Here is a 288,358-nt window from a genome sequence, read left to right as displayed (position 1 = left end):
GTCAATGACAAGACAAAGGGAATAGATTAAAGTATTTGCCACTTTAAAAAAACAGGTTGATGTCAGAGTCTGTGTTTAATTTGCCACACGTTGAATTGCCCTTTGAACTACACACAGATGCTTCGGACTATAGCCCAAAGGCGTCACTCTTTCAATGCTCAGCAAACCACAATTAGGTTACTTATAGGGGTCATACACTGTCCATGGAAACGAAATATTCTACAACAGAACATTAATGCTTGGCTGTGGTAGAGAGTATAAAAAATGTCCAGGTATATCTTATATGGTAACAACAAAAGACAGGGGTGCCCAATGCTACATCAAATTGACAAAACATATATGGTAATAAGTATAAAGTTTAAATACTTCAATAATTATAGTAATTACTTGGTTATTTAGTTAAACCCTTTGGCCAAAGCTTCGTAAGCCTGCATACCAAACGTCAAGGATTAACCAAAAATGCAGGTCCTAACACTAAAACTGTGAACCCTTCCTTTTACCTCTGTATGAGGGGAAGCAACTGCAGTGAGTCCTGTCCATTCAGCAAAATGCCAGAACCTCCTAAATCCCAATATCTTATATGGTAAATTGTTTCAAATCTCTGGGTGGACGGGGCCTTTCACGGGGGATTTAAAAAAAAATTGGAGCTAGGAATTGGCTGAGGTGTATCTCCAGTGCATCTCAAAATTAAGAGAGACTCAAGATGGTGCAGCATGTCTACAATATGTATTAGAGAATAACAAAATATACAAATGGTATACGGAAGAGGTGATGGAGCAGGCAGGAACCGGCAGAGAAGCGCCTAGGATCTTCCTCTCCCAATTGTTATTGTGCAAAATGTGAGTGCACATTTGTATATTTTGTATTCTCTAATACATGTTGTAGACATACTACACCATCTTGAGCCTCCCTTTTGAGATATACTGGAGAGAAGAAGCTGCATCTACTGGTGAACTACACCAATGCTCCCATCAGAGAGAGATTGGATCTCTGATATGCCACACAGTTAAAGGGAAATTTGTGAGGGGAATACTTACCCTTACATTATTATTGAATCATCACTTAACTGACTACACTATTATATCAATTTTTTCATTTTATATATCCACGTCGTTGAAATCCTGCGCTCCCCTTACCTGGAAGAGATGCACCTATATATATATATATATATATATATATATATATATATATATATATATATATATATATATATATATATATATATATATGCAATGCCACTATCACCAGCCTGTTCCACAGATAGGCATGGAGGAGGGGGAGAGAGCTGGAGGAGGAGGGGAGAGACAGCTGAAGGAGGATGGGGAGAGAGCTGGAGCGGGAGAGATGAGGAGGAGCAGGAGAGACCTGTATGGGGAGAACTAGAGAGGGAGGAGAGGGAGGGAGCAGGAGGAGGAGAGGGAGAGAGCTGGAGGAGCTGTGAGGGAGAGAGGAGGAGGAGGAGGAGGGAGAGAGCTGGAGGGGAAAGCTGGAGGAGGAGGAGGAGGAGGAGGAGAGAGCTGAAGGGCGAGAGCTGGAAGAGAAACCTGTAGGGGGACAGCTGGAGGAGAAAGCTGTAGGGGGAGAGCTGGAGGAGAAAGCTGGAGGGGGAGAGCTGGAGGTTGGGGAAAGAGCTGGAGGATGAGGGGGAGAGAACTGAGATGGGGGATGAGATAATGAGGGGGAAGAGGAGAGATGAGGGGGATAAAGGGGAGGAGGGGGGAGAGGAGATGAGGAGGGGAGGAGGGGAAAGAGGATCAGGGAGAGGATGGGGGGAACACAAAAAAATTGCAGTCAGTATTATCTTATACTACTATGCTGATTTATTTAAAAACAAACCTCTAACATTTGTCATGTTTTACTGTTTTAAAAATGTTATACCGATTAATAAAAAAAAGTAATGGCAGGAGGGGGTTGGGGGGGGGGGTGGGGGGGGGGGTTGGGTTGGCGAGAAGGGGGGCTCTGTGTAAAAAGTTTGCTCGCCCCTGGATAATATATAGTATTTTACCACTAGATGGCAGAGGTAGTTTTTCCTGTATTGAGTAGAATGTCTGCTTAAAGTTGCACATGTGAGTTCAACAGAAAGCAGTCGGTGTAATATTACATGAGGAACTATGTCCTTCCTGCCATACTGTATAACGTTTTGCAATGAACTGTAAGGGGCAAATTCTTAAAGCTCAAACGCTGGCATCGAACTGTGATCCGGCATATACCTGAATGGGAGAAAACACCAGATTTAAGTTAGACGAATCCTGGCATTTGTGAGGGAGAAGTGCAATGTTGCATCTACTATCAACTGTAAGGGGAACTGTATAAACATTTACCGCTGACTGTCAACTTTAACGTATAGGTCCAGACAAACTGGCACATGACTGGACATTTCATTGCCGTCTTAGGCCCCCGGGAATAGTAGGCGCGCGCGTGCCTGCTGCAGAGGCAATCCTTGGCCTTTGGGATGGGGAGGGGGAGACGCGAAGGGGAGGCGTGGCATCATGAAGCTGGTTCACCCTCATTGGCTGAAACGCTCACGTGACACAGCCATCGCGCGAACCAAAACAAAAATTATTTGTCTCCTGGAAAATCTGCCGCGCAGTCGCTCTGCAACGCTCGCGCGGTCGCCTGCTCTATAGCCTGCTTCATAGAGGTATGGCCTTTTGTTGGCGCTGCGCGCGGCGATCGCATATTATGCTAAACTGTGGATCAGGAGAGAAAGAACCTGCCTGCAGTGAGAGAAATCTGGGCCAAGTGAATTCTAGCTACATATCCAGTCCATTCAAAGACTGCTGCCTGACAATTCATCCTCTGCTGTTCCTCGGAGCGGTCCCTACACTTGCTACTTATATCCCCTGAAATAAAATGCAAGACTTTGGCTGCTACCTACAAAGCTCTATGGGACATGGCATCTTTAAGAAATTCAGATCTAATTTCCTAGTAGTACCTGTAGGAGACGAGTGCAGAGGTGTGAGCAGGGAGATATATATTGGGGGAAATAACCCTTGGCTTTTATTCAGCTCGCAGCTTTAAACGATAGTTTTAAGGCAGCAGATAAAACAGCCTATTCCACTGTAGGAGCTAACGCACACTTCCAGTCCCTATGTGATTAAATGTATTATTTAAATAATAAATACAGTAAATGTGAAGGGCTGGGAGGATAAGCCTCTTACCAGCCTCTGACCCACAGTACAAAGAGGTACCTGTTATCAGGGGCTCTTTCCCTCAGTCCGGGGCTGGGTTGGTGTACATGGGGTGCACCCTCTCGCACCGGTTCCTATGACCGCTGTGTCCTGGAATAGTGGGTCTGGTTCTCTGGGATCCCTATCTGTCAGCATACACCTTCCATGTGCTAGTGTAGGGGTGCGCAAACTATTCGCGCTGCGCCCTGCCTGCCTATCCCCCCCCCGGGGTGAAGAGCGTGGGGGCCCTGTAACCGCCCGCGCCCCCCCAGCAAAGTCTCCCGCTCCCCAGTTTGCGCACCGATGTGCTAGAGCGACCCCCTGCAGTTCAAGCTGTCTGATGAGCCAAGTGGAGACTGGGTAATTGTCTGTAGCTGCAATTAACCAGCTCCATGCTGGACTCATCAGACCAATACAGGCTTTCTATGGAAACCTTTTTAGACAGGTGTTAAGGCCCAGTCACAGTACCCAAGACACCCTCTCTGCTCAGTCATTCCCATCTCCAAGATCACTCCTCAGCTCTGGTACCCAACTTTGCAACATCAGACTCTTATCAACCTTTGTATGTTTTCCAAGGAAGCTTATCCAACTTATTTCTGCTATCTTTACACCTCCCCCAGTTTCTAAAATAACACCTGTCATTCAGAGCACAGAAACAGAGCATGGCACATATTGGACATATGAGCAGTCATATAACTTCAACAGCCTCACTCTCAAATTACTTTGTGCTTCCATGCTCCTCATTGTTCCTTTTAGATTGTAACAAGGACTTCTATACCTATTGTAACAGTTAGTGGTAATTCAATATACACTTTGGAGTGTATTAAATTACCCCCTTAGTCTTAACTATACCATAAAAAATGGTAAATAAAGACTTTAAAAAAATAGTTTATTTCACAACTTATACAATCCAGTTAACACGCATTTGCGTGACTAAGATACTGTATCAAGGCGTGTGGCTTTTACAAAATATATTAATATACTGTACGTACAAGACAGTAGAAGAATGATGCAGGATTGGAAAAACAAACAATGGGTAAACAAAGGTTATATACTGTAGTTGTTTTGACCTGTCGTAGCCATTGCTCTGTGCTGCAGAGTATGCTGATGAAGATAACCAGCTCTCTGGAAAATATCTTCTGCACCATTAGAAGAAAGAATGTATGAAGAAATCATAATGCCTGGCATAATAAATCAAATTTTTTTATCCAGTTTAGAGCCAAACTATTGGAAACACTTTTTTCTTTTCTTTTTTTAATTATCTTTATTTTCCATCTTCATTCTAATCACATAATCACTGAAGCCCTCCAGCAGTTTACAATTTCAGATATACACTGATTTAAAGAAACAACCAAAAAACTTGTGTCTTCATAAGTGTGGAGACATTGAATAGCTGTTGCTAAGTGTGACTTAAGAGTACAACTAGAAAGATTTTAACTAAAAAAAAAGTGGAAATAAGTGGGAAAATATTTTTGTAAATCTGTACGTTTTGGTTACAAATAACTGCACTGTTTGCAAACTGAAAGGGAGCCAAATGTTTTAGTATGAAATCAAGCCCCAAAGTACAAATGTCAGGCCTTTTACATGTCTAAATGTAATTAATTATATCTGCTTGCAAAATAACACCAAGAGAGACAGTCTTCTTATTGTATAACTCATGACTCCCTCACTGTTTTATGAATGATTTTCACTCATAATATATTTGTAAGAGACATTTGCAGAGGTACAACCAGGGAGACATATTTGGGGAAGATAAACCATGGCTTTGAGCAATACTGTGTAGCCCCGGTCCCCTTTGGCTCTCCGAGACCCCCCTCCTTGCTTTCAGCGCGGTCGCGGGTGCCGCCGGAGCCAGCGACGGACCCGCCGGCTGTTTGCAAAGGTGGGGGCCGGAGCAGGGAGCATTCTGAGCCTCGGGAGGCTCTGCGGCGCACCCGGCTAGCGGGGGCCGCCATTATGAATGTTCGCGCATGCGCCGTGGTCGCGCATGCGCAGAAGGGGTGCAGGAGTTGCGGCGGCCATTACAAAGTCGCGCATGCGCAGTGGGATCGCGCACGCGGCCCCAATTGATTAGAGGCCTCCACGGGACTACAATTCCCATGAGGCCTAGGGATAACAACACCAGGTGCTCCAGAACAGCCAATAAGGCTCCAGGATTCTCGGCAGCCGCATAGATACATTTCGCGGGCTTGAAGTGTGTTAGTGGGAGCTGGGTGAGTCAGGGTGTGTGTGTGCAGGGAGCAGTAGCCCCTGGCACTAGGCCTAGTTACCCCCAGAGGCCCCAGATAACAGTTACCATTGCCCCAGTTTGTGGTTGCTTCAGGGACAGGCCTTAGAGAAGGAGTTCTGCCCCTTTAGCTGTTTGGGTTAAGTTAGGACACACTCAGTGTCGCGCAGCCTGATTAATGGGTCTGGGCTCAGACCCCTCAGTTATATAGAGACTATCTTCTCGGAGGCCACGCCAAGCAGTGACTGCGGCCTGCCGGCTGCAGACGGATCTCGGTCAAGGTACAGACGGTGCGGAGCCGTGGTGATATTATCCACGCTGGAATTCACCCCACGCGTAGGAAGTGTTACGCCGGTGCTGCCCACAGACCAGACCCGTCCCCTGTGCTGAGGTGGGACGTAGGGATACACGCACCCGCAGCAAAGGGAGCGTGTCCGGAGTGTGGTGTTATTGTTGCCAGGTCAGGTATAGTAGTGAAGACAATTCTTGCCGGTACCGGTAGTAGAGAAGGAGTAGTTATTGCCGTTGCCAAGATCAGGGATGCCAGAAGTCACGAAGTCCAAGTAGAGCCAAAGTCGAGAGCCAGAGGGGGTAGTCGTCCAATCCGCGTCAATACCTGAGGAGTCACTGAGTGAATAGTCAAATGCTTCCATACAGAACTATGTCGAGCGACGAGTGATGGGAAGCACAGGCATAATAAAGCTGGGCAGGCCAATGGGAAAAGGGGGCAGGCCTGGAGGACTGCAAGGAGTCCTCCCTGATAGGAGAGAGGTGTTACAGCCCAGCTGAGTGTAATCATTGATTTGCCTTGAACTGTGTGATGCTTGGGGGCGACGCCTCACTGCAGCAGCAGTGGTTAAAAGTGCTCTGTTAGGCGTGTGCTCTGTAAACTGAGAATGCATGCACATAACGTCTGGGGCTGGCGTGCGTGTAGGAGGGCGTGGGCGCGACGAGGAATCGCCGAGGGGATCCCGCGACGGCGGCAGGGGCGAGGAGCCGTGGAGACCGGTAAGGCAGGATTGTTTATTGTGTCCAGGGACTCCTTGCGGAGAGGGAGTGCTTTGTGTGAGAAGCGAGGAGAAAGCCGATTCCTGACAGTACCCCCCTCTTCAGGAACGGCCTCAGGATGGTCCAAGAACGGTTTCTCTGGAAACTTTTTCCTGAAGGACTTACGAAGAGCCGGGGCATGAATGTCCTTTGAAGGTACCCAGGATCTCTCTTCAGGGCCAAAGCCCTTCCACTGCACCAAGAACTGAAGCTGACCCCTGGATAGGCGAGAATCCAAAAGGGAGTGAACTTCGTATTCCTCGTTATTTTGTACAGTAATGGGATCCGGTTTACGAGTCTGATCTGGAAAGAAGTGACTGGAGATAAATGGTTTTAAGAGGGACACATGGAAGACATTGGGAATCTTCATACTGGGTGGTAGTTGGAGCCTGAATGCCACAGGATTGATTTGTTCACAAATAGGGAAGGGACCCAGGAACTTAGGTGCCAGTTTAGGAGATGGTACCTTGAGGTGGATATTCCTAGAGGAGAGCCATACCAAATCCCCTGGTTTGTAACTGGGCGCCGAACGACGACGACGATCAGCCTGTCGTTTCGATCTGCGGGATGAGTTGAGAAGGGTAGACTGAATCCTGGACCATGTGGTTTGGAGGGAAGAAATGCGTTCATCTACGGCTGGTACTCCAGAAGGAATGTTGGGGATGGGAAGACAGGGAGGGTGGAACCCATAATTTATAAAGAAGGGAGACTCCCGGGTGGACTCGTTTTTTGCAGAATTGACGGCATACTCTGCCCAAGAGAGGAGTTGAGCCCAATCATCCTGGAAATCGGATATAAAACATCTGAGGTACTTCTCCAGGGATTGATTGATTCTCTGCGTTTGTCCATTGGACTGAGGATGATAGGCGGAAGAGAAGGAAGAAGAGATGCCCAATCTCTTCGTGAAAGCTCTCCAAAATTTGGATACGAACTGAGAACCTCTGTCAGAAACAATGGACGAAGGAATCCCATGAATCCGGAAAATCTGCTCCGTAAAGATATCAGCAAGGGCGGGGGAGGTGGGTAATCCTTTAAGTGGAATGAAATGGGACATCTTCGAGAACCTGTCCACGACCACCAAGATAGTGTTCATTCCTCTGGACCTGGGCAACTCCACGATGAAATCCATAGAAATGTGGGACCAGGGGCGGTCGGGAACTGGAAGGGGTAACAGAAAACCCTGAGGCTTTTGACGGAGAGTCTTGCTTTGAGCGCACGTGGGGCATGTGCGGGTAAATTCCAGAATATCTTGAGACATTCTTGGCCACCAGAAATTCCGACGAATGAGATCAGTAGTCTTCGAAAAACCTGGATGACCTGCAGATTTAGAGTGACCCCAAGACAGGACTTCTGGAACAAATTTGGATGGTACAAAGAGTTTGTTGTCGGGAACGACCAAGTCCTTGGGAATGCGTCTCTGGGAGTGCAAAATCTTGTCAAGATGGCGAGAATCCTCTCATGTGGAAGGATAGTCTCCAACGATTCCTCTGGCCTCTCCTCAGAAGACTGTATTCGGGAGAGAGCGTCTGCCTTTACGTTCTTGGTCCCGGGGATATAGGACAGGTGAAAATCGAATCGAGAAAAAAAAGAGCCCAACGAGCCTGTCGTGGACCAAGGCGTTGAGCATTCTCTATGTAAAGAAGGTTCTTGTGGTCCGTGAGAATAGTAAACGGCTCTTTCGACCCCTCCAGCAGGTGTCTCCACTCTTGAAGAGCCATCTTCACGGCCAGAAGTTCCCTGTTACCCACGTCATAGTTCCTCTCGGCAGACGAGAATTTTTTGGAAAAATATGCACAGGGATGTAATTTATCTTGGGACGTGGGTCTCTGAGACAGAACGGCACCAGCGCCGCAATCAGAAGCGTCGACCTCCAGTACAAAGGGAAGTTCAATGTCGGGATGACATAGAATAGGTGCGGATATAAAGGCTTCCTTGAGTGTCTCGAAGGCGGAGATGGCCTCGGATGACCAAGCAGATGGATCAGCTCCTTTTTTGGTGAGCGCAGTAAGGGGTGCCACAATGGTGGAAAAACTCCGTTTAAACTTACGATAATAATTAGCGAAGCCTAAAAAACGTTGTATGGCCTTGAGAGAATTGGGTCTTGGCCATTCAGTGACCGCTTGAAGTTTACCGGAGTCCATCATAAAACCCTCATCTGAAATGATATACCCCAGGAACGGATTAGAGGTCGTATGAAAGGTGCACTTCTCCAGTTTAGCGTATAAATGGTGTTCACGGAGACGGGAAAGGACGTAGGAGGTGTGGCGTATATGGTCCTGGAGATCTTTGGAAAAAATCAGGATATCATCCAAGTATACAATAACAAAAATATTGAGTACCTTACGAAAGACGTCGTTGATGAAATCCTGGAAGACAGCGGGAGCATTACATAAGCCGAAAGGAATTACCAGATATTCGTAGTGTCCACTACGCGTGTTGAAGGCCGTCTTCCATTCATCCCCCTTCCTGATGCGCACCAGGTTATAGGCACCACGTAGATCCAACTTGGAAAAAATCTTGGCCCCCTGTAATTTATCGAACAGTTCGGTAATAAGGGGAAGGGGGTAACGATTTTTAATAGTGATGTGGTTTAAACCCCTGTAGTCGATGCAAGGCCTCAACGACCCATCCTTTTTCTTGACGAAGAAAAACCCAGCCCCTGCTGGGGAATTGGAGTGACGGATAAAGCCTTTCTTGAGATTCTCCTGGATATATTCATCCATAGCGTGAGATTCTGGTAACGACAAGGGGTAGGTCTTGGTCTTGGGTAGGGAGTAGCCAGGAACTAGATCGATTGGACAATCGTAAGTCCTGTGTGGCGGCAAGAGGTCTGACTGTACTTTATTGAAAACGTCCCGGAATTGATGGTAACCGGAAGGTAGAATAACTTCGGGAACAGAGGTATTGGCCAGCAGTTGATGAGTCTCGCCTGACCTCGGCCTCCAGGAAATGGGAGCGGAGGAAGTCCAGTCAATGAGAGGATTGTTAAGCTGTAGCCAAGGAAGACCAAGGGTGATGGGTATCTCAGGAGCGTGAATGGCATCGAGAACTAAGGTCTCCTTGTGTAGATGTGAAGACAGAAGCAAGGGAGCCGTCTCTAAGGAGATGTGGGCCGGGGTAAGAGGACGTCCATCGATACCGACGAGTGCGATGGGAACCTTCTTTCTCACTAGTGGTATGCGGTTAACCCTGGCGAATTCTAGATCCACGAAGTTTCCTCCAGCTCCTGAGTCAATGAAAGCGGCGGTAGAAGTCTTGAACTTATCGTCTGAAAGGGAGACTGGAAATGTAAGTTTCTTAGGGAGTTCACCTTTAAGAAGAGGACGTGGAGACATTACACCCAGAGAGAGCCCCTCTGTACTCACTGGGTGTTCCCGTTTCCCGGACACAATGGACACTCCCGAACCCGATGTTCCATGGATCCGCAGTAGAAACACAATCCCCCGGCGTGGCGGAACTGCCGTATCGGTGTGCGGATGCGTTGTACCCCCAATTGCATTGGCTCTGGCAACACCAGTGCAGGACGAAGAGGTGTGGTAGCACTTGAGGGAGCAGGAGTGTTGCTGGGAGTACTGGAGAACGGAACTGGAAAGTTAGAGAAGCGAGTGCGCTGACGCTCTGAGCGGCGTACCTGGATGCGATGATTCACTCGGATGGCCAAATCAATCAGGAGCTCCAGTTGATCCGGCCTGGATTGGCGAGAGAGTTCGTCCTTGATGGGATCTGCCAGGCCTTGCCAGAATACGGAGACGAGGGCCTCTTGTCCCCAGTTAGTCTCGGCTGCTAGAGTCCGGAATTCCACAGCATACTGCGACACCGTTCGCCGTCCCTGCATGATCTGGAGGAGAGAAACAGATGCCATCTCCCGATGAGCGGGGGAATCGAATACCCGTTGAAACTCGGCTTTAAATGCTGGGTAATCTTGGGTAAGATCAGAACGTCGCTCCCAAACTGGGGAAGCCCAAGCCAGGGCGCTGCCAGTGAGGAGGATATAAATGTAGGCTACTTTCTTGCGATCAGTATTGTAGAGATGGGGGGCCATTTCAAACTGCACCTCACACTGGTTTAGGAAACCCCTACAATCTTGCGGTTCACCTGCATAAGGCTTGGGAGGAGGAATCCTTACATCTGAGCTGCTAACTGCGCTTGCGGAGTGGGGGCTTACATCTGGCGGGGTCGCGGTCGGTACCCTGTCTGAGAGTACTGCGACCTGGCGTGTAAGTGCCACAATTTGATCCGCCATGGCCTGGTTCTGCTGAAGCAGATTAGAGAAAAACTGCTGTAGTTCGGTCTGGTCTGCGTCTTGTGGGCTCGACATAATGTTACACCGGTGCTGCCCGCAGACCAGACCCGTCCCCTGTGCTGAGGTGGGACGTAGGGATACACGCACCCGCAGCAAAGGGAGCGTGTCCGGAGTGTGGTGTTATTGTTGCCAGGCCAGGTATAGTAGTGAAGACAATACTTGCCGGTACCGGTAGTAGAGAAGGAGTAATTATTGCCGTTGCCAAGATCAGGGATGCCAGAAGTCACGAAGTCCAAGTAGAGCCAAAGTCGAGAGCCAGAGGGGGTAGTCGTCCAATCCGCGTCAATACCTGAGGAGTCACTGAGTGAATAGTCAAATGCTTCCATACAGAACTATGTCGAGCGACGAGTGATGGGAAGCACAGGCATAATAAAGCTGGGCAGGCCAATGGGAAAAGGGGGCAGGCCTGGAGGACTGCAAGGAGTCCTCCCTGATAGGAGAGAGGTGTTACAGCCCAGATGAGTGTAATCATTGATTTGCCTTGAACTGTGTGATGCTTGGGGGCGACACCTCACTGCAGCAGCAGTGGTTAAAAGTGCTCTGTTAGGCGTGTGCTCTGTAAACTGAGAATGCATGCACATAACGTCTGGGGCTGGCGTGCGTGTAGGAGGGCGTGGGCGCGACCGGCGCTGAGCAGAGGAATCGCCGAGGGGAGTGATCCCGCGACGGCGGCAGGGGCGAGGAGCCGTGGAGACCGGTAAGGCAGGATTGTTTATTGTGTCCAGGGACTCCTTGCGGAGAGGGAGTGCTTTGTGTGAGAAGCGAGGAGAACGCCGATTCCTGACAGGAAGACGTCTCGTCGGATCAGACGGATCCACTTCAGTTGTATAGCGGCACCCGTGGCTGGAGCCCGGGCAGGTATCTATAAGTAGTGCATCAACACGTCAAGGGATAGCGCTATCTCCAACACACGTGGGTGGGTTTGGACATAAGAGACATCAAGGAGTTGGTGTCCAGCTCCCAGGTACTTTGGGGAAATATCAACGTTGATGTGTGCACCCGGTGCACTGCTATGTATGTGTTTATATGCATTATTCTGTGTGGTACAGGGTATGAGTTTATTAGTAGTAGCAATAGTAAAACAGTTGTTAGCATACACTGTGTGCGTGTCTTATTATTGTGTTTCCTGTAAGAGGACCATCCCACTCAGGTGGGAACCCTAACAGGTGGAGGCGCTGTGTACGAATGATCAGGTAACCCCAGGCTCCCAGTGGCGGAGGTTCAGGCCTTCTGTGAGAGCCTATCAGGTAACGCACCACACCCTGTAACACAAGTGTAGATTTCCCCACATGGTCCCTATCTGCAATTGGGAGTGGGGGGACGGGGGTAAAGGTGTTACAACTGTGTAAGGAAGCACATAAATAAACAAACAGCTTATCCCTTTGTAAGCTTACTTTCCCAGACCCTATTTGCAGGGCTGGGAGGATAGGCCTCTTGGCAGCCTATGACCCCCAAAGTCCAAAAAGGTACCTGTAAGCTGGGGGCTCTTTATGTCAGTCTCTGTGTTGTGTCCGTTGGGGGGCCACCCTCTGGTGGGTTCCTTGGACCTGGAATAGAGTGTCTGGTTTGAGGGTGTCTTACTGGCAGCACAGTCCTTCTGTGCTCAAGACAACTGTTTCTGTGGGTCTCTTCTGGCAACACAGTCCCTCTGTGCTCAAGAAATCCCCCCTGCAGTTCAAGCGATGGGAGGTGCAGGGGGGAGAGTGATGGGAGGTTCAGGGGGGGCTTTTCTACCTGTCTGATGAGCGAGGCGGAGACTGGTTAATTGTCTGTAGCTGCAATTAACCAGCTCCCTGCTAGATTCCCCAGACCAATACATACTTTATATTGAAGCCCTTTTAGACAGGGGCCTGCCCTGTCACAATTTTCCACTCTATAAATTAGTTAATTATACCTTTCATTATTACTATGTGCAGGCCTGCACAACATATGGCCCGGGCACCCCGTGCGGCCCGCGACGGACCCCCTTCAACCCCTCCTTCACCCCCCTTCCCTGGTAGGGAAAGGAGGAGCGCGCGCAAAGCGCACTCTCCCCTAATCCCCCTAACCCCCCCTTCCCCCTCGGCCTGCTCCAGCAGGGGGACGCGCTCTAGCAGTGTAGCCCGACCCGGAACTTCCGGGTCTTCTGCTAGAGCGCGCGTCCCTCACGCCCTGCTGCCATCTCAGTTTCCGCCACCGCCATCCACCACCTCCTCCTCCTCTCTCTCTCTTGCTGCCGACTCTGTTGCCGCCGACGCCACCTCTGCTGCCGCCAACACCACCTCTGTTGCCGCCGCCAACATCATCAGGTAGGCATGGGGGGAGGGGGTAGTTCATTCATGCGGGGGGCTGCTGAAATGGAATGAGCTGGGGGGGCTGCTGACATGGGGGGGGCTGCTGACTTGGGGTGGCTGCTGACATGTGGGGGGGCTGCTGACATGGAATGGGCTGGGGGGGCTGCTGATATGGGCTGGGGGGCTGCTGAAATGGGCTGAGGGGCTGCCGACATGGAATGGGCTGGGGGGGGCTGCTTATATGGGCTTGGGGGGCTGCTGATATAGACTGGGGAGGCTGCTGAAATGAAATGGGCTGGGCTGGGGGGCTGCTGAAATGAAATGGACTGGGGGGCTGCTGAAATGAAATGGGCTGGGGGGGCTGCTGAAATGAAATGGGCTGGGGGGGCTGCTGAAATGAAATGGGCTGGGGAGGCTGCTGAAATGGGCTGGGGGGGAGAGTGATGTGAGGTGCAGGGGGAGAGTGATGTGAGGTGCAGGGGGGAGAGTTATGGGAGGTGCAGGGGGGGAGAGTGATGGGAGGTGCAGGGGGGAGAGTGATGGGAGGTTCAGGGGGGGAGAGTGATGGGAGGTGCAGGGGGGAGAGTGATGGGAGGTTCAGGGGGGGAGGGTGATGGGTGGTTCAGGGGGGAGAGGGATGGGAGGTGCAGGGGGAGAGGGATGGGAGGTGCAGGGGGGAGAGGGATGGGAGGTGCAGGGGGGAGAGGGATGGGAGGTGCAGGGGGGAGAGGGATGGGAGGTGCAGGGGGTGGAGAGGGATGGGAGGTGCAGGGGGTGGAGAGGGATGGGAGGTGCAGAGGGGGAGAGGGATAGGAGGTGTAGGGAGGTGGGATATGTGTGATGTGCAGGGGGGTATTGTGTGTTTGATGTGGAGGGCGAGTATTATGTGTGTGGGTGAGGGGGAGAGATGGGGGTATGAGAGATAGATGGGGAGTATCGTAAAGGTTGATAGTGAGGGGTTCTGGGGAGATATGAGGATGATGATGATGAAAGGTGCTGGAGGAGAGATGATGATGATGATGATGATGGTTATAATGATTTTACCCCTGCGGCCCAATTTTTTTTTCCTTGGGGCAGTTCGGCCCTTCTCACTTTACGAGTTGTGCAGGCCTGACTATGTGCTTGGTAACTCCTTTCACAGCCCGAGGGGACAGGGACACTGCAAAGCAATGTGCCTGGAAGCAAATAGACTTAAAACAGTGTTTCCCAATCTTCTCTCCAGGGGAACCCCAATAATAACATATTTTGAGCATCAACTGATCACACTCACAAATGAGCTGTGCTTGTGTGTGTTTTTCTCAATTCACGGAATATTTCACCTGCTTTGGCTGTTGTCCTCTGAAAGAAACACTGGGATAGAATTTTGATGAAGCGTTTTTTTCTGACTCACTAAATGTCACATGGTCACAGTTATGGTTGCAGTGTGATGGGAATCAACAATCCCCTTTTTATTCATAGTACTGGACTTCCGCTTTAATTTCTTATAGGAAGAATCGCCCTTTAAAACGTATCTTTCCCTTTCTGTTTATGTTGTATAGATATGGAATGAGCCTGCTAAAAATGTCATCTCGTTTCAGAGTTTTACTCTGAAATGTCACAGAACCACTGCTTTGTTAACCACATTTTTAGTAAAAATATTTTGTTATATTCTGGAAGTCATTTTTTTTATTACCATTGGCAAGGAAAATGTGATCCCTCAACTAAGTGAGCGTTTGTTGGTTATCACAGTATACAGATCCAGCGCTATTTAAGTTCCGTTTGGGCGCGAGGAAATGGGTGAATGGACACCGACCGCGTCTCCCCTGTGCCAAAATCACAGTAATGCTAGCTGCCCTGAAGGGATTAATGCAGCAGGGGTCTCTGCTTCTGAATGGGACTCTGTACGAGATGTGTGCAGAGGTACCGATTAGGGTGAAATTAAATCCTGGCTTTATTGAGCCTGTTCCTTTAACAAGGCAGAACATACCAAATGAAACAAAATAAACAAACATCTACTCCTATTCAGAAGTCTGACTAAACATTTACTCCAGCCTTTTCTAACTGGGTAGCTAGCTAAGCTGGTTACACCCTAAACATGTATTCATGGTACATGAATTGTGCCAGGTAGTGTTAGGACCTGCAGATTGGTCATGCCATGAAGTTGCTGCAGGCTTATAACCTTTTGGCCAAAGAGTTTAACTAAATGACCCTTACTCATGAGCAGATAAACACTGAAGTATTCTACTATTTGTTGTGTCATTTTGTATGTTGCACTGGCCTTTCTGTTTTTATTCATACAACAGTCCAACAAGAAAGTCTCACCTGTTTCTGTTGCTGTAGGGGAAGGCCTCTCTGCTCTCCTGGGTCAGCACCCTTGTGTGCTATGGAGTCTGTCTCTGCTTGTAACAGGGGACTTATCCCTGTTCAGTAATGTGCCTTTAATCTAGCAGTGTGGTGGTTAGCTTCTGGTAGTTAATTACTAAACACCACCTGCCTGATTGAGATGGCTTACAAAAGCCTGTCTGTTCAAACAGGAAGTGAGAACTCTTTAGCTGACACCTGAGCTGAACTTGGAGACACACTTGTTTTGAGCTCTGCCAAAGTTAGCAGAGCTGCTTTTAAGACACAAGGCCCAAATAAGACTTCTAAACCTGGATGCTGATTTTCTGTGCACGCTCAGTGCGGTTCCAGGAGAGCAGAGAAGCTTACTCTACAGCTGATAAACAGATAAGACTTTCATTATTAAGAGACTGCTTATATCTGCTTATTTATGCTATATGTTTTGGGGCTGCGAGAACTACTTGATTAAGGGAGATGTGAATTATTGCATAGTGTTTCACTAGAAATACTCCCAAGTGATTAGAAGCTTTGTTCCCCCCCTTGTTTGGATGAATTTCCTGATGAAAAGGAAAAGGCACAATAAAGCCTTATTATAATTTCACATTATAAACGACTCCAAGTGTGTACCTCTGTAAACGTCCGTCCACATATGGTGTCAGAAGTGGGATAAGAGGTGTCCTTGTAGTTAAAAAGGACCGGAGTTTTTATGTGAAATTTTTTGTTATGCTTTTTTGCCTACAAACAGTCTAAACAACTTGGAAAAAAAAAACACCCTCATGCAGCAGAGATCAGATTTAAAGGGACACACACCACTGAAACTTACAAAACCACAGATGGACTCTTTTCCCCAATCCCAAGAGACTGCTGAAGCAGGTAAACCTTTAATTACCTATCACAAAGTGTAATACGGTCATTGAAATAGGGATTTTGCCTTCTAGCCATAGTCAGGGTTCAAGAAGTGAGTCAGCCCTTAAAAAGGGATAGGTTTTTCTTGTTTTCAAAAGTTTAGCTGAAGCAGTGAAAACAGATGGTGACCCACGAGTGGTACTGATTTTGCAAATAAAGGTTGCCACACCGCATAGTGCTACCAGCTGTGAATGGAGTATATGCAGAAACGTGTGAAAATTGATACAAAGACTGTGCTGAAGCAGGGGTATTTTTAGCAAACAAATGCTGAGTGTAAAATTGCCCTATAAAGAAAAAGTTTTTTCAAAGCCAATTGCTGAGTGTTGAGTCCACCGCAAAGAATGTTTTTTTTTCTGCAAGTAAAAAAGTATGCCTATTATCTTGGGAGCAAAACAGACACCCAAAGTGTGAAGTGTGAATGCCATAATACCCAAAGATGAGACTGAAAATTACTGAACTCAGGCAGAAAACCAAATTCTGTTGCTGAAGCGGAGGGATTCACCTAGCAAATAAATGGTGTATAGCAAATAGACTTTTTTTTTACCTAGCAACTGCACAATCTTGTATACCTGATAAGAGAAAATGCATGCACAGCACTGCTGATATTGAAAAAAAAAAAATTACCAAAGAAAGAAAAATCTACAGAGATGCCTGTGAGAGCCATGATCTCTACAAGCAAAATATGCCCATCTGTAGGACTATCACAATTGGGGGTTCTAGCAAATACAGTGGCAACAGCTGCAATAGCGCCTCCTGAGGTCAGGAAGAAAATGACACCTGATAGCCTAAAAATGGAGGACAAGATGCAGCGTTCCTGTAATGAACCCTACCCCACTGAAGAGTGGCCCTTCCAGTCCAATAAAGAGGAAGACATCTCTTACGGGGAACCCGAACCGAGTCACACCCACAAAACACCCCAAGAATGGTGGGGGTGCCTGAACTCGGCACGAACAGAAAAGACCGCTCCCTTTGATGACGAAAATGATCAGCAGGTGACAGAGCGGGAGCAGTGGATCACCGAATATTTCCGTAAGCTATTACAGTTGCAAGAAAAGCCGGGTGGATCCAGTGACGCTGCTAAAACTTCAAATGAAGATGGAGACCCCAGTATCCCTGAAGGGACGGTGTCATCCAAATCAAAAAGGAAGAAAAAGAAAAAGAAAAGCGGTTCTTCACTTACCGTGGAAGTAACAGACACGTCCGCAGATCCTGTGGAGAAAAAGGGGGACCGAGATGCCCTGCAGGCTAGAGAAAATGGAGAATTCATCCCACGTATAACTGAATATCCAGAGGGCCCAAGGCAGAAGTTGTGTACCCCAAAGAAGTGTCTGTCCGGTGCCAACAGTGAGGAACCCTCAACCAGTCTTTCCCGGGAATGCAGAGCCGGAACCAGTGAGTGACGATCCCTTAACCAGCCCTGAAGACGCCCTGAAAATTGCCAGGCGTGACTGTGATTTACTCCGTGAACAATTGTATCAAAAGAAAGATGGTTACGCGGAGCTACTGAAAAATAACGTGAGGCTACAAAAAGATGTGCTCACAATTAACTCTTTAGCCAGGACAGAATTGGACGATCTCAAGACTGAGCTAGATACTGCAAAGGCTACTATTTCCGCCATGGATGAAAAGCAGAGCCAATCTGATAAAATGGTGGCTACGCTAAAGCGGAAGTATGAGAAGGCACTGAAGCAGATGACAGTCTTCCAGCAAGAGGTTCACACTCTTCGCATAGAGCTGAATGCCTCACAACAGGAGATCAACAGTGTCCGGATAGAAGTGGACGTATCTCAGAAGGAGGTTCAGACACTCCGCAGAGCACTTGATGCCTCACATCATGAGACCAACAGCTGCCGCACAGACCTGGAAGTTTCCAGAAAGGAACTACACAGTCTCAGTGAGGAGCTGGACATTTCAAGGAAAACTATCCTACATCTTAACTTAGATCTCAAAGTCTCTCAGAAGGAGCTTCAGAACTTAAACCTGGAGATGGAAGTCTCACGCCAGGAGACAGCCCGCCTCCAAGCAGATGTGCAAAAATGGAAGGTGGACTGCAAGGAAGCCCTGAATAGTACAGAGACTGAAAAAAGAGAAAATTTAAGATTAAAAAAAGAAAATTCTGAGTTGACAGAATACGTCAAGGGAAAAAATGAAGAGCTGCAGGCTCTTAAAGAAATAAATAAACTTTTGAAAGAGGAAATGTTTGAAGCAGAGCACCGACTGCAGAACCAATTGCAAGGTCTGCGTACACACCTCCAGTATGCTGAGGAGAAGCAGCAAACGCTGCAGGAAGAAAAGCTGCAGGCTGCTAAAGAGGTACAAGCGCTGCAGGAACGTCTGAATACCCAGTACGTCCCCACAGAGCAGTATGAGGAGCTAAAGGCCACGCTGCAGGTCTTCAGAGCATCATTGGAGGCGGAGCTTCGATACCAGGTGACTCTGTATGAGAGGGAGCGTGAGAAGGCTCAGAAACTGGAGCAAGAGCTGGAGAGACAAATAGACTGTTCCATTCCCTTGAGTCAGTACACCAAGGAGAAAACAGACGCAGCGGCAACCTTGACGACAAAAATTACAGAGCTCCAGAATATGAAGGAGACTCTGATACAGATTCCTCCAATACGGAAAAAGGTATTGGCACTGCCCAAGCACCAGTATCCCACAGTAACTAATGCCCGTGAGGACAAGGGTACGGTGAGAGTTGGGGACTCCACGCAACTTCAAAACAAAAATACGAAGTTTGAGCCACCAAAGAAAGCACTAGCCAAACATACAGCTGCCCAACAGGCAACAAACAGAGGTAGGAGTGCAGAATCCTTAGCTGAAGAAGCTGAACTGGTGACTCCGTGGTGTGGAGAAGCTGCAGAAAGACCGCTTCAAGAGCAGAAAACTCCAAGGGCTAGTCCTAACTGCTCTACAACTGTTGCCATACACTTTGTCTACAAAAAGAGGAGTGTCCGACGCAACAGAAATCTCAAGACCGCGCAAGCAATAAGAAGACTTTACGTGGAAAAAGTCCTCCTCGAGCGACTGAGGAGTGCTGATCTCAAGCACCTTCGGGAGCAGACAAAAATAAACTGGAGAAAGGGCTCCAATCCCAGCGGGACAGAAGGTTCTCTTCCTCCATCCACTCTCATTCAAGTCACAGAAAGATATCGAATGAGAGTGGAAGGATGGACTTTGGCCGTGGTAAGCCCGAGCTTCCCACAAAGAGGGGAGGTATGTAACAGGGGACTTATCCCTGTTCAGTAATGTGCCTTTAATCTAGCAGTGTGGTGGTTAACTTCTGGTAGTTAATTACTAAACACCACCTGCCTGATTGAGATGGCTTACAAAAGCCTGTCTGTTCAAACAGGAAGTGAGAACTCTTTAGCTGACACCTGAGCTGAACTTGGAGACACACTTGTTTTGAGCTCTGCCAAAGTTAGCAGAGCTGCTTTCAAGACACAAGGCCCAAATAAGACTTCTAAACCTGGATGCTGATTTTCTGTGCACGCTCAGTGCGGTTCCAGGAGAGCAGAGAAGCTTACTCTACAGCTGATAAACAGATAAGACTTTCATTATTAAGAGACAGCTTATATCTGCTTATTTATGCTATATGTTTTGGGGCTGCGAGAACTACTTGATTAAGGGAGATGTGAATTATTGCATAGTGTTTCACTAGAAATACTCCCAAGTGATTAGAAGCTTTGTTCCCCCCCCTTGTTTGGATGAATTTCCTGATGAAAAGGAAAAGGCACAATAAAGCCTTATTATAATTTCACATTATAAATGACTCCAAGTGTGTACCTCTGTAAACGTCCGTCCACACTGCTCAGTCCTCTTTCTCCTCTGTCAGCACCCTTGTGTGCTAAGGAATTCCCTGGCATTTCCCCCCAGGAGGCTTTTTTAGAGTTCTAATTAGCCAGCTGGAGTCTGGTTAATTGCCTGGCTGCAATTAAACAGCTCCCTGCTGGATTTAGAGGCAGTTTTACTTAAACAGGGATAAGTCCCTGTTACAGACTCCCACTGCGTTACTCCTTCTGGGCTGCCACCAGTCTAAGAGATACACAGAGAGATCAGAAAGAAGCGGTCCCTCTCTCTGTGTCTTCTTATACTGTAGCAGATCACACTATTTTTATTATTATTTTTAGCACAAAGTATTGAAGCAGGGGGTCTCAGAGCTAAACCACATTAATTTCAGGTCTGGGAAACCCCTGCTTCCTGAGGTACAGGCCTCTGTATGGGGTGCCCGTGACTGGGATATTTAAACAGTCCGAAGATACCGGCAGCCCATACAGATGCCTGTACCTTGGGAAGCAGGGACTCCCCGGACCTGAAATTAATGCAGTTCAGCTCCAGAGACGCCCTGCTTCAATATTGTGTACTAAAAATTTAAATAAACTAAAAGCAAAGCTTCATTACCTTAGTGGCTAACTGCTAAGGTAATTAAGGGATTAACCTTCCCCCTATACCTACAGGAAGCCTAACCACAAGCCCAGGGGCAACTACCCCATCACCCCCAACAAAACAGTCCTCCCCCCACCACACACAATAATGGACAATAGCCCTATTAGCCTGATGTGGCTAATAGCATACAAAAGCATACAAAATACACGTTACTAAATACAATAAAATATACATCCAATAAAATCAATGGGCACCCAATAGTAAATAAAAGTAGTCCTGCTACACCTTTGAGAGGCCTAATGACCACCCCCCCCCCCCCCGGCAACTACCCCCATCAGCCACCCCTCTAAATATTGGCTAATAGCGCATTTGTTCATTAAGAAGCATAAAAAACACAATAAATTAAAATACATATTACAATACAATAAAAACAAACACTAGCCATTAAATCCATTGAACCTCACTGTTGTTACCTATGCCCTCAACGGGGGCACAGATAGCCACATTGGCAATCAATGGACACCCTATATTCAATAAATGTGTTTCTTACCTTTGCCAGGATGAAGCCTCATCCTCATTCAACAGCGGCACCAATCAAATCTTGACCCAGGAAGCAATGATCTTCACTTGACCTACGAAGCAACTTGACCAAAGCAACGATCCTCAGCTTGCATTAATAAAAAACAATCTTTGCCTGATGGCACAAAAATGAATTTCTGGGAGGTATTGACACCTCCTCCACTTCCTGTCAAATGAGACATCACAGTGGATTGGTGGATGTACCATGTGAACAGGCATCAATTATGGTTGAGAATGACTCCTCTACCAAACTTAATGGAATCACATGGTACATCCACCAATTCAATTGGTGGATGTACCATGTGATGCCTTCCTTTTTTTGGGTGATCATCTTAAAGAGAGTGAAGCATAACCAATCAGGTACCATAAGCTTGCCTCCCTTTAAGGTGACATCACATCACCCAAAAAAGGGAAGGCATCACATGGTATACACCAATCCGGTTGGTTGATGTATCATGTGTCTGTCAGGTCACAGGCCTTATATAAGGCCTGTCACATCTCACTTGACAGGAAGTTGAAGTGTCAACAGCTCCCGGAAATTTTTTTGTTCCATCAGGCAAGGATAATTCCCCCCCCCCCCCCCCCCCGTTTTTTGGATTAATTTTTTTCCTGATTGTTTTTAATGTGTTTAGTTTTGTGCCATCGGACATGGATTATTTTTCTGTTTTTTTCTTTTAATGCAAGTGAGGATCATTGCTTTGGGTCAAGCTGAGGACCATTGCTTCGTGGGTTGAGTTATTTATTAATAAAATGTTTAACCAGGAAGTAATACATTGAAGTTACCTCTCATTTTCAAGTATGTCCTGGGCAAACAGTTATGATAACAATACATATTTACATTAAATGAACAGAGGTTATACAGTCAATTCACAGACATTTCATGGACAGTTAGAGTTAGAAAAGTGGGTACAGAGGATAAAAGGGCTGGTGAGTTTCAGATTAAAATAGAGCAGCTTTAACATTACCAAACATCAGCGAACGGCAGCAAATGGCAGCAAATGGCTGCGCCAAAGGCTGTCCGCCTTTGGGGCGACACCGATGTAGACTGAAGGGGTTCAGATTTAATGCAGCTGTTGTTTCAAAGTCCTTTGTTTTCCTGGGTCATTAACAGTCCAGTGTGTGGGATTGACGAAACACATAGCAGTAAGCAAATGCAGATATTAACCCTTAGCACGCTGGTTCTGTGCAGAGGGGAACAACTCTTGGGGAACCCTTTCAGATGTACGCCTTTGGGGCGACACAGATGTAGACTGAAGGGGTTCAGATTTAATGCAGCTGTGGTTTCAAAGTCCTTTGTTTTCCTGGGTCATTAACATTCCAGTGTGTGGGATTGACGAAACACATAGCAGTAAGCAAATGCAGATATTAAGCCTTAGCACGCTGGTTCTGTGCAGAGGGGAGGAACTCTTGGGGAACCCTTTCAGATGTATGCCTTTGGGGTGACACAGATGTAGACTGAAGTGGTTCAGATTAAATGCAGCTATGATTTCAAATTCCTTTTTCCTCCTGGGTCATTAAAATTCCAGAGTTGATTGGTGCCGCAGTTGGATGAGGAGGATGAGCCAGATGAGCCTTCATTCCGGCAAAGGTAAGAAACACATTTATTGATTATACAGTGCCCATTGATTACAAATGTTGCTATCTGTGAAGGTATAGATAACCAAAATGACAATCAATGGATTTAATGGATAGTATTTGTTTTTATTGTAATTTATATTTTATTTTATTGTGGGGTTTTTTATGCTTCTCAATTGGCAAAAGCACTATTGCCCATTACTGTTTGTGTGGCGGTGGGGTGTCTGTTTTGTTAGGGGTGGAGGTGGTGGCTGATGGGAGTAGTTACCCCAGGGAGGGTGGTTAGACCTCCCAGGAGGGTAGCAGGAGGACTTAACCCTTAAATTACAATAGAGGTTACTACTCGCTAAGGTAGTTAACGGGTTACTGGCCAGTAGATTGTGTTTTAATGGTTGGGTATCGCCCCTTTATTAGATGTTGGTGCCACTGAGGGTGAGGACGAGGATGGCCTTCATCATGGTAGGGGTAAGTACTACTTTTATTTACTATAGGGTGCATATTGATTTTATTGTAATATATATTTTATTGTATTGTATTTTGTAATGTATTTCTGCTTTATGCTTCTCGATGAACAAAAGCACCATTAGCCAGTGGGGCATGGGGCATGCCGCGGAAGATTTAAACTTGCAGGAGAAACTAGCACCCCATTTGGAGGCCTTTACCTCGGGAAGCAGGGGTGCCACTGACCTGAAATTAATGCGGTTCAGCTCCGGAGACCCACTACTTCAATCCTATATACTAAAAATAATAATAAACATAGTGAGATCTGCTGTAAGAGCTACACCTAGAATCACAGAGAGAGTGGCCGCTTCTGTCTGTGCACCTCGTACAGACTGGTGGTGGTAGGATTAACTCTGTGGGACCCCTACTGCATTAATCCTTCTGGGAAAGTCACTCTGCGCTGGGCCGTGATCACAGCTGCAATTAGGCCGCGGTCCACCCTTTCCAAATGCCGCACAGTGAAACTTGAATCACGCCACATCTATATATAATCTACGCTTGTCTGACGTCTCCACATAATGCCTGCACAGCACCACCAAGCGACACTACACATTTCGCTATTTGCTGCTTCATCAGGATTAAGTGACTGGGCAGAACTAGTCCTCTTTAATACCCCCCTCCCATTATAGGTTATAAAAGGGGAAAAGTTCTGCCCAGCAACTATTCTGACGAAGCTGCAAACAGTGAAATGCGTAAGGTCGCTTGGTGGTGCTGTCAGATGACCGAAGAGGCAGACTTTATCCGAGGAGAATCCAGAAGGGACAAGTAAACACATGGTCACCAGAAGTCTCTGTGACAGCCGGACATAACGGGACTGAAAGGGAGGAAACATATCCGTTGTGCCTTTCAGGCTCGAAGATCCGGTCAGCGGGGGATATACGCTCAAACTGATGTCTATCTTTTTGCTGTGCACATTGTTCTTACATCTGATGCAACTGAGAATTGGGGGGTATTGTGGCTTTTAATATATCTATTTTGTACTATGAACAGTATTGCAGAATCCTGTACATATTGAAGATAAACATTGCTTTTATTGAACCGAATAAGAGAAGACAGCATTCCTACGAGTTATATTACAAGCATGGCATTTGACTGGATCATGTCTAACCATGTGGCTGTTGGTGCAATAAGAATTGCTTTCATTCTTCCTTCTCCAACCTACATGATTAGAATTACCGGAGACTAATTGCTTTGCAATGTGTTGCTGGACCCAGTGGAAGGGAAGGGGTTAACTGAACATTCAGCTTGTACTGTTGTTAAATGCCCGCTTTCCTTCTCTATTTTCAGGATGAAACCAACATGACCATAATTACCAGAGACTAATAATACAGTAAGCAACGTCTCAGTCTGGATACTAAATGTGTCTGCGCCAAGATTAGACTTCCTGGAAACATACAGTTTAACTCCTTCTTTTTTTAGGTGATGAACAATTGCCATTTTGTTCATTAAAACATACTGTGTTTATACATCAGATGCTGCAGACCACACAATGCAGTTTGTGCGCTTGTGGTTACTCCTCCCTATGATTTTTGGCATACAGCATTTTATTACCTGTTATGAGTAGTCAGGCTGTTTAATTAATATGTAGAAACAGGCAGAACAACTGGATTTAAGTTTGCCATCTGGCTGAAGATCTCCCAAATGTGTCCAGCTACGTTCGTGTCTTCAAATTAGGTTGAAAACCTGAGCTGAAAGGAAAAGGTCCGAGGGCCGCTCCGGGCTGTGTGTATTGAGATCTTCTATCTTCATGTAAAAAATGCTGTCTAGGTGTGTGGTGGCCGTCGTTGGTTTTAATTGTACAGTAAACGGAAATATACCTTATTTTATTATTCATCCAAAACAACAGGTGTAGCAGACATGTACTTATGCATTTATCCTGGCTCACTTCACCCTTTGAGTGCCACAGGGTAGAGCCAACTACGTCACGGGTTCTGCAATCCACGGGTCTCATGATGCAGTGTGTTATGGCATGCCTTTGTTGTGCTCATTTTCCAGGGGAGATCTGAAACGCAGGGAAATGGAAGAAGTTCCTCTTTCGTTTCACAGATGAAATGATGCCTCGATCCCATGTCCGCTCTGAGAAGCAGTGACCGCGATTTGGGTTAAAGCAGCAATCGGTGGTGCTCTTTTTGGGGGGAGAATATTTTTTTCTTCATTACATAAACCAGGGGGGGGGGGGTCCCAGGAGCCCGTCCTTGGTCCTCGACCCGGGGACTCTCTACTACCCAAAATATTTGCAGTTTTAACCATCAGGCAGGGAAGGAAGGAAAACTCTGGTGCATGAACTCGAAAATAGGCTAAGTGTTATAATCACTGAGCCAAGTGATATACCGAGGTACTTAATGACAGAGCAGATGAATCATGAATATAAAGTAAAAATTACACATTTATTATGTAGCCAGGCCCCCTCTGGCTCCCCGGTTTCCCCTTTCTCCCTCACTCACCCTCGCTCCGGTAGGGGATGCTGCGGGGGCGAGTGTGTCGCCGGGTGCTGCCGGAGACGTCGGAGACAGGGCGCCGCCATCTTTATTGTGTCTGCGCATGCACGGAGGCTTGCACATGCGCAGAAGCAATGCGTGGCCATTACCGAAAGGGAGGTAGGACCCAGATGGCGCTCCGTAGTGCAGGGACCCCTAGAAGTCACGCATACACAGTTAGGGCGATGCGGCGGCCATTACAGAGTTGCGCAGGCTCAGTGGAGAGTAGTTGCGGCCATTACACACTCGCGCATGCGCAGTACACATCGCACACGCGGCCCCAATGATAAAGAGGTCTCTAATGGACTACAAGTCCCAAGATGCTTAGAGGCAGACAGGCCACCTGACGCCAGGGAGCCAATAGGGCTTGCAGCTTCTCCTGCTGGAGAAGATACATTGTTGTGCACAGACCATGCGAGCAGTAGCAGCTGGGACACAGAGAGGGGAGGGTGTGTTTGTGCAGGGAGGAAAGTAGCCCCCCTGTACTAGGCCAGAAGTCTCCCCTTAGGCCCCAGCTAGGCCCTCCTCACCCTCAGCTTGTGGCTGCTACAGCGACGCCCCTAGGATAGGGACAGGGTCCTGTAGAGAAGTTAGAGTGAGGGTTACAGCCAAGAAGCATGGATAGCCTGGTTGCTGTGTATTGGTGAATCATCCTCTGTAGTACAGAGGCAGAGACTGTTACGTGGTGGGTCACTCCATGCGGGAGCCATTCATCACAGAGGCGGACGCAATGTGGGATCGTCCTTCAGGAAAGGGATCCCAAGTACAGATCATCTGCGAGCCCGGGTGTGGACACACCCAGCAGGTACCTTCCTCTCAACAAGTGCACCAACCCCCACCTCAATTTAATGGTCAGTGCTGTCACACACTGGGGTGGGTGGGGGACTCTTAGGACTTTTGGGTACAAGGTGTTTGGGAAATATACTGTGTGGGGTTATCACCCATGAGAAGCAGTGTTACAAGGTGACACTGAAGTACTGTTTGTGATATGTTATGATGTTATGGTTATACAGTAAACTGTGTTTTTATATATACTCTGGTGTATGTGATTACTGTGTATGAGGTCCTGTGTTAGGGGTTATTCTACACCTAGAATCCGGCACAGGTGGAGGCGCTGTGTAAGTAAGAACTGTTCCAGGATACACCCCCAGGTTCCCATCAGCGGAGGCTCAGGCCTCCTGTGAGCCTGACAGGTATAATCCCTCACATGCACATTATCTGCGATTGGGTGGGGGCAAACTGTGTTACAATTAAAATACAAGATATAAAATATATGTAGCCAGGGTCCCTCTGGTCCCCCTGACTCCCGGTTCTCTTCCCCCTTACCTACAGCTTTGCGAGGGCGCTGCGGGGGCGAGCGCGTTGCCGGAGGCACCCGGTGGCAGCTGCAGCAGGACGCCGCCATGTTTAATGTGTCGTCGCACATGCGCAGAGCAGTCGCTGCGGCCATGTTGAGGCTGGAGCGGGAGTTTGTGCCTGCGCAGGGCAATGCGCAGAGTTTGACAAGGGTAGCGGTGGCCATTACAAGTGTGCAGGAGCTCTTGGAGGTTGCGCAGGCCATTACAGCTTTTCACATGCGAGGTAGAGATTGCGCATGCGGCCTCCATAGCAAGGAGCTCCCCAAGGGACTACAACTCCTAGCAGCCTCAGGGGCTGGAGAACAGGTGACTCATTATAGCCAATAGGGCTCTAGTATTCCCTGCAGCATGGAATAGATACATTGTTGTGTGCTGAGTCAGTGAGGAGTTGAAGCTGGGAGTGAGACAAGGGAGGTTGTGTGTGCAGGGTTCAGGGACCCAGTGCACTAGGCCCGTAATCCCCTAGGCCCCAGCTAGGCCCTGAGTCATTGAAAGGTGGTGGCTGCACAGGGACATGCCCTAGATAGGGAACGGATCCCCTCAGCAATCAGGTGTATTCTAATATAGTCAGGGACACAGCTGTGTGCATGTGGCCTGGCAAGTTTGGTCTGGGACCAGACCTCTTCAGTGATAGAGACTGTCTTCATGGTGGGATCGTCCGGCGAGACACCACCCCACACGGATGCGGATTCATCGCGGGATCGGCGGATCCTTTGCGAAGAGATCAGCGGGCCCAGGTGCTAGTGCACTGGGCATGTATCGTAACTAAGTGCACCAACAGAGAACACACACATTGTGGGCAGCGCTGTCTCACATACCAGGGAGGTTGGTTGGGGGTGTTGGGGTGTTGTGGACACGGTGTGGGATACATGGTGTGGGGTTACAGCCCTGCGAGGTGACCGGGTAGTTGTACTATTAGGGGTACAGAGTGAAACTGTTTCTGATGTTATTGTCTGTTGCCTATACAGTAACTGTTATATTGTGGGTGTGTTACAGTAAAGCCCTTTTCTATTTTACAACTCTGTGTGGTTCATTGTAAGAGTGTCCTGTGAGGGGCTGCTCCCACTCTGCCTGGATCTCTCACAGATGGAGGCGCTGCACCATATAGTAGTAAGTGGTAAGAGTAATTCACCCCAGGCCTCCTTTGGCGGAGGCTTAGGGTCCTGCGAGCCAACAGGTAAAGGGCAGCACAGTAGCTATTTACAGTCACCCCCCCCCCCCTGATCTCACTTAGGGGTGGGGGAAACAGGGCTATATATATAACATAAAACACTTTCACTTAAACCACCAGACAAGAATGCTAGCCTGGTGTAGACAAAATGGACAACCAGTCAGGCTCACTACTGCTGATAATAGAAAGCTGCAACGTCATCAGGTGAACTTGCATCAATATTTGTAACTTTTTTCGCATCGGATACCGACACAAAAAAACCTAGAAGTCTCTTTACTCATCCCATGTAAACAGTGGTCAAAGCAGCAAAACGTGAAAATCAGTTCTGAAGTATAAGATTATAGTAATATAGACACAATCCCAGCAAGCTGAAGAACCCCAAAACCCACCACATCATATATCCAGCCTTCTTTTTTTTTGTTTCCAATTTTTTTATTGTTTTCAGGGAACAACACATAAAACAATACATGTTACATTACAAGGAATACAACCGTATGGATACAGGAAATGCAAAGCAAAGGAGAGATTAAATATTTGCAAAGTATCATCAACCATTGTGTCTTTGTCTTCTTTATTTGTGCTTTCAATTTCTTCTGGTAGCAATATTGTATCCTTTTAACATCTTATTAGAGAAGCGGCCGCTTCTTTGTGTGTCCCTTTAAAGAAAAGTGACTAAAGGATAGAGTAAGAAGAGAAAAGAGAGAAAAGGGGGGGGGGGAGAAGAGAGCGAGGAGTGGGGGGGAGGAGGAGGGGAGTGGGGTGGTGTTGCAACTGCCACACCCGCGTTATTTAGGTTCGCTTCTTGGGGGTATCAGTCTTCTGGCCAAATTTCCCAGATCTTAAGGAATTTATCCATTTTTTGGCTAAGTTGTGCCGAAAGTAGTTCCATTATCTTAATTTCTCTGATTCTCCTCAGTACTGTCTGTCTGGAGGGGGCATTGACGTTCTTCCAAGCCGCCGCTATCGAGCAGTGGGCTGCTGTAAGGACATGGTTAGTCATCTTACCCATCTGCGGCTGTAAGCCCTATATGGGTTTGGCTAAGATCAGAGTCAGTGGTTCCACCTCAACCTCCACCCCCAGAAGTTCCCGTATCATGTTTTGTATCATGATCCAGAACCTCTGAATTTTTGGGCAGTCCCACCAGATGTGAGCCATATCTCCTCTTTGCCCGCATCCTCTCCAGCACAAATCTGAGGATCCGGGGAAAATCTGGCTCAGCCTACTCGGGATTAGGTACCAATGGAATAGAATTTAATATATGTTTTCTTTTATGGTGGTACAGATTGATGTTTGAGAAGCTGCTTCCCAAATATCCTCCCAGTCTTCCCTATTTTTCTAGGCTTAAATCTGCTGCCCATTTTAGCATATCGCTGTGGTTGGAGTGTGTTGCTTTAATCGCCAGTCCCAGATAAACCTCCGAAATCAGACCTTTACAGTAATAGCATATATCCAGCCTTCTAACCATCAACATCCAAGTAATATCACTAAAGGGGATATTACTCTGACAAACACCACTGACATTGCAAATGCATTCAATGATTACTTTGTGAGGTGTGCTACTAACTTATTAGCGAAACGCAACCCAAACCACAAACCTGAATCTCACCCTGGGAGTACCCATATGGCCCTGTAACAGGGGACATATCCCTGTTCAGAAATGTGCCTCTAATCCAGCAATGTGGTGGTTAGACAATTAACCAACACCATCTGGCTGATTACAGGTGTCAAAAAGGCTGCCTCTGAGACAGGAAGGGAGATTTTCCTCAGTACACAAGGGTGCTGACACGAGGAAAGAGGTCTTGAGCAGAAAGGCTCTGCTGAGATCAAGACACACAAATACCTATATTCCTGGACACAGGGGACCCAAGAACCTACCAGAGACTGACATGAAGGGCCACCTGCTTTAAGGTATCTCCTGAGACTTTAGGGAATAGGGTGGTAATGGGATTATCCCTCCAGCCCTGGAGAAAGGGGCTGGGGAAGTAAGTTAGCCCTTAAACAGGGATAGGCGTTTGTTGTTTTCATATGTTTTGCTGTGTTAAAAGGGACAGGCGCAATAAATCCTTATTTTAATTTCACCTTAAAACGGTCTCCATTGCATACCTCTGCACACATCTCTTACATATGGTGTCAGAAGTTGGGATGAGAGGTGGCCCTTGAAGTTCAAAGGGGCCCCGGAGACTGCCTGTGAAAAATGTTGTGCTTATGCCTGCATAGATCCTGCAAACAGTCTGAGCAACAAAACCAAAGAAACACATCCAGGCAACAAAACTGCACTGCCTGTGAAAAATGTTGTGCTTATTTTCCTGCATATAGTTCCTGCAAACAGCCTGAGCTACAAAGCAAAGAATCACATGCACCAGAGACCAGAATTAAAGGGATACACATCCAGGCAGGAAATCTACACTGCACTGAAGAAAGCCACAATACCACAGATGGACTCTTTTCACCCAATCCCAAGAGGAGAGAGAGAGAGACTGCTGAAGCAGGTAAACCTCCCTTGCCTATCACAATAATGTGTAATATGGTTGTTGAAAAAGGGGCTTTGCCTTCCAGCCGTAGTCAGGATTCAAGAAGTGAGTTAGCGCTCCAGAGGAGCTAGGCTTGTTTATTGTTTTCTTTAAAAAAAAAAAATTGCGCTGAAGCAATGAATACAGACAGTGACCCACGAGCGGTACTATTTCTGGAAGTAAAGGCTGCCATACCGCATAGGACAACCAGCTGTGAATAGAGTATATGCAGAAAAGTGTGAAAATTGATGCAAGACTGTGCTGAAGCAGGGAAACTTTTACAGATGGTAACCAACGCAAGGTACTGATTCTGGGAATTTAAAATTGCCGCCCATCTGAAGTCAAATACAGACTCTGAAAAATGTGTTCCTGGTGTAAAGAACCCCACCACACAGAGCAGTGTCCCTTAAGGCCTTATTCAGACGATGAGTGAATGCATGCACAGAACTGCTAATATGGTAAAACTTACCAAAGGGAAGAAAAAGTCTACAGAGATGCTTGTGAGAACTGCGACCTCTACAAGCAAAATATGACCACCTGTAGGTCTACCACAATTTGGGGTTCTAGCAAAAACAGTGGCAACAGCTGCAATAGCGCCCCCTGAGGTCAGGATGAAAAATACACCTGGTCGCCCCAAAATGTAGGACAAGATGCAGCGTTCCTATAATGAACCCTACCCCACGGAAGAGTGGCCCTTCCAGTCCGATAAGGAGGAAGACATCTCTTACGGGGAACCCGAACCAAATCACACCCACAAAACACCCCAAGAATGGTGGGGGTGCCTGAACTCGGCACGAACCGAAAAGACTGCTCTGTATGATGACGAATGTGATCGGCAGGAGGAAGAGCGGGAACAGCAGGTCGCTGAATATTTACGCCACCTAACACAACTGCAAAGAAAACATGGCGGATACAGTGAAGCTGCTGAAGTTTCAAATAAAGACGGAGACCCCAGTATCCCTGATGGGACGGAGTCGTCAAAAACAAAAAGGCGGAAAAAGAAAAAGTAAAAAGGATCTTCACTTACCGTAGAAGGAACAGACACATCTGCAGATCCCGCTGAGGAAAAGGGGGTCCGAGATGCCCTGCAGCCGAGAGAAAATTGAGAATTCGTCCCGCGGATGACCGAATGTCCAGAGGGCCCAAGGCAGAAGTCGTGTACCCCAAAGAAGTGTCTGTCCAGTACCAATAGTGAGAAACACTCAACCAATCATACCAGGGAAGCGGAGCCGGAACCAATGAATGAAGATCCCTTGACCAGCCCTGAAGATGCCCTTAAAATTGCCAGGCGTGACTGTGATCTGCTCCGGGAACAATTGAAACTGAAGAAAGATGATTTCGCAGAGCTACTGAAAAATAACGTGGAGCTACAGAAGAATGTGCTCACGATGTACTCTTTGGCCAGGACAGAATTGGACGATCTCAAGACTGAGCTAGATACTGCAAACGCTACTATTACCGCCATGGATGAAAAGCAGAGTCAATCCGATAGAATGATTGCTAATCTGAAGCAGAAGTATGAGGAGGTACTGAAGGAGATTGCAGTCTTTCAGCAGGTGGTTCGCAAGTGCCATAAAGAGGTGGAAGTCTCTCAAAATGAGGTTCACACTCTCCGCATAGAACTGAATGCCTCACACCAGGAGGTCAACAGTGTCCGGACAGAGGTGGACATATCCCAGAAGGAGGTTCACACTAACTCCACAGCACTGGATGCTTCACAACAAGAGATCAGCAGTTGCCGCAGAGAACTGGAAGTCTCTAAAAAGGAACGTCACAGTCTCACTAAGGAACTGGACATCTCTCAAAAAACTATCCTCAGTCTTAATATGGATCTTAAAGTCTCTCAGAAGGAGCTTCAGACCCTCAACTTAGAGATGGAAGTCTCACTCCAGGAGACCAGGAGTCTCAAAGCCGAAGTGCGTAAATGGAAGGGGGACTACAAGGAGGCCCTGAATATTACAGAGACTGCAAAAAGAGACAATTTAAGACTAAAAGAAGAAAATTCTGATTTGACAGACCATGTCAATGAAAAGAATGAAAAGCTGCACGAGCTTGAAAAAATAAAGAAACTTTTGGAGGATGAAAAGTTTGAAGCAGAGCACCGACTGCAGAACCAACTGCAAGGTCTGCATACACACCACCAGAATACCGAGGAGAAGCAGTGAACTCTGCAGGAAGAAAATCTGCAGGCTGCTAAGGAAATACAAGTGCTGCAGGAATGTCTGATTACCTGGTGTGTCCTCGCAAAGCAGCACCAAAGCATCGCTAGAGGCTAAGCTTAGAGGCCAGGTGACTTGGTACAAGAGGGAGTGCAAAAAGGTCCAGAAACTGAGACGAGTATCTGTGGCCCAAGCGAAGAAGTTCACAGTGCTCCACAAAATAATGAATGATAGGTGGAAGCAAGCTCAGAGAAAGCACAGGGAAGAAATAAAGACCCTGAAAGGAGAATGGCAGGAAACACTCAAGAAACAGAGTGAAACTCTGCAGACCAGTAACTTACAGATGTCTCCAATACGGGAAAAGATACTGGCTCTGCCCAAGCATCGGTATCCCACAGTAACTAATGCCCGTGAGGACAAGGGTACAGTGAGAGCTGGGGAAATCATTCACCTTCAAAACAAGATTACGAAGTTTGAGCCACCTAAGGAAACACTAGCCAAACCTGCAACCGCCCAACAGGCAACAAATAGAGGTAGGAGTGCAGAATCAAAGCCAGGAGAATCCTTAGCTGAGGAAGCTGAAAAGATAGGACATTCTCTGGAAATGGAGCTGGAATCGCAACTCAATCCCAAAGAAGCTGAATTGGTGACTACATTGAATGGGAAAGTGCAGGAAGACCGCTTCAAGAACTGAGGGCTCAGGTGGCTGTTCTTGGGTGCTCTTGTGATACCATGAAATGGACATTTGGTGCTAAATGGTACATGGGAAAGATGGCGAGAGAAAGCGATTTGCATAAACGCTTTGCGACTGTCGCCATACAGTCTGCCTACAAAAAGAGGAGCGCCGACACAGGGGTAAGCTCATGACCACGTGGTCAGTAGAAAGACTGTACTTGGAAAAAGTTCTCCTTGACTGAGGACTGCTGATCTCAAGCACCTTCTGGAGGAGACACTACTGAACTGGAGGAAGGGCTCCAATCCCAGCGGGACTGAGGGTTCTCCTCCATCCACTCTCATTCAAGTCACTGAGATATCTCGAATGAGACTAGAAGGATGGGCTTTGGCCGTGGCAAGCCCGAGCTTCCCACAAACAGGGGAGGTATGTAACAGGGGACTTATCCCTGTTCAGAAATGTGCCTCTAATCCAGCAGTGTGGTTGTTAACTGCTGGTAGACAATTAACCAACACCACCTGGCTGATTACAGGTGTCAAAAAGCCTGCCTCTGAGACAGGAAGGGAGATTTTCCTAAGTACACAAGGGTACTGACAAGAGGAAAGAGGTCTTGAGCAGAAAGGCTCTGCTGAGATCAAGATACCCAAAGACCTATATTCCTGGACACAGGGGACCCAGGAACCTACCAGAGACTGACATGAAGGGCCACCTGCTTTAAGGTATCTCTTGAGACTTTGGGGAATAGGGTGGTAATGGGATTATCCCTCCAGCCCTGGAGAAAGGACTGGAGAAGTAAGTTAGCCCTTAAACAGGGATAGGCGTTTGTTGTTTTCATATGTTTTGCTGTGTTAAAAGGGACAGGTGCAATAAAGCCTTATTTTAATTTCACCTTAAAAAACGGTCTCCATTGCATACCTCTGCACACATCTCTTACAGGCCCCCTCCCAACACTGCCCACAATTTTCAATTTAGCCCAGTATCCGAAGGGGAGATTACACAAGCGCTCCTCATTAAAACTAAGCAGCCAAAGTGGACCTGACTTACTACAATCTAGGTTCCTAAGACTTGGTGCCCCAGCAATTACCAAACCAATTGCTTCCATAGTCAACTCTACCCTGTCTGCAGGCCATATCCCTAAGATCTGGAAAACTGCCAGAGTTGTCCCAATCTTCAAAAGTGGGGACAAAAACACCGTCTCAAACTACAGACCAATCTCTCTTCTCCCAATACTATCCAAAGTCATGGAAAAATGTGTCCACTTCCAATTAAGCGATTAATATACCAAGACAAATTTCCCTAGCCAATTCCAATCTAGCTTTCGCCCCAAACACTCTACCGTAACTACCCTGCTAAAAGTTTGCAATGAAAACCAGTGTGGAATGCAACGGGGTCAACTCACTGGTGCAATATTCTTAGATTTTGCAAAGGCTTTTGATACTGTTGATCATGCTATCCTGCTTAACAAACTCCAGAGCTCTGGAATAGGTAAGCATGCTTTAAACTGGTTTCAGTCCTACCTATCAGGTAGATCCCAACATGTGTCCATCTCAGGCTCTAACTCCAACCCCCTGGATATCACCTGTGGCGTCCCGCAAAGCTCTGTTCTGGGGCCCCTACTCTTCTCAATGTTCATCAATGTCTTCCAACAGCTTGTAAGGAAGTTTCAATACACATGTATGCAGATGACACAATCCTATATGCACACAGCCATAGCCTCTCCGACCTTCAACACATACTTCAGTCTGACTTTTTGAGACTCGAAAACTGGATTTCCCAAAACAAACTGTTTTTAAACACTGACAAGACTGTAACAATGGTATTTGGGACCAAGACTAAATTTTTAAAGCTTCCAGTGACTGAGCTCCAGATCAGAACCAACGCTAACACCACTCTAACTCCTGTTACTAGTTTTAAATACCTGGGCATATGGTTTGACTCCCACTTACAGTAACATTCGAAATGCACATTGATACCCTAACATCCAAAACCTATGCCAAACTAGGTGTACTTTACAGGAACACATCCTCCCTAAGCCTGCTGGTCAAAAAGTGTATCGCACAGCAGATGCTAATGCCAATTATCGACTATGGAGATATAGTATATGGCTTGGCATCCCAAACCCACCTTAGCAAACTTGACACCCTCTACAATTCAATTTGTCGTTTCGTTCTCCAATGCAACTACTACACACATCACTGCGAAATGCTCAAAGAACTAGATTGGTCATCACTCGAGTCTAGGCGCAAAGTTCACCTTTCCTGTCTTGCCTTCAAATACTTTCTGGACAAGCTACCCATCTATCAGAACAAGCTCCTCACCCCTACCACGTGCAGCACTTATCATCTGAGATCAGACTCCAAAAGACTGTTCATGGTCCCAAGGCTCAACAAAGTATCCGGCCGCTCCTCCTTCTCTTACCGTGCACCCTAAAACTGGAACAACCTACCAGAGACTCTCACATCCACCACCAGTTTAAGTTCTTTAAAAACTAAGGCTGTCTCACATTTTAATGTGGTCTGTAACTGTTACATAAGCCTATAATATACATCTTCTCTAACTGTGCATGCAATGTATTGTATATAATCATGGGGGAATGTAGTATTGCTGCCTACAGGTATTCTGGGTAATACTAATTTGTATGTCACTGCCCAGAATCGTTGTATACAATTTAACCACTATCTGACATGACAATGGGATGAAGGAGTGGGTCAGTGAGTAAAAACACTGACTGACACTGAGTTTTACGCAGGGGAACCTGGTTCAATTCCTGGTGCCAGCTCCTTGTGACCTTAGGCAAGTCACTGTATCTCCCTGTGCCTCAGGCACCAAAAAACATAGATTGTAAGCTCCACGGGGCAGGGACCTGTGCCTGCAAAATGTCTCTGTAAAGCGCTACGTAAAACTAGCAGCGCTATACAAGAACATGCTATTATTATTCATTCATTATGAATGAAGCCGGTCTGCAGAAGACATGATACCTAATCTTTGCTGTATGGAGGAGGGTTTTTGTCACTTTTTACTGACCACAACCTAAATGTGTTTAATCCTTCTAAGGAAGTGACTCCTCGCCAATTATAGCAATGACTCAGATTTCTTTAAAGCCCATAAATCTAAGAAAAACTGACTGGAAATAGTTTCTGTTATGTCTTCTCGATGCATTGTGGTATTTTTATATGTCTTTGTTTTGCTTCTGTGTCCTATTTGATCAAAATACAACCACACAAAACATAACCTCTGCCTTACTGAGCAGATTTGAACTACGATATGATATTAACTCTAGTAAAGAGTGTGTATTCCCTATCCCTCAGGAGAATGGCATCACAGACAGCTGTTTAGATGATTAAAAAAAGACTCATTTTGCATCCCCTAATATCAATATACTCTATATGGATGCTTATTTTTAAGCTATGCTTATGTTCATGAATGATTTAGGGGGTAGTCTGTATTTACAGAATTTCACTTGAAACAATATTAAAATGGTAACTATCACAGTTTGTAAGGATACATTCATTTCAATATTAATTTGGCATATAGCTACCTGCTCTCTACCGTAGCATACAATTCTTAGCCATATTTCTTTAGTCCATACACACACGACCAAATACTGCTAAATAAAAAGACCTCTTACCAAAACTATCAAGAGATCATGTCTGCAGTCTGGTGAAGCCTTTTCACAGTCCCTTGGTGATGATTTTGCTCTCTTCTTCTCTGATAAAGTAACCTCCAATCCAGGCTGGGTTCCCGACTGTGCTATCTAATAAGTGTCAGAGTACCAGGTATGAAAATGTAGGTTCTCTGGCTTTATGAAACAGGAAAAAAGAAAAAACAGCGCAGTCTCATAGTGTAGTAAGTTATGAATGATATTGAATGCAAACAGCAGGTAAGTAACGCACGTACAATCAAGGTAGTTATAATAATAGCAACACATGTTACGGACATGTTACCACACACTGCAACTTCACCCTGGTCATCTGGTAGTTCGTCTACAGCCAGCTGGAACGTCCAAGGTATCCAATTCTTTAAGGAAAGGACATTGGCTTCTAAGGATAAACACCAAATCCAGGTCCGTCTGGCTCCTCACACCAGATGATCATATAGTGGCTCCTCTGTGCATACCGACTGCACAACGTAGAGCTCCGTCGGTCAGTACCGATGACATCAGTGAACCCGCGTCACTCGATCAGCGACGGGGTTAATCTCAACATACAGTACTGGAGCGCAGCGAGTAGAGTCAAAATATCAAAATAAATACCAAAAATAACATACTATACAATCAATATTTTTATTACCTGTGATGTCTTCACCCTCCGATTCCGACTGCAGCAGGAACTTCTTGATCCTCGACGCAATGCTAAAGTACTCTGTCTGTGTGTGGAATCGTGCTGTTGTCCTTGACTGTGACTTGACCCTTAAACATCATGTGTCAGTTGTGATCAAATCTTAATTTTTCCACTTAAAGAACATAGCCAGGATTAAGCACTTGATACCCCCAGAGGATCTTATTGCGCTTTTCCATGCCTTTTTGTCCTTATGTGTGGACCACTGCAATGCCTTATATCTGGGTCTTCTGGAAAAAAAAGCTGTGCCACCTGCAGCTGGTGCAGAATTCTGCAGTCAGGTTAACTAACCAGATCCGTTCTTTCCACATGACACCTGTTCTCTGTTCTCTGCACTGGCCGCCTGTAAAATGGCAAATTTATTTCAAGACTGGCTTGTTGACATTCAAAGCACTACATGACCAGGCTCCCAGCTATCGGAAAGAGCTTCTAGTTCCCTACATACACTCCCATTCACTCACTTTGATCTGCAGATGAAGGACTCCTAACAGTTCCCAGAATCTCCTCGACTTCCTTTGGGACCGAGCTTTCAGCCACGCTGCTCCCACTCTCTGGACAGTCTGCCTCGTACAGTTCGAGAGGCCCCTCTCTGGGAATCTATAAGAACAGGCTCAAAACCTACCTGTTTACCCAGGCATTTAATTAAAAAGGAACCACAACCTGCCTGGCATTTATTAGCCACAGTACTGTCCCATCCTGTATTGTATCTTTTCAAGTGTTTGGTCTCGTTTATAACCTTAAATATTTTCTTCTTTTTTTGGAACTGTGAAGTGCTTTGAGTCCCATTGGGAGAAAAGTGCTATATAACTAAAGTTATAATTTGCATGATTTTGTATTATGCTTTTGTATCTGCAAACAAATAGGTGGAAAAAATCCCCCTGGTCCAACCCAGAAGCCAGAAGTCTTTCATGTTAATACACTGATATGCTTCATAAATCTTTATTTGTATAGTGCCATCCTTGTACATAGCACTTCAGAGCAGTAAAGCACAATAATAGGACACGTTTTGCACCTAATTATGCATGTATTTTTATGGGTCTATGGGAAGAGGAGTTTGTATGGGTCAACAATAGATTTCATTAATATATTGTTTACTATGGCAGATATATCGATGATATTCTGATAATTTGGTCTGGGTCTATAGAGGACCTGACTGAATTTTTTTCATTTTTGAATAGTAACGATCAGAACATCGTCCTCAGTGGAGAAACTAGCCCAATAAGTATTAATTTTTTGGAAGCAGTAGACCATCGCATTGTTACCAAAACACATTTCAAGCAGCTAGATGTGAATTCCTACCTTGATTATCAGAGTAATCATTCTCAGCAATGGCTCAATAATAAACCTTATGGACAATTCCTCAGGGTACGGAGGAATTGTTCTGAGCCACTGAACTTTGAAGAACAATCCCAGGTCCTTAAACAGAAATTTTTGTATAAGGGTTATAATGCATATGTGATACAGAACTCTATGAGAAAAAGTAGACTGAGGCCTAGAAAATACACAAAATTCCCAAAAATAAAAATGCAGTCTCTGACATCAATAAGACACCAATGTTTATTGCAGATTGCTGTAAGCAACAAACCACCATTCGGAAATTATCTATAAACATTGGGACGTTCTCAAAATGGACCCGATTCTACGACAGACATTACCATTCAAACCCAAGGTAGTCTTTAGAAAGGCTAGGAATTTAAAAAGCATTTTAGCACCTAGTGCAACCTAGTAAGACTATTCCGCTTAATAATAATAATTTCTTGGGAAAACCTGTTGGGAACCATCGTTGGGGGAGATATCATGTGCAAGTACATGGCACAGGATAAAACCTTTATAGATGGTAGGACAGGGAAAGACCACAACGTTAATGGATTTATCACTTGCTCTACTCAATTTGTGGGTTATGTAATCGACTGCCCCTGCAAGAAGTTTTATGTTGGTAAAACTATAAGACCTTTAAAAGTTAGGATTGGGGAGTATGTCAACGGCATAAAGAATGTAAGACGCCTGATAGACAAAGGAAAAAAGGCACACAATTTGGCTCAACATTTCCTTGAACATCATGGAGGGTCAGTGGAGTGTTTACGTTTTAGAGGTCTAGAGATGATTAAGAGAGACGTCCGAAAGGGAGATAGAGATCTAAAACTTCTTCAAAGAGAACAGTATTGGATATATACATTATGTAGTACGACCCTTATAGGGATTAAATGAACAACTGGAGCTCCACCCTTTCCTTAGATAGAATAGAGGTTCTGGGATGCATTGCTGTTCAACCTTTTTTGGATCTCTATTGGAGATAAAAAGTATTTTATACTTTATAATAGGTATATTATACAATATAATAGGTCCCTGAAGATAGGATAAATAGACAGTACTGGTGTTAGTTTGTGACTCAGGGCTATTAAGGTTTTTAAAAAATATATTTTTTAATTAACTATTTTTAGACGCTTGACATTTTAATATTTAGTAATAATGAGTTTTCATAAAATGATTGCGCTAACGATATGGCCAAGAACAGCAAAGGATTTATTTTTATCATTTTCTAGTTTTTCTTTTTCTTTCGGTTTCTTTTTCTGCCGTTGGGTCACTTACAATTTAGAACATCTGAATAGGATGCATTTAGAAAAATATAATTCATTGCTATTTTAGCCTAGAGTTTTAGTTTTATGGCATAGGCTAATGACTCAATATCTGGTTGATACAGATTGGGATTGTTTATTAGTCCCAGTGAGATTACAATCAAGTGTCTACCAGTTTGGGTAATGATAAAGACAAAGTAAATGGCCGCAAATAAAGGATCACTTTGCTCACTTACTGTATCAATTTTAGTACCATACGGTGTTGTCCATACAATTTAAATTCATAGTTAGTACAGTATATTAAAATAAGACGTACAATAGATTTCATGTGAAAAGTTCAAAGGAAGAACAAAATAACGGGAAAAAGAAAATGGAGTCAATCTCATTGTAAATCAAATCTCAGTATTTTATTAAAGCAAATCAACTTTTGTGTTCAATACATTGGGCAGTATAGTTACATCCAACAACAGTCCACAGTCTCGTAAATTTAGGACAATCCGTCGTTTTTCCGCAACTAAATGACCGCCGATGCTTCGCCGTGACTCACCTTGGCGCTGTCCACTTCGTCACTATGGTAAGTGCCTAAACCTCCTACACAAGACCTTACCATAAAACCCCTTAATCTAACCCCTACCCTAACCGCTAAAATCCCTTAAATTAACCCCCTACCCTGACCACTAAAACCCCTTAAATTAACCGCCTACCCTAACCACTAAAACCCCTTAAATTAACCAGCTACCCTAACCGCTAAAACCCCTTAAATTAACTGCCTACCCAAACACTAAAACCCCTTAAATCAACTGCCTACCCTAACCACTAAAACCCCTTAAATTAACCGCCTACCATACCCTAACCACTAAAACCCCTTAAATTAACCAGATACCCTAACCACTAAAACCCTTTAAATTAACCGTCTACCCTAACAGGTAAAATCCCTAAAGTTAACTTCCAACCCTAACCGCTAAAAACCCCTTAGATTAACCCCCTACCCAAACCAGCAAAACGTACTTTATAAGCGGCCGGCGGTGGGGGTTCCAGTAGCAGAGGGTCCGGCTGTAGCTGAACGCCATCGGTCATGTGGCGAAATGGTCATGACCAAATGTCCCTTTCCTACCAGGTGTTAAAATGCAGGTGGTTGTAATAACTCGACCTGCTGATTGCCAGGGCTTAGCCAGTTCTGTTTTCTTCTGGTCCTATCTGATGGATGCAACATAGGGAAATGTGTACTGAGCTCAAACCAGCACTGGCTAAACTTGTTCTCAGCAATCAGGATTAAAACAAATAAATGTAATAAGATCGAGCCAGTTTGGGTAATTACTACTGTTCTGCCCATTGCAATGTGACTTCCTCTCACTCAGTGCAATATACATGTCAGTGATGTCAAGTAGATTGTTTGCTAGAACACAAGCAGAGTTAGTCACAGACAGGACAACCTTGATATTTCACTCTGTAAAAGGTGCTTCTTCAGAACCAATTAACAAGAAGCCAGAAAATCTTGCTTCCCAACACAAAAACATGTCACTTTCCCTAATTTCTGATAATTGCTGAACGATGTTGTGCATCACACACGCACACACTTTAATTTGCCTAAAACATGTATTTATTTTTTTCCTGTTGCAAACATAATTCGTACCTGGGGGTTTTTCTCTGTGGAAAATTATCCTCTAGGCTTGTAGGATAAATATTAATGCACACAAGTGTTAATGAAAACTAACACACATGCACAGCCGTGTCTATAGAGGATACGACGGCGCGAGCGCCAAATCCAAACCAATGTAGGCCAATGCCCGTGTCCATAGTGTGCACGTGCACGTGAGCACTGAGGCGGCCGATGCATGGCAAGAGAAACTGGTTTGTCTTTGCTGCATGACGGCCTGGTCACGTGCGCGGTTCAGCCAATGAGTGACAACCGCTCATGTGATGTCATGGGCACACCCCGACCGGCACGCCCTCACCAGGCCCCCCCATCGCTCAACAGTGCAGGACACAGATCTCGGCAAGTATAGGCGTGCGTGACGTCCGAGGCCATAGAAATGTAGCATGAATACCCTTTCACAAAACAGAGCTCTCATTAACACATTGCACACAAAACAGAGTGCACTAGAAATACTACCTATGCACATTGAAATTTGTGGTGCGCTTGTCCATTAACTATTGATACCGGGCATGTGTGTTTATGTTTATTAATAATTTAGAAATGTAAAAATGGACAAGAAGAAGTGGAAAATGTCTCTTAATAAATAACACACCACTGTACAGTTACCAACACGGCTCAGCATGAGGTGGCAGCTGGTAAGTACTTTCAATGTAAGTGCATGTTCAAAGTATCATACGGATCCTCTCCACAACCTTCACTTCTTAATGCATGTCACATACTTTTTAGGCTATAAGAGGAAATCTGAATCCAAAACTTGAACTGGATCATTATCACACTATGCACCTGGAAATTAGTTGCCAAACTTGTATCATGAGTCTATTACTAACTTTAAACCTATATGACGTTACATACAGATAAATATTTCAAACATCTCTGTTTATAAATTAAACCTATGTAGGATTTTCAGTTTCATTTCACGCGCTGCCGAGCATCTAGATGACTTGGCTGATCAAATGACTAAAAATATTCTAGGACTGGGAAAATTATGTCGGACGACCGTTAGATAGTGAGGAGTGGGAGGACATTTATGAGAGGTCAGCCAGGTCATCTAGGATGCTCTGCAGTTCGTGAAATTTACCTGAAAAGCCTACATACTGTAGGTGGTATTACACACCATCCAGGCTTCACTCGTTTTCCCCAACCACCTCCCCCCTCTGCTGGCAAAATTGTGGCCAAATAGGTACATTCAAACATATTTGGTGGGTTTGTCCCAAGATAACTAACTGTTTTTTGGGGGGAAAATAAGGAAGCTAATAAGGAGAGTCACAGGACTAGATTACCCATGGAATATAGAGACTATATCAATTTTGAGACCATTGGAGGATATAGAGAGGAATATGGACAAAGCTGATAATACATATTTTATCCTCGGCCTAGGCGGTTATAGCTAGGCATTGGAAGAAAAATGACCCCCGACAATAACAGCTGTCAAAAATAAGCTAAACTATTTAATGACAATGGAGAAACTTACCCGTTTGGTCCAGGACAGGTACAACAGATTTTTGGCGATCTGGCAACCATGGGAGACTTACCGGGATGTGAATGAGCTGTGATCTCTAAGGCCTGGGACATGGTGCAGGGAGCGGCGCTGAGCAGCGCTGACGCTCAAGCAGGAGATTTTTCTTGTCCCTGCATGAGTGTCAGCGAGCGCGCTTGTGTGCCAGGTGGGAGGCTTTCGGGAGGCGGGCCTGGAGGCGGATCGGGAGGCGGGGCGCCGACATCACGAACTGCCATTGGCTTCTGGCAGTCACGTGACCGGCCCAGCGCTTGCATGAGCAGCATAATTTAAACTTGCCTGTCTCCTGCATTTCCACATGCCTCCGCACGCCTGCGGAAGCGCCGTCTAAAGCCGCGCTGATGGGGATAATGTTTTCCCTCAGCGCGCCTCAGCACGGTCTTTTTGTCCATGTCCGAGGCCTAATAGAAGTGTGTAATGTATGTAGCGAATATAGAATTAACATGTTACGGTATATATAACAAAGCTTCGCTGTTTGTATTTTGTACCTAATATTTTATACAGAAAAAGTATGGAAATGTACCCCTCCCCCCTTTTTATTTTTTGAATCCCTTTCCCCCCCTTCCAAATTATAATTTGTAAAAATTAAAAAATATATACAGTATGTTTAAAAAAAAAAAAAAGAAAGCTCAAAGTTTTAGTAGCCATAGAAAATACATTTTCATTAATGAAAAATGTTCCTTATACTTCAAAATGATAAATCTGATCATGGGACTCTTTGACATAACATGATTAAAGTAATTAGGTTTAATACAGATACATATTGGGTTATCTATTTGGGAAGCAAGAATAAACAGGTTACAAACAAACTAAATGGGAAAAAAACGAGGTCAATCCTTGGTGGAGAACGATTTAGGAGTGCTTATAGACAGCAGAATTAGCAACAGTGCTCAATGTCAGGCAGTAGCTGCAAAAGCGAATAAGATATTATCTTGTATTAAATGGGGTATGGATGTAAGGGGAGCATACTTTTGCCACTGTATAAATCCTTGGTAATACCATACCTTTAATTTAGAGTATAGCTTTGGGCACCACTCCATAAAAAGGACAATAAGGAACTGGAAAATCTAGAGAAGAGACACCAAATTATTAAAAGGTGATAAGAGGTCTGATTTATGAGGAAAGGTTAGCTAAATTAGATTTGTTTACATTACAAAAGAGGGTATATGTTAACAATTTACAAATATAATAAGGGCCAATACCAGGAACTTTCAATAGAGTTATTTAACCCATGTGCAGTATAAACTTGATAGGGTCATCCCTTAAGATTGGAGGAAAGGTGATTTCAGCAGCAACAACAAAGGAAAGGGTTCTTTACAGTAAAGGCACTAAAAAAAGGAATTTATTACCCATGGAGGCTTTGACGACGTACGAAAAATATCTTTAAGAAAAGGTTACACCTTTTTAGGAAGGTAAATGTATTCAGAGATACGCCAAATAAATAAACACAGAAAGACGTTGGCCCTGGGGAGACATTTGATTGTCATTACTGGAGTTAGGAAGCAATTATTTTTCCCTTTATGAGACATCCTTGGATGATGTTTCACTTTCTCTGGTGATGTATCACTGCTGGCTCTTATCTGCTTTCTCCCACAATCAGGGCCGCAAACAGAAATCATGGGGCCCAGGACAAATGGAAGGAGCAGCCTCCCCACCCATAGAGCACCTACCACGGGAAAAAAAAATTTGAGCGCGCAACTTTTACTTAACTGTTTTCTTGTTATTGTTAATACGGAAAAAAAACATTACAATCCAATCTGTTTATTTTAATATTTTCAACAAAAGACAGATACACAATGCTACATCCTATGTGACAAAAGGCCTGGGGGGGGGGGGGGGGGTGGATTCATTATGGGCCTGGGGTGTTTCCTACCTGTCTTTCTGGGTTAGGGGGGGTCCGATATCTCCTGTGTGAAGCTTGAGAGTCAGATCATATGATTATGACTGACTGTGGGTTGGTGTCTGTATTAATTCATAGACTCACACACTCCCACACACTCCCACACTCAGACACACACACACTCTCTCAGACACTCACACATTCAGACACACACACACACACACACACTCAGACATTCTCACATGCGGGGGGGGAAATCGGAGCAAGGGGGGGAATCGGAGCAGGGGGGCATGGAGGCAAGGGAATGCAAGGGAGGCATGGAGCAGTACTTACCACTTGCTCCATGCAGGAAGAGGCGGGCCTCAGTTTGCCAGCTCGTATAGAGATTGGTGCGGGCCCAAAAAAAAATAATCCTGGCAGCGTGCCAGCATGGGCCAGCCAATCAGGAGAGGGGGAGGCTTCCCCCCCCCCCCTTTGCAGAGAAGCACGTGCTGCCTGGCGGATCGCGAGCGCGCTAAATCCTGTCAAACTGTGGTGACCGGGCGATGGGCTTTATCGAAGGGCACTGCCCCCTGATTTATGGGGCCCAGGACGCCAGTACCTGCTGTCCCCCCCTGTTGGTGGCCCTGCCCACAAGTTCTGCCCTGCCAGGTTTGGAGGCTCTACAACACCACTGTCGTATTCGCTGGATGCCTCAGGACAGGTCCTCTCTCGTCTTGTGGGTCTCTCCCTCTAACTTACTCCTCCCAGCCTATGTATATCCCCTCTCCTCTCTCCGTGATGCCATACTGTAACATTCTCAGTGTCCTATGGTCTTATTTCTTTCTTGTGCTCACAGCCATTGATTGGAGGGACCTCCATCAGGGCAGTGTGATATGTGAATATATATAACACCTAAGGGAGATCTGATGGTAAATAGAGCGTTAGTGTATATATACACTGTACACACACTTTCCAAGCTTATTGCTGCAGCAAAGCTTATAACCACTTTCTGCTGGGGGAAGAAATCTCTCAACGACTACAATTACTGTATGTGTGTGTGTACTTGGGCATGCTGATTAAATAAGGGTGGGATGGGTGAGCTTAAACTAAGTGGAGGGGCCACATACATGGTTGCCACCTTCTACTGAAGGCTCACCCGGAGATCATATTTTTACATTGAGCTATTACCTTCAGCTGCGGTGTCTCCTGGCATCCTCTCGGCATCTCCCCCTGCAACGGCTGTCAATATAGCTGCAAGGCGCTGAGAGACACACCCCTCTCCGCTCCATGCTGTTTCCTCATCTCCTTGGCCCCACCCCCAGGCTCCTGAACCCTCCTGATTGGATGCTGCTGGGTAATGCAGCCAATCAGGGGTCTGGGCAGCTTCCTTCATCCTAACAACAGTCCTGCTCTTTCCCTTCCCAGGGAAATCCTGCGCCCGCACAAGCCAATCAGGTCACTATGTCCAGAGAGTTTATACACATACATGCCCAGTATTTCCTCTATTTTTTTTTACTGGACAGAGTGTTCACATTCAGGGCAGTCAGGTTCAATAACGGACACCTAGCAACCCTACGTGATGATGTTTGCTGAAAACAGGGTTGGTACAGTATGAGGAAATCAAACGCCCACATTGTGCAAATGGTCTTATTTATGAATCTTATCTGTGGTTTACATTACTATAGTATTGCTGGTCTTGTTATATTTTTACTGCGGGGTGAAGTCACTGCACTGAAAGCTTAATGAGAAGCACACTGAACCTGCATTCTTTTGGAGGAAGATCATATCAAAGTGAGCAAGTTAAAGCAGCAACCATTCCCCGAATGTTTTTTTTAACCTTCCCTGAATCAGGGGGTCCCTCGAAGCTGATCCCTGGCCCTCGGATCTGCAGAGACCAGCTGGTTCCCAAGATACTTAGTTTTTTTGTGCTGGCAGCGGGGTCACCGCTAGAAAGTGGTATTGCCACCTCCCAATAACTTTCTATTGGCTGCCTGAAGAGCCCTGATCCCACAGAAACTTTGTGTCAAGTGTGAGATTAGAGTAGCATGGAGTGAATCCGAGGGTCGCCCTGATTTAGGTGTTTAATATAAATAAATATATACCACACAAAAAAGCAGCAGCACAGACTGTTGCGATAAGGCTAGGTCCCCAGTAAATGCTGGAGCGCACGCTATGGCGTACGCTGCACGAACAAGAACCGCCCCTCAATGGGGCTGGGCCCACTATGTACGTTGGCGCGAATTTGGCAATCGCGCTCGACGATGAATTCTTGCAATGACAACAACATTGTATTTACAACTTGCGACGGAGGGGTGGCCACGCCCCCGCCGGCGGTTCAGCCAACCTGCCACGTGATGTCATGGCCACGCCCCTGCAAAAACCCCGCCACGCCCGTCCCGTTTCAATCTCCTGCGTCTCACCACAGACCGCAGATCACGGTTTCCACGCGTGCACGTGCCGCCCCCCCCCCCCCCCTCCGGGCGCGCATGCTACAGTGAAGACTGGGGCCGAAGCCTAAGAACGCATTCCCTGGTACTTGACCAAAAACAACATTTTGTAGAGAATTTTACACTCTGTTATGCAAAGATACGGCTGCTTTTGTTTCTTTTTTTAAAAGAAATTAAACACAATGTATCTTTTATTCCGGGCTTCTGAATGTAGAATTGTAAAATGTAAGAAGGGGTTTGCTTCTGCAAACTCTTGTTGAACACGCAGTGACTTCAGACAAAATGGAGCACAGCAATTACTGGAATTCCAAGCCATGCCACGTCTCAGCTAACCATGTTTAGAAACGATCTTTAAACAAAGTATATAAAATACTTCAATGCAAACAGACATAAATAATCCTCATTGAACCCCTTGAATATGTCACTACCATATGTACACTATAGTTCTAGGAGGGATAGTCCTTCTTAAGATCACTATGTATTTCAGGTCTTGAAACGTTCTCCTGTAAATGGATCATAGAGATCTGGTGCTTTTTCGATTTGGTGGATTGCGCATTTTCGTGGTCTGAGGTTGCCACAGCATAGGCTGTGCTTATAGTGCCGTCGCCGGCGACGTCACTCTGCGGTCACTGGAAAAATCAAATTGACTTGACTTCCAGCGAGCACGACCAAGCCATGGCGTCTCTTTTACTATAAGCGCACGCGACGGCGGCAATACATTTGTTTTGCCGCAACGTCACGTCGCTGGCACTATAAGCGCACCCTAAGGGTTCATGTATCAAGACTATCTGAGGCCCAGCTGCACTAAGCCCCTCAAAGGAGCCGTTCCCCAGAACATTGCATATCCTGTTCAGTGTCACACAGAGACTTAACCTGGTGTTATTTAGGTCATACCTGAGGAGAGAGAGGGAGAGGGGGTGAAGAAGAAGAGAGGGGGGAGAAGAAGAGAGGGGGGGAAGAGAGAGGGGAGAGGGGGGGGAGAAGAAGAGAGGGGGGGGAGAAGAAGAGAGGGAGGGAGAAGAAGAGAGGGGGGGAGAAGAAGAGAGGGGGAAGAAGAAGAGGGGGGAGAAGAAGAGAGGGGGAGAAGAAGAGAGGGGGAGAAGAAGAGAGGGGGGGGGAGAAGAAGAGAGGGGGGAGAAGAGAGAGGGGAGAGGGGGAGAGAAGAAGAGAGGGGGGAGAAGAGAGAGGGGAGAGGGGGAGAGAAGAAGAGAGGGGGGAGAAGTGAGGGGGGAGAAGAGAGGGAGGGAGAAGAGAGGGGTGGAGAAGAAGAGAGGGAGGGAGAAGAGAGGGGTGGAGAAGAAGAGAGGGGGGAGAAGAAGAGAGGGGGGAGAAGAAGAGGGGAGGAGAAGAAGAGAGGGGGGAGAAGAAGAGAGGGGGAGAAGAGGGGAAGAGAGAGGGGAGAGGGGGGGGGGAAGAAGAGAGGGGGGTGAAGAAGAGATGAGGGGAGAAGAGAGGGGGGGAGAAGAAGAGAGGGGGGAGAGTCCTGTGCACAAAAATTAACACACCTAACATACCTGGGATCTATGCTAATGTAACGGTGTTTCCCTGGGCCCTTCTCTTCCTGACCCCATATGTGAGAAACTGTCCCAATTACATGTCTGTGTAGTGTGGTGCACCTGCTGGCTCACAGGACTCCTGAGTCTCCCGCTTGATGTGGTTGGGGATATCACCATGACAGGCATCTGAGGTAGTGTTCTGAGTCCTACTGTCAAGGTTCTGCTCGCCACAAACCAGGACCGGACCGCGAGGCTGAGGTGGGGTTGTAAAAGCACCGACCTGAGACCGCGCAGGCTGATCCGGGTTGCGCAGTTCGTAGTCGTATGTCGCAGGATCAGGATTGGAGAAGACAGCGTCGTCGTTGTACAAGCCAGGATCAGAACAGGAGACGTCAGGATAAACATTGTCCATGCAGGAGTTTGGCAACAAGGAGATAGGAGAGACCCGCTTCAGCTTAGGAGCGCGGGGTTGGCCTTTGCGCGAGCGACGACCATGGCCCATGGTGCTGGTCACAGGAGATGGTAGGCAGACCAGAATGGCACACCGTCTTGCTGTACGGGTGCACCAGTGCTACAACGCAAAAGTCCTGAGCGGGCTAGGGAATCCACTGTTACAGCGCAGGAACCAGGACACGGCCTCTCTATATTAGGGAAAGAGTAGGCCCCAGGAACCAGGAAGCTGTAGATACAGGGAAACCTCCGCTCCAGTGCAGGAATCCAGGAGACTGCAGAACGCAGGGACGAACCTCTACTTTAGTGCAGGAATCCAGGAGGCTGAAGGACGCAGGGACGAAACCTCTGCTTCAGCACAGGGGAACAGAAGCTGAAGGACGCAGGGGAAACCTCCGTATCAGCATGAGGGAACAAGCGGCTTGAAGGGAGCTGAAGGATGCAGGACGTAACCTGGAATCAGCATTGGAGAACAAGCGGCCTGAAGGAAGCTGAAGGACGCAGGGCGTGACCTGGTATCAGCAAAGGGGAACAAGCGAGAGCTTGTGGCAAAACAGTTGACATCCAGTTAGGACTATGCTCGGCAAGGAGCATTATGGGCAAGCAATACTTAAAGGCCAGCGGGCCAATCCCCGGCGGGGGTGTGAAGGTACTGCCCCTAATGAGTGAATGCAAGTATAGTTTGCAATGAAAGGCTGCACAGGTGCAATAGATACCAGAGGGAGTGTGTATTGCTTTGGTGAGTGAATCCAGGCTGCAGCAAACATCAGGAGAGGTGCTCCAGGACTGCACAAGTCTGCACGGTAAAGCAACCAGTAAACCGCGGAGCGGATTCCTTACAGTACCCCCCCCTTCACGCGAGACCTCCGGGCGAACATGAGCACACCTAGAGTTGGGGGACCGGGAATTGTTGCTGAACCGTCTAGGATTGGGGGTAGAGTCGTGGTCCAGAGACTCGTGGTTACTCCTTAGTGTACCCCCACCCCATGGTGAAAACTGCGGCCAGACAGGGCCATCCATGGGTCTCGGAGACATCGAGTTGTTCCTAAAGTTCTTTAGGTGGAAAGGGGATCCGTAAACGAGCAGTTCCTTGGTGAGTACAGTTCTAGGATATGAGATTGATGGAAGAAACATCCTTGGTACATGGCTTGCCTTGCAAAATGTCTTGGAAATCCAGGGCTGTGAAGAACCAGAGAGTTCCAGAGCAAAAACGGTAGAAGAACCCCCACTGAAAGCCCAGTCCTTAATAAAGAAACCTGAATCTAGAATCAGCGGCCCTGATAGTTGATCGAATACACCAGGAGAAACTTTGTAACAGAAAAAGTCTTGGCTGACCACTGCATGTTGGAATTTGCGAGGAATTTTTCCTCTAGAAGGCTCCCAAGTAATAGTTAGTAAAGGTATAGGCTGGTTAGAAGCATCTCCCGGTATTGGTATGGAAGGTGACAAGGCAAGCAGTAAACCTGGCATAGGGACCGAAATCTTGGGATACGTACAGAGTATTTCCAACTGAGAGGAAATAACAGGGGCAACCGAAAATTCCGAGGGACAAAACCATGGTTTAGCAGGAGCAGAGAAGCGAACAACAGTAGAGCTCTCTAATACTGGGAAATCTTCATTGGGAGAATATATTGTCAGTGAATCAGGAATAGTCCTTGGGATCTTCAAATCAGTAGCTTGAGAAAAAGGCAGAGCCAGGGTAGTGGTGGGAGGGAAGCTAACATCAGAATCTGAAGTCTGTACCTCAAAGACAGGGCCCTGAGAATCAACAAGCAGCAAGTATGAACTATGAAAACTCTTAATGACATGCACCTTAGGAGTACAAAGAGTCTTCTCTAAAACTGCAATGGCCCTAACCACAGGGGTACCTAACCTGACAAAAACATGAATTGGTGTGTTTTCTAGTGCAAAATCTCTGATCACAGGACTCCTAACCGATAGTGAGGGTATCTGGGTTTGATTAGAGAAAAAATCAGATGTATTGATAAGTGACATAGAAACACTTACTGAGATTCTAAATTTGCTGGACATGTGAGAAAAAATACCCTTTAAGACAGGAGCTTTAATTTCTTCCCAGAGTAACCCCGTGTTTGCTGGGGCATATTTAGACACAGTACTGAGGGACTGGGTTTCAGCAAAGGCAGGACAGCTAAACAGCTCAGAGTTAAACCCCAGGACTTGTAATATATGCATGGTGACCTCAGACAGTACTAAGGGAGTGACCACAGATATGCTGATCCCTGGAGAATTAGCCTGGAGAGAGAAATCAGGGGGACCCCCAGACAGGATACTCCTTGTAGAAAGAGCTTCAGAATCAGAAGGGGAATCATTACCTCTCAGAGTCTCAAAACTAGAAAGACACAATTCAGCGAAAAGAGAAAGAGTGTGCAAGCTTTTTACTAATCTATATGGAAAAGCGTCACTTTTGGGAGAAAACCGTGCGTCAGCAAACATTCCTGGGAACATAATATGAACCCCAGGAGAGACATACAGACTACAGTATGCCTTTAACCCTAAGCTTAAAGAGGAGGAGAACTCAGACAGTACACGGGGGTTAATCATAACTGTACTGGTCTCTGAAGTAGGTATTTGGTAAGGGATGTCTGGGAAACCAGAACTTACTGCAGACTCCATAATGTGGGAACTATGCGCTGAAGCAGGGATCACCGCTATGTGGGCGACAGGCTGGTTCAGTGAAATACCCGGGAGAAGGAACTCTGTGACTAAGCTTAGGGAAAAACCTGACTCCTGAATACATTTAACAGGAACCAGAACTTTAGCCGAAGTCTCCGGAGACGAAACTGCGGAAACTTGAGCTGAAGCAGGGGATTTATAGCAAAGAATATCTAGAGACTCCGTACGGTTATGGGAATCCCTCAATGCAACCTCTGCTGTCTGACTTGTGGACTCATTCTCTGAGGCTACAACGAAGGCATTAACTTGGAGGCAGCAAGAATTTACAGGGGTTAATGCAGACATTGCCTGAGAGTAATACATAGGTAATTTTTTCTCTGTATTAGGAGAGACAAGGGATCTCTCCTCTGGAGCTAGGGGCGTGCCCGTGGCTGGCAGAGAACAGGGAATTATCAAAGGAGACTCAGAGAGCTGCCCCTCAGGGGTTAATACAGAAATGACCCTGGGAACAGAACTTAGGGATTCTTTCTCTGACGGGGAAAGTACACAGGACTGCCTAGCAGAGGTTAAAGCTGGAAAACCCTCAAGACCTAGAGAGAGGGATTCAAAGCTAGAAATAGGAGAACTAAGGGACTTATTCTCTGATACAAGAACCTTAGTGTTAGTTAGTGACACATATGTGTTCTCCAAGGGGACCTCACAGGACTGATCGGCAGGGGTTAATGTAGACATATCATTAGTGTAAGGGAACCCGGGTATACAATCAGAGCTTGGGACTGTGGCAGTTACTACGTTGGGAGATATTGGTAATAGTTCTGTTTGGTTATCTCCCGGAGAGAGAGATACGTCCCCCGGTTTAGCAACAGGACTGGTAGCCGAGGGATACCGCCAAACGACGGCGTGAGCGGCTAAGAGACGATCCTGTTTTAACAAGCAATCATCCAATGCACGGGAAAGTACATGCATCGTCTCGTGAGCGAGAGCCACCATGACGGAAGGTTCCAGGAATACTATAGGAATGTCCAAGGATTTTGTCAGGGCATTGAGTGTACTACAGGCGTTGACTAGTTCCACAGGACACAGCTCCTCCCCAGTTAAAGGGGAATCAGGGGAGCAGGCAATTTTAGCAATGGCCAAAACACTGGCCAGATACTGTTTTAAGTCTCTGAGGCAGTAAGCCTTATAAACCAGATTATTACGGCATTTCTTTTGCAAGGGAGTCAAGCCCTCCAACATAAACGGATCTTCCATCAGAGGTATTATATCGCACAAATAATTATCCTCAAACTGGGACTGGTCTACAGGCTGGGACAGGTTTTTAGGAAAAAACTTACCAACCCACACCTCAGCGGGGTCCGAGTTTGTAGGGCCGAGCATACTGTCAAGGTTCTGCTCGCCACAAACCAGGACCGGACCGCGAGGCTGAGGTGGGGTTGTAAAAGCACCGACCTGAGACCGCGCAGGCTGATCCGGGTTGCGCAGTTCGTAGTCGTATGTCGCAGGATCAGGATTGGAGAAGACAGCGTCGTCGTTGTACAAGCCAGGATCAGAACAGGAGACGTCAGGATAAACATTGTCCATGCAGGAGTTTGGCAACAAGGAGATAGGAGAGACCCGCTTCAGCTTAGGAGCGCGGGGTTGGCCTTTGCGCGAGCGACGACCATGGCCCATGGTGCTGGTCACAGGAGATGGTAGGCAGACCAGAATGGCACACCGTCTTGCTGTACGGGTGCACCAGTGCTACAACGCAAAAGTCCTGAGCGGGCTAGGGAATCCACTGTTACAGCGCAGGAACCAGGACACGGCCTCTCTATATTAGGGAAAGAGTAGGCCCCAGGAACCAGGAAGCTGTAGATACAGGGAAACCTCCGCTCCAGTGCAGGAATCCAGGAGACTGCAGAACGCAGGGACGAACCTCTACTTTAGTGCAGGAATCCAGGAGGCTGAAGGACGCAGGGACGAAACCTCTGCTTCAGCACAGGGGAACAGAAGCTGAAGGACGCAGGGGAAACCTCCGTATCAGCATGAGGGAACAAGCGGCTTGAAGGGAGCTGAAGGATGCAGGACGTAACCTGGAATCAGCATTGGAGAACAAGCGGCCTGAAGGAAGCTGAAGGACGCAGGGCGTGACCTGGTATCAGCAAAGGGGAACAAGCGAGAGCTTGTGGCAAAACAGTTGACATCCAGTTAGGACTATGCTCGGCAAGGAGCATTATGGGCAAGCAATACTTAAAGGCCAGCGGGCCAATCCCCGGCGGGGGTGTGAAGGTACTGCCCCTAATGAGTGAATGCAAGTATAGTTTGCAATGAAAGGCTGCACAGGTGCAATAGATACCAGAGGGAGTGTGTATTGCTTTGGTGAGTGAATCCAGGCTGCAGCAAACATCAGGAGAGGTGCTCCAGGACTGCACAAGTCTGCACGGTAAAGCAACCAGTAAACCGCGGAGCGGATTCCTTACACCTACTCACATTTGGTACAGCGCCTCCACCCCATCCAGATCCCCACGATAGCAGGGAGGAGTTTCTGACGGGGAACTCCTAGGCGCACCTTCTCCCTGAGTAACTCCACGCACAGGCAAGAAGGGTCTTTTCATGGCCATCTTTATTAGCATGTATCGTGGCAGACTGCCCATCACAGCGGCCGACACTTAGCCGCACATCTTGTAGTGGCCCTCCATTCAGAAGATTCCTCCTGTACTCTAATTAAGTTGTATTTCCATGTCTCCCCTAAGGGAGACCACCAGCTGTGCCAGAGCCCTGGACACAGTGTGTAATCAGATTGTCCTTTTGCCACTCTGACAGACAGACTTGAACTGCTGCAGACACTTGGGATGAACACCTTGAACTGAACCACTAACTTTAGGAAGTTCTGTGCAATATATAGGCTCCAGAAAGACCCACCTCTGTGTCACTAACAGTGGACACAGAGCATGCTGTCACTTCATTTGCTACTATCTTACACATCACAGGGGTTGAGGGCAAACCTCCATGATGACTACTGGCAACCCTGCCCTTTTAACAGGAGTTACTGCTCAGTATGAGAGAGATCTGTACACCAATTTTACACATGGCTACACTAATATGTATATGCAAAGTATATTTAAATGACTTCAATTAGCATATATTACAGATATCTCAGGTGTACTTATTGTTTGCTCTCTTTCTCTCATATATAGATTTGTTATTTGAAACTAATGCAAGGCAGGGCTATTTTAAAGAAAAACCTGTCCTGCGCTTCGGTAATCAGCAATAGCACCAAATGGTGTCAGTGTAGTCATGTGGGCTGGGAAGGAGGGAGCTAAGTGTGGCCACTAGAATGACCGGAGTGTGTGGGAAAGGTAAAGACCCTTACCTATGTCTCAACTCCGGTCTGGGTACTGCTCTCCTCTGTTCTCCAACTCCCGCATGCAGCCTTCAGTAGAAATGCATAGAATGGAAGGGCTCCGGTGCAACTGCGCATGACAGACTCCAGAAGGTCCCGGATGAATTCAACAAACTCTATTGGCACAAAGAACACACTGGGGCTACACCACAATCTCCCCCTCTACACGTTTCACCCTCTAGGATAGGGCTTCGTCTCTGGGAAATGACAGTATGCAACCGTGCTCATTTGCATGTCATTTCCCAGAATCCCTTGCTGCAGTGGAAGTGCTGTATGCTGGGTGATAATGGTGAAAGGCGGGGTTGCAGACCTGCCTAAGACATGCAGATGAGCATACAGTTGTATTTGCATATTTGCTTTCCTGTGGAGGGTTTTTGTCACTTTTTTTACTCACCATAACTTAACTCAGTATTATGGTGTATATATATATATATATATATATATATATATATATATATATATATATATATATATATATATATATATATATATATATATATATATATATATATATATATATAAAACAAAGGGATAGGCACGACAAAAATATGGTTTCAGCTACCCTCTGGAGCCTTTATCAAGAGCAACAAAAGGCTAAAAGGAGGCTAGTCGAAATTTTGGGCATATTTTTGGTGTGCCTATCCCTTTGTTATTTTTGTACAATACCTTACAGGTACTCTGATAGCAGCTCCCTCTCCAGTAGTCTGGTATACACCATTTAAAGAGCTGCAAATGAATTTGTCTGCAGCAGATAATTGTCAGACAGCAATAGCATCGCCAGACAATTATCTGCTGTGAACGAATTCATTTGCTGCTCATTGAAATGTCTTCTTTTGAGAGAAAAGAAAGGGACGTATCGAACGGGCCTGAAGAAGGGGGTTATTCTCCCCCAAAACCTAGCCCCCCTTGTTTGTTTCCCTCTCCCCCCCCCCCCTCACCATGGATAAAATAAGCATCCTCACTTATGCTCTGCAGTTTAGGATATAGGAAGATTATTGTTATCCTTAGACCAGGGGGGCGCAAACTTTTTTCCCTGCGCCCCCCTGACGGCTGTCCCCTCGCTCCCGCGCCCCCCCCAACCCCAACTTACCCGCGCTCCGGCGTAATGACGTCACGTTGCCATAGCAACGTGACGTCACATGACCTCGCAGCGTCATTTTGACGCCGCGTTGCCATGGCGACGCCGGGAGGAAGCCGCCGGAGCCACGGGTAAGTATGGTTTACAGAGGCCCTGCAGCTCCCCCGGCACTTAAATTAAGTGCCTTCGGGAAGCGCGCGGGGCCTCTGTAAACCCCGCGCCCCCCGTCGGCAGTCTCGCGCCCCCCCTGGGGGTCGCGCCCCACAGATTGCGCACCGCTGCCTTAGACCATTGTAGTAATTGTTGTTGTATTGTATACTGTTTTGGTTCTATATATCGTCACATAGAGGCTGTAGATATCCAATTTTGGTATTTCCAATTTTTCTCATCGCTATCCTTTCTCATGTTTGCATTGCTGTCTGATTTAGTGTATATACACATTTTGTGTTGATTTGTTTGTGTAGTCAGGTCCCCTCTGGCTCCCCGGTTTTTCCTTTCTCCCTCACTCACCCTCGTTCAGGTAGGGGATGCTGCGGGGGTGACTGCGTCGCTGGGGGCTCTCGGTGACATCAGCAACAGGGCACCGTCATCGTGTGCTCGTTTGCGCATGTGCGGGAGTTCGCGCACGCGCAGTGTAGCCCACAGAGTAGCGGCGGCCATGTTATGGTTGGCATCAGAGTTTGCGCATGCGCAGGGCCATGCGCAGAGGTTGGCAAAGCTAGCGGCGGCCATTACAGGTGAACTGGAGCAGCTAGAGCTAGTGGCGGCCATTACAGGGTTGCGCAGGCTCAGCGGGGCAGGCGCACGTGGCCCTAATGTTAAAAAGCTTGGCCAGGGACTACAGCCCCCAGAATGCACAGAGGCAGACAGACCACCTGACGCCAGGGGGCCAATAGGGCTTACAGCTTCTCCTGCTGGAGAAAGATACATTGTTGTGCACCGACCATGCAAGTCAGTTGGATCCAGGAAGAGATTGGGGAAGGTAGTGTACAGATAGCAGTGCTCTGCTGTACTAGGCCAGAAAAACCCCAGGCCCCAGGTAGGCCCCACTCCCCACTAGGTTTAGTGGGTAAGCTCATAGGGACAGGCCCTAAGGTAGGGACCCTGCCCCATTATATGTGTAGTAGTCGGGGATACAGTGTCTGCTGCAGTTTCTGAGGATCTAGTCTGAGGGTCAGATCGCTGGTTGTTGTGTGCTGATTGAGAGACTGGTCTTCACGGTGGCATCGTCTGGAGAGGCTCCATCCCACGCGGAGCACAGTCATCGCGGCTTCGGTAGATCCTTTGAGAACATTGTCATACCCAGGTGCTGGGAGCATCTGGGCAGGTATCTACACCTTCCACACGTGCACCAACCTTGCTGTTCACATGTGACAGGCCTGATCACACACACTTGGGTGGATTGGGACTAATGGGACACAGGGTTGGGGGAGGAAGGTGTGGGGTTACAGCCCAGTGGGGGGCTAGTGTTACAGCTCTCAGTATTGGCAGAGTGGTATGCATATAGCTGTTGCTTTGTGTTATGTATAGAGCTGTTTGTCAAAGTGCATCTGTGCACGAAACGCGTCAGAGGTTCCCTTCAAGATCTCTGTTTTTACCTTTTTGATATTGTTGCACGTTCAATAAACTTTTTTTCATCGTGACTCAGCTTCCGTCGCACTTCCTTCATTTTGGAACGCATCGCTTGACACTCAGTGCACCGCCATCATCCTTCCCACGCCGGGAGGAATCTCTTTCTGGGGTTCATATCCCACATATCTCTTTAGCAGTGCAGCACCTCCATCTGCCATAGGCTCCAAGAACTGAACGTGATGATGCTGGGCTTCCAGGAAAACCCCCTTCTAGGCATCTCGACTACCCGCCTTAGGGCGACTTAGAACAGCAATAGCCTTTGTCTCCAGACCATTCACCCAGTAGGGCAGTCTAGGTTGTCTGTGCGGTTACACCATTCCCCCTGACTACACCTAGGCTCCCTCCTTCATTCACTACTTGCTCTGGAAGCGTATCTTATTACTTCCAGCTTTGTTTCGCTGAAAGCCTGTCCTGTTACAGATCTCAACAGCGACATCAAATGTAATGGTGTTTCCACCACCCGATCGCCGATAGGGGCCATTACAGGGTGTATGTACCTGCTGGCAACAGGAGGGCTAAGTTGTCCACCGATGGTAGTGGGGACACAGGAACAGGCTTCTGGGGTCCATACCCCACATATTTCTTTAGCAGTGCAGCGCCTCCATCTGCCGTAGGCTCCAGGAACTGAAGATGATCTCCCACGGTAGAACTTATTACCTCTCCCCCCATTAAGGTCACGCACCAGGCAGGAGGTATATTGCAAACAGGAACAGGTTTATTACTATACTCTGCAGTACCAGGAACAAGGCAGGATCTGCCCAATACAGTCTCTCAGGATTCACTGGATGATGGTCCCTGGACCGCCACTACAGGCCAAGGGCACCCGCAGTCGTCCTAGCTCTTCCCCACCTCCCTAGCAGAGGTATGGTCCACACTCACTATCTCCCGGAGGGAAAAGCACATGGGAAGGCCCCACTCTCAGGCTCCCAGTTGTGTGACCTGCCTTCCTCAGAAGAAAGGAACAACCACTAACTTTAGGGCGGTCCTGCCCTTAAGTACAGCCAAACACGGGCACCCTGTTATCTCAGCTACAACAGGACGTACCACCCCCTGCTGTCACTCTAATGCAGTACCAAAGGTGAGGGGGGAAACCCCATACCAACTACTCGCAACCTGATAGTACCAGGGTTAACTGCCAGCCCATTGGGCAGAATAGTAGTCAGAGATGACCCTGCTACATATATATCCATAACTATGATATATTTATTATATAATTTATATTTTATTATATGAGTATATTATATGTATCCATAACTATAATATATTCATTATATCAGGTTGTATTTTTTTTAATTTTTATATATATATATATATATATATATATATATATATATATATATATGCAAATATAACTGTATGCTCATCTGCATGTCTTAGGCAGGTCTGCAACCCCGCCTTTCCCCATTATCACCCAGCATACAGCACTTCCACTGCAGCAAGGGATTCTGGGAAATGACATGCAAATGAGCACACAGTGTCACTTTTTGCCTCAATAACCATTTTTAACATGGTTCCCTATAGCTGTCTGTGGGTGGTTTTCTGGGTATGCACCTTAACCCTGGCTGTGCTCAAAGCTGTGACCATGCAGCAAGCTTAAGCCTATAGGGAACCATGTTAAAAATGGTTATTGAGGCAAAAAGTGACACTGTGTGCTCATTTGCATGTCATTTCCCAGAATCCCTTGCTGCAGTGGAAGTGCTGTATGCTGGGTGATAATGGGGAAAGGCGGGGTTGCAGACCTGCCTAAGACATGCAGATGAGCATACAGTTATATTTGCATATTTGCTTTCCTGTGGAGGGTTTTTGTCACTTTTTTTACTCACCATAACTTAACTCAGTATTATGTTTTTTTTTTTTTTTTTTTAATATATATTAGTTATGGATACCTACACATATATAATAAAATATAATGTAGATATATTATAGTTATATATTAATAATGGTAATTATTCTTATCGATGACAATAAATATACCTATGTGTTTCCTCCTCCTGCTGTGACGTCACTTCACCTGGCAACAGTCGGACAGAGTGTCCCACTCTGGAATGAAGGGAATAGCGCAGGAGAGCGGGAGCGAGCGGTGATTGGGCAGCGCGGGGTGCTCACGTGATCTCGCGGGATCTCGCTGGGCTCCGAGGTGGCGCATTCGTTGTGTTGGTGTCTGGTGGCGCTGGGCTCGGCTGGGAGAGACAGCGGGGGGAGGAGAGACAGGCGGAAAGACAGCGGGGGGAGGGACAGAGACAGCGAGGGGTGGAGGGAGAGACAGGCGCTGAGACGGCCGGGTTGGGAGCAGCCTGAGTGCGCTTGGATGGGCTCAGCCTGCCGCTTGGAAGTGACGGAGAGAGCAGGGAGGCCTCGGACACAGCCGGCAGTATGGGTGAGTGACCGCTCAGCGGCCTCTTGTCAGCTCACATCTGGAAGTAAAGGAGCTCCTCACTCCCCTGAGTCCGCTCTCATATGAGCCCCTCCCTCCCCTCTCATAGGTAGGAGCTCCTCACTCCCCTGAGTCTGCGCTCATGGGTAGGAGCCCCTCGCTCCCCTGAGTCTGCTCTCATGGGTAGGAGCCCCTCGCTCCCCTGAGTCTGCTCTCATGGGTAGGAGCCCCTCGCTCCCCTGAGTCTGCTCTCATGGGTAGGAGCCCCTCGCTCCCCTGAGTCTGCGCTCATGGGTAGGAGCCCCTCGCTCCCCTGAGTCTGCTCTCATAGGTAGGAGCTCCTTACTCCCCCGAGTCTGCGCTCATGAGTAGGAGCCCCTCTCTCTCCTGAGTCTGCGCTCATAGGTAGGAGCCCCTCACTCCCCTGAGTCTGCGCTCATGGGTAGGAGCCCCTCACTCCCCTGAGTCTGCGCTCATGGGAAGGAGCCCCTCACTCCCCCTACTTACTGGCCGAACATTTGAAAGCCTCATTTCGGAGTGATTTGGGATGTGCAGTAGATCACTGAAACTTTCATTGACTTGCATTGGGATGAGGGAAATATCTACAGTGAGACAAGATTTTTTTTTCTTTCTTTTTCTTCCCCCACCTGGAAATCAGAGGCTTTGGCTCGGTATAACTCCCATTGCAAGTGCCACCAATGCAGAAGTCCAATAAAGCCAATATACAATCACTCCTTATTTCCTTCATAAGTCACTGCAAAAATTGCAAGTAGGAATAGAGGATTGCAGTTGATTCTGAATTGGTAGCAATTGCACAAATCAATAGTAAGAGTTCAAGTCTAATATGAATAATGTTTATTTAGCACCAACAATGTGCGCAGCGTTTTACAACATTACAATACAAGGTGAATGCATTACAAACAATAGGAATAAATGCCACGGTTAAAGGAGACCCAGCCCCAAACAGCTTACAATCCAATTGTTATGTTGGGATGCTTACAGACATATTAGGAGTTATTAATATGTTGCAATACCTGAGATGTGATAGTTGGCACAATGACGGCTTAGCTGAGATCCTTGCATATGCTTTTTTTTTTTTTTTAATGAGAATTGTCGCCTGGTTTTGCCTTGGTTTATTTACCAAACAGTTTCCTTTCATTCCTCTGCTGTGCTGGGTGTATTTCCTCAGGAGGCAGCTGCCTCTGCTGTTGCTGCAGAAAAGGGATTATGTTTACCAGTAAAACACGGGATTATGATGTGCAGCCTTCTTGTTTATTTTTATTAAAAGAGAAAAAAAAAAAAAAAATCAGAGCCAATGTGAAAAAAAGCTTTGCAGGTTCATTCGATACCTGCTGGTAAACCCCAAATGCAAGCGTGCACAACCTAAAATGAAGAATCTAAAAAGTACATTTTATTTTTTTTATATTGAGTATTTGCAAGAGCTCGGGAACTTTAAAAACAACCAGATATATTAATCTTACGGTATGCAGAAGTAGAGGCATTTTAAGAGGAAATGCCTCTAGATATCCCTTTTTTGAGTTGTGCGCAATCCTGCCCTGTGCAGTGCCGTGTTGAATTTTTCAGAATCGCAGGTGTTGTTGACCTGAGCAAACGTTTACGGTACTTTTTATGCAAAAATAAGTGCGGATTGATTTGCAACCCCAGAATGGGGTAGAGAGGGTGATTTGGTTTCTCAGGTTCTAGCAAATTTTCCGTCAGTTCTCAAACGTCTTAACAGACAACACCCCCCCCCATCTTTTCTTTTTCATGCTAGTGTCGTGTGCTGTAGTTATTCCATGGAGTTTCATTTATTTATTTATTTTTAACTGTAAACTGAAATACAATATGCCAATGTATTTCTTATTTTAACGTTTTTTTGTGCTGGCCTGTAAATGATTGAACCAGATGATACGATTCTGTGACACGTTTGGCTGAGGGTTATGACACACCAGGGTGTCGGTGAAAACTCTTAATTAGTACTGCACTAGGTTGCATATGTAATGGTAACTTTTTTTTTAGACTGAAATGTTGATTATGTTTAAGAAAGAAAGGAGTGAGAGGGAGTAAGTAGGTGCTATGGTACCTTTTATTTGATCAACAAGTAGTTGATATGGTAGAAGCTTTGAAAGCTTGCAACATTTCAACTACTTGTTTGTCCAATAAAAGGTACCATACCACCTACTCCTCTCCCTCCTTTGTTATTACTACATGAAAGAAAGGACTAACATGGCTACCCACCATTCTTTGCTGGTTATGTATAAAACAGCATAGCAAATAAGATTACAGTTCTTGGGAGCAGGTTGGAAACCCCCCCAAGTATGTATGTATGTAGCACCATTAATGTACATAGCGCTTCACAGTAGTATTATATGGAACTTAATGCTATAAATAGCAAATAATACAAATGACACATAATGGGAAGAAATGCTTCAGACATAAGTGATATTTAGGAAAAGGCCCAGCCCTGAAGAGCTTACAATCTAAGCCCACACACTGCTACATTTTCAGAAATCTCACCTGGAATGTGTGTGAGCCGGCAACATTGGAGGTAGAGTAGAGGGCTTCTCTGAAATACAATCTGCGATGCTGTATTTAAGTAATAATCCCCGAAGAACAGGGCATTACTGGCCAATAATGCTCTGGCTGGAAGAGTTGAAGGCCCGAGGCGAAGCCGAGGGACATTAACCCAGCCAGGGCATTATTGGCCAGTAATGCCCTGTTCTTCGGGGATTATTACTATTATAGGCTAAATGTAGGCTTTTAAAAAAAAAAAATCATAAAAAAAAGATACATTTTTGTAGTCATTGATTTTTATCAGTGTATATACCTGTGTAGGAAAAAGTAGTAAAGTAGAAGATGAGAGAGTTGAGGGACGGGAGAGAGAGAGGTTTAGGGGGGAAGATAGGTGAAGGGGGGGAAAGAGAGATGAGGTGGGGGGGGGAAGAGATAAGTGAAGGAGGGGAGAGGTGAGGGGTAAGAGGGAGGGGGGGAAGAGGGAGGTGAGGGGGGGAAGGTAGAGAGAGGTGAGGGGGGGGAAGAGAGAGGTGGAGGAGGGGGAAAAGAGATAAGTGAAGGAGGAGGGGGGAGAGAGAAGGGGAGGGAGAGAGGTGAGGGTGGGGGGAGGGAGAGGTGAGGGAGGGGGAGAGGTGAGGGAGGGGGAGAGGTGAGGGAGGGGGAGAGGTGAGGGAGGGGGAGAGGGGAGAGAGAGAGAGAGGCGTGGGGGGGGAAAGGTGAGGGGAGAAAAGGGGTGAGGGGGGAGGTGGGTGGAGGGAGGGTGTGGGAGAGAAGTGGGAGGACTGTGATATTAACTATAACTAAATAAAAACAAATACAAATTACCTTACAGTAGCACAGGCAATAGATGTGGTGAGAAATATTACTTTGTTGCAAGCAACAAAGTTACCAGTTGGGACACTGCAGCTTCTGACAGCACTAGCAGCTGTGAGAGAGAGGGGGAAAGAGGCTGCTTGTGCTGCCCTGTTCGAGCAGAGCTGCTGCAGTTAAGATTTCAACTTGCCGGGTTATTCTCAGCGCGAGCCCCTGTATCTCTGCTTTGAGGTGAGTTGGCAAGTTGTCAAAAATTCTGGCCATTACTGAATGAGCAATGCCCGGAATTCTGACCAATCAGAGAGCAGGGATATCAGTAATGCCCGAAATTTTACTGCTTTAGCCTATAATTACTGTTAGTGATGTTCAACAGTTGATTGTTATTTGTTGTGCTGTCTACAGTATATTTCTGGCCTTCGTTCTTTTTTTTTTTATCGACCTGAACTAACTGGGACAGTCCTGGATAGACCAGGAGCGTTGTTAGCTTGAGTTATGTCACATTAAAGGAGCAAATGCTCCCCAAAAATGAAAGTCAATGAAAGTTTGAGATCTGCTGCATATTCATCCTAAATCGCTCTGAAACGAGGCTTTTACATGTTGGCCAGTAAGTAGAGGGAGTGAGGGGCTCCTAGCCCTTAGAGCGGACTCGGGATTGAGGGGCACCTAGCCCTGGGAACAGGCTCTGCATCTTCCCAAGATATAGGAGATGCTGGTAGCAACTCTGCAGGTTTAAAGCTCCCGGTCACGTGGGTCAATAAGAAGCCGCAAGGGATGACATCACAGCTTGTTATTGGCCTGCGTGACAGCCACCATTTCTATAGCCCCACTTTGCCCTACTGGAGCTTCTACTGGTACCCCAATTACTATGGAGATAAGTATCTCAGGATGGAGGTGGTCCCGGCTTTTAAATTAATGTTCAGCTCCGGAGACCCCCTGCTTCAATCCTTTAACCCTAATAAAAATAAAGGATGGCTAATGGGATCCTGCAGTTGATGGCGGTGCTGTTTTCATCTCTGGGAACCCCTGTTTCTGAGATGTATTTGTGTTCAGTTCCCTCCAGGGGAAACAAAATGGTGGCTTCCATCTCTGCGTCACACTGGCCAGTAGGAATCCGCAACATCCTCCTTGGAGTGATACCAGTATCTTTTTCCAGCAAGTCTCTCAGGAACCTGGGGCTCCTTTGAGTTGAAAATAGCACTGTTCAGCTAGGAGGGCTCCGTGGTTCTTATCCTTTAATCAATAATGAGGGTCCAAATGGGCGGGATTGCTGCTTTTATTTAATCACATCCAGCTTCATTATTTGAAATCCAGTATAACTAACTTCACACTGCTGAGACCCAAAAGACTGACACAGCGGTCTGTGAGGTGGGCGTCTCTGGCTGTGTGCTTTAACCCAGGCTTTTCTGAAAAGCTGTGTAATATGGGCATGCATATGCTTATCGAGATCCATGCTGAACTGGATATGAAGCAAAACGTGACACTGCTCTCATTTCCATATCATTACCCAGAGTCCCTGGCTGCAGTGGAAGCACTGTATGCTGAGATCATGGGGAGGCAGGGTTGTGGACCTGTCTGAGATGTGAATGGGCTCACAAGTGGTACTTTTATTTGCTATAGCTTCCTTTACATACAGCAACCTCAATAACATAATAGTCTCAATTGGTATTTGAAGTCCCATATGTCTTTAGTACAGTATATTGTCACTTAGGCACATTTTTGCATTGGTTACATTGCCCTTTTAAAGATAAACATGGCAATCTATAAATGTGCCACAGAACCATATGCAGAGGCTATTATACACAGTGCGCTTATTCCCATTACTATTTGTAATTAATTACATTCCCTGTTGAGATTTGAAACAGAATACCGTTGCTGTCATTGGTTTGCATTTCCTTCCTTTAAAATTAAGTTTTGCTACATAGTAATCTTAAATTGATTTATTCACTTGTTTTTTTTTTTTAAAGATATCCAGAAAAATGAGTTTGCTTTGTATTTTTTTATTTTGAGGGTTGTTCCTTTGGCCATGTAGTGGAAGACTGACATCTTGTATTAGAGGCAATCCAAGCAGCTGTTTTTTCCCAATTTTTTTTATATAGCTTTGAAGCAGAGTGTCTCCGAAGCTTAACATTGGCACAGAAGCGCAACACACATGCCATAGTTTTCAGCATCCCGAATGCACGCTACATATAATGCTTCAATACATCAGGGGCCATAATGACTACGCTTGGTTAATATTGACCCTTTTAGCCTATTCAAGTAATTTCTTCTGGACTAGCACTACTTAGTAAATATGGCCCCGTATGACTCGTTCACTTGAATGGTGATGTACGTTTTCTTATGAAATACGGCTTCTTAGTGAATGTGCCTTTAATATGGTTAGCGAGCAGGGTATTGTTTTTACAGTTGCGATAAATGAGCTGTACAATGTCAACACGACTGTGTGTGTGTATCTTCTAACAATTAATTGTACTTAAGTTAAATGTACTTTGATTTTCATCCTGTTTCATGTGGGAATTTGTGGGATGGGTGAGTGGCCCCATGTGCATTTTGGACTTAATGTATAAAATTATTGCATTCACACGGCGCCCTGTTTTTTGGATCCAAAAACTGTTAGATTCTTTCTGTTTTTCAAAGCATTTGTAAGGCTGTCCGTCAGAGAGCTGCTGTAAATGAATAATAATGTTTGAATATATTCCCCTCTTGACCATCTTATGGTGACATAATATTTAACTAATGCTATATTTAGAAAGGAGTTCGTTTACCTCCTACAAACACATACCTCTTTTCATACTAGCGCACTACAGTACAATGAAAAGAGGTACTGTATTACGTTTGTAGGAAGTAAACAAACTCCTTTCTAAATATAGCATTAGTTAAATATTGGTTAAACCTGTAACACTACGTTTTTATATCGGGATACAATATGGCCAATATGTCTTCTTTTAACACTACTGATCATGCTTGGAGTGCCACACAAGGTATTCTCTTATTGTTTGGGAACTTAGACCAGGGGTGCTCAACTCCAGTCCTCAAGACCCCCTCGTCCCCCAACAGCAACAGGTCAGGTTTTCAGGATATCCCAGCTTCAGCACAGGTGGCTCAATCAGAAGAGGCTCAGTCGAAGACTTAGCCACCTGTGCTGAAGCAGGGGCTGATTGAACTGCCTGTGCTGAAGCTGGGATATCCTGAAAACCTGACTTGTTGTGGGGGGGAGGGAGGAAACTTGATGATTGTGTTGAGCACCCCTTAGTTAGACGGTATTTGGGTGTTAGTTCTGGTATAGTTACTTTAGCAGATGGTTATTACTCAGACTGCGCATTTAATTGTAACCTTCCTGGTATTTTCTCACTTCTAACCTTTCCTGCTGGTTCCGGTTGTGATAGTCATAGAAGAGCCAGGTATGCCTACCGGCAAACTACACGCATGTTATCTCTAATGTATTGTAATTGGCAACGCTGGGAAAATGAATCCACTTTAATAATTACCAGACCGAAACAGGACTTGCTTGGTGAAAAATTGCCTAGTCCCAGAAAAATATCCCCACATTTTCTCACCGACTATATTCCCCCAACCCTATTTTCCCTCTAATATCTGCATCTCCTGTTTGCCCATCATCACTTAGATTGTAAGCTCTCCGGGGCAGGGATTTCCTTTTCTACTCTGATTTTTTTTTTCATTTTTCATTTACTGTGTTGTAATTCCCTGTACTGTACTGTCTCTTGTAAAGCGCTGAGTACACTGTGGACTCTATATAAATATATACAGTACATCCATGCATTCTTTTTTTTTTTTTTTTTTAGCATGGCCGGTGGTAATGCAAACTAGTGCTGCATGGGCTGTCTTGTTGCAGCTACCTCTTTCCTCTTCCAGTGCAGGAAGTGGGAAATCGGAAGGGTCCCTAGGATTCCTTGTGATGAGAATCGCGTGGTCCTTACAGGACGCGAACAGGCCCTCACACTGCTCCATCACTGAGAACGCGACAGTGTTTGTGCTCCTTCTGTTTGCATCTTCACTGCTCGCAGGTAAAGTACTTTCGGAAAGGAAGGACAGGGGTTTGCCGCGGGAATGGTTTGGGTTGGTACATGTGCTGCTGCCTGCCAAATATGTCCCATTTTCAGTCTCTTGCAGCGTGTGCTATTAACCCTTTAGCGTGTCGTATGACATATTTACTCATGGGTTCTGGCACCCTGGGTTCTCCATGATGTAGTTGCAAAGTCCCCCAAAAATGCAAATTTTCTTAGGGGAGATCCTTTCCTGCCCATCTGTGGAGCTCAGGACGCAGGAATTAATGACGGACCGAAGGGGGGATGACTTCTCCCCCTCCCCCTATCAGTGTCGTAGTCATCACGTGTGCCTGAGTGGCCGTGGACAAAGCGTTAATGCAGCAATCTGCGCTGCTTGACATTTCCTCCTCCCTTTTTATTTATTTACTACTGTGAAGCGCTATGTACATTAATGGCGCTATATAAATAAAGTCATACATAACGTAACGTTTACCTGAGATCTCTGCTTGCCCTTTTTAACACTTTAAAAAAAATAAATCGAATGCTCAGTTCCTATTGGCATGTGGGCCAATGGGAAACGGTGGCATTGTCTGTGCAGGTTCCTATTGGCCCACGTGATGCGGGAGGTTTACAGTTTGCCGAGATACCAGCAGCCCCTTTTGGAGGTCTGTATCTCAGGAAGCGGGGTTTCCCAGAGCTGAAATCACTGGGGCTCAGCTTCGGAGACTCCCTGCTTAAAACCCAGGCTAAAACACAATGTAATACGCACATCCATTGCTCTTTTAAAGCAACAGTCCAAGTTGCCGTTTTTTATTTAATTTTTTTCCCCTTTAATATGTGCATCAATACAATCCACACAATAAGTAATTAGCTAAGTTGCCGATCGATCCGTTCTCCTGTGATTGATCGGCAAAGATTTGGCTCGGGGGTTCGCTAAATGGCTGTCAGTGCAGCAGGAGCGGACCAAAGATGCAAAGTTCTGTGGGGAAGATCATGTGACCAGGCAGTCACTAGATACAATTGGTGCACTGCTAGAGGGAGGGCAGGGCTCAAAAAGGGGTGTGCCAGAGCCTGTTTCAGAAGAGGAAGGGGGTGTGACTTTGTAAATGGTTACTATAGAAACAAAAAATGCCTGTTACATTATACATACAAAATGTAATTCAAAGTTGTTTAAAAAGAATGCTACTAGTAATTTCTCATAGTACAGAACTGATTAATAAAAAAATAAACACACATAGGATATTGCTCGGCCTGCAACTTTAACTGAGGACAGAAGTTGGACCCTTCCTGTCTAGGCGGTCGCCATCAAGTTTTCTATGTTGGTATATAAATACTTTTTCATGTGTTTAGATCAGAAACGTGAAACAGAGCTTTTCCCCCCCCCCCCTCCTCTCTCCCTCATCGTTTAAGATTTTAGGTTTGCAGAAATTAAGGAAAAATATATATAAACAGACATTAAAAAAAAAAATTAAAAAAAACACAAACTGATGGAGCTTCAGAAAAATGAATAAATACAAAATACTAGGACATGTAGTTTTGCCCTCGTTGCATCTGCTTGTAGCTGGGATAATATGGAGTGTTGAGCTGCGTTTCTATGGCTCAGTGATACATTCTGTAACATGTGGAGATGATTATATGTTGGCAAAGTAATGGTTGTAATTATTTCAAAGAAGTCTGGGGAGAAGAGCCAGTTCCAGCGAAAGAGGCTACAGAAATCAATATCCGCCCCGGATTTGCAGAAAAAAGCAGTCACTGAGATGCCTTAGCAGGCGGGGAAGTATTTAATGAAAGCACGGTTCTAGTTTTCTACATTGGAAGCCTCTGTGATTGATATGAAGTAACGTGCTAAAGCTATCTTGTATAGTGTCACTTAAAGATGCAATCCCACATAGTCTGACAGATCAATTTCTTATGGAGGAATGGGGACGTGTGTGTCAATCAAGTGCTTTCTTTTTACCCTTCTTGCACCCCCTGTCCTTATCAGTGAGCCAATAGAGATAAGGGGAGTGGGAAGTGGAGGGAACTATAACAAGCACTTGCTGAACACACAGTGACGTCCCACAGTGACGTCCCACAGTGACGTCCCACAGTGACGTCCCACAGTGACGTCCCACAGTGACGTCCCACAGTGACGTCCCACAGTGACGTCCCACAGTGACGTCCCACAGTGACGTCCCACAGTGACGTCCCACAGTGACGTCCCACAGTGACGTCCCACAGTGACGTCCCACAGTGACGTCCCACAGTGACGTCCCACAGTGACGTCCCACAGTGACGTCCCACAGTGACGTCCCACAGTGACGTCCCACAGTGACGTCCCACAGTGACGTCCCACAGTGACGTCCCACAGTGACGTCCCACAGTGACGTCCCACAGTGACGTCCCACAGTGACGTCCCACAGAAACGAGCAACCAGAGGAAATCCAACCTCTCCCAAGTCTAACTTAAAAATAAATCCAAACTACGTATAGGTGTTAGATTTGGGATTAAAAGGCAGCTATCAACTAATGTCGCACCTTAAACATGTATTGTATTATGTCTTTATTTATGTAGCACTTTAAATATACATAGCGCTTCACAGTAGTAATACATGTTGTAATCATATAAATAACAAATAATATAAATAACATGTCATGGGAATAAGTGCTTCAGACATAAGGAAGAGTAGTCCCTGCTCCGAGGAGCTTACAATCTAATTGGTAGGTAGGGAGAACGTAAAGAGACAGTAGGAGAGAATTCTAGTAAGTGCTTCTGCAGGGGGCCAAGCTTTATGTATCATGTGTCCAGGATTATCCACAGTGCTATTCATATGCTTCTTTAAGCAAATGTGTCTTAAGGTGGGTCTTAAAGGTGGATAGAGAGGGTGCTAGTCGGGTATTGAGGGGAAGGGCATTCCAGAGGTGCGGGGCAGTCAGCGGGAGAGGGCTTTAGATACAAGGGCTTTAGATACAAAGGGGGTAGAAAGAAGACATCCTTGAAAAGACTGCAAGAGTCGGGATGGTGCATAGCGAGAAATTAGGGCTGAGATGTAAGGAGGGGCAGAGGAGTGTAAAGCTTTAAAAGTGAGGAGGAGAATTGAGTGTGTGATGTGTGATTTGATAGGAAGCCAGGAGAGGGATTTCAGAAGGGGAGGCGTTGAGACAGATTTAGGAAAGAGTAGAGTGATTCTGGCAGTTGCGTTAAGGATAGATTGTAGGGGAGACAGGTGAGAGGCAGGAAGGCCGGACAGGAGGACGTTACAGTAATCGAGACAGGAGAGAATGAGGGCCTGATTCAAAGTTTTAGCAGTCGAGTAACAGTGGAAAGGGCGTATCTTTGTAATATTGTGGAGGGAAAAGCTACAGGTTTTAGATATATGTAGCGGGGTATCCCCTGGCTACTATTCTACACAATGGGCTGACAGTAAACCCTGATACTATCAGGTTGCCAGTAGTTGATATGGGGTTTTCCCCTTCACCTTTGGTACTGCACTTGAGTAAAAAAGCAGGGGGTGATACATCCTGTTGTAGCTGGGACAACAGGGAGCCCACCTTCTGGCTGTACTTAAGGGCAGGACCGCCCTAAAGTTGGGTTGTTGTTCCTTCCCTCTGAGGAAGGCAGGTCACACGACTGGAAGCCTGAGATTGGGGCCTTCCCATGTGCTCTTCCCTACGGGGAGGAGTGAGTGTGGACCAATACCTCTGCCTCCACTAGGGAGGTGCGGAAGAGCTAGGATGGCTGCGGGTGCCCTTGACCTGTAGTGGCAGTCCAGGGACCAACTTCAGTGATAGCTGTTCTAATTTCCCTGGAGCCTAGAGCAGATGGAGGCACTGCACTGCTAAGTAGTATGTGGGGTATGAACCCTAGAAGCCTGTTCCTGTGTCCCCAAGGGAGGAGGAGAATTGAGTGTGAGATGCGGGATTTGATCGGAAGCCAGGAGAGGGATTTCAGGAGGGGAAACGCTGAGACAGATTTAGGAAAGAGTAGAGTGATTCTGACAGCAGCGTTTAGTATAGATTGTAGGGGAGACAGGTGAGAGGCAGGGAGGCCGGACAGCAGGAGGTTACAGTAATCGAGACGGGAGAGAATGAGGGCCTGAGTCAGAGTTATAGCAGACGAGTAACAGAGGAAAGGTTGTATCTTTGTGATATTGCGGAGGAAAAATCGACAAGTTTTAGAAAAGTTTTGAATGTGAGAGGAGAATGTGAGAGAGGAATAGAGTGTGACCCCTAGGCAGCGTGCTTGGGCTACTGGGTGAATGATCGTATGTCCAACAGTAATGTGGAAGGAGGTAGTAGGGCCAGGTTTGGGAGGAAGAATAAGGAGCTCTGTTTTTGCCATGTTGAGTTTCAGTCGGTGGATGGCCATCCAGGATGATATTCCAGAGAGACATTCAGAAACTTTGGTCTGTATAGCAGGTGTAAGGTCAGGGGTTGAAAGGTAAATTTGTGTCGTCAGCATAGAGGTGATATTTAAACCAAAAAGATGTGGTTAGGTCACCTAGAGAGAGTGTGTAAAGAGAGAAGAGAAGGGGTCACAGGACAGAGCCGTGGGGTACCCCCACAGAGAGATCGATAGAGGAGGAGGAGGTGTTGGCAAAAGAGACACTGAAAGTACGATGGGAGAGGTAAGAGGAGATCCAGGATAGAGCTTTGTTCCGAATACCAAGAGTATGGAGAATGTGGAGGAGAAGAGGGTGGTCCACGGTGTCAAATGCTGCAGAGAGGTCGAGTAATATGAGCAGAGTGTAATGACCTCCTGTCTTTGGCAGCATGGAGGTCGTCGGTTACTTTAGTGAGGGCTGTTTCAGTAGAGTGAGCAGTGTGGAAGGCAGATTGTAGAGAGTCTAGAAGAGAATAGGTGTTGAGAAAGTGTAGCAATCGAGAGAATACAAGACGTTCAAGAAGTTTGGAGGCAAAAGGCAGGAGGGAGACAGGTCGATAGTTAGGACAGGTAGGGTCAAGTTTGCTCTTTTTGAGCAATGGTATCACGGTGGCATGCTTGAAGGCGGATGGAAAAGTACCAGAGTAGAGGGAAGAGTTAAAGATCTGTGTGAGCATAGGGATTATAGAAGGAGCAAGAGGTTTTAGGAGATGGGAAGGAATTGGATCAAGAGGGCAGGTGGTAGAGGGAGAAGAGAAGATCAGCAGTGACACATCCTCCTCCGAGATAGCAGAAAAAGAGTCAAGAAAGGCAGGAGGAGAGTTAGGAAGCGGTGTGGGATGGGAGGAGGCAACAGATGGGTTGTTCTGACGTATGGATTCCACCTTTTCCTTAAAGTTAGCAAAGTCCTGAGGTGAGATGGAGGAAGAAGAGGAGGCAGCCGAGGGTTGTCTGAGTAGAGTCAAAGACAGAAAAGAGTCGACGTGGGTTAGACTTGTGCGTATTGATTAGTGATGAAAAGTAGGTTTGTTTAGCCTGAGAGAGGGCAGAGTTGAAACAGGACAGCATACATTTGTAGTGAAGGAAGTCTGCGAGCGTATGAGATTTCCTCCAGAGGCGTTCAGAGGAGCGAGTGGAGGAACGCAGCATGCGTGTGTTGGAATTTAGCCAGGGTCTAGGGCTAGAAGGGCGAGGACGGCAGGGAGAAAGCGGTGCATGTAGATGAAGAGAGGAGGATAAGGCAGAGTTGTAGTTCCTGACCAGGTTGTCAGGGTCTGAAGTAGAACTGAAAGAGGAGAGGGAGGAGCGTAAAGTGGAATCAAAAGCTGGTAGGTTAATAGAGCACAGGTTTCTGCAAAAACGAGGGCGAGATGGAGATGGAGGGGAAGAAGCGTGATAGAGAAAATGAGATGAGGTGACTTGTCTCCTGAAAATGGACTCTAGCGCTGGCTCTTCCATTTCTTCATTCACAAGAACTCAATGACTGGAAATCTGTGATGGTGGACCATGAATTTGTCAAGAATTGTCTTTGTACCTGCAATCCCCTATTAATGTGTGGCAGTAACTAGGTCTAGCGAAGCCTTCAGGCATAAGGGGAAATATGCTAAATATCAGTTAAGGCATAAAATCAAGATCTTATAACTGTTTCATATAATAGAGCTTAGACTTGTTTATGGAAGCCACTTTGACTTAAATTATTTAGAAAGGGACCTTTTTCTGGCTGGCTACATAGGATCATATCTTTTGTGTGATGATGTAAAAAAAGGCAAACTTAAAAAAATGCTTCTGCTTATGTTTTTATTTTTATAATCACTACTATTGCAACTAACCACAAAAGGTTAATAAGTGAGAGGTTTTCAGAAGTCGCTTTCTCTTTTGGTTAACTTACACTTTTTGTAAGTGCTTTTTTAAATCCTTGGTTTCTAAAACCACTGCATTATAACCGAACTCTGAGCAGGGCCGGCTTGGAACGGCTCCTTCTCTCTTGGTTCAGAAGATGTACACTGGCAAACAACACTGTTATAGGACCAAAGTGAACTAATCCCAGTGACATGTTTAAGGATTCACAACTGGGTGATTTATACAGCTTTACGCGAACCTAACGCCTATCAGTATTTTTTTTCAAGTTGTACTTGGGAGAGGTTTAGTTCCCTCTGGCTTCTCGGTTGTGTGATGTCACTGTGTTCAGCAAGTGCTTGTACAGCCAGTCCCCTTTCTCTATCAACACTCCCCTCATCTCCATTGGCTCTCTGATACAGGAAAAATAGGAATAAGGAGAAAGTAAACGATTGACAAACTTCTACATTTAGAGGCCCCTAACAAATTCAACTTGTAACGAATTTTCTAGAAAAGAAAACCAGCCAAATATTTGCTACTAGATATCTTTCTGTTAGAGTGCCTGTTATTTTTTTGTTTTTCTGTCTGTTTGATTTGCACCTTTTTTTAAATCACCTGGATCACTCTTCAACACACCGCACATACCCAATAACGGTCATTGGCAGCTCAGAGGTGAGCAAGAATAAGAATTGTAATCTAGATCAGTGATGTGAATACAGTGGTTCCCCAACTTTTTATTCACTTCTGATATGTTCTGAAAACAAAGGCCACCTCTTTACTCCCACAGTAAGTTTTCTGCATTTCTTTATCTGTTGGCAATGGGCTGCTAACTAACCTCTGATGAAAGCAGTGGACATTGTATATTCGACAGACGACTGTGTTGTGTTTTGATATTGTATATTCGGTAAGATCTTGTTTCACAGATCGTTTCTTGCCCTATATTTGAAAAGCCGTTAAACAGATTGTGAATTGTAAAAGCTGGACTTATCGAAACTGTAAATATAGGATGAATATCTTTGCCAATAAAATTTAAATCCACAATCCCACACCTGAAAATGTTTTCGTTTAAATAGATTTTTGACTTAATTAAAACCAGTGGGATTCCCAGTGCTGAACTGTTCTATTTTCAAGACGGGATCCCCTAGTTCCTCACCAAATTACTGGTGTACTCGCCTGTGCCGATTTGGTTCCTCAGGAGTAGGCAGTATGGCCACCACAGTTCGTGACACCCATAAGCCAATCATACACGCATTCGTATCGACCTGATAGCGGTGGGCGTATGAAAATCTTTATGGGGAAACACCAGCCCCCAAAACTGTAATTATCTCTGGAACCGGAGTCCCCAGAGTTCAAAATAGGTCAGTCCTCTTGGTTCAAATGATGTAAAAACATTTTTTTAACGTATTTTGTGGAATTGCTGGCTGACCTCGGTGAACATGTCTCTTTCAACCGCATCTGCTGTTACCATGTAAACTATAAATCTGTGAACAACATCTAGGTATCTATGCCTCCTTTTTGGAAATGACAATTGGCAAGGAAGTTGTCAGGGTAGAGAGCTTAGGAGTGTTGCTGTCCCTTGATATCAAGATTTTATTTCTACAGGATTTAGACCCTAGGTCGGTGTGAACAAGCAAACAATTGTGTTCAAAGCATGGCATGAAACGCCAAAAATTGATTGCCTAGATGCTCACGGCAGATTGAGATTGTATACAACATCCTATTTAAGATCAATATTTTATATTGTAGGCTCTCAGGAGTAGGGCCCTCATTACCTTCTGCTTCTGTTTGTCATTGCTGGTATCTCTTTCAATTTATATACAGTAATTGATGTCACTCTGTACCCCACTGTACCGTGCTGCGGAATATACAATGATAATACAGCTCAACCCTGTTATAGCGCGATCTAATACAACGCGGATCTGCTTATAATGCGATTTGAGCATGGCTCGCGAATCAGAAGATCTCCTACCATATGTTTTTCAATTTTGCCTGCTTCTCATGATTCAGAGATAATGCCTGCGCGCCCCTCCCCCCCCCTCGGCTCCGGCGTCAAATGGTCATGTGAGGTCATACGTCTCCAGGAAGACAAGGGACAGCCTACAACAAGAGGGGGATTTAGGAGCTCTGGCACAGGGTGACACACAGATCAAGCAGCTGCGATACCTGAAACTAGGGAGTTTCTGATTGTTGCAATCCCCCTCTCTTTTGATCTCCATACAGAAGCTCCCTGACCACTTTCCCACGCAACTGACAACAACTTGTGCGATCTAAGAGCTGGCAGTACAGGGGTATACCGAGGGCATCAGGACTGTATAATGCCTGTAACGCTGCTCCTGTGACCTTGCTTCCGATAGACACATTGTAACTAAGCTGTGGCAGGCGATCGGAGGCTGGGGAGCGGGGGTGGGGAGGGGTGTGGTCCCGGAGCTTTCCTTGTGTGCATAAGGCTATGCCTATAGCGACGGCGACTTCAGGCTGTGGTCGCTGGAAAAATAAAATTGAGATGACTTCCAGCGATCGCGACCAAGCCGTCGCGCTTACTATAAGCGCACGCGAAGGCGGCAATGCATTTGTTTTGGCGCAACGTCGTGTTGCTGTCGCCGACACTATAAGCGCAGCCTAAGAAGATACAAGAGCGGACTACTCGTGACTCTGCTTTTCTGCTGCAACTTTGGCTTCTCTACAGCAGGTAATGGAGTGGATTATAAAGCATAAAGTCGGGGATTTAATGCTCCCAAAACAGTGCAGGGCTGTTCTTCCTTTGCAACAAATAATCATAGTCTAAAGCAGTGGTGCGCAAAGTGGGGGGCGCGACCCCCAGGGGAGGCGGGAGATTTTGCTGGGGGTGCGCGGGCAGTTGCAGAGGCCTCGCACTCTTCCCCCAGTCATTTAAATTAAATGCCGGGGGATAGCTTGAGGCCCCTGCAACGGTTTACTTACCGGGATACAGCCGGCTGTGTTGCGTCGCCATGTGAAGTGATGTCACACGCATCAAATGACGCCGTGAATCATGTGACCCCGCAGCATCAACTGACGCAGATGAAGGTAGGCGGGGAGGGCGCGAGAGCCGGGGGGAGAGAGACAGGGGGGCGCAGCACTTGTTTGCGCTCCCTTGGTCTAAAGGAGAGTGTTTACATCTAATATAAATGACATCAGTCTGCATTCAGTTTCTTTAAATGGATTTTTGTTCTCTGCAATGTGAAGTATTTCACCATTAGACTTTAATAACAAGCATGGATCCTTTATCACAAAAATACACATTATAATATTCCACAGAAGAGTATAAAAGACATTACTTTGCATTCATCTTTTTTTGAGGGTTACTTGTTCCCTTTAGAATACTTTACTATATCTAAATATCAGAGTGAAATAAAACTTTGCTGTTACAGTATATACCTGTGTACTCACCAAATACTGTATATACAATGCGTAACACATTTCAGAATACAGTGCAGGGTTTCCTTTAAGTCACTGGGCAAGACATAGACCCTAGTATTAATCTGAACATCAAACACTACAAATATTTGGTGGTGTTCTTGGTATTGTCTTCATGTTAGTGACGGCAGCAATGACTGAGCTGAATGATATGATATACTAGTGGGAGGTCCAGGTGTTAGATAGTCCAGCGTAATTAAGACTATGAAAATATACATCTATTTTAGAGAGCACTCTAATAGAATAAACAGAATGTGTTTATTAGAAATATATGAACCTATTTACAGCTTGTTTCAGGCATTCTTTGCATTGAAGAGGTTTAATGTTACTACAGTAAAGTTAGTGGTAATACTCTTCTCTCTCTTTCTCTTCTCTCTCCCTTCTTCTCCCTTCCTCTCCCTCCTCTCTTCTCTTTTTTTTTCTATCCCTCCTCTTTTCTCTTTTTTTCTCTCTTCTCTCTCCTCTTTTCCCCCCTCTCTTCTCTCTCTCTTCTCTTTTTTTCCCCTCTCTTCTCTCTCCTCTTTTTTTCCTCTCCTCTCTCTCTCCTCTTTTTTTTCCCACGCTTCTTTCTTTTTTTTCTTTGTCAGCTGGAAGCTGACATGAAGCAGGGAGAAAGAGCTGCCACACGCCGGTTAAGTGCTGTGTCTGGGTGCCGCTGCGCCGGGTTTGGGACAGCTGGAAGCGTTATCCCAGCTCTCCCCCTCCGCGGGACGCGGAACTCCTGATCGCGGTGGCCATTTTTGTTATCACGATCACGGTTATAACGCGGTCTCTTTATGTGGCCCCCGAGCACCGCGTTATAACGGGGTTCAGCTGTAGTAGGGCTGGTGCAAGGGGTCAAAAGTTAGTGACCACAAAAGAGAAATAGAAAGACGTACCCCATAGATTCGCTCCTCATTACAATGATATGAAAAAATTAGGTTAAAAATATATGGTTCAAAAACATATACAATAAAAAAATGGAGGCCCAGAGATGGATACAGTGGTGTGAAAAAGTGCACCCTCTTTGAATTCTATGGTTTTACATATCAGGACATAATAACAATCATATGTTCCTTAGCAGGTCTTAAAATTAGGTAAATACAACCTCAGATGAACAACAACACATGACATATTACACAATGTAATGATTTATTTAACAAAAATAAAGCCAACATGGAGAAGCCATGTGTGAAAAACCAAGTACACCTTATGATTCAATAGCTTGTAGAACCACCTTTAGCAGCAATAACTTGAAGTAATCGTTTTCTGTGTGACTTTATCAGTCTCTCACATCTTTGTTGAGGAATTTTGGCCCACTCTTCTTTACAACGTTGCTTCAGTTCATTGAGGTTTGGGGGCATTTGTTTATTCACAGCTCTCAAGATCCTAGGCAAATACAACCTCAGATGAACAACAACACATTACATATTACACAGTGTCATGATTTATTCATCAAAAATAAAGCCAAAATGGAGAAGCTGTGTGTGAAAAACTAAGTACTGTACACCCTTACTGCGTCCATAGGAATTAAGATGCTAAGTAGCAGACAGGTGCTGCTAATCCCAATATGTGGAAACAAAAATACCTGTGATTATTGGGTGTGTGTGTGTGTGTGTGTGTGGTATAGTACATTAACAGCACCTGATGTGTAGCCCATATCGTACCTGTTAACAACACCGACAGAGAAATGCACCTGTTGAATGGAAAGAGGCATACAAAACCCTTCCGATAAAAAGATGAATAAAATCTGACATTGGTCAATTTTTCACTTCTGGTGAAGAACAGTTACTGCTGATTAAGGCCTGGGACATAGTGGTTGTATCCGGGCGGAAGCGCGCTGAGGGTCAAGGAAAGCGGTGCTTTCCCTGGCTTTACACAGCGCGCCGTCCATGGGCGTGTCGGGGTCGGGTCTGGGGCCGGGCCAGTGACATCACAGAGCTGGTTCGCCCTCATTGGGCGAACCGCTCACGTGACCGGCCCTGCGCTCCGGCGAGCGCCAAATTTCAAACCTCCGTGAGACACGCTTCCCCAAGCGTGCGGACGCGTGCGTGAGCCCCTGCTAAAGCCGCTCTCATTGCGGCTGCAGGGGCTCAGTGCCGAGCAGCAGCGCGCCTCAGCACGGGTCAGCGCATAAGCGCTGACCATGCATGAGGCCTTAGATTGTAGTAAGTGCTACTTTGACGATCTGTAAGGTGAATAGGATCAGTCCTTTTCATAGATGTGTATTGACGTACAGTACAAGAAAATAATAGTTGAAATCTTAGTCCATTGGTGCATATTTATGGAATTGTAGACTTTCTGAGAATAGACAAGACCGCCCTAACTCGCTGAATGCCCTTTTAGCCTTTCTTTTTAGGTTTACATATAGTTTTTCTTTGTTGCGCAGATCAGCCTGACATGTTGGTGAATATGGCAAGCTGCCATAGTAATGTGACTCTGTTCATACGTAAATGCTCGTCTTGCATTTCATTATGAAGCACTTGGATTGAGAACATTTAGCCATATTCTTGATGTTTTGTGATGTGGCAAGTACGTTATCTGGGTGTATCTGGGAAGCTAAACCTGACTCCCTCCCTCTCTCTGAAGACCTGTGGGCATGGCTTTCTTACAGAGCTGCAGCCACAGGCATAGTAATTTAAATAGTTGTCATTATTGTAGCTGTGGACATTTAGGCTACAGAGCTCGGGAACATTCTCCATCCCACGATGAGACAAATGTCTACAGGAAACGGCCTGTGAGCCCATCAACAAGATCGCTGGTGGCATAACCCTTACTGATTTGTTTCCTGTCAGCAGCTGTCTTGAAAAAAAGACACATTTATTTTCACACTGTGGGACTGGAACCAAGAAAACGAAAATCAGACACCCGTGAAAATGTGAAAACATTTTTGTAATTTGTAAACCCGGTAAGGGAAAACTTGGGCTGCGTTTCCCTCCCATTAGTCCTCTCACACCTTTTCTGAGACCTCACCTTGCGTTGAGTAAGGCCGCGATTATTGTGAGCGCAACATCGAGAGCAACAGGCCTCTTCTCTATGAGGCCGCCCATAGTGCACGCGAGCGATAGTAACCACGCTGCACGTTTTTGAAAAAAAGAATTTTGTCTTTTCAGGCGACGGACGCGTCACTTGAGCGGCTCTGCCAATGAGGGTGAACCAGCCTGGTGACGCCTCCCCAATCACTGGAAGCTCTGTTCACCGATCGCTCGGGTGAGAGGCGCGCGGGATGCCAAGCACTTCGTTGTGCATGTGTACTATAAACGCAGCCTAAGCATACAGGGCACACAAGCAAAGGGCCCGCTGTACTCGGCTTTTTGGTCGAAGTTCAGGAACAGGGCAGGCTAAGGGAGGAGGAAACACGTGCTTGACATGCATTGTTGTTTTTCAAGGCTATTGTTCAACAGAAAAGCTTTTCTATTTGCGAAAGAAACCAGGAAAGGTTTGCCTTAAGCTTGCTGATATCAAGTCACTTGAAGCCTCTTAAATTACCAACATTGTTGTTTGTATCTCCTTGTGCATAGCTAAGTGGGCTGTGAACATGCATCTTCTCTGCTCTTGTATGCGATGTAAAAGGTGTTATGTGGAATGGCTTCATATGGTCACAGTTATGGGCCATGTCTTCTCTTTCAAATTGTCATTATTTTAATATTGGCGCCTGGGTAATGAAAATGCTTTTCAGGAGGTGATTTGATACCATGTTCAAAGCATCAGGCAATGCCTTCTATAATATCCATTTTTGCCTTAGTCACTGTATCTTGTTAACCTGTGTTGTCTCTAATGGCATTAAATACAACCGACCACTTTATGTAAACAATATTCCACTATTTAAGAGAGCTGGGAGGTTGTGACATGTCAAATATTTATTGTCCTTTTTTTATTTATTAAAAAAAAAAAAGAGATTCCTCGATTTTCAGTTGATATCTGAATGTATGTACACATTTTCTGAGTGCGAATATGCAAGTAACCACATTTGTAGCAGATTTGCAGCTAAACCAGATACACTGGAGAGCCTCAATAAAATGCGGAAGCTGTTTTCTTGAATTGCAGATTAGCAATAACCATTATGGTTCTTCAGTGGAAAGCCCCATGGCTGATCATTTACGTGTTCATAGCCGAAAACTGCTTATCTCCACTGGTGTTTGCAAAACTGGAACTAGCTCGGGGAACCTGTTTAGAAGAGCAGTCCCACATAGCGGAAAAAACATAAACATCTTCATCTAATTGCCTTGCGTAAAAGAATTAAAGTAAACATTGTAATTACATACTGTAAAAATAAATATGCTTTTCTTTTTGCCAGGTTTTCTTTTAATTCTCATGGGAGACTTTTATGTTTCTAACCTTAATTCACTTTGGTCCTAAGTGGGTCTGCCACTTTATGAAGTGGATGTCTTGGGTTCTACAAGAAAATATATATCAGAAATAGACATTTATTTATAAAATATTTTACCAGGAATTAATACATTGAATTACCTCTCCAAGTATGTCCTAGGCACAGAGTTATGATAACGTTACATTAAATGAACAGGGTTATACATTATATATATATATACATTGCATGAACACTTAAGGATAATGTTATAGGCGTATGGAACAGCGTTGTAGGGGTGAGGAGCTTGTTCAACTAGGTGGGTAGCTTGCCCAGAAAGTATTTGAAGGCAAGACATTAAAATTTACTTTGCGCCTAGACTCAAGTGATGGCCAATGTAGTTCTTTGAGCATTTCGCAGTGATGTGTGTTGTAGTTGCATTGGAGGACAAAGTGGCATATTGAGTTGTAGAGGGTGTTTAGTTTGTTAAGGTGAGTTTGGGGTGCTGTACTACTGTATATATTATGTCCCATAGTCTATAATTGGCATTAGCATCTGCTGTGCGATGCACTTTCTGACCAGCAGGCTTAGGGAGGATTTGTTCCTATAAAATACAACCAGTTTGGCATAGGTTTTGGATGTCAGGGTATCAATGTGAAACCCAAATGTTAAATGGGAGTAAAACCATATGCCCAAATATTTAAAACTAGTGACAGGGGCTAGGATGGTATTAGAGTTGGTTCTGATCTGTAGCTTCGTCATTGGTAGCTTTAGAAATTAAGCCTTGGTCCCAAATACCATTGTTAGTCTTGTCAGTTTAAAAAAAAAAGTTTGTTTGGGTTAATCCAGTTTTCAAGTCTTGAAAAATCAGATTGAAGTACGTGTCCAAGGTCAGAGAGGCTAGGGCTGTGTGCATATAAGCACCCTTACAAGCTGTAAGTAAATCATTGATGAAGACTGAAAAGAGTAGGGGCCCCAGAGCAGAGCCTTGCGGGATACCGCAGGTGATATCGAAGGGGTTGGAGTTAGAGCCTGAGAGAGACAAATGTTGGGATCTACCTGATCAGTATGAGTAAAACCAGTTTAATTAAGTTCAATGCTGCACACCACAAGCAACATTGTAAACAATACCTACTGTTCCCGCTGCTCCTGGCTCAGGGAATGCCTGTCTAAATAATCCAAAGTATACATACAGAAGATGATCCAGGGCACTACGGATTTTCAAAGATTGAATTTATTGTTGGAGCAACACAATGTTTCGACCATCCAAGTGGTCTTTTTCATGCCAGTCACCTGAAAAAGACCACTTGGATGATCGAAACGTTGTGTTGCTCTGACAATTAATTCAATCTTAGAAAATCAACAGTGCCCTGGATCATCTTCTGTATAAAACCAGTTTTAACACATGTTTCCCTATTCCAGAGCACTGCAGTTTGTTTAACAAGATAGAAAAAAAGGCTAAAGCGCTCAAATGCAGGTGTGATAAGTAAAGTAAGCCAAACCACTAAACCAGGGTACAAATAAGTATAAAATAGTACTTGATGTGCAATTGTATGGCTACTATCCTCCTGAAGACAGGTGGTCGATGGTACAAGCCCACTCACCCTCAGTCTCATCGGCAGGTTCCCCTGAAAATCAGCAATACTTACATCCTGGTAGTGGTAGGCAAGCTGTGCAGCTACAGATATGCAGTATAACAGGAAATATGGAGAACAAAAAGCGCACTAGCAAAAACGGAGCAGGAAGGATCCAAAAACAAAAATAATTAAAAGGGCACTTTAATGTGACAAAAGACCCATTGTCACATTAAAGTGCCCTTTTAATTATTTTTGTTTTTGGGTCCTTCCTGCTCCGTTTTTGCTAGTGCGCTTTTTGTTCTCCATATTTCCTGTTTAACAAGATAACATGATCAACAGTATCAAAAGTCTTTGGATAATCTAGGCATACTGCACCAGTAAATTGTCCCAGTTCCATTCCACACTCAATCTCATTGCAAACTTTTAGGAGGGTAGTTACTGTGGCGTGTTTGGGGCGAAAGCCAGATTGGAATTTGTTAGGAACATTTTGTCTTGGTATAGTAATTGCTTAATTGGGAGTAGACACATTTTTCCATGGCTTTGTATAGTACTGGCAGCAGAGAGATTGGCCTATAGTTTAAGACACTGTTTTTGTCCCCACATTTGAAGATTGGGACATCTCTGACAGTTTTCCAGGTCTTAGGGATATGGCCTGCAGACAGGATAGAGTTGATTAGGGAAGCAAGTGGTTTGGAAATGGTTGGGGCACCGAGTCGTAGGAATTTTGATTGCAGTAGGCCAGGTCCACACTGGCTGCTTAGTTTTAATTTGAAGAACACTTGTGTAATCTCCTTCAGATACTGGGACAAATTGAAAATTGTCGCAGTGTTGGGACAGGGTGGGGCTATAGGGTTTCTCCCAGATTGAGCTTTATGTTTGTAGTTCGTGTTGCGCTTTGCTAATAGGGAAGTAGCACACCCCACAAAGTATTGATTGAATGCATTTGCATTGTCAGTGGGATTTGTCAGAGTAATGTCATCCTTTTTGATATTAGATGCTTGTTGATGGCTATAAGGCTGGAATATATTGTTGATGACATCCCAGAAGTTTGCTGGATTTGATGTATTCTGGTGAAGATTGTCAGAGTAATATTGGGCATTTGCGTGTTTGCCTTGTGCATGTATTCCACAGACATCTGTAGTTATTGAGATCCTTTGTAGTGCCAGTTACTTTGTAGCTTTTCCGCAATGCTCTAAAATGGTTGAGCGCTATAATGTCTGTTGTAACCCACAGAAGGTGGACCCCCATACTCTTATTCTGGGTAGTGGAGCATGGGTATCAGTTTTAAGATCGCTGATTGCAAGTAATCAAGTGCAGAATAAGGGTAAAGTATTAAGTCGATTCTGTACCAAGTGCAGTTGGTAAGATCAGCCAGAAACGTTTGTGGGTTAAAGTTTCTAAGTTCTAGTGAGTAGAATTTTAGGGCTGGATTGGGGTAATCTGATTTTCCCTACACAGTACACTATTGCTTTGTCACTGAAAATGTCAGGTGGGGTAGCAGAGGATTGGATTCTGTTGAGACTAGAGGATAGAATTAATTCTAGCAAGGAATGGTTGTGAGATTTTAGGTTAATTCTAGCAAGGAATGGTTGTGAGATTTTAGGTTTGTCTATGTGGGTTGGGAAATTAGTTGGGTTAGGTTAAGTGACTTGAGTTGTATCTGTATTTTGTTGTTTTAGGGTCAAGCCAATTGAAGTTGAAATCCCCAAGAACTAACCGCTCTCTCTCTCTTTCTATTCAGAGGGGAGATTGAGCCAAGAAACTGAGCGATATCAGTCAGGGATTACAGTGGGGCTTTAGGAGGGCGGTAGAGGCCAGCAATAACCACGGGCTTATAGAAGGGGAGGCCAATTTTACCAACCAGGATTTAAGTTGGGGTGGGTTTGGGGGGGCCAATTGAGCAGCGTAAATTGTAAGGTGTCTTCAATATATAGTAACACCCCATCTCCTCCTCCTTTTGCCCTATCTTTCCTAGAAATGGCTTTTCTTTATAAAGAATTAATCTCACAATGACTATCTGGAGCAAGGGTGGGCAACTTTAGTCCTCAAGGGCCACCAACGGGTCAGGTTTTCAGGATATTGCTGCTTCAGCACAGGTGGCTCAATAAGTGGCTCATTCTCACATTGCAAGATTTGTGAGTGCTCTAGTGTTGTAACAAGTCCTAAATTTTGCCGGGTACCGGATACCCGGCAAAAATGGGCAATTTCACCGGACCGGGTACCATACACTTACCTGCAGCCGGCAGAGGGTGAGGAGGACCGCGGCGACAACGTTGGAGCAGCAGCAGACGTCCTGGTGACAGCAGCAGAAAGAAGTCCTTGTTCAGCCGGCGGGAGCAGCAGAACACAGCACGGAGCTGATGCCTGTGGGAGCCGAGCATGTGACCAGAGCAGGAGCGTTCCTAATGGACACCCGGGGAGGAGTTGGCTGTCCAATAGGAACGCTCCAGCTCCAGTCACATGGTTCCCCTGCTCTCACAAGCATCAGCTGTGTGCTGTGTTTCGCTGCTCCCGCCGGCTGAACAAGGACTTCTGCTGCTGCCACCGCCACCAGGACGTCTGCTGCTGCTGCTCCAACGCTGTCGCCGCGGTCGTCGTCCCCCTCTGTATCGGCCTTCCTCACTCCCCGTTGCCGGCTGTAGGCAAGTGTTTCATTCTTTTCAGCTACTCTGACATTACCCGACGCTGTGTTCGACACCGTGCTGGTCCCAGCCACCTGCTGCCGGGTTCGGGTAATTTTCGGGTGGCTGAAAAAGCGCCAGGGCACTCCCTAAAATTTAACAACGCCAGAATTATCTGTGGCTAAAAGCTGTCTGTTTCAAACCAATCCAACAAAAACAGAGATACATTTTATGCCAATGTGTATACATTCTGGCATCACATTTGTCAGTTGTATATTCTGAAAAGTACAGGAGAATGCACACAGGAAACAGACAATGTCGCTGTATTTTCTCTGAGAGAGAGAGATGATTGGCATCATTATACTATGCAAGGCACCATGCTATTTCTTGGGCCAAATTAAAAGCCTCCGTACAGTAATAGTGATAACTTAGTTCAGTGAAATGGCTGCCAGGGAGACCTATAGAAATATAGGTGAGAAACACAAAGAAGATATTAATCAGCGATTGTGTTTGGTGATATGCTGCATCGAGATATGAATTCAGCTTTGAATCCATTTGAAAAGGGTGTGTCTGTGTGTCTGTGTGTCTGTGTGTCTGTGTGTCTGTGTGTCTGTGTGTCTGTGTGTCTGTTTCTCTCTCTGTTTCTCTCTCTGTTTCTCTCTCTGTTTCTCTCTCTGTTTCTCTCTCTGTTTCTCTCTCTGTTTCTCTCTCTGTTTCTCTCTCTGTTTCTCTCTCTGTTTCTCTCTCTGTTTCTCTCTCTGTTTCTCTCTCTGTTTCTCTCTCTGTTTCTCTCTCTGTTTCTCCATTCAGCAGATGTAAGGAGAAATTTCACAATGACGTACTGTACGTGATAGGGATTTAAAAGTTAAAGGTAATAACGGCAAGTCTGGAGCTTTTAGCTACATTACAGAAGTCTCCTGCTCAGTGTTTGTAAGGAGCACTCCCTCTTAATAGAACAAGTGATTGTTTTGTTCATGCAAATTGCCCTTGCCTTTTGTAATTGTCATCTACATTGGTTACAGTCTGTAAAGAGAGTTCTCCCTCCATTGGAGAGGGTATAAGAGAGCTTTTCCAGGTTCATTAGTGTTAGGACTTGCAAGAGCGGATATACCTTGGCATGGTTTGCAAGCTTAAAATGCTTTGGCCAAATAATTTAACTAAATGACCCTCACTTTTGGAAAAAAAACAGATAAGTATTTAACTATAATTTGTTATATTGGATGAAGCACTGCAGATTTTTTACTTTTGTTATAGCCACTAATATACTCCTAATAAAAGCTGCATGTATTGCATAAATACCATTGTATTTGTTCTGTTCACGTGAGCTTTTGGTGTTAACCTTCAAAGCTATTAAACATATGTTGTACAGGCAAGTAAGTGCATCTCGCCCAATAGGCAAATAGCAGCTCACGCATGCGCCTGTCAGCACGTCCCAAACAGCAATACTGTCTCCCTACCTGTACCAAAGCTGTGAGCAAGCGGGGAGACTATAGAGCCTGTTACACATGCGTAATTTATATCAGTTATGCACGTATATGACGATTGCAGTACAGTACATGCATCGATAAGTGGGGAAAAGGTAGTGCTTCACTTTAAGTACATTTTCACTTTACATACATGCTCCGGTCCCATTGCGTACGTTAATGCGGGGTATGCCTGTATTATGAAGCTAGTTGAAGTGGTAGAGAATATATAACATGCGTGAGTTACTGCACCATATTGCAACTTTTAGAATGGAACAGTACCTTTTTGACCACAAAGAGGATGTGCCATAGCGCATCTATGCGAGTGACAGATTTGTACTGTATATTTACTTTCCTCCTCTTCACCTACGGATGGGTATAGGCGACTTCCACAGAAAACTTCACTTTAAAAAGATCCATGGAAGTTGTTTAGGTGGATATTCCCAAGGGGACGCTAGGCCCAAGGGTCGACAGAGCCCATTTTGTTAGAAACGAGGGGCGCCACTTGAAGGCAGCGCTGTCAATTGATGAGAGGCTCTATATTCGCATCAATTATCCTTGCCCCCCGTACTGTATATGCTGTGGGTCTCTGTAGATTTGCTAAATTTGATGTACTGTTCACAGTGAGTCGGCACCATAGAATAAGAGTAATTAAGAGCAATCTAATGAGAGTTGGCTTGTGTGGGTCGACTGTCGCATGTACATAGCACTTTTTTTATTCCCACTTCACGGAGAATTAAATGCGACCAGATCTATATTTTATTGGAACGATCTTTTTGCTGCTATCCAAAATTGCTAAATAAAATCCGGTGTCCTGAGCTTAAACAAATATAACACAAAGGTATACATGGATTAAACAAATAAATATAAGCACACAGAAAATACAAGCACATTTAAATGTGACTCTACAAATTGTTTTTTTCCCCTCTGTGTATGATCATGCAATATCTCGCTGTAAAGTTTTCTAGTAACAAATTTTGGAGAAATGGGGAAATGAAACCATTTTTTTTTTTTTGTAGTGTCCCCTATTTTGCTCCGTGTTACATAACTGAAGTCTGATGCTGCAGCTTCGGAGTTCCTGTTGTATTTCCTCTGCTTAATTTTTTTGTGAGCCCTCAAATCTATTAGAAAAGCTAGTGTGTGTGACCTTCTCCTAAAGGGTTACTTGCAGCATTGGCGTTTAAGGCCCCTGTGTTGCCATGGGATCATGACATCACTGAGAGTACAGTACATAAGGGAAGACTAAGGTTTGAGAAAGTTAGGTTTCCAGAGGTCCAGATGAGGTGCCTCGGGGAGAGTAGATAAATATTTTTCATAAAGTAATAGCATTGACCAGGCCCCCTGTTTATTATGTTGTAGATCTGGACAGTACCGCTTAAGTTAGGATCCCTAAAAGGAGGAACGGAGTCCTGAATAGTTAATGAAAAGGATTATGGCGCGCCTCAGGAAATAAAACTCCTGGGTGCCGTCGGATCGGAGCTAATATTCCTCATCTGTCTGTATGGAAGTGTCCGTTCCCAAACAGGCAAAAGGAATTATTGGGTCAGGTAAGGAGGACCTAACAGGATTCCTGTAGGGGCCCAGAGTAATCGGACTTGGTACAGATAATAGGTCCAAAGCAACAAAGGGGCGCCGGGTCCCACATCTACGTAGAGCAACTAAGTAAATGTACCTACATTCAAGTGTTAAGAGTGGGCACTAACGGGAGAACTGTATTCGTGCATGTCTGATATAAAATACAGTGCAACATTGTCAGTATGTGTATGAGTGGTCCCTGTGCTTGGGCACACGAATACATGACAGTTGTACTACAAAAGGCCCTGGCACCCATTATTATACAGCTGGCTATCTCATGGCTCAGCCGCCTGAGTCCAGCCCCTGAGTCCAGCTAACCCACGTGGAGTGGCCACATACGTATCACACCGATGTAATCTCCCTAGAAGCCGGGCAGGGAATGTTACATATATAGACACATAGTTATGTATATTTATGTATATATATATTCTATCTGCTGTAATGGCTTATAGTGCTTTTAACAGTGAGGGTTTCAGTTGTAAAGCTGTTGAACTTGTATCACATACTGTACAATTTATTGCATAGTCTTAAATCTTTTTTGGGCTAATATCTACATACATTTCTCTGATTGTGAACAATCTCACTTGTTCATAATGTCCTTGATTTTCAATAAACATTTAAAAAAATGCTGGAGAGGAGATTGCGTAGCACATTAGTGGGATTGCTTTTGATTTAATAGAACGCGCACACACCTGTGTCCGTATCTGTGTATATACATACACGTATGTATTTATAAGTGTGTATGTGTGTGTTTACTAAAAATGTGCAGTGGACAAGGGTATGGGTGAAGCTGAAACTGCTTTCCATCACCCTAATATTTCATATTTTTAGACCTTAAGAGTTTACTGAATTGGAAGTAATAGGAAACTTTTGTTTATGTAACGGGTGTATCCCCCTGATCTGACCCACCCAATCTCATATTGGCCCGTGTGGTCTAACCAGTCCCCATTACAAGGTCGTGTATGGTGGTGCACCTGCAAGTAACAGGGCTCCTGAGTCTCCCGCTTGATGGTATTAGGGGATGTCATCAGGACAGGTAGCTGAGGTAGTGGGTGCGAGTCCAACTTACTTCACGTGCAGCGCCTCCACCTCACCAGGGTCTATGCTTCCGCAGGGAGATGATCCTGATGAGGAACTCCTTTCTGGTGGAGCCATCCACTGCGGAGTAATTTCACACTCACACAGTGGGGATATCGTTAACAAGGTCATCTTTATTGTAGACGGTGATGTAGCAGACTGCCCCATGCAGCTGCCGGCTCTAGCCGCACATCCCTCCGTGCTGTCCCTTCGCCAGGTACGCCCTCCCAAATTGAAGTGTGATTCCCTCTTCTCCTAGGGAGATCCTCTCTGCGCCAGGTCCCTGGACACAGAGTGACTTAGACAGGCTAATTGGTCAACCTGGACCGCTAGTTACTTCACTAGGGTCACTGAATGTTCTTACAATCCCTTTTCAGGATCTCACAACTTCCCAACAGCTTTCCTCAGCTGCTGGAACAAACAACATACTAACTGTGTTGTGCCTTATATACTTCAGGAGGCAGGCGCATCCCTGATGTCACTATCCAGGGACTCAGAGCATGCAGCCACTCCCCTCCATACATAGGGCACCTCACCATGGGGTGAGGGAAAACCTCCATAACTACTGCTGGCATACCTGTACTTACCAGGACTTACTGCCAACAGAGAGGAAAGTAATATACCATTATTATGCATGGCTATATACTCCCCCTGGTGAATCCCCACCGTCCCGACTGGGACCTAAATTTGGTGTACCTTGCTCCAGGACAGGGGTGCTCAACTCCAGTCCTCAAGCCCCCCCAACAGGTCAGGTTTTCAGGATATCCCAGCTTCAGCACAGGTGGCTCAATCAGTGGTTCAGTCTTTGACTGAGCCTCTGGTTGAGCCACCTGTGCTAAAGCAAGGACTGATTGAGCCACCTGTGCTGAAGCAGGGATATACTGAAAACCTGACCTGTTGGGGGGGTCTTGAGGACTGGAGTTGAGCACCCCTGCTCCAGGAAACACTGAAAAAGAACACACAAATTAAGCGTTTAAACATTATCACCTTCACATAATAATGACAAACATACGCTCACTGACCAGCAGGGAGCATCAAAGAAAAGGCAGACCACTCGTTGACGGAATCTAATAGTAGTGTCGAGGGTCTGGTTTCCTCACCTCCCGCCCCGCTGCATCGGTGACTGTTACACTATACTCACGGGGCAAACCACGCTCATTGCAATACACCACCTTGTGCATATAGATGCTGCGCCCGATTTTTCAAACCCTCATAAGTTGGGAAACCCTCTGCTCAGCCTGAATTCCCTTAATGGCTCCCCCCTTATTCACGATATAGTATTCTATATCATTGCGAAGCCACCTCTCTCGATTGTCCTCTATTTCTATCATCAGAGGTTCCGGGACATAAGGATATTCAAGCCCATGGGACCTTTCATATTTGGCTGCAATAGCCTGTTCAGCTCGGCAGGTCCTGGTCAACTTAGTCAGCCCAGCCTTTCCTGGTAACACCCATGACAGGGGCTCATCTGTCTCTACCAGGTCATCTAACCCTTCAGATCCCTTTTGGGGTAATAAAACCTGCTTGTATTCGCTCCCACCTTACTCGTAACTCCCTGAGATAGGCCTCATCGTCAAAATTCCCGGGAGCCCACCAATGATCAACCACCCCATCCCTTTCTAGAATGAAACGGGTGCGGTCTATCCAGGCGACATAACCCTCATATAATGGTGCCCACCACCTAGTTTCCCGTACCTCTTCTGAGTTAGGTTCTAGTGGCTCATCCTCCTCAGGCCCGCCCGATGATACCCCTGAAGTACCCTCAGATCGTGTAACCTTTTCCTTACATTGTGACCAGTGTCCACCCTCGAGACTCAGCCCACTATTGCTATCACTAATTATCGACCCCCGTCGGGAAATCCTCCCTCCACCCTCAGACCCATCATCCGAAGTTCCCCAGTCCAGGCTTCCAGTCCGTTCTTCGATAGGACCCCGGGAATCCCCTGACATACCCAGGCTAGATGTTGACTCAAACGTGACAGCGACTGGGGCAGAAACTTTATCTAGGGCCTTGGGACTAATTTGGGAATGGACGGGGTTGGGGGACGGGGCTTGATGGTAGGTAGTGGCAGGGTTACGGCCTGCTCCTCAGCAATACCTGCCTCACTTCCTCCACAACGTCCGTTCTTTCCTTCGGCAGCTGAGCCTCTCATTCTCCGGTTCGAGCCCCCACTCCGTCTGTCAGTAGGGGATCGACTCCCGCTGCTCGACCGTAGGGGCGCAATCGCCTCCCAGTCGACACCGCTCTGGTCATCCGAAACTGCCTCTGGACACGCACGTGCCGCGACGCCATCTTGGGTTGGGTCCCCAATCGAGACCTCTTCCTCCACGAGGACATCCGGCAACGCCCTTCTGCTGCGCGGTCCAGCCTGACCCGGAATCCGCTCTTCACTCCCTTCCACCCCCTGGATCTGCGTTGAGCACGGAGTTAACCTACTGCTCCGCAGCGTCGGGGTGGATCGACCTCCTTCCGATCCACTAGTCACCACGGCAGTGGGACTCCGGCGATTGGGTTGGCGCGGTACTGGAGACACTCGACTCCGTGTCTCCACACCACGAGGTATAGCATCTCGCCACGGGATACCACTACTATGATACTCCGCCAACAAGTCCTGTGTCTCTGCCAGTCTGGCACACTCCTCGTCCGAGGACTCTAATTTACAGTTCGGCCGGGGTGTCCCAGTAGGGGACCGTCGATGGGCTCCTTTCCGGTCACCTCTCCGATGGCTGGTTTTCTCGCTTTTAAGAACTCGGCTTGAGTCCGGCTCCGCGGGACATGCACTCGCACTCCACAGTGCACCCGGAAGCTCCGCTGCCGACATCGGGGTAGGATCTTTCATCCACACGGCTTTTATCGGCACAAATGTCGTCATCGGCCACATATATTGCAGTCCACAATGAGGGCATCGAGCCTCACTGCCCACGGCTCCGCCCGGCAGTCGGCACTGCAGGCAGAGACAGACCACTGTCTCCACACCCTCTACGCGGATAATCAGGAAGCCTCCTGGAGCCGAATAGGGGTGGGTAGATATCAAGGGACTCTGTTCCATTTTCTCCGCTTGCTCAGCCATGGTCACCAACGGCAGCACTCGGCCTAACGGTCTGTATTGATCAATGGCTCTTCGCAACTGAAGGGCAGGGGATGGTTGAGCAAGCCCTCCCCCCACTTCCTCCATCAGCATCCGGTGAAACTGCAGACCACTCCCCCTGGTTGAAACTAGGGGGATGTCTCGCCGCTTGGTAGGCTGACCCAGCACAGGGGCTGAGCGAGTCATAGTCCATGAGGGCGCGGCTCCAGCTTTCGCGCCAAACTCCCCAACAGGGTGGGGTTTTCCCGTTGGCGCCAATCCTGGCCAACAATTAGCAAACTGCAAAGTTGCAAGAGTTTCTGCAGCATGCCCACGCGGTGTCCCGGGAACGCGGGAACCGCCATTTTGGTAAGTACTGTCCTTCTTTAAATTCGAGGTAGCGTCTGGCTGTTTGTTTATTGATGTATAACAAAGTCCATTTCGTTCCGCCCATCTCGCAATGCTGTCGTCCTCACTATTCTCGGGGGTATCTTCCCGAGAACATAGGCATGACAAACACGGCGCAGCTACGGCTTTCACGCCATTCCATAACAAACACACACGAGTCTCTCCTGTAGCTTGTTCTTCTTCCGGCCGCCATCCTGGACCTTCTGCTCTGTGCAGATCCTCCATTCTGACGGTTCTCTCTGCCCGACATCCTGGACCTTCTGCTCTGTGCAGATCCTCCATTCTGACGGTTCTCTCTTCTTGCTCACTGTATACTGGGTTATTGTACATGGAGCTCCGCTCTGCGGGGCAGCTACCACATCAGTACAATAAACATGCCTTGTGCACCACCTTTGTGTACCTAATGTAGATCTGACTCGTGTTTGCACTGCCTCATGCTAGGCTCACTCTTTCTGTGTCTACTGTAACGCTTTCCTCCAGTTTGTGCTCCTTGGTCAAGTGATCTGGAATGGAGACTAGAGTACTCTGGCTCTTCCTTGCAGTACTTTGGGCGTCTACCTACTGTTGGCTAGCCTAGTGCGGCCCCTTCCAGAATTCCTGCCCTAAGTTACCAGTTTATCCCTTCAGGCGTCCCCCGCTAGCGCTACCTCAAGGTGACTAGAACAGCAATAGCCCCCGGCTCCAGACTCACTAACCCCTAGCAGGATCCCAAGGCGTCTTTGCAGCCTGCAGCTCCCTGACTACCCCTGGTTCCGTCCCACGCAGCACAAAGTGGCAGCAGACACTCTCTCTGTTTCCTATTGTGTGCCTAGCAAAAGCCTGTCCTGTTAACAGGTCTATCTCAGCAGCGCCTCCAATTGTAACGGGTGTATCCCCCTGATCTGACCCACCCAATCTCATATTGGCCCGTGTGGTCTAACCAGTCCCCATTACAAGGTCGTGTATGGTGGTGCACCTGCAAGTAACAGGGCTCCTGAGTCTCCCGCTTGATGGTATTAGGGGATGTCATAAGGACAGGTAGCTGAGGTAGTGGGTGCGAGTCCAACTTCACGTGCAGCGCCTCCACCTCATCAGGGTCTATGCTTCCGCAGGGATATGATCCTGATGAGGAACTCCTTTCTGGTGGTGCCATCCACTGTAGAGTAATCTCACACTCACACAGTGGGGGTATCGTTAACAAGGTCATCTTTATTGTAGACGGTGATGTAGCAGACTGCCCCATGCAGCTGCCGGCTCTAGCCGCACATCCCTCCGTGCTGTCCCTTCGCCAGGTACGCCCTCCCAAATTGAAGTCGGATTCCCTCTTCTCCTAGGGAGATCCTCTCTGCGCCAGGTCCCTGGACACAGAGTGACTTAGACAGGCTAATTGGTCAACCTGGACCGCTAGTTACTTCACTAGGGTCACAAAATGTTCTTTCAATCCCTTTTCAGGATCTCACAACTTCCCAACAGCTTTCCTCAGCTGCTGGAACAAACAACATACTAACTGTGTTGTGCCTTATATACTTCAGGAGGCAGGCGCATCCCTGATGTCACTATCCAGGGACTCAGAGCATGCAGCCACTCCCCTCCATACATAGGGCACCTCACCAGGGGGTGAGGGAAAACCTCCATAACTACTGCTGGCATACCTGTACTTACCAGGACTTACTGCCAACAGAGAGGAAAGTAATATACCATTATTATGCATGGCTATATATATATATAAAAAAAAATCAGATTTGCCAGGTGAAAAGCATGTTATACCAGACAACTCCGTTTACTATGTTAGGAGAGACTATTTTCCTCCCTGATTTGTCTGATACGAGCAGAGATGATTCAAGGAATATGCTTCTGTGCTTAGACCAAATATTTTACAGCAGTCCGTCAGGCTCTCAAAACCTAATCATAAACTGCAGTCTTGTCCTGCAGATTCCTTCTTTACGATATAGACCCGATGTGTCATTTTATCTTTGTAGAAACTAGGAAAGTAAAAAAAAGATGCTACTTTGCTCCATAGTCTCATACAGATGTCAGCCTTACTGCCTCCAGCACCGCAGCAAAACAAGCAAAAACCTGTGGCACTGGAGTCTGAGACCGAGTACAGGCTTCCGGATCGGACCTTTCACGCAGTGTTAATCCTCCGGTGCCTGATCTGCAGCTTGCCCTCCTCTCCAAGATCCGTTACCCTGGCTGCATCTGTAGGTTCCATACTTGTTCTGCGTTACTTTGGTGTTGTCTTTCCCCTGGCTGAAAAAAAAAAAAAACTGGTGAACAAGTAGCACCAAATATTTTTTAATAAAAAATAAGCCACATCATTTTTTTTGTTTCTGTGTGATACATGTGGTACTATATTTTGCTCCCGTTTTGCAGCCAGAGCCTTTGATACGTAACGGTTTGTTTTTCTTAACAGAAAGGGATCCAAATCAGGAGGTTTTTCTTAACAGTTCTTTGATGTGACTTGAACTAACAGGAAACAAGTTTTCTTTTTTGCTGTTTAAATGTGGTCAGCAGTAACCTAGACAAATGAAGTGAATGCTGCACACCTTAAGAAAAAAATTATATAAATGATACAATTACTGGTGCTCCTGTGATTGAACGAAAGCCTGTTTCTGTCAGCAGTAACCTCCCATCCTCCAGCCCTTCCAGTATTTGAGACCATGTTATTTTCATGAATAGTGAGATGAATTACCACCAAGTTGTGTTGCACTATTGATCTAGCACAAATCCACCTTGGTGATGGATTGTAAGCTTTCCTATTGTTTCGTGTCTGAAGCACTTCTTCCCAATGTGTTATGACACGTGTGTTGTTGTAAAGCGCTATATACTTGTATGGCACTATATATATAAAGCTATAGAGTAATGTACATACATCAAGAGGTACATTCACCAAGCTGATTTGCTATACCTTACATTCAATAATGTAACTCGCATTTAAAGAGGCAAACCCTCTGTTAGAAGTATGTAGATGGTTTCCTGCTTAGGAGAAATAATTACGGATCCCTTTTCTTACGGGCCTATTAAATGGTTGTCTACATTTTTGTACCGCCCGCATAACTGAATCTGTAAAATGTTTGCTGATTTCTTTCTTTATGATGTAAGCCCCCCAACAGGTCAGGTTTTTAGGATATCCCAGCTTCAGCACACGTGGCTCAATCTGAGGCTTTGATTGAGCCACCTATGCTGAAGCAGGGACATCCTGAAAACCTGACCGGGGAGGGGGAGGAGCTGGAGTTGAGCACCCCTGATGTGAGGGATTCTAACCTGGACTTATTAAAACAAACATGTACGATGAATGTGAACTTGTGTGATTTTGTTTTTGATCATTATTTATTCAGAATCTTGTGTTGTACACTCTTTAAAGGGGCGATCCCACCTAGGTCCAAAGTGAACTGGTTTCAGTGACATTTTGTAAGCGTTCTCATCTGGGTAATTGATGCCTTTTTTAACCAAATCTGACACAAGTATTTGTATTTTATGGCAGCATTGCATGCTAAGCGATAATGGAGAAAGATCCGTTTGAGCCTTCTGAGATATGCAAATGTGATAATAAGTGGTATTTTTATTTGCCATTTCTCTTTTTTTAACGTTAGATTTGGGAGAGTTTTGATTTCCCCTGGCTGCTCCGTTTTTCTTTGTGTCGTGTCCTTTTGTGTGTTCAGCAAGTGCTTGTGCAGCCAAAGTCCTTCTCCCCACCCCTCTATTTGTTCTCTGATAAGGAAAGGGTGGGATAAGGGTAAATAAAACACTTGGTTGACAAACACTTCCTCTTTCATTGGCCCCTAAGAAATTCAACTGTCAGACTATGAGACTGCACTTTTAACTCCTGCCAGGAGGGGCAGTAATGCATTGCAGAGACAAGATGCCCTGGGATTGGATTATCATTGCAATGGCTTTTACTCTTGTTGCAGTCCTGTGGAGGAGAGCCTTGTAATCAAATATTTGCATTGCGCAGTTGTAATTAGAAAGCAAAGTTGAGCAGAATTCTGTAGATTTTAGCAATGCTTTGATTTCCTGTTTCAACAAATAAATGATTTACATGATGGAAAGAAATTATGTTCTACACACTGTTAAAATGTAACTATAATTAGAATTCAGTAGAATCTAAGGTAAATCTAAAAAGGAAAGTGATCTTTTCATAAAAATAGTCTATTCAGATATCCATTCTGCCTTCTGATTATTCACTATAGGAAATACTTACCACAGTACTTCATATTTCTTCTAGTCTCCCCCTAACCCCCTCTCCCTCTATCCCCCAAAATAAGAGACTACAACTGTGTATTTCATTCATGTTCATCTTGCATTTTTCCAGGTGAATACATTGTGGAATATGACTATGATGCGGTACACGATGACGAACTAACGATACGAGTAGGTGATATCATCAAGAATGTGAAAAAGCTGGAAGAGGAAGGATGGCTCGCAGGTGAAATCAATGGGAAAAAGGGAGCGTTTCCTGATAATTTTGTTAAGGTAAGCAGTCGCATCTACCATCGCACAAGATTGGTCTATAGTTTATCATGTGTGCGAGTAACTTTGCATGGCGTGGAACAGGAAATGCGCCTGTAAAACATTCTGCGATTCTCTGGCGTTTCCGAGACCTGCTAATCCGCTGTAAACATTAGCAAGAAAACCTCTTCATCCCGACCAAACCATTTGTTGCCCTTCTTGCAGTGAATGAGTTACAGGTGCTGTTCCAAATTTGCGCTGGTGACAGTGATGAGTTTTACAAGTTAAAACGAAGTTAAGAAAAAGTCAGAGAAGTAAAAGTATTTTTGAAAGTTTATTCTGCATAGGTTTGTGAAAGTTTATGGTTAGGGATGTGTCCCCAATCAGTATGTTTGCTGTAAATTTAAGCTTCACTCATTCACAGAGAATTTTTAAATACTTTTTGAATTTTTTTTAATATGGTGTTAAAACCACATAATTAACACTTCAAACACGTATCGCTGTCATACGTTCCAAGGCAGTTGTACGTGGGACACATTTGACCACTTGGTCCTGTGTGTACCACTTGAAAATATCTCTAGCAAGCCCCCCCCCCCCTCTCTTAATTAGAATTTAAAAAAAAAAGCTGTGTGTGCTGTGCACGCGCATAGTAAGTGAAACTTCTTTGACTTTTGTCACAGAAATTGTATTTGTGATGTTTTAATTAAAAATCAAAATACAATTTCATTGACAAAACACAAATAAATTTGGACTTAGAACGTGCGTGCTTGGCATACATCCCCTGTATTTGCAATAAGTGTGAATTCCTCGTGTAACTGCGTGTGCGTGTGTCAGTCAGTATGTGTGTCAGTCAGTGTGTGTGTGTGTGTGTGTGTGTGTGTGTCAGTCAGTGTGTGTGTGTATGTGTGTCAGTCAGTGTGTGTGTATGTGTGTCAGTCAGTGTGTGTATATGTGTGTCAGTCAGTGTGTGTATGTGTGTTCATGCGTGTGTGTCAGTCAGTCAGTGTGCGTGCGTGTGTGTGTCAGTCAGTGTGTGTGTATGTGTGTGTGTCAGTCAGTGTGCGTGCGTGTGTGTGTGTCAGTCAGTGTGTGTGTGTGTCAGTCAGTGTGTGTATGTGTGTGTGTCAGTCAGTGTGTGTGCATGTATGTATGTGTGTGTGTGTGTGTGTGTGTATGTCAGTCAGTGTGTCAGTGTGTGTGTATGTCAGTCAGTGTGTCAGTGTGTGTGTGTGTGTGTCTGTGTGTCAGTGTGTCAGTCAGTGTGTGTGTGTGTCAGTCAGTGTGTGTGTGTGTATGTGTGTCAGTCAGCGTGTGTGTGTGTGTGTGTGTGTGTGTGTGTCAGTCAGTGTGTGTGTGTGTGTGTGTGTGTGTCAGTCAGTGTGTGTGTGTGTATGTGTGTCAGTCAGCGTGTGTGTGTGTGTGTGTGTGTGTATGTGTGTCAGTCAGTGTGTGTGTGTGTGTGTGTGTGTCAGTCAGTGTATGTGTGTCAGTCAGTGTGTGTGTGTGTGTATGTCAGTCAGCCAGTGTGTGTGTGTCAGCCAGTTTGTGTGTGTCAGTCAGTGTGTGTGTGTCAGTCAGTGTGTGTGAGTGTGTGTGTGTGTTAGTCAGTGTGTGTGTGTGTGTGTGTGTGTGTGTGTGTCAGTCAGTGTATGTGTGTCAGTCAGTGTGTGTGTCAGTCAGTGTGTGTGTGTGTGTCAGTCAGTGTGTGTGTGTGTGTGTCAGTCAGTCAGTCAGTCAGTGTGTGTGGGTGTGGGTGTGTGTTTATGTGTGTGTGTGTGTGTGTGTGTGTGTGTTTATGTGTGTCAGTCAGTGTGTGTGTTTATGTGTGTCAGTCAGTGTGTGTGTGTGTGTATGTGTGTCAGGCACTGTGTGTGTGTATGTGTGTCAGTCTATGTGTATGTGTGTCTCTATTTCTTTGTCCTTCCCCCTCTCTCCTGACTCCCCTCCCAAGACCCCCCCCCCCCCCCCCGAGCTGCGGAACCACGGGGGCTCTGGCAGAGTCTCCTGACTCTCTCTCCCCTCCCCCCCCCAAGCTGCGGACCCACGGGGGCTATGGCTGAGTCTCCTGACTCTCTCCCCCCCCCCCCCCCCGAGCTGCGGACCCACGGGGGCTCTGGCTAAGTCTCCTGACTCTCTCTCCCCCCCCCCCCCCCCCCTGAGCTGCGGACCCACGTGGGCTCTGGCTGAGTCTCCTGACTCTCTCTCCCCCCCCCCCCCCCCCCGAGCTGCGGACCCACGGGGGCTCTGGCTGAGTCTCCTGACTCTCTCTCCCCCCCCCCCCCCCCGAGCTGCGGACCGCAGGGGCTCTGGCAGAGTCTCCTGACTCTCTCTCACCCCCCCCCTGTGCTTAAGAGGCCCCCCCCCCTCCGGCAGTGCTGCGTGGGAAGCGGCACGCTCAAACCCCCCCGCTTCCCGCGTTACTGGAGCAGGAGGCGAGAAGCACTCCTCTCTCACCCCGATACCCTCCATCAGGTGGTTGAGTCCTGAAACCAGGCTCCGGATGTGAAGCTGTAGCTCGGGGGGCAAGGAGGGCAGCTCCACGTCCTCAACCCCGGGATCCTCTTCTTGTCCGGCCAGCTGCAGTTGATAGCCTGCAGGTCTCCGCCAGGTAGCAGCGGGAAGAGAGAGGAGAAGGCCGGGGCCAGGAATATGTGTGGGGAGATCGGGACCAGCAGCAGCGGCGCCCACATCACCTCAGCCGTGAAGTACACCCCATCCACTCACCCCCGCAGCTCACCACGAACACAGCCTTCGACTGGTTGGCAGCGCCAGCCTCGAAGCTGGAGAACTCCTTAACTTGGTGGGCCCCCGCGGAGAGCAGCAGCAGTTCGGCGCAGCCGCACCAGTGCAGGATCTCGGCACTCGTTAGCTGTGACGGCGGTGAGTATGTTGAGCGGGGGAGGAGGAGGGGGGGAAAGCCGTCCTCATTCACCCGGCAGCGCAAGGAGGACTCCGAGCCGCCTGTGAGCATCGCCATGACTACCGCGCATGTCAGCGGGCGCGGGCAGCGGCGGCCGTTACGGCGGTGGAGGAATGGCATGCGCAGGGGGGCTCTGTCTGAGTCTCCAACCCGGCAGAGCGCTTGGCTGGGACAGAGAGCGGGCCTGGTCCCAGGAGCTGGTCAGTGTGTGTCTCTCTCTCTGTGTTGTGTGAATGCGGACACGGAGCTGCGGACTCCCAGCCCCCCCCCCCCCCCGGCGACACGTGGTCCCGTTACCAAAGCAGGAGTGACAGGGCAGGGGGTGGAGCCTCAGCCTCAGCTATCCCACCACGGAGCAGCGTACTCCACGGCGGGCAGCACCACAGAGCCCGTGCCGGATGAGGGGAATTAAATACCCCTTAACACACCTTACGTGACAGCGAATCACCGGCTGCCAATTAAATTTTGAGGGCTGCCGCATGTCAGCAGGAAAGCGGAGGTAGGGAGGAGAGAGGCTGCGCGGCATGGCAGCGGCAGTTAGGAGCGGCGGCTATCGCCGCCGCATATGTCACGGTGTGTGGGGGGTGTGGGGCTCGGGGGGGGGGGGGGGTAATTAGGAGCGGCGCCGGCGGCTATCGCCGCCGCCGCCGCATCTGATTTGTGGAGCGGGTGTGATGTCAGTGTTGGGGTCGGGCTGAGCCAGAACACAGCCCGGCCTCAACTGCCAGCACTGACGTCACATCCGTTTCATTTCTGTCTCCACAATTCTTTTTTGCCCCATCACGAATGAGGCGCCACTAAGGAAGTTTCACTTCAAAAACAAACCGTCAGGAGTTAAGAATACAAGTTTGACGTGAATATGCATTTGGGCGTTAGGAAAATTCTGTTAGACTTTACCTTAGAAGTGAATTGCATAAAATCTGAACTTGTCAAGTTGCCCTCTTTTATACATGTCTTGCTTGTCTTCTAAGCACATGATTTATGGGAGGAACTCTGGTGTAATTCGCTAATGAGCTGTAAAATTATTGCTTGGCAGTTACAAGCGTGTGAGGTGTCACGTTGGTTGGTAATGGCAGTTATAACTTTATTTCATATAGCGCTCTTCTCCCAATGGGACTCACAGCGCTTCACAATTACGATATAGTGTGCGGTACGCTTACAATCTGTTTTTCATGCCTGTGGCACAGGGAGATAAAGTGACCGTGCCCAAGGTCACAAGGAGCTGACACCAGGAATTGAACCAGGCTCCCCTGCTTCATACACAGCCACTAGCTCTTCCTCTGCAGCAGTGGGTAAGCAAAGTCCAACAGTTGAAACAGGCTTCAAGAACCTGGCACAAGCATCTGGCTGGCTAATATAGTTTGGAACTCTAAGATTTGAGTAACGTGCTTTTTATGGCATGGTTATAACACATTACTATTTTATATTTGTAATGTATGTATGTCTTTATATAGTTCCTCATGATGAACGTGCTCGGCACCGAAATGTTTGCGTTTGACTATCCCAGTCATTAAATTATCTTTTTGCAGTAACCCTTTTTTGCTTTTTGTTGTTGGTGTGCTCGGCCCCCCTTGCTTATTATGCTTTGTCCTTGACTAGGTTTTTTTTGCCTGTAGCACCCTTTCTGTTGTACATTAGGGCCCTACTAATACGGTGGGTTCTGTTCTATGGTCCCGCTGCTAAACGAAAATCGCCGAAAAGCGGAACCGGCGATTTTTGGTATCTCCTAACCTTCTACGCATGCACATACTTGAAGTCCCCCCTTATGCGCATGGGCGACCTCAGCCGCCCCCGTTCTGCGCATGGGCGACCTCGGCCATCCCCGTTCTGCGCATGCGCAGACATGGCAGGCACCTTCTCGGTACCACCGTATTGACAGATCGCAGAGAAGTCGAGGCCTACAGTACTCTTTTCCCCAAGTCCCCACTGCCTAGTGTCATCCCAATTTGCTTTGTCCTGATTCCCCTGTTGTTTATTTATATAGCGCCATTAATGTACATAGCGCTTCAGAGCAGTAATACATGTGACAATCATATAAATAACAAATAATACAAATAACACATAGTGGGAATAAGTGCTTCAGACATTAAAGTAACATTTAGGAAAAGGAGACCCTGCTCCGAAGAGCTTACAATCTAATTGGTAGGTAGGAAAAATATACAGAGACAATAGGTGGGAATTCTGATAAGTGTGTCAGCAAGGGGCCGAGGTTTATGTATGAGATGTAAAGTATCAGCTTCTCATATGCTTCGTTAAGCAGGTGTGTTTTAAGGTGGGTCTTAATGGTGGATAGAGAGGGTGCTAGTCAGGTATTGAGGGGAAGGGCATTCCAGAGGAGTGGGACAGTCAGAGAGAGAGGTTTAAGGCAGGAGAGGGCTTTAGGTACAAAAGGGGTAGAGAGAAGACATCGTTGAGCGGAACGCAAGAGTCGCGATGGTGTATAGCGAGAAATTAGGGCTGAGATGTAAGGAGGGGCAGAGGAGTGTAAAGCTTTAAAAGTGAGGAGGAGATTTAAGTGTGTGATATGGGATTTGATAGGAAGCCAGGAGAGGGATTTCAGCAGGGGAGACGGGGAGACAGTTTTAGAAAACAGTAGAGATTCTGGCAGCAGCATTTAGGATAGATTGTAGGTATTTTATTGTATTTTGTAACTTTGCACTGCACGGTGCAATATTATGATAGATTATAAATACATAGCAATATGTTTAGTGGAAAAAATTGTCTGTTTTATTCCGCCAATATCCACATACTGTATATCCTTATGTAGACAAACAGGGCAGAGACGCACGCGCTTGGAGCTACGCAAGCGTTTAGAGCGAGCTGCACGCGCTTGCTTAAAGAACTTTATACACATCCCCTCATACACAAATCTACATAAAAATACAGTGTCGCACATACACAGACCTACTGTACTAAGATACAGTTAAGAACGAATGCAGGAATGACACATGTTATAGGAATGACTAGCGCGGTATTTGTTTCCATGAACCTGCCTAAAATATTGCTCTAAATATTGTGCCACCTTTTACAAACCGCTTTAACAGGGTCAATAAAATCCGCTGCGTCTGTTTACTCCTTCACATAAAATCCTTTTCTCTCACTTCTCATGCACAAAAGCTCATAGATGCATCCATTGTAAAGCAGCAGATCACCGTACTCTTGTTTATTTTAATACTTTCACCCCGTCTCTCGGAACTGGGGATCCCACAGACCCGATCCTGCAGTATTTTTTGCTCTGGCGAACCTCTGGATTCCGAGATATTTACCTTTTTTATATATCTGTAAAATGAACGTTAAATAAAAGTTGACTGCAGAAGGCGTTCACTGGTTCATTTTTAGGGGTGCGGCGTTGAGCTCTGATCTGCAGCCACCGCTCCCTGCATGCTGAGAATTCAGGGCATTAAAAAGGGGGGATTTGGCATATCAGGATGGTCGTAAAAATTTGGGATGGTCCTGAAAAGGTGGGTCTGTGCCGAGCACGCGCATTCTAAGTGAAACTTCTTTGAGTTTTGTCAGTGAAATTGTATTTTGATTGTTATGATTTTGATTAAATGAAAAACTTTTGAGATTTCCTTTTTTTTTTTTTTTTCCCAGTAGAAATTTCCATAGTATCAGTTGGAATAGATGATACAACTGACTTCTGATAATTAAAGTAAGATACATATATTTTGGAAATGCCGTTACTTTCAAAAGTCTTTTATTCAATGAAAATCCTAAAAATCAAAATGCAATTTCAGTGACAAAACGCAAAGCTCTTTCACTGAGCGCGTGTGTGCTCGGCTCCCCCCCTCCTTTTTGTTTGTTGGATGGGTCGGCAATGGGTTAATACTTCAGCCTGACATGACTAATCCTGATGACTCGTTATGGGGCATGTGTGTTTTGTTTAACTTGAGCAATGCTTAAAGGCGCATTTACCCTTCTTAACATACTATAGAGTACAATAATTCTTCCAACTTAAAAATAATAATGGCTTAACTTTAATTTTACTTCTTAAACCTGATGCCAGCAGCCATCTTAATAGTGGCCAAAAGTAATTAGATGTGTGTCTGTGTAACTCCTGAGCTATTAGTTAAGAGTAGAGCTGTATTTACAATAGATTGATCTCCTTTGTAAGCCTGTGCATGTTCATCTAGCCGCCCAAATCAAAAGCACACAAGGTCTGCATATTGCCCCCCTTCTCCAGGTGTACATGGGACACAACCTGCCCATTAGAGGTGTGTATGTCCAGTCTGGCGGAGTTGATTAGAGGTGTTTTTTGATTTTCCCCTAACCTTTGGACAGGGTTCTTCAGTGGTAGAGCACATATACAGCTAATTGGTATAGTTTGTCCTCTCCAATGCAATAATAGGCTCTCAATAAATAGAGCTGCAAGCAATACAAGCAGGGCGGACGTGTCTACGCATTGGCAAGCGGCTCTTACAGTTTCTGCGCATGCGTAGGTAGTTCTTCCCGCTTCTGTGCATGTGAGTCTAGCCACTTCTGCCATGCGCTTGTGGCACTTGCCGCTTCTCCCCAGGCGGTGTTGACCTTTTCTGCGCATGCGTAAGCAGTGTCGGCGACCAGTTGCTTCTGCGCATATGCGAGTCGACGGCTGCTTCTGCGCATGTGCGCACCGACGACTGCTTCTGCACATGCGCGGATGTCACCATTGAATTACGTCACTTCAGTTACACATTTTCATCTCCATCAAAGACATTTTGTCCTATGAGAATTTACTAGGTGCCAGCAAAGAAGTTTCACTCCAAAAAACAATACTGTTTGCAGGGCTGTATATTGGATAATAAGTGAAAAAGCTCATGTACATGTAACATCTCTACTACCCGAGATCTGTCATATTTTAAGATGTGAAATGGCTATTGCTTCAACCTCCTACATTTTCCTAAGTATGGACCACCTCTGTACTCTGTGATACGTGTCTGCCTCCCTGTTCTCTCTGCCCTTCCCCCCCTCTCTGCTTTTTATTAGCACTCCCTCTCTGCTATTGGTAAAAAATAGTTTGTAGACAAGTACTGCTTGACCCAAAGAAGAGAAGAGCATTGTTCACAATAGCTTGTCCTAATCCCTACACTACCTTAGGGGGGCAGCAAGGCATTTGGTGTTGAGCTACACCCTTATAACAAGCATCTCTCAGACACCAACCTTTTCCCACTGTACCGGAAGTTTCCAGTTTTCCTTCCTTAGGTTGAGGTCCCAGTCAGCACTGTGGCATGCGCACCCAGCAGGGAGGGGGAGGGGGGGGGGGGGCGCCGCGTGCATAGTGCTAACCGCGATTTGCGGTCTTCCAGGGAGAGAGGGAGATTGCGACGGGAGGGGGCGTGGTGGGGGGTTTACGGGGCGTGGCCATGAGCTCACGCGGCTGGTTCGCCCTCATTGGGTGAATCGCCGGTGGGGGTGTGGCCACACCTCCGTCGCAAGTTCTAAATTCAATTTAATTGAGTTTCAAAAACCTGGCAGTATGGCGCGGCTGCACCTTCAGCGGGAAGGTACGTGCTGGGCCCAGCCCCATTGAGGGGCGGTGCTTATACGCACAGTGCAAGCCAAGGCGTGCGCTGTAGCAGTCACTGGGACCGCAGCCTTATAGATTGTAAGCTCCTGGGAGCAGGGCCGCCTTACCACCTGTATTAATGTTTGATGTTGTGCTGCATTATAAATAAAATATAATTTATTATGTGATACACATAAGTTTGCAATAACCTGTTATAAGTAAGGCAATTTATTAAAAAAAAATATATATAAATATCTCGCCTGAAAGCTTTACTATTTGTTTTAACACTTTGTAATTTGATGGTATTTAGAAATGTATTTGTACGATGCAAGTAAAGCTGAAGTGAGTGTAATTAAACTTTATTCCTTTAAATCAATGAACATAATTGTATGGGAATAATAATAGACTTGTTACTGGTACTTTTATTAGTTTCTAGAGTAATAGTTTGGCTAGAAATTCATTCAGGAACCCCTTCTCTTCTACGGCTGTAAACGCCTCATTTTGTAAGCATTGGCTTACTCATAACTGAAACGTGAAACTTCTTACTACTGAATAATACGTACAAAATACTTGCGGGTGTTGACATTCTCATGAACATTTTAAACTGGATTTTCCAGTTGCTAATTGGCATCTGTATATCTCTTGTGTAAACCTGTACACCGTAGAAGAGAGGAGGAAGTGTGTGTGTGTCTCACACATCTGATGATGCTGAAACCGGTTGGTGATTTGTTTTAGAGATATAGATAGATATAGATAGATATTGATAGATATATCTATATACATATATTTTGTGCTGATAGGCTTTTTCCCCTTGCTTTGGGGATTAGGGGTCCATCAGTATCTTCATAGGGGATTTCCCCTGTCTGATACATATTGTATCACAAGAGGATGTCAGGGTTTGTTTTAATATTTTTTGTATTTTATGTTTGATTATTTGTGCTGTTAAATAAATCATAATTTTCTTTGATATTTGTTCTGAGTATACTTGAGTGCTGAGTTGGGACGCTTTTCTTTTTCTTTTCATTGTTATATTACTTCTAATCCCTAGCACCGTTAGTGGTTATTATATTACTAATTTAAGTACTCATTATTTGTTTGGTCTGTTGCAGGCAGTTTGTCTTGTTGTAAAATATATATATATATGTATGTATGTATGTATGTATGTATGTATATATATGTATATGTGTGTGTGTGTGTGTGTGTGTGTGTGTGTGTGTGTGTGTGTGTGTGTGTGTGTGTATATACTGTGACAAACGGCTTACTCCGGGGCTCCGTCGTTTGTCCGGGACTGTTTAGAACACGGTCTTTTAGGGTAGGTTAAATGATGAGGCGTCACGTACTGTTCCTTTAAACAGGCTATGCCTGGTTTATTCAGTCCCAGGCACTGAGACTGCCACAGTGCATACAACAGAAAACAGATCAAAACAAAAGCTGCTCACCTGAGCGATAACTTAACTTAGATATCCCTGACTCAGGGTTGGAAGTGGCTTTTCCACTTCCAACATCAAAACACGGTACTTTTGCAGTCTTACACAAATGAACAGAAAGATTGAACCTGTTTGGGGAAGAGGCTTCTCCCCTCTGTAGTTCAGCAGCCTTCCAGCCTCCTGGCTCTTGTGGGGAGACCAGAGCAAACAGGAAATCAGTCTTTCATACCTGATTCCTAATTAGCATGACAGGTGACAGAAATCAGGCAGCAGACAAACTCTGGTCTGGATCTCTCATCCCTCAGTTCCAGCGCTTGCCAAACTGTGGGATGGAGTGTATGTATTATAAGGCTGCACTCCCAGGCCAAACAGGATAGAAACTGTCTAGTATCCTGGGAGCCCTATATACGGAATTTATTACCATCCCCTGGTTTCTGTCACAATACATATACATACACATACACACATACACACATACACACATACACAGAGGAGCTCCCCAGCTAATGGAGGCTGGTAAAAGAAGTCTGAGAGACACTGCTGAGAGAGCTGTGCTGAAGCAGTGACGTCTGGTTGCAGAGGACCTTAAAGGACTAAAGATAAGCACACCAGCCCTGGGAAACTGCTGGTACGCTGCTCGTTCGCCAACGGAGCCTGGGAATGCCCCCAAAGTCTGCATTTTGACCGGATGACTTACATCAGTCCTGGAAATCTGCTGAGACCGCTGCTCCTTCACCAACGGAGCCTGGGACTGCCCCAAGAGCTTGCAGTTAGACCGGATGGTGGTGATTATTATCACATATGCTTGATTTTATTGTACTTCTTGTAAGTGCGTTTTTTACCCCTCCCTCCCCACTCCCCTTCATTAAATATACTTTTATACGCTATGGGCGTGCGCTCTCTCCTCTCTTTTCCTTTTTAGATATCCTGTGGACGTGGTAGGTCCACACTGAGAGCTGCCGGAGACCCTACATACCAGCACCCATATTCATCATCGGAACTATTTGAGGACTGGTTTATCCTTTCATTTGCTTTTTTTCATGTGTTGTTGTTGTATGTTTTTCATGGGCCTATCTTATGGTTATAGGTCTGTATACCTTTACAATATTGCTTAGACCATTTAGGTTATACATCAGATATTTCTACATAGACATACATAGTTTATATGTTCCTTTAAGGCGCAGCTTTTTTCCTTATATATATATATATATATATATATATATATATATATATACACACATACACACATACAGGCAGTCCTCGTTTTACAACGAATGGCTTATCCAACACTATGCAATGCATACCTATATATATATATATATATATATATATATATTTGTCACAGCACCATTTCCCTAATGCTTACCACGTTGGTGCTATAGGCAGCCTGAACTACATTGCTTCCCCAATCATTCCCTGCTCATCCTACTGAGAGAGAGAAATGCTGTCCTGTGCTGCTGAGTGTTGTCGGGCTCCATGGAGCTCAATGTATGAAACCAAACAATTGGCAATAGGCATAGTAAAGACTTAAGTCGTACAGGCAGTCCTCGGTTATCCGACACAATGCGTTACTCAAAATGGCGTTGTAAAGCGAAATACGTTTTCCCATTGGAACACTGTTTAAATGAAAGGTTCCGTTCCTGGAGGCATTTTTAATGCTAAAATACACAAAATATTTTATACAGGCAATAAGATACGCAGCACACACATAAATTATATAGTGTATATACTGTATTATATATATATATATATATATATATATATATATATATATATATAATATAACATAATAAATAATATATTATATAGTTTAATATAATATTATATATTATATATATATATATACGCTCTTACGACGCTTTGCAACGTTGTTTATGTGAATTTGTATAAATATACACACATACACAACGTTGCAAAGCGTCGTAAGAGCGTTGGATAAGCCATTTTGGCGTTGTAAAAATGAACATAGGTATGCATTGCATAGCGTTGGATAAGCCATTCGTTGTAAAGCGAAGCGTTGTAAAACGAGGACTGCCTGTATATGCGTCTTCAAAATAAGGCACCCACCCTGGGCATATTTTATATGGTGGGCAAATAAAAAATAACCTCCTGTATTAGGCCTTGCCCCCGCTGCCTGCTACAGCGTCACGAGAGCCCTCCCCGCAATGGCGCCGGGCCCGCTGCGAGGGGGGGCCGCAGCGCTCGCGCGAGAGCTACTCCTGCTCTCAATAGTATTGAGAGCAGGAACTCGCGTCGAGCGGCTAGGCACGCCCCCCGGCGGTTCAACCAATGAGGGCGAACCTGCCGGGTGACGTCATGGCCGCGGCCCCGTCACTCCTCCGCCACGCCCCCCCCGGTCTCTGTTCCTGCAGTGAGCTGCAGACCGGGGAATCGCCGGAACGCGCAGCCAAAAGCGCGGGCGCGCATTAGAGCACCGGGGCCTTAGCCTTAGTCCTTGGGTCTCCTGTGTGGGTGGTCTAATACAAGGGTGGGGAAGCGCTACATTTTCGGGGGAGGGGGGGGCGCGGCGCGTATAGAGGCCCCGTGCTCTTCCCCACAACCTTTAAATAAAATGCCGGGGGAGTGCATGCTCTGGCGACACCTCGCCATGACGCCGCGGGGTCAAGTCGGAAGGTAAAAAAGTGAAGGCATACGGAGCACTGCAAGCAATTGGAAAGAAGGAGAGCATGGGACCCTGACTGATGAACAATGTAAGTAGCTTTATTCAATCATAGACACGTTACAAACAAGTGGACATTTTCTGGTCCTTGTTTTCAACGTGTTTGAATAAAGCCATTTACATTGTTTCATCAGCCGGGCTCTCCCGTGCGCTTTTTTCGAATTGCTTGCAGTGCTCCGTATGTCTTCACTTTTTTACTCGTCCTACTTCGAGGCTGAAATCACCAGGTTAAATTACTACACGGGCAGCTCCTAGGAATGAGCTGTTCTATGCAGAGAAAATCAGACTCACCTTAAAATGTATGCCAAAGAAACTCTTGGCAGCTTATGTTGTCTGGTAGTAAAACCATATTATAAATTCATGAATTCCTTTTGGTATATAGCCTAAAGTAGCTCAGTCATACAGTATTTACATTGAAAGGGGACAGTATTGGAAGAAAATTATGTATTTGGAGACTACTTTGCAGCCAATTCTGAGAATCCCTGGCTGCAGTGCTGTATGCTCAGAGATAATGGGAAGGGCAGGGTTGCAGACCTGTCTGAGACGTGAATGTGCTCACAAGTTGTATTTTTATTTGCTGTGTGCTATACAGTGGAGGGATTCTGTCACTGTTTTTACTCACTATAATTTATTTAAGGTGTGGTTGATATCTAATCTAGAATTAACCTATATTCTTCCACCAGTAGTAATGTTTAAACTGTAATTATGAGCCAAAATTCCCAGGTTGTTACCACATAAATATGAATAGCATGTCATATTGCAGCATATAGGCAGGGGGCACTCCAATACACCGTATTGTCAGAATGAGTTCATGTGACTTGTCAGTATTTCTTTTTAACGGTGTATAAAAGTTTGCTTTTTGGTCCTGGGTTAATATTTTATCTGATTGCAATATACTGTACAGAGGAGGTCTTTATTTATTTATTTTAAACGATAATTGCTGTTAAAGTGGCAGAAGCTTCGATTATCTATCCATTTTTTTTAAATTTTGTTGTGATATCCATCTATCGGTATCTGGAAATGTGATAGTGTGGTCTGTTTCGTGTACGTATGTATTTGTCTGCATATGTAATCTAAGAATGTATTTTGTGTGTGTAGTGTATATATATATTGGATATATGTACACATATCAAAGTAGAAAAATAATGATAAAAAATATGTATAGATTAGGCCAGATTTATGTGTAATTGGTCCCAATACACCTCCCACAATGACATGTGCCAATATATCTGACCTTTTCTGTAACCCCTTTTTGGGATTAAGAGGGTCTTATAGGGTTAACCGAATGGGTTCATATAGAGTAAGTCCCGCCCACTTCTGCCTGTTCAGTCCTGTCACAGGAGGATATACATAGTGAGGGGGAAGGGGCTGGAACTCTGGTCCCTGGAGGAGTGACTGTGGAGAGGCCTCATTGTGTATAGTGTAAATAAATTGCTGTGCATAATTCTTTAATATGGCAGGTATACCCTTTCTTGTTTGTAGTTGGGAATAGTGCCCTTAACATCTAGTGTTCATAGAAATGTCTCATCCCATCTCTCCTGGCTCACATGGAGGAAACCTATGCCGAGAAGGGGTTCCCTGAGCTGTAACCCAAAGGCATAGCAGGATCTGCCCAACCGGAAGGTCCCTAGTTAACTCTAACAAGGAGGGCTATGTATACACAATGTTATTGGTCTACCTCAAGTGTGATCACTGATGGTAAATGTAGAGGTACAAGTCTGGGACCTGTAACTGACTGTAGTTCAATTGTTTGGAGAATGCCCTAATATTAGAAAGATTGTTATACCAGAGTGACTGACTGCTTTCATTCAATTCAAGTTCCACAATGTTACCATGTGACATTGAACATTTAAAACCAGATCTTGGTTCGGTTTAAGCCCTCAAATAGGCCTGGCAACCCTGAAGTGTTAGAAATAGAAATATGGAATATAGGTGTGTTTTGTATTGATGAAAAAAAAATAACATTGGTGCTGATACAACCACAATAGATGACCCTGAAAATGTATCTTCATATTAAAGCAGCAAAACATTAAAAATAGTGTGTGTATTCCATTGTTTAGTACTGGGTAATACTACATTGAAAAGAAAATTAAACTCTTAATGCCATTTTTTAAAAATTAGTTTTAATGTATTGAGCATCCTTTGGTTGCTATAGCAGGCTCTGGCACACCCCTTTTGAGCCCAGCAGTGCAAGAGTTTGGGCTACAAATGATCACAAACAGGAGACTGTGGCTGAGTTGAAAACTGTCATTGCACATGTGGCATTCCACTGACTAAAGGATTGATTTGAAGGCGGCCATTAGATGAACCCAGAAAGCAGGGTATTCGCTGATTGATCACGGGAGAACGGATCGATCGGCAGCTTAAAAAATTATTTTTCATTAAAGGTAATCAAAGGCTGCATATATTGAAACAAAAAAATTAAAACACCGTGCCGCCAGGACCGCCGCTTTAGGACGTCACCTTTTGATGCAGGTGACCCTATCTCCCTATGGAGCTTCAGGACAGGGTCTGCAAATGTTCTCTGTACATCACGGTGTACACTGTCAACATTTTGTTAGAACTACTTTTTATTAGCTGGATTATATTTCACAATTGCCAACCAATTTTAGATCTTCATTTTTCTGAGTGACATTTACGGAAAGTCCCATTCTCTCATAAAGATTTCAAATAATCTATATAGGTGTCCAAATCCGTGGCAGTAATATATCAATAATTTAAATATCAGGTGGTGAGGAATGAGATTTCCTTTCATTTATGTTAAGGCGGCAGTCTGTGGTTTAAGACATTTGGTTGCAGCCGGTTTGCCGGCACTTTGCCATAACACAGCCTGCGGGACCTGTTGCCGCCAGCTGCTAAGCCGGTAAGGTAAGTGCCTAAACGCCCTTGCCCTACGCCTTTGCCCTAAGGCCCCTAACCACTAAAACCGCTTAAATTAACCCCCTACTCTAACAGTAAAACTTACCTTAAATGAGGGTTGGTTTGCGACCGGATGCCGGTGGTCATTTGGTTTATATAAAGCTGCAATCCAAGCTCTTTAATATTTTAGATTTCTCCCCTCCCCTGCCCACCCCCCCTGTATTGAAGCAGAGAGTCTACAGAGCTGAACCCCATTAATTTTAGTTCTGTGGATCCCCTTACTGAGATACTTGCCTCCGTATTAGGTGCCGGTAGCCGCTCTGCTACAAGGGATCACATAATGGCCAGGTTCAAAGCTCCTGCAGACCAATAGGAAGCCGTGACATCATTAGGTTCTGTTTCCTCTTGGCCCGCGTTAGGCCGAGTCCATAGACGGACAGGCCGTGCTGAGGCGTGCGGACGCTCCGCGCTGAGCCCCTGCATCCTCAATGAGGATGCCTTGAGAGGGGGCTCACGCGAGCGTCCGCAGGCGTGCTGACAAGTTGGAGTTTTCAGCCGAGCGCCAAGCTGTTTTTCAGCACGCTGTCGGTTGAAAACCTCCAATCACAGCACAGCAGTGTCAACGTCACGGCGCCGTGACGTCGACGTCAGTGCGTCGCGGGCGATTGACCCAGCAACGTCACTGCCCCGCCTCCAACCACCTCCCCCCGCCTCCGATCGCACCCGCTGGCTCGCCTGTATGGGTATGAAATCGCGCAGATTTCAGCAGGCGAGCCTCAGCCTCAGCGCGGCTTGGATCGCCTCACCCCTCTATGGCCCGGGCCTTACGCGGGAGCTTTAAACTTGAAAGCCCAGCTATCTCAGCCGGAGCGGCTCCTGGCACCTACTACAGAGGTAAGTTCACAATGGAAGATCACAATGGAGGGTGTCCCCAGAACCCAGTGTTCTGAGTACCATGGTAACCTCAGACGCTAGAGATTAAGAAAACAATGTATTTTTTTGGGGGGGGGGGGAGAAGAGGGGGGTTTAACTAAACTTCAGTGGGGATTGCATGCTTTAGGCTGCGCGAATAGTGCCGGCGACACGACCGCCGCGTCTAAACAAATGCATTGTCACCGTCGCGTGTGCTTATAGTGCACACGACCGAGCGACAGTGCTACCAAAAATCTGGTAGTCGGTGTTGTTTGATTTTTTTTTTCCAGCGACTGTCTCCCCTTGCGGCCAATCAGGAGCTTCTCCGTGCCTCTGCCCTCCCCCTTTTCTGACGTCACTGGCCTTGTAGCCAGCGATGTCGCCTAAACTTAAAATATAACATTCGCAATGGCGACGGGTGACGTTCTGTCGCGTCGCGGGCACTATAAGCGCGTGTAGTTGATATGGAATACATCTAGATCAGTACAGTTTAGATGTAATCTGTCATTTTCTTGAAATTAACGTGCATAGTCCTTGGAGTAGAGAAATACACAATAGCACAACTAACTGCTCTGAGAATGATGCCCAACACTCAGTTTGTGGAAAGCAGAATCTCTCGGGTTACCGATGGGAATCCAACATCGTTGCAGTCAAAACCTACCGTGCAGAAACAAGGATTTAGCCCTGAATGCTATTTTTGCCTCTGCCAGGTGAGCAGCGGCCTCACAAAGCTTTACCTGGAGCTGGGAGGAAATACATGTTACAACATGAACTTTGCTCTTCACTTTGGGCTTTTTTTCTTTCTCTTATCCACTCCCACAGTAAGCGATCTTGGGTGTGTACAGACAAATATGTCTTTGGACCTGGTGAGTGTACTTTTGTTTAGTTCTTTCATGAATTTAGACAAATTTAGTTTAACTGCATGGAATTAAGAAGTCTTAAGTTGTTACGTAGCTTAGAGGTTGAATCTGGTTTCATACCCTATGAATAAGCTTTTTAGTGTTATGGTTGTGTGTTGTTTCAAAGGCGTTGTATGTGTTGTTTATGGACTGTCATTTACTTCGGTCACTAGAGAAGGAAGCGTTGACAGTTTCACGAGAGTGATTGTGACTGTTTTATAGATGTTTCAGTACAAGACTTCATTGCTATATTATATCTAAGGTAGAGCGCGGTCGTATTTCTGTATTTATGGCGATTGTGTCAGTTTTGGAATGTCTTAACACCTTCAGTGCCACAGACCTGCTTTACAGTGAAGGTGTGATCAGAGAGAGGGGTCTGCAGTTCAGACATCACCTGCTGCTGTACTTGCAACTTTACTCGGACAGTACAGTGACTTGGCAGATCCTTGGGGCGAGGGCCACCATCCTTTATTATAAGCACGCAAAGTGGTAATAGTTTGTATGTGGTGGACTTACCCTGCTGTTACTTTTCTTCAAATGTGCATAATTATAAAGGAAAATAATGAGATTGTGCAGAAAGACTTTTTTTTTTTCTCATTGTAACGTGGATGTTTTTCCTAAACTGATTATTTTTTAGATATGTTTGGTAAGAATAGGCCACAATGTCTTACCAATTTGTAGCAGGAGGGCTATAATATTGTACAAATTGGGATTAACACACAGCAATGTATTCTTTAAAATGAAAAGTGATCAGCAACAATGAAACTTCTGCACAATTTGACTGCTTGTTACTCAATTTAAGAGTTTTTGGGGGGGGGCTGAGATATGCACATCTAATTGATTTTAACTGTGAAAAGCTCACTGACCAATATTATAGAATATTTTAAGCACTGAGACGTGAGGATGATCAGGACGGAGTTTCAGGAGAATAACCCATGCCAAAAATTGCTTTAAATCACTTTCTCAAACGGAAAACTATTGAATAAGTAGGCAGGTCACGTGTTCACATGTGATGCTAGGCCCTCACAAGCATTACCATCCTCGCCAGAGTTCCTTGACATGGCTGATGGAGAGGCAGCCATCAATCACAAGTTCATTATCCATTCAACCAGAATCACATTAGTAGACTTCCTATATGTAGACTGGGTATGAGTATCCATCTCAATGGTATTTTGGGGTGCTGCATCTAAATATACCTAGAAGTACCTTGATGGCAGTACTGCTTTGTAAGGTTGCCTAGAAAATTAGGGGAAAAATTGATTGGGATAGACCTCTTTCTTTGGATAAGATGGAGAACAAGAGCCGCTGATTAAACAGACTTTGAAAAGGCTTGATTTGCAGTGAGGTTGGGCACGTGCAGACAGAGTAGTTTGTTCTTAGTATGCCATCAAACTCTCGGCTACTTATTGTTTTTTAAAATCTGTAAATTGTTTTATTTATTTATTTATTTACATAATCTGTATTGGTGTACGCTGCAGTGACGAACGTTTTTGTTTCAAGTCCAAGACCCATTAATCATTTGTAATTTACTGATATTCTCGAACAGATTACATAATGTGGCCTTTCTTCCCATGAGAATAGCCCTTTTTTAATTGCTGAGTTACCCATTCGTCTGTTTGGCCATCCACATTTTGTGACTTGTATATCCCTTATAAATGCAAATACATGACTCTGGTTCCTACAGATGACTCGGGATATACACATAAGGGACAACCTTTACTGGAGGAGGAAAACTATTTCACTAATTTGCATTTGAAAGTTCCCTTGGCTGCATGAAGGCTGTGTTTTGCAAACCGGTTTGATGGCAATAAAAATCTTGTGATTGTAAACTCTTTGAATCAAATTTAGACAACTCAATATTTCTATGCCCAAGTGTAGTGCTTTCTTGAACAGTGCACAGTATCACCAGTGCAGTGACCTCCAGTGCAGTCTTTTGAAAGAGTCTTCGGCTTGCAAAAGTCCTCCAGTGATCCATGCATGGTGCTGAGGCAACTGTGCTCCTTGAGAAGAGACTTCAGCCGGTGTAGCTCTCTGTTACCCATCTAAGGCTAAGGTCCCGTTGCACGCGTCCGCACGGCTGGCTTGCTTGCCGGCGGCACGTGCAACTCACTGTACCGCGATCTGCGGTCTACAGGAAACTTCAGTAGTAGCGGGGGGGCGTGGCCAAACGGGTCGGGGGGGGGGTGCGGCCATGACGTGAGGGGGCGCGGCCATGACGTGGGGGGCCGGAGCGGGAGGTGGGAGGATTGACAGGGAGGGGGGGGCGTGGCTTGAGCGGAGGGACCCGCTACTCTTCCCCCTCCTCCCTCCACGGGCTGCCACGGGCTGCAGGTAAGTAAAAAAATCACACACACGCAGGCACTCATACATACACACACACACACACACACACACACACACACACACACACACACACACACACACACACACACACACACAGGCACTCACGCACTCATACACACACACACACACAGACAGAGACAGGCACGCACGCACTCAGGCACACACATACACACACACAGACAGGCACGCAGGCACTCAGACACACACTCAGACAGACACACAGACAGACAGGCACGCACGCTGCTGTCACTCCACACTCCTCCCCGCTCCCCGAAGCCTCTCCTCCTCCCGCAGCCTCCCCTCCCCATTGGCTCACAGCCACACCACGTGACGCGTCGAAGCTAGGAAACACCATTCTCTTGTGTCTCCTAGCGGCTGACGCGCCACAGCGTGTAGTCAGCTGTGCAGCCAGTGGGGACCGGGACCGGCTCGCGAGGATTCCCCTGCTGGTGGGGAACTCGCTACATTGCCGCCCGCGCCAACGAGCGCAGCGGGTCCCAGGCCTTAGTCTTGATTGGCTGTCAGTCAACTGACATTCCAGGACATCCGACCGTCTCTCTGTGGTGAATCCTGCAAGTGCAAGAGTGCTGTGATAACACAGTGCTTGGTACAAAAGGGTGCGTAAATAACGTAAAAGCTGAGTTGATGTTGTTCTTAAATCCCAGATTACATATTTCAGAGGATAAATTGGGCAGCCTTTAAAACATTTTTTTTTATCTAGTGTTACTAAAAGAAATATGTAACTGGTTGTATAACACTAATGCTAAGAATGTAAACACTTTTTGCATCTCTGGCATGGGAAGGGGTTAACATTGCAGTATAGAATTAAATAATAATGTTAAATCCAGAAACTTTCTTAAGAATTAATTGTGATTGAACTAAATCACGAATACATTGAATAACTTAATTGTTAAGGGTTTCTTCAAACCGGTCATCTACGCACACAAAGATATAGAAAAAATACTATTATGTATATTATGGTTTCCTTTGAAGCCTCTTGGCTGTGTTCCTTTCACAATGGGAAAAGACGTCTTCATATATTTCCTTGTTTACCTTTTTTTATTTCAGTTGTCAGAAGGCAGAGAGAAAGCCGGTATTGTTTGGCATGTGAGACTTTATATGAATTCATTTGTTGCAGAGAAACAAATTACCAATTCCAGTGTAATGTTGTACGCTGTGGCCTGGAAGTGGTAAAAAAACATATTGAGCACAATAAACTACTCGGAAAAGCAGAACAAAATAGTAATGCAAATACCATTTTGTATATTATAACTGGCCATGGGTCTTGTCTTATAGTCTTCCTTAAGGCTACGCCCCAGTCACTGCATGCACACACGCACGCAGTTTCAGCCGCTATCTGTGGCCTACTAGGGGTTGCGATGGGATGCACGTCCAGAGAAGAGAGAGAAGACGAGATTGGGGAGGGGGGGGGAGTGGACATGACATCACACGGCTGGTTCGCCATCATTGGATGAACCACCGCCGTGACTTAGCCATCACTCGGCTACCGTACTAAAAAGCAAATTTCTTGTCTTTTGGCGATATGGTCGCACTTTGTAAACGCACGCACACACTGGCTGGGGCTGGCCCCATAGAGGGCTGTCTTTTTGTTCGTGCCTCGCACGCCTTAGCGCGCGCATTCGCGATCACTGGGACCTAGGCCTAAACCAGCGAACAATGCTTAAAGCAAATATTTGACTGCTTTTGTTTCTTTGAGGATCGAACACGATTACATTTTCTTTGTGGTTTCTGAATGGAGGTGTTTTTGTCAATTCTCTTATCAAGTGTTTCCCCAACTCTTATTCCACCCTTTTCTTATCAGAGAGCCTATAAAGATAAAAGGAAGAAGAGGAGTCATGGGATTTGAGCTCGTTTTGTAGGCTGAAGCCACATTCCGTGCTTCTGGGGAGCGCTGAATGCAATCTAGCAGGCAGGGAAACGAGGGTTCCTCTTACGTTTTCATGATCAGTGACACCGCAACCATGTGATTGGTCTGAGTGATTGCAATGTGCCGGTGAGTCTGGGGCCCTCTGCTCCTCCGGCACGCAAAGGGTTAATCACCGGTGACGCTCTCAATCTGTTTATATATATATAAAAAAAGCAGTCTGGCCGTTGACTGAGCCACCTGTGCTGAAGCAGTGATATCCTTAAAAACTGACCTGTTAGTGGGCCTTGAGGATTGGAGTTGGCCACCCCTGCCTTAAAGCATGTAAAGAAAAGTATTGGCTCTACTACTTTTAAACTCTGGTTGAGTAATATATTGAGTGTTTTTTTGCTGCTTGTTCCCCTGACAGCCAAGGTGTTTAAATAAAAGGAATGTGCGACTGGCAGCAGAGCGTTCAAAGTGGTGGGTGACCAGGGATTGCAGAGAGGCAAGAGCAGGCTGACAACCTCCGTTCTGCTGCTGAGCCAGCTGTGTGTTGCTATGTACAAGTACTGTATGTCAGGGCTGACCCCTCTAGAAATGAAAGTAAGTGTAGGTCGATTTTTCAGCCTGTGTTGCTAAATTACACAGTAAATGTGAATCCTAACTTCTTTACATGCATGTCTCATGTTGCAACAAAAGGGAAAGCACATAGTGGAGTAACACTCGATACCAGTGGTGGCCAACTCCAGGCTTAAAGGGCCACCAACAGGTCAGGTTTTCAGGATATCCCTGCTTTAGCACCGATGGTTCAGTCAGTGAGGATTGGAGTTGGCCACCCCTGCTTAGTCTATACCATTCTTTTGTTTGTTTAGTAGTTTAGGATATATTTAATAGCTCATCAAAATCCGGGCATTGATACCTCAAATAGCACCTGTACGGCTCCCTTAGGCCTGGATGCATTATGCTCTGATGCAGGTTCACCGTGGTTCTGCATAAACTGACAGTGATACCATTGCATCGGAGCTCAGTGAATTCCTCTCCTGGGAGCTTTACCTAGAGAACAATGCTGTGATTTGTTATACAGAAAATCTATTGTGGTCAAAATATCACATTTTATTTTGCTGGCACATCTTTGATTTCAGAAATAGAAAGCTGCTTACAGATTTCACAATAAAGTGTGGTCAGCATGACAGTGAAAAGCAGCTGGTACAAACAAAGATATATACATTTTTGACAACTTAAGTTGGACACTATCTTTAAGAATATTAATCAGGTTGTACAAGTTGGCAACACTTTTTTAAAGTCCATTCAAGTGTTTATGGAGTCAGGCTGCATGATGGGAGTGGATGTGACGTACTACATCATCGTTTTAAGTATTTTTAGAATAAAAATAACTAACATGGCCTGAAAAAGGCAATGTTGGGATGGAAGTGTTCTTTGAAATCGGCGTTTAAGTAATGTTAGGGTGTCTGCTTGTGCTGCCAGACTCACAGCTCTGCATTCAGACTACTGCAACAATGTTGCAGACCTCCATCGGCCTCTTACTGAACACAGCAGCACAGCAACAGGAACTCCTTCCAGAACTAGACTAACTTTGGATCAGTGTTGTGCCTTAGGCTAAGGCCCCGCTCCCAGAGTCAGCGCACCTGCGCTGCTGACAGGCGGTGCGCTGAGATACACAGACCGCGATCTGCGGTCTGTAGGGAGCGGGAGGTGGGCGGGAGGTGGGAGGTTTGACAGGGAGGGGGGGCGTGGCTTGAGCGGAGGGACCCGCTACTCTCCCCCCCCCCCCCTCCCTCCACGGACTCGGGCTGGAGCTGGAAGGTAAGTTTAAACACACACACGCAGGCACTCATTCATACACGCGCACACACACACACAGGCAGGCACTCACACACTCATACACACACACGCGCGCACACACAGGCAGGCACTCACGCACTCATACACACACACAGACAGAGGCAGGCACTCGGGCACACACACACACAGACAGGCACTCACGCACTCAGACACATACACACACACAGAGAAAGGCACTCACCTGCTTTCACTCCACACTCCTCCCCGCTCCCCGAAGCCTCTCCTCCTCCCGAAGCCTCCCCTCCCCATTGGCTCACAGCCACACACGTCACGCGTCAAAGCTAGAAAACACCATTCTCTGGTGTCTCCAGCGGCTGACGCGCTACAGCGTGTAGTGCTCTGTGCAGCCAGTGGGGACCGGGACCGGCTCGCGAGGATTCCCCTGCTGGTGGGGAACTCGCGACCCGCCGCCCGCGCCAACGAGCGCAGCGGGACCGAGGCCTTATGTATACTCTGGAGGCTGACACACCTCTGACATCACTAACCATGGAGTCAGAGCATGTGACCACTCCCATCCATACACAGGGCACCTCACCAGGGTGTGAGGGCAAACCTCCATAATTACTGCTGGCATGCCCACAACTTACCAGGCCTTACTATCAGCAGGAGAGATGACTGCAGCCATTTTACATGACCGCTACATTCTCTCCCTGGTGAATCCCACCGTCCCCGGCTGGGACCTAAATTTGAACACGTTTCTGCAGGAAGCACTGTAAAATGAATGACATACATAATTAGTCACAACATTACAGTACATATCTTCATCATAAACATAACAGATACATCCTAACATAGATGTATAACAACCAGGTTACTCCCTTATGGAGTATCCATTAGTGGTACTACCATACCCTCTTACGGTGGCTTGCGCACAGCATGGTCCACTGGGCTTAAAGCAGCAATGCTGTAACCCTCTGCGCGACACTTCTCATGTAACCCGCCAGGATCCCAATCTTCTTCCCCTGATCCTTCCTCCTCATCAGTGTCATATCCCCTATCCTCACCAGTGGAACCCATTTTAAACTCAATTTCTCCCTCCATGAGGGGTTCAGGGACATACAGGTACTCCAACCTGTGGAACGCTTTGTACTTGGCTATAATAGCCCTTTCTGCCCGGCTGCTCCTAGTCAGCTCTGCGTTCCCTGCCCTCCCTGGCCACACCCATGACAGGGGCTCATCAGGGTCTGCTGGGTCTGATAGGATGTCAGGACCCATGGGCTCTATTTCCTTGCGCTCAATTTTGAACCACCTCTTTTGTAGCTCCCTTTCCCTCTGCGCGGGTGTGAAATCTCCTACTGCCGAATCGGTTACATTAGGCACCCACCGGTCCATCGAGGCCATACCCAGTTGCCCTCCACCCCTGGAACCACCCTCCGAAGCACAACCGTTCAGTCTCTCCCCAGTCCATTCCTCACCGGTTCCCTGGGACCCTCCCGACATTCCCAAACTGGACGTGGACCCACGGGAAAAGGTGACTGGGACAGGGGCTTTATCTAGGGCATGGGTTTGGGCGTAGGGACAGGTAATGGGCATCCGCGGGGTTCCGACCCGCTCTCTGCCTTCGAATAGTCCCGTATCATTGTGCGGACGTGCCGCTGGTTGGGCCTCACCCGTCTCAGCTCTCCTCGCAGCCTGCCAGCTCTGTGTTGACACAGGTGATCGGGAAGCACTGCCCGATCGCCGAGGCGTTGTGGTTCTCTCTCTGGTCGTTCCGCTACCTCCGCCGGAAGTGACGTCATCACCGGAACCGGATACTCCGCCATCTTGCGATGGATCCCCATGCGGGATCTCTTCCTCCACAACGACATCCGCCGCCGGAAGTAATGGTTCTGCTCTCCGCTCCGCTCGGGCCTGGGCTAGGCCTTCCTCCGCCGTTGCCACCACCGGCGCCTGGGTCGCTTGTTCCTCTTCCGAGGAGCCGAACTCCGACTCGGGGAGTGGCACTCCAGCAGGGGACCGACGGTGAGGTTCCGGGTTCTCACCGCGGTTGTAGACCCCTCTCTCTTCAGGCTCCGTTCTGATCATTAGGAGCGATCCCCATTCTCCGGGATCAACTGGTTCGGTGCAGGCCGCACGCGGGGCTTCAGCCATCAGCATGGCTGTGTCCGCCCCCGCCTTTACTACCAGGGAGCCTCCTGGCAATAAATAGGGATATACCCCAATGTCCACCTCGCTCTTTGTTGTGCTGGTTACGGGAGACACTTTGCACAATGGTCTCTCCTGTTCACCAGCTCGCAACTGTGGGACAGGAAGCTCACACCCAGCTCCTCCCTCAGACAACTCGGGTCTTGGCTGGCAGAGATAGAGACCCCTCCCCCTGGTGAATATTTGGGGAGGGTCCCACAACGGGATAGGATGTTCTTTAATTGAGGCCGCACCTCTTTCAGTCCTAGAGGGCGCGGCCTCAGCTTTCGCGCCCTTATCCCCAACAGGGTGGGGTCCTTCTTTTGCCGCCAATTCCAGCCGTTTTCTTTCAGCTGCCTTGCGTGCAAAATACCCTTCCTTCTTGCATGCAGTACCAGCGGCAGGAACTACTTTTGGTAACAGTACCGCCGGCTCACCAGCTCCTTGCTCCGCTGGATTCATGCCCACGGGGCATAGTTGGAAACCACTCCCCCTGGTTGAGATTAGGGGGAGGTCCCATAGATTTATCGGGTGACCCAGCACTGGGGCTGAGTTAGTCACTGTCCATGAAGGCGCGGCTGCAGCTTTCGCGCCATACCCCCCATCAGGGCGGGGTTTTCCTGTTGGCGCCACTCCTGGCCAACTCTCTGCAAGTCCCGAATTTGCAGAATTTTCTGCAACTGGCCCACGCGGTCTCCCGGGGAAGCGGGAACCGCCATTTTGGAATTCATTTCCATCAGCCCCAATCACAATGTCCTCAATACTGTCCTCCAGGGTAGTACCCAGCGGTCCTAAGATGGACCAAAACGGGGCAGCCACCGCCTTCGCTCCACTCCAGAGCAGATCAGTTAGCGACAACTCAGCGACAGTTTGCTCTTCAGTGGGGCGCACGCCACGGGTGCCTTCCCCATCAGCCTCTAATCGCCATTTTGGGCTCTCCGCACCACGCGGATCCTCCATTCCTTGGGTTGTCACACTCTCGTACCAATTATCGTACATGGAACTCCGCTCTGCGGGGCAGCCACCACACCAGTACAATAAAGATTGCTCAGATGCACCACCACATGTGTACCTGATCTAGGCTGGACTCATGTTGCACTACCTCAGGCTAGGCTTACTCTCTGTGTCTGCTGTAACTCCTTCCTCCCAGTCTGTGCTCCCTATGGTAAGTGTCTGGAATGGGCTAGAGTACTCTGGCTCTGCCATGCAGTACTTGGGGCGTCTACCTCTCTTGGTCAGCCTAGCGCAGACCCTCTCCAGGATTCCTGACCACGTTAACAGGCTATCCCTTCTGGCGTCCTACCAACTAGCACTACCTCAAGGTGACTCGGTCAGCTATAGCCCGGCTCCAAACCCCTCACTCCTTTCAGGCCCCTAGGTCATCCCTGCGAACTGACAATACCCTGTCAGCCCTTGACCACCCCTAGGTCCGTCCCTACGCAGCACAGAGTGGCAGCAGACGCTCTCCCTGTTTTCCAGTGTGCCTAGCTAGAGCCTGTCCTGTTGACAGATCTGATCTCAGCAGCTCGCCTCCAAATGTAACGGGTTTTCTGGCCCGGCCTGACCCACCCAATCTCACATTGGCCCCTGTGGTCTAACCGGTCCCCATTACAGTGTGGTAGTGTCTGGTGGTGCACCTGTTGGCAACAGGACTCCTGAGTCTCCCGCATGATGGTGTGTGGGGAGGACCCGTCCAGACAGGCAGCTGAGGTAGTGTGCTGAGTCCTACCTAGTTCCAGTGCAGCGCCTCCACCTCATCAGGGTCCCTGCGTCCGCATGGGAATGGTCCTGTTGAGGAACTCCTCCGTGGTGCTCCTCTCTGTACATTCACTCCACACATGTACACGAGAGGGTTTGTGATTAAGAGCATCTTTATTGCTTGAGGTGGGCTAGCTGCCCTCCACAATGGGGTGTACTTAGCCCTCCATCTTCCAGCTGCTTCCCTCCGAAAGGTACGCCTTCCCTTAATAGGTGGGTTCCCTATCCCCGCAGGGATCTCGGCCCTGTGCCAGGTCCCTGGTCACAGTTCTCTCAGGCAGCTTGTCTCTGTCTGCTTGTGCTGCCAGACTCACAGCTCTGCATTCAGACTACTGCAACAATGTTGCAGACCTCCATCGGCCTCTTACTGAACACAGCAGCACAGCAACAGGAACTCCTTCCAGAACTAGACTAACTTTGGATCAGTGTTGTGCCTTATGTATACTCTGGAGGCTGACACACCTCTGACATCACTAACCATGGAGTCAGAGCATGTGACCACTCCCATCCATACACAGGGCACCTCACCAGGGTGTGAGGGCAAACCTCCATAATTACTGCTGGCATGCCCACAACTTACCAGGCCTTACTGTCAGCAGGAGAGATGACTGCAGCCATTTTACATGACCGCTACATGTAGGATAGATTTATTATATTTTTCCGAGCTAGCAATTTATTACAAGCTCAGAGTTTAGTTTGTCATTGCTGTTATTGAATTTTTTTTGCGTATTCTTTAGAATACTCCTTAGGCTGCGGCAACGCTTCCGCTGAGTGCGCTCATGCTTGGAGCGGTGACGTCACCAACTCTTCAACCATGAGCGCTCGGCTGTCCTGCTGAATTTAGCAAGCGCGAGTGGGGGCGTGTCATTGGCTGGGCTGTGTCGCTGTGTGCATTGACTGGTGCTGATTGGTTATGTGACCCTTCAGCGTGCTTGAAAATCAATTTTCCCTGTCTCGCGTAGCTTTGCTATGCGTACGTACATGAGCGTGCGAAGCGGCAGCGTGGCCGCAGCCTTAGGCTGTGTCCAGGGTGAATCCAGCCGGGTGGGGGCGTGTCGGGGGGGGCTGTGACGTCACGGAGCTGGTTCGCCCTCATTGGGCGAACCGCTCACGTGACCGGCCCTGCGCTCGAAACTAAAAATTGTATAAGACCTACGCTTCCACACGCTTGCGGAAGCGTGCGCGAGCTCCTGCTAAAGCCGCTCTCATTGCGGCTGCATGGGCTCACTGCCGAGCAGCAGCGCACCTCAGCACGGGTCAGCGCCTAAGCGCTGACCATGCCCGAGGCCTTAGGAATACACTTTTTTTTTTTTTCCCCCACTTGTATACCTGTGCCAGTAATAACTGATTGGAATAAAACAGGGGGCTGTGCTCTGATTATACATAGCAAGATCTTATTCTGATCAATTAAAAGCAATCGCCATTGAGGAAATGTGTACAAACCTTAAGGGTTAAATGTTATGTATCCATTATTATTTGAACCCTGGAGATGATTTATCTTGTTCTTTTTATTGATTTGTATATTCAAAATTAATGATCCAGTGTTGATTGTGGAAATTGCCGGCGGCCATCTTGGTGGTGACATCACCTGTAAGGGGAGGCGCTGAGGTGCATGAGATTGGAGAAGGGAGCATGGAGTGTGCAGGCTCCAGAGTGAGAGACGGACACGCAGTCCAAGCATATACGGTCGGATCCTAGAGGTCCACAAGGTGGTTCTTGCTATATCTGATCGGGTTTTGTGTGTCTACTGCAGTAAGCACAAATGTGAGTGCAATTGTTTATCACTTTTATTTTTGTGGAATCGGATACACTGAGTTTTCTCTGTGTGCTTTTCTGATATCTCTCTGAAGAAAGCAGCCCCAGGACTTCTCCTATACCTATGATTGTTCCCTATTGAGGCTGGACATTTTTCATTATACAGTATATATATATATATATATATATATATATATATATATATATATATATATATATATATATATATATATATATATATATATATATATATATATATATGAGAAATAGATATCTATATACTGTATCATGAAAAATGTACAGCCTCAATAAATATATATAATTTTTTTTAAAATTATTATTTATTTGTTTTTTCATGATATAATTATGCCAGAACTTTATTCTCTGGGTTGTCCTATGTCTCTCTATACCTGACTCATTTGGTGCTTTTATGCCTTTTTAACTTTTATTAATTTAATATTTTATCCCCATTTTGTTTTATGTTTGAGCTCTTATGGGATCTTCGCTGTGTGTGTGTGTGTGTGTGTTTTTTTTTAATATTACAGATTTGAAGCAGTGGGTTTCCCGGAGTTGAACCCTGTTAATTTCAGCTCTGGGGACCCCCTGCTTGAAGACAGACCTCCAGAGGGGCTGCCAGTATCTCTGCTAAGTTTAAAGTTCCAGGTCACACAGATCAATAGGAAGCCACACTGGATGACATCACAGCTTCCTATTGTGACGTGAGAAATGTAACCGCCACCATTAGATTAAGGATCGCCGTTTCTCTGCTTGCAGGGATACCGCCCACTACGGAGGTAAGTATCTCTGAAAGCAGGGGGTCCCTGGAGCTGAAATTAATGGGGTTCAGCTCCGGAGACCCCCTGCTTTAAAGCTGCAGTTCAAGCTGCCGGTTTAAATGTTGTTTTTTTTTTTCTTTCAATACTGTGTGTGCATCAATACAATCTGCACGCTAAGTGATTAGCTAAGTTGCCGATCGATCCGTTCTCCTGTAATCGATCGCAGAAGATTCGGCTCGGGGGTTCTTGATATCACTGTTAGGGCTGCAGAAGATTACCCAAGATGCAAAGTTCTGTGTGGAAGATCATGTGACCAAGCAGGTACTAGATACAATTACAGCACTACTAGAGGCAGGGCAAAAGGGGTGTGCCAATGCCTGTCTCAGAAGAGGAAGGGGATGTGACGTTGTAAATGGTTGCTATTGAAACAAATGTGCATCTTACATTAGACTACATTAAAAATGTCTTAAATAGTAGCACTTTAAAAAAAAAAAAAAAAGTATTTTCTCATAGTACAGAATGGATTTATTACAAAAACACACGTAGGATTTTGCTTGAACTGCAGCTTTAAACCTGCAATAAAAAAAATAAACGTTTCTTTATTCCCCCAAGTGAGCCCATGTTCCTGCTCTGAGCTTATGTCTGCTGTGTGCCAGCTTTTAAAGTAAAACCTGAGTCAAAGAAGTGCACAGCCAACACTTGACCCAGACTTTGCTTTAAAAGCAACGTTCTTACCCCAAATCCCTGACTGCAGCGGTAATAGGCTGTGTGATTATGGGTTAAAGTCTGTTTAGGGGACCTGTCTGAGATGTATTAATGTGCTCATGTGTTCCCCATCATTACTATGCCCTCTGTATGGTGGAGAATTTGTACTCGCACAAACTTGTTTGTAAAAAGCGTTTACACCTAATTATAACAAATTGTAAGGCTTTGTCTAATATTATTATCATCATCATTTATGAAACACCAACATGTTCTGCAGTGAGGTCAATGGGAGAAGAGAATGATATCAATTCCATAAGCATAATGACATGCCCAGTAAGGACAAACAAGTGCAAGCATATACAAAAGATAATGAGGACATAGAGAGGGTCTATTTCTTTAAATGTTCTTGATTCACTGTGTCCATTTGTATTTGGAAGCTAGACAGAATCCAACTAATACACCCTCACACCGCAGGCTCTTAAAAGGGCTTAGAAAAAGGATTTCCCCAAGCTGCTTGACAAAAGAGCACCTTAATGTTACAGGCTCAGTAGCCACATCCAGCTACTACAGTCTTTGTATTTGAGTTTACGTTAAGTTGATTTAATCGTACTGAGATTGAGTGTTTAACATTTTAAGATCACTGTGGCCCTGCAGTCACTGCATTTCATTGGTGTGAGCGATAACTAATCATAATTGACAGATTTCTTTCATTATTGCTCCTAAAGTGCAAACTATCTCAAATTAACATTAGAGCAGCAATCTCTCCTACTCTTAACCTAAATTTTTTTTATGCATGATGGGAACTGGTGAGCTCCCCTGGAAAAATCTAATTTTATCGGCTTCCAAATTTTTGGTCGCTGCCGCCGCGTCGCGCTTACTAGTAGCACTTTCGACTGCGGCAATGCTTTTGTTTTCAGGCAACGTCGCCGGCACTATAAGCGCAGCCTATAGCAGCCGCAGAGAACCGATGGCATGCCACCACATGTTCTTGTAGATGATTCACATTCCATGAAACAAAACACAGTGCCAGAAGTAAATTGTTAGTTGTTTCTGAGCGAAGGCTTGGTAAAATTAGGAGAGATATCTAAAAGGTGAGTGGACTTCCCAGGTGTGACACTGATTCACTTGCCACATTTTATAAGGTGGCTTACTGCATCTTTTCACCCAAATGAATGAAAGGTTTTACCATCGTCCACAGGAGATGGATACATCATAGTGCAGCTAATTCTGGGCGTGTATATTGGATGCCATTCACCTGTAAATGGAATAATTGCACAAGTAGTACAGTGGCATTCGTTTTGATTTGTTTTTTTTTTACTTTCTTTAGGAAATTAAGAGGGAACCCGAACCAAAGGAAGAAAGTTTACCGGCTAAAAGGGATAAAGCTGGAAATGTAGCAAGTCTCGTACAACGCATGAGCACATATGGACTCCCCGGGATGGGACTTCATCCGCAGCCCAAAGCCTTTAAGAAAAGTATGTCGAGATCACATTTATGTTTCAATTTGTGTCCATTGGGAAAGTAAGTAAGTTGCAGCAACATACTGAGTTAGTGAAGACCAGTTGTAAGTATGCAAATATGCGTTATGTAGACAGGGAAAAAATTAAATAGTTATGGGTACTGTATATTCATATTGCCAGTGTTCGACAAACCTATACATTTGCTCGCCCCGGGCGAGTGGATTTAACATCGTGGCGAGCTCCTATTGGCCCAAGCAGCACACGTTTGGTACTAGGTGGCGAGTAGATTTTTTTGTGTGGCGAGTAGATATTTTGGTGATTTGTCGACCACTGCATATTGCTATCTAGATGTAGTGTATTTATCAGCCCCCATTTTTTTACGATATTAAACCGGTCAACCACACTTCTTTCAGCTCTGGGTAACCCCTGGTTCCCAATAAACATACCTCAGAGGAAACAAAATGGCTGCCAAATATCAAGCTGCAACATCGGCTGTGGCTTCCTGTTGGACTGCCATTTTAATCCCCTTCAAACAAAATAGGAAGTAATACAGGTAACTTGACCAATAAGTATCTTGGAAACCTGGGGTCACCGGAGCTGAAAATAGTGCGGTTCAGTTCTGGAGGCGGGCCCAGTTCCAATCCTGTTAAAAATTGCAATAATATATGGAGTTTATTAGTGTGTATTGCTCCTTTAAGTAGGATTAACAACAAAAGAGAAGCAGAAGAAAACAGAAAATGGAATACAACTTTATACAAAACATTAATTAGCAGTTTCTGTTTACAAAGAATACAGAAACTACTCACAAGTAAATTAAATCTGTTTGACACCGATATTAAGCACATATATTGTGCAGCATTACCCATCATTACCATTCCAGCAACTGTAAATGTATGTGTACTGTATACTGGGGGTGTATAATGTAATTGGTTGGGTTCATACCTTAAAACTGTAGATGAGGTTGCACAGTCTCACACACAAATAAAAATGTCCAAGTTGACTAATATGCTTGAAAATCATAAATGCATAAACCTGGAATTTTTATTTTTGTGTGGGAACTCTACCCCCCCCCGGAAGGTGAGAGCTCAGAAATGAAACACTCTAGTGTAGAAAGTCCAATAAACCCAGCCAAAATATTGTTTGTGTAAAGTGCCAACATATTCCGCAGAGCGGCACTCTAGGGGTGCAGTGATGTGATAAATATATAAACAAAGTTGCATACAAATAGACAATCTGATGCAAAAGGTAATGAGGGCCTTGCTCGTGAGAGTGTACAACCCGAGCAAAAATCGTGTGATCTCAGACTCGCATAACCTCGCGCTCAACTAAAATAAGGTACATACATTTAGTGTCCCCCTTAATGTTATAAAAGGTAGGGGGAAGGGTATACTTACCCTGATATATCCACAACCCTAAAAGGTTTGTGTGCCTACATATGTCCCTTTTAAGATAAAAGTGTAGTAGCGAAGGTAGACAAAGGCTAAAATAACGAATAGAGGACAACTGTACTGGTTTGAAAACAAGTCTATACAGCCCTAATGTATAGTAATATTGTCCCTCACTCCAATATGAGCATACGTATAGAGAATAAAGGTTGGGGGCAACAGTGTAAAGTAGCTCTGGAGAAGATACCCAAGCATGCTGCGGGAGCCACCACCACACTTGTCAGAAAGACACGCATGCGCGCAGCATGTTTCTCTTCTTTCAGGGTCAAGGTTACACTGTTCGCCAACAGAATATTTATACCCAGGTGGTAACCTTGGAAACAAGTAGTTAACTCCTTTCTATGCTTTAATAGCTTCCTGGGGTGTATCAATATGGTCTATTCATAATAAGGCTTTATATTCGTGTATGAACGCCATTAACAATATAATGGCATTTATGTAAGAGTATTGACAGTATAAATAATTCCATGTAGTTAAGGGCATTAGGGAGAGATGAATAAAATAGGAGTGGAATAATCAAGAAACAGTATTATCAAGACACATGCAAAGTGTTATGATCCAAGATATGGCAGGATTATAACAGAATATTAAGGTAAAACCATTAAATATCTTGATTTGATGTAACAAGAGAATAGGTCTTGCAGGCAAGTTGGATGGCGGCCATATTGATTTCCTAGACCAGAAACAGCAGCACATAAAAAAATAATGCATATCTCTGACATAAAAATCGTTCAGTTCAACTCCAGGAGACCCCCCAGTTCTGATTCTGTATACAAAATTAAAAATAAAATTTGGGTATGTACTAATAAATTTGCATCTTTAATTTAAGTTGTCAAAACAGACTTAAGTGAGCTGAAACCTACCCTGATAACAATGCACCAGTCTCATTATACATCTTCCAATAGCTTAGGAGTGCCGCTAAGGAAACACAATTGGCCATACATTGGAAAACAAATGCAAAATCCCTGTGCTACTTTCCAAATTGGCTTGGAATTTATTCGTGACATTTAACATTTTTGATCTTTGTCCTTTGGACACATCTTTTGATCCTAAAAGGATTTAAGCCTACATTGAAAACATAATATTTCCTCTTGCCTTGTGGACTTCAATTTTTACATATTCTCGTTTAAATACAATGCAAAATCCATCTTCAACAGCACTGCAACATCTCTTTAGTCGTTTTTAAGATGAGAAATTATTTGTTCGTCTGAGACATCCTTTAGACCAGTGGTGCTCAAAACCCCACAACAGGTAAGGATATCCCAGCTTCAGCACAGGGGGCTCAGTCGCACCTGTGCTGAAGTTCAGATATCCTGAAAACCTGACCTGTTGGAGGGTATTGAGGACTGGAGTTCAGCACCCCTGCTTTAGCTGACACTGCACCCTGGTTGGGAAACATGAACTACTGTAATTCATAGCATTTGTTAAACAGATACCTCTCAGTGTGCCTGGCTGATACATTGCACTTAAGTAGGTCCTAATATAATTTCTCTATTGTTTGCCTTGTGTTTTTTTAATTATTATATATACAATATGGAAATATTACATTGTTAACATATTTAGTTATTTACCTTTAGTTGCAAAACCATCCCCCCATTTTCTGATCTATTTCCTGTCCTGGAGTGTATTCAGAAGTACAGTAATAAGAAAAGGTGATGCTGTAAGAGCTGAAGTATGACTCATTCATCATATGCCCTTGTTTTCCATTACAAGTAGGCTTTCATAAAAGCAACTCCAGTGGCCGTGGACAAAGTCAAATCATGATAAAATAATCATGTGACTACATCAAGGTGCGGGGGGAGGGGTGTAAACGTACTCACCCAGCCAAACGGTGAAGTGGTTTCACACCAAACAGGGGGCTGAAATCATATAGCCAAGTGTTGGCTTGAGGTAGAAACGCTTTCAGTAATATTTGTGATTCCATGACCCTTTTCGTTTTTGTCTTGAACAAAATGTATGAACTCTTGGAATAATTGAAGGTGGGACGGTTCCACACATTTACTAAACACATGGTGAATGTGGCAGTTTTGCTTGGAGATGTGTTGCTGTCCTCTGACCGCAAACGTGGAAAAACACATTTTTCATGTACTCCTTTTGTGTCAATTTATTCCCTCCAGAATCCAAAAAACGGCAATGTAAAGTCATCTTTGAGTACATCCCACTGAACGAAGATGAGTTGGAACTTAAAGTTGGAGACGTTTTGGATATAACTGAAGAGGTATGTTGTATTTGAGGCTGAACCTCACCTAAATGTATAACTCCCCTTTAGAGGTCTGATATCCGTCACATTTGAAAACAGAAAATTGCATTTCTCAAGTGTATTTCAGTCATTGTGGCTTTGGGACTGGCTATTTGTTGTAGACCCATTTGGCTTTGAACTTGCTAATACCTCCTGAAATCTGTATTCCATGTCCACTAACTTAGTGTGAAAAATGTCATGTTTTAATTTGGTGAATCCAACGTTAATGACAAAATCTTACATTTTCTAGTAATGTTTCAATAAAAATGTACAGAAATGTTTGACGGTCATGCGCTCCTTTGGCTGGCGCTGTGTAATGAAACACACTTAAAGTGTGCAAGGCTGGAGGAAAGGCACAAGGAGTGTAAGAAGACCACTAGAAAGGTCGGGGCTCAGTGGCAAAACGGCAATCTTACCCCTGTCAGCTCATCCGTCCTGGGTCCAACGACTCTTCAGTAGCTGATCCCGCAGCGTGCATCCGGCAATGTTGTCATGTAGAAGGAAAGAGGTGAATCCGGAGCGACAGCAAACAGCCCAATGACGTCAGATCCCGAATTTTGAACACAGTAGCTTTATTGAGAACACACAGGTGGAACAGCAGGCTGCAGCACAGCCTCACCTACGCGTTTCACGCTCTACTGGCGCTTCGTCTAGGAGTCTAGTTCCATCTGTGTGTTCTCAATAAAGCTACTGTGTTCAAAATTCGGGATCTGACGTCATTGGGCTGTTTGCTGTCGCTCCGGATTCACCTCTTTCCTTCTACAATAAAAATGTACAATCTGACTGTGTTTATGGTTCATAAATTGATTCCTACTGTGCAGATTTTAGCAGTGGAACTTAATTCTGCCATTTGTACTGTTGTAAAATATGTGGAGATGTAATGTGTGCAATTTGCCGTATCTGATCTTAAAGTGTAGTCCGTTATGCGGCCAAGGTCGTATTTAGCACTTTTTATTGAAATCATTTCTGACCCCCTTCTTAGTCTGTAATACAGTTCTAGCAATGCTTTTGACCTGACAAAATTGTGCCACCAACAATAATGGATTCCTCTTCAAAGGGTCTCTCCAACATGGCTCAATGTAAACCATGTTCGGCAATTTTCCAATACAACAGACGTCTTTAAATAAAATCCTTAGAACTTTATTATGTGTTCCATTTTTTTTTTATCATTTAGATAGTAATCTTTGCAGCTTGGGAAGGGTCGCCTTCCCCTTTGACCTGATTTTGCTTGTCTCTTCCCCAATGGCAGCAAAATCATGTGTTCCCCTTCTCAAAGCACCAGAGCCCTATGCACATTTTGTTTCTGCTGTCTTCTCAAGGCCCAGCCTCTGTAGCTCTCCAGTGACTTAAATTGAATTGCAGCTTTCAGAACTTAAAAAGGGTTTTATGGAAACCCCCCAAAACTTTTGCTATAAAAATTCTCACAAGGGGGAGTTTTTCATCTAGTTTAAAAATATGAGGTAGAAAGAGAGTCGTAATCATATGCAGTGATTCACTCTCTATAGCTTTCCATTCAAGATAAAGGAAGCTCTTTTTTGAGGTTACTTCATAGTGTTTTGGGTTAGATGCAACAATTAAGTTTAATTGTTTTTTTCAAAATATTTATATAAGATACATTAGAAATCTTCTTAAAGCTGCGATTTTCAGAATAATCCTTTGTCATTACCTCTAAAGTTGGATGTAATTTGGTCAATGCAATATTATAAAATATACATATTCTAGTGTAGCTCAAACACATTTTTTTTTTTTTTTTTTTTAAAGAAGTGTAATCTATTGCACCTGATCAAGATTCATGATTAATGTGACAAGAACAACCTTTGGCACTTGTACAGTATCAGTTGTTTAATGCACGTGTTACCTTTGACTCCTGCTGTACAACTTTACACACCTAGTTATAAACAGAGATGTAATTAATGGAATATGTGAAAATGATGGGAAGCTTCTTCTGGGCATCATTGGAACTTTGATACACAGTTATACTGGCATACTATTTACTCTCCTTTATGCACACTCTTCTGCTTCTTCCTGGGTGTGTCCTGCCACTCCCAAATACAGGCTATGTAGAACCAATTGGAAATCTGCGCAGCGCATGTATGTAAAAACGCAAGAACACGTGAACGGAAGGAATGCACATTTCGTAAATTTGGTTAGTTTGCTTTGCAACTGCTCCAGCTTCCATTCAACACTAGATTAGACATGGTAAAAGATTCCTTCAGTGTACTTGCAGCCTGAAAGTAGCATTGATCTGGCTTTGTAAGGTTTCCAGGACCAGTGGTCCTTGTCTTTGCCCACAAGTTGCAATTCTAATGACAGACACCCAAAGTAGCTTTTGGTTGATTTATTTTTCTGATGGGTATTGATAGCTCAAATATTGTATCCTATCCATATGTATCATTTATCAATCTAAACAAACCTTTTTGTGTGTGACCCATTTTCAGTTAAAACTGCAGATGAGCAGTGTTTGTCGCATTTTTATAAAACTGTAATCACTGTGAAATTTCAGCTGCACTAATGGCAAATTTACATGACCAATATACAGTACATGGCACATCAAATATTTGTTAAGCTGTTAAAACAACTTATTTCCTGCCTGCCAGGTAGTATACTAATTGCATGCCTCAGGCATCACTGTTTGGTGACACTGCAATGCCATAATGATAAAAAAAAAAAAAAAACATGTTTTATTCATTCACAACATGAAATGTTTGCTCAGTGTTTTAGTGGAATTTGTAGTAGTTATGAATCTGATTTTCAATGAGTTTGTGTATTGATGTGTATTTTTTTACTTTGACAATTAAAATAAATGCTTCCATCCCCACCTCCGAGATTATATCAATGTACGTACGTGGTCAGTACCATGCACTTTTACATTACACGTGGTTTGGTATACTCAGCCTTTTATAAATATATCTAGAAAACATACAATGAAGGATCAAGGTCCAATTCTTTTATTTAAGCGAGATCGCCCGTGAGTTAAAAAGCCACAATGTGGGATGTTGGTCCGATCTGCGGTAACTGTAATTCAACTCAATGTCGATGGGGATGGGGACGGGAAGTCCTGCATTGCGGCTTCATGACTCCCCGTCGATTGCAATGTAAGAAAGGTATTCTCCTGTGTTTGTTCCTGCAAAATCTATATTGCGCCTTGACAGAATCACTTCATTCTGTACGTTTACATGGTTCCTGTATTGGCACGGGAGTCACTGGACTTGAAAATGCCAAGAGACAAACTGTTAGATTTACTGACCAACACGCTGCTTCTTGCAAAAGCTTTTCTCACTCCAGTTACTCATTTTAGTGTCAAATTGTATTACATAATCTGACCATTAAACGAGGTCAACAGCAAAGCTGGTATATAACATTTGTTGATGCTTTTTCTCAATAAAAGTGTTGCATTGCTTTGAAAAGGGTGAAGCATTTTTATGTTGTGAACATTAGGTGCATCCTGAAAACATTTTATTTTAATTACAAACTGCTCAGATATGGAACCACTATCAGTATATGTGGTAGCTTCCCTGGTCGGTATATGAAGTGCATGGCCTCATTTATTTCAAGATCTGTTTATAGTCCCCTTTTTTCAGAAGGCACCCCTATAATTTTCTATTCAGTTGCTGAGGCACCCCACCAGTTTATCAATACTGTAGTTACGATCATTTAAATGCCAAATCAAAGAAGTAACAGCAATTTAATTTTAAACCCACAGTTAGCCATAACACATTTTCTTAAATGTGCCAGTTTTGCGCGATATTTTTTTTTTAAGGCAATGTCTTTTTTTTAAATAAAGGGTACTTGAAAAATACACACTCGCCTTAAAATCGGGCTCCACTTACTTTGCGAGGCAAGAGAGATTTTTTTTCTTTCCTGTTGCCTCTAAAATTAGTGATTTGCCTTATTTACGGGGTTGCCCTATAATCGAGCAAATACGGTAATTGTAAATTTGTCAGTCATTGTAATTGTAAGTTTTTCTATTTTAATCATAACTCAACTATTCATCAGTAATACATTTGTTTGCTACCAATGGAGCCAGAAATACATTGCAGCAAAGTCGTTAGTGCATTATAAATTAAAAATTACCATCTTAAAGGAGCAGAAGATGTTTTTATTTTTTTAAATAGGTGGGAAACTGGGCATCTCCTGAGCTGAACCACGTTAATGTCGGCTCCGGGGCCCCCTGCTTCCCGAGATACTTCCGTAGGGGGTGCTGGACGCTGCTCCGCCGGTTTAAAGGTCTTGGTCACCTGGGCCAATAGGAGGCCGCGAGAGATGAAGTCACGCTGCGTCCCACTTATTATAAAAAAGAAAAAAGCAGGGCTCCTGCTTCCATTTGTATGGTTACAGGGCACCCTCTAGGTTAGTATGAGGCACCCCTGCGTGATCATGCCGCCTGCTTGAGAAACATGATGAATGAATGCTGTGTTTAGGGGCCGGGGGAAACAAGGAGGGTAACTTTGCTACAATAGGAGGATATTTCAGTTAAATCCCACTGATAATGGGGTGCTACCCGAGGGCCGGTTGATGTTGTCACATTGGAGGCCCGACACTCTTCCCCACAACATTTAAACTGACGGCTGAGGGAGAGCTCGAGGCCCCTGTAAGTGCCTCTTACCATATCTCCGGCTTCTCCTCTTGCATCTTCTGGCTGCCATGACAATGTGGCGTCGCAGAGATCAGGAGGTGATACCAAAGAGAAGGTAAGAGGCCCCGCACTCTCCCCTAGCGCAGTCAAATTACAAACCGGAATTGAATAGGAGTAGTGTACGCAAATTGCTGAAAAGAATGATTCCTCTAAATTGGTGCACACGCTATTTTAATCTGCAATAATACATTTCATGTTGATACGATCTAATGACAGATGTGTTCTTGTGCGAATAATTAAGATAAGTTTTAATTTCCTATGTTTAACATATATTCAGCTTTAAAGCAGCAGTCCAAGCTGACGTGTTTTATTTTTTCCCCCCATTTAATATGTGCACCAATACAATCCACCCAATGACAAGTAATTATCGAAGTTGCCGATCGATCTGTTCTCCTGAGAGTCGAAGATTTGGCTCGGGGGTTCACTAAATGGCGCAATAGATTTCACTTCTTAAAAATGTGTTTCAGCTACACTAGAATATGGATATTTTAGAATATTGCGTTGACCAAATGAAATACAACTTTAGAGGTAATGCCAAAGGATTATTCTGAAAATCGCAGCTTTAAAGCAGCAGTCAAGCTGCCGTTTAAAGAAAAAAAAATCCCTTTTAATATGTGCATCAATACATTCCACACAGTGAAACGTAATTAGCGAAGTTATCGATCCATTCTCCCGTGCGAAAAGTCGGCTCGGGGGTTCACTAAATGGCTTTCAGTGCAGCAGAAGAGGACCAAAGATGCAAAGTTCAGTGGAGAAGATTGTGACCAGGCAGTAACTGTACAATTGGTGCACTGCTAGAGAGAGGGCAGGGCTCAAAAAGGGGTATACCAGAGCCTGTTTCAGAAGAGGAAGGGGATGTGACTTTGTAAATGGTTGCTACATCATAATACATTAAAAATGTCATTAAAAGTTGTTTTAAATTTTTTTAATAAATAAAAAAATGCTACAAGTATTTTCTCATAGTACAGAACTGTTTTATTAAAAAAAACACATGTTGGATATTGCTTGGTCTGCAGCTTTAAAAGAAGAGTTAATTAAATGAATAATGAAGATCCCTAACTGGCTCCACCTGTGATCTTAATGGTTTAGGGATCACAGTTTAAACACCCCAATTTAGTAAGGAGAAGGAAATGCTCTTTACATGGCACATGTAATATTGCTGATAAAACAGGCTGTGTACTTTGAATGTTGTAAGAATACAAAAAAAAAAAAAAGGCAGATTAAAAAATATTCTTCAAAAATTATCTTCATGTTGTATTTCAGATAATTTCCCATCACAATATTTAAATTTTACACAATATTTAATTTAAATATTAACTCATCAACTGTGTCTCCCTCAGCTAAAATTGGCTTTGGATAAAGGCTTTGTTTTTGACTGGTAGCATCTTTTATATTTTGCCAATACGTTTGTTCTCTGTGATTTAAAACACACGCTGACGGCTGCACATGCTTTGGTAACTGTGCTCAATGTAAGCCCACAGTTGCTGCTCTCTTGTATGCTTTGTTGTAATGTGTTCTATATTCTTATAGTATGTGACTTATACAATATTTTCTGAAAACTGATTTGAGAATGTCTCAAGAACACACTCACATTTTATTACCATGAGTGTCTGTTGCTGTTTTCATACAGTAGAAATAATTGTGTGTAAATGGCATTTGTTTCTACTTTGCAATGCTCCACCACTGGGGTTTTGAATGATTTTATTTTGAAGGTAGAAGAAGGTTGGTGGAACGGAAGCCTCAATGGGAAATCCGGACTGTTTCCGTCAAACTTTGTGAAAGAGGTGGAACTATCAGACGATGGTGAATCCCAAGACATTCCTGAAGATACAGGTAATGGGTCGCTGATACCAAAGATAGATTTCATTGATCGATTCCAGACTTTTTTGTATGTGTGACTTTAACCTACATGATGTTCGAACCCACCTTTATTAACCCCTTCTCCACAATGCCTTGTAGCATTGTTGAAGGCAGTCCTGTGGTTAAGAATAACACAGGATGGTAGGATGGTGAAAGGGTTTTCTTTAAATATGGTTTGCTCGGTTCACGTGGCCGGAATTGAATAAAATGTTGTCATTGCATGTGTTTTGAATTATGCAGCATATGCTGTGCAGTTCAGTTGCCTTGGACAAATATTTGTACAGTCAAACCAGCATATACAAAATGTAGAGAACAGTCTCTGTTTAGTTGATAATAAGCACATAGATCACTGATTAACTTTTCATTGTTGCATACGGCAATAACGAAAGCCCTTGTTAATAATTGTTTGAATTTAAAGCTGAAATTTCAGGCAGCTGTCAGGGGGAAAAAAACTGCATTTTGTATAATAACTATCTTAGTGGCTTCCTTAACAAATGTAACCATGTAAAAATCAAAAATTTGGCTACTTCCATTGGACATTAAACGGGATTTCTTCCAAGTCTCTGAATGGTGGAGTGTTTGTCAATCGAGTGTTTCCTCTACTCTTATACCTCCCTGTCCTTATCTTAGAGCCAGTAGGTTAGAAAAGCAGAGAGAGGGGGGGGGGGGGGATTTGCCCGTGCAAACTCTTTTCAGCACATGGGGATATCACACAAAAAGAGTAGCTACAGGAAATCTAGCTCCTCCCCCTAAGTCTCCGTCTCCTATGTTTGTAATTGACTTAATTATTATTATTATTATTTTTTTTTTTTAAAGAACCTGTGTTGAACTGCCTTTTGTGTGTGTGTGTATAATAACATTGTGCTAAATTTTATGTGCGTAGAGACAGCTGCCGCAACTCCTGCCTCTCCTGTATTGTCATCGGGGAATGGATCTGAAGTTTTATCTGTGGCGCAGCCAAAGAAGATCAGAGGAATTGGATTTGGAGACATTTTCAAAGAAGGATCTGTGAAACTCAAGCCAAGGATGTCAAGTTCAGAAGTGGAAGAAAAAAAGCCTGAAAAAGTATGTTGGATGGTTCAAATTATTGGTGTGTTTGTGAAGACTGTTTCTAGCTATTGATACACCTGTGCACTTTCAGTAGTGAGCCGTTGGCCAAGTTTATGGCATCTTTAAACGGGTAAATTGGCAAGTAGTTTTTTTGGGGGGTGAGGGGGTATTTCTTCTTACCTTATTGGTCCCACAGAATTTAATTGGGACCTCCCAATATTACTAATTTTAGGGGAAAAATTGGTGGGGAGGGGAAAAGGCGCTCTTTTTGCTGCCCAAGGGACCCCTGGCAGTGAAAGTGTTAAAGAACATTGGACACTGGAAACTGCAGCCTAGAACCATCATTATCTATGTCTTAGAACTTTATCTAGTGTGTTCATTGAGCAAGCACACAAATTATAATACAAAGTACATTTATCTGCATACCTTTTATTCCAGTAGAGACAAATGAAGATTAAGCCCCACCCATTTGGGAGTAGGACAAAACCTTCAACATATCGGGAGGGGGGGTGGGGGGGGTTTGTTTCTCTCCTCACTTGATTTGTAATTTCTGGTACATCTTGGTAAAGGGTTCCTCCGCCTTCCCTGTGACCAAGCAGAGGAGGAGATTGGCTTGAAGTTCACTAGTGCTGGGATAATACTGTGTGCGATGGCACTTGCGAGCGCCAAGCACAGATTGCAGGATCCCTTAGAGGCCGCTCCTAGTGTGTGTTTATGTGCGCACGACAGAGCGCGATGGCATGGCGGCGTTTTGAAAAGACAATGTCTCTTCAAGCGGCGGCCGCGTCACGTGTGTGGTTCAGCCAATCAAGGCGAACCAGCTCCGTGACATCAAAGCCACGCCTCCTCATTGCCACCAGCACTATGAGCAGGGTTCGCTTGGGCTACAGCCGCGCGGCACGGTTGGAGCTCGCACTTGCAAACAAGCGGAGTTTATGAGCTCTGCCTTTGGCCTGTAAGAGGCAAACAGGTGTGGACTTACCAGTGACTCTAGCCATTCATATAAAATGATGCCGTCCTCATAAGAGAGGATTTTGCTGCTGGCGTTTGACGCTATGCCTGGCTTGAGTAGTACGCGTAGCTTTTGTTCGGGGGGGGATCAGATTATTTACGTTCCTCAGCGTGGGTGGCGGGCAGAGTTGTATTAACATCTCCAGTATGACACCATTGCTTTCAGAATGTCCTATTTGGGCATCTACCCTGCTAGTGTTGGGCTGAGCCCTGCTGCTGGGCAGGCCTTGGTGCATCTGCTGTGGCGCTGGTGCTGGCTTAGAGCTTTTCGCTTTCATTATTTTTTTCAGTCGGTCATAGGGGACTTATTTGTTTGTACTGGCATTGGAGGGACGCAGATAGTTTCTTCCTGTTCATTCCCTCCTTTTCCCTCCATGCTAGTACAACATTTGCCTTCCTGGTGAATAGTTTTATTTTTTTGAGAACACAGCATTTTAAAAAAATGCTTACACGCACTGCCTTTTTAATTGCCATGTATTACGTTTCCTTCGGTTGCTATAGCAATCATGTAGGAAGCCACAGCACTTCCCCCTTTTGAAATAGGCAGCCCTGGAGTGTGCCGGGGGAAGCAAGCCAGTATTTTTTCGCTCGATCACAGGTCAACGAATCGCTCGGTATCTTGGATAACGATATTGCCTTAAAAGTAAGCAAATGCTGCACATATTAAAACAAAAAAAATGGCAAGAGCCAATGCCACTGTAATGTTTCGTGGTACCATGTACGGAGAAATAGTGTTGTCCCGTAATGGATTAAGGCAGGGGTGGTCAACTGCCTTCCTCGTGCTCCCCCACACCCCCCTCCAAGATTACTTTTTCAGGATATCCCAGCTTTAGCACAGGTGGCTGCCTCTAATTGCGCGATTGAGCTGCTTGTGCTGCAGCAGAGACTTATTGAGCCACCTGTGCTGATGCAGAAATGTTCTTAAAATCTGACCTGCTTGGGGGGGAGGGGTAGGGGGGTTTGAGGACTTGTTTAATTCTAATATCATGCTGAAGTGTATTATATTTAATCTTATTCTTTTGTCTCTTTTTGCAGCCCTTACCCACTCAGCCTTCCATTACAAAATTGCCTCACACCCCATGTTTAGAAATACCAAGAACAGAAACAGACAGCAAACCTAAAGGTGATGGTTAGGAAAAGCTTTCTTGCCATCTCATTGAGACTTTACATCGGTCTTATTTTGAGGTGGGTGGGGGGGGGGGGGGGAGAATTGGGGAATTCCCACATTCAATGGGGGACACACATATTAAATTACTTGGAAAATTGTATTAATTTTCATGTGCTGAAGATTACCAGATGTTTTCATGTCTAATTTTGCAGTTATATAATGGAAGATCTTGCACTTACTATTAATGCAGTTTCTCGTTGACAATATTTGTATGTTAGAGCAGGGGTGCGCAAACCTTCTGTGCTGTGCCCCTGCCAGCCCCTGTGCTCGCACCCCCCCTTATCTAAGATCGGGCGTCATGTTGCGTCACGTGACCCTGCGGCGTCATTTGACGCATGTTGCCACAGCGTCACATCACATGAGTCCATGGCGCCGAAGACAAGGTAGGAGACACTGTAGAGGTCTCACGCGTTCTCCCGGCATTTAATTTAAATGCCTTGGGGAAGAGTGCGGTGGCCTCTGCAACCGCTGCGCCCTCCCCCCCACCCACCGAAAAATCTTGCGCCCCACACTTTGCGCACCCCTGTGTTAGAGGATAAGTCTTGAAGAAATAGGACATCTTGTAATATGATACATAGATTCAAAGTTTTTGCATATGCCTGCCGTATTGGGGTGTACATGTTACTCCTCTAGGCCGGGGATGCTCAACTCCAGGCCTCAAGCACCACCAACAGGTAAGATTTTCAGGATATCCCTGTGTTCAGCACAGGTGGCTCAATCAGAGACTCAGTCTTTGACTAAGCCTCCTGTGCTGAAGCTGGGATATCCTGAAAACCTGATGTGCTGGGGGGGCTTGAGGACTGGAGTTGAGCACCCCTGCCCTAGGGGATGTTAAAACTGCAAGGGAAATGATACCAGCCCTATAAATATGTTCTTCTGTTTCTTATAGCCAAAGAATTTTGCAGGGCGCTTTATTCTTATGAGGGGTCGAATGAGGATGAGCTTAGTTTTAAAGAAGGGGATACGATCCAGTTAATAAGCAAAGTAAGTTTTTCTTAGTATGTATATGTGCATATATGTATACTGTATACAGTATAGAATATATTTTGACGTGTGCGCTCGCTACTCTGAATAAGTCGTTTAAAAAAAAAAAAAAAATAGGATTATGCAATTGAATTTAAGGGGCAGAGCCATGTTGCAGGTCCCAAAATAATGTTTCAAGCAGCTTTGTGTAACCGGCTTCCTTAGACAGATTTGGTTGCCTTTAAAGTAACCGTTTGACTTATTTGCATTGTGTGAAAATGAATATTCTTCCCTTTTCTCCTGGTCTTCTGAATTTAAGCATATAAGATACTTATTTCAACACTGTCCCATTCCCCTGAGAATACCCCTTTCAAATGACAAAAAGGTCTATCTGTCGCCCATATAAATATCTGGAACATGGTTAACTCCTAAAATCCACTATGCAAATATCAACATTTCTAGGAAAGACAGGTCAACGAGAGAGGGGGTGTTAATTTATATTGAAGACACCGTACAATATACTCTGCTAAATTGCCCCCCAAGGCCACTATCTTTGGAAATGCTAGTTGGCAAAATCGGCCTCCCCTTTTCTATGCCTGCTCTTGTTGCTGGCTTCTACAAAATCAGACCACCCCAATCAAGCCCTAAAGTTCTCTTCACTAGAACATTTAGAAACTTTAACCCACAACAGTTTCTGGCTGATCTTACCACCTGCCCTTGGTACAGAATCGACTTAATACCCGACCCCGATTTTGCGGTCGACTATTTCCAATCAGAGTTCTTAAAACTCTGTGGTTACCCATGCTCCACTACGCAGAATAAGAGTACGGGGAGCCCACCTTGCGTGGGTTACAACCTTATATCGCTCTACCATCTTAGGGATGCCTTGTGGGAAAGCTACAAAGTAACTGGCACTACCAATGGTTAACTACAGATGTCTGCAGAATATGTGCACAAGACAAACAAAACATGCAAAAGCCCAATATTACTCTGACAATTTTCACCAGAATACATCAAATCCAGCTAACCTCAGGAAGGACATCAACAATATATTCAACCTTCTTTTCATCAACAACCATGTAATATCGTTAAGGAGGATATTACTCTGCAAGCCCCATTAACATTGCAAACGCATTCAATGATTACTTTGTGAGGTGTGCTACTAACTTATTAGCAAAACGCAACCCGAACTACAAGCCTGAAGCTGAATCTGGGAGTACCCCTATAGCCCCACCCTCTCCCGACACTGCGACAATTTTCAGTTTTTCCCAGTATCTGAAGAGGACATTACACAAGTACTCCTAAAATTAAAACTAGGCAGCCAATATGGACCTGACCTATTGCAATCAAAGTTCCTACAACATTGTGCCCAGCCATTGCCAAAACGCTTGCTTCCCTAATCAACTCTATTTTGTCTGCAAGCCATAGCCACAAGACCTGGAAAACTGCCAGTTGTCCCAATCTTCAAAAGTGGGGACAAACTGCAGGCCAATCTCACTTCTCCCAATTCTATCCAAAGTCATGGAAAAATGTGTCCACTCCCAATTAAGCGATTACTAGACCAAGACAAATTTCCCTAGTCAATTCCAATCTGGCTTTCACCTCAAATACTACACGGTAACTACCCTCCTAAAAGTTTGCCATGAGATCCAATGTGGAATGGAACTAGGACAACCTACTGGTGCAATACCCTTGATGCACACAGTTCTAGAGACTCTGACCTTGAACACGACTCTTGAGCCCCGCCCTCTCTAGCAGTGAACCAATTGTATCTAGTAACTGCCCAGTCAATCATATTCCAGGACTACATTGGCCGAAATGCTGTGCAAGAACTGCATTAAATAGCCCTGAGCAAGCGATTGATTACAGGAGAACAGATCAATCTGCAGTTTAGCTAATCACTTGTCAGTGTGCAGATTGTATTGATGCACATATTGAATGGGGAAGAAATATATATATATATATTTTTTTTTTTTTTTGAAACGGCAGCCTGAACTGCAGCTTTAAAATTTGGGTTGCACATTGTTATCCTGACATCCCAAACCTGTGCCAAACTAGGTGTACTTTATAGGATCAAATATTCCCTAAGTCTGCTGGTCAGAAAGCACATCACACAGCAGATTCTAATGCCAATTATAGACTGTAGGGACATAGTATATGACACAGCACCCCAATATCACCTTAGCAAACTATATACTTAAAGAAAGTAAGGGGAATAGTCACCCTCCCCCTTCCGTCCGCCATCTCTTAAGATTGTGTCCTTCTCTCCTGACGCGAGCTCCCCTAATAAATCTAGCATTTTTTGGGGGGTGGGGGTCGTAGGTACTATGTCATGGGGCACCCAAGCAGTGCTGCGTCCTAGGGCACTCACAGGGTTAAACATGTCACTGCCATAGTTCACTTTGGTCTTGAGGCACTGCCTCGTTCAATGCCAAACAAACCGTTATTGAATAGTGGTGTAATGCTGGGAAGCTCATCCCCAGTCCTGAAGATTTGCCAACAAGTCAGGTTTTAAGGATATCCCAGCTTCAGCACAGCCACTGATTGAGCCACCTGTGCTGAAGCTGGGATATCTTTAAAACCTGACCTGTTGGCGGGTCTTCAGGACTGGAGATGAGCACCACTGGTGTAATGAATGCTGCTGCAGCTTTTAGAAGCTTGATTTTTAAGAGTAATATTGTTACAATAATATATAAAAATTTTACAAACTAACATTTTTATAATATGATGGGCAAAAACTTAAACGCACATGTTCCTATTAAGGAACGTTAACCTATGTGTTTTTCTTCCCGCCAGGATACTGGGGATCCAGGCTGGTGGAAGGGGGAATGCAATGGTAAAGAAGGCGTTTTTCCAGATAACTTTGCTGCTATAATACAAGATTACGAAAAAGAAGTAAGTTTACCATGCCGGTTCTTTTTGTGGAAAAGTGTTTTCATTTTACCAGGTTGACTGGCTTTTATGTTGTTTTCTGTTTGTAAAATGGCATGTTGTATCATATCCATTATGATTGAGCCACCTGTGCTGAAGCAGGTATATCCTTGAAAACCTGACCGGTTGATGGCCCCTGATTATATCTTAAAACGGTGATTGGTCTGGCACTCAAAAGTATGGTTACCACCCATTCGTTTGACAGCCTGTGTTCATGAATATACAGCTGCTCTCTGATTGGTTAAAATTCCAATCATTATCCAATCAGTAATGGCCCAGAATTTTTGGCACCCTGCCAAGTTTTTCAGCCAATCAGCTTTCAGTTCTCATTCACAAAGATTGAGATCAGCTCTCAGATATGGGAAGTGATTGGACAGGAGTCAGCAGCAAAGCACTGACTCCTCCCCCATCCTTCCCCACCCTGCAGCCAGGCACTGACTCCTTCCCCACCCTGCCTGCAAAGTGCTCCGCGCAGGAGAGTGAGGGGAAAGATGTGTGTGTGTGTGTGTCTGTTGTGTGTTTTGTGGGTGTAAAGGGGGCCAGCAGAGTTTTATTGGTGTCTTCTGTTGGTGTGTGTTTTGTGGGTGTAGAGGGGGCAGCAGAGTATTTCATTGTTGTGTGCTGTGTGTTTTGTGGGTGGAGATGGGGGGCAGAGTGTTTTGTTGGTATGTGGGTTTACAGGGGGCTGCAGTGGGTGTAGGGAAGGGGCTGCTGGTGTGTTTTTGTGGATGTAGAGGTGGCAGAGCCTGTTTTGTTGGTTTGTGTGTCTCTGCAGTGTGTTTTGTGGGTGAAGGAGGGGTGCAGAGTGTTTTGTTGGTGTGTGTGCCTGCAGTGTGTGGGTTTACAGGGGGGCTGTAGAGGGGGCTGCTGTTTTGTTGGTGTGTCTGCAGTGTTTGTTGTGGGTGCAGACTGGGGTTGCAGTATGTGTTGTGGGTGGAGGATGGGCGCCAGTGTTTTGTGTGTGTGTTTACAGGGGGGCTGCAGTAGGTGTAGAGGGGGCTTCTGGTGGGTGTTTTGTATATGTAGAAGGGGCAGCAGTTTGGTGTGTGTGTGTGTGTGTGTGTGTGTGTATAGAGTTTGGAGGGGGCTGCAGTGTGTGTTTTGGTTAGTGTGTGTGTGTGTGTGTGTGTGTGTGTGTGTGTGTGTGTGTAGAGGTTGGAGGGGGGCTGCAGTGTGTTTTGGTGTGTGTGTGTGTGTGTGTAGAGGTTGGAGGAGGGGCTGCAGTGTGTGTGTTTTGGTTGGTGTGTGTGTAGAGGTTGGAGGGGGCTGCAGTGTGTGTTTTGCTTGGTGTGTGTGTAGAGGTTGGAGGGGGCTGCAGAGTGTTTGTATGTGTATAGAGGGGGGGGGGGGCTGCTGTGTGTATATGTGTATCTATAGGAAATATTACTGTATGCTCATTTGCATGTCTAAGGCCTGGACATAGTGCCCTTAGACAGTGCTGAGGCGCGCTGAGGCTCAGGGAAAGCGGTGCTTTCCCTGGCCTTACACAGCGCGCCATCAGGGGGAGGGACGGGGGCGGGCCAGTGACGTCACGGAGCTGGTTCGCCCTCATTGGGTGAACCGCTCACGTGACTGGCCCTGCGCTCCGGCAAGCGGGGAAATTTCAAAACGCCGTCAGACACACGCTTCCCCAAGCGTGCTGACGCGTGCGCAAGCCCCTGCTAAAGCCACTCTCATTGCGGCTGCAGGAGCTCAGTGCCGAGCAGCAGCACGGAGCAGCAGCATGCGCTGACCATGTCCCAGGCATAAGGCTGAGTCGGCGCTGAGGCGCGTGTCGGTGAGCCCCTGCAGCCGCAATGAGAGCGGCTTTAGCAGGGGCTCGCGCAGGCGTGTGGAGGCGTAGGTCTTACCAAATTTCTAGTTTGAGCGCTCACAGGAGCGCAGGGCGGGTCACGTGAGCGGTTCGCCCAATGAGGGCGAACCAGCTCCGTGACGTCACTGGCCCACCCCCGGACGGCACGCGAACTAAGGCCAGGGAAAGCACCCGCTTTCCTTCAGCCTCAGCTCACCTTGGCACGGCTGGAGTCACCATGGACTCAGCCTTAGACAGGTCTGCAACCCTGCCTTTCACCATTATCACCCAGCACAAGCGCTTCCACTGCAGCAAGGGATTCTGGGAAATGACATACAAACAAGCACACAGTGCCACCTTTTGCTTCAAAACCATTTAACATGGTCCCCTATAAGCTTAAGCTTGCTGCATTTCACAGCTTTGAACACAGCCAGGGTTAAGATGCATAGCCAGCAAACCCACCCACAGACAGACTGTTTCAACCTTAATGGGTCTCCTCAGTGTGGGGTTGGTTATACTGGCTTTGCAAAATGACGCAGGGATAGGTTTCACCACACTTAGTTAAGATATGGTGGGTAAAAAAAAGTGACAAAAAAACCTCCACAGCAAAGCATATAGCAATTGGAAATATTACTGTATGCTCATTTGCATGTCTTAGACAGGTCTACAACCCCGCGTTTCACCATTATCACACAGCACTTCCACTGCAGCAAGGGATTCTGGGAAATTACATGCAAATGAGCACACAGTGCCATCTTTTGCTTTAAAAAAAATAAATTATATATATATATATATATATATCTCAAAAAACAACACAAAAATTAAGTAGCGCTAAGGAGGATATAAAGTGACATATAAATTATGGAGTCAGGCATTTATATTAGTGGGTAATATATATGTATATATATGTATTTTTCTTTAACTTTTGTTTCATTGAACTTTAGTGGTATCATTGGATAGTATATATATAGATACATATTTATTATTATTTAGATACACTTTAGTTTTTTGTTTGGTATACAGTATTCCTTGATATATAGTCACTTTTCACAGATATAATTTTGGCTGTCTTCAGCATGTCTATGTTTTTAAGTTAGTGTGTCTTGCTGTATTTACAAATAAAAACTTGTTCATTTTCAATTCCGGCAAGCCATTTGATTCCTTTGAGCTATATCTTTCTTTTTTATTTTTTGTTGGTGTAATTTAGAGTGCTAGTAAGGGGATTGTCTTTGTCTTTTTTGTGTGTTTGATATTTATACTTATCCCCTAGCACCATTAGGCTCTTTACTTTATATTTAAACTGACTTGTTTTTGGATTAATATATTTTTACCAAATTAATTAGTCAGTATTATTTAGGGTCTGAGTTAACCACATATATTTGTGTTGAGCAACACACCTTTTTGTGTGTTCTATATATATATATATATATATATATATATATATATATATCTCTCAAAAAACAACACAAAAATTAAGTAGCGCTAAGGAGGATATAAAGTGACATATAAATTATATTAACACATAAATTGAATTAATAATAAAATTAAAATTCACACAATTTAACCTAATTAAAAATACAAACCATAACGTGATAGTAAAAAAAAAAAGTCCAAAATAAATGTTGCACTCAAACGCGTAGGGCTGGTGACGTCATCGCGTTTGTGTCTGTGTATCTGGAGTTCCCGGCGTCCTTGCGCTCTAGCTGGCGGTATTTTCGAGTGCTGGCAATTACTGCATGCAGGAGAGAGGGACGTGAAGGCACTGAATGCCTCTACAACTTGCTGCTAACTCGTGGTAGGAGTTTATTGTGGCTACAGGCTGTGTACTTCCACTCTGCCTACCTGGGACGCCCCCTACCAGCGCTGATGACCTCAATAGAGATTTCTCTCCCACGAATGGTTCTGTTTAAAATCCTGTAAGTGCATTTCTTACGGGTTGCTGATATTTTAAATAAAGGCATTTTTATTTTTAAGCAGTTACGTGCTATGCTATGGAGTTGGTGCTTTTGTTTGACACACACATATATATATATCTATATATATATATATATATATATATATATATATATATATATATATATATATATATATATATATATATCTTATACTATATAATTGAAAGCACTGTATGCCTGCCTGCCTGCCTGGATGTCCGGTGTCCCTAGGGGAAATCTCATTGGACAGACAGCTGGTGGTTTTCTGGGTATGCACCTTAACCCTGGCTGTGCTCAAAGCTGTGACCATGCAGCAAGCTTAAGCCTATAGGGAACCATGTTAAAAATGGTTATTGAGGCAAAAAGTGACACGGTGTGCTCATTTGCATGTCATTTCCCAGAATCCCTTGCTGCAGTGGAAGTGCTGTATGCTGGGTGATAATGGGGAAAGGTGGGGTTGCAGACCTGCCTAAGACATGCAGATGAGCATACAGCTATATTTGCATATTTGCTTTCCTGTGGAGGGTTTTTGTCACTTTCTTTACTCACCATAACTTAACTCAGTATTATGGTTTAGCCTATCCCATAGCCTCTCTTGCATTCCCAGTAAAATCAACCCCACACTGATGAGACCCATCAAGGTCGAAACAGATGTCTGTGGGTGGTTTTCTGGGTATGCACCTTAACCCTGGCTGTGCTCAAAGCTGTGACCATGCAGCAACCTTAAGCCTATAGGGAACCATGTTAAAAATGGTTATTGAGGCAAAAAGTGACACGGTGTGCTCATTTGCATGTCATTTCCCAGAATCCCTTGCTGCAGTGGAAGTGCTGTATGCTGGTTGATAATGGGGAAAGGTGGGGTTGCAGACCTGCCTAAGACATGCAGATGAGCATATATATATATATATATATATATATATATATATATATATATATATATATATATATATATATATATATATATATATATATATATATATATATATATATATATATATTGCAAAGAATGACCTAGGCGCACATGTGCAGGGGAAGAGAAAGGAAAAAAGAGAGGAAAAGATCATAGGGCAGTATATCAATACAAACAGATAAGAATTCGGTGAGATATGCACTTACAATAGTAAGATCATTAAAGGCCTTTAATCCACTTAGGGACTCTCGAACTCAGCTCCTGTAGTTCGTCTGTTTCTTGGCTCCTGGATCTTTGGAGGGGCTTTTCCTGAAGGCTCCTTGCAGCAATCACGATGAGTCTGTTTTAGCAGACTGTACCTTGATGTGGATCTCAAATAAAGGGATGGGTAGGGAATAAAAGGAGAAACATATGAGTAAAACCTTTTAATAAAACATATAAGGATAAAAACAAAGGTATTCAACTCACATTCTATGAGTTAAAAACGGGCAGTAGAGAGTGTTTAGCGAGTCTCTCACACTCGTGGTATAGAACGCCGACTTCCAGACCTCCTCACACCGGCAAGTGCTTCCGCATCAGGTGATCGGATCTTGTACGGCTCTCGTGAGATTTTCCTCTGTGTAATTCACTGCCAATGATCCGTTCGGCTCACACTAGAAACAGTCTCTCGGCGTCACTCTCCCTGCTCCAATCACGCTGGCCCTACGCGTTTCTCCACTCGGGCTTCGTCAGGGGCTGCTATGGTTACCTTATCCCCACCCTGGGTATTTAAACCTACCTCTATTGACCGATTGGCTGGTATTTCATTAGCTGGCATATAATTAATTAAGCATTCAGCAGGCATATCTAGACCATAGTGACACATCAAGGGACTTGAATAAAAGTTTAGTCCTATTCAATGGCCCTATATACACAATACCTGCCATATATAGATAGCAAATATGTAGATAGAAAATATGTGTTTAATTGGAAATCACTCACGTGTTCCGATTTGGGGGTTAAATATATACCCCATCTAAGGATATTTTTAAGAACTCATACACGTAATGGCAGTTATTGTGCATTTAGCAATTGAAATTTGAAAGTTAATTTAGTTTATAATACAGAGCACGTTCGATATCTTAGATATCTCAGATAAACAGTTTCTATATTGTTACTTGTAACCAAGTCTTTGGAACAACATGAGATACATATAATACTGCAACCTTATGTTGCCAATGGACTATATCCAGACTTACATTAGTTATTTCTCATAATCTCTAGAGAGGACTTGTTTATCTACCTATAATTTGTTGGAACATATATTTCCATTATAAGAGAGATAAAAATAATAGATTTTTATTTGTTTTTATTTAGGTAATAGAGAGGATTATATTCGTAGATTGCATTAATATATATATATATGACGATTTTGTCCGTTTTAATATGTTCACCATACTTATTCCAATGTTTAGAGCATATTGGATGATACCTATTGTAAATTATTATAATATCGGCCCAAATTATCTTAACAAATAAATAAATAAATAAACCCGTGTGCTTATTCTAATTAATCATAAATAACTAATATGTGTACCATTAATATAAAATTAATAAAGCATTAATAAATTTGTTCAAAAAATGACCAATGCAAAAGTGATACAAATTTATATAAACTATACCCTTATTTGTGATTGCTATTACTAAAATATACATGAAATACATCATATATACTTTATGTGTGTGTGTGTATATGTATATATATATATATATATATGTACATGTATCAGTACCGTGTTAGCCGAGCTTCAATAATCAAAAAATAAATAGATGATACCGTTCTGTAGCTAACGAAATGCTTTTATTTGTGCGAGCTTTCGAGATACACTGATCTCTTCTTCCGGCGATGTTACAACATCGCCGGAAGAAGAGATCAGTGTATCTCGAAAGCTCGCACAAATAAAAGCATTTCGTTAGCCACAGAACGGTATCATCTATTTATTTTTTGTGTGTGTGTGTGTGTGTGTGTGTGTGTGTGTGTGTGTGTGTGTGTGTGTGTGTGTGTGTGTGTGTGTGTGTGTGTGTGTGTGTGTGTGTGTGTGTGTGTGTGTGTGTGTGTGTGTGTGTGTGTGTATATATATATATATGTGTGTATATATATATATCCTTTTAATAAACTTATAGTAAAAGCAAAAGAATGTAGATAAAAATCAATATTACTACAAAAGTGTCTATCCCTTTTTTTAATGATAAATGTAAAATCAGAAAAGGTCATTACTGGCCCTGTTCTTCTGGGATTATTATTTAAGTAATGACTGATTATATATTTGTCACAAATCAAAATTGGTGATCGACTTGCCGCCATATAAGACCCACTTGGCCCATTTAGTATACCCAATTTTGTGTCTTGTGAAACAATATAATAATAATAATCTTTATCCAACTATGTGCTGAATATCCTAGCAGGAAGCAATGTCACAGCTGGGTTTCTGTGCTGAGGTTAATATTGTTACAATCATAAAATGTATTTTACATCGTACCAAACATGCGCTGTGTCACTCACAGAAGTAATCGGTGACCCTGGGCGTCAGAACACGGAATTCTGTTACGGACACCCAAATATCCGTCAAGTTTATTTCAAATAGTTTTTTGGGCCAATAATAAATTGAGAAATGTGCTCTAAAACGTGGCAGTCCTAAAAATAATATTTGTGTTTAGATCACCAAATGTGCCCACTAGTGGGCAGTAGAGGACTTTGAATTCTGTTGTTGGCAAAAAAAGTAAGACTTGGGAGTTTGCTAAGAATGTTTAATCAATATACACAACTAGATATTTTGAAACATGACCATCATAAAAATATGCCAGTGTTCTCATTTTAAAAAAAAGCCTTATTTTCTCTATTTTAACTTTTGTTTCATAACTCTACAGGCAGTCCTCGTTTTACAACGCTTCGCTTTACAACAAATGGCTTCTCCAACGCTATGCAATGCAAACCTATATTCATTTTTACAACGCCAAAATGGCTTATCCAACGCTCTTACGACGCTTTGCAACGTTCTGTATGTGTGTATATATATACACATTCACATAAACAACGTTGCAAAGCGTCTTAAGAGCTTATATATATAATATTATACTATATAATATTATATTATACTATATAATATATTATTTATTATGTTATATTATATATATAATACAGTATATACACTATATAATTTATGTGTGTGCTGCATATCTTATTGCCTGCAAAAAATATTTGGTGTATTTTAGTGTTAAAAATGCCTTCAGGAACGGAACCTTTCATTTAAACAGTGTTCCTATGGGAAAACGTGTTTCGCTTTACAACGTTTCGCTTTACAACGCCATTTTTAGTAACGCATTGTGTCGGATAACCGAGGACTGCCTGTATTTTAAAGTTTAGAAAGACTTGGTTTTATTCACATTTATGTTATCTTTGAGTCTCATTCTTGTTCATGTGTCTTTTTATAGAAGCCAAAGAAGCCCCCACCACCAAAAAGTCCGGGTAAGTAATTCTTGTATTTTGTTACCCGTAATTTCGTGTTCAGCGTGGTAACACTTTGGAATGTTTTGGTATCTATTTTGAGGTTCACAATACCATACATTTCTTTGTACCCTGGTTTGCAAGGCCGATAGTTTTCCTGTAACTTTTTTGAACTGTCTTTATAAATGTAATATGGAGTCTATATAGATTTTATGCTACCAACGTTCTATTCCAAGCCGATGAGCTAGTTGTTTGTGACCTAAATATTTGGAAACATTTTTATACAGTATATCTTTTTATTTTTAAGTAGATGAGTGATTTCCCACTTGGAAGAATTATGTGCAGAATTTGTGTTGTATAACTTTTTCACCCCTCCCTGTAATGCCTTACTCTCTCTTGTCCCCTCTTCCCCACCTTACACTCTCCTTCATTATGCCCTCCTCAACTTTGCACTCTCTCCTCCCCTCTCTGTGTACTCCCTGCTTTACTGTTTCTGCTCCTCTCTGTGCACACTACATACACTCCCTCCTCCTACTCATCTCATCTGTCTCCTCCACTCTGTCTGTTTCCGTCTCCTACTCACTTTGCTCTATCTCCTACCCTCTCTTTGCACTCCTCCTGCCCCATGTGCACACTGCTCTCCATTCCCCCCATCTTGTTGATGTCTCTCTGATTTCTCTCATTGCTGTCTCTCTTCTCCCTTCCTTGCTCCTGTCCTTGAGGAGGCATTCCAATTGCTGCAGACATCCTCAGCTATATCTATCTATCTATCTATCTATCTATCTATCTATCTATCTATCTATCTATCTATCTATCTATCTATCTATCAGAATGTTTGTGTGGAAAATCAGCCACTGAGTCTTGTACCTGGTAGGCTATATTTCTGGCACACAATATCATGCTGGTGACATAATGAGTTGCAGACATCTTTAGCCTTTTATTTATCTAGATGGATAGATAAAGATATATTGATGTTTAAGGAAAGATGACCACTATGGAGCAATTGCAGCAATGTGAAATTAGAGGTTGTATTTAAGGTAATTACAGGAAATATTTTGTTTAATTCTAAGAGCTTAACATTTCGGGAAGAACATGAAGCATTTATAGACCCTTTACATATATTTCATGATATATTATATAACACGTTCTCTTTTGCTGGTTAAAGGTTGGATCAGCCCAGCTTTAGATAATAATGCAATAATTCTCATTTGTTTAGTTATATCACTCATTAGATTTCTACATGTACTTATAGTTGACACGCAGCACTCATTTTTATATAGAATCAGCTGTTAGTAGTCGTCATTGGACAGAAAAAGTCCAGTTTGGGAACTGTGCCCAAGTCTTTCTTATCTTTCAAAACTCACGAGACCATTTAAATAACGTAGATGGTTAATTAGCTTTATTAGAAATACTCACATTAATGTGATTATCAGTTTTACTTATTTGCATCATGTTTAAAAAATAAAAATCAGCCCCAAAAAATGGGGGAGGAAGGGGAGATTATAGTGCAGTATGTTGAAACATATGAGTGGATTTTCTGTATAATATGGTAAGTATTGTACTCACACACAGTGCTGAGAACAAAGGCATTGAATCATGCAAGTAGATCTTTGTATCTGCTGGTTATCATTGGAGTATTTCTCCCACAGGAAAGGTCATGGAAGACAAAAAATTGAAGAGCTCACATAGCGCAATATGTAATAAAAAAGCATTAAAAGTAAATCAAGGTATCTCCAAAGTGCTCTCAATTTTCCATGACCTTTCATGTGGGAGAAATACTCCAATGATAACCAGCAGATACAAAGATCTACTTGCATGATTCAATGTAGTTGTTCTCAGCACTGTGTGTGAGTGCAATACTTACCTTTTTATACAGAAAATCCTCATTTATTTCAACATACAGCACCATAATCTCACTGTATTTTTTTGTTTTTTCCCCCTCCTATCTCCCCCTCTCCCCCCCCCCTTTTTTTTTAATTGTTTTTTTATGTTTTCTGAGGTGTTTTTTTTGTTGCACTGTTATTTCTTTTTATACAATTATTCTGGACTAAGGAACCGTCTCTCTCTGGATGTATGTATCTATTAGCGATTACACGCGCACACGTCATGCGAACAAATTGAAATAAAAGTTCTTGAAAACGTGTGACTGGTTTTTCTCCAGCAGCACCAAGGCCGGAGCTTCGTATGAGCGAGAAAAGATTCACTCCAACAAAACCAGAAGAAAAAGGTGAGCACTTTTTTGAAATTATGTTTCCTAGAGCATGTTAAATGTGTGAGCACATGTATGAACAGGGCTTGGGGGCGGAGCTAGTCATAGCGCCCCTGTACTCTGCCAGCCACTGCTCTCAATGCACATTGTGGCAGGGGAACTGGGTAGGGGTGTCTGTGTGAGCAATAGGGGGGTGGGGGGGAGCAGCCTGTGTGTCAGTGCCATATACACCCACCGATGGGGGTGGAAAAAACTGCAGCTGGAACGGCCCTCGTCACGCCTTACAACATTCTGGATTCTAAAAATTCGGACTGGCTCCTACGTATGTTATATTTAATTTTTGTCCACCTCCTGGTTGACCACTTAAGTCCAAGAAAACTTCTCTAAAGCTGGGATACATAACGGTATTACTTATGCACAAAGGATTTTTACCGGTAACTCAAAAAGCAATATGCAGTACAAATGAGTAATATGAAAGACGTTATCATTCTTGACCAGTCTGCCACTTTTGTTTGAGATCTCTCATAATTTTTCCTAAACTAGAGGCAAGAAGAAATGTTGTTTTGACCATTTTTTGTCTTCAAAACCTACTAATTTTCTCTAGGTATTGCAAAACATGCACCCAATTGTATTGAAAGCTGCCAACACCCAAACTACTGTGCAAAGCAAGTTATGAGGATGTTAAAATAGGGGTTTAGTGCATTACACCCACAGCCATTTACGGGCCATTCACACTGATGCAGGGCTGCCGCCAGATTTCCTGGGGCCCTGTACTACAGTTTCAAATACATACAACACCCCCTCCCCTCATCACCAAATACAAACACCCCCACGCTCGCTTTGGTCTCAAGCCTGCAGAAGCTGTGGAGATCCAGGGCCCTGTGGCAACCAGCGGGTCCCCCTATTGGCATCTCTGCTCTCATGACTTCCATATCTGAACATATGTCTTCCATATGAACACTTTCAAGTGACAATACATTTTAAAGTTATGACAACTTGAACAGTCGTATGTGTAGAAAATAATCCTGAATCTGAAGAGATAAATGACTACACACTGTAAAACCTCTTATAATATTTATTGGTTGCAAAGTAGAACAGGTGAGAGAAATCAGGGTGATGGGAATCACAAATTTCAGTTGAGTGTACAATTGATCGAAACTATCCACAGGTTGTGTATGTAGAAGATGAGGTTTGACCTCACCTTGAAGCCAGTGCTAAATATTTGCAACAGTTGAAATTAGCAAAACATTGTTTAGGTAAAAGGTGGAGTCCTGATAAGGGACTGTTTTCAGCCATAATGTTCTAAGTTAATGATTGATTTATTTTTGTAGATGAAAAGCCATTTATGGATCTGAGGCCTTCCAAGCCAGCAGGTCCTCAGGTACCACCCAAGAAACCTGTTCTCCCAAACAAGTCTAATAATATTTTGAAACCAGTGATATTCCCACCCAAGCGACCTGAAAAACCAGCCTTACCTATATCCAAGTAAGCCAATACAAATCGCTTTATAAATTGTGGTTTCAGTACTCCGTATTAACATGCCTTACTTACAAAGTCTTTTAATGGAATATCTGAAATAAAAATCTGATTTCCGCATCTTACTTAGAATCTGTTTAGTGTTGTAACAGTGTGAATAGTTTCTTGATGTACAGTAGATTTGTTTCTTATATGTTGGAATCATGGTGGGGCAATTTCTGCTCTCACTGAATGCAAAATACTGTACCAGTTTCTGAGACAATTCAACTTTATAATCGCTTAGATCAGGGGTGGGCAACTCCAGTCCTCAAGGGCCACCAACAGATCAGGTTTTAAAGATATCCCTGCTTCAACACAGGTGGCTCAGAAGCAGGGATATCATTAAAACCTGACCTGTTGGTGTCCCTTGAGGACTGGCGTGTTCCACCCCTGACTTAGACACATAATTTCTAAGCAGTGCTTCTTTTACTCGAACAAACCTGGCTACCAATTTACCCGAATGGGCTCCAAGGTGCCTTCTGGATCTGAAAGTTTTCTTATGAAACAACACTTAGTAAATACGACCTCTAATAATCATTTTCGGGGTGCCTATGGCTGTATCAGATGTTGTTTTTTTAATATCTTCTTTTCCTTTCCTTGTGTTCTGTAAACCTTTATTTATAGAAAGACTCCTCTAAAAATGTTGGTATTTAAACAATATTGCAGCTCTGCTTCGAAACCTTGAGGTCTGTGTATTTAAGTCGAGGGAGAGCATTTGGAGGGACAGCGCGCACAATTCCCTTGTATCAGTATTTAAAATTGTATATGTTCTCAAATAACACTGATCATGGATACCATGCTAATTATAATTGATGGTCTTAAAGAGGCAATCCAAGCGTTTTTTTTTTTTTTTTTATAGTAATATTTTTTTTTTTATATTGGATTGAAGCGGGGGATCTCTGAAGCTGAACCCCATTCATATCCGTTTTGGGGGACTCCTGTTTTTGGAAATGCATACCTCTGAACAGGGTGCTGGTAGCTGGCATTGCGGGTATGGCCGCTTTTCAAAGCTCCTGTGGACCTATAGGAATTTGTGACGTCATCAGGTTGGGCTTCCTATTGGCCCACGTGATGCAGGGGCTTTAAAATGTAAACACCAGTTAGCTCAGCCGGAGCAGCTACTGGCACCCCCTAATGAGGTAAGTATCTCTGAGGGTCCCCGGGGCTGAAATTAATTGGGTTCAGCTCCGGAAACCCCCTGCTTCAATCCTGTGTAAAAATTAAAATAATAATAATTAAAAAGAGCTTCAATTGCTCTTTTAATCTGATATGTTTTTTTTGTGATGAGGAAAGGTTTGTTAGGTAACCGTGTAAATGTATATTTCTTTTTTTTTTTTTTTTTAGACCTAATGGGGATTCACCTCTAAATCGACCCAAGTCAGAAGGTGAGACACTTAAAGCAAAAATAGATTTGGAGCAGATTCTAATTCGATCAAAATCAATAGAAGTGGAGCCAAGTGCAGTGAGAAGTCCTAAAGAAAATGGTAAGTAACTATGTTTGTAGTTCTGTTTCCATGCATGTTTTGTTAGTTCAGTTTGAGGGCCACATTTCCATTTTACCACCATTCTGATGCATAGAAAATCCATTTTCAGCCGTTTCCGTTTCTTCGTTTTATTTGTTTTCTTATCCTTTTTGCTCCCTCAATATTCCCATTTTTATTAGTATTTCTTTGCATCCGTAACAATTTAATTAATGGTCTTTCCAACAGATTGTTGCATTTAGGTTATTTTTTTTTTACGTTTTCGTAATCCTTCTGATTTTATTGCATGCCTCAAACTTCTTGTGGATAATATATACATGTTATGCAGTCGGTGAATTTGCTAACGTGACAGTTACTTTTTACTTTTGAATTGTGCACGATATATGCCTTGCTGTTTATACATGTCAGTTACATTATGCTTGCGAGAAGCCAGAGCAAACTTGTTTTTTCTATATTTGTTACAGGTTAAGCAGATATTTGCAATTAGTTATAGTTCTCGGGCCAGCGTTTATTTTCATGTGGCCTTTTTTCATTTTTTTGATTCCTGCAGTAATTGAGTTTGAGATCACAAATATATTTTCTTCATGTCACACATTTTAAAAGTAACGTCTGTAATTTTGTTTATTGAAACATTTATTGCACACTGTTCTTTTACAGTATAAAAGACTTCTGTGATTTTGTGTTTAACTAAAAATCTATAATTTGCTTTAAAGGAACTGTCCAAGCGATTTTTCTTTTTTTTTTTTTAATGAGATTTAAGCTGGGGTTCTTTGCAGCTGAACCATGTTGAATTCAGCTCTGGGGACCCCAGTGATAATCACCTCCGTAGGCGGTGCTGGTATCTCTGCAGTTTACAGCTCCTGCGTCAGTGGGCCAATAGGAAGACATGGAAGACATCATAGCCTCCTATTGGCCCGCTGGAGGTGGCACCTTTAAATTGCCATATTGTGAACCCAGCCAGGGCTCCTCCTGGCACCCCTATGCAGGTAAGTATCTTGGGAAGCAGGGGATCCCCAGAGCTGAAATCAACACTATTTAGCTCTGGAGACCCCCTGCTTCAAACATATTAAAAACATTTTTTTTTTAAACCAGTGTCGCTTGGACGGCTTCTTTAATGCTGGTCCCATAATAGGCCATTTATACTACAGTCTACATAATGGGCCACTAGTAATTCTTTACATTCATTCTAATAAATGTCATTTCTGAAAGCAGATGAATGTTTTGGAGCAAAAGTTAATTTGGCGTTCTTGCATATGTATTTTATATATACAAATTGGTTACCTTATTTGTGTTTTACTAGCCAGCACATTTCACATTTATATCCGTACAGAAAGCCTTTTTTCCCATTTCTATTGCAACCAATACTTTTCAGAGTTAAATCAAAATTGTTCTTCTCGGCGTCCGCTAGCATTTATATTCCCGTTACGTTTCGCTGCTTTCTCAGCCTGCATCTAAACTCCCAGTAAGCTTTTATTTTTGTTGGGACTAAATAGACACCGAGCATTTTATTTGGGGTATTTTTCCATGTTTTTCTTGTGGCGTCATAAATGCCCTTAAATTATTACCGTAATTTCCAGCGAATAATCCGTGGATTATATGTTGTTAAAAAATTAGCAAATAGGGCGCTGCGGATTATCTGCCGTTTCCCCCCCCCCCCCCCCCCCACCTCCCCCTCCCACACAAAGTTTTTTACCTTTTCCCACAAGGCCGATTGGACAGCTGCCCTTTTATGGCTTTTCATGTATAAAACACTTACATGTAAAGAAATTAAGTGTATATCATATAATCAAAATAATAGGAGTATTAAGGAATTTAATGCACCCATTAACAAAAAAGCAAGTAGTTTTCCAAATTATAATAAAAACGTCAAAGTAACATTTTGCACTAATTTCACAATACTAAGAGAAATTGTCCATTAACGATAGACTGAACATACAACCACTAAATGCCACCATATTATTTTTACCAAATGTAATACCACTGAAAAAAGACCCAACACTTACTACCTGATAACCTAAATTATTCATTGGTACATACTTAAAAACATCTACTGTACAATTACTGCACAAAGTTGTCCATATTGACTTTTAAGCAGGTTCTTGATCTGGTGATTTTCTTATTAGTCATACTTTCACTTTCATGTTAAATATTATTTTCAGTGAATGCAATTTGACCTCTTCCTACTACTTTCGAGAGGAGAACACATCAGAATGTCAAGTTCCTTATTCAATATCACTTTCTAAAACTTTACCAACTTTAAATGTTCATTAGGCTGCGCTTATATTGCCGGCGACGAGACCGATGATGTCACCGTCGCGATAGTTGTAATTTAAGTTTAGGCGACGTCTCTGGCTACAAGGCCAGTGACATCAGGGGGAAGGCAGAGGGACGAAGAAGCTCTCTGATTGACCACAAAAATAATCAAATAATCGCTGAAAAAAAATCAAATAACAGTGACTACCAGATTTTTGGTAGCGCTGTAGCTTGGTCACGTGCACTATAAGCGGCGCCGACGGCGACAATGCATTTGGCTTGATGCAAAGTCGCGTCGCAGGCACTGTAAGCGCAGCCTTAGAAGTTCATAACATTTGTTACACATGCTTTTTATAATGTCGCTGCTTGTTGCATAGTCCTGCGGATTATATGTCGCAGCGGATTATACAGCGGAAATTACGGTATTTGTCTAGATATCAATAGAGGTCAACACTTTTAACCTGCCTTGAGCATTTCCTGCGAAGAATACTTCTCATGCCTTACAAGTGACACTATAAGCAAAAAATATATAGTCGCAAAATTAAATATGAAAAGTAAACCAATACCATGCTTTTTTATAGAAGAAAAATAAATCGAAATTCTCGTTATGCTCATTTGCGTAGCAGCCGCTAACACAATGCAATGCCGTGGTTGAAATACATTATTCCTACTTCTAATAAAATGATCGTCTACTACAGGGGTGGCCAACTCCAGTCCTCAAGGGCCAAAATACTGAGCCGCTGATTTAGCCACCTGTGCTGAAGCAGGGATATCACTAAAACCTGACCTGTTGGTGGCCCTTGAAGACTAGAGTTGGCCACCCCTGATCTACCTGACGGTGTATTGTGCAAACCAGGCTAAACGAGAGCGTGTTTCCTTTGAAACAGTGTATTTCCGTTAGAGAAAACAATTCAGTTCAATCAGTTCTCTTATTGAAGTATCGATGTTTGCAGTGGAAAGATAATGAACATCTACCTGGAGACTTCAGACTAATGCCACTTTGATACTGAGCATGACAAGCCTTTCTGTTCCCTCTACCCATGTTTCCTTTTTCCTGCTTTGCAAAAATAATTTTTGTTCCGAAATTCTTTTTTCTAGACATTCCTCTCCTTGACTTTTCTTTCCAGATTTTGTTTCCTATCCTGTTTGCCATGTTTCCCTTCTTACGTGTCAGGAACTTACCCTACCCTTCATTTTGGTAAGATCACATTCTATCGCAGAAATCCACAAAGAATGCTTAGTTGAATTAGTGCAACATTAAGTGCGATCTTTGTTTTTTTTGTTTTTCTATGCATGGTTTCCCTCCTAGATACTCTTAAAGGAGCAATCCAAGCGGGTAATCGTTTTTGCAATTTTTTTGAACATAGATTTAAGCAGGGGGTCTCTGGAGATGAACCCAATTAATTTCAGCTCTGGGGACCCCCTGCTTCCAGAGGTACTTATCTGTTAAGGGGGTGCCGGTATCTCTCTGCTTTTATAAGCTCCCTAGTCACGTGGGCCAACAGGAAGCTGCAAGGGGTGAAGTCGCAGCTTCCTATTGGCCCGCATGGTTCTGGAGCTTTGAAAAACTGCCATTATGTGATCCCTGCTAGCGGAGAGGCTACCGGTACCGACTACGAGGGTAAGTATTTTGGGAAGCAGGTGACATTAATGTGGTTCAGCTCCGGAGACCCCATGCGTTAATCTTATGTTTACAAAATAAAACCTTTGCAAAAAGAATCGCCTGCTTGGATTGCTTCTTGAAGGAATGACAGATTTTATTTTTTTTTGGTCTGGTTTCTTGATGGATTTCCTCCTATAACTGACTTCTTGCTAGTTTTCTCGTGCCGCAATACGATCCCATTGTATTCTGTCTTGTTTACACAGGCTGCCTATCTTGTTACTTCTCGTGAAATGAGAGTTTTCTTGTTAGTTGGTGCAATCCCAGGTAGCTGACCAAGAAACTTTTTATTTAAACGAATGTAACCATGCGTAGCCCCATTGGCTGCCAGAGAGATCCGCAAAGGGGATAAAGCAAATATGACTGCTTTTTGTTTCTTTGGAAACTAGCACAATTTATTTTTCCTTGTGGCTCGGAGTTAGGAGAGGGTGGTTATAAGTGTATCCTTAGCCCTTATTCCACTCTGTCCTTATCCGAGTTAGTAAAGGGAGGGTGGGGAGAGGGGGCCTTACCTGTGGAAACTCTTGTCAAACAAACCGCAACATCACTCAAAAGGTAGTGGCTACAGGATGTGAAACCCCTTCCATGTCTAAGCTTATAATGCTTATAAACTAGCTCTATAATTTATTGACAGAAAGTAAAAAATAACCCTTTAAACATGTCACCGCCATGAATACACATTGGTCCTAGGAGGGACTGCCGCTCTAAGCAATTTTAGGTTTGTAATTGTAATTTATAGCTGTTTGGTGATATGAATGTATTTAAAATAGGTGTAAACTTTGTGGTGAGCGGCATTGGTATGTACAATTGGTATGCCGCGAGAGGTCAGGAACAACTACAATAGAACTTAAGTGAGCAATGATTACTATGCTGCAGGTTTTTATAGTTACATATCTTTCTACTGTGAACGTATATGCTAATATATAGAAAGAGAGAAGCACACGCACATTATTTGTTTTTATTATATAGTATTTCAATTTTCGTATCTCTTGGCACTATCATTTTTCCTTTGTTGGATAAGTAAATATATTTATTTTTACGTAGAAGAGCAACCATTCTAGTGAATATCCATGTGTTTTTAGAGAGTGTGTGTATATATATATATATATATATAAGTATATATATATATAAGTATATATATATATATATATATATATATATATATATATATATATATATATATATATCACAGCAAAAATAAACATAATGACATCATAATTTAACACAGAATGGGAATAAACTCTTGAGACAACATAAAAGTAACAGGAAAATGAGTCCCTGCACCAAAGAGCTTACAATCTAAGTGGGAAGTAGGAAGAAGGTACAGAGACAGTAGGAGGGTGTTCTGGTAAGTGTGTCTGCAAGGGCGTCAGGGTCAGTGAATCTGAGATCTATAGGATCAGCCACGGTGCTACCCATATGCTTTGTGAAAGACTTGTGTTTTAAGATGGGTCTTGAAGGTAGATGGAAGGGATGCTAGAATATTGAGGGTTAGGGATTACAGATGTGTGGGGCAGTCAGTGAGAGGTTTTAGCCGGGAGAGGGCTTTACATACAAGAGGTGTAGACAGCAGACATCCTAGAGCAGAACGCAAGAGTGGGGACAAGGTATAGCGATAAACCAGGGACAAGATGTAAGGAGGAGCAGCGGAGTGTATAGCCTAAAAAATGAGGAGGAGAATTTTGTTTGTAATGTGGGATATGATATGAAGCCAGGAGAAGGATTTCAGCAGGAGAGTGATTTGCAGCAGGACAGCGAGACAGATTTAGGAGAGTGTAAAGTGATTCTAACAGCAGCGTTTGGAACAGATTGAAGGGGAAATAGGCGATAGGCAGGAAGGCCGAACAGTAGAAGGCTACAATAGTCGAGACGAGAGAGAATGAGGTCCTGCATTGGAGTTTTAGAAATAAAGCAACAGAGGAAAGGACGTATCTTTGCAATGTTACGCAGGAAAAAACGACCGGTTTTAGCTACAGTGTGAATGTGAGGCCGGAGTCAATTGTGACACCTAGGCAGCGTGTTTGTGATACTGGGTGTATGTATGATAGTGCTGCCAACGGTAATGTAGAAGAGGACAGTAGGGCCAGGCTTGGGAAGAAGTATGAGCAGCTCTGTCTTTGCATGTTAAGTTTGAGTAAGTGGAGGGTCATCCGCGATGATATAGCGGAGAGATGTTCGTCTATATAGCAGATATATAAGGTCAGGGTTTAAAAAGAAAATGTGTGTCATCAGCATAGAGGTGATATTTGAACCCTAGAGATGTGTGTAAAGAGAAAAGAATAGAGGTCCCAGGACAGATCCCACAGAGAGACAGATGAGGAGTTGGCAAACAAGACACTGGCAGTACGATTTGAGAGGTAAGAGGAAATCCAGGATAGAGTTGTGTTATGGATACGAAGAGTATGGAGAATGTGAAGAAGAGGGTGGTTCCACGGTATCAAAGGCTGCAGAGAGGTCGAGCTGTATGAGCAGGGTGCAGTGACCTTTGTCTTTGGCAGCATGGTTATTAGTTATTTTAGTGAGGGCTGTTTCAGTGGAGTGAGCAGTGCGGAAGCCAGATTGTAGAGGATCTACGAGAGAACAGGTGGTGAAAAATGGAGCATGCTTGCGAATACAAGGAGTTTAGAAGCAGGAGGGAGACAGGACGATGGTTAGGGAGACAGGTAGGGTCAAGCTTGCTGTTTTTGAGTAATGGTATAACGGTTTCATGTTTGAAGGAGGAGGAAAATGTACTAGAGTAGAGAGAGGAGTTGAAAATATGTGAGTGTGGGGATTAGAAAAGAGAGAAATGGGAGGGAATGGGGAAGAGGGGATCAGAAAATCACTATATACATTTTCTATTTGTAAGAATATTTACCCCTTATGGTTGGATCAATGAATGTTTGTCCATGTCTGCAATTATTAAATTGTTTCAGGTTTGCATGCAAAAATGTTCTCTATTTTAGAATGAAATAAACCTTATTTTTTGTGTTTTTACATCTACACAGGATCTTAACTCTGTACAATAAGCCCTAGTACAATAAAAAAAATGTTCCTTAAGTAGAGGGCAACACTAAATGCTCCTTTAATCAATATGCATCGAGATCCCATGGGGTGTTTCATGGCCTCTCCCGCATTACTCCCTGCTTGGAGACCTGTTCCGTGCTTGCATGCTTTCATTTTCATAGTGGAGTTAGAAAGGATATGTCTTGTTTTATTGTAGATAACATAAACACCTCACACAATAGTGTTTTTTTTTAGATATTGATGATCATTATAGATGCATAAACATCTGTATTTCCAATTTTTATCTTTCCCATTTTAATTCTACAGCCTGTTACACATAATGGATGTCCCTTCCTGTTCGTAATTGCAAAACATTACGCTATTTTGTTGTTGCTTGGCTAATTTTGCCACTCTTGGAACCAAGCTAATGGGATAATGTTATCCATTGTTGCTTGCATGGCAATGTTGTTTCCTATGTGCTAAAACTTCCTAATACCACAAAAAATGAAACCTGAATATTTTTATTTTTCACAGTTCTAGTATTAGAAATATGACACTGGCACCAAAAATAAAGTTGCTACTCGAATGATAAAAAAAATTCAGAATTCACAAAGATTTGCACTTACATCATGCCTCACCAACGAGTAAGGCATAGTGTGTGTACACACACACGTACACATGTCTTTGGGATGACATTACCAGGTTCTAGTCATTTCCAGCATTGTTACAAAGAGTCTACTTTTTCTAACTCTGCAATCATCTTAAAGTGCTTCTGATCAAGATATAGATAGACATTTTAAATGCCCTAGTTCAAGTATGGTGATTGGTGATTGAATTGTTTCACCGTGTGTTGACATACAAATACAGTATTATACATTATGTAAATAGTTTTCAATAATATATCACAATTTGTTGCCATAAAAAATGACATTGAACATGTATAGCTTCCATTTCTCTGTCCTGTTACTGCGCACCACCGCTGTTTATTATTTAGTATGGAACGTGCTTATTCTTGATAACCTCTTAAAGCAGTACTCCCGGCTGCTTGTTTATTTGGAATCTGTTCATTTTTATTATTATTATTACAGTATTTGCACTGGGAGGGTACCCCCGAGATAACGATGCTTGCTGGTGAAGTTACCAGTATTTTAAACTCCCTGCAGGGGACACACAACGGTCCGTTTATTTTCTCTGAGGAAACCCTAGTAACTTCACTGGCAAGTATCTGACAGTGGCAGGTTCCCGGAGTTAACAGCTCAGCTTTGCTGCAGAGGATGGGTGATATTGGCTGGAGTTGCCACTCCTTCTTTTTTTTTTTTTTTTTTTTTAAGTTTGTTGCGTTGCCAGTTTATTCCTGTTCGAGAAAATCTTGAAAACCGTGAGATGCACAGAAGAGACGATGGCCTCAGAGGCGCAGTTCACTTTATTGGATTATAATAAATACAACAATGATGTAAATGATGTAAACCAGGATTGCCGATAAGTGCAACAAATGTTACCAGCCCACCCCAGCTTACCTTTACCAGCTGCCTCGGGTACGAAGACAAGAATGAGTGCGTCTGACATATATAATGTACATGGGGTTGTACCTGTTTATAATGTACATAGGGGGTGCCTGTCTGTGTATAAGGTACATGGGAATGCCTGTCTGTATATAATGTACATGGGGGAGTGACTGCATATAATGTACTTGACATGTGCCTCTGTATATAATGTATGTTGGGGGCCTGTCTGTATATAATGTACATGAGGGACTGCCTCTGTGTGTAATGGGGATGGGGGGAGAGAGAGAGAGAGTCCGTGAGCGTATATAATGTACAGGGGGGGGGAGATCTGTGTGCAGAATCGGACATTTGTTCGCAGTCACCTTGCTGCAACCATGTAGTCGCTGAAGGATTCTTCTCCGCAAGCGCTCCGCCGCTGGACACACCGCTGTCAGCCGTTTCGCCAATAGGGTAAGTTAAAAGGTTTTTTTTTTTTTTTTAGCAATTGGGGTAGAGGGTTAAGGATAAGGGTTTTAGGGTATTGGGTTAAGGGTGGGGGTGTAAGGTAAGGGGTTAATGTTTTCAGATTGGGGTAAGAGGTTAAGGTTTTATGAGGTTGGTATTAGGGTTTTTTAGGGTAAGGTTAGGGGCTTTCCCTGGCCTAAAAACGTCTGGCAGCGAGATGTCCTTGCAGCAAGGCGAGTGGCAGCTAAGCGGTGGCGACTTGGCCGTGGCAAGACAGTTGTGCCCAAATGGCCTATACCGTGTGTGTACATATAATGTACAGGGGGATGCCGGGTCGACTGTGCGTGCAAATAATGTAAAGAGAGAGGGGGTCGGTGTGTATATGTACAAGCAAGGTGTGTACATAGGGGTGTGTCTGTGTGTGGGAATGTGACAGGAGGGCCAGCTCATAAACTAAAGTGCCCCTCTGCATTCTGTTGTTCCCTCCTTGCCCCCCTCTCGCACACAAACAACCTCCATGGCCCCCTCTGGTCTTTGATGTACTGTATGTATATCTTTATTGATATAGCACTATTTACGTACATAGCTCTTTACAGCAGTAACACAGGTAACATAGTAAGAATAACCGCTTCATACATAAAAGTAGCATTAGGAAAAAAGTCCCTCTCCTGAGGAGCTTACAATTAATGTGGTAAGTATGAAGAACTTAGAAGCAGTAGGAGGGTGTTCTGGTAAGTGCGTCTGTAAGGGAGTCAGGATCAGTGCATATGAGATGTATAGTATCAGCCAATGCAGCAACCCACATGCTTTGTTAAAGAGGTGTGTTTTAAGAGGGGTCATAAAGTTGGGGAGAGAGGGTGCTAGTCGGATTTTGAGGGGAAGGACATTCCAGAGGCATGGGGCAGTGAGTGAGAAGATTTAGGCGGGAAAGGGCTTTAGATACAAAAGGGTTGGCAGGAGACATCCTTGAGTAGAACGCAAGAGTCGGGATGGTGTATAGGGAGAAACTAGGGCTGGGATGTATGTAAGGCGGGGCAGAAGCCTGTACAGCTTTAAGAGAGTATATAATAAGAAACCAGGAGAGAAATTTCAGAAGAGGGTGGAAATTGGGTAACCCCCATGGTCCCTTTAAATGTAATCGTTTGCCCGATCTCGCCTGCCCCTGCTGCACTGAATTGACCGTGTGGGAGACATCACAATGGTGGCAACCACGCATCCTAATCTTCACGTGCTGACTGGGGGGGGGGGGAGAAGAAATATTTTGTCCCAACCCAGATGTTAGGTGTGCGGGAACATTTCTGTGCATCCAAGTCATCACTGCCGGCCTCTTCACTCCCCTCTGCTGTTTGTGGTCCCTGCTTCCCACCACCGGCAATGGCCAATCATCCCGCATTAAATTGCTCAGCCTATCTATCTGCATCTAGCAGTGTCTATCTGCAAGGCTACATCATCTTTGTATGAGATATAGATATGTATGTATGTAGAGGCACTCCAAACTTCAAAAAAGTGTTATTAAATTACACTTTTTTTCAGTTTGGAGTACCTGTTTCTTTTTTTTTTTGCTATTATAATTTTTGGAAAGTATGCACCCTATATAATCATTGTGCTTATGCATCAATGAGTGCCCTGTTGCATTTTCTTTCTACACACATTCAAACCCATACATCCACACACACCCATCCACACACACCCATCCACACACACCCATCCACACACACCCATCCACACACACCCATCCACACACACCCATCCACACACACCCATCCACACACACCCATCCACACACACCCATCCATCCACACACACCCATCCACACCCATCCATCCGGACACACACACACACCCATCCATCCATCCATCCGGACACACACACACACACACATCCATCCATCCGGACACACACACACACACATCCATCCATCCATCTATCCGGACACACACACACACACACACCCATCCATCCATCCGGACACACACACACCCATCCATCCATCCGGACACACAATCAGGCCACACACACACACACACACACACACACACACACACACACACACACACACACACACACAGCCACACACACACCCACCTAGCCACAATCGGACACACACAGCCACAATCAGACACACACCCACCCAGGCCACACACACCCATCCAGCACCACACACACACACCCATCCACCCATCCACCCATCCACCCATCCATCCACCCATCCACATCCGAAGTCGCCATGTGAAAGGCTTTTGGCCTTCTTACATTTAGAAAGCAAAATAACGGTTGGTAATCTGCTTTTAAGGGCATCACACAGCTCAACGTTCAGAGTGGTCATTTTTGGGAGGAACTGCACCATTGATTCTAATCACTCTTCCAGAGTGTGTTTTTTGGGGGGGGTTTGTTTTTTTAACATAAGTGCCTCAAATATGTTTGTTATCCTGATAAGTGTTATGACACCATAGTGTAGCTTTTTTATTTTAAAGGGATTTACAAGCAACCCTTGTATTGATTGATTTTAGAAAAAAGGTTGAACATCTTTTTAGAAAGGAAATGTATACATGGATATACCAAATAACTAACATGGGAAGGATGCTGATTCAGGGAGAAATCTGCCATTATTGGAATCGGGAAGGAAATTAATTTTCCCCTTACAAGACATCATTGGATAATGTTTCCCTGGGTTTTTTGTTTGCCTTCCTCTTGATCAATATACTGTAAAGACAAATATAGACTAAGTATCTGTAATCTAATTTTTTGTTTCAATATTTTTTTTTTTTATTGTATTTTTTGAGATTCACATCTTTACATTGCAGGGGGAACATCACATTAAAGGTGGTACACAATATATCAAATATTTTCATACAGTATTAAGATCCATAGTTATGGTTATGTATCCATGTTGTTCCCGTCGTTTCTTACCAGTGAGCTGCTGCTCCTTATGCTCAGGTGTGAACTTAAAGTGGATAGAAGAGATAAGATAGAAACAGGTATAGTTGGAAGGAAGGAGGGGGGGGGGGGAGGAAGGGAAGGGAGAGGGGGGGATGGAGGGGAACTTAATACAATGATTGGTACTGGACCTTCTCTCCTGTTGCCTACTTATCTTTGGAGCCAAGGCTCACATGTTTGGTAGAACTGATCCGTGGTTTGGTTTAGTTGGGCAGTTAGCTTCTCCATGTACATAACTTTGTTTATTCTTTGTACACCATTACTCTTCATGGCGTTTTAATCTTTTTCCAAGCCGCAGCCATGGAACATATCTTTTTTTCAACCTCCTCTACTATAACTATGATTTAGTTAGTGCAGGTGTATTGCAAATCATTATTCTGTAAGGTTTTCAGCCCTCCAACACAGAAATAATGTTAAATGTAATCTACAATTTTCATAACGTACATTCATAATGAGAAATAAAATCTATTCATGCTTAATTAGCTATAGAAAATAACCTATACAGTATATTAACTTCTACCAGCTTCATCTGACAGTAGCCACTTAGGAATCTGAATGAAGCTGCTATGAAGTGGGTTTTCCAGTTAATACTTCTTCTTTTCAGCTTGTGTTTAACACTAGCGCGAAGGTCCTGTCTGATTTTGTGCTATTTCACAGCAACAGAACCTAGTGGAATAACAATAGATTGCCTCTGACCTGCAGCAACTGCAGTCATAAGAGATATTACAGAGGCCACATGTTAACCTCCTAGCTGCGATTATTTTTACACTTCATTATTAAAAAATCATGGCTAAAATGTTCTAACATACAGTAATAAGACATCCTGTTACAAAACAAGCCTGTTACAGTAACGTTTGAACCCGACTCTGGTCTGCTACGGTGTGAAAGTTAGAGATTATTTATAATAATGTGGCATTGGTTCTATGTTTCTCTAGAGCTGCTAAGTTTTGATGATGTGCTATCTACCTCAGAGAATTTATCACACCCAACTGCAAACAGACCAAAGATGCCTGGAAAGAGGTTACCGGGTCGGTTCAACGGTTGTACATCAGTAAGTATTTTGGCTATCTACCTTCCTCCTAAAATCTGTGGCTCGTGCAATAAACACACACACCGTGACAAATGATAATATAGCCACAATAGGGACCTGCCCTGAAATGCTCCTAACTTAATGTTTAAAGGAGAAGTTTTTTGTTAGTGGTTTTTTTTTTTACACCACTACTTTCAGCTTTGAGGACTTCCAACCCTCCCCCCAACCCTCCCCCCAACCCTCCCCCCTCTCCTGGTTCTCAAGATACCTACCGGTGAAGTTATTGGGTTTATATCTCCTTCGGGAAACAAAATTGCTGCCACATCTTGGGCCAATATGAAACTGCAACATAATCGGTTGTGGCTTCCTGTTGGATGGACATTTAAATCCAGGAAGTAATACCAGAAACCTCACCAGTATCAGGGGAACCGGGGGGTTCCCGGAGCTGAGAATAGTGGGGTCCAGCTCTCGAGGAACCCCTCGTTCTAATTCTGTAAAAATCCTAGGGAGGCTAGTTAGGGTGGATTGCTCCCTTAACCCTTACAGTTCCAGAGGTGCATGCCACCTCTGTGGCCGCAAACCCTGCAGCACGTCCTGATCACGTGACCTCTCTTCGGAGCGATCATGTGAACAGTTCTGGGTTCCCAACGTCGGACCAGTGTGACAGGTAGAGGGTGATCCCCCTTCAGTTTTGTAAGCAAGCTGGAGCGCTGATCGCATACCGCCCTTTAAAAAATGAGCAAAGGTCAGTGACATATGGCGTATGTCATTAGGGCGCTGAAAGGAGTTAAAGGAATATCACATGACTTCGTCATTGTCAAACAGGGCTTTGTAAGTGGTTGAGGCTGGCATAAAACCCACAACCTGGTTATCGGTTAAGCATTTTCAATAACAGTCTGCCCATATTCACTAAGCAGTGCTCCTCCGTAAGACTTCATTTCAAATATGGCCTAATCTCATACTTGTTGTCACTGCTGTATCCACTGGCTGATAACTGACTAGATATATTGTTTGTTATATTATTGTATAATGTTTTCTATTGGATTCATTAAACTATTTATTTAAGATATGTTTACAAATCTGTGCGTGCTCTGATCCATTTTATTGGCCAAACATAATTTTCCTATCCTGTACCGTGAGGCTTTTTTTCATAGTTAGTCACGGAAGACGTCAGTCTTTTTTCTTTAAAGCTGCAGTTCAAGCTGCCACCTTAATTTTTTTTCTCATTCAATAAGTGCATCAATACAATCTGCACACTGACAAGTGATTAGCTAAATTGCTGATCAATCCGCGCTCCTGTAATCTATCGCTTTGCTCTGGGTTATTTCATTCACTGTTGTTGCTGCAAAACAGTACCCACGATGCAAAGTTCTGTGGGGAAGATCATGTGACCAGGCAATTACTAGATACAATTGGTGCACTGCTAGAGAGAGGGCAGGGCTCAAGAACCAGAGCAAGTCTCAGAAGGGGAAGGGGTGTGACTTTGTAAATGGTTTCTATAGAAACAAAAATGCTTGTTACACTATAATACATTAAAAATGTCTAAACATTGTTTTTTTTTTAAAATGCTACAAGTATTTCCTCAAAGTACAGTTAAAAACTACCGTATATTCCGGCGTATAAGACGACTGGGCGTATAAGACGACCCCACAACTTTTCCAGTTAAAATATAGAGTTTGGGACACACACACACACACACACACACACACACACACACACACACACACCACTATACATATATATATACACACACACACACATCACTATATACACACACACACACACACACACACACACACACATCACTATACACACACACATCACTATACACACACACATCATTATACACACACACACACACACACACACACATCACTATACACACACACATCACTATACACACACACATCACTATACACACACACACACACACATATCACTATACACACACACACACACACACACATCACTATATACACACACATCACTATATACACACACACACACACGTGAAAGTACTACTGTACTGCATGCTCGGCTCCCCACGCTGCTGAGCACTGGACGAGTAAAGACAGGAAGAGGAGGGCTTGTGTCTGTGTGTAGAGGGACGCCCCGCCCCCTCTGCAAGCACAGGGAAACAGCAGCAGCACGGAGCTTCTGCCTGCCACTGCTCTGCCCCCAGGTTTCGCCGCACAGGCTGCGCCCCCCAGTTTGCGCACCGCTGGCCTGGCGCACGTGACCGGCGCCCGGCTGACGCGCGGCACGCCGGAAAAAATAAATAAGGAAGCCGCGTCTGCCCGCACTTTGCACTTTGCCGGCGTATAAGACGATACCCGGCGTATAAGACGACCCCCGACTTTTGAGAAGATTTTCCAGGGTTAAAAAGTCGTCTTATACGCCGGAAAATACGGTATTATAAAAAACACATGTAGGATATTGCTTGAACTGTAGCTTTAAAACACTTACGATGTGTAGTGTTTGTTGCAATTTTATAGATCATACAGGGCTCAATGTAAATTTGGCGAAGCCTTTTTTTATACAAAGTGGTCATAAATCCGATATACAATAAATGGCCTAATATATAAAAACCCACATCCTAATATTTAGTACAACTGGAAAGTTCTAAGAAACCAACCTCATCCCTCCTTTCTCCCCCCCCCCCCCATCTTCTCTGACCTCTTGCCTGCCTCCCCCCACCCCCTCCTCTCCTCTGGCCCTCTTCTCTGGCCCGCTCCCCCTCCTCTTCTCTGGCCCGCTCCCCCTCTTCTCTGGCCCGCTCCCCCTCCTCTTCTCTGGCCCGCTCCCCCTCTTCTCTGGCCCGCTCCCCCCCCTCTTCTCTGGCCCGCTCCCCCTCCTCTTCTCTGGCCTGCCCCCCCATCTCTTCTCTGGCCCGCTCCCCCTCCTCTTCTCTGGCTGCTCGCTGCCCACCCCTCCCTCACTCTTTTCTCTCACTCCTCCCTCCCTCTTTTCTCTCCCTCCACACCCTCCCCTTTTCTCTCCAGATATCTGCTATTGCCAGCACCATAAAGCTTTGCAAAGTAAATGTTATGGCATGTCGGTCAGAGATCTGTGCACTAAAGGCCAAAAATAAATGTAAACATTTCACCAAATTTTGTAACATTTTTTTTTTAAGCCATGTAAAGACGTGACCGACAGTTCAAAGGTACATAAGCAGGAAGAGGAAGAAAGTGCCAAAGCTAAGCCACCAGAAGTTAAAAAGGTATTGCATCAAGTCTGTGTATGTATGTTCTATATATCTGTAAGAGACGGGCGGAAAAAAACTCTTCTGATGGAATCATAGTTTTATTAGATTAAAAAACAGACCACTACTGTATCTGAGCAGCAGCAGCAGTTTCATTGGCACCACACCTGCCCCCTAATCAACAAACTATTTCATGTGTTCTGGATTTGTTACTAATTAATTGGACTTATTAACCTAATTGTTTATGGTAACCTTATAATTTATTATTCAATACTGCACTAGTACCTTCTTTTTACCTACAGTATTATCACAATTTTTTCATGTATATGTATATAGGACTGCCTTGCAGTAGGGTCAGAAAGCGTCCACACAGTGCATTTTAGGCTTTAACAAACTCTTGTGTGGTTTATTTCTCCACGTCAACAGATAATATAGGCATGCTGTCACTTTAAGGCAAAACAAATCATAAAACAAAAGCCTACTTCGCATTAGGGAGGCTTACTAGACATACCAGAGTCTACCTAACTGACTGGTTAGCTAGGCTAGTTCCAGTCTAAACATTATACCTTAAATGTCAAGAAACTAAAATACAAAAGTCCTATGCTGTAGTGCTGGGAATCCATCCCAGGAGTCTCAAGGAAATCCCTCTGGAACTGACACCATGCAGAAAGGGCAGCTCTGCTACCTCAGCAGGCTGTGAATGTTCTGTGGCTGGGTGTGAGTCCCAGCTGGCCCTGCGTCCAGCAGACCTGGAGAATTGTACCAACCAGCGTCCTTGTTAGGGGAACCTCTCCCGTCTCTGGCATCCTTCTGACTGCCATATAAACCCCCAGGGTTTCAGGAGTGAAGTCCCCCCTGCCACGGAAGATCTGGCCACTACATGGGTGTTTCCCTGGGTACTGCAGCTCACCTGCTGGTTCAGGAGATCTGAGTTGCTCCACGTTTGAAGTTTGGGAGTAGCAATAGGGCAGGCTTTCGCCATCTCTTTATTGTGCACCGCCTCCATCCCATGAGGATCCTGCTTGGATGGTCCCCACAGGCAATACTCCATTCCAATAATCACACACCATAGTTGGTCCAATGGCAGCTTTATTGTACAACAGCATGATCGTCCTCCAGCCCTGGAGCACACACCCAGGGCTTTAGGCCCCAAGAGCCCCTCCCAATCTCCTTAACCCTCTGATAGGGAAAAGGGTATCACACCATCCCATAATCATCACCACTCAATTTGGTAGAGTATCGGCTTTTATACCTGGGGGTTAGGGCTTGTAACCCCGCCCCATAACAGTGCAGGTCTAGGTACTGACAGGCCTCACACCATATATGTGACCTAGTCAGGACCCTCCCCAGGTATGACACTAACTGACGGTTTAGGCCTGCCCCTGGATAAGCAACATGGTACCCATCCAGGCTGCAACTGCAGGCTAAGTCCCAACCCCAGCACTGCCTGTTCCTATCAGGACTTAGTGTTGAGGCCAGTAGAATGCTATAGCCAGGGACACTTGGCTATATGTGTGTGTGTGTGTGTGTATATATATAAGACACACAGATGAAAAGAACATAGACAATCCCCTTAGTAGCACTCTAAATTTCACCTAAACTAATCTATAAGATAAAGATGGTTAAAAAGAAACAGATGCTCCGCCAATTCAGAAAAAATGAACAAGATTTTATTGATTAAACAACAAGACACACTAACTTAAAAACATAAAAATACTAAAGACAGCCTATGAAAATATATATGTATCAAAAATATAAAGAGAGGACTACTAATCAAACACTTTCAGTATTACAAAGAGAAAAAAAAAAACTAAAATGTGTCTAAATAAAGTTTAAATAATGACAACAAAGTAGTTTAGTCTAACATAATAGGCAATACAAAATATATTCCCACTGACATATGCATGAAAGAATAATAAATCATTGCGTTGGAAAAAGTATATAGTCAATGACCCAGTATATAGCCAGGAAAAATTAGTATGTATACCAAAAACAGAGAGAAAAATATGACTAATAAAGACAGGAAGAAGCTCACTCACGGGTGAAACATGTTGAGTGTTTACTTTACTACAGCCTTTATGTAATCTTCTATTCTGAGGGACTTATGATGGATCTGATGCAGCATTTTGGACTTTATTTTTTGTTCCTGTTATAAGCAGACTTTGGAAACACATCCTGTACAATCAATATGGACACAAACTCTACACAATCTAGCTGCAGCTGAGTATTACCCTCCTTACTGTTTGGGCATTACCTGTCCTTGCAGTGCTGCACTTTGTGGTGTTTTCAATATGTATGACTCTGTTTGCTAATATGTCTTTATTAGTCATATTTTTCTTTATTTGCTGCATCAGTTCTCATTGATTTCATTTTGGGGAAATGCTGTTCAGGGTATAACTATTATTATTGTTATATTATTTTTCCCTGGTTGCTTTATCTCTTTTTTTCCCCTCTGTTTTTGGTATACATACTAATTTTTCCTGGCTATATACTGGGTCATTGACTATATACTTTTTCCAACGCAATGATTTATTATTCTTTAATGCATATGTCAGTGGGAATATATTTTGTATTGCCTATTATGTTAGACTAAACTACTTTGTTGTCATTATTTAAACTTTATTTAGACACATTTTAGGTTTTTTTTCTTTTTGTAATACTGAAAGTGTTTGATTAGTAGTCCTCTCTTTATATTTTTGATACATATATATTTTCATAGGCTGTCTTTAGTATTTTTATGTTTTTAAGTTAGTGTGTCTTGTTGTTTAATCAATAAAATCTTGTTCATTTTTTCTGAAATGGCGGAGCATCTGTTTCTTTTTAACCATCTTTATCTTATAGATTAGTTTAGGTGTAATTTAGAGTGCTACTAAGGGGATTGTCTATGTTCTTTTCATCTGTGTCTTATATAGTTTTCACTATCCCCTAACACCATCAGGTCCTATTTAATTTATATACTGACTTTAATTGGGGTATATATTTTATTTTACCCTTATAGTTAGTTTTATTAAAGGGCTTGAGTTAACCTTATATATTGTGTTGAGCAACTTCTCCTTTTGTGTGTTCTGTGTGTGTGTATATATATATATATATATATATATATATATATATATATATATATATATATATATATATATATATATATATATATATATATATATGTGTGTGTGTATATACACTTTTAGCCTCAAGTACAGTTTAATCTAGTTCACACACAGGATTCTATGACGGTGAACACGGTATAGGTATACTGCTACAATATATCACACCAGGAAAGCAATCATTTGCTACATCTACGCTTCCATGCACTCATGCATAGTATACGAGGAACATGAATACTATGAGTATGTGTGCATGTATGCGGAACATGAATTCTGTCCTTGGCTAAATAAAATACCGTTGACAATTTGCATTGTTTTCCACTTGTTACTCAACTGTGGTATTATTTTTCTTTTCTATGCTGACTAATTGAACATTCAGGGCTGAGCGTTTCCTGTGTACTACAAACATTTACTCAATTAGAGCAGCGTGTGTGTGTGTGTGTGTGTGTGTGTGTGTGTGTGTGTGTGTGTGTGTGTGTGTGTGTGTGTGTGTGTGTGTGTGTGTGTGTGTGTGTGTGTGTGTGTATTGTACTGTATTATATGAACCAACACTAAATGTTACTGCACATTTGTAGTGTAAGCTTGTCTTGCTTGAAACGGCAATCCCTCTTAGGACCAAAATGCATTAATGGCAGTGACCTTTTGAAGGCGTTACATCTGGGTAGTGGTTGCCTTTTTGGTTAAAAAAAATAAATCTGTCACCAGTATTAAACCATTTTCTAATCATTTTTAAACTTCCTTTGTAAACCTAGTGAGCTGAGACTTGGGAGGGGTTTTGTTTCCTACTCCCTTTTGTCTGATGTAACTGTGCCCAATAAGCGCTTGCCCAGCCAGAGCCCGGATTTTTCCCCATTCCCTTATCGTTATTGGCCATCTGATGAGGACAGGAGTAGATGTAAGGGTTGTAAAGCCACTTGATTTAACACGTTCCCATTCAGAAACCCTAAGAAATGCAATTTGTAATAGTTCTAGAAAAATTCCTTTATTAGATTACTTTAAGGAAACCAGCTAGATTGTTAAATTGTTTAGAAAGGCTTGATGTCGGACTGGATATGTGGGATTATAGCCATGAATGGGCATTGAAGAAAGCTATTCGTGCTTTACAGAAATGATAACGACTGACCTGCACTGGCCTCCCTCGCTGCCCCTTCGTTCCCAAATTAACAGTTCATGCCTGTACTGAGAGACCCTCCTGATATTTACTACTATGTGTTAATGCAGGGGTGCTCAACTCTAGTCCTCAAAACCCTTCCCAACAGGCCGGGCTTTCAGGAAGTCCCTGCTTCAGCACAGGTGGCTCAATCAGTGGCTCAGTCCTTGATTGAGCCACCTGTGCGGAAGCTGGGATATCCTTAAAACCCGTCTTGTTGGGCAGAGTCTTGAGGACTGGAGTTTAAAACCCCCGGGGTTAATGGATAGCAGGGCACCACATAAATGCATTGCTGCGCCTGAAATGTTAATTGTGTTGTGACTGGAAGGTTTACGTTCTCTGAGGAGCAACTGTACCAGACTAGGAATACTCCGGATCATTATACAAGAGGTCGTTCATTTGTTCATTTGCTGAAGCTGAACAGTTTTTCCTTTCAAATAAGCAATAACACTTTACAGTTTTGTCACTGTGCTGTCTTCTAAAAAGATGTTGATGGATATTTTGAAATGTTATTTAACCTACTGTATGTCCTCGATTGTAAGACGGACTTACAATCAAAGGGAAAAAAAGTGTTATTTGACCCCCTCCATCTCACTTACCAAGTGTATAGGCGGAAGCAGGAGAGGTCCGTCAGCGAAGGAATGAAGTGTGCGGCGGCGGCAGGAGACGTTCGTGGAGGAATGGTACCGGTAGTTATGACGGCGGGCGGCGGCAGGAGAAGAACAACATCAGAACTTCAGACCTCTGCCTGGAGCAGGAGAAGAATGGCTGGGGAGGAGCACACTGTAACACCGGAACCCAGACACCGGTTCCAGCACCGGAACCAGCGTCTGTCTTCCGGTGTCACAGCGCGCTGCTTCCCAGCCGTTCTCCTACAGTATGCTGCTCTTCTCCTGCTCCGTTCTGAGGTCTGAAGTTCGGATGTTGTTCTTCTCCTGCCGCCTCCGCCCGCCCACTGTCTTAACTACCGGTACATTCCTCCATGAACATGGACTTCTCCTGCCGCCGCCGCACACTTCATTCCTCCGCTGACGGACCTCTCCTGCTACCGCCTGTAAACCTGGTAAGTGAGATGGAGAGGGTCAAATAACGCTTTTTTATTTTCCTCTTTTTTTTTTTTTTTTTTTTAAATATCGATTCTAAGACGCACCCCGATTTCAGACATGTGAAAATCGGGGAAAAGGTGCTTCTTAGAATCGAGGAAATACGGTAATAATGAAAGGCGCATGAACACACCAGTTGGAACATGACTTGTTTTAAGATTACATACATATAGTCCATACTTATATATACATTCTGTATTTATTTTGATGGTGTATGCTCTAATACTCGTTTTTGATTGATACATTGTTTTGTTTCTATACATTTAGCCACCTGCTCTCATCGCTTCACCTATATTTACACCGCTGTCTGTAAGCATTTTACCAAGACACACCTCCACTCCATTGAGCCCGCTTTCTTTGGATGACAAAGTTAAGGCCGATACTGATGGTAAAAAAAGTGAGGTGGAAGAACTCAAAGTCCAAATCAATGAGCTACTTACTGTTGTGGAGGCGCTTCAGAAGGAACATAGGTAACGTTGCTTTCTTGTTTTCTTAATGTGAGGTCTTTTTGGATTACTCGCGTGTTTTCATTTAAGATCTCTACAGAAATATCGCTTGTTAGAATCAACCAAACTCACCAAGTATTTTGAGATAGGTGTTCGGTGAATAAATATTGATGAGCAGAAATTAAACCTTTTATATCCACTAGTGTATACATGAATGGTAAATACTTTTCTTTTACGGGATAATGAGCTTTCAGCTTTCCATTTACCTATAAATGGAGATTTTCATATGACTGAGAGACTCCCTGAAAGTGTATTACCTTTGTCAGATAACGAAGCATTTTCTCATTTTCGAGTAGGTTTATCGCAGAATGAGGTAAAGGTTTTGAAAATACCTTTGTTATTTCTAAGCAGCAGTTTGCGCTGTTCATATATTTTTGGAGAGGAAGATATTTATTTTATTTATTATTTATATTACCTGAACCGGGAGTCCACTAGAGGTTATGTGTGGTTCCCAGACTTTTGGCGATCAGTTGGTTCATGGCAGTTTTCTCCAGTGGGAAAGAATACTTGCCTGTTGTACACTATATGGCCACCAGGTGTCAGTGGTTGGTAAAGAGCAGCAATGTCATTGGCAGATGACATCACAACTTTATTTCGGTGACCCCCACTGTCATATTTTGTGGGGGGCTTTGTACCACAATAAACTACAGATATCTGGATCAAGGGAGGTTCCGAGGATGGGAGGGCCACAGATCAGCTCCGGGGATCCAGCGGACCCTGTACAAAACAAAAACTGGGACTGCATTAATTTGTCTAATTAATCATCACCTTTCTGCATTGTCATTATGTTGCACATTTTTATTACCATTTTTGTATCATGCCATCTCGCTATGAATAAATTGTGGGTTCATTTCTTTAGTGTTTCAGTGGTTTGCGATTCTTTTTCCTTGCCCCGTGAGTTAAATGTAAGAAACTTGCTAAAGTTTAGAGAAATTCTCACACAATGTAAGTTATACATAAACAAGATCTCTTTGCATTCACAAAATAATATAGTTTAAACTGAAGTGCCTCTAAAGGGTGGGTAGAAGTACAATACTGTATGGTAACAGTCTGCACAATAGGTCCTTAGATCAGATATTTTGATCAGTTCTTCAGGATCACTATGGGCATTTAGCACTATGGGTGCTGCTTTCTCAAGGGGTTTTCCTAATCCTCTTATAAAAGATAACTACAAAGTAGAATAGCAAACCAGAGAAAGCAAAGGGTATTTCTGACAGTTCCTACTGGATGTATTAGAATGGCTGCACTGTGGAGCTTTCTCTGGTGTGCTCTTGTACTTTCTAAACAATGTAAGTTATGGTGAGTAAAGAGGTGATGATAACCCTCCGCAGCAAATGCAAATACCACTGCTGAGCACATTCACATCTCAGACCGTTCTACAAACCTCCCATTCCTCATCATTGCTTAGCGTACATACTTTTTTTTAGACACCATAACTTACTTTGTGTCTGGTTGTAGCCACTTCCAGCTTCACGTTGCAAGTTCAGCAACCATCCTCACACTGAGACTCAAAGAATCAAAACTGCGGTCTGAGGGGAGGTTTATTGGCCATTCACTAATTTAACCCAGGCTGTGCTGGAAAAGCTGTGTAATACAGCAGGCATAGGTTTATAGGGTTCCATGTTAAAATGGATTGGAAGCAAAAAGTCATTACCCGGAATCCCTAGCTGCAGGGGAAGCATTGTCTGAGACGTGAATGTGTTTAAGTGGTATTTTTATTTGCTGAACATTTTTCAGAAATACAGATTTATTCTAGCTCATACCAGGACATAGGAAATTATACATTCTTATGTTATTAATCATCTTTACGCCTCTATCTTTCGCTATGGCTCCATATTATAACTCCCAGATTGCTTTGCTCTGCTATTAATGTACCTATGCCTGGGTTCCTTAATATGTGCTGTACAGATGTAGCCAGCCTCCCGTTCCTGCAGTTAACAGAACAACCCTAGTATAACACAGACATCTAAGTTTTCATAAGATTTAAGGAGAAGGCTGGTGCGTTATAAGGCAAGATATTCCAACGTATCTTGTTAAACCACAATGAAGCTGGTTACATCTGCACATGAGTTTAAGAGAATGAAGGAAGAAGAGAATTACAAAGAAGCCGGGCCTGCAATAAAATGTATCACAGTTGTATCTTGTGCTAGAAATAGTAATGTTGCAGGAACGTAATATTCACAATTGTCTGGGTGTCGACAGAAAAAAAGAAACATAATTTTTTTTAAATGCAAATATAAAAATGCCTTGGTTTATATTTTGTGTTTTTGGTGATGTCCATGAGTCGGTGTATAAAACGGCATACGCAGTGTTTACACACCTAAGTTTAGACAAGGCCAGTAGTACATGCCATGGGTGTAGCATGGTAAAAAAGACAGGTAAAAAGATGTAATAATGCTTACATAATGCTGGGTATGCCTGGCAATATCAATGAAGGCGCAAAGGTGCCTTATAATGTAAATGCATTTATGCGTTTCTGTGGTTGTTGCTACTTGACTTTGTAAAAAATATAGAAAGATATCATAAATATTTTTACTTATTTGTATATTTATACTTTTCCCAATTGTAGGAAAGAAATGGATAAAATAAAGCGAGATTTAGAAGAGGAAAAAATGTTGAGGAGCAATCTAGAGGTAAGTAGTTAATTTCATGCGCACTTTTCAATTCACATTGGTGATCTCCTATCCAAAGCACAGATAGCGGAAGCCATACTGGGACAAATGTTATGTGGTAGCGCAGGTGGAGCTGTCATTTTGGGCCCTAACCAGATCATTTAGGAATGTTTAATCTTACTGCCCACTCTAAGGAAAGGCTTCATTTTGGATTGGCGCAACCACCAGTGACACGAGTAAGACATCGGGCTGAACAGGAAAGGCAAATCCGCTGCTCACTCTCCACCAGGTTACGTCTGACACCATTTGCATTAGTACTTGTCTGCTCCACCTGGCGAGATCTGTGTTGAAAAAAAATATCATATTTCATGCCTTTTATGAAGTGTAGCCTAGTCTGTGGACCTGCTGCTTTGAGTCTTTAGGCACATAACAGATTAAACAACTATGCCCCATAGTTGTAGAAGAAAAAAAAAAAAAAAACACTTCTCCAGATGTAGACTCGCATTTCTTGCCCACTGATCTCTTTACAGTTCTGCCTTTTCAGTCCTAAGAATTCCTGATGGTTTTTTTTTTCTTGTGCCCTATGACTAACATACCTTCATGTTACAAACGTTAAGTAAACCACTATTAGGTAAGCCACACTTCCAATCCTTCTAATACCCAGAATGCCCCATTTTAATTACTAATAAATATTAATGCTTAAGAAAAAGGCCTGACCAGCACTAAGGATTTTTTTAGGATATGTCTATGTATGAGAGGATTAAATATTCCGATATGTGGTGGTTTGGAGCAATATAAAATTATATACACACCGATTTTGATTGGTTTCTTATTTCATTTTTTGATTGTTGCACATACTGGAGGGACACTTTTTAAAGGGGACCATAATTAAGGTCCCCCTGCAATTGTGAACTATGTTAAAGGAACTGCCTACTCGTTATTTTTATTTTGTCCATTTATTTTGCACGGTTTCAAATGCCAATATGTTTAGCTTCGGGGGCACACAGTTTCTTCTTGTATTCAATTCCAAATTATTATTTTTTTATATACATTGACACATGATTGAAATTTCTCAATTGATGTTCCTAATGTGTAGAAATGGATGTTCTGTTCATTTTCATCTGCATGTTCTCTGTCTTTTTGATCCTGTTTGTTGTTGTACTGTAAGATCAGATGTGCTACTTTGTATTATAACACCTGTAACACTCCTAAATTGATTACTTTTTAAAAGTAAAGATTGTCTATTTTCTTTTCTTGTGTCGACACTACACAATTGTAATCCCTCGTTTTCTACCCTTCCATCTGATAAACAAAGTTCAGTGCTTGCAAGGTTGAAAATTATGCACGCCGTTGATTGCTTTGCTGTATAATATGTCTGCAATAACCAAGCTATCTCATTGTTTTGTTCCCTTAGAATGAAATTGAAAAGCTGAAGAGGGCAATCCAGTTGACATGAGACAGCCAGTGCCTGTAATACCAGAGATATTGTATGAAGACAAGCCCCTGTTGCATCCGATATTTAATGCTGTTCTTCACATTCATTGAAGCATGACTATACGCATACTTCGGCATTTTCCAACATCCAACACTTTAACTCCCCCTCCCCCATTTTTTTTGTTTGCCAATAAGAAAGAGGCCTTACTTCTTACCGTGCTGGAATTGCAGACCTTCCTTTACTGGTTTGCTTGAAAATACTACTGAATTTATGTATAAAGCGAGGGAATTCTTTATTAGACTTTTATTGAATACTTATAATGTAATTTTTAAATATGTTTATGTTCTGAATAAGGTGATGTATCTTTCCAAATAATCTGTAATATAGTCTATTGGGGGGACAGAATAGCCTTAGATTAATGGTAGTTGCTACTTTTCCTATTCATGGAAAGGGAATATGATTATTTTGTTTTGTACATTTTAGCTTTCTTACCCAGGGTAACACACTGTTGTGCCTGTACGTCTCCAGTCCAAGTATTAATAACGAGCTGTGTATAATTAGATTTATATTAAATAGTAATCTGTTCATATGTAGGAAGAAAATCACCTATGCATAATGGTAAGAAATCATAAAATTGTCTTTTTATGGAGATCATGTCCTGTAGTCACTTGCACTAGGATAACTACAAGGGATTTGTGTTAATAAATATGATTTTACTTGAGCATTGCACTTACACTGGATACATCTATAGACTATACAAAATGTGTGTAGAAGTTAACATTCAGCAAAAATGTTCATGGAAAACAGAATCGTTGATTGGCTTTCCTTCCGTATCTAAACATACGACAGCCCTTATACTAGGGGTAGCCAACTTCAGTCCTCAAGAGCTAAAAACAGGTCAGATTTTCAGGACACCCCTGCTTAAGCACAGGTGGCTGTCAGTGGCTCAGTCTTTTATTGAGCAACTGATTGAGCCACATTTGCTGAGCAGGGATGTCCTGAAAACCTGACCTGTTAGTGGCCCTTGAAGACTGGTGTTGGCTACCCCATCCCTTTATAAAGTGAAACATTCCAGCCTGAGAGACCAAAGCTAGATTTTCGACCTGACAAAATAAGTAGTTGTCGGGTCTTGTACATTTAAACTTCTGTTTGCCTATTGCACCAAATAGACCAGTAGAGAACATTGTATTACTAGAACGGTTAGTGCTTCACTTTGTTCCATTTATTAAATAAAATCCCTTGCTGTTAAAAATATATATATATTTTTATTCTAACAGTGCATATAAGTGACCACTTGTATATCAAATTCAAAAGTGTTCTGTTAAAGTTGATCTAAAATGTTTGTGATTATCTATAAGAAAATAATGTAATCTATGATGTATATTTTTTTTTTACACCAATACCTGATTGGATGCTATTGGCTGCTTGAATATATTCTAAATCAGGAATTGAGCCTCTTGTTTCCAAGATTACTTTGCAGATGTAGCACGAATTTTACCTCTTTTTATTGACCGAATCACATGGTGCATTTTGAAAAACAAAGGAGTAAGACTGAGTAATTCTGTTTTATAAACTCGTTAATGTACTCAGACTGGTTCTTTGAACAGGTATCTATCTGCATGTAAGCTTGGGGGAAAAGCAAGACAATCAGTTTGATCTGACATATAAAATATAATGAAATGTAATGGCCTTGTTTCGTTGTAGCAATAAAATGACCAAGTGCAATGACATGATTTAACAAAATAATCCTTTATACGCTGCTATGGGTGTTTCTAGCCATAAAAAAAAAGTATCACACTAATGTCTGTTTCATGTTGTCTTTTACCTAAAAGATTTATACAAAACATTCCAAACCCCACATGAAATTCTTAAAGCAGTGCATTAAATTGACTGTTTACAGGTGCTGTAAATTTAATGCATGCTTTTAGAACAGTAAATAAAACAACTGAATTTTCACTATGCTTGTCTTTCTTAAATTGTATGTTTTTATATAAGATCTAGTTTTAGGGGAAGAAATACAGAGAATATCTCAGTTTTGTTTTTAGGAATAGGGAATGGTGAAGGTATTTTCTCGAAGTTCCACAACGTCTTCTCTGTTTCTGAAAACGAACCTTTTTTTTGCTACTCTGATTTGAAGATTTTAATGGAGGTAATGTAGGGTAAGGGAAAAAAGGGGTTTTAGGTGGGGGTATAAAAGGCAAGTACAAAACTTAGCGTAACAGCGGGAATTGTGGAGCATTACAAAGATTAACATCTGGAATCTGCATGGCCATCTTCGTAAGAATTGGGTGACCACTAGAGCTGCATAAGACTGCAGCCATCGTGGGCGCGACGGCGTGGCAGGATTTTGAAGAGACAAAAAAATTTGATTTTTCGTTCGGTGCGTCACGTGAGCGTTTTGAGCCAATCGGGGCGAAGCAGCCTGGTGATGTCATGGCCGCGCCTCCCCATCACGAGCACATCTGAGTCCACAGATAGCTCCGGCGACACGCTTTCGCACGCGCACCTAAGAGTACAGAACAGAGTGTATTTGATTACCATGTTTATATATATATATATATATATATATATATATATATATATATATATATATATATATATATATATATATATATATATATATATATATATATATATATATATATATATATACAGTGCTTGACAAATTACCCAAAAATCTACTCTCCAAACCAAAAAATCTACTCGCCACCTAGCCCCGCCCCCAGCCCCTCCCCTAGCTCCACCCCCAGCCCCTCCCCTAGCTCCGCCCCCAGCCCCACTTAAATTATTTTAACGTTAATTCCTAGTAAAACATTCTTTTTTGACATAAGTTTATTTATTGTATTACATTTATACTTTACTACAATTAGTCCATGTTACGTGTGTGTGTGTGTGTGTGTGTGTGTGTGTGTGTATGTGTGTGACTATTTTCCTGCACCCATTAACCAGTGGCTGGACGCCCCCTCTTCACAATATCTAAAGCAGCAATCCCGCCTGGGATCTTACCTGATCCGCAGTCCCTCAATGTCCAGGTACCCTCATACCCTCAATGTTATATGTGACTGGGTGGAATTACTGACTGGGTGACTGGGTGGAATTACTGACTGGGTGACTGGGTGGGGGTGGAATTACTGACTGGGTGACGGGGTGGGGGTGGAATTACTGACTGGGTGACGGGGTGGGGGTGGAATTACTGACTGGGTGACTGGGTGGGGGTGGAATTACTGACTGAGTGACTGGGTGGGGGTGGAATTACTGACTGGGTGAGATTACTGACTGGGTGACTGGGTGGGATTACTGACTGGGTGAGATTACTGACTGGGTAACTGGGTGGGATTACTGACTGGGTGAGATTACTGACTGGGTGAGATTACTGACTGGGTGGGATTACTGACTGGGTGAGATTACTGACTGGGTGACTGGGTGAGATTACTGACTGGGTAACTGGGTGGGATTACTGACTGGGTGAGATTACTGACTGGGTGGGATTACTGACTGGGTGAGATTACTGACTGGGTGGGATTACTGACTGGGTGAGATTACTGACTGGGTGAGATTACTGACTGGGTGAGATTACTGACTGGGTGAGATTACTGACTGGGTGGGATTACTGACTGGGTGAGATTACTGACTGGGTGACTGGGTGGGATTACTGACTGGGTGAGATTACTGACTGGGTGAGATTACTGACTGGGTGAGATTACTGACTGGGTGAGATTACTGACTGGGTGAGATTACTGACTGGATGACTGGGTGGGGGGTGGGATGACTGACTGTGTGACTGGTGGGGGGTGGGATTACTGACTGTGACTGGTGGGGGGGTGGGATTACTGACTGGGTGACTGTGTGGGGGTGGGAATACTGACTGGGTGACTGCGTGGGATTACTGACTGGGTGACTGGGTGGGATTACTGACTGGGTGACTGGGTGGGGTGACTGGGTGTGGGGTGACTGACTGGAGGGGTTACCTCTGGTGTCCTGCACACACATGTTCTCTCTCTCTCTCTCACACACACACACACACACACACACACACACACACACACACATATACACACACACACACACACACACACACACACACACACACACACACACACACACACACACACACAGTCTCTTTCCCCCATACACATATACACACACACACACACACAGTCTCTTTCCCCCATACACATATACACACACACACACACACAGTCTCTTTCCCCCATACACATACACACACACACTCTCTCAATCTCTCTCTCACATACACATACACACACTCTTTCTCAGTACCTCACAGTATCTCAGGAGCGCTGGAGGGGAGAGAGGGAGGGGAGAAACACCCGGCTACTATCTCCCGCCCCGCGCGGACAGCGGGAGAGCACCGGAGGGGGGGGCGGTATCTCCAGACCCGCGCGGACAGCGGGAGAGCACTGGAGGGGGGGGGGGGCGGTATCTCCAGACCCGCGCGGACAGTGGGAGAGCATCGGAGGGGGGGGGCGGTATCTCCCGCCCCGCGCGCACAGCGGGAGAGCGCCGGAGGGGGGGGGCGGTATCTCCAGACCCGCGCGCACAGCGGGAGAGCGCCAGGGGGGGGGGGTGTGTATCTCCAGACCCGCACGCACAGCGGGAGAGCGCCGGAGTGGGGGGGGGGGTATCTCCAGACCCGCACGCACAGCGGGAGAGCGCCGGAGGGGGGGGGTGTATCTCCAGACCCGCGCGCACAGCGGGAGAGTGCCAGAGGAGGGGGGGAGAGTGCCAGAGGAGGGGGGGGAGTGCCAGAGGGGGGGGGGGGTGTATCTCCAGACCCGCACGCACAGCGGGAGAGCGCCGGAGGGGGGGGGTGTATCTCCAGACCCGCGCGCACAGCGGGAGAGCGCCGGAGGGGGGGGGGCGGCGGTATCTCCCGAACCGCGCAGACAGCGGGAGAGTGCCGGAGGGGGGGGGGGGGGCGGTATCTCCAGACCCGCGCGGACAGTGGGAGAGCATCGGAGGGGGGGGGGCGGTATCTCCAGACCCGCGCGGACAGTGGGAGAGCATCGGAGGGGGGGGGGCGGTATCTCCCGCCCCGCGCGCACAGCGGGAGAGCGCCGGAGGGGGGGGGGGGCGGTATCTCCAGACCCGCGCGCACAGCGGGAGAGCGCCAGGGGGGGGGTGTGTATCTCCAGACCCGCACGCACAGCGGGAGAGCGCCGGAGTGTGGGGGGGGGGGTATCTCCAGACCCGCACGCACAGCGGGAGAGCGCCGGAGGGGGGGGGGGGTGTATCTCCAGACCCGCGCGCACAGCGGGAGAGTGCCAGAGGAGGGGGGGAGATTACTGACTGGGTGAGATTACTGACTGGATGACTGGGTGGGGGGTGGGATGACTGACTGTGTGACTGGTGGGGGGTGGGATTACTGACTGTGTGACTGGTGGGGGGGTGGGATTACTGACTGGGTGACTGTGTGGGGGTGGGATTACTGACTGGGTGACTGCGTGGGATTACTGACTGGGTGGGATTACTGACTGGGTGACTGGGTGGGATTACTGACTGGGTGACTGGGTGGGGTGACTGGGTGTGGGGTGACTGACTGGAGGGGTTACCTCTGGTGTCCTGCACACACATGTTCTCTCTCTCACACACACACACACACACACACACACACACACACACACACACACACACACACACACACACACACACACACACACACACACACACACACAGTCTCTTTCCCCCATACACACACACACACACACACACACACACACAGTCTCTTTCCCCCATACACATACACACACACACTCTCTCAATCTCTCTCTCACATACACATACACACACTCTTTCTCAGTACCTCACAGTATCTCAGGAGCGCTGGAGGGGAGAGAGGGAGGGGAGAAACACCCGGCTACTATCTCCCGCCCCGCGCGGACAGCGGGAGAGCACCGGAGGGGGGGGCGGTATCTCCAGACCCGCGCGGACAGCGGGAGAGCACTGGAGGGGGGGGGGCGGTATCTCCAGACCCGCGCGGACAGTGGGAGAGCACCGGAGGGGGGGGGCGGTATCTCCCGCCCCGCGCGCACAGCGGGAGAGCGCCGGAGGGGGGGGGCGGTATCTCCAGACCCGCGCGCACAGCGGGAGAGCGCCAGGGGGGGGGTGTGTATCTCCAGACCCGCACGCACAGCGGGAGAGCGCCGGAGGGGGGGGGGGTGTATCTCCAGACCCGCGCGCACAGCGGGAGAGTGCCAGAGGAGGGGGGGAGAGTGCCAGAGGAGGGGGGGAGTGCCAGAGGAGGGGGGGAGAGTGCCAGAGGGGGGGGGTGTATCTCCAGACCCGCACGCACAGCGGGAGAGCGCCGGAGAGGGGGGGTGTATCTCCAGACCCGCGCGCACAGCGGGAGAGCGCCGGAGGGGGGGGGCGGCGGTATCTCCCGACCCGCGCAGACAGCGGGAGAGTGCCGGAGGGGGGGGGGGGGCGGTATCTCCCGACCCGCGCGGACAGCGGGAGAGTGCCGGAGGGGGGGGGGGGGGGCGGTATCTCACGACTTGCGCAGACAGCGGGAGCACCGGGGGCAGGATTTATCAGTGTATATATATGTAACCCTTTTTGTGAACCGGCCGACCCACCCAATCTCACATTGGCCCCTCGTGGTCTAACCGGTCCCTTTCCCTGCAACACACCTGCTCCTAAAGGGTTACTGGTACTGCATAACACCTGTGGCTCCAGGAGATCTGAGCCTCCGCTAGCTGGGAGCCTGGGGAAACCCTTACCATTACCTGGTGCAGCGCCTCCACTTACCCAGGATCCCCCGTTAGGAAAGATAGCCCTGGGTAAGAAATACAATAACACACGTAGATGATAAACCAATAACGAACACTTTACTTAACACACACATATAACTCATTACACAACATAACCCGATGCTCTATCCGCATCACCTCAATGTCTGGTGTTCCCCACCCAGTGTCCTGTGATCCCCCACACCCAATGTCCCGTACTCCTACGAAAGGTCGTGGGTGACTGCGCAGTCACTAAATTAAGCTAGGGCCCAGTTGGTGCACTTATAATACTTCAGAGGTACCTTCCGAGCGCTCCGATGCTCGGGACCGCAACTCTCTTCTCAAAGGGTCAGACGTCCGTCTGATCCTTTCCAGGTACTCTGCCGGTGGACCCCAACGAGGGTCCCACCGCTCCACGGGAACTGCAACCGGATCACGGCAACACCAACCGCATGGGAACAGCAACCGCCGCTATCCCTTCCTATCACTAACTACTCCTAGAGTGACAGCAACCCTAGCCTAGGGCCTGTCCCTGATGAACCGCAACCTGGGATGGCTTGGGGAGAACTCCTAGGGCCTGTGGAACCATAACCTGCCCCCTCCCCTAGCTACCCAGTCCTATCTGTAACTAACAACTAGCTATTAACTAGCTACTCCTAGAGCACCTGCAGCTGACACACCGCTCACACTGTCAGCCTGCAGGGATCCACACACGCTTCACACACACTGCACGCACTGCGCCCAGCACATGCAGCGACAACACACACAGACAGCTGCAATCACACACAGCCACCTGGATCCCGCAGCAAATCCACTGCTTGCACACTGTGCCTCTTTGCCAGTGCCCACAGCCCTCTCCGCTGTGGCACTGCCAAACTGCACCTTCCACACCTAAGGGTCACCTCCCTAGCTATGGCCATCCCTCTTCAGTTACCCCCTGCTCTTCCCGGGAATTGGGGCCTGCCTGGGGATCTAGGGAGAACCCTTACCTGATGCAGGAGCCACGCGCTCCCTGCACCCTTCCTACTCCTTCCTCTGCCTCTGTCTGACTGACGCATGCAAAGCCCAGGAAATGTATCTATATTCCCGGGCTGAGCTTCCTCCAGCCCTATTGGCCACACTCAGGCACCTGATGCCTGTCTCCCTAAGCCTCCTGGGAATTGTAGTTCCCAGGGGCTGCCTAAAGCATTGGGGCCGCGTGCGCACTTGCCCTGCGCATGCGCGAACGCCTAATGGCCGCCGCAACCTCACTATCCTCTTCCCTACTCTCGCGCGATCTCTCCCAGCACTAGGGATCCTATCGCGCGCTTTCGCCCTACCGCGCATGCGCGAACTAACGCGCAATGGCGGCGCCCTCTCTTCAAGCCGCCGAGCCGGTGGCAACGCGATCGCGGCCCTAGCAACGGCCCGATCGCGTCCCCGGCAACCGGCCTGCGCCGCAATGCATCGCGCTGCTCCCTGCACTGGCCCCCACCCTTGCGTTCTCCCGGCGGGTCCGTCAAAGACAACAGCGGCACCCGCGATCCCCCGGCACACGCAGAGCAGGGCCAGGGAGCGAAAATATACCTCGGGGCTACATATAAATATTTTAAAGTGCATTAAATTCCCCCCACCTCAAGTATCTGTTCAAAATCCTCCATGACCGGATCAGTGCAGGTCTTGTAAATTACAGGAGCTGGCACAATTATACAGAAGGATATATATGGAGGAGGAGCAGCAGACGACACACGCGCAGAGAAGGAAGGGCGGTTTGAAGTCCTGGCAACACCATCCCGCTCACAGCCAATCAGCTATCAGCTAAAGGGATTTTTTTTTTTTTTCGAGCAGGGGATTTTTTTTTTTTTTCCGAGCAGGGGATTTTATTTTGCAGAGTAGTGGAAAAGTTACTGGCCACGAGCCAATATCCGATCGCAGCTGGCGAGTTGGCGACCGGGTTTGTCGAGCACTGTATATATATATATATATATATATTAGAGAAAAAGCGCCCGATCCATGTGTAAAATCCAAATACAAAATTTTAATAAGGAATGACAAGACAAATGCACACTCACAATTTGTCAATGCAATAAAAGCATTGTATGGGTAAACCCATATGCGCCAACATGTGTCTGCTCGCCGACCGCTTGCTTCGTTACGTCAGACCTCACTGCTGCCGGTGTGTCACGAAGAGTCGTCCCTCCGGCAATTCGGATGAACAGCCTGTGGTTCCTAACAGGTTATGTTGGTAAGTTCGTGCGGCTCAGGGAAAGTCTTACTCTTGCTGGCAGAAGGCGTATGAGCTTAGTCTGCCACCGTAGTTCCGCAAAACCACGTGCCCTACGCGTTTCTTCCGATAACGGATTTCATCAGGGGATGACGTGCATACTCATTGGGCTGCTATTTAAGAATGTCTCTAGCCAATTGCAACTTATGAATGAGAATACGCCCAAATTACCATACATAAGGTCATCTGTGTTAACAATAATTGGTACAATACCAACTGGATACTAAATGATAACTTGAAAACTGTACATAATTCAATGATACAGAAAGAAAGATGAAATTAAAACAAAATAATAATCATACATAACTACATAAATACATGTTGTAAACATTAATACATATACAACTGTAATTTGATAGACTATGCCCTATTGTTCTTAAATAGCTGGGTTGATATTCAATTTATAGCCATTTACAGTTGTGTATATATATAGCAACATATTTGGGTTGTATTGTCCAAATTTGATGCAGTAACAGAGACATCAATAAATTACTAATCAAATATTAATGATCAATAAATGTTTTCTTAATTCCAAATAGATATATTTATATAATTAATGAATTGATTAAATATCAAAGTGTCATTTATTATATCATTGTAAGATAGGCTTTATGGGATAGTATAGATATAACAATTAAACATTCAAATATTATTAGTAATGAATAATTATAAACAAATATTGTATTTTGTTTTAGATTACTAGTTCCTTAATAGAATTTCCAATTATATTTTGCAATTATAAATAATCAATTACTAATAGAAATAGAAAAGAAACAAAAAATTAAATGTATAGTTAAACATGAATTACCAGTATATTCAATCAATCAAAGATGAAAATATATATACATATAATAGTAAATAATCAATTCAACCTCAATAAAACAATAAATGCAATTCAATATATGAATAATGAAAAAATATATTATTAACGAACATAAATATAAACTAAGAAACACTGGTGGGATATGTCAAACAAATATATTAATTTTAATTTAAAAAATAAAACAGTACAAAAAATGATACCCAATAAACAAAATAAATATATATTAGTAGAAAACCTAATTCAAAACTTGTGCTGAAAGAAATGGGATAGATATGGATGATTTAATTCATATACATAATTGTGGAACATAGACATGAGATGGACTATACCAGAAGACTCGTCCCAGACTGTATCAATGGGTGAGACTTATATTAATTTGTATATATCACTAGTTGACCATATTCAAATAGAGAATAGCATAGTTCTCCAATGATTGCCCTGTTATATTAAATCTACAATGCATGCCAAATAAAGACATAAAAACTCCAATAGATGGATGGTATAGTGTAAAAAATTCCATTGTATTAATGTTTGGCATTTTTAAATTTATTAGAGGGATCGCCAGAGAAAGAAAGAGGACAAGTCATATAACCAGATAATCCCGAAAATATTCAACACTAAAATTTAAATAATCTTTATTAATTAATGAAAATATAAATATGTGTATTTTGATTGTGAATTTTTGTGTATTTATTTTTTCTATATGAATGATATATGAAATCATGTGAATTGTGATGTATTTGTGAAATTAATATACATTGTGAATGTTATAAATTAAACTTATTTTATTATAAAGTGATTGTGATAGAAAAATAATATCTACTATATATTTCTCAAACCGTTGTATGCCTGTCTGTCCTGTCCCTAGGGGCAATCACATTGGACCTTTGGCCTGTCACTCCGCCTCACGCCTCAGGCCAATGACATTGCTTCCTTGGGCCGCCCGCCCCCGCACACCTCTCATTGGCCTGCGGCCAACACACCAAAACCACTGCCTCAGGCCAATGAGATGGCTCCCTTGACTCGCCCACGCACATCTCTCATTGGCCTGCGGCCAACTGCCACACTGTCCCACCCCTCACTGACCTTTGGGAACGCTTCACCTAACACTCGCTGCTCAGGGAGATTTGGGAACGCTACACAGCACCTAACCCTCACTGCTCTGGGACGACGCTTCACAGCTCTCAACCAACAAAACGCTCACCGCCTGCTACCACCAAAAGAACTGCGGAAACAGGTATTACTCTTAGCTAGAGAAATATTGTTTACACCACAGCAACAATCCCCACCCTCACACGCGCACGATCTCCACACACCGCACAATCACGGACCGCACACCGACGGCCACCGCCTCCTAACAACTCCCCCACCCCCCCCTTCACCCCCACCACCAATGCAGAACCCTCTACGACCCGCACACACTCCTGCTAACACCCCTCACCTTCACCTCAACACAGTCCCCCCCTCCGGAGCCTGCAACACCCCCTCACCTAGCCCCAAACCCCACACCCCCCACAAACACTCCCGTAGCCCACACCCCCCACAAACACTCCCGTAGCCCGCACCCCCCACAAACACTCCCGTAGCCCGCACCCCCACAAACACTACCGTTGGCCGTCCCCCCTCCGGAGGCCGCAACACCCACTCACACAGAGCAACAACCCCCCCCCCCCGGAGCCCTGAACACTCTCTCATACTCACTTGCACCGACACCGCACAACGCACGGATCTCAAACACTACACCACTACCACTCCCGTGGACCGCAACCCGTCCCGTACGCCGCAAGCCCTCCTTGATCCCGGAGGCCCCACCCCCCCCAAACCACTCCCGTAGCACGCACCCCCCAAAAAACACTCCCGTGGCACGCACCCCCCCAAAAAACACTCCCGTAGCCCGCACCCCCCCCCAAAACCACTCCCGTAGCCCGCACCCCCCCCCCAACCACTCCCATAGCCCCCCCCCCCCCAAACCACTCCCGTAGCCCGCCCCCCCCAAAACACTCCCCTAGGCCGCTCCCACCAAAAACCCTCCCTTTGCCGCACCCCCCTCCCAAAACTCGCCTGTAGCCCACCCCCCCCCCCACAACCCCCCCTCAAAGACGCACGTAGGCCACAAACACACCAACACCTCCCCTAGGCCCCAATAACCACCCTTTTGAGGCCATACAAATCACCTACATTCAACACGTCCTGACACCTGTCTGCTTGCAACATAGCCTCACAATGTCACTTACACATTCACACACACACACACACAACACTCAGCCACACACCCAACAGCCAGACACACGCCCTCAGCCACACACACACATACGCCCCCAGCCACGCCACACGCCCTCAGACACGCGCCACACACAAACACACACACAACCTCAGCCACGCGCAACGCACACACGCCCTCAGCCACGCACACAGACACGCCCTCAGCCACGCACACACACACACGCCCTCAGCCCCGCACACACGTCCTCAGCCCCGCACACACCCGCCCTCAGCCCCGCACACACCCGCCCTCAGCCCCGCACGCACACACGCCCTCAGCCCCGCACGCACACACGCCCTCAGCCCCGCACGCACACGCCCTCAGCCCTACACACACGCCCTCAGCCTCGCACACACACTCCCTCAGACTCGCACACACATGCCCTCAGCCCCCCACACACACGCCCTCAGCCCCGCACACACACGCCCTCAGCCACGCACACACATGCTCTCAGCCACGCCACACGGCCTCACACACACACCCAACCCTCCTGTGCTGATACACCACACACAACAACACTTGAACACAACCCTACCTACCCCCCACGCCACAACAACCGCAATGCACAACTCACGCTGCCACATATTCAACACACCTCCCCTACCCAACGCCTCAACACACCCCCTCATGGACGCAAAAACACCACAACACACCCTCAACACAATGCACATTTACACGTCTGGGCACCCCCTCCCCTTGCACATCAACCCCCCACCCCCCCAAACGTGTGCACCAACACACAACCTCTGCTGGCAACACACCTCCCACAGGAACTCAGATCTTCGTTGAAATAAAAAATATTGGGTAAACAATGAAAAATGAGCCGTCTGTGTCATTTCTTGCACAAACAGTCAACCCACCCACCACTCACACACACCCACACAACACTCACCCACACAACACTCAACTCACACACACAACACGCCCTCACCCACACACACAACCCTGCTGTGCTGATACGCCACACACAACCACAATTCAACAATCCCCTACCCCACAACTGCCTCTCCCATGGAAACACACGTCACCTTCACCGTGGTGACACACACACTGCACTGAAGAGAATGCAGATTACCACGTGTATGCCCCCCCTACCCTTGCACCTCAAACACCACACACCCCCTCCCCTACAACGCAAAAACAACCACAAAACATGCACACCAACACACACCCTCCGCTCGCCTCTTTCTTTTAAATAAAACTAGCTGAGAGACCCGGCTTTGCCCGTGAGTTAAATTTCCCGCTAGGAAAGGGGGGGGGGGGGAGAGGGGGGAAAAGGGGGGGAGACAGTGGACAGGAGGAGGGGAGGGGGACGGGACAGTGGACAGGAGGGGGACGGGACGACAGTGGACAGGAGTGGATAGTGGACAGGAGGGGAGGGGACGACAGTGGACAGGAGGGGACGGGACAGCGGACAGGAGGGGGACGGGACAGCGGACAGGAAGGGGTGGTGACAGCGGACAGGAGGGGGGGTGACAGCGGACGGGAGGGGGGTGACAGTGGACAGGAGGGGGGGTGACAGTGGACAGGAGGGGGGGGACAGTGGACAGGAGGGGGAGTGGACAGGAGGGGGAGGGGACAGTGGACAGGAGGGGGGGTGAAAGTGGACAGGAGGGGGAGGGGACAGTGGACAGGAGGGGGGTGAAAGTGGACAGGAGGGGGGTGACAGTGGACAGGAGGGGGGGTGGGTTGCTTAAAATTTCCGGGTCCCTCCTCTCCTCTCCCCCTGTATGTTTCTCGGCTCCCCCCTCTCTCTACGCTCCTGACCCCCCCCGTAGCTCCAGTCCCCACCCTACAGTGCCTGACACACAGTGTCCCACACACACACACACACAGTGTCACACACACACACACACACACACACACACACACACACACACACACACACACACACACACACACAGTGTCCCACACACACACACAGTGTCCCACACACACACACAGTGTCCCACACACACACACAGTGTCCCACACACACACACAGTGTCCCACACACACACACAGTGTCCCACACACACAGTGTCAGACACACACACACGTCACCTCTCGTTCCGGCCGCCGCCATCTTAGTTACTCAGCGAGAGAGGAAGGGGTCCATCCGGCCGCCGCCATCTTAGGTGCCACGTGTCAGCTGCCTGTCCCCCCACCGGGGAGGAGGGGAGGTGAGTGGAGCATCGGGGGGGGAGGTGAGTGGAGCATCGGGGGGGAGGTGAGTGGAGCATCGGGGGGGGAGGTGAGTGGAGCATTGGGGGGGAGGTGAGTGGAGCATCGGGGGGAGGTGAGTGGAGCATCGGGGGGAGGTGAGTGGAGCATCGGGGGGAGGTGAGTGGAGCATCGGGGGGGGAGGTGAGTGGAGCATCGGGGGGAGGTGAGTGGAGCATCGGGGGGGAGGTGAGTGGAGCATTGGGGGGGGTGAGTGGAGCATCGGGGGGAGGTGAGTGGAGCATCGGGGGGGAAGTGAGTGGAGCATCGGGGGGGAGGTGAGTGGAGCATCGGGGGGGAGGTGAGTGGAGCATCGGGGGGGAGGTGAGTGGAGCATCGGGGGGGAGGTGAGTGGAGCATCGGGGGGGAGGTGAGTGGAGCATCGGGGGGGAGGTGAGTGGAGCATCGGGGAGGAGGTGAGTGGAGCATCTGGGGGGAGGTGAGTGGAGCATCGGGGGGAGGTGAGTGGAGCATCGGGGGGAGGTGAGTGGAGCATCGGGGGGAGGTGAGTGGAGCATCGGGGGAGGTGAGTGGAGCATCGGGGGGGAGGTGAGTGGAGCATCGGGGGGAGGTGAGTGGAGCATCGGGGGGGAGGTGAGTGGAGCATCGGGGGGGAGGTGAGTGGAGCATTGGGGGGGAGGTGAGTGGAGCATCGGGGGGGAGGTGAGTGGAGCATCGGGGGGGAGGTGAGTGGAGCATCGGGGGGGAGGTGAGTGGAGCATCGGGGGGGAGGTGAGTGGAGCATCGGGGGGGAGGTGAGTGGAGCATTGGGGGGGGAGGTGAGTGGAGCATCGGGGGGGTAGGTGAGTAGAGCATCGGGGGGGAGGTGAGTGGAGCATCGGGGGGGAGGTGAGTGGAGCATCGGGGGGAGGTGAGTGGAGCATCGGGGGGGAGGTGAGTGGAGCATCGGGGGGGAGATGAGTGGAGCATCGGGGGGGGAGGTGAGTGGAGCATCGGGGGGGAGGTGAGTGGAGGCGTCGGGGGAAAGGTGAGTGGAGCATCGGGGGGAGGTGAGTGGAGCATCGGGGGGGAGGTGAGTGGAGCATCGGGGGGAGGTGAGTGGAGCATCGGGGGGGAGGTGAGTGGAGCATCGGGGGGGAGGTGAGTGGAGCATCGGGGGGGGAGGTGAGTGGAGCATCGGGGGGGAAGGTGAGTGGAGCATCGGGGGGGAGGTGAGTGGAGCATCGGGGGGGAGGTGAGTGGAGCATCGGGAGGGGGAGTTGAGTGGAGCATCGGGGGGGAGGTGAGTGGAGCATCGGGGGGAGGTGAGTGGAGCATCGGGGGGAGGTGAGTGGACCATCGGGAGGGGGAGTTTAGTGGAGCATCGGGGGGGGAGGTGAGTGGAGCATCGGGGGGAGGTGAGTGGAGCATCGGGGGGAGGTGAGTGGAGCATCGGGGGGAGGTGAGTGGAGCATCGGGGGGAGGTGAGTGGAGCATCGGGGGGAGGTGAGTGGAGCATCGGGGGGAAGTGAGTGGAGCATGAGGGGGGAGGTGAGTGGAGCATGGGGGGGAGGTGAGTGGAGCATGGGGGGGAGGTGAGTGGAGCATCGGGGGGGAGGTGAGTGGAGCATCGGGGGAAAGTGAGTGGAGCATCGGGGGGTGAGTGGAGCATTGGGGGGAGGTGAGTGGAGCATAGGGGGGAGGTGAGTGGAGCATCGGAGGTGAGTGGAGCATCAGGGGGAGGTGAGTGGAGCATCAGGGGGAGGTGAGTGGAGCATCGGGGGGGAGGTGAGTGGAGCATCAGGGGGGAGGTGAGTGGAGCATCGGGGGGAGGTGAGTGGAGCATCGGGGGGGAGGTGAGTGGAGCATCGGGGGGAGGTGAGTGGAGCATCGGGGGGGAGGTGAGTGGAGCATCGGAGGGAGGTGAGTGGAGCATCGGGGGGAGGTGAGTGGAGCATCGGGGGGGAGGTGAGTGGAGCATCGGGGGGGAGGTGAGTGGAGCATCGGGGGGGAGGTGAGTGGAGCATCGGGGGGAGGTGAGTGGAGCATCGGGGGGAGGTGAGTGGAGCATCGGGGGGAGGTGAGTGGAGCATCGGGGGGAGGTGAGTGGAACATCAGGGGGGAGGAGGTGAGTGGAGCATCGGGGGGGGGAGGAGGTGAGTGGAGCATCGGGGGGGGGAGGAGGTGAGTGGAGCATCGGGGGGGAGGTGAGTGGAGCATCGGGGGGAGGTGAGTGGAGCATCGGGGGGAGGTGAGTGGAGCATTGGGGGGGAGGTGAGTGGAGCATTGGGGGGGAGGTGAGTGGAGCATCGGGGGGAGGTGAGTGGAGCATCGGGGGGGAGGTGAGTGGAGCATCGGGGGGAGGTGAGTGGAACATCGGGGGGAGGAGGTGAGTGGAGCATCGGGGGGGGAGGAGGTGAGTGGAGCATCGGGGGGGAGGAGGTGAGTGGAGCATCGGGGGGGTGAGTGGAGCATCGGGGGGGGAGGAGGTGAGTGGAGCATCGGGGGGGAGGTGAGTGGAGCATCAGGGGGGAGTTGAGTGAAGCATCGGGGAGGGGGGGGGAAGGTGAGTGGAGCATCGGGGAGGGAGGGAGGGGGGAGGTGAGTGGAGCATCGGGGAGGGAGGGAGGGGGGAAGGTGAGTGGAGCATCGGGGAGGGAGGGGGGAAGGTGAGTAGAGCATCGGGGAGGGAGGGGGGGGAAGGTGAGTGGAGCATTGGGGAGGGGGGGAGGTGAGTGGAGCGTGAGTGGAGCATCGGGGAGGGAGGGGGGAATGTGAGGAGCATCAGGGAGGGAGTGGGGGAAGGTGAGTGGAGCATCGGGGAGGGAGGGGGGGAAGGTGAGTGGAGCATCGGGGAGGGAGGGGGGGAGGTGAGTGGAGCATGGGGGAGGTGAGTGGAGCATGGGGGAGGGGGGGGAGGTGAGTGGAGCATCGGGGAGGGAGGGGGGAGGTGAGTGGAGCATCGGGGGGAGGTGAGTGGAGCATCGGGGAGGGACGGGGGGAGGTGAGTGGAGCATCGGGGAGGGACGGGGGGAGGTGAGTGGAGCATCGGGGAGGGAGGGGGGAGGTGAGTGGAGCATCGGGGAGGGAGGGGGGAGGTGAATGGAGCATGGGGGGGAGGTGAGTGGAGCATCGGGGAGGGTGGGGGTGAGTGGAGCATCGGGGAGGTGTGTGTGTGTGTGTGTGTGTGTGTGTGTGTTGGCCCGTCACTCCGCCTCAGGCCAATGAGAGGTGTGCGGGGGCGGGCGGCCCAAGGGAGCAATCTCATTGGCCTGGCCCAAGGTCCAATGAGATTGCCGCTAGGGACACAGGGAGACACATACAGACACGGACAGATAGGACACTTTCAGAAATATATAGTAAGATACATTATTCACACAAGCCTACTTGGCCCCTATCTGTCATTTGGTGCACAAACATTCATCACAGACACACACAACACTCACTCACACACACCCAATACTACACCAACCACACACACCCAATACTCCACCAACAACACAACCAACACTCCAACATCCACACACAGCAATCAAACAGACACACAACACTCATACCCCCAAACACACAACACTCACACATACACCCACACAGCCAACACACACACAGCCAACACACACCCAACACTCACCCACACTCACAACACTCACCCACACAACGCTCACTCACTCACCCCACACTCACCCACACTCACTCACTCATCCCACACTCACTCACACACACCACACACTCACCCACACTCACACACACACACACACACACACACACACACCACACACACAAGCAACAATCACACACAACAACAAAAACAACACATACACACACTATTCAGCCACACACACAACCAACATTAACACAATACTCACAAACACCCACCCAGACACACAACATTCAAACACACACACACACACACACCACACAACAACCACAAAACACCCCTCAAGACTGTCACACTTAACCCATTTACAACCCTTTCACAGACCACCGCCTAATGCCTTGAACACCTCCACACCTGAACGCTGTACCAAAAACACAGAACACAACAATTGGATCCAATTGTCCGTTCACACAACAACATAAGTAAGTATAAGAAACACACACGCACTGAAACACTTAACTAACATCACACAACACGCCTACCGCAACACACTCACACACCGCCTACTTTCAACAACACACCACGAGTGACACAAACAACAGCTCAAAAACATCTACAATTCCGCACATCAAAACCTCTACGCAAACAACACATCTTGCCAAACCAAAACATGCCTCCCAAAAAACACCTTCGGAAAACAAAACATACACACCCTGACACTACAGGTCAAACGCACACACACAGCAAGGATGTGTACTACACCACACAATGCACCCACCCATTTCACACACGTTGAAATGCACCCACACAATCTAAACAAACAACTCACAAAGCATGACACAATAGCTCACCAACAAATAATGACTACCACAACATCAACAGCAACTGATAGCACACAGCAACATCACACACTACTTCCATATAATACACACACACCAAGTACAAAGGGACAAAGAAACACACAGCATCCTAACACACCACTTCCTCAACACACACACACACACACACACACACACACACACACACACACACACATCACCTGCTAATCAAACACTAGAGCGACAAACACGTCTTGCACAACAAAGAGACAGAGCCAGAGTCAGAAGAGCAACAGAACGACAACAACACCAACAAAAACACAGAGACACAGCCACTACATCATGAGCGGCTCACACTACAGAACAGCAGGAGGCACGCCTTGCAAAAGACCAACAACGTACTACAAGATCACGAGCCACAGAGACACCAGAACAACATGAAACACGCCTGGCAAAAATGCGACTACGAGCTACAACATCAAGAGCCACGGAGACTCCAGAACAACATGAAACACGCCTTGCTAAACAGAGAACAATACGGCGCACATCATGAGCACAACAAAATACAACAACACAGACACTACAAGAACAACAACAACAGACACATAGTACATTAACGCATTCAACACATTACACTTTGCTACGCGCCGCTTTCCTATATAATCCACACATACTATACCAGCAACATCCAAATGTCAACATTGGACACATTGACACTATATGTCGCTACTGTCAAGCAAATAAATTCCACAAGGAATCAGCAGGAATGTGCTGCAGCAATGGCAAAGTGCAACTACCACCTCTACACTCACCCCCAAATCCACTTCTTTCATACATGTCAGGGACAACTTCAGAATCTAAACATTTTCTAAAAAACATACGCAAATACAACTCCTGTTTCCAAATGACATCCTTTGGTGCTACATCTATAGTGGAACAAATAGGATTTAAAAGTACTTTCAAAGTACAAGGTCAAGTTTACCACAGGGCCGGCTCTCTGCTCCCATTACCAGAACAAGATCCACAATTCTTGCAAATTTACTTCATGGGTGATGAACAACAACAAGCTGATCAACGATGCCATTGGTTACCCGATACAAGACAAGATATTGTCATCTCCTTACAAAGGATGTTACATGAACACAACCATCTCATTAACACATTCAAAACATCACTTGAACGCATGCCAACGGATGACTATAAAGTCATTATCAGAGCGGACAAAACACCAGTGGGTCAACATGAACGTCGATTTAATGCTCCTCAAATCAACGAAGTCGCTATTGTTATAGCAGGGGAACAATTTAAAACACAGGACATCACTCTTCAGCGGTGCGCGCATTCACTCACACGCATTTGTGAAACACATCGCTCATATGATGCACTTCAATATCCTCTCATACTTTGGAACGGTGACGATGGCTATCACTTCAACATCATGCAAGTAGACCCAGCTTCACAAGCAAACACAAAGAAAACTGTCTCCGCTATGGACTTCTACGCATACAGATTAATGATACGAGATGCATCGCAAAACCACATTTTACATTGTCGCCAACTCTTTCATCAGTTTATTGTTGACATGTATGCAAAAATTGAAAGTGAGCGTCTTCTATACATACGTTTACATCAAAAACAACTTCGCGTTGATCAATACATACATCTCAGGGATGCTGTTGGCAACGATGGTCACGTTGACAACATAGGCAAAATGTTAATTCTACCAGCAACATTCACAGGAAGTCCTCGACACATGCACGAATATGCTCAAGACGCTATGGCATATGTTAGAGCATATGGACGACCAGACTTATTTATTACATTTACATGTAATCCAGCTTGGACAGAAATCAAACAAGAACTTGGGGATGGCCAGGCACACAGCGATCGACACGACTTAATCGCCAGAGTATTTAGACAAAAACTAATCACATTTATTTACATCATCACTAAGAGTTATATCTTTCGGCAAACACGATGCTGGACGTACTCAATAGAGTGGCAGAAAAGAGGCCTTCCACATGCTCATATTCTTATATGGCTCAAAGAAAAAATACATGCCATAGACATCGATAACGTTATCTCAGCAGAGTTGCCAAATCCAGAAGAAGACCAATACTATTTGCAATAGTCACCAAAAATATGATTCATGGCCCATGTGGAAACATTAATATTCATGCCCCATGTATGAAAGACGGTAAATGCACCAAAAAATATCCAAAAACATTCATTGCAGACACACAAAGTGGAGATGATGGATATCCTCAATATCGAAGACGCGCTCCCACAGACGGTGGATACACAGCAACAATGACTATTCGAGGCAACAAACACATCCAAGTCGACAACAAATGGGTTGTTCCATATTGTCCACTTCTTTGTAAAATTTATAACGCACACATTAATGTCGAATACTGTAATTCGGTTAAATCAATTAAATACATTTGCAAGTATGTCAACAAGGGAAGCGACATGGCCATTTTCGGAATAACAAATGAACACATCCGGAACGAAGTGACGCTCTACTAGCTGGGAAGATATATAAGTAGTAATGAAGCCGTTTGGAGGATTTTAGCTTTTCCCATTCACGAACGACACCTGACCGTTGTTCACCTCACTGTTCATTTACAAAATGGACAGAGAGTATACTTCACACCTCACAACGCAGAGGCAGTTGCTGCTCAACCACCAAACACAACTTTAACTGCCTTCTTTCAATTATGTCAACACAACTCTTTTGCAAGGACATTGCTTTATCCACAGACTCCACGATATTATACTTGGAATGCATCCACAAAACAGTTCAAGAAAGAAAACAGGGTATAGCTGTTCCTGGAACGTATGCCCTTGCAAGTGAAGCCTTAGGGCGTGTCTACACAGTTCACCCAAACAACGCCGAATGCTTCTTTCTCAGAATGCTACTTCATACCGTTCCAGGGCCAACTTAATTTGATGCTCTTAAAACTGTCAACGGTCAACTGTGTGAGACTTATCGAGAAGCTTGCCAAAAGCTTGGCTTACTAGAGGATGATCAACACTGGAATAGTACATTAGCCAAAGCTGCATTACACTCTTTGCCAGCCAAAATTCGCAACCTTTTTGCCATTATCCTTACCACCTGCAACCCATCAAACCCCAACACTCTATGGGACACATATCGAGAAAGCATGAGTGAGGATATACTTGCCAAAGCACAGAGAGACAATCCATCACTCAATCTTCACTTTTCACCTGAGGTTTTCAACGAGCTAGTCATATTGTTAGAAGATACATGTCTATCTATCAACAACAAAACACTACTTCAATTAGGTCTAGAATCTCCACAACGTCATCATCACGATGTACTCAATACAGACCTTATGCAATATTTCACTTCTACAACAATATGTTGCAACCAGAAAACCAATGTTAATTGCACAACAACTTACCACCTATGAGAACATCATGGAGCACATCACCAACGGACAAGGTGAAAAACTGTTTCTTGATACTCCAGGTGGAACAGGCAAAACATTTCTCATCAATTTACTCCTTGCAGAAATAAGAATGCACAATAATGTTGCACTTGCACTAGCATCATCTGGCATTGCAGCCACTCTTATGGATGGAGGACGAACTGTGCACTCAGCTCTTAAATTACCTCTAAACATTGCTCATGAAGAAAACCCAACATGTAATATTACAAAAACATCTGCCCAAGCACGCGTTCTTCAAGTTTGCAAACTTATTGTTTGGGATGAATGTACCATAGCGCATAAAAAAGCACTTGAAGCCCTTAATAGAACCTTGCAAGACTTGCGTAACAATAAACAAATAATGGGCGGAGCTGTCATTCTTTTAGCTGGTGATTTCAGACAAACACTTCCAGTCATACCACGATCCACACCAGCAGACGAACTTCATGCATGCCTTAAATCCTCTATTTTATGGCGACATGTGAAACATTTCCCATTAACAACGAGTCCAACTTCTCGGCCACTCAAATGAATAACTTTTTGCAGACACCCTTCTTCAAATTGGTGAAGGTACTTTACCTACTGACTTGACATCAGGTGAAATTGCTTTTCCCACACATTTTTGTAACATGATGACATTACTTCAAGATCTCATACATCACGTCTATCCAAATCTCTTACACAATTACACAAATCACCAGTGGCTCTGTGAAAGAGCCATCCTTGCTGCCAAAAATACTTCTGTCAATGACCTAAATCATCAAATTCAAGACATTCTTCCAAACAGAATTACTCAATACAACTCAATCGATACAGTTGTGGATACCGATGAAGCCGTGAACTATCCAACAGAATTCCTACACTCCCTGGAACCATCTGGAATGCCACCACATCACCTTTGCCTGAAAGTTGGATCACCCATCATGCTACTTCGCAACCTACACACACCTAACCTTTGTAATGGAACCAGACTGTGCATCAAAACATTCATGCCCAACCTCATTGAAGCTACTATCTTAACCGGCAACGCCAAAGGCCAAGATGTCTTCATCCCCCACATTCCACTCATTCCAACAGACATGCCTTTTACTTTCAAACGGCTACAGTTCCCCATCAGACTAGCTTTTGCTATCACCATCAACAAAGCACAAGGACAGTCAATCAAGTGCACTGGTATAAACTTAGAATCACCATGTTTCTCCCATGGATAGTTATATGTTGCGTGCTCTAGAGTTGGATCACCCAAACAATTGTACATCTTTGCTCCGAGTGGAACTACCAAAAATGTGGTTTACAAACAAGCCTTACAATGAACATAGACTTTGCTACATTTGCCTCACATCTCAATATTGTACTAGCAACTTCAAGAAACCACAAACACACTCAATGCACTGCACTCATCTTTTCTTACTAACAATTTCACCACCACACACTTAAAGCTGCCGTCAAATACACTACACTCAACAATTCACCTAACCATCTTTCACCAAGCCTTTCCAACAAGAACATTTTATGAACTAACAACCATAACAAGTAACATACACTTAGCAAAATTGCGCTCAGATACATGTGCTTTATACTGTTGTTGGTTTCCAAACACACTTTGGACTAATATTACATCACATTCACATGAAATTACAAGTTTGCAACACACATTATAATACAACATTTACATATACTTATTCACGGTTCACATCCCGGGCAACGCCGAGTCTCTCAGCTAGTATTATATAAAACTGTGTGTGCAAATTATATATTAGATAAGATCATATGACTATATCAATAAATTTGTGATATATTAAATTGTGTACCTAGCCAAAAAACTCCCGTAGCCACTCTCAGACAAAGAACCGAGGGAACATGTTCAAACCAAACCTCTGTCCCTTTGTTAGAGATGTGAATAAAGGGACTCCTGTACACTATGATGCTTGTATCAATGTAATCGTTGAGGACTCAGTGTGTCGAGTACATAAATCCAATAGGTCTCTCGAGTATTTAATCTCTTTTATCTGTCACCACTTAACAATTTAGATGGAATAAGCTCTAATCCAATTACAGAGAGCGAGGAAGGATCTTTGTTCTGTTTTTCAAGATAATGTCTTGACAAACGATGAGTGGACATGCCATGAATAATATTACGCCTATGTTCCAGGAAACGCGTACTCAAAGCACGCGCTGCCCTGCCAACATATTGGTAGCCGCAAGGGCATGTGATAACATAAACTAAGAATGTAGATAAGCTATTAACGTGACCCTTCACAGTATGAACTGATTTATTAAAATGTGATGTGATTTGATCTGTTTTATTTAAATGTCAAGCATCTTGTACGACCACAGGGAAAAGTTCCATTTTTTTGTATTATACCATTAGGGTAATCTACATTTTGTTTTAAACGGCTTGGGACTAGTATTGTTTTTAGGCTTCTTGCTTTCTGAAAGACCACAGGTATTTTTGATGGTAATTTCTTGCCTATAATTGGATCTCTCAGAATTATGCTCCAATGTCGATTAAGAATGGATATTATACCCCGTGCATCATTGTTATAGGTAGTAATGAAAAGAGGAGAATTATTCAATGATTTTGATTCACCTGCTATTTTGATCTTTGATTTATTTCTTATTGTTTTTTCAAGCAGGGAGGGTGCGATTGAGTGCACCGACCTGTCTGAAAGTTTCATGTATGACATGTGGATCATATCCTTTTGACAGAAATCTTTTGACTAGCAAATCCCCCTGGGCCAGATAGTCAGAGTCAAGAGAACAATTTCTCCGGACTCTAAGAAACTGACCCCTGGGGATATTGTCTAACCATTTTTTGTAATGATTACTTTTGCTGTGAAGATAACCGTTGGCTGCAACCTTTTTGAAATGTGTTTTTGTAATGATTTTAAGTTCTTCATTGACACTAAGTTCTAAATCTAAAAAGACCATTTTTTCCCTACTTGTTTCAATGGTAAATTTCAAATCCATGGTATTGGTGTTGAAAGAATTTAATTGTACTTAAAGTTCTTCCTGATGTCTATCCCAAATAATAATGAGATCATCTATGTAACGGCCATAGAACACCAAATTTGACCCCAGTCCTGCATTGCCCCACACATGGAGATCCTCCCACCAACCCATGTAGAGGTTAGCTTAACTGGGGGCAAACCTGGGGCCCATGGCCGTCCCACAGGTCTGTAAATAAAAAGATTCTTCAAATAAAAAATAGTTGTGAGTTAAAATGAATTGTATGGCCTGTAAAATAAATGTAGTTTGAATGATACCAATTTTTATCCTCCTGATCCAGGAAATATTTGACTGCTGTTAAACCTTTATGTCTGATGCAGGTATAAAGGGATGTTACGTCACATGTTGCCTAGATGTATGTGGGTTTCAATGGGATCTCTAAGATAGAGTTGATGACGTGCAGCGTGTCCCTTAGATATGATCTTAATTTAGTCACTATAGGCAGTAGGAAATAATCCACATATTGGGACACGCTGGATGTCATCTACTCTATCCCTGAAACAATAGGTCTGCCGGGAGGGACTGTCAAATGTTTGTGTAGTTTGGGAATATGATAGAATATGGGTGTTCTGGGCGCTCAAATATACAGAAAATTAAATTCAGCTTTATTTATAATATCCAAATTTAGAGCTTTAGATAGAAAGTCCTTAAACTGTGCCTGGAAGCCCTCCATAGGATCCTCACTTAGAACACAGTAAGAGGACTTATCACCCAAAAAGCGGTAAGCCTCCAACAGATAATCTGATCTATCTTGGATGACAACCCCCCCTCCTTTGTCAGCTTGCCTAATAATCAAATTGGTCATTTGACCCAATTCCTTTAATGCCATATTTTCTTCCTTAGTTAGATTTTTCCTTTTGAAGAGTAACAGTATTTTGACACATAGATTCGAAATCCTTCAACACCATAGCATAAAAGGTCTCTATAAAAGATCCCTTTGAATGGTAGGGAAAGAAGGTTGATTTTGGTGTAAATGGAGAATGAATTATGGCTTCAACATTTGATGCCTTAAAACCAATAGAACTTTGTGAGGTGTCATTACAGATAACAATAGATTGTAAGATTTCTTGATCTAACACAGTTGGAACTTCCAATTGGGAGATTGATGTAAGATCAAATTCATATATTAACAACTGACTTAGCTCCTGTATTTGAGTGGTTTTTGATGGTGATGAATTTTCTACAAGTATAGAAGTCGTTGCATCGATACAAGCAACTTCCTGTGTAGAGAAAATCTCCTGTTTATCTCTGTTTTGTAACATAAAATGTCTCATGAGAGTGATCTTCCTGATATATTTGTTTAAATCAACAAATAGATCAAATTTGTTTGGAAGACTGCTAGGTGCAAATGAGAGGCCCTTGGCTAGGAGTGATATTTGATTAGTTGACAATATACTGTAAAAGATGATAAATTAAAAATACCATGACTTTCTGGATTGCTGATCATTAACCTGTTCTCTTTCTTTCTTCGTTGGCGCTTCCCTCCTCGGACTCCTCGCTGTCTCTCTTTCTTCGCTGTGGTGTGAACGCTTGATAGGATCGTTGGCGATCTCACAGTGGATAGGTTGAATAATTCTCCTCTTTTCGTTACTACATGTAACGGGTTTCCCCCCCCCCCCAATCGCAGATTATACTGTGGGAGCTGAGACACATACAGTGTTACTCGGTGTTTGGTGCGTTACCTGTTGGCTCACAGGAGGGCTGAGCTTCCGCCACGGGGAACCTGGGGCAATTACAATACTATGGACAACCACTTACTCGGTACAGCGCCTCCACCTACGATGGCTCCCACCAGAGGGGGAGTGGTTCCTCGCAGGACAATCAATAATACCATACACAGCATGTATATTAACCATAACCTTTTACTAACATGCAAGACATCCATATCTCATCAATACCTTAATACTCGGTGTCCCTCTCTAGAGGAGACACTAACTGCGTCACGCAGGACGCTTCCCCAACACCAGGTGATCCTACCCAGTGTCCAAAGAACCCCACCCAATGTCCCGCACACTTGCAGAGAGGCAATGGGTGACTGCGCAGTCACAATTTACACTAAGGGCCCGGTGGTGCACTTATGACTGTAGGTACCTGCCGAGCACTCCGGTGCTCGGGTCAGCAACACTTCACAAAGGATCAGCCGTGTGATGACTCCTTATGATCCTCCAACCGAACTCCTGGCACGCGGACCGCCAGAGCGGTCCCACTCTGGAATAGTCTCTGTGGACCCCAACGTGGGTCCGAACCGCTTCACAGGAACCGCAGCATCCGCTGAGTCCCTAATTAACACTTGGCACTAACGTGACAGGAACCCTAACCTAGGGCCTGTCCCTGTAGTACCACAACTGGGGGTGAGAACCTATCTGGGACCTAAGGGGTTAATAACCTACTCTCTCCCCTAACTGTTCCCTGTTCTACTCTACCCCTGCAACTAACCTTCACAGTCCTGACTAACTACTAGCAATTAACTGATGGAGCAACTACACTCACAGCTGCGCGGTGCAACCTACTGAGTGCGTGCAGCAGACTTGCTGCACACTAACACTATGCCTTCTTGTCAGGCCTCACAGCACTGCCAGCCGTGACCCTGACAAGAGAGCACTCTAACGCACTAAGGGCAACGTCCCTATTTTGGGCCGTCCCTCAGCACTTACCCACTAACCTGGTGGAGAGATGGGGCCTTACTTGGGATGTGGGGGACCTTACTCGATGCAGGAGCTGCACATGCTCTCTGCACCCTTCCTTCCTTCACAGCTCCCCAGCTCCAACTGAAAAACGTAGTCCCCAGCGCGCGAAATGTATCTCTTTCTGGCCCAGTGTAATCCTGCAGCCCTATTGGCTCCTATGAGGCACCTGGTGCCTGTCTCGCTATGCCCCATGGGAGTTGTAGTCCCATGGAGCCTAGAAACACATTGGGGCCGCGTGCGCGCCTCTCCTGCGCATGCGCGAACATCTAATGGCCGCCTCGACCCTTCCTGCACTTTCCCTACACTCGAGGGACTTCTCCCTAGCTCTGGGGCCTTGCCTGCGCGATCACTGCGCATGCGCGAGTCTCTCCTCAATGGCGGCGCCCTCTTTGCTAGCCGCCGGGACCGCAGCAACGCGATCGCGGCCTTAGCAATGGCCTGATCGCGTCCCCGGCAACCAGCCTGCTCGCGGAGATAGCGTGCTACTCCCTGCTCCGGCCCCCACCTTTGGAAGCAGCCGTTGGGTCCGTCGCTGGCTCTGGCGGCACCCGCGACCACGCTGCTCCAAGGGAGGGGGGTCTCCAGGAGCCGCAGAAGACCAGGGCTACATACATATAACAATGCTGCACAGGGTATAATATCCATTCTTAACCGACATTGGAGCATAATTCTGAGAGATCCAATTATATGCAAGAAATTACCATCAAAAATACCTGTGCTCTTTCAGAAAGCAAGAAGCCTAAAAACAATACTAGCCCCAAGCCGTTTAAAACAAAAAATCCATTTTCTTAATAAATCAGTTCTGTAGTAAGAAAAAATACTTTTAGCATTTTCTGTTTTTAAAAAAACAACTTTGAAAGACCAATTTTCTTGTATTCTATTTTAACAGCCATTTGCTAAGGCACTGCCCCACCATGTCCTGTCACAAGCCCTGGCACACCCCTTTGTCAGCCCTGCCCTCCCTCTAGCACATGTCAGTGCAGGAGTGCTCATGAATATTCATGAGCTTCCACTGACTGACAGAAGCAAATAAAAACATATGCCAGCTCTAATTATGTCACCAAATTTCGCCTATCAATACATGGAGAACGAATTGACCGGCAGCTATGCAGTTCTTTAGGTAATTACAGATTGCACACATGAAACTATTGAAGTAAAAAAATAAATAATAAAAAAAAAAAGACTGAACTGCAGCTTTAAGTGGTGACAGATACAAGAGATTAAATACTCGAGAGACCTATTGGATTTATGTACTCGACACACTGAGTCCTCAACGATTGCATTGATAAAAGCATCATAGTGTACAGGAGTCCCTTTATTCACATCTCTAACAAAGGGACAGAGGTCTGGTTTGAACATGTTTAGCATGTTCCCTCGGTTCTTTGTCTGGGAGTGGCTATGGGAGTTTTTTGCTAGGTACACAATTTAATATATAATTTCACACATTTATTGATATAGTCATATGATCTTATCTAATATATAATGTTTCAACCTTGATGGGTATCATCAGTGTGAGGTTGGTTGTAATGGCTAAGCTGGTTTGAGACTATAGACTAGGTAATAACCACAATTATTAAGGTTATGGTGGGTAAAAAAAGTGACAAAAACTCTCCACAGTAAAGCATAAAGCAACTGTAAATATTACTGTATGCTCATTTGCATGTCTTAGACAGGTCTGCAACCCTGTCTTTCCCCATTATCGCCCAGCATACAGCGCTTCCACTGCAGTAAGGGATTCTGGGAAATGACATGCAAATGAGCACTCAATGCCACCTTTTGTCTCAAGCTCGTATTACACAAGCAAACAGTCTCAAACCAGCTTAGCCATTACAACCAACCTCACACTGATGATACTCATCAAGGTTGAAACATGTCTGTGAGTGGGTTTAATGGCTTTGCATCTCATCCCAGCCTCTGTCTAAAAGCTGTGTTTATAACAGCATGCATTGGCTTGCGGATTTGCTTGTGTAATACGAGCTTGAGACAAAAGGTGGCACTGAGTGCTCATTTGCATGTCATTTCCCAGAATCCCTTGCTGCATTGGAAGCGCTGTATGCTGGGCGATAATGGGGAAAGACGGTTGCAGACCTGTCTAAGACATGCAAATGAACATACAGTAATATTTACAGTTGCTTTATGCTTTACTGTGGAGTGTTTTTGTCACTTTTTTTACCCACCATAACCTTAATAAATATATATATATATATATATATATATATATATATATATATATATATATATATATATATATATATATATATAAACCATACGATACCGTTTGAAGCACGAGATCAGGAAACAGCACTCTGGTAAGTTTGATCACAAGTTTTTGTATTGAAGAAGACACATAAACCGACGTTTCGGTCCCCCAGTGGGACCTTTCTCACCTTGAGTGAGTCATTAAGGAAACAAGGAAGTTTCTTAATTCTGTGAAATGTGCCAAATCATTTTCTCAATTTGCATTCTAGTTGGGAGGTTTTGTCCATCTCACTGAAGCTATATAACATTGGGTGGCAGTAAATATTTGCGAAATCCTTTTCTTGTCATGTTTATTAATCTTTTATAATGGTCTGTTTAGGAAGGGAATGCCTTGAGTCAATGGGGAAACAAGAAGTTCAATAGCCTTTGGGTCCACTTATTAATTTTGTTCCCAAGCTGGGCAACCTTCGGACAAGAATGCCACATATGTCAAAAGTAGCCAGATGGCCAGAAGCTCTTGAACAAAGGGGAGAGGTTGCCAGATATATAATTTGAAAGTTTGACTATTGTGAGAGCCTCTGAATACAATTTTCTATTTATTTTCCTTTACAATTGTATATATTAGGCTTTCCAAAACTACTTTGAAAATCGAATCTGTTTTTCCCATTGTTTCATATACTTAAGTTTATTTCGGGAATCTGACAAAATTGAAGGCTTTATATAGCAAAGAAGTGAGACCTCGCAGATGTTAAGAATTAATACAGGGACCTTGAAAGAAGGTGAAGAAAGGTCCTGTTTTGTAATGGTTATAGACCTTGAGTTGGAAGAAGAGGAAAAACTCTAGCCTTGGGAGACCTGTTTCGTCAGTGTTTTCTAATGAATTAATTTTACCTCTGGACCACCCGACCTTAAAGTCAGACTTAAGTAGGCTAAAAATCAGGATGTTTAAGAGGGGAGCCATTTGTTATTTTTTTCCCCCTCATGCTATAAGCTTCCCAAGGCTTAAGTAAATTTCTTACCTTTTGAAGAGCTTTCCGGAGGGTGATTCAAGCTCTCTTAAGGTTTGTATTAGGATGCCAAGAGATTAGTTGGCGCTGGTCTGTGCAGCCTTCTATTAGCATAGACAACTAGTCAGGATGACAATCCTAGCTGGAAAAAGAAACCCACAATTACGTTCTATGGGCACAACATTAAGTGGGACAAATTATAAACCCAAGCTAGTAACCTAAAGTGCCAAAAGACGCAAAACAAAAAAAGTTTATTGGCATATAATAGGGAATATACACGTGGAAGTATAGGGTAAATGTGTAAAAATATTAAAATTAGGTGGTGCTAACCCGATATTCCCGAGGGTATAAGGTTCCTCTAAAGCGATAAGCATTTCTCATGTTTGTACCTGTGCAGCCTTCTAGTAATAAATGAGGAGAGAGACAGTCAACCATTTGTTTTCTACACCATATAAGTGTTATAATTTGAGACTAAATCAATAATATCTCTTGTGGAAATAAATTGGAATGGTTTAAAACGGGTATAACAATCTTGGAATTCGTCCAATCCATGAAATAGGGTATGAAGATCACTCCTGGATATCTTTATTAAGTGTTTCATAAAGGTGGGAAACTAACTTGGTATAGGAAATCATAAGAATTGGTGAGAAAACACCTCAATATTGCATGGCTTCTCTATTGAAATTAGTTTAATGATGTGAGATGCATTCATTTAATGTTTCAGATGTTGTTTATCTTGAATCCTGTCAATTTATTGAAGAGGTCCAATTCACTTAAAAGATTGGGGGGGAAGTTATAGGCCTAGACTGAGTTAATGAATCATCTGCGAATATCGATGGTTTATATAAATTGTTGTCAACTTGTACGCTACTGTTAACGGTATTCAAGATCCAATTCCAGTAGAAAGCCATAACCTGATCAGAGGAGTTTTGGTTAAGAGCAGTGAGAGAGGGCAGCCCTGTCCGATACCACTTTTAATAGAGACTGGTTTACAGGACAACTCCATACATAAGATATTTACTGAGGGTTTGGAGAGAGAAATAGCCTTAAAAAATAAATTGCCCACAAGGCTAAAAGCTCCAGGAGTTGCTGTTGTGTAATTCCACCCAGTACACGATTAATCACTTTCTTTGCTTCTAATGTGAGAACCATAGCTGGAGATTGGAGCTTTTTTAGCATTCTAGATTATATCGATGTGTACAGTACTGTATGTATATATTTAATTGTGTTCAGAGTGGCTTGTCTCTGGGGTATAAATCTCACCTGAAAAGGGTTTTTTTTTTTTAATTTGGGGAGAACTTAATTTAGTCTAGAAGCTAATATTTTAGAGAAAATCTTTTAGAATTGATAAGTGAGATGGATCTATAGCTAGAACAACTGGACCCTTTCTGTATTCGTGGATCAGATAAATATTTGCCTTTAGCTTACAAAATAGAACCCCCTAGAATTGAATTTAATAAGTTTAGCAATTGTGTACCTAAAATATGAGAATTTCTTATAGTATAAATTGGAGAAGCCATCTGGTCCTGGCCTTTGTTCTGTTAAAGGAAAACAACGGTGAAACATCACAAGAAAAATCACCAAGTCCCTGGTGTATCTTAAGAAGAAAAAAAATATTAAAGGGAGAAAAAACAAGTGGGCAAAAGTTTCCATCTGTAATATTTTGTGCTGAAAATAGAAGGTATATCATTTGAAGGGGAGGCGTCATTCATAAATAACACTTTTGAAGGGATTTAATGCAACTGTTAATCTATGAAAACAGGAATTTAAATAAGAAAATGAAGACACCCTAGAAAAAAATATAAGAAACAATTGTATTTAAGTAGTGTCTCAACAGCTATGCAGTGACTGACAGGCGTTTCCAGACTGCAAGATGAAGACAAGCCGTGTGCCATGCTCTGAGTCTGCTCAACGAGGCCTTGTGATAGAAGGATGGCCATATCTTCAGCCAACAGACCAGTGGCTTTTTAGCAGAACGTTGATTTTGGCTGGGCTTATTGCAGCCTGCTTTGTCCTTGGGGGGTTAATTTAGGTCTTGGAGGTGAGGTTGCCAATTGAATGCCTAGTCGCTCCCAGAAGATTACACCATCTTCTCGATACTTGAGTTACAGTAGGTTCCGTTCTAAGAGAGTAAGGACATTTTGCAACTTCTAGCTTCTATGATTACTCCAGCATAACTAAGCATTCTGGTTTTAGCACATAAAAAGAAATGTTTATTCTGAAGATAAATACTCAATGGCGGTGATGCCAAATAAGTTATATCTTCAAAGATGGTTGCATATTATTCTGTTCCTGAGCAGAATCCTTCTATTTCATCTTGGTATCGTGATGTTAAACCTGGTTCCTCCCTTCTGGTGTTAACCCTTCTCTCATCCTCTTGGTGTAATTCCTCTCATCTTATAGCTAGAGCTATCAGTATTTATACAGACAATATCCCTAAGGCCGCGTCCATGGATAGTGCTTGCGGGCTGAGGCGCACTTCCGCTCGGCACTGAGCCCCTACAGCCGCAATGAGAGCGGCTTTAGTAGGGGCTCACCTACGCTTCCGAGCGCTTGCGGAAGCGTAGGTCTTAGGGAAATTTTCCAGCTTGCTGGGGCGCAGGGCCAGTCACGTGAGTGGTTCGCCCAATGAGGGCGAACCAGCTCTGTGACGTCACTGGCCCCCCCGCCGACACCCCCCCGGATGGCGCGCTGTCTAAGGTGCTTTCCCTGAGCCTCAGCGCGCCTCCGCCCGCCCGCCAGAATCATGGCCAAGGCCTTATGCTACTGCCCAGTTGTCATGGCTGTATGCATACTGGAGCATCTGGTGGCACGTGCAGCTGTGGTGGGCACCACACATGCAACCCCATTAACATTAGTTAAAAAAACTCAGACCTTGTACTTATAGCTAGCCTCTCATTTCAGGGTACTCGCATTGAAGACCACTGCTGAGTTGGACCATGAACACAATAATTATAGAACCAAGGAACACAGTTCTGTTGCAATCCTTACATTCAATAATCCATGCATATACCAAAGGCAGAGCACACAGATCTTATACACATCTTCCCCTGACACACTACATCACTTATTGAGGGGATTGGAAACTGATGATTGAATAAATCTTTTGCAATGTGGAGCGATGCTGCATAGCAAGTTTTTAAAAAAATTAGGAGCCAGTCACCATTGGAACCAGAGTGTACCAATGACCATGGAATGTTAGGTTAAATGTAGCTGATTGGCACCTTAAAATATATCATCATATTCAGCCCTTGCTGATCTACAGCACGATGCCACTCACCCCCTCCTACCCCCCGCAATTATTCTAAGTACTGCGGTTGCATGCCTCTTCTACACGTTGCTCCAACACCTTTTCAGATTTCAGCCTCCCATCATGGTCTTTTAATCTCTACTGTACCACCTTTTCACTTTTGTGATGTCCCAGACTTTTATTTGGTTTCGAACCCATTCATTCTTTTTCCTATCTCCGGGTAATACCCAGCATACATCTCTCCATAGTTTCAATTGTCTGAAGCTTCAGAATTATCTTCGAATTTAGCTTCCACGTTTCACAACTACTGTATAAGTAAGCATGGACAGAATACACTTTCTTCTTGAGGCATAGTAGAAGATTCCCTTTAAGTATTGTTTTGGTTCTTCCAAATGCGCTCCATCCCATCTTCATTCTCCTATTGATTTAATTGAAAAGGTTTTTGCCATACTGTACATAGTAGAAAGTCTTTGGCTTCTAGTTCTGTTCCATTGACACATTTGTTGGACATCACTGTGGTCTTGCTGAGATTGATACAGAGGCCCACATTCTTACTTGCTTCAGCGAGTTCTCCAAATTGTTGCTGGAGGTCTTCCGAACTTGCGGCAAAAATAACAATGTTATATGCAAATCGTAGGTGATTCACTGTTGATTGGGAAGAAAAAGGAATCACAATCTAATGTCTTTAACAATTTTTCAAGTGTTGGAGGGAAAAGCTTGCTGCACTTGTTTCTACTGTATCTTCATGTAATATTATTGTGGCCATTTTGTAAATATTCTTTATAATTTCAATGTCCTAAGTCGGAATAAACACCCTTTTCTACTCGCAGTACTTTTTGATCAGTTTGGTGATAGTTTGACGTGTGTGTGTGTACCATGCACGTTGCACTTTGCAGAAATAGTGCAGTATGTATACAAAGGAAGATACAAATATAATACAGGCAGTCCTCGGTCATCCAACACAATGCATTACTCAAAATGGCGTTGGATAGCGAAATGTTGTAAAGCGAAACACGTTTTCCTATAGGAACACTATTTAAATGAAAGGTTCCGTTCTTGAAGGCATTTTTAATGCTAAAATACACAAAATATTTTACGCAGACAAAAATATATGCAGCACACAAATTATATAGTGCATATACTGTATTATATATATATATATATATATATATATATATATAATATAAAAATATAATATATTATATAGTATAATATAGTATAATATATATAGTATAATATATATATTCATTCCCCAGATGAAGTCCTAGTTCCAGGACGAAACTAGTAGGGAGGAGGCTCTAAAACAAACTTTCTGCATCCCTATCCAACATCACATGCCAGCAGAACCCCCTGCTCATTACTGGATTATATCCAAATTTCGGCCAAAATCTCGGCGGAGTGACGTCAGCGGGCTAGTCTCGCGAGACCAGAGGATCAACCAGGAAGTCACGGAGAAGGGCTGCAGGCAGAGGAGAACCAGCACGGCGCTTCTTGGCTTTCCACGTGAAGGATCCATACAGCAACTCCAGGCAGCAGGACGGAGAGGATTATAATATCCTACATGCTTGTTTACATCTGCTACTTTGTACGTAGCGATCTACTTTTGCGCATATATTTTAACTAAACGTACTTCACTATATTTTATTTCTCTTCATTTATTTCAGAATCATTGGCAAAACCATACCCCCATTCTACTTATGCTCAAACTTATTATACAGTTAACAGTCATTTGCGCCATTGTTTCCCCCCTTTCCCCATATATATGCTATTGTGTGTAGCTGAACATTAGGCAGCAACTGTTAATATTTTGGATGTAAATTGTATCTTTTTGAGCACTTAGGGGCCTATGCAGAGAGCAGCGCAAACGTAAATATCTGCATTTTTTTGCGAAATATGCCTATAGAAAGGCAGGTAATGGCAAGTTAAGAAAAAAGCGGCATTTTTTTTTTTTATTTGTAAATCTCGCCGCGCGGGTGGCGAGAACCTAAATCTCGCCAGTTTTGAAAAGGTCCGTATTCAGGAAGGCACGATCGCCATCTAGCGGCTGTTCGCGCCAATAAAATGGCGCGATATTCTACAATTAGCTCCGCCAACAAAAGTTGGCAAGAAGCTGGAGCTCGGCGGCCAGAGGGACAAAAAAAAAAAAAACGCGATTTTTTTCTAACACATTTCAGCAGCGCGCATCTCTCCGTTTTAAACTCGCCACACTCATTCATGATTTAAATTGCAGATTTCAGACCTTTCTGCATATAGAGAAAAAATCTCGCCATTACAGGTACATTTTATTACCCTCGCCAATTATTTACAGCGCTGCTCTCTGCATAGGCCCCATAGTATTCTATATATATATATATATATGAACAACAAGAAAAGAAAGCGCCCGATCCTAGTGCAGCATGAAAAAATACAATTTAATAAAAATGAATATGAATAAAACCAACAAATGCGAACTCACAAACACAGGATAAATAAATGCATATAATGAGTATACTCATTCGCCAACCGCCCACGTTGTGCCTTGGATGGCGCGCCCTCTCTCTGTCTGGGTTTTCTCAGCTCTGCTGAACCGACATCCAGCAGGGGATACAGGAAAAAGCTCACCACAATGTGACCCGGAAGTCCTCCACAATGTTAGTGTATCCGGATATGAGGTCTGTAGTCCGTGACCCCGCGATGCAGGGGCTGATCAGAGAAGTCTCTCTGCACTCCCAAAGGCAGTCCGTAATGAGGTGGGCAGTGAGGATAGAGTCAAAATATATATCACAGTGTGACAGCAGCTAAAAAACGCTCTTCTCTACGCGTTTCTTCACATAAAGTGATTTCATCAGGAGATATCTGACCAGTCTATGTCAGAACATATTTATAGTGATGAGTCAATCAACCACTTGGTAGCTTAATTAGTATAAACACATGTGTGATGACAATTAAAGGAACAAACATTAATTGAAGACAATGAGTGTCCTGTTCATAGTGCACAACACCTTGCAATATCAATTAGTTATATAATTAAAAATTGGCAGATCCATAATGTTATCAAATGCCTAAAACAAGTGTAAACATGTAGTATATATAAACAATATTGCATGAATATACTATTATGATAAAATTCATTCAGGACTGCATTCAATATATTTATGGGTGTGTGAGTACTAAGAAATAATCACCAATTTATACATACACCCAATAATGATTACTGAGAACTCAATTGGATATCCTTATTAGTGGGAATACTTGCAGCCCTGAATGTTCTCATCTATGTCAGATTGATGAATGCACAGATAAAACAATGATGTGTTCTTATTTAGAATCCTAATTGTCTGGATTCCCTAACCAACCTGTGTCAGTATATATGGGACCTCAGACATGGGCTAATAGGATCTATAGCATGATAATTAATGAATATTCATTTAGAAGAAATGAATAACCTGGAGGAAATAATTGGGGATGTGGATGTAAATCAATTATTGGATAGTTAAATGATTATATAAATGTATATATGAGTGAACTGAGGCGATAAACTTTGACCTCTGTATGTGTGTCTAATATATTGTTATATTGGAGAACTCAAGGATAAATTAGTTATATAGGATTGGCAAAGAACCAGGAGAACTGCAGACTGGAACCTTGTATCCCACAGTCACCTGTATATCAAAATGGGAAGCAAATGCATCATAGCACCTGTGTCTCCACTGGCCAAGGAAAATAAAGAAGTGAATGAATAATAAAGAGTTATGTGAATATTAAATAAAATAAAATAAGTGTGTTATGGGTGATACTTAAACGTGATTGTGATCTTCATTGTGCTTGTTTGTGACTACTTAAATGGAATAAACATATACGAATACATGAATGTATTTCTAATGTGCGTGCTTAATGGTCAATGTCTAGTGTATATATTAAAAATCTAATTTATCTAACTATTTATGATAAGAATCATTAACCAATATGATTATGAATGACTAATACTCAATGTGTCTATAATGTTTAAATCATGAAGAACTGAATGACCAAAAGGACACTCCCTGAGACAGATATGGAGGGAACATGACAAGCATGTTCAGACCCAGACCTCCACTTCAAGATCTTATAGGAATGAACCCTCAGATGACTGTACTTATATCAATGCAGTCATTTAACCCAGATGGACTAAGTGTATTTAAAACATAAATCCAATATGTTTCACGAAGGTTTAGGCTTTTGTGTCTGTCACCACTTAATAAAGTGGATTTTATATGTTCTATCCCCAGTATTCTAAGTGTTGCTGGGTCTTTGTTGTGTTTTAATGAGTAGTGACGTGACAGACTATGAGTTTGTAGCCCATGGATTATGTTTCTACGATGTTCTAAGAACCTAGTACTCAGGGCTCTTGCTGTACGGCCAATGTATTGTAGCCCACACGGGCACATGATGGCATAAACCACAAAACTGGTTAGACAATTGATATGACCCAGAATCGAATGGGTGGATCCATTGGAAGCAGAAATGATGGAATTGGATGTTTTTAGATGTTTGCATGTAATACACCTACTTCGTTTGCACTGAAAATTACCATTCTTTTGATTTTTACTTTCACAGATGACTGATGTACTTTTTAGTCTAGTAGGTGCTAGAATGGATTTTATATTCCTAGCTTTTTTAAAAACCACTGGTGGCCTATTAGGTAATTTGTTTCCAATTATTGGATCGTTCTGCAATATGTTCCAATGGGAATTTAATATAGATTTTATTTTGGAAAATGAGTTGTTATACTGGGTTATAAATGAAGGTATCTCAAATGTTCCTAATTTACTATCCACTATTTTACCCCTATCAAATTTGGATTTGCTCTTTTGTAATAAATCCAATCTATTTAAAGTCCCTACCTGTTGAAATGTGTCAATGATTACACTCTTGTCATATCCTTTGTTGATAAATTTATTGGCTAGAATATCCCCCTGGGTCAGGTAATCCGAGTCTAAAGAACAATTTCTCCGGACCCTTAGAAACTGACCACGGGGGATATTTTCAAGCCATTTGCCATAATGATTGCTGTTATTATGAATATATCCATTGGCGGATACATTTTTGAAAAATGTTTTCGTGAGGATATTATTCATATGGTCTATACTGAATTCCAAATCTAAAAAGGTGATAAGGGACCTATTCATTTCAAAGGTGAATGTCAACCCCATGGTGTTAATATTGAATTTGGAAAGAATATCCATTAGATCCTGTTCTTGACCATCCCATATGAATATTAGGTCATCAATGAAACGCCCATAGAACACGAGTCCCGCCCCCAGCCTGGCATTATCCCACACATGGATACTCTCCCACAGACCCATGTATAGGTTTGCGTAGCTGGGGGCAAATCTCGTGCCCATGGCCGTTCCACAGACTTGGAGATCATATTGGTCTTCGAACAGGAAATAATTGTGTTCTAGAATGAATCGTATCGCCCTTACAATGAATTCCCTTTGTAGAAGTTCCAGTTTAGTATCAGTCTCTAAGAATGTGTAAATGGCTTGTATACCTTTCTCATGGTCAATACACGTGTAAAGAGATGATACATCACACGTGGCCCATATGTATGTCGACTTCCAGGGGATGTTGGAAATGAGGTCAATGACGTGCAGCGAGTCCCTAATGTGTGACCTCAATTCTGCCACAATTGGTTGTAAATAATAATCCACATATTGGGACACGCTGGACGTCATTGACTCCACACCCGATACTATGGGCCTTCCTGGGGGTGCTTTGAGATTCTTATGAATTTTAGGTATGTGGTAAAAAACCGGAGTCCGTGGATGACGTTTGAATAGGAAATCAAATTCTGATCTACTAATTACATTTTGTGCCTGGGCATCTAACAATAGTGCCTTTAGCTGTGTTTGGAATTCAATTAAAGGATCCTCTTTTAACTTAATATAGAAAGTTTCATTGTCTAGTTGGCGTTTGGCTTCAAATATGTATGTATCCCTATTCTGCAAAACTATTCCACCCCCTTTGTCTGCCTGTCTGATAACTACAGTTTGATTTTTACTTAGTTCGTCCAAAGCTTGTTGTTCGTTTGGATGTAGATTTTTACGTTTTAATGTAGGTGTATCTTCACAGAGTGTTTCAAAGTCACGTAAGACTAGAGTGTAAAATGTGTCTATGAATCCTCCTTTAGACAAATAAGGAAAAAAGGTGGATCTTGAGACAAAGGGGGAATGTAAGATCTGAGGAACAGTTTCTACCATGGACTCTTCAATTGCAGAGACCGACAGTGTATCTGGAATATATGCGGAATGTTGAGTAAATAGATTGAAATCTAACTCAGTTAGAAAAAGAAGTGGTATTTAACACACAGGAATTAAATTGCATAAGAGCCATGGCATCTCAGATATCCATGCAGTCACAACATCTGGTGGAACAAACATCAACCAATATAAACCCAGAAGTCACGGACACACAAACTGAGTTAGATTTCAATCTATTTACTCAACATTCCGCATATATTCCAGATACACTGTCGGTCTCTGCAATTGAAGAGTCCATGGTAGAAACTGTTCCACAGATCTTACATTCCCCCTTTGTCTCAAGATCCACCTTTTTTCCTTATTTGTCTAAAGGAGGATTCATAGACACATTTTACACTCTAGTCTTACGTGACTTTGAAACACTCTGTGAAGATACACCTACATTAAAACGTAAAAATCTACATCCAAACGAACAACAAGCTTTGGACGAACTAAGTAAAAATCAAACTGTAGTTATCAGACAGGCAGACAAAGGGGGTGGAATAGTTTTGCAGAATAGGGATACATACATATTTGAAGCCAAACGCCAACTAGACAATGAAACTTTCTATATTAAGTTAAAAGAGGATCCTTTAATTGAATTCCAAACACAGCTAAAGGCACTATTGTTAGATGCCCAGGCACAAAATGTAATTAGTAGATCAGAATTTGATTTCCTATTCAAACGTCATCCACGGACTCCGGTTTTTTACCACATACCTAAAATTCATAAGAATCTCAAAGCACCCCCAGGAAGGCCCATAGTATCGGGTGTGGAGTCAATGACGTCCAGCGTGTCCCAATATGTGGATTATTATTTACAACCAATTGTGGCAGAATTGAGGTCACACATTAGGGACTCGCTGCACGTCATTGACCTCATTTCCAACATCCCCTGGAAGTCGACATACATATGGGCCACGTGTGATGTATCATCTCTTTACACGTGTATTGACCATGAGAAAGGTATACAAGCCATTTACACATTCTTAGAGACTGATACTAAACTGGAACTTCTACAAAGGGAATTCATTGTAAGGGCGATACGATTCATTCTAGAACACAATTATTTCCTGTTCGAAGACCAATATTATCTCCAAGTCTGTGGAACGGCCATGGGCACGAGATTTGCCCCCAGCTACGCAAACCTATACATGGGTCTGTGGGAGAGTATCCATGTGTGGGATAATGCCAGGCTGGGGGCGGGACTCGTGTTCTATGGGCGTTTCATTGATGACCTAATATTCATATGGGATGGTCAAGAACAGGATCTAATGGATATTCTTTCCAAATTCAATATTAACACCATGGGGTTGACATTCACCTTTGAAATGAATAGGTCCCTTATCACCTTTTTAGATTTGGAATTCAGTATAGACCATATGAATAATATCCTCACGAAAACATTTTTCAAAAATGTATCCGCCAATGGATATATTCATAATAACAGCAATCATTATGGCAAATGGCTTGAAAATATCCCCCGTGGTCAGTTTCTAAGGGTCCGGAGAAATTGTTCTCTAGACTCGGATTACCTGACCCAGGGGGATATTCTAGCCAATAAATTTATCAACAAAGGATATGACAAGAGTGTAATCATTGACACATTTCAACAGGTAGGGACTTTAAATAGATTGGATTTATTACAAAAGAGCAAATCCAAATTTGATAGGGGTAAAATAGTGGATAGTAAATTAGGAACATTTGAGATACCTTCATTTATAACCCAGTATAACAACTCATTTTCCAAAATAAAATCTATATTAAATTCCCATTGGAACATATTGCAGAACGATCCAATAATTGGAAACAAATTACCTAATAGGCCACCAGTGGTTTTTAAAAAAGCTAGGAATATAAAATCCATTCTAGCACCTACTAGACTAAAAAGTACATCAGTCATCTGTGAAAGTAAAAATCAAAAGAATGGTAATTTTCAGTGCAAACGAAGTAGGTGTATTACATGCAAACATCTAAAAACATCCAATTCCATCATTTCTGCTTCCAATGGATCCACCCATTCGATTCTGGGTCATATCAATTGTCTAACCAGTTTTGTGGTTTATGCCATCATGTGCCCGTGTGGGCTACAATACATTGGCCGTACAGCAAGAGCCCTGAGTACTAGGTTCTTAGAACATCGTAGAAACATAATCCATGGGCTACAAACTCATAGTCTGTCACGTCACTACTCATTAAAACACAACAAAGACCCAGCAACACTTAGAATACTGGGGATAGAACATATAAAATCCACTTTATTAAGTGGTGACAGACACAAAAGCCTAAACCTTCGTGAAACATATTGGATTTATGTTTTAAATACACTTAGTCCATCTGGGTTAAATGACTGCATTGATATAAGTACAGTCATCTGAGGGTTCATTCCTATAAGATCTTGAAGTGGAGGTCTGGGTCTGAACATGCTTGTCATGTTCCCTCCATATCTGTCTCAGGGAGTGTCCTTTTGGTCATTCAGTTCTTCATGATTTAAACATTATAGACACATTGAGTATTAGTCATTCACAATCATATTGGTTAATGATTCTTATCATAAATAGTTAGATAAATTAGATTTTTAATATATACACTAGACATTGACCATTAAGCACGCACATTAGAAATACATTCATGTATTCGTATATGTTTATTCCATTTAAGTAGTCACAAACAAGCACAATGAAGATCACAATCACGTTTAAGTATCACCCATAACACACTTATTTATTTTATTTAATATTCACATAACTCTTTATTATTCATTCACTTCTTTATTTTCCTTGGCCAGTGGAGACACAGGTGCTATGATGCATTTGCTTCCCATTTTGATATACAGGTGACTGTGGGATACAAGGTTCCAGTCTGCAGTTCTCCTGGTTCTTTGCCAATCCTATATAACTAATTTATCCTTGAGTTCTCCAATATAACAATATATTAGACACACATACAGAGGTCAAAGTTTATCGCCTCAGTTCACTCATATATACATTTATATAATCATTTAACTATCCAATAATTGATTTACATCCACATCCCCAATTATTTCCTCCAGGTTATTCATTTCTTCTAAATGAATATTCATTAATTATCATGCTATAGATCCTATTAGCCCATGTCTGAGGTCCCATATATACTGACACAGGTTGGTTAGGGAATCCAGACAATTAGGATTCTAAATAAGAACACATCATTGTTTTATCTGTGCATTCATCAATCTGACATAGATGAGAACATTCAGGGCTGCAAGTATTCCCACTAATAAGGATATCCAATTGAGTTCTCAGTAATCATTATTGGGTGTATGTATAAATTGGTGATTATTTCTTAGTACTCACACACCCATAAATATATTGAATGCAGTCCTGAATGAATTTTATCATAATAGTATATTCATGCAATATTGTTTATATATACTACATGTTTACACTTGTTTTAGGCATTTGATAACATTATGGATCTGCCAATTTTTAATTATATAACTAATTGATATTGCAAGGTGTTGTGCACTATGAACAGGACACTCATTGTCTTCAATTAATGTTTGTTCCTTTAATTGTCATCACACATGTGTTTATACTAATTAAGCTACCAAGTGGTTGATTGACTCATCACTATAAATATGTTCTGACATAGACTGGTCAGATATCTCCTGATGAAATCACTTTATGTGAAGAAACGCGTAGAGAAGAGCGTTTTTTAGCTGCTGTCACACTGTGATATATATTTTGACTCTATCCTCACTGCCCACCTCATTACGGACTGCCTTTGGGAGTGCAGAGAGACTTCTCTGATCAGCCCCTGCATCGCGGGGTCACGGACTACAGACCTCATATCCGGATACACTAACATTGTGGAGGACTTCCGGGTCACATTGTGGTGAGCTTTTTCCTGTATCCCCTGCTGGATGTCGGTTCAGCAGAGCTGAGAAAACCCAGACAGAGAGAGGGCGCGCCATCCAAGGCACAACGTGGGCGGTTGGCGAATGAGTATACTCATTATATGCATTTATTTATCCTGTGTTTGTGAGTTCGCATTTGTTGGTTTTATTCATATTCATTTTTATTAAATTGTATTTTTTCATGCTGCACTAGGATCGGGCGCTTTCTTTTCTTGTTGTTCACAGATTTCTGGGAGTTCGTTGGTCCTTGATGAGAGCAGCCAGATCCTAGCATGGACCCTTGGTTTGGTTGATATATTTTTACATTTTTCACATTTTTTATTTTTATTTTTATCTTTGACACACTTAGTGTCATTTTTTCTGTATTTTTCCATTCATCATTCATTTAGTATCATTCAGGAGGGATTCATTAGTGCAGTAGTCATAACTACCAACACATGCCATTTTATTATATTTGTATTGTTCACTGGCATATATTTGTGTTTACAGCAGCTTTTTAAACATTGGCACTCAGCATTTTATTATAACATATTGCATGTATTTTTATTAGTGTGAGTCAATCATCCATAATACTGTTGCATTCACTTTTGCCATTCACCTTTGCTATATCCATTTAATACAATCATTTGGTAATTAGTCTGATTTTACACCTGAGGAGCGCAGTCTATTCTTTGTTTGTTATATATATATATATATATATATATATATATATATATATATATATATATATATATACATATCTTATACTATATTAGTGAAAGCACTGTATGTTTGCCTGCCTGCCTGCATGCATGCCTGCCTGCTGGATGTCCGGTGTCCCTAGCGGCAATCTCATTGGTCCCTTGGCCCGCCCGCCCCCGCACACCTCTCATTGGCCTCACACACTCACACCACCCCCTTGGCCCGCCCCCCACACCTCTCATTGGCCTGAGGCAGAGTGACGGGCCAAAGGTCCAAAAAAATAAATAACACACACACACACACACACACACACACACACACACACACACACACACACACACACACACACACACACACACACACACACCTCTCTCCCCTCTCCAAATCACCTTTTCCCCCTCCCCAGCGGCATCACCTCTTCCCCCTCCCCAGCGGCATCACCTCTTCCCCCTCCCCAGCGGCATCACCTCTTCCCCCTCCCCAGCGGCATCACCTCTTCCCCCTCCCCAGCGGCATCACCTCTTCCCCCTCCCCAGCGGCATCACCTCTTCCCCCTCCCCAGCGGCATCACCTCTTCCCCCTCCCCAGCGGCATCACCTCTTCCCCCTCCCCAGCGGCATCACCTCTCCCCGCTCCAAATCACCTCTCCCCGCTCCAAATCACCTCTCCCCGCTCCAAATCACCTCTCCCCCCTCCCCGCTCCAAATCACCTCGCTTCCCGCAGCTGCCACGCGGCGCGTAAGATGGCGGACCCCCTTCCTCCCTCGCGGCGCCGAGTCAGACGGTGGCGGCGCCCGGAAGTACAGGTAGGTGTCGCTCCCCACCTCCGGCGCCAAACGGAACTGAGAAAGGGCGCATCAACTGAGGTGTGTGTGTGTGTGTGTGTGTGTGTGTGTGTGTCACTGTCCACTGCCCCCCCTCCTATCCACTGCCCCCCCCTCCTATCCACTGCCCCCCCCTCCTGTCCACTGCCCCCCCCTCCTGTCCACTGCCCCCCCTCCTGTCCACTGCGTCCCCCCTCCTGTCCACTGCGTCCCCCCTCCTGTCCCCCCTCCTGTCCACTGCCCCCCCCTCCTGTCCACTGCCCCCCCTCCTGTCCACTGCCCCCCTCCTGTCCACTGCCCCCCCCTCCTGTCCACTGCCCCCCCCTCCTGTCCACTGCCCCCCCTCCTGTCCACTGCCCCCCCTCCTGTCCACTGCCCCCCCTCCTGTCCACTGCCCCCCCCTCCTGTCCACTGCCCCCCCCTCCTGTCCACTGCCCCCTCCCTCCTGTCCACTGCCCCCCCCCTCCTGTCCACTGCCCCCCCTCCTGTCCACTGCCCCCCCCTCCTGTCCACTGCCCCCCCCTCCTGTCCACTGCCCCCCCCCTCCTGTCCACTGCCCCCCCCTCCTGTCCACTGCCCCCCCCTCCTGTCCACTGCCCCCCCCCCCTCCTGTCCACTGCCCCCCCCCCCTCCTGTCCACTGCCCCCCCCCCTCCTGTCCACTGCCCCCCCCCTCCTGTCCACTGCCCCCCCCCCTCCTGTCCACTGCCCCCCTCCCTCCTGTCCACTGCCCCCCCCTCCTGTCCACTGCCCCCCCCTCCTGTCCACTGCCCCCCCCCTCCTGTCCACTGCCCCCCCCCCTCCTGTCCACTGCCCCCCCCCTCCTGTCCACTGCAGGAAATGCAGGGGGAGGAATCCATGCCTTTGAGGCGCCCCCCCCCTCCCTTTGACGCCCCCCCCCTCCCTTTGACACCCCCCCCTCCCTTTGACGCCCCCCCCTCCCTTTGACGCCCCCCCCCTCCCTTTGACGCCCCCCCTCTCCCTTTGACGCCCCCCCCCTCTCCCTTTGACGCCCCCCCCTCCCTTTGACGCCCCCCCCCTCCCTTTGACGCCCCCCCCTCCCTTTGACGCCCCCCCCCTCCCTTTGACGCCCCCCCCCTCCCTTTGACGCCCCCCCCCTCCCTTTGACGCCCCCCCCTCCCTTTGACGCCCCCCCCCTCCCTTTGACGCCCCCCCCTCCCTTTGACGCCCCCCCTCCCTTTGACGCCCCCCCCCTCCCTTTGACGCCCCCCCCTCCCTTTGACGCCCCCCCCCTCCCTTTGACGCCCCCCCCCTCCCTTTGACGCCCCCCCTCCCTTTGACGCCCCCCCCCTCCCTTTGACGCCCCCCCCCTCCCTTTGACGCCCCCCCCCTCCCTTTGACGCCCCCCCCTCCCTTTGACGCCCCCCCCCTCCCTTTGACGCCCCCCCCCTCCCTTTGACGCCCCCCCCCTGCCTTTGACGCCCCCCCTGCCTTTGACGCCCCCCCCTGCCTTTGACGCCCCGCGCGCACACACTGACTGACTGCCGCACGCACGCACACACTGACTGACGCGCACACAAAGCCTGACTGACGCACGCACACACTGACTGAGGCACACACTGACTGTGTGTGCGTCAGTCAGTCTGTGTGTGTTTGTGTTTCTGCCTCAGACTCACTGACGCGCGAGCAAACACACAGTGACTGACGCACACACGCTACATGAAGCTGTAAAGGAGGGAGGGAGGGGGGGGACTGGATTGATGTGAATGGGGGACAAACAGAGAGAGGGGGGAGGAGAGAGAGGAACGGGAACATTACATCCCGGGCAACGCCGGGTCTCTCAGCTAGTATAATATAAAAATATAATATATTATATGGTATAATATATATATATTTTATACACATAAACAACTTTGCAAAGCGTCGTAAGAGCGTTGGTTAAGCTGTTTTGGCGTTGTAAAAATTAACATAGGTTTGCATTGCATAGCGTTGGATAAGCCATTCGCTGTAAAACGAGGACTGCCTGTAATAGGGATAAACACATTAAACATTCAAACTAAACAATAGGAGGCTTTCTGTGAAGCCTGCAACATACAGAGGGTGACAGAGCATATGCAGTGTTTAGAGGTAAGTGCATTTGGAGATGATATAAATGTAGCAGGTGTTATTACCACCATTGGCCCAAGTTAACGCACAAAATAACAAGTTAAATAATGTGTGTGATCTCCCCTACCATTGGTATCAAAAGCACTACTGTTGATCAATTTGCCAGCATTAAGACAACGCATTGTGTTAATCCGTGCGATAACGTCGGCTACATCTGTATGTATATTTTGAATGTTATTGAAATGCCTATTGCATGCTAAAATGCTTTACTTATTCCAAAATCTTATTTAATTGTATTTCAGAGGAGCAACATAAAGATGTATTATCTCATAGGCTCAAATTGAACCAATGGCAGTGTCATCCTCGAGGAGATAATTCAACATGATGGACATTTAAAAATAAACAAAAAATCTGACATCTGTATGTGTTTTTAAATAACTTCTTAAAGTTAGTTTGTAAATATGACATGGGGCCAGGAGGTTTATGTTCGCTCGGTACTCGTAGTGTATGACAGGCCTGCACAACATGCGGCCCGCCGGGGCACCCCGTGCGGCCCACGACGGACCCCCTTCAACCTCCGCCTTCATCCCCCTTCCCTGGTAGGGAAGGAAGGAGCGCGCTCCAGCAGTGTCTGTGTGACTGCGCGCTCTCCCCTAAACCCCCTCCCCCCTCAGCCTGCTCCCGCAGGGGGACGCGCTCTAGCAGGGTAGCGCGACCCTGAACTTCCGGGTCTGCTGCTAGAGCGCGCTTCCCTCATGCTTCACCCTGCCACCATCTCAGTTGCTGCCACTATCTGCCACCTCTGTTGCCGCCGCCGCTGCCGCCATCACCTCTGCTGCCTCCGCCGCCAACATAATCAGGTAAGCATGGGGGGTAGTTCATTCATGCGGGGGGCTGCTGACATGGGGTGGGGGGGGTGCTGAAATGGAATGGGCTGTGGGGGGCTGCTGAAATGGGCTGAGGGGGCTGCTGATATGGGGGGGGCTGCTGAAATGGGCTAGTTAATTTGAATTAAAATAATTTAAATGCAATTTTGTTTAAAGTAAACATCGTAAATAAGTGTGTTGTTTTGAATAATAAATGCTGTTTTACCCATGCGGCCCGACTCTCTTTTTTTTGTGAGGTGCAGGGGGGAGAGTGATGTGAGGTGCAGGGGGGGAGAATGATGTGAGGTGCAGGGGGGGAGAGTGATGTGAGGTGCAGGGGGGGAGAGTGATGGGAGTTGCAGGGGGGGAGAAGGATGTGAGGTGCAGGGGGGTGGGATGTGTGTGGTGTGCAGGGGGGGGAGAAGGATGTGAGGTGCAGGGGGGGTGGGGATGTGTGTGGTGTGCAGGGGGGCATTGTGTGTGTGATGTGGAGGGGGAGTATTATGTGTGTGGGTGAGGGGGAGAGATGGGGGTATGAGAGATAGTTGGGGAGTATCGCAAAGGTTGATAGTGAGGGGTTCTGGGGAGATATGAGGATGATGAAGGGTGCTGGGGGAGATATGAGGATGATGATGATGAGAGGTGCTGGAGGAGAGATGCTGATGATGATTTTTACCTGTGCGGCCCAAATTTTTTTTTTCTTGGAGCAGTTCGGCCCTTCTCACTTTACGAGTTGTGCAGGCCTGGTGCATGATATCACTATGTAATGAACAATATCTTGCCACAAACTCCCTCCTTTTCGTTATAGGCCATCTAACCAGAAAAAGGTGGGCTACAGGTTACACTTGATTTACAGGCATGTTCCCATTCAGGGGGCAGCTTCTGATACCTTTCTTACCCAAATCTGACGGATATATATAATACATTTTATTTTTAAAAATGAGCCTTGGGAGGGGGTTGATTTTCCTCTGGCTGCTCCCCTTTGTGTGACGACACTGTTCAGCAAATGCTTTTCTAGCTAGACACCCCACCACCTCCCCCCCTTTACCCTTATCAGAGAGCTGATACAGTTAAGAAACACTTGATTGACAAACACATCCCCATTCAGAAGCCCATAAGACATTCAACTGTCTGACTGGGATTGCACCACTAAGCTTGTTTTGGTTTAACATTTTATGGATTTTTGCTGACATATTTAACTATAGATGTGTTCCTCCTTTTAACCTTAAACAGGCTGACAAAAGAATAGCGATTCTAAATGTATCACCCTAATTGTTTATCCAGTTAATTTAATTGAGAATTAATGAAAGGAGCTCAACATAATCACATACAGACATGTTCTTTGTTACTGATTTATTGTGATTTTCTGAAGCATTTCCTTTTGTTAAGGAAGTTATAATGGTTAGGACCATATTGTCCAAATCAATACAATTTTAAATGAAACATGTTGGCTCCCAGAGGGTGTTTTTCTGGTTTTGTATCACACTGTCCTATAGTTTATTTTTTAAATTATATTTATTGATTTTCTTTATATATACACCTCAAGTTTCAAATATTTGTTTTTACAATTAAATTAATTTATAAAATCTGTATGTCAGACTTATGTTGGTTATACAAGGCAGGTTAGAGAACGTGTAATCTACAAATAAATATGTTTACAGTAATTTACACATCTTGTACATTTTGTGGGCTGATGTGATTCTGGCATTAAATACTGTTTTCTTCTACTACTACTACTACTACTACTACTACTACATATATATATATATATATATATATATATATATATATATAGTGAATAAATGAGAACAAGGCACTCCGTCAGGTAGATATAGGTGGGTGCAAATCCTATATAAGTCAAATAGGCTATACGATACCGTGTGAGCGAACGTTCATCACCTTGAGAAAGGACCCGTGTGGAGGACCGAAACGTTGGTTTATATGTCACATTAAATACAACTTTTTTTGACTACCTTCTGGAGTGCTGCCTCTGATATTCGCTCACACGGTATCGTATAGCCTATATATATATATATATATATATATATATATATATATAGAGGTATCAGTACCGTGTTAGCCGAGCTTCAATAATCAAAAAATAAATAGATGATACCGTTCTGTGGCTAACGAAATGCTTTTATTTGTGCGAGCTTTCGAGATACACTGATCTCTTCTTCCGGCGATGTTACAATGAATGAAGCAAGGATTACTTAAAAACAGTGTATATTGGAATGTTATCTGTGCTGGTCCTTCCCCCGTGTGGATGAGATTTATGGCTGGAGGTGTCAAAGGGTAACTGAAAGCAAGTGAAGAAAGAGTGTGTATGTGTATCAGTGTGAATAAAATTGAATGGAGAGCCCACAGTATAAACTGTGCTCTACACAAGGTGTGTGTGTGGAGTGAGAGGGGATATAAATGGTGTGGGTGGGTGTGGAAATGTGAGAGTTTGTAGCACAACTAAAAGTGTGTGTGGATACTATGTGGTCCCTATTGGTGTATAGGGATGGAAAAATAAGGAGTATTAGTATGTGTGAGAGACAGCTGTGTGTGCATACATATAGCACAGTATGTACATACATGGCCTTTAGCGCTCATGGCCATGTATGTACATACTGTGTGAGTGTGAAGTTACTCAGCAGTGGATGGCACCACCAAGAAGGAGTTCCTCACCAGGACCATCTCCCTGCGGAAGCACAGATCCTGATGAGGTGGAGGCGCTGCACTGGATATAGGTAGGACTCACATACACTACCTCAGCTGCCTGTCTGGATGACATCCCCTAATACCATCAAGCGGGAGACCTAGGAGCCCTGTTGCCTACAGGTGCACCACCAGACACGAACATGTAATGGGGACTGGTTAGACTACCCGGGCCAATGTGAGATTGGGGGGGGGAATACCCGTTACAATTGGAGGCGCTGCTGAGATACCTGTCAACAGGACAGGCTTTTTCTAGGCACACTAGGAAACAGGGAAAGTGTATGCTGCCACTTTGTGCTGTGTTGGGATGGAACCGCAGGGACAACCTGGGAACCTGAGAGGAGTTAGTGGGTCTGGAGAGGGGCTATAGCTGTCCTAGTCACCTTGAGGTAGCGCTAGGGGTAGGATGCCTGAAGGGATAGCCTGTTAACGTGGTCAGGAATTCTGGAGAGGATCTGCACTAGGCTAGCCAACAGTAGGTAGACGCCCAAGTACTGCATGGAAGAGTACTCTAGTCCATTCCAGATCACTTACCGAAGGGAGCACAGACTGGAGGAAGGTAGTTACAGCAGACACACAAAGAGTGAGCCTAGCCTGAGGTAGTGCAAACACGAGTCAGATCTACGTTAGGTACACAAGGTGGTGCACAAGGCATGTTTATTGTACGGATGTGGTAGCTGCCCCGCAGAGCGGAGCTCCACGTACAGGAAATCAGTGTTCAACGATCAAGAGAGACCTGTCGGAATGGAGGATCTGCACAGAGCAGAAGGTCCAGGATGGCAGGGTGAGCGAACCGTCAGAATGGAGGATCTGCACAGAGTAGAAGGTCCAGGATGGCGGGGAGAGAGAACCATAGTGATGTGTGGAGAGCCTGTGGAAATTGAATGTCAGTCGGCATGCCAACGGTTAAATGCTACCTCAACATTCAAAGAGACTGATGGTGCGAATCAAAATGGCGGATCCCGCTTCCCTGGGAGACCGCGTGGGCCAGTTGCAGAAAATGCTGCAAATGCTAAGATTGCAGAAAGTTGGCCGGGATTGGCGCCAAAGGAAAAACCCCACCCTGCGGGGAAGTTTGGCGCGAAAGCTGGAGCCGCGCCCTCAGGGACTGTGACGGACTCAGAGCCCCTTCCCGGTGATGTGAGTGACTCAGCGCAGAGCCAGAACCACTCCCTTATAGAGCATGCCCCTCCTTTACAGTCCACCAGGGGGAGCAAGCTCAGTGAACAGCGATCAGCAACCGCTGTTCATACTAAAGACAGTACAGAATGCAGAGAAGCACACCCGCATTTGTATGGAGCCTGGCGATACAAAGGGGGGGAAATATCCTTTCTGGTGTGCCCGTGTCTACAAAAGAAATTGAACCTGACTGGTGGTATGGACTTTAACCATGTTAGGTTACCCATAAAATACCGGGTGGCCTGGGTGGATGGAGAGGGGTGCATAAGATGTGCTTGTGACCAGTGTGAATTCCCAGGTGACAAACCGACCTGGGGTCCCAAGTGTGCCTGCTGTGGGGCACAGTTCCTAGAGCCTGTGCTGCTGCAGGCTACGGAACAGAAAGAACCATCGGCGGAGAAGAGCGCGACCGCAGTGGAGGTACCGGAGCACGCCAGCTTCGTACCAACAACCACTGGTTGTATCGCAGAAGTACCCAGTGACTACCTTGCGGAGGATCCGATCGTGATATCCTCCGAGGAAAAGGTGGAAGTCTCGTCGGTGGTGATGCGCCTACCGGCGGACCACTACAGCGGTGCTGGAAAAGAACCGGCATTTACCTGTGTCGCGGCGGAGCGGAGTCTCGTGTTGCCGGTGCAGAACCAACCCGAGAGGCGGAGTCCCACAGCCGTGGTGACTTACAGCGCGGAAGGAGGAGAAGATTCCATCCCGAGCCGATGGAGCGGTGAGATACATCCTTACCCACCACAGGCGCCGGTGGTGGCAACGGCGGAGACGGGCCTAGTCCAGGCCCGAACGGAGCAGAGAGCAGAACCATCACTTACGGCGGTGGATGTCGTTCTGGAGGAAGAGGTTCCGGTTGGGAACCCAACGCAAGATGGCGGCGAGTCCAGCGAGAGGGCCGTGTCCTCTCGGCCAAGCAGCTGTACCAGGTTGCCTGGGTCCGAGAAGAGCCAGCAGGCCCTGCGGAAGCCTGGGAGTAAGGAGGCGAGTGAACCGGAGTGCCAGTCCGATGGTACCGGGCAAGGTAGCGAGAAGTTGTGGGTCGTAGCCCCGTGTATGCCGGCAGTGTTTCCCTATGCCCAACCCCCGGCCATAGTTAAAATCCCTGCCCCTGTCACTTTTTCCTATGGGTCCCAGTTTAGCCAAGGGTTGTCTGGGGAGTCCCGAGCCACTTCTGAAGAATGGGCTGGGGGAAATCTGGACTGGGGTGACTGTTTTACCTCTGATGAGGGATCGGGGAGGAAAATGGCTATGCAAAGGATGTTATACAGCCCTAATGATGACAATCGTGCTGTTGGGGTGGGATGTGATTCTAAGAGCATTGGGTCAAATTTTGGGTCTCCAGGAACTTTGGGAGTTTCATCTGGGGATTTGGGTAATGTTGCTCATATGGTGCCCATTGCCCGGGGAGCCCCCTATGTGCCCTCACTGTCAGGAAGAGTTATAAGGGATCGCCAAAAGTGGGTACTTAATTTTCACCATTCCTGGGAGGGCGAACTTACGTTAGAAATGGGTTCCCTTGATGCAGAAAATTGGGATCCTGGCGGGTTAGATGAGAAGTGTCAACCAGAGGGTTACAGCATTGCTGCTTTAAGCCCAGTGGACCATGCTGTGCGTAGGCCACCTTAAAGGGTATAGGGGTACCAGTAATGGATACTACAGCAGGGGGTAATTCTGGTTGTTACACATCTACGTTAGGATGTGTCTCTTATTATGTTTATGAGAAAAGATATGTACTGTAATAATGTGTTGTTATGTTTTGCAGTGCTACCTGAAGGAAGGTTCCGCAAATTTAGGTCCCAAGCGAGGACGTTGGGATTCCACCAGGGGGAGAATATAGCCATGTCTAAGATTGGTGTACATATCTCTTTCTCATGTTGGCAGTAAACCTGGTAAGTATGCAGGATTGCCAGCATCAATCATGAGGTTTGCCCTCACACCCTGGTGAGGTGTCATATGTCCCCAAAGGAAGTGACAACATGCAGTGTGTTCCCACTTAGTGATACAGAGCATGTTTGTTCTCCGGGGGGGGTGATATAAGACACAGCACTGTCTAAAGTTAGAAGTTCAGTTTCCTGTTGTTGTGCTGCTCTGTTCACTGAGAGGCACGTGAAGGTCTGCAACAATGTTGCAGTGTCTCCTGCTAGCTGTGAGTCAGTGAGCATACGCAGCAGTGTTAGAGGACTCGCACACACTACCTCAGCTGCCTGTCTGGATGACATCCCCTAATACCATCAAGCGGGAGACTCAGGAGCCCTGTTGCCTACAGGTGCACCACCAGAAACGAACATTTAATGGGGACTGGTTAGACTACCCGGGCCAATGTGAGATTGGGGGGGGGGAATACCCGTTACATATATATATATATATGTGACAGAAAATATAGACAGCGCCCTTCACACACTACACCTAAATTGCTGCAGCCCTGACAGATGTGGCAAGTAATTGCACCAGGCAGATATGCCTATTAAACAGTATTGTGAAAATAACTAAATGTATTCTGGCAGGAAAAACTAAAAATGACTATTTAATAAAAACATAAAAGCAAAAAAAGTGTGCATAACATATAAAAATAGAATAAAAAATGAAAAAAAGCAGCATTAACACAAGGCAGTTCCATTTGGTATCCATCCCCTGATGAAATCCGCAGAGTCGGAAGAAACGCGTAGGGATATCTGGCAGTGAACCTACAGTGACAGGGCAGCTCCCAGCACCAGCGTGAGGAGGCAAGGACTTGCCTGAAGATTCTTTTCCGGTTTCAAGTGTGAGAAGAAAGGCTAATGGAGGCAGCATGTGGAGATTGAATGCTCACAAACACTAAGGATTACTCCCCTGGAGACAGCAGCTGACAGCAACATCCATTTTGGAGCCAATTCTGACACTCACACACAAAGAAGAGACAGAGGAGTCCTCAGTTGGTGCATGGGCAGGTCCCATAACATGCTTTATTTTATCAGACAAATTGTAAGTGTGCATTTGTCTTGTCCATGAGATATTAAAACTTTGTTTATCTGATTTTATACAAGGATCGGGCGCTTCTTTTCTCTTTTTCTCTAATATATATATATATATATATATATATATAAGTGTAAGGGGGCCACCCCCGGTTCCCCTGATTTTCCTTTGCCCCCTGCCTTACCCCTGTGGCAGTGGGGGAAGGGGACGGCGACTTCTCCCGGCGGGCACCGCCCTCTTGGTTTTGGAGCGAGCTTCGCCCATGCACAGTAAAGATCGCGCACGCGGTCCCCATAGAAAAGAGCTTTGCCAAGGACTACAATTCCCAGCAGCCTCTGGGGACTGCACTTTCACCCTTGTGACAGGCAGCATTGAAGCCAATAGAGCTGGCAGATTCTCATGCTGCAGAGTTGCAACAATGTTGTGTGCAGACAGGGTTTTTGTCAGTTGCAGCACGTTGGGCAGTCTGAGACTGGAGCAGCCCAGGGAAGGAGGTAGGGTACAGGAGTCAGGGACTCCCTGTACTAGGCCAGCACCCCCATGGCCCAAGATAGCTCAGCACCCCAGTAAGGTGAGTGTTGCCAGGGACAGCCCTCAGGTTAGGGACCCTGCCACTTACATTAGTGGAAGCTGGGAAAGAAAGGTTACAGAGAGTTGGAGTCAGGGAGCTGTGAGGGAAGGAAGGGTGCGGGGAGCGAGTGCAGCTCCTGCCCCATATAGGTACCTACACCCCAGGTAGGCCCCAACTCCCCACTAGTTTAGTGGGTAAGTGCTTAGGGAGGCCCAAGATAGGGACGCTGCCCTTAGTGTAGAGTGCTGCCTTGTCAGAGTCACGGCTGTTAGTGCTGTGAGGTCTGACAGGCAGGCACCTTGTTGCGCAGCACGTTGGCTGCAGCATCCAGTGAGCTACAGCTTGCTGCTGTAGGCGCTGGGACTCGTTAGGTCTTAGTAACTACAGTCAAGGCTGGGAAGAGTTAGGGGAGTGGGGCAGGTTATTAACCCCGGTAGGCCTCTAGGAGTTTTCCCCAAAGCCACTTTAGGTTGCGGTACCACAGGGACAGGCCCTAGGTTAGGGTTCCTGTCACGTTAGTACCAAGTGTTAGTTAGGGACTCAGCGGACGCTGCGGTTCCTGTAAAGCGGTTCGGACCCACGTTGGGGTCCACAGAGAATATTCCAGAGTGAGACCGCCCTTGCGGTCCGCGTACAAAGGAGTTCGGTTGGAGGATCAGACGGATTCATCACACGTCTGACCCTTTGCGAAGCCAGTTGCTGATCCGAGTACCGGAGTGCTCGGCAGGTACCATACAGTCATAAGTGCACCAACGGGCCCCTTAGTGTAACTGTGACTGCGCAGTCACCCATTGACTCTCTGTAGGAGGACGGGACATTGGGTGGGATTCTCGGGACACTGGGTGGGATCACCTGGTGTTGGGGAAGCGTCCTGCGCGACGCAGTAAGTGTCTGCTCTAGAGAGGGACACAGGTTATATTGTGGTACTGCCGTGATACGTTGTTTGCATGTTAGTAAAGTCCTTAGTTATTATACCTCACCGTGTATGTTATTATTGATTGTCCTGCGAGGAACCACTCCCCTCTGGTGGGAGCCATCGCAGGTGGAGGCGCTGAATTGAGTAAGTGGTTACCCCTAGTATAATTGCCCCAGGTTCCCCGTGGCGGAAGCTCAGCCCTCCTGCGAGCCAACAGGTAATGCACCACACCTATGGTAACACCGTATGTTCCTTGCACCCACATCAGATCTGTGATTGGGGGGGGGGGAATACCCGTTACATTTGGACGCGCTGCTGAGATAGACCTGGGGTGCCCTGTTTTCATTTTTTCCAAATTGGCCAATTTAGATTTTTTCACCATGTTTGGGCCTGCAAGCTATGAGGCCCACGAACGAACCAAGAGGACAGAAGTATCCCCGCGACATGTGCTAGTAGTAGGGGATGTTCCCAGTAGTGCCGTGAAGTTGAGGGAAATTTGTGAGGCCCTAGGGAGACTCCTGGGCATAGACCAAGGGTGGAAGAGGATAGAGCACCAATACGACCCCACTGACCAGTGTTGTAGACTATGGCTAGTAACGGATCAGAAAATATGCCAGGAAAATGTCCCTCTGACCTTGCATTTCCCAGAGGCCCCACCAGAAGGCTTCCCTCTTGCATACTCAGAGAGCCTTAGTGAGATTACCCGACCTGTGATCAAAATGGAGGCTCCCTCATCAAGGGAGTCACACCTAAAATGGCGTCTCCCGCCAAAGCAGGAGAGCACATGTGCTGCTGACTGCAAGCCTGCACTAAATTGTGTTGCAGAAATCCGTCCGGGACTGGCGGGAAAACCAGAGCTCCGCCCCCGCAATGTGAGTGACTCAGTGCAGAGCCAGAACCAATCAGTGATAGAGCGGGCCCCTCCCTTACATTCCACCAGGGGGAGCAAGCACAGTGAACAGCCAGCAGCAACTGCTGTTCTCATTAAAGACAGTACAGAATGCAGAGAAACACACCCTCAGTTATATGGAGCATGGCGGTCAAAAGGAGGGAAAATATCCTTTCTTGTGTGCCCGTGCCTACAAAAGGACTTGAATCTATCTGGTGGTATGGACTTTAACCATTTTAGGCTACCCATAGAATATCGGGTGGCTTTGGTGGAGGACGAGGGGTGTATAAGATGTGTTTGTAATCAGTGTGACTTCCCAGGTGGCAAACCGACCTGGAGTCCCAAGTGTGCTTGTTGCGGAGCACAGTTTATAAAGCCTGTGCTGCTGCAGTCTACAGTCCCAGATCCCAAGCAGGAATCTCAGATGGCAGAACCCAGAGATGAAGATGTTGTTAATTGCTCTACCTCGACCACGGAGGTGGAGGAGCTGACAGACAAGGCTGCCCTAGTCCCCCGTTGCAACCAAGCGGGAAGAACTGAAGCCCAGCCAGCTACGGAAAAGGACGAACCATCGGTGGCGATGCGCCTACCGGCGAACCACCACAACAGTGATACAGAGGAGCCAGAGGAATCACAGGGTAAGGTGTCTGTACCCCCATCTTCTTTCAGTGAATTCAGCCGCCAGCCACTCGTGGTGATGCGCCAGCCGGCGGACCACACCAGTGAAGTTGGGGCCAAAGAATCACCTACTTCGGTTACAGTGTATTCAGGTGCTGTGGGCCCGTGTGCCCTACAACGGCCAGTCCGGCCTACAGAGGTACCATCGGTCCCAGGCGTGGGATCAGTACCTGCTACCGACGACAAGGGTGAGTTGACTGCCCCAGGGGTGTTGGGTGTGAGCCTCCAGGTGACCGCGGAGCACGATAGCTTCTTAAGTCTGGACACCCGGGCGAATGGCTCCACTCGAGATCGCGTCCTGGCGGAGGTGTCCCCCCTAGAAGAAAGCTGTCCCGCCGTGCGAGTGGACCAGTATCTACCGCAGACCGTTCAGTTGAAGAGAACAGTCAGCTCTGTCGTGGTGTCAGGTGAAGCACCGAAGATACCTGACAGTGTTCCAGAAGAAGAGAAAACCATTGCCAGCCAGCAGAGTGGTAAGGAACCCCCTTGCCCCCCACATGCTCCGATGGAGGTGGCAGTGAAAAAGGCCAGAGTTACGGCTCCTGAACTGAGTATGAGCCCGTGCACTCCAACCCATATGGTCCCAGGACTGGGATCCAACGCTCCCGAGTTTCAAGCCAGTGAGTGGACTGTCCCAGAAGTGTTGTGGACAGGTCCCAAGACAGCTGAGGTGGGAACTGATAGCGTCCCCGAGGACCTGTTGGCCACCGTGAATCACCGCAGTGGTAAGGTATCTACCCTTTACCCCCTGCCAGGTGAAACAGAGACTTTGAGAAAAGAGACGTTATCCAATTCTCGCTTCCCAGTGGAAGCCTCGCAAGTTCGTAGGGACAAGGACTGTGTAGGGAAAGATTCAGGGAGACTGGCCTCCTTTAAGCCCAAAAAGGAGCGCCTCATTCGCCAGGTAGTGGACCGCGGGAAAGGTCCCGGCCTCTTGGCCTGCTGCTTCCAGGCTGTGGATGACCGGGTAAAGACCGGTTTGACAGACATTGTACTCTTCCTTCCACCAGGGGGAGGAAGTAGTACAGAACCGGTAACTGTCACCCCAGAGTGTGCTCTTCAAGAGATTCACCAGGGGGAGGCTCACGGACGCAAAAGTGAGGTACCCCCACATGATCAGTTAGGGGCACCCCACAACTGGTCTCAGCTAGTCTCGGGTATAGTATGTGAATTGCCATGTACCCTGTTGTGTAAAGTCGAAATGATAAGTTGTATTTTCTATGCACTGCATTTTGATTATATAAAAATTGTGCCGAGTGACGTCGTTCCCCAAGCGGGGACGTTGGATTTTCACCAGGGGGAGAGTGTAAGGGGGCCACCCCCGGTTCCCCTGATTTTCCTTTGCCCCCTGCCTTACCCCTGTGGCAGTGGGGGAAGGGGATGGCGACTTCTCCCGGCGGGCACCGCCCTCTTGGTTTTGGCGCGAGCTTCGCCCATGCGCAGTAAAGATCGCGCACGCGGTCCCCATAGAAAAGAGCTTTGCCAAGGACTACAATTCCCAGCAGCCTCTGGGGACTGCACTTTCACCCTTGTGACAGGCAGCATTGAAGCCAATAGAGCTGGCAGATTCTCATGCTGCAGAGTTGCAACAATGTTGTGTGCAGACAGGGTTTTTGTCAGTTGCAGCACGTTGGGCAGTCTGAGACTGGAGCAGCCCAGGGAAGAAGGTAGGGTACAGGAGTCAGGGACTCCCTGTACTAGGCCAGCACCTCCAGGGCCCAAGATAGCTCAGCTCCCCAGTAAGGTGAGTGTTGCCAGGGACAGCCCTCAGGTTAGGGACCCTGCCACTTACATTAGTGGGAGCTGGGAAAGAAAGGTTACAGAGAGTTGGAGTCAGGGAGCTGTGAGGGAAGGAAGGGTGCGGGGAGCGAGTGCAGCTCCTGCCCCATATAGGTACCTACACCCCAGGTAGGCCCCAACTCCCCACTAGTTTAGTGGGTAAGTGCTTAGGGAGGCCCAAAATAGGGACGCTGCCCTTAGTGTAGAGTGCTGCCTTGTCAGAGTCACGGCTGTTAGTGCTGTGAGGTCTGACAGGCAGGCACCTTGTTGCGCAGCACGTTGGCTGCAGCATCCAGTGAGCTACAGCTTGCTGCTGTAGGCGCTGGGACTCGTTAGGTCTTAGTAAGTACAGTCAAGGCTGGGAAGAGTTAGGGGAGTGGGGCAGGTTATTAACCCCGGTAGGCCTCTAGGAGTTTTCCCCAAAGCCACTTTAGGTTGCGGTACCACAGGGACAGGCCCTAGGTTAGGGTTCCTGTCACGTTAGTACCAAGTGTTAGTTAGGGACTCAGCGGACGCTGCTGTTCCTGTAAAGCGGTTCGGACCCACGTTGGGGTCCGCAGAGACTATTCCAGAGGGAGACCGCCCTGGCGGTCTGCGTACAAAGGAGTTCGGTTGGAGGATCAGACGGATTCATCACACGTCTGAGCCTTTGCGAAGCCAGTTGCTGATCCGAGTACCGGAGTGCTCGGCAGGTACCATACAGTCATAAGTGCACCAACGGGCCCCTTAGTGTAACTGTGACTGCGCAGTCACCCATTGACTCTCTGTAGGAGGACGGGACATTGGGTGGGATTCTCGGGACACTGGGTGGGATCACCTGGTGTTGGGGAAGCGTCCTGCGCGACGCAGTAAGTGTCTCCTCTAGAGAGGGACACAGGTTATATTGTGGTACTGCCGTGATACGTTGTTTGCATGTTAGTAAAGTCCTTAGTTATTATACCTCACCGTGTATGTTATTATTGATTGTCCTGCGAGGAACCACTCCCCCTCTGGTGGGAGCCATCGCAGGTGGAGGCGCTGAATTGAGTAAGTGGTTACCCCTAGTATAATTGCCCCAGGTTCCCCGTGGCGGAAGCTCAGCCCTCCTGCGAGCCAACAGGTAATGCACCACACCTATGGTAACACCGTATGTTCCTTGCACCCACATCAGATCTGCAATTGGGGGGGGAATACCCGTTACATATATATATATATAAATAAAAAAAGCAAGATACAACTGCGCAAATACCAAACACTTAGTTAGATGCAAAGTTAATGAACAATACCCCTGGCCTATCAATCAACTGAGAGGTGATTAACCCCTAGAAACACTAACCCTACAGGATGCTGCCACTTAGGTCCACGGCTCCACACCTGCCGCAAATTGGTATACAGAGAAGAAATGACCTAGGCGCAAAATGCAGGGAAAGGAAGAAAAGAAGGGGAGAGAAAAATATCATAGAGTAGTTTGTCAGAACGATCAGGACTTAGGAGGTAAGATATGCAATTACCAGCAATTTGTCAGCAATTATAAAGCCTTTAATCCACAATGGGACTCAGGAACTCTGCTACTAATGAACTTCAATTTCGTGGTATATTCTTAGGCTGCACACGATTCTTCAAACAGCTATCACAGCTTCATCATCATTCCACTGCTGGAGGGTATCTTTCCACGGGATGGATCTCACGAAGGAAGGGAGGGAGGGGGGGGGGGGAAGGGGTAGAGGGAGGGGGAAGTAATATAGGAAAAAAGGAATATAGTGTAAAACCTTTAATAAAATTCCTATCTAAAAACAGCAATTCGTATCCCACTCACATGTGCTGAATCGAACAAGAGCAGTTGAGAGTTTAAACTGAGTCTCTCACACTCATAACACAGAGACGCCGGTCCACTGCACGGCTGATGTACCAGAGTCCTTCCGCATCACGTGTGTCGGCTCCAATTCTCGCGGGAGTTCGTCTTCCACAGTCCTCTGTCGCGGCTTCTGCTCCGGTGCCGAGGGTCTCTCTGCAATAGGTCTCTGACTGCTCCACCAATGCGCATGCCCTACGCGTTTCTCCACTTGGGCTTCGTCAGGTGGGTGGGATACCAATTGCTGTTTTTAGATAGGAATTTTTATTAAAGGTTTTACACTATATTCCTCTCTCTCTCTCTCTCTCTCTCTCTCTCTCTCTCTCTCTCTCTCTCTCTCTCTCTCTCTCTCTCTCTCTCTCTCTCTCTCTCTCTCTCTCTCTCTCTCTCTCTCTCTCTCTCTCTCTCTCTCTCTATATATATATATATATATATATATACTCACTCTAAACCAGCCTTTTTGGAATATAATTTTTTTTTTTTTTTTTTTTTATAACTTAAATTTTATTGAGTTTTACAGAGAAATTGTACAGCAGAACATGACATATAAATTGTTGTATGCCTGAATGAGATTTAAAATGATGACATATATTGGGTGAGTCCACCCGACTTTTCAACCCCTACTTGGCCGGACGGCGTATTATTTTCTATTAGATTAACTGAACAATATATAACCGATAAGGTAAGAAAAATAATATCGCTAATAATTAAAGATATTTCATCGAACACATATACACATATATCAACAAAAAAAAAGGGGGGGGGAGGGGGTCGTATGATAGTGTCTGTGGTATTTCTCCACGTTCTACGTATGAGACGGTCAAGGCTGCGGTCGAGCTTATTGTAAGTGGTTCCGCTTCAACGTCACTGTGGTACCTCAGGGGTGCTATTGGGCTATGTCCCGTGTCTCTAGGATGGAGTTAATTAACCCCTCCAAGGAGAGCGCATCTGTTACTATCAGAGCCAAATTGATTCTCTCTCAACCTCTGGGATGTCTGTCTGAGCCAGCCAAGGCGTCCAGACTTTAAGGAAATTGGTGCCAGTGTCGTTAACTAAGCTCATTAACTTCACCATCTGGCATATAAACCACATTCAATTCCGAATCTTTGGGATGTCGGGGCGTTTCCATAATGCTGCGATCTCGCACCGCGTGGCTAGTGCAAAATGTGCAATTATTTTATTATTCGTTTTGGTAAGGCCCGTTAATGGTCTGTTCAGGAGGAACAGCCATGGTGTCCGGTGGTATTTCAAGGTCAAAAATCCTCTGAATCCAATTCCTAATTGATTCCCACAGAGGGTAGATCCACGGACAGGACCACAGCATATGTAACAGGTCGGCTGTTCCTCCACACTGTCTCGGACACAGCAGGGAGGAACCCGGCACGAACCTTGATAATTTCAGCGGAGTGAGATACCATCTCATAAGGACTTTATATGCGTTCTCCTTGAGAGTGGAGCAAATGGAACTCTTTGCTGTAGCTAAAAATATAGCATTCCACTCCTCATCTTCAAGGATCTCTCCCAGATCTGTTTCCCATTGGGACCTGAAGGAGGGTGCTTGTTGTCCCTGTGCAGCCGAACCGATCACTTCTCTATATAACTGTGAAATAAGTCCCTTAGTATCTGTTTCTGCCAGACAGAGCTTTTCAAAGGACGTCAATGGGGGATATGGGGCAAATTTATTGTAGAATGCTCTGATCTGGAGATATCTAAAAAAATTCTGAGTGGGGCATATCCTTTTCTAATCTGATATGATTGAATGTTTTGATCTTCCGATTATAACCCTCCAGGTCTTTAATACGTTTGTAACCTTTTTGCTTCCAGATTGAGATATTGCTACCTATTATGCCCGGAGCGAATAAAGGATTGTTCCATAAAGGGGTCATCATGGTGTCTTTTGTCGTGACGGAATGCCTCATCTTATTTGCTTCCCAGATTGCCAGTGAGTTGGTCATCGAGGAGAGCGGTGTGACAGCGAATTTTTGCGCTGTTTTGGGCAACCACATCAGGCTGCAAAGTTCCAATAGGGAACAAGCAGCACTTTCAAGCTCCACCCAGCGTTTCGAATTTGGGTTGGATTGCCATTGAACAATTTGGCATAATTGTGCCGCTTTGTAGTATGATAACAAACAGGGCACCGCTAGCCCGCCAATACAGGTCTTTTCATATTCAATTTGTTAACTCTCGGTTTTTTTCCTCCCCATATCAAGTTAGAGATCTCAGATTGAAGTGAGAGTACATCCTTCATCTTGAGTGCTATAGGCAGCGTTGGGAAGAGGTAGAGGATACGGGGAGTAGATTCATTTTAACGCTATGTATCCTACCTATCCAGGATATTCTCTGGGAGGTCCATCTATGTAAATCAGATTTTAGAGTCCGAATCAGATTGGGATAATTTGCTTTATAGATGCCAGTATTATCTTTAGTGATGTGGACTTCCAAGTATTTGATACTCTTCTTTTGCCAATTAAATTTGAAATTCAGTTGAAGTAGTTTCTCAGTATGTCTAGGGAGGTTGATGCTAAGAGCCTCAGATTTAGACTGGTTGATTTTGAACCCTGAGATCCTCGAGAATCTGTCTAACAGGTCAAATAGATTTGGCAGGGAGGTGAGGGGCTTTGTAAATATCAAGCGGATATCATCTGCATATAGGGCTGCTTTGTGAGATTGCGAGTAAGAACTCAACCCCGAAATGTCTATGTTGCCTCTGATTTGTGCCGCCAGTGGTTCAATACATAGGGCGAATAGGAGAGGCAAAAGTGGGCAACCCTGTCTCGTGACACTCTGTATTTGAAATGGCAGTGAGGGGTAGCCCTGATGTATAACACTGGCGGAAGGGCCTGAGTAAAGCGCAAGAATCGCCTCACTCATCCGATCTCCAAAGCCAAATGCCGCAAGCGTCTCCTTCAGATAAGGCCAGTCTATCCTATCAAAAGCTTTTTCTGCATCCAGACTTAGTAACATACTTTGAGTGTTTGTTTTATTAGCCAATTCTATCAGATCAATAAATCGTCGGGTATTATCCGCTGCCTGCCTGCCTATAATAAATCCGACTTGATCTGGGTGTATAAGTCTGGGTAGGATATGACAAAGTCTATTAGCCAGTAATTTGGCATACAGTTTAATGTCTGTATTAATTAGTGAAATTGGCCTGTAGCTTTTGCAGTCCAGCGGATCCTTACCAGGCTTATAAATTAGAGATATAGACGCCTGCAGCATCTCCCTGGGGATGGGAGCTCCCGATAAAATTGCGTTAAACACTTGCAGCAGCCTCGGGGCGAGGAGTTTCACAATTTTTTTGTAATATAACCCAGAAAAGCCATCTGGCCCAGGAGCCTTTGATGGTTTCAACTCTTTGATAGCCTGCGAGAGCTCCTCAATAGAGAAATCTGCCCCGAGGGCCTCTCTATCTGTAGCTGTCAATCTCCTTAGATTTGAGCTGGCAAGGAAATCTCGCAAAGCCCCGCTCGTTATATGATTATGGGCCACCTTCTCCCCATTATATAGAGATCAATAGAATGAGCCAAATTCTTCGACTATTTTCATCGGGTTGGCTGAGGTGGACCCGGATTTTAGACGAATGGCTGGGATGTTATATTTCGACTGCCTGTCTTTTAGCATACGCTCCAGCATTGTGTCCAGTCTGTTTGCTTTTTCGTAAAATTTCCTCTTAGACCAACTCAGTGAATCATCAGCTCTGGAAGTCAAAAGTAGATTTAGCTCAATTTTGGTATCTTTGACTTCTTGTAGGGATGGAGGATCTGGGCTATTTTTGTGTTTTAAAGAGAGGGAATGTACTGTAATTTAGATTGGAGCGTGATAATTTTGGCGTCCCTCTCTCGTTTTCCTTTTGCCGTAAGATTATTTAGTGTGCCTCGCAATGTTGCTTTATGAGCCTCCCATAATGTTAGGTGGGAGTTGACTGATCCTAGATTGAGATGGAATTTTTTTTTATTTCATTACCTATAGCCTCACATATTGAAAGGATTTTTAGTATTGATTCGTTGAGTTTCCAATTCGCTCCTGGTCGAAGATCCTGAATAATATTGCACCTTAGCTCTATTGGTGCATGGTCTGACCATGAAATATCATGGATCCCGGCCAGGGAGACCATAGGAACAAGTTGACATGAGATAAAAAAAGTAATTAATTCTGCTGTATGAGCCATGAGGATGGGAGTAAAACGTGAAGTCTCTATCCGTCGGGTGTAACTCTCTCCAGATGTCAGTTAGCTGATTAGCTTTGAGGCCTCTGCAGAGAGAGATCCCAGTTCCCCTATTATCTGCACCTGTCCCCCCTGATTTGTCTATATTTGGTTGCATGACCATATTGATATCTCCCGCGAGCAGGATACTCCCCTTAGCGGCGTAGTTTAGAATCTTAAAGAAATGATCGAAGAAGAGCGCATCTGTTACTATCAGAGCCAAATTGATTCTCTCTCAACCCCTGGGATGTCTGTCTGAGCCAGCCAAGGCGTCCAGACTTTTAGGAAATTGGTGCCAGTGTCGTTAACTAAGCTCGTTAACTTTACCATCTGGCATATAAACCACATTCAATTCCGAATCTTTGGGATGTCGGGGCGTTTCCATAATGCTGCAAACCCCCCCCCCCCCCCCCGCGTGGCTAGTGCAAAATGTGCAATTATTTTATTATTTGGTTTGGTAAAGCCCGTTAATGGTCTGTTCAGGAGGAACAGCCATGGGGTCCGGTGGTATTTCAAGGTCGAAAATCCTCTGAATCCAATTCCTAATTGATTCCCACAGAAGGTAGATCCACGGACAGGACCACAGCATATGTAACAGGTCGGCTGTTCCTCCACACTGTCTCGGACACAGCAGGGAGGAACCCGGCACGAACCTTGATAATTTCAGCGGAGTGAGATACCATCTCATAAGGACTTTATATGCGTTCTCCTTGAGAGTGGAGCAAATGGAACTCTTTGCTGTAGCTAAAAATATAGCATTCCACTCCTCATCTTCAAGGATCTCTCCCAGATCTGTTTCCCATTGGGACCTGAAGGAGGGTGCTTGTTGTCCTTGTGCAGCCGAACCGATCACTTCTCTATATAACTGTGAAATAAGTCCCTTAGTATCTGTTTCTGCCAGACAGAGCTTTTCGAAGGACGTCAATGGGGGATATGGGGCAAATTTATTGTAGAATGCTCTGACCTGGAGATATCTAAAAAAATTCTGAGTGGGGCATATCCTTTTCTAATCTGATATGATCGAATGTTTTGATCTTCCGATTATAACCCTCCAGGTCTTTAATACGTTTGTAACCTTTTTGCTTCCAGATTGAGATATTGCTACTTATTATGCCCGGAGCGAATAAAGGATTGTTCCATAAAGGGGTCATCATGGTGTCTTTTGTCGTGAGGGAATGCCTCATCTTATTTGCTTCCCAGACTGCCAGTGAGTTGGTCATCGAGGAGAGCGGTGTGACAGCGAATTTTTGCGCTGTTTTGGGCAACCAAATCAGGCTGCGAAGTTCCAATGGGGAACAAGCAGCATTTTCAAGCTCCACCCAGCGTTTCGAATTTGGGTTGGATTGCCATTGAACAATTTGGCATAATTGTGCCGCTTTGTAGTATGATAACAAACAGGGCACCGCTAGCCCGCCAATACAGGTCTTTTCATATTCAATTTGTTAACTCTCGGTTTTTTTCCTCCCCATATCAAGTTAGAGATCTCAGATTGAAGTGAGAGTACATCCTTCATCTTGAGTGCTATAGGCAGCGTTGGGAAGAGGTAGAGGATACGGGGAGTAGATTCATTTTAACGCTATGTATCCTACCTATCCAGGATATTCTCTGGGAGGTCCATCTATGTAAATCAGATTTTAGAGTCCGAATCAGATTGGGATAATTTGCTTTATAGATGCCAGTATTATCTTTAGTGATGTGGACTCCCAAGTATTTGATACTCTTCTTTAGCCAATTAAATTTGAAATTCAGTTGAAGTAGTTTCTCAGTATGTCTAGGGAGGTTGATGCTAAGAGCTTCAGATTTAGACTGGTTGATTTTGAACCCTAAGATCCTTGAGAATCTGTCTAACAGATCAAATAGATTTGGCAGGGAGGTGAGGGGCTTTGTAAAAATCAAGCGGATATCATCTGCATATAGGGCTGCTTTGTGAGATTGCGAGTAAGAGCTCAACCCCGAAATGTCTAGGTTGCCTCTGATTTGTGCCGCAAGTGGTTCAATACATAGGGCGAATAGGAGAGGCAAAGTGGGCAACCCTGTCTCGTGACACTCTGTATTTGAAATGGCAGTGAGGGGTAGCCCTGATGTATAACCCTGGCGGAAGGACCTGAGTAAAGCGCAAGAATCGCCTCACTCATCCGATCTCCAACGCCAAATGCCGCAAGCGTCTCTTTCATATAAGGCCAGTCTATCCTATCAAAAGCTTTTTCTGCATCCAGACTTAGTAACATACTTTGAGTGTTTGTTTTATTAGCCAATTCTATCAGATCAATAAATCGTCGGGTATTATCCGCTGCCTGCCTGCCTATAATAAATCCGACTTGATCTGGGTGTATAAGTCTGGGTAGGATATGACAAAGTCTATTAGCCAGTAATTTGGCATACAGTTTAATGTCTGTATTAATTAGTGAAATTGGCCTGTAGCTTTTGCAGTCCAGCGGATCCTTACCAGGCTTATAAATTAGAGATATAGACGCCTGCAGCATCTCCCTGGGGATGGGAGCTCCCGCTAAAATTGCGTTAAACACTTGGAGCAGCCTCGGGGCGAGCAGTTTGACAATTTTTTTGTAATATAACCCAGAAAAGCCATCTGGCCCAGGAGCCTTTGATGGTTTCAGCTCTTTGATAGCCTGCGAGAGCTCCTCAATAGAGAAATCTGCCCCGAGGGCCTCTCTATCTGTAGCTGTCAATCTCCTTAGATTTGAGCTGGCAAGGAAATCTCGCAAAGCCCCGCTCGTTATAGGATTATGGGCCACCTTCTCCCCATTATATAGAGATTCATAGAATGAGCCAAATTCTTCGACTATTTTCATCGGGTTGGCTGAGGTGGACCCGGATTTTAGACGAATGGCTGGGATGTTATATTTCGACTGCCTGTCTTTTAGCATACGCGCCAGCATTGTGTCCGGTCTGTTTGCTTTTTCGTAAAATTTCTTCTTAGACCAACTCAGTGAATCATCAGCTTTGGAAGTCAAAAGTAGATTTAGCTCAATTTTGGTATCTTTGACTTCTTGTAGGGATGGAGGATCTGAGCTATTTTTGTGTTTTAAAGAGAGGGAATGTAATTTAGATTGGAGCGTGATGATTTTGGCGTCCCTCTCTCGTTTTCTTTTTGCCGTAAGATTAGTGTGCCTCGCAATGTTGCTTTATGAGCCTCCCATAATGTTAGGTTTGAGTTGACCGATCCTAGATTGAGATGGAAATTTTTTTGATTTCATTACCTATAGCCTCACATATTGAAAGGATTTTTCGTATTGATTCGTTGAGTTTCCAATTCGCTCCTGGTCGAACAGCCTGAATATTATTGCACCTCAGCTCTATTGGTGCATGGTCTGACCATGAAATATCATGGATCCTGGCCAGGGAGACCATAGGAACAAGATGACATGAGATAAAAAAAGTAATTAATTCTGAGTAAAACGTGAAGTCTCCCCTATTATCTGCACCTGTCCCCCCTGATCTGTCTATATTTGGTTGCATGACCATATTGATATCTCCCGCGAGCAGGATGCTCCCCTTAGTGGCGTAGTTTAGAATCTTAAAGAAATTATCGAAGAAGGATGCATCCTGCTCACAAGGGGCATATACCGAGGCCAAGGTGATATATTTGCCTCGGATTGTGCCAGTAATAATTATGTATCGGCTATCTGCATCTCGTTTGGTGGACTGCAAGACAAACAGGGTCTTATTTCTAACCAAAATGGCTACCCCCTGCTTTTTAACGGAGGCCGAGGACAGGTAAACCTTGGAGAATTCCCTATCTAGGAATTTAGGGGTATTTTGTCTACTGAAATGCGTCTCTTGTAGCAGTAAGATGTCTGCTTGTTTCCTCTTATAATCGGAGAATGCTATCTTCCTTTTGATCGGGTTGTTGAAGCCCTTAACATTATGGGATATCAGTGTTAAAGCCATCATTTAGTGTTTGTGTGTAGTATCAGCTTAACATTCGACCACTCACCTGAGAAGTCTTCTTTTAAACCGAGCATGACCATGCCTGAGCTATGTACCTGATCTATAACACCTCTTTCGCATTTAGATTGATATCTGCAGCTGTGTGGATAGGGAGGGGGGATGGTGGGGAGGGCGGAGGGGGCAGGAAGGCAAGACAAAACACAGGAAAAAACAAAAGGAAGAAAACTTGTATTAAACCAAAGAAACAGATGAAATATAAAAACACAAAAAACAAATGAAAATAAGAGCCCGACTCGGGGGCCCCGAGTGCGGCTCTTCTGCCCGAGGGAGTATGCAGCGGACCCAGCAATCTTGTCCTGCGGGAATCTGCCCTCCCTGGGACTTGTAAGCTATCCCCTGTTTTCAGGGACAGAAACGAGAAACACATGCGCGCCGACATCGGTAATCCCACCGGCGCTATTTCGTTCGTATTCACAGCAGCAGTCTTTCTGTGCGGCTCAGGTAACTATAATGAGGTCTAAAACATAATCAACATTAGAGAACTTTCCTCCATCGCTTGCGAGCAACTCTTGGAGATAACAATATAAACAGTGTAATTCCACTAAACCATGGGAACAATTAACAGAAGTAAAGAGAATCAACTTTAACCTGGCTGAGAACCTATATTTAACCGACCCTATGCATAGTACCACCCTCCATTTCACCCGTTACTCTGAGTGTGTTGATGGTAATGAGCTCTATTGAATTACTCAATCCTAGAGCCTAGCATGTGTTTTACGGAGGGGGAGATGTGTTTAACTTCCCATATTACTAAAAATTTCTAGCCATATTGTGTCTATATCTACTAATGGACTGTGAGGTGAGTAAGTGGTGATAGGCTGGGAGTTATAGTTTGATAGCTACCGCTCTTAATATGGATTGTCGGAGCTAATTTAATCTGTCAACCCCTACCTCTCTCCCCCCTGACCTTGAATCCCCTCTGTCTCAAACTCCCCTCTCTTTCAATCCCTTTTTCTCTTCCTCCCCTTTTCTTTCTTTTGCCCTCCACATTACCCTCATCCCCCCCCCCAATTTCATCCTCTCCCCCCCCTTCCCTTTCCCTCTGCTCCTCTCTCTCGCCCCTCCTCAGTGGCTAAAGGTTATTAGGGGGCGGCAGGGGCCCCGTGGGGGTAGAATCGGCCCTCCCATGGTATATGAGGGGTCTTCCCCGGGGCCGTGTGCTGCGTCGTTCCTCCTCGATAAAGCTCCCTGTGCTATCTTCTCTTGAGCCTTCCGGCGCTGTGATGTCAATAGCAGGCGCCGCTGACCCGAGAGCCAGAGTCCAAGTCTCGCGAGATGGCGGAGCATCTCGCCGACGTCATCCAGAAAGCCCGCGTAAGTCAGAGGATCTCCCGCTCTAAGTGAGGTAGGAGCAAGGTAAGATGGGCGCCGCGCCAAAAACGCATGCGGGTCGCAGGGGAGGTTATTGAGTTAATTGAATACTGCCAGTGCTCAGAGGGGGAGATTTGCTTCAGCCGGTTAGTACTCATCATCTATTTTTAGTTGATATTGTCTGAGTCATTGAGGTACTGGTGAATTGTGCAGTCCTCTCAAGGGGAGCTGACAGCTGACTCATAGCCCGAGCCTCTGTATGAGCGGTACCTGCTCTGTTCCACGTGGGGGCCGGGACGCCATCTTTGGCTGCCGTTAGCCTAGGATGGCTTAGACAAGGCTCCGAAACACCCACACATTTGAGGAAATCCTCGCCGTCGTCCGCGTTTTTGAGGGAGTGGGCTACCCCATTTTTTAGCACAAGCAGTGCACAGGGGAACAACCAACGGTAACGTATGTTGTGGACTCTTAGGGATCTTGTTATATGAGCTAGAGTACGCCATTAAGCCAGGGTGGCAGGGGACAAGTCCTGGAAAACTTGGAATTTAATCTGCTGGAACTCCATGACTTTGCTTTCCCTTGAGATTCTACAGGTCTCCCCCTTGACACGATAATGATGGAAGCGCATCACTATATCCCTGGGAGGATCTATTTTTTGGGGTCTCCCGCGTAGCGCTCAGTGACATCTGTCCAATATAAGATCCCCTTCAGTTTTGTCTGGAAAGAGATATTCCAGCCAGCTTGATGAGAATGCTTCAGGATCGGTGACAGATTCGGGTACGCCCCGCAGTCTAATATTGCACCTCCGATCCCTATTCTCGCTGTCCTCTATTTTGTCCTCCAGGCTTCTGACTTGATCTATTAGTGTGTTAACTTGTGTTTGGGTATGTGTCAGAGCCCCCGCCGTCTCGTCTGATTTGGACTCTAGGGCCGCAGTCCTCTCTCCCACCGCATCCTCGTCCTTTCTTAACACCCACAGCTCGGATTAAAAGAATTTCTTCATGTGGGAACAAAATTCTTTCATGGCCTTGCGCCGCATGATTTCAAGATCATCCGGTTCAGGATCCTCATCAGCAGTCTCCATCTCCGGGTCTGAGCAAGGTGGTGGTGCTTGGATCGCTGCTTTGCCTGTCTTTGCTGGTTCCTTACTTTTAAAGTAAGTGGTGACAGGCTAGGGTTTTTTCCGGAGAGCTTTGCTTGTTGCCATCCCTATATATTTAGGAACACTCTCGTGGGGGAATATATATCTATCGCCCGCTGTTGCTGCTATATTTTGAATCAAAGGTGCCGATGGGAACGGAGCTCTGCCACTAAGCTTCCATTCTCCTTCCCGTCGCGCATGCGCCTCCATAATTTTTTAATTCTAATCCAAATGTTTAAATCCTAGCATATGATAAAGTAGATTTTTTTACAGCTTTAGCCCTGTCTTTCCTATAAAAATAATGACCAATATATACATAATGTAGGCAAGATAAGCTTAACCAACCTGAAATACATGATAAAATAGTAATGAAATACATTACAGTACATATTAACCCTTTAGCTCATGGATTAACCCTTTAGCCCATGGATTAACTAGTCATGGGTTCCCATGACTAGCTGACCAGAAATGGCAACAAAGGGGTTACAATAAACAAAAACTACACCACCTACGCCCCTTGTCCACCTTTTGTGGTTTACTAGCGACTAAAGTAACCAATGGGTTCACCTCTCCTGCCATCCCCCATTTCCCCCCCCCTGGGAGGCTTGACCACCCTCCCTGCGGCAACTACCCCTTCACCCAACCTACCCCACCTCCATCACCCGAAACAAACCAATCCCCTATTCTAGACTAATTGCCAATAGCCAGATTTAGCTAAATGTAACCGATAGTGCTTTCAGGCATTTAGAAAATAAATGCACGTATAAAAAATAAAAAAAACACCAATACATAGAAAATACATCCCGTCCATCAATACCCCAATCTCACTCAATCCCTTCCCCCTGCTTGTATTTATCTCTCCTCCATCTCACTCTTACTCCCTCTTTTACTCACTCTCTTCTCACTCTCCCCTCCTCCATCAATTACCCCACTCACTCAATCCACCCTCCTCACACTCATTCCTTTTTCCGCCAGACACAATCCCCACCCACCCCTCACAATCCCACCACAAAACATATATCAACCCCCCCATTACCCAAATACATACCATCCTCCCACCACATTTAACACCCCCAAATACATACCAACCCCACCACATAAACCTCCCAAATACATATAAACCCCCCACCCCCAAATACATATGTAGCACTGTTTCCCCCCCCCCCCCAATGGGAGAGAAAACAGCCTATGCTACTGTGTGTGTTGTGCAATACTTGTTAGGGTCAGGATAGCTGAGTCTGATCTGCGATGTAGTGGAGATCAGGACAGGCTTAGGTTCGTTCTCTCGGTGTTCAGCGCCTCCAGCCGTAGTGGGTTCCAGGGTTTCCAGAAATCAGCCCCCACTACTGCATACTTCACCCTCCTGCCCAAGGACTGATACTTAGACAGGAGTGTCATAACAAGGGTCTTTATTGCATGGCAGGCATCCACTGCAGATCTCCATACAGCGATGCAGTCTCACAGAGGTCCTAGACCTCTGGATAGTCATGGCCCCTGGTCTTACAGGGCATCTGTGGCTGAATCTGATGTTCCCGCAGCCAAAGGCTGAGGGTGAGCACGCTCATCCTGCCATAGGAGAGACTCACAGCTCTCTGCTTCCTCTCTTTTCCAGAGCAGGCACATGACTCCTCTCTCTTCCAGAGCAGAAGCAGGACTAAACTAAATTGGCTACTCCTTCCTAGGAGGATCAAGAGGGCTCATGGTCTATACCTATCCCAGATAAGCTTACACAGGCCATTAGTCACCACCTTCTATCACTCAAAAGAGGTCATCAGGGGGGTCAAGAGCCCATAGATTTAACCTGTTACTGCCTGCAGCTAACAGGACTTACATAACAAGGATAACAGGGTGGGGAAAGACAGGCAGAAAAGACATACCCCGTTAAACATATAAAACGGAAACCACCCGCAAATACATTTACCCCCTCTCCACCCCCAAATACATATAAAATAAACCCCAAATACATATGTAGCCTAGTGCCTCTGGCTATACCCTTTCCCCTGGCCCTAACATCATAAGTCCTTATGGGAACAGACAGTGTTGAGGTTAAACACCTACACCGAGGCCTAGCATGTGAGTTGCAGACTAGATAGGGTACAATGTTACCATATCCAGGTGCAGGCCTAACAGCAGTTTGGAGTGTCATGCCTGGGAGGGTACTGACTGGATCACATTCCAGTGGTGTGATGCCTGTCAGTACCTGGACCTGCCCTGTTATGGGGCAGGGTTACAAACCCCTCCCCAGATATAAAAGATGGCATTCACTACATTGTGTGTGTCTGTGTATGTGTTTCTGTCCCCTCCCTCAGTGGAGTGGGAGCTATTCCAACTTGCCCTATCAGGGGTTAAGGGGTCAAGGATGGGCTCTTGGGGTCTCAAGCCCCTTGGGTCCAATCAGGGAAGAAGGAGGATAATGGAGTTGCTGTAATGTCTAAATAAACACCAGGTATGAACATCTGCCTTTGTGTTTGTGCAAGAAGGAGGGCTTGTGTGGAGAACTATACCATCTGCAGAGCACTCAGAATGCTGTAAGCCTACAGGTATGCACCAAATACATATAAAAAAAAAATACCCCCAAATACATATAAAATAAACCCCATGCCCCAAATACATATAAGCCCCCACCCCCAAATACATATTAAATGAACACCCCCACATACACATAAACCCCCTCCACCCCATATACATATTAAAAATAAATAAACATCCCCCAAATACATATTAAAAAAGCCACCTCCCAACCCCAGCCTCTCTTAATGCCTGAGCCCAGCTTGCTTCCAGTGCATGCTGATGTTAGAGAGGCCTGGCGCACGCTAGCATCAGGAGCACAGTTTGGGACAGTCAGTGAGGGAGGCCCACAGCTGGGAGAGAGCTAGTCTCAGTGGCAATGAGAGGACCAGCAGCCGGGCAAAGAAGCAGCCACTGGGCCCGGGACACTTGTCCAGGGTCTCCACCCTCTGTCGGCAGCCCTGCATAGGGTAGTCCAATAAAGCAGAATTTAAGGTCGGCATATGCATTAATGTTGTATTGTTATAAAATTCTCCTTCAATAAAACCCCAAATCTCAAGATTGGGTGAACTGGGTAGTGTTTGCATGTTGTCAATGAAGAGTTATCAGCCAATGTAAATACAAATTAATTGGATGAATACTTCCTAAGACCTTCAGCTTTCCAAATTAACATTTTCAAAGTGCTGTATGTACGCAGACTTTATATGACCTGTAGCCATGTATTCTTTTTGGCTACTACTCTGCCCTACCTAACACATAAGCCCTGGTAACAGCACAGGCAGTGTTAGGATCAATCTGGGGTTTCCACTGCAGTAAGCAGCTCCCTTGAGTGACAGGGGGGTGCAGGTTAAGGCCTGTGTACTGCCCAATCGGGCTCACACCTTGGAACCTCCCCCGGGGTACTTGAGGGGATGCACATCCAAATTTAGGGTGTTCTCTTCCTTGAGAGAGTGTGTGCCAGGGACTGTGGAATCAGGGCTCTGATCACCTCCATCCCCTCCCTTTGGGGAGTGGGACTATAACTTGTATTCCACCAGGGAATAGAGGAAGAGCATGGATAGACTCTTGGGCCCTAGCATGTGGGTTGATTCCAGGGGCCATCCGGAGGAGGGACAAGAAGTGTGCCAGTTATGCTGAATTCTGCGTAAGAACAATAAAGCTGTTACAGTTATTTTATAAACCCAGCCTGAGACTGCAATTAATCAGCGGGAGTATCAGAAGTGAGTTCTCCTGCAGGGATTGCATCCGGTACTACTGGAACCTGCAAGAGATGGAGGCGCCGCACTAGTGAGAGAGAACCAAGCATCACCACAAAAGCCAGCCCTGTCTTCCCCACTAACAGCGGCAGAAACTCTGCAGTTCTGTGAGCCAGCAGGTAACCAGCACATGACATCCTGTAATAGTGTAATCTCCCAGAGGGTGGTGGATAACCTGTTACATGACCTATGACCTAAGAACTTTCCCAGTACTTGCAAACAACATTGTTGGACAAACACATACAGTACTGTACATCAGTTAGCTTTGAGTAATTATTTTGACCGATCATTAAACTATGTGACTTTAATAAAGTAAATGAGCGCTGGAATGTAACAGCATGATTCTTCCCATGGGACAAGCTCATGACTACCAGCATGGGCCTGAAAATCTAATGAGATCCCGACAAATCTGAATGTGTTCTAATACTTTGAAAAATATTGCAAAACATACAGTAAATACAGATTTATTTTTTTTTTAAATCTCATTTACTTTAGGAAACTTTTCCCCTTTCCCTGGGAATTTTTTTTTTTATTCCTGTACATATATATTTTTGAAAAGCCCACCTACAGTAGTACCCTGCATCTGTTGAAGATACTTCATAGAACTATAAAGCTCACATACAAACAAATAATTGATCCAAAAAGGGTGTTGGGTGCTTGAGTTGGGGGAGGGTGTGCCTAGTCACAAGCAGGTTACGGAAGAAGTATTTATTTTGGTTCACAAGTTGGATACGATAACGGCTTCGTGCAGCCTTATTCCGGTTTATAGAAACCAAAAGTAGAATCACAGACAAGACACAATCAAGCACACTGCACACAATATGGTCTCTAAATGCACACATTAACTTCACATTGTAGCGGCTTTGTTTATGAGTGCCTAGCAGCCCTCCACCCTTAGCAGTATAACAATCTACACGCAGGGGGTATAGTTTAATTTCCTGCAATTTCTCTTTGGATTTAAGAGAGGAGAACTTTCCTGTATCTGCACCTCAGCTTACAAAGTGATTAAAACAATAGTGCTGTATTTTTTGGGGATGCTTCCCTGGTGAATCCATTGTCACAAACTGTGAGCATGGTGCCTATGATTACTACTGATGATTGAGTGCTGAAGCTCCACTCCAGAGGAGATAACTTGAGATTCCTCTGAAACAGTGGCTCCCATCCTTTAATACATTGTGAAATCCCTGCTAGAAAATATTTGCTCCACGAACCCCTACTTATCAGACTATTGCTAACAAAACGATTTGATTTATCTTGGGCAGTATGGTGTCCTGAGCTGGTGAGGGAAATACGCGTAATAAGGCCACAAACTGCACCTCAGTGTGGGCAGACGGCATACTGTAGTTATAGCTGTCAATCACTGCAAGAGCTTCCAAAGTCACGCCCCAGAATGCCTTGCAGCAAGTGGAGTGACTTTGGAAGCTCTTGCTGTATTTGATAGCTATACCCTCATGCTAAGGTGCACTTTGGGGGCATTACCAAGTGCGCAGTCCCCACATGGGCTCAGGTATCCACTATAGACTATACTGTACTACTTGGGATGCACCATTACATATTTCTTTGGTTGAACTCCCTGTTTAAAATCACTTCTTTAAAAGATTCTTGATTCCTGTATGTTACAGTAGTGGCACCCCAAATAAAGGTTAAGCCTACATCCTGCCTCTGCCCATCAATATGGCGATGCACTGCAAGGGTTACTGTGCCATCCCAGGGTAGGAAAACATCCGAACCCTGGTAATGTTGAACTGACCGCTATATACTGCATGTGTTTCACTGTTGCTAAGTTATCCGTGGGAGTGGGACTCATTGTATGCCGGGGCCAGTAACAATGGCTGAGCAGCACTTTTTACCACCTTCTGGAGTATTTGCCCCTCTTTACTGTAGCACTCATTACCAAAGTGCCATCAAGATGCAGCACGTTCATGTTTTTGATCACAGAAGTAAGAGCACCTAGTGATCTCAAATGATAAGGGCATCAGGTCCCACTTTAGCATAATTAGGGGAACAGCTGCTGCTGTTGATCTAAAATCCCAGCCAAAAAAATAGGACATTCTCTTAAGTATATTCCATGACACACAGTACGTAAAAATTAGATGTATATATATTTTTTCAACTTTATGTTTTATTCAGTTTTCAGATATACAGCAGTTATAAAGCATAGTATAACATGTGTCAACTTCTTTGCTGTGTTTACTGCCACTTCAATTCACACATAAACACACTTACACAAAGACTCAGGGGAGGCGGGGGGGACACACTAGGGGAGGGGGGGATGGGGAAGGGCGGGGATGTGGAGGGGGGGGAACCCCGCTGCCACCGCCACCGGTTCTGTCGTGAGCCGCCGTTGTTCCAGACCTCTCGAACTCCTCGTGCGTCCTAGCTAACCACTTAGGCTGAGGCTGCAATTGTCCCTATTCGTTATGTCCGTCCTTGTGGTGCGACTACTGCCATTCGTTGAAGGGGAACTCGCCTTGCACTATCACAGCCAAATGGTGGCATTGCTCACCCCTGTGATGTCGGTTTGCGCCAGCCACGGAAACCAGACTTTTAGAAAATTTGAGCCAGTGTCATTGACCAAACTTGTCAATTTCTCCATCTGGCAGACGAACCAAATTCTGTTTTGAATCTTATCGATGGAGTCGTGTTTTGTTTCCACAATGCCGCTGTCTCTCACCTCATTGCTGTCGCAACATGGGCGACTAGTTTATTTCCTGCTCTCGACAGGCCCTCCAGTGGCTTATTTAATAGAAATAACCAGGGATCCAGAGGAATTTCGAGGCCCAAAATCCTCTTTAGCCAATCCTGTATTTGCTCTCAGATCGGGCGCAATCGAGGGCAAGACCACAGCATGTGCAACAAATCCCCCGGCTCTCCACATTGTCTAGGGCACAAGGGGGAGTAACCTGGTACAAATTTAGATAGCCTAACTGGGGTGAGGTACCACCTCATTAGAACTTTATATGAGTTCTCCTTCAATGTCGTGCAGATCGAGGTTCTTGCTGCTGCTTCAAAGATTTCTAACCAGTCCTCGTCCTCTAATGTATCTCCCAGATCCCTCTCCCATTGTGTCATGTAGTCAAGTCTCTGTCTGCTGCCCTCTCCCGGATCGATCACTTCCTTATACAATCTAGAGATAAGTCCCCGTGATATGTGCACAGAGCGTTTCAAAATTAGTCACTTTAGGACGGTTAGTGTGTTTGGTATAAAATGCCCGGATCTGGAGGTATCTGAAGAATTCTGTGTTAGGAATGCCCTTATCTGACTGAATCTGTGTAAATGTCTGAATAGTGATTCTGCCCTCCAGATCCCTCAGCCTCCCGTACCCAATCTGTTTCCAGAGTAAAAAGTGTTCCTCGTCCATCCCTGGAGCAATGTCCGAATTTCCAAATAAAGGGGTCATCAGCGAGCTCCTCGTGGTCAGGGCGCATTTATATTTGGTGGCTTCCCAGACTGCAAATGAGTTGATCATTGAGGACAGCGGTCTCGAGATCTGCCTTAAGCTAAGTTTTGGGTACCAAATCAGATTCTGAATTTCTAGTGGGGCACAGATATTCCTCTCCAGTTCCACCCACCTACGTATTTTTGGGTCTGTGTGCCAGTAAATAATTTGGGTCAATTGTGCCGCTCTATAGTATGAGAACAAGCAAGATACCGCCAGTCCCCCTGCGGTTTTGGGCCTCACTAATGTTTTTGCTGGTATCCTAGCTTTTTTTAGTTTTCTAGATAAACTTAAAAATCTGGGCCTGCATGTTCTTGAAGTCTGCCCTCTATAAAGGTATGGGGAGTGTCTGAAAAAGATATAATAGTCTGGGGAGAAGGTTCATCTTTACGCTATAAATTCTTCCAATCCGGGAGATACCATACGTCGCCCACTCCTTCAACTCCTTTCTCAAAGATTGCAAGAGTATAGGGTAGTTTGCCTTATATAACAACTTAACCTCCTTTGTGAGATTAACTCCTAGGTATTTAATCGTTTTGGGTTGCCAATTCAAATTGAAGTTAATCTCTATTAGTTTTTCTGTGTCTTTTGGGAGGTTTAGGTTTAGCGCTTCCAATTTTGTTTGGTTAATTTTAAACCCCGAGATCGTATTAAACTTTTCCAGGAGGTTGGGTAGAGAGACCAGGGGCCTAGAGAGTGTCAATATAATATCATCCGCATATAATGCGGTCTTGTACTCCTGAGAGTGGATTTGAATTCCTGTGATATCTTTATTACTCCGAATATGAGCTGCAAGTGGTTCCATGCATAGGGTGAACAACAAGGGCGAGAGTGGGCAGCCCTGTCTCCTACCACTTTTAATTTTCAGTGCGCCTGACGGGAACCACTGATGGATTACCCGCGCTGTCGGGTTCGTGTATAGCGCTTTGATTGCCCAAGATACCGTGTCCCCCATTCCAAACGCTGCAAGCGTGGCATCTAGGTAGGGCCAGTCAATTCTATCAAAGGCTTTTTCAGCATCGAGGCTTAATATGATGCCCGGGATTTTATTGGCATTAATATAATCAATGGTATCTACTATTCTTCTAGTGTTATCGGACGCTTGCCTACCTGTGATAAAACCAAATTGATCCGGGTGAATCAGCCTAGGAAGAATTGAACTCAATCTATTGGCCATTAATTTGGAGTAAATTTTGATATCTGAGTTAATTAATGAGATCGGCCTGTAGCTTGGACAATTGGTGGGGTATTTGCCCTGTTTATGAATTACCGAGATGGACGCCTGCAGCATCATGTCTGAAAAGGACCCCCCTGCTAGGATATGGTTAAACATCCGTAGTAAATGCGGGGACAAAATCCCTATATATTTTTTATAATATAGATTCGAAAAAACGTCTGGGCCCGGAGCTTTTGCAGGTTTAAGGTTTGTAACTACATCTAGCAGTTCCTCTGCTGTGAACTCCTTTCCTAGAAACTCTCGCTCCAACCTTGTTATTTTTGGCAAACCCGAGTCCGCTAAGAATCTGTCCAAAGCTTTCCTCGTTTTATCGTTATGCCTCACCTTCTGCCCGTCGTATAATCTTTCATAATATGCTCTAAACTCCTCAACTATGTGTTTGGGATTAGAAGTCAAGTCTCCCGTTCTAGTTTTAATTGAGTGGTTGGTGTAGTTTTGTGGTTTGTTGCGAATTTTCCTAGCTAGCATGGTATCTGGCTTGTTCGATTTTTCGAAAAATTTCCTCTTTGTCCAACTCAGTGTCTTCTCAGCCTGGGAAGTAAGGAGTAGGTTAAGTTCTATTCTTACATCCTTCAACTCCTTTAATGTCTCCTCTCTACCCGTTCGATTATGCAGTATAGAGAGTTCATGCAGCTTCTCTCGCAGCTGAGTCATTTTGGCCTCCCTTGCTTTTTTCCTTCCTGATGCTATATTAATCAGGACCCCTCTCATTGTGGCTTTGTGGGCCTCCCATAAGGTGACATGGGACTCCACACTGCCTTTGTTTGTCTTAAAGAATTGCGAAATCTCGTCTTTTATGCTTTGTGCTACTTCGGGGATCTTAATTAAAGATTCATTTAGTTTCCAATTTGCTCCTGGGCTGGCCAATTTAATTTGAGAGCACCTCAGCTCAATCGGTGCATTATCTGACCATGAAATATCATGGATTCCTGAGTAGGAGATCTGCGGAACCAGTCTATTTGATATGAAGAAGTAATCGATTCTACTGTAACTGTCATGCGGGTGCGAGTAGAATGTGAAGCCTCTGTCTCTAGGGTGCTGCTCCCTCCAAATGTCAACTAACTGTTTGTCCCTGATACCCTGTCGAAGTGCCGTCACCCCTGCAGTTCTGTCCTTGGTCCTCTGTTGTGCTCTATCTAATGTCGGATCTAATCTTTTATTAAAGTCTCCTGCAATCACTAGACTCCCTTCCACCATCCTATCCAGTAGTGCAAAAAATGCACGAAAGAACTGTGGGTCATCCTCACAGGGGGCATAAACTGAAGCCAGAGTTAAGCGACTATTATGTACTGACCCCGTCAAGATAAGGTACCTTCCCTCCGTGTCTCTTTTAACCTTATCCACCTTAAATGGAAAGGTATTGTGAAACAGTATCGCCACTCCTTTTTTTCCCCCAAGAGCGGACGCTAGGTAGAACTGGCGGAAGTTGACATCCAGAAACCGAGGGTTATTCCTAGCACTAAAGTGGGTCTCCTGTAAAAAGAAAACGTCTGTTTTTATCCTTTTATATTCTTTGAATGCGATTCTCCTTTTCTGGGGACTGTTCAAGCCTTTAACATTATGTGATACCCAAGTTACAGCCATAGTGTTATGTGTGCGACGGTGCTTACCCAAATCTGATGTCTTGTCAGGAGTATGTCGAGGGACTGCAGCCGGCATTCCGCAGACCTATTCTTGCCATTACGTTCCCGGGCGTAGTAGAGGCGGGGAGACGGGGAGGGAAACCCTCACAGGGACAAACAGGGGACACAAGACAACATACAACATACCGAACAAATTCAACAATCTCTGCTGTGAGCAATAACTGATCCTGTCGGACCCATGCTCTTGTGCCCAGGGGCAGCACACCTCTTCCCTGCACCTTCCCACTAGGGCCGGAAGGCGTTGACTCTTCTGGAGTCTCTTCTCCCCTGGGAATTTCCCCACTGGCCCTGATGTGACTACCCTTGTGGGGCCCTGGAACATACCTACTGCCAGAGTGGCGTGACCGCCCCCTAACCTCCGGTGCTAGCTTCTATTGTCCTAACCACAATGTAAAACTTGTACTTTATAACATTCATCTGTTTGTATAACACCCAACTATCTCTTCGCAATAACTATATAACTTCATTCAACACCCCTATCCCATTCCCTTGCTTCATATAGTCTGCTGCTGCCCTGTTTTAAGTGTGCAGAGAAATGTGTGCTCTAGTGCTGCTGCATCTTTAAGTTTCCCTCCACCTTGACTGTTGCAGCCTCCCTCTGTATCTCTATGCTATGACTCTCTGTGCTTTCACTCCCCTCTGTCTTTCTAGACCTTAGTCTAGTCTTAATCTATCCCTCTACCCCAAGTCTAAACCTCTTCTCTACTAAGCTAACCCTTCCCACTACCACCTCTCCTTACCCCATCTTCTATCTACCCCCTTACCTTCTCCCACCCCTACCCCCTTCCATCACACCTCTACCCCCCTTCCAATCCCCCACCTACCCACCCTTCCAATCCCCCTTCCAATACACCCCCACCCCCTCTTCCATCCCACCTCTACCACCGCATCCCTACCCCCCTTCCAGTTCCCCATGTCTGCCTCCTTCCGCAGCGTGTCCAGTCTGCCTCCCACCCTCCTCTCTCCTCCGCTCAGCAGGGCTCTCGGCAGCAGAGTTTGTGCACCCCCGCCAAGCTTCCCTGCTGCCTGCAGACCCGCACTTCCGGTTTTGCCGCTTTCCTTTCGGTCGCGTCATCACCCGGCGCCCGGTCGCCTGGATGACGTCACTTCCCTCCGGCAACGTTGTGGGTAGGCTGGCTCCACACTGCACTCCTCCCTACTTGTGGCTCCGCCTCTCCTCCCTCCATCACCTCTCCCGGAGCGCAGCTGCCACATTTTCACGCCATTTTTGGCGCCGCCATCTTGGCCCCTCTTCTTCTTCACGCGTCGTCCCCAGCTCCTGCATACTTGCTCACCTGGGCGCCATCTTCCTTTATCGGGAACAGCCTCGTGGCAGGGGCTAAAAGCGTAGGGAAACTGGAGCACATAACTTGCACAGGAACTAGTTGCTGTAGATCAACTGTAAACAATCATAACTGTAGCAACATATTAGTCTTTTATAACTTTAGAGCCTCTGCATAGGCATTATAACTTCCCCTTGCAGGGCTCTCCATTAACCTTGGTAACAGTGCAGTAAGTCTTTAATGGGATAAAGATGTGACACGTGGAAAAGTTTGCAGTCTTCATGTTTTGTTTTTGTCTTTTTTCTTTTCAGCTGCGCTGGTTGCTTTCCTCCAGTTAATTTCCAGGGCTGGACGCTTCTCCACCTGGTAAGCCAGAGTTTCTTTTACTCCCAATTTCTTCAGGAACTCAGCTCCCTCATCCTTGTGTCTCAGTGTGTGAGCCCTTCCCTCCCTAACTACCAGGAGACCAAACGGGAAGATGCAGCGATATTTTATGCCTTTGTCCCGCAGTATTTTAGTCAGAGGATGGAGGGATCTTCTTTTATTCAGAGTGGTGGGGGAAATGTCTTGAAACACTGACATGCGGATGCCGTCAAACTGAACAGTGGGGGAAGCCCGCGTGATTTTACAGAGTTCCTCTTTAATTTTGAAATAATGCACCCGCAGGACCACATCTCTCGGGGGATTGTTTGGCAGAGGCTTGGACCGCAGGGCACGGTGGCAGCGATCTAGTTGGAGCTCCGCTGGTGTTTTATCCGTAAGCAGGGATTCCATCCATCTGCCCATGAACTCCTCCACATCCAGGACCTCCTCAGGTATGCCTCTTATACGCAGGTTATTTCTCATGTCTCTATTCTCCCCATCCTCTTGTTTATCCTCCAGTTCAGTCAGGCGTTTTTTAATTTGTATGATTTCTTGCTCCGTGTGTTTGTGACATTCCACTGATGTATCCATGCGTTGCTCCAACTCGTGTGTACGTTCCCCAATATTTTGGAGGTCTTTTCTCAATCCCTCCACCTGTATATCAGTACGGAAGAAATCTTTAATATCTATTAGAAATTGTTTCATGTCCTTCCTTAGCACAGGCTGTAGTTCAGCATCTTCTGCCTGCTCCCCTCTATCCTGTGTGGAGTCTGTATCTGAGCTCCCACCTGGCGACATTGCAGCCTCCTCTCTGCTCTTTGCTGGATCAGAGCTCCAAAAGTAAGAGCGCAAATCAATTGATTGCCTCTTCGATTTTTGAGAAACTGCACGCGTTGTTGGCATCTCCGCCACTTCTGCTGTCTGAGCGTGTGCTTTTGCAGTGAAATCGTGGGTATTATAGTGCGTTTATTGTATAAATTGCACCGGGGTTTAGTGGAGCTGTCAGACTATGCTGCCATCTCTGAGCCCGTCGTGCATGCTCCTCAATTAGATGTATATTTAAATACATCCTTCCTGGTAAAATATATGTAATGTACATTTTGTACAAAATAAATGATCAGGTTAATTTAAGTGAATTCACTCAGCCTGAAGTGAACTGTTAAAATAAATATTTCAGGTAAACTCATTCCTACAATTCCCTCATCAGCACTTATTACCGAAGTATCATCATAGTGGACTTTTACTTTTCCAATCACCGAATTACAGTAAGAGCGCCACCTAATGATCTCAAATGAAGGAGGCATTTCCAATAATTAGGGAAACAGCTGCTGCTATTCGTCTAAAATCCAATCAAAAAGACAGGATGTGCCATTTCGTACCATACAAAGTCGTTTGTGAAGCCCATTGTAAATAAAAAAAATTAAAAATAAAAAAATAAATAATAAAATAAAAAACCGGCAGTAGAATGTCTTGCAAGAAAATCACCTCCGAATTCGAGGTATATATAAATACTGAAAACGGGGTACGTGAAACCCAAAAATGAATGTGTAAAATTAATTCATTTCTCAGTAATATTAATTACTTTTTGTGTCTCTAGTAACGTTTTGTCTGTATCTATTCCATTACATTTTCTTCATTAAAATTATATATTTAAATGTATTCATTCCGGTAAATTGTATATTGTACATTTTATAGCAACACGACGATGGAGATCTTTTCACAGTGTCTTCCAAGTGCAAAATTGGGGCACTATTAAAAATAAAAATATTGCTGCAGATTTATCAAAAGAACAAAACCCCACTAATTTTAATAGAAATGTTTTGCAGCCAGGTAAATTTGATAAATAACCCCTAAAATATTTAATGTAACGCAGTTTAAAGAACAGTATATACATGCAGAAACTGCTGAATATGTATTGTGTCCTATGAGTTCTCAGAACAGGGTATCTACTGTATCCTAAGTAACTTGTGTAGCCCTGGTAAGGAATAGGGCTAAATGTCTTTCCTCCTACTGGTATAAGCCCTGGTAAAGACAGGCTGCCAGTAGTTATCATGGGTTTCCCCCACATCAAGCCCTGCTCTGAGTGGTGGAAGTAGGTCACCTGACCCTGTGTGGAAGGCATAGACACAGGGGCGGTACCTGCTGATGTCATGAAGGGGAGGACTGTCTCTATTTAGAGTTGTCTGTTCCTGTCAGTGACAGTAAGTAGTTCAGTCCTGGGTTCAGCCTGAGGAGTAGTGTTGGAGTGTCTGACTGGACAGTCAGAGTATGTGAGCTAGCTAGGTTCCTGAGGAGTAGGGCCTAGTGAGCTATTGGTGGACCAGTGCCTCTCACCATGCCTAGGGGGTGAGGGAAGAGCTAGCCCCACCCTGAGTTGCCCGTTACTTGGGGTGGAGGCAGGGACACAGAGTACCCAGAGACCATCCTGAGGGTGTGCAGTCTGGTGGGAAAGAAGACCCTGTACCTGCAATACAACTGTGTTGCTGTTGTTGCTGTTACTCTTCTGCTTTGTGCAATAAAGAGCTGCTGCTGATTTTACAAAGACTGACTGAGACTGGAATCTCTCATCCCTGTGTGGGAAGTTCTCTGTAAGGGTTTGTGACAGGGTGAAGTAAACCCCTATCAATTATGCATGGGAAACATATGTCTGAGTGCTTCATCCAGCACTCATAAGGGTTAACTCAGGTGGAAGTTAGGTAATCAGGAAGTAAGCTGACACCTGAGAGCCAGGAAGGTAGATAAGGATCTTGTTACCAGCAGTAGTTGCCTGTCTCAAATGTGCTGCTAGCCAGAAGGATACAGCACACTACTTACTGCAGCCAAAGTAAGATTTGTTTAATTTGTTTGCATGACTGCTTAAAAAGACTCTTAAGGTTTGGTTATAGTTTAGCCAGCCAGCCTGCTAGCTAGGAATGCTGTGTTAGTCAGTTTTCTCCCAATGAGGAGCAGGATTTATTTGCTTAAAGGGACAGTGTACCCGCATGTTATGTTGCTGTGGAGAAATAAAGCCACTGAACGTTTTCATTTATCCTGAAACTACACGTTTGGACTGTTCCCTGACCTCGGCTACAGGCCGTCCTGCCACAGGTGGTGTCAGAAGTGGGATGTTGGACGGGCCCTGTATCTGAAGGGCCACACACACACACAGAAGGGGGAAAAAAATGGAGACAATTTTTTCTCAGTTCCTTGAGCAACAGCTCCAGCTAGCAGAGAAGCAAGCTGAGCGACAAGCCCAGCAAGATGAGCAACAGGCCCGGCAAGAGGAAATTCTCCAATACTCCAATTGTTGGCCGAAGGCCCAGCCCCAGGCAGACCAGGGATTCCAAATAATCCACCGGTGATGCTGCATAAAATGAAGCCAAACGAAGACCCAGAGGCGTTTCTCCTCACTTTTGAAAGGGTAGCCACAGTCCACGGCTGGACAGTTGATCGCTGGGTAACGACTCTGGCTCCACTCCTCATAGGGGAAGCTCAGGCAGCCTACCAGGCTCTTCCAGCAGACGAGGCCATGGACTATCAGCAACTAAAGGCTGCTATTCTGGATCGCCTAGGCCTCACTCCAGAGACCTACCGACAGCGGTTCTGGACAGTCAAATATACCAACAGAGACAGACCCCAGGTCGTAGCCCACCGCTTAGTAGACTTATTTTCCAGGTGGATACAACCAGAAAAATATGACAAGGCAGAGATCCTTGAACATTTTGTGCTCGAGCAGTTCATACAGATACTGCCCCCCTCCTCCCGCTCCTGGGTAAAAAGACACGCTGCATTTTCCCTGGATTCAGCGGTCCGCTTGGTGGAAAACTTCCTGGGCGACGACACCCAACAGGATAGCTGGGAACGGCCGGTGCAAACACCAGTTGTTTCCGGTGAGGCTAGAGGCAGGAGAGCAGACAATCGAGGGGGCTACAACCCGCCAGCTCGGGAGATCCAGTCAACCCGAACGGAAGACCCTTTCCCATCTCGGAGGGTTCCTGGTACAAACTCCCGCAGAGATGCCCATCCTGGGTCCGAGGCCACTGGATCACTCAAGGGAGGCCACCACCCACAGTATTCCCCGAGAACCTGGACTCCTGTCACCCACCCGGTGGAGAGGATAACCCCACCAATCAGAAGGGAGGACCCCATCCAACAGCGGAGAGGTCCAAACACCGAGCCCCGTCGAGAGCTTCCGCTGATGACGAGGTTGCGGATTCAGGAGATGATGAGATGGACTGTTCATATGGCAGAACCACTGCCACAGCTTGTCTCTGAGGGGACCACAATCCGTGGTTAGTCCCAGCATCTCTGGAGGGGACAAAAGTAAACGCCATGCTGGACTCGGGCTCTGGAAAAACCCTGATCCTAGAGGGCCTAATTCCAAGCAATAGACTATCTTATGACTCTCCTTGGAATATCGAGTGTATCCATGGGGATACAAAGAGATACCCGATGGCGAACGTTCTACTGCGTATCCAGGATCAAGAGGCTAGCCTACTAGTGGGAGTTGCTCCCTGGCTACCTGCTCCTGTTTTACTTGGCCGAGACTGGTCCTACCTCGAAACATTGTTGGCCCCTACTCCTACGGAGCCTACTTCTCTGGTACCGGAGAAGCGCAGAGACTTGTTCCCTTTTTCCCCAGAGATTTTTCCCCGTAGACACCATGTCCCAAAGACACGTAAACAGAGACGTGCGGAAAAAGAGGACTGGTTAAGAAAGGCTGGGACTCTTGGTAACATTAGTCAGTCCAAAGGACTGCAGGTCATGGCCGGGGATGACCAGAGTGGGGAACAGATAGACACTGGAATTTTGCCAGACCTGGATGTTCCTGACTTCCGTCAGAGGCAGAGGGAGGACCCAGCTCTGGCTAGACAATATGAGAAGGTGGTACAGGTCAACAACAAGATAATGGATGAACAGGGTGTAAAAGTGTTTCCACATTTTGAACTGTTGAATGACATTCTATATCGTGTGAATAAGGTTACACAAACAGGGGAGGTCATTCGACAGATGCTAGTCCCTAAAGGGTTGATTAAAACGGTGTTCACCCTAGCCCATACTCTCCCATGGGGTGGTCATTTGGGCAGAGATAAAACCACGGACCGCATCTCGTCCCGGTTTTATTGGCCAGGCATACATGGTGACATCATGAAACTATGTGAGACATGTCCTGAATGCCAGTTAACTAGCCAAAAAGGACAGAAGCCGGCTCCCTTGGTTCCTCTGCCCTTGGTAGCTGTCCCATTCGAGAGAATTGGGGTAGATCTGGTCGGACCTTTAGAACCCTCTGCGAAGGGACATAAATTTATACTCGTTGTGGTAGATTATGCCACCAGATATCCTGAGGCCTTCCCTCTGAGATCAGCCACTGCTAAACAAGTTGCTCACAGGCTGTTAGAACTGTTCTCTAGGGTAGGACTTCCCCAAGTAATGTTAACTGACCAGGGAACAAATTTCATGGCAAAGTTAATGCAGGATGTCCTGAACTTATTGGAGGTAAAATCCGTCCTGACCTCAGTCTACCATCCTCAGACTGATGGATTGGTAGAGAGGTTTAACCGTACTTTAAAAACCATGCTTAGGAAGTTTGTGGACACTGAAAATCGAGCTTGGGATGAACTTCTCCCTTTCCTGTTGTTTGCGGTACGAGAAGTTCCCCAATCATCCACAGGCTTCTCCCCGTTTGAGCTCCTATATGGACGCCAACCTCGGGGTATTCTCGACTTACTGAAGGAATCCTGGTAGGAGGAGCCCTCCCCCTCCAAGAATACCCTTCAGTATGTCATAGACCTTAGAAATCGCCTAGACATGATAGGTCGGTTTGCTAAGGAAAACCTCAAATCTGCTCAAGAACGTCAAGAAAGGCAATATAACCAAAATGCTCGCTTGAGGGTCTTCCAACCTGGGGACCAAGTGATGCTACTACTACCGACATCAGAGAGTAAACTCCTTGCGAAGTGGCAGGGTCCTTTCCAAGTTCTCCGCCGCACCGGGGAGGTGAACTATGAGATCTCACAACCAGGGTCCAGGAAGGGTAAACAAATCTACCACGTGAACCTCCTGAAACCCTGGAAAATGATGAGATCGCTGTTCATCCACCCTCGGGAAGGAGAGACGGATTTGGGTCCGCAGCTTCCAAAGGGTAGTACGTACAATGACCATCAGGTTCCCATGGGGGGGCAGTTAACAACGGAACAAAGGTCAGACCTACTAGAATTATGTGACCAGCCCAGATGTTTTTTCGGAGCTGCCAGGGCAGACTAATTTAGTGTTCCATAGGATTGTGACAGAACCTGGCGTAAAAGTACGGTCCCGTCCCTATAGATTGCCAGAGGGCCGAAAAGACCTGGTAGAGAGGGAGATAATAGACATGTTGGAATTGGGCGTGATCGAGGAGTCCCACAGCGAATGCTGTAGCCCTATCATGTTGGTCCCTAAACCAGATGGGAAGGTGAGGTTTTGCGTGGATCTGCGAAAGGTAAATGCTGTATCCAGATTTGATGCATATCCAATGCCTAGGGTGGATGAATTGCTTGACTCGCTTGGTAAAGCAGAGTATATCTCTACCCTAGATCTTACGAAAGGATATTGGCAGATACCTCTAGCGGAAGAATCCAAATGCAAAACTGCCTTTGCCACCCCTCTCGGGTTATACCAATTCGTCACTATGCCATTTGGGTTACATGGGGCTCCAGCCACGTTCCAAAGGTAAATGGACAAGGTACTACGACCCCATGGGGCATATGCCGCGGCCTACTTGGATGACATTGTCATCTATAGCAGACACTGGCAGTCTCATATAAAAAGGTTAAGGGCAGTCCTAACGTCCTTAAGAGAAGCAGGGCTCACTGCAAATCCAAAAAAATGTGCCCTGGGTAAATCCACTACAAAGTACTTGGGCTATGCTGTTGGGGGAGGGATAGTAAGGTCACTAGCTAGCAAGGTGGCCGCCATAAAGGAAGTCCCCACCCCACAGAGAAAGACACAGGTCCGCTCCCTTTTGGGGTTAGCAGGGTATTACCGGCGGTTTATCCCCAATTTTTCAGAAATATCTGCACCCCTAACAGATCTGACAAAAAAGAGTGCCCGAGCCAAGTTAAATGGTCTTGGGAGTGCCAAGATGCCTTTGACATGCTAAAAAAGTGCCTGTCAGAGGGCCCCGCTCTACGGAGCCCAGATTTTAAAGAGCCCTTCATCATCCAGACGGATGCCTCAGAGGTAGGACTGGGAGCAGTGCTGTCTCAGCAATTTGATGGTGTTGAATACCCCATACTGTTCATTAGCCGGAAGCTGTTCCCAAGGGAAGTGAGGTATTCCATTATTGAGAAGGAGTGCCTCGCTGTAAAATGGGCAATTGAGGCCTTGAGACATTATGTCGCCGGAGTACACTTCACCCTGGTCATTGACCATGCGCCCTTGAAGTGGTTAAACACCATGAAGGACACAAATCCAAGGTTGACCAGGTGGTATATGGCCCTCCAACCCTTCTCTTTTGATATTCAGCATAGACCTGGAAAGGACCATGGAAATGCTGATTTTTTGTCAAGAGAAGGAGTGGAGGGTCGGGCTTCAGCCGTGTGGGACACTAGCCACACACAAACAGGGGAGGTGTGTGACAGGGTGAAGTCAACCCCTATCAATTATGCATGGGAAACATATGTCTGAGTGCTTCATCCAGCACTCATAAGGGTTAACTCAGGTGGAAGTTAGGTAATCAGGAAGTAAGCTGACACCTGAGAGCCAGGAAGGTAGACAAGGATCTTGTTACCAGCAGTAGCTGACTGTCTCAGATGAGAGCACATGGATAGATGTGCTGCTAGCCAGAAGGATACAGCACACTACTTACTGCAGCCAAAGTAAGATTTGTTTCATTTGTTTGCATGACTGCTTAAAAAGACTCTTAAGGTTTGGTTATGGTTTAGCTAGCCAGCCTGCTAGCTAGGAATGCTGTGTTAGTCAGTTTTCTCCCAACGAGGAGCAGGATTTATTTGCTTAAAGGGACAGTGTACCCGCATGTTATGTTGCTGTGGAGAAATAAAGCCACTGAACGTTTTCATTTATCCTGAAACTACACTTGTGGACTGTTCCCTGACCTCGGCTACAGGCCGTCCTGCCACAGGGTTCCACCCCATATCCTGGGGCTTCACAGAGATGGAGGCGTGGCACCACTGAGAAGAGATGAAGGCATTTACCCCAGAAACCTGGTCCTGTCATCCACCACACCATCGCGGGAGACTCAGGCCCTCCTGTTGCCAGCAGGTATGCACCACACCAAGACACGTAGCCAGACCTTAGTACACCTCAGGGGGTGCGATCTGTGACTGGGGGGGGGGGGGGGTCTGAGGGCTACACTTGCAATTAAAATGTAGCTTATTGTATGTCCATGAAAATGCATATTTTCGTTAGAAGGGGATACTTTACCCAGTTCTAAAAAAACATTTAGGTTTTCCAAAATGTCAACCAACTTCTGAAATGGATTGTTTTGCATGAATCAAAGAACTGAACCTCTTCGCGAGGAAAGTATTACTTAAACATTAAAAAAAAAAAAATACAAATTAGAAATCTTGGTATTGAAGGTCTAGACTCTAGACAATCAGGATTTAGAGCACCTGGAGACGATTCTTAGGCTGCGACCCCGCTAGCGCTGAGCGGGCGGCGCTTGACGAGGTGACTTGCATATATATATATATATATATATATATATATATATATATATGCAAAAGTCCCCGCTCACACGATGCACGCGTATGCGTGGGCGCACATGCTCACCGGTGCTCGGCGTTTAGGTAAACACATTTTTAAAACTTTCTAGTGCGCTCAGCTTCCCCTGCAGCTCCCACCTCCCCCCCCCACCACTCCCCCCCCCCGCGAGCACGTGCAAACTTTTTAAGGACACCCGACGCTCATGCTTGGAGAGCTCTTCAAGCATGAGCGTGCTCAGCGCCAGCGGGGACAAAGCCTTAGTCTCCTATAAGAGAGCAAAAAAAAAAAACAATGGATTGGGCCCTCTCACCAAATTAAAGCCATAAAGTAAATTTACTCCAGGGATGCATCAACATGAACAGAAATTAATGTACATACTTAACAGGTCTTTCAAATAAAAAAGAAACTACAAAGAAACCTTCTGACAAATGGGACAAAATAAATAGTCTTGTTAAAAACGGAAAACTACATCAAAGAAAATTACTGTGCGACTTGCTGCTACAGGATCCTGGATAAAGATCCAACCATTGTTTTTCAAAGACACATTAAGGTAATTCTAGATAGCGGCATACAAAAGGAACTCATAACAAAACAAGAATACAATTTCATGTTGAACAGGTCACCAAAAATAGCTACCTTCTATAGTCTCCCGAATGTTCACAAAACTCCAGTGAACCTCCCAGGGTGCCCCAATAGTTTTAGGACTTCGGAACCTCGCAGAGGAAACCAGTATTAAGCTGGATGAATTCCTGAGATCTTTTGGAACCGTGTTACCCTCCTACGTGAGGGACATTCAGAAGACTACAGGGCATATCAGTAGCAGAATGTAACTGTTCTAATGAGCTTTAACATGCAGTCACTCTACACAAGCATTCAACATCAAGTAGGGATTCAGGCTGTATCAGATTTCCTTTGGACCAGAAACACCAAATATTGTAAACTTAATTAATTTGTGACTTGCAGCTTTTGACCTCAGAACTAAAGCTAACTAGGGCTCTCCTTCCCCTCATGTTTATACCCCTAGCCCACTACATTGCAACATTCAGGGCCAGGTGCTGCCTACGTGCCCAGGCCCTGATTGGTGGGTGCAATTGCAACAGTACATTTGCAATATAAAAGAGTAACATGGAAAGGTCGCAGACAATCTTTGTAGCTTTCCAACTGCAAACACATTAACCCCTGGACCCTGGGGTACTGGAACCAGGTGTACAATACAGCTATACATAACATATAAAACATATAACATAATACACAGTATTATTGACAGGTAGGGGTAATGGCAGGCTTAACCTTTATTAACAGCAGCCATATTTACCCCTACTGTCAAAGTAGCTTATATGTTTCTCACAATGGGTCTGTCAGTTACTTTAGGTTCCCTCTGTGAAGCAGAGTAGTGTGGGCAAGGTCACAGTATACCTCCATTTATATATCTTTAGAACATAATTTTTAGTCACTCGAAACTTGGCCATCAGTGTCTCTTTGGTTTGAGAGAAGTGGAACCTCGCCATCACGTCGTGAAGGGAAGTTTCCACAGCATGTCTAGACCACGAGGCCCAGTGCACGCGGTTCAACAGGTATTTTGGTCTGGCAGGTTCGTCGGGACAGATCTCAGCCATGCTGCAAAGAATTCATCCAGATCTTCAATCAAATCGAGAAGATTTCTAATTCTAATATTGTCCCCCTCTCGCACAATTTTCATAGTCTTCTTGCTTATCAATGGATAAAAAGGGAATCTGCATCTAAATAAACAGTGATATACTGTAAGTGCAAGTGATAAGTATATAAAGAAATGCACTATACTATAGAGTGACTAGATTGTGCACTCTGCATGTGTAATATGGAGTGAATTTAAAAAAACACAACAGTGTATGGAGAAGGATTTAGGAGTTCTTGCAGACAGCAGGCTTAGCAATAGTGCACAAAGTCATCCAGTAGCTCCAAAGGCAAACAAGATCTTATCTTGCATTAAACAGACATTGGATGGAAGGGAAGTAAACATAATTGTGCCCCTTTATAAAGCATTAGTAAGACCACATCTTCAATATGGAGTACAATTTTGGGCACCACTCCTTAGAAAAGACATTATGGAACTAGAGAGAGTTCAGAGAAGAGCCACCAAATTAATAAAGGGGATGGATAATCTGATTTATGAGGAGAGGCTAGCTAAATTAGATTTATTTACATTAGAAAAGAGGAGTCTAAGAGGGGATATGATAACTATATAGAAATATATTCGGGGACAGTACAAGGAGCTTTCAAAAGAACTATTCATCCCAAGGGCAGTACAATGGACACAAGGTCATCCATTAAGGTTGGATGAAAGGAGATTTCACCAGCAACAAAGGAAAGGGTTCTTTACAGTAAGGGCAGTTAAAATGTGAAATTCCTTAGCCATGGAGACTGTGATGGCAGATACAATAGATATCTTCAAAATAAGCATGGACATCGTTTTAGAAAGAAAAGATATACGGTACAGGTATATACCAAATAAGTAAACATGGGAAGGATGTTGATCCAGGGAGTAATCTGCCAATATTTGGAGTCAGGAATGAATTTATTTTCCCCTTATGAGATTTCATTGGATGATGCTGTAGTGCCAACGATTGTTCTAACACAAACCTGGGGCAATCTCCAAAAAGACCCAGGTACATTCTGGGTATATTCTGGGTACATGCTGCAACATTTCACACATTTCTGCAGACAGACTAATGGCCCATCGGACTAACAGCGGGGGTCGCTGGCAGTCCCATTCAAACTGAATGGGACTGCCAGGGACCGTGCTGTGTTAATCCGATGGGCCATTGGCCTCTGCAGAAATGTGTGAAATGTTGCAGCATGTACAGTACCCAGCATGTCCCCAGCATGTAAACTGGCTAGTTTAAGGCACGTTTAAGGCAAGTTTTAGAATACTCGTTGCCTCATCTGTATGTCACTGGGGTTTTTTGTTTGCCTTCCTCTGGATCAATATACTGTAAGTACAGATGTAGCATAAAGTATCTGCCATCTAAATTTAGCATAGGTTGAACTTGATGGACACGTCTTTTCAACCTTATCTACTATGTAACTATGTATATAAAATAATTTAAAGTAAAATATATCACGAGTGTAAATAACAGTCAAAAACTTAGCAGTCCAATTTTGAAAGTCCAAAAAAGTTAACCACATTCAAAACAGTAATCTAAACTAGAAAGAAGCGCAAGCTTCCATAGTTTATTAAAATGGGTTAAAAAATGATCACGGTAGCATATGTGCACTTACACTACCGACACACTTTATTAAAGTGTGGCCGGTTCCGCAAGCCGGGAGATTTCCCGGCTTGCTAGTGGCCGCCCCTCGGCGTGCCGCGCGTCACCGACGCGCAGTCACGCGTCATCGGGAGCCTGTGCCCCCTGCACGCGCGTCCAGGGCTCCCCGAGGGAGCCCTGGTGTCCCGCGATGTGGGGGACGGCGGCAGGGGGTTCCGGGGGACCCGGCGGACCCGGCAGCGGGAGGGAGAGCGCCCCGATCGGAGGGCGCTCTTCCGCTGCTTCGGCGCGCGCCCGGCACCCTCCGGCGCGCGCCAGTTTACTGCTGCGGCCGAGAACGGGCAAATGCTCGAATAAACTCGGCCGCAGCAGTATGGAAAAACAAGACCATAAAATAGCAAATCCACTGGTATATAGCTATGAAACGCACCCTTACAAGGTATAGCTAGAACGTCAGCTTGTCTGGCAGTGTCTTTGCAGGCTAGTGATTTAAAAATATATATAATTGGATCCTCTGGAGTTCAACTGTTCACTTTTTAGCTCTAGTTATTGAGATTGGTTTCTGAGATACTTAAAAGTGATGGTTGTGGTGCTCCCTCATGTCTCTGTCTGTCTGTCTGTCTGTCTGTCTGTCTGTCTGTCTCTCTTTGTCTCTCTTTGTCTGTGTCTCTCTCTGTCTGTCTGTCTCTCTGCCGGTCTCTCTGTGTCTGTTTGTCTCTCTGTGTCTGTTTGTCACTCTGTGTCTGTCTGTCTCTCTCTCTGTGTCCGTCTCTCTCTCTGTCTTGGGGTCTCTCTCTCTCTGTCTCGGTCTCTCTCTCTGTCTCTCTCTCTGTCTCTGTGTGTCTCTCTTTCTCTGTCTGTCTGTCTGTGTCTCTCTCTTCCTCTGTCTGTCTGTCTGTGTCTCTCTCTTTCTCTGTCTGTCTGTCTGTCTGTTTCTGTCTCTCTGTCAATCAAATCAAATCAAATCAGCTTTATTGGCATGACGAAAGAACATTTCAGTATTGCCAAAGAGTGAATAATAGGGGGCGGGGGACAATAATTACACGAATACTAGGGGGTAGGGTATAATGATTGCACGGTATATGGGTAACAGTTTCACACAGGGATGTGGGGGTTAGTGGACGTCTCTCAGCCTGTGGCAGGTGCTGATATAGTGTGAAGCCAGTTCTGCTGTGGTTTCATCTTCTCCCAGGAGGATCGCTATTTTTTGGTTCTCCTCTATGTTATTAAAGTTCTAGCTAACAGCAGTTAGTTTCTCTAGGTGGGCACTCCTCACTTCAGAGTATTGTGTGCAACGCAACAGGAAGTGCGTTTCATCTTCTAGGCTGTGGGCACTTATTCTGTACTGGCCCAGGGTCTGTCTCTGTTTTGGGTCTTTTACCTTCAGTAGGTAGGGTGCCAGAGTGTATTCTCTCTGTAGGCTGTGGTAGGTTTCCAGCTTCTTTGAGCGCTGGGTATCATTTTCCTACATTGTCACATACTGCTTCTTCATTTCGTTGGAGATTGAGTTGATTTCTTTTTTCGGCAGGTTGTTGATCTGTGTGGGGTTTTCTCCTTGGAGTGAGAGGACAAGTTGTTTGATGGCACAGGGTTTAGTGAGGAGGTCCTGGCTTTGCATTGCTCTATAGCAGTAAGACTGTGGATGGCTCTGTCTCTCTGACTCTCTTTCTCTCTCTGTCTCTCTTTCTGTCACTCTCTTTGTCTACAGCACCGACATTGTTTATTGCACTAAATCACGACGGCACACCGAGATCTACCCCAGCTGCCGCCAGTAACAACCGCGCGCCGCCGCGTTTCCCCCACGCACCCCCCCTCCACTTCGCGCGCAATTTAAATCCCTTCCCGACCCCGTACAAGGCTCCTGCTATGCCCCTCTGCTTCCCCGCACCCCCGCTTACCTTCATTTGATCTCCAGGGGTGTCGGGGAAGCCAGGGGAAGACGGGGAAGACGGGGAAGCCGGGCGCGCATGTTACTGTGACGTCACAGTGCGCCGCCACGCGCCGCGGCTACCCGCTTCCCAGCCGCATGGAGCCGGCGGCTTTTGCTTCAATAAGCAATGTCGCTACTGTATGTCACTCTCTTTGTCTATGTCTCTCTCTGTGTCTGTCTCTCTCTGTCTCTCTCTGTGTCTGCCTGTCTGTCTCTGTGTCTGCCTGTCTCTGTGTCTGTCTGTCTATCTCTGTCTCTCTGTCTATGTCTCTCTCGCTCTCTCTCTGTGTCTGTCTGTCTGTCTGTTTCTGTCTCTGCCTCTCTCTCTCTGTGTCTGTCTGTTTCTGTCTGTTTCTCTCTGCATTTCTGTCTGTCTCTCTCTGCATCTCTGTCTCATATTTTATCCGTGTTCAGATTCTTAAACACGTAACCGGTGAGTGCTCTATGTCTGAAGGAAAAAAAATCCGCGGACAAAAGAAACCGCCTAATCCGAGCTGGATCCAATTCTGCAAATACAATTCTCCATCTCTACTCCGGACGAGACTAGAGATGTGTGAAGCTTTTTTCTGGAGTCTGCGAATCATGCGAGAGAGGCCCTTCTTTCCATGCAAAAGAAGTGACAAATCAGAGCAGAGTCACAGCACAGTCCAAACTCCCCGAGAATTTCTATAAATTATGGTAATTCCCATCCAGAGCCTAAAATATGGATTTTACTGGAGAGAAGAGGAGAAAATGCTTGAATCACTTGCGAATTACAACAGCTGCAAAACAGCCACAATGATTATGAAAAGATGTGATTTCTGATAAACTTTTAGTGCTTAAAAGTTCAAAGAACGAGTTCGCCAGGAATCGATTTTAATTAAAAAAAAAAGTTTGCGAATGCATTTGAGAAAATGTTGTACATCTGTAGACGACAGCACCACTAATAGCACTGTTTGTGGTCTGTCTATTGGAGTGGAGCAAGTCAGAATAAACAGCAGGGTTTGCCATGTGTACATCCTACTGCAGAATTGTGGCATTTAAAAAAAGAGGTCCCAAGCTCACTTTTGGGAGGACTGCATCTTTAAAGTGCAGTATCTCTGTAGGACAGTGCATTCAATCTGCACATGGGTAGGCCCCTCTGCCTCCTGGTGACCTGCAAGTTTCACGTGACAGAAATAGCTATCAACAGCATAAGTAAAAAAAACAAAACATAATCCGGCTCGAAAAGCTCTGAATAGCCGAACCAAGACTTGTTTTTCGTAGAACCCTCTGCTCATGTATAAGGAAAACAAGCTTTGTAATTGTGCTTTGTCTAATAAAGGCTTACTGTCTGCAAATATGGGACTTGACGTGTATTATAAATGCTTCACACAAGAGACTATTTAAAAACATTGATAAGATATTTCACCCAAATCAGCCCAAGATAACAACTGGAAATCTCCTCTGCTCGTATGAAAAACACATATAAACAAATAGTTTTCATAATAATAGTTTTGTTCTTGTACATAGCGCTTTACAGAGACATTTTGCAGACACAGTCACTGCCTTGTAGAACTTACAATCTATGTTTTTGGTGCCTGAGGCACAGGGAGTGACTTGCCCAAGGTCACAAGGAGCCAACACCAGGAATTGAACCAGGTTGATACCCGACTTCAAACCAAGTGCCAGAGTCAGTGTCTTTACTCACTGAGCCACTCCTTCTCCTTAAACAAAAAAGAAAATCCCAGAAGAAATGATCTAACATACAATTGATGAAACTCAATATATGATCAAATATGGTTTATATACAGCAGATCTGATTTTTGTTATCTAATGAGCACCATTACTAATGTAATTGTATTCGATCTACAGGGTAAGTTGTTCTAAAATGTTCAGGTGCAAGATAATCTAATGTTCAATAAAGGGTATGAACGATGCAAATAATGTTTGTGAGGGCTGCAACAGCGGGGAATGGCATAGACGTACAGATATAATGGAAGAAGTAAGTGCATTGGATAGAAATGACTGACTACAATTGTTGGTAAGTGCCTCTGTGGAAATGGAGAGCAAGAGCCACGAGTTCGGGATATTGCAATGCTTCATTAGGAAGGTGTTTCTCTTTTGTTTGTCTTGAAAATGGGGAGAGAAGTAGCTTGGTGCTTACTTAGTAGGGGACAATGAAGACAATAATGTTTTAGGTGATAGAGAACAGTAGAGGTACAAATGGTTGGACATGAGAGAGGGGAAGAGTTCAGGAAATGAGCAGGTGTAATGTGAGTATGATATGAATTCTACTGCTTCACTGCTTTAAACGCTCTAAAAAATGTTAAAGGTTCCAAATTACTAAGAATTAACCAGAGGCACGTCATACTGTAATACTACAGCAGACCCTAGCACTGTGTGAGGTTACACAATACATCACCATGATAAAAGATTTAGATGCTAAAGCTTCTTATATGAAACAGCAGCACCAAGGGATCTAAAATTATATCTGTATTTTAGAAGACACGATAACAGTTTATGCCATAACATACAGTGGTACTGTATTTGTATGAATCCTTTGTTGTATTCATTTTGTAACTGGTAGCTGTAAGTAAAATGCTTGTATAGCAGGGTCCCCCCCTGGGCTCCCTTACCTCTGGGAGTGTGCGGAGGTGACAGAGTCGCCGGTGGCTCCCCTTGCAGTGAGTGCGCGCGCATGTGCAGTGTGATTGCGCATGCGCAGAATAGGCGGCCATCCCAGGGAAGTTAACCGTGGGGACTACAGCCCCTAGCATGCCCGGGACAGAGACCATGTAAACCAGCACAGTCAATGGGGCTACAACCTTCCCCCTGCCCACAGATAGATGCTATTCCCACACTTGGAGCATGCCAGTTGGAGCTGGGACGAGGAAGGGGTAGGGTGTGCATGTGCAGGGAGTCCGTGACCCCTGCACTAGGC

General features: G+C 45.2%; 1 protein-coding gene across 5 annotated transcripts; it reads left to right on the top strand.

Annotated features, from left to right (window-relative positions):
- The first annotated feature begins 60,881 nt into the window (after positions 1-60,881).
- On the top strand, positions 60,882-188,839 carry CD2AP (CD2 associated protein). 5 transcript variants are annotated; one of them, XM_075598497.1, is made up of 18 exons: positions 60,882-61,036; positions 98,363-98,523; positions 130,200-130,347; positions 133,895-133,995; positions 140,365-140,485; positions 141,396-141,577; positions 143,609-143,696; positions 144,631-144,725; positions 147,501-147,599; positions 155,743-155,776; positions 157,917-157,982; positions 159,296-159,449; positions 160,824-160,963; positions 173,680-173,795; positions 176,908-176,994; positions 182,598-182,800; positions 185,406-185,469; positions 186,863-188,839. In XM_075598497.1, exons 1-18 carry the CDS (start codon positions 61,033-61,035, stop codon positions 186,902-186,904), a joined length of 1,905 nt encoding a protein of 634 aa, XP_075454612.1. In that variant the 5' UTR covers positions 60,882-61,032; the 3' UTR covers positions 186,905-188,839. The 5 variants fall into 5 exon arrangements, with proteins under 5 accessions (XP_075454612.1, XP_075454610.1, XP_075454609.1 ...); XM_075598495.1 differs by lacking the exon at positions 60,882-61,036 and adding an exon at positions 68,160-68,382 and having other exon boundaries at positions 157,920-157,982; XM_075598494.1 differs by lacking the exon at positions 60,882-61,036 and adding an exon at positions 68,160-68,382.
- Positions 188,840-288,358: the final 99,519 nt, after the last annotated feature.

This window comes from Ascaphus truei, chromosome 4, assembly GCF_040206685.1.
Source record: "Ascaphus truei isolate aAscTru1 chromosome 4, aAscTru1.hap1, whole genome shotgun sequence".
NCBI lineage: Eukaryota > Metazoa > Chordata > Amphibia > Anura > Ascaphidae > Ascaphus > Ascaphus truei.
The sequence above is the reverse complement of the archived record's forward strand: the minus strand, read 5'-3'. Positions and strand labels throughout refer to the sequence as shown.

Bases quoted from the DNA above. Each gene is read 5' to 3' on its own strand.
- CD2AP (XM_075598494.1), top strand. From the start codon at position 68,175: ATGCAAACTAGTGCTGCATGGGCTGTCTTGTTGCAGCTACCTCTTTCC. The intron at 143,697-144,630 runs GTGATGGTTAGG...TGTTTCTTATAG, and splicing joins AACAGACAGCAAACCTAAAG to CCAAAGAATTTTGCAGGGCG. The intron at 144,726-147,500 runs GTAAGTTTTTCT...TCTTCCCGCCAG, and splicing joins CGATCCAGTTAATAAGCAAA to GATACTGGGGATCCAGGCTG.